Source organism: Myotis yumanensis, unplaced genomic scaffold, assembly GCF_028538775.1.
Source record: "Myotis yumanensis isolate MYYU_CA2020_CCGP unplaced genomic scaffold, mMyoYum1.0.hap1 SCAF_18, whole genome shotgun sequence".
NCBI classification, from domain to species: domain Eukaryota; kingdom Metazoa; phylum Chordata; class Mammalia; order Chiroptera; family Vespertilionidae; genus Myotis; species Myotis yumanensis.
This window is the reverse complement of record NW_027223769.1, coordinates 39,071,849-39,281,800: the sequence shown is the minus strand read 5'-3', so window position 1 is coordinate 39,281,800 and position 209,952 is coordinate 39,071,849. Positions and strand designations below refer to the sequence as shown.

Genomic DNA, 209,952 nt, shown 5'->3' with positions numbered 1-209,952 from the left:
AGCTCCTTGACGGCAGTAACTACAGGGGAGATGGCTTCTCTGCCCGTTGTCATGCCTGGGACAAGTCCACATATATGTGCCGGTGGCCTCACTTTTCAGAGTAAAAAGAAACGTCCTTAGTCTTCTGTTTACCTACAAGTGAGACTGACATAAATCTGGCTTCTCAAAAACGAATCCTGTTAAACTTGGGGCTGCTTCTTTAACATATGCAGCCACCTGCCTTCCTCAAAAGTCACAGATGGCCTTCCATTGGGATTATGTTGCCGGTTTTGTTCCCTTCTTGGCAAATTCAAGTCAGCTACGAAGGCTAGGGGGAGTTTTCAGAAATCTGGCCTTCATCCTGTGTGACAGGGAGCGAGCTCCATGCAGAATAATTTCTTTTCTGCAAGGCTGCCTGCTGCTGAGTGACTGAACACCGCCCTCAATTTGTTAGAGGAGGGAGAGGACTGCGTCGGTGGCTCACGTGGATGCTGACTTTCTTCTACTTTCTTTTGCCATTTAAGCTACACTTAGACGGACTTTGAAAACTAGCAAGACTGTTGAAAGCCATTCTTTTCTGAAACTTGCGTTTTCTTAGGAAGTTTGCAGAAAACCTCGGGACATGTGATGCTGCTATCATTTGGGAAATCATACTCACTTTACAAGATAGACACACCTGTGACCTGTGGCGTGTAAGGTCAATACTGCTGAGGTGTGGTCCAGATGGTAAATATTTTCTCTCCTCTCATCCCCACCCCCTCCTCTTTGGTGACCGTCAGCTTATTCTCTATATCTATGGGTCTGTTTCTGTTTTGTTTATTCATTTGTGGTGTTTTTGTTCTTGCTGTCAGATTCCACATATAGGTAAAACTATATGGTATTTATCTTTCTCTGTACAATTACATGGTATTTCTCTTTCTCTGTACTTAGCATAATATCCTTTAAGTCCATCCATGTTGTTGCAAAGATTTTATTCTTGTTTATTGCTGAGTAATATTCCATTTTTATATATACCACATCTTTTTATCTATTTATTGGACATCTAGGTTGCCTTAAAATCTTAGCTATTAGTAGTAATGCTCCAATGAACATATGGGTGCATGTATCTTTCTGAATAACTGTTTTTGTTTTCTCCAGATAAGTACCCAGAAGTGGGATTGCTGAATCAAATGGCAGTTCTATTTTTAATTTTTTGAGGAGCCTCCATACTGTTTTTCACAATGGCTGCATCAATTTACATTCCCAACAACAGGGTATGAGGGTTCCCTTTTCTCCACAGCCTTGCTAGCACTTGTTATTTGCTGATTGATAATAGCCATTCTGACAAGTGTGAAGTGATATCTCATTGTGGTTTTAATTTGCATTTCCCTGATGATTACTGATGTTGAACATCTTTTCATAGTTTATTGGCCATCTGTAGATCCTCTTTGGAGAAATCAGGTCTTCTGCCCATTTTTAAATTGGATTGTTCGGGTTTTTCTTGGTGCTAAGATTAAGGAGTTCTTTATATATTTTGGATATTAACTCCTTATTGGATATATAATTTGCAAATACCTTTTACTATTCGATAAGTTGTCTTTTTGTTTGATTGGCGGTTTCCTTTGCTGTGCAAATAGTTTTCAGTTTGATGTAGTCCCATTTGTTTATTTTTCCTCTCGTTTCCCTTGCCCAAGGAGACATATCCAAAAAGATATTGCTAAGAACGATGTCAAAGACTTCACTGTTTATGTTTTCTTCTGGGAGTTTTATGGTTCCAGGCTTAACACTTCAGTCTTTAATCCATTTTGAGTTTATTTTTGTTTAGGTGTAAGAAAGTGGTCCAGTTTTTCCAACACCACTTATTGAAGAGACTGTACCTCATTATATATATAAGCCTCCTCTGCTGTAGGTTAATTGACCGCGTAAGTGAGGATTTCTTTCTGGGTTCTCTATTCTGTTCCATTGACCTATAGATCTGATTTTATGCCAGTACCATGCTGTTTTGATTATTGTAGCTTTGTAATACAGCTTAATATCAGAAACGTATGGATACATGGTGTATAATCTTTTCACTGTATTATTTAATTGGTTTGTTAACCTTTTGTTGAGAATTTCTGCATCGATGTCCATCAAATATATTGACTGGTAAATTTCTTTCTTTTTTTTTTTGTAATGTCTTTATCTGGTTTTGGTATCAGGGTAATACAGGATTCATAAAATGAGTTTGGAAGCATGTCTACTCCTTCAACATTTAGAAATACTTTCAGAAAGGTAGGGATTAACTTCTTGTGTGCAGGATGGTTGTGGGAGCCCAGGGGGTGGCTAAGGTGTCCGGGGCCTGGCCTTCTGAGCCGGGGCAGCCGCAGGTGGAAATCCAAGTGCATCTGGTAATACCCTGTTGGTCCTCCCTGCTCCCGTGTTCGGGCCAAAATGAGCGCGGGCGGTGTGTCTGGGAACGCAGCATGGACACCCTGCAGGCGGTGAGAGCCCAGGCCGGGCGCTGCCCTTGGAGGCGGAGAGCGTCATTACCAGGTGCGCACGCCCGTCCATCCTGGACACTTACCGCAGCCCGGAGAGCGCCGGGGGTCCCGTCTCCGTCTGCCGCCTCTCCCGTGTGCTGTACCGGAAGGGTCCTCTGTGCGGCCCCCTCTGCGCAGGCTCCTCGCGCCGGGTCCCGGAGAGCCGCTTGGAGCTGCAGGACCTCCCGGGCGCCTGAGCACCGGAAGGTGCTCCGTCACACAGGCAGGCACTTCCGGCGCACAAACGGGCACTTCCGGTGTGCAAGCAGGCACTTCCAGTGCAAAAACGGGCACTTCCTGCGCAAAAACAGGCACTTGTGCAAAAAACAAGCATTTCCTGCACGCAAGCCGGCACTTTTCACACCAAAGCGGGAACTTCCGGTGCACGCGCATTACTTCCGTCGCATAAACACATACTTCCGGCGCACGCACGGGCACTACAAGCCGGCACTTCTGACCTAAAAGCGGGCACTGTTGGTGCCCAGCGTGCGGGAGCCGGTGTTCTGCCTGGAGCCGCAGGTGGACCAGGTGTGGCCCTGCCGCCCCCGCTCCCGCTCCCTCTGTTCCGAGGCCGAGGCCGCGTGCAGCGCTGAGCCTGCGGACGGGCAGGTAGGCCGCGCCCCGCTTACCGCCGCGCCCCGCGGAGGGGGAGGGTCGGGACCTTGGGGCGCGCGCCTGCGCCTCTGGCGGGGACTCCCCGACGCTCCCGAGGGCTCCCGGTCCCCAGGCGTCTCTGTCCGCCTCTCCCTCGTGTTTGTTTGTGGTCGGAGGCTGTTCACGGAGCGCTCGGTGGCCTCGGGAGGAAGTGCTACTTGGTCACGTGCGCGTTTTTCGTTTGCTCGTGGGAGGGGCGGTGGGCGCCCCCTGCCGCCGCCCCTTGGACCTCCGGCTGGTAATTGCTAAGGCATAAGCGCGGTGTAAGTCTGCACCCACGTACTTGGTATTACTCAGAACATGACCCGTTGTTCACATTTAAATTTGGTCTTTGAGTGCAGATCTCGGCGACATTGGGAGGCGATAGAAGAGGATCCCGGGTGGCGGGAGAGCTAGGCAGTGGGTAGGAGACCACGGTCAGGTGCTGGTCACTAGGGACATCTCGCACCACCCCCTCCAGCTGCCCCATTTGGGCACAGCGGCCCCAATGTGGCCCATGGCAGGAACACATTCGACAGGAGGGCCTTGACGTTCTTAATCTTTTTTGTTTGGCTTAATTGTGTCTCAGAGCTCCCTTTGTTCAGGCCAAGATGAGCTTGGGCCACGTGTCTGGGAACACACTGTGCAGGCCAGGGCCCCAGGGAGAGCCCTTGCCCTCTGCAGACCTTTGCTGTCCGAGTTGAAATGATCTGTGGCGGGCGGAAAAGAAGTTGCATGGACTCCTTCACCCTTGAGGCATCTTTGCTCTTTAACGGAGGAGAGTTTGTCCAATTGCAGACTCAACCGTCTCAGTAATGATGATGATGATAATCCTAATGCCTGGAGGTGGAGCAGGGGCAGTAGCCATTTCTTCACTAGCTTCATTGATTTCTTCCCGCTCCAACATACAATGCAAAGCATGAAAATCAGACAAAGACACTCACTCCTGACAGCCCACTGTAGGCAAACCTCTGTGTCTCGGGTGTGACTGTGTGGGTGGGGTTAAGTAAACAGCCCGCAGCAGTCATCTCTGGGAGTGAAATCGGCAACCCTGCCAGGGTACCCGGGACAGAGTCTCCAAAGGTGCAGAAACGGGGTGAAATGTGAGACTGGTGGGAAGAGGAAACTGCTAATGAGCCAGGTTATGGAGAAGTCTGAAGAGTGGTTTGGGAGCGCGGGCATTTGCTCCCCTGTAATGAGATGTGGGATTATTGGTAAAAACATTTCGCTCTGATTGTTTTAAAGAGAAGAGATGAAATGTTTAATGTGCACCCTGGAGTGTGTCTTCCTTTCACATTTTAAAGGATAATCCTAATGAAACACCTATAATGCATAACAGATCAAGTCATATAGCTTCCCATCGGTGCGTGCAGTTGAGAACAATGGCACAGATGGAATATATTCAGCTGACGAGGTGAGAGCCAATTTGAGGAGAGAGGGATTGAAGTGCCAAATAGAAGAGTATATGAATACTCCCACCTGGTCCTAGGACTCACCTGCTGACCTTGGTCAAGGTGTTTCATAATACATAGGGCCACGTGCCGAGTCGGCTTTCGGATGAAAAAGATACCTTAGGGCTCTTCCTTGAGTTCAGGGGAAAATATGATTGTACTAATGATTAGGAATCCTTGTTGCTCAGTCCAATGGTCCTAGAATGTTGCTCTGAAAGGGCAAGAAAATGCACGTCAGTATTGTGAGAAATGGCTCACCTGTCCGAATTTCAAATGACGGACTGGGAAACAGAAGCATGGCGAAAATGAGACTTTTTAAAATATATTTTTATTGATTTTTTTACAGAGAGGAAGGGAGAGGGATAGAGAGTTAGAAACATCGATGAGAGAGAGAAACATCGACCAGCTGCCTCCTATACACCCCCCACTGGGGATGTGCCCGCAACCAAGGTACATGCCCTTGACTGGAATAGAACCCAGGACCCTTTAGTCCGTAGGCGGACGCCACTGAGCCAAACCGGTCAGGGTGAAATGAGACTTTTAATAACACTCTTGAGAGCGGGTGTCCATTATACGGCACACACGTGGGGCAGGGAACATGGCCTATTTATTTAGTCCCCCCTCTGGTTCTTCATTGGCTGAGTACTATCTGGTCACTTGTTTCCTAACATGTCACCTAGGTCTTCCTGTCTCCCATTTGACCTTTTAAAATATTGGGCTGAGACCTTTCTAGCTGTTTTCACCTCCCTTTGTTTAGGGCAGTGGTTCTCAACCTTGGCTGCACATTAGAGTCACCTGGGAATCTTTTTAAAATCCTGATTTCTGGGCCTCATCCTCCGGAAATTCTGTTTTTTTGTTACTAATGTGGCCCCACCCCATAACAAAGAAACAGAATTCCCGGAGGATGAGGCCCAGAAATCAGGATTTTAAAAAGATTCCCAGGTGATTCTAATGTGCAGCCAAGGTTGAGAACCACTGGTTTAGGGGAATCTTCCTGGAAAGTGTGCTATCAGCCACGTGCACAGCTCTCCCCCTCTCTGCGCCCCCACATCCTGTTTGCTCCGGGGAAATCGGTAATGGCCTGGCCACATGCTGTTTCTTTTCTACGAAGATGAATCGGAGGCCTGTTTCTTACAATGTGTATGTTTAAAATATGAACTTGGCCATGAATAAAGCCTTAAATATTTCTGACCATATTCTTTGATTATAATCCAGTGAAATTGGAAGTAAATAATGAAAGGGTGAGTTTAAAAATCTTAATTCCTTGGAAATTAAAAGGACACATTTTTAGAAAACCTGGAATTAGAGAAGGAATTTAAAAGAAACCACAGACAAAAATCAAAAGACCCAACACAGCTGAACTCTCCAAAAGCTAGAGCTTTAAATGTCTTAATTTTTAAAGAAAAAAGACAAAACTATTAAAGGAACAAAATGCTCATCATATAAAGTTAGAAAAAGTAACCAAGTAAGCTAAGAAGAGGGAATTAATAGAGATAAAGGTTGAAATAATGAAACAGAAAAAGAGGCAAGATAAACAAACCCTGAAATTGGTTCCTTTGAAAAAACCAATAAAGCAGAAACATTTGCAAGCCTAATTAAGATGAGACAGAGAACAAACATAGGCAAGATTTGAAATGAGCGAGGGGCTATAACCACGTAGAAATTACAGAAGAATTCCGCATGCAGCTCCAGGACACCCGCATTTAAGACCTAAAGGACATAGATGGTCCCTAGCAAAATAGAAACCGCTGAATTTTTACTCAGGAATCGGAAAACTTGAATAAACAAAATCACAGAAAACACTGGAAGTTTATTGCTTTTTAAGATCATAAAGTCACTGTGTTTAAGTTGATGTGATACTTGTATGGGAATAGACAGAACAAGGAAATAGAGGAGGAACTTCAAAATACAGATGGCCCTGACTAAAATGGTTTGACTTGGAGTTTTTGACTATGATGGGAGGAAAGCGATACCACTCATGGCAGCGACCTCAGCCCCAGTCTGCCCTGGGATCATGAGGGCTGATCACGGAAACTCTGGGGTGCGCTGTGTCACCAGCGCTTTTTTGGGTGTTGTTTTCTGTTTTCGCTCCCGCTGTCTACAAAACACCCATCTGTGTCTCCTCCTCCTGGTGAGAAGAGGAATGACAGGTGCTTCTGGACTTACAAAGGTACCTAAGCAAATGTTTGCACCTCAACATACAAGGACAGCCCTGCCTGTGTGGCTCAGTGGTTGAGTCTCGACCTATGAACCAGAAGATCACAGTTCGACTCCCAAGGAGGGCACATACCCGGGTTTCGGGCTCGAGCCCCAGTGTGGGGCATGCAGGAGGCTGCTGATCAATGATTTTCTGTCATCATTGATGTTTACCTCTCACTCTCCTTTCCTCTCTGAAATCAATAAAAATGTATTAAAAATATATTAAAAAAACAAAACATACAGGACATTCTACAAGACAAAATCTGGTAAACGGGTGAAGAAGTGGTTTCTCTGTACCGTGGAATTGTGCACTGCTGTAAGAGCTAACAGAGATTGGTGCACTCGGCGTCGGGGATAAACTCACAGCATCGCCGCCGAGTGCAAGAAGCCAAGCCCAAAAGTCTACACTGGATGCTTCGGTTTCCACAGACGTCAGGAAGACACGGCACGGCCGCATTCTTTTTTTAAAAAAAGAGGAAGGGCGAGGGATAGAGAGTTAGAAACATCAATGAGAGAGAAACATCGATCAGCTGCCTCCTGCACACCCCACACTGAGGATGTGCCCACAACCAAGGTACGTGCCCTTGACCAGAATCGAACCTGGGACCTTTCAGTCCGCAGGCCGATGCTCTATCCACTGAGCCACACCAGTTAGGGCACGACCGCATTCTTTATAATAAAAGGGAGGCAGTCTAAAGGCATCTTATCGTTGGGGCATCTTCTGGAAGTGCTGTCTGGCACGGTGTCTTGTGATTCCATTTACATAAACATCAGTGTTTCTTTATATTTAAAAATCTAGAAAAAAAACGTGGTAAAACAGTGATTTTGTTTTTTACAGTAAACACGAATTGCTTTTATAAACAGCAACATTGTTAAAGTCCCAATTTTGGTATTAAAAGGATAGAGGTTGGTAAAGTTGTTTGCTCCAAGAATTTGCAGGGCTCAAGCATGCATTTAAATGGATGGCATTTTTCCCTGTGGAAAATTTCAGGAGGAAACTACAGTTAAGTTTCCATTTTTACAGATGGAGTAGGAGTGATAGCTTCGCAGCGGAATGGAATTCAAATAATAGAAGCCATTCTTCAGCATGAAAGATTCAGTCCCCACCCAGACGACAGGTTCAGGAGATGAAACAGGGCGCCTAGGAGCCTTACAATGGCCTCGTGCAATTATGTCCTATTAACAACTTAAAAAACGGAGCCGACCAAAGACTTCTAGGAGGAAGGGCGGGGGTGAGTGTCAGGGGTTAAGTATGCTCTTCAGCAGGCAGAGAAATGATCTGTCTTTAGGGGACATCGTCTGGCTTCCACTCTGCTCTCAGCACCACCCTCCCGTCCTGTGAGTTACCCAAATAGCAACCAATGTGCCCTGCGAAGATGTCACACGCCTTCACCCATCGGTCTCAGACCTGCCCCACGTCACGATGCCGGAGTGACACCGACACAGGCATTCCCGCAGAGACGGAGCCTGGTGGCATAAACATGGCGCCAGGACTTCTCCCCGGAGGAGGCAGATGGAGTGTTGGCACCAGATCTGGGAGATTTACCCAGAAACACCGATGTCTTCGAGCAGAATGCCGAGCAGGGCAGGGCGGCACGGAGCTGCCCTGAAACATACACATGGCTTGTTTCTTGTTTCTTTGTTAGGTTTTCCAAGGTTTGCTCACCTCCGGCAAGATTGGATTGTTTTCTTTCTCACCTGAGTCCTAGCTATTGGTCCTGGCGGGCTGCGTTTCCGTGGGAAGCTGCGATGAGATCGATAAGGGAACTGACTTGTCAAGCTGGTGGCCCCGGGAAGCCAGGCCCTGCTCCTGACTTGGAGCCACACCAGGGCAGTGTTCCCTCCCCCTCCCGCCTCTAAACCCAGCAGCCGAGAGAGGGAAAGAAGTAATCGCTGCAAATGGAAGTGAAAACAGAAGTGTAATGAGCTTTAAAAAAACACACAAAACAAAAGCCCCAGCTGGGGCCAGAGGCTGCAAATGCAGGGAGTGGGAGCTCTCTCCCAGGCGGGGGCGTGGCAGGTGCTGCTTGCTCCTCCTTCCAGGCCCTGCCCCCACCAGGCTCGGCTCCACGGTCTGGCTCCCCGGCTTCCTGTGTTTTTTGCCCGTGTGTCCCTGCAGCAGGGTTATTCCCTCCATTGTGAGGAGCCTTCTGTGGATCCTTTGTGCCTGCCTGCTGCCTCCTGCAGACTCGTCTCCCTGGCTCTCCTTCCTGCAGCCTCTGTCCCCCACAGACAGCACGGCCCTGGTGGGGTTCCTGTGCCTGGGCTCTGGCACCTGGAAGGGCAGTGCTTCCCTGGCGGGTGGAGGGGAGGACGGGGCACACTCCAGGTCCCAGCCTCACTTGCGTCTGCATGGAGGTTCCTCTCTCCCAGCACCGGCCGCCTTAGGGGGAGGCCGGTTCCAGGTCCTGCTCCCACACAGAAGGGGGAGGACAGCCTTCCTCCCCACCCTGTGCTGGCAGATGGGACTGGGCCCTTTGGGAGTTAGACCCGAGCAGAGGACACAGGAGCAGAGGGGAGACTGGTATCCCCTGAGTCCATCTCCTGGCAGTGCCTGTGCCCCGTGTCCTGCCCTGAGTACCTCCAAAGCCCCAGCTCCTGAGGCCTTCGCTGTGGGGTAGGGCATCCATGTAGGATCTGGGAGACACAGACTTTCAGCCCAGGACAGACCAGAACTGGCCAACCCCCACATGCCCAGGCCCGGGTGTGACAGCGCCCAGGAGTCCCCCGTGTCCTGTCATGAGGCCCTGCGGAGGGAGGGGTGTGGGGCCCAGCTCCTAGGCAGTGCAGTCCTTCCTCCGTCTCCACGTCCCGTCCTCTCCCCACGCCTGCCCGAGGGCTGCCCGAAGGGAGCACCTCCCCAGCGCCCACTCCTGGTTTCTTACGACAGATGACCGCCCAGTTCTATTAGGAAAGGCGAAATGAATGATGGGCTTGAGAAACCTCTAAGAGGACTGAACCCGTGTCCTAATGGCGTCACCTTGGGCAGCTCACTGAGTCCTCGGTGCCTCTGGGTTCCCCCCGAAATCCAGAGCGTTTTAGGGGTCAGCAAAGATCACGTGAGGAACAGATTACGGTGCTCAGCGTGTTGCTTCCCAAGTGCCCACATAGAGATGGGAGGTGTGGCCTGACTTCCCGTGAGGAGGCGTGTCTGTAGTCACAGGGTCTTTCTGCTCCTCCTCCATGATCTTCGATGGTTCAGGAAGATCTCCTTCAGGCCCTCCTGCCCGCCCTTCCCCGTCCTGGGAGTCCCGAAGTCCCAGCTCCGCCTGCGGATGGTCTCCCACCTGTTGACCCACGGGCCTCTGGGCGCCCTGCCCCCGGGGCTGCGCTCTGCACAGCTCTGTCCTCTTAACCTCCCTGCTGTCCGTGGACAGAGTCCCCTCACGTTCGCCCCTGAGAACTCAGGCTTCTCTCTGACTCTTTGGCCTTTTTCATTCACTCGTAACCGAGAGTTCTGCAGCTGCCTGTTCCTGCAACCCACGGCCCCCGGAAACGTTCTGAGGAGCTGACAGCACAGTGACGGCCTCCCGGGAGGCAGCCCACTCACAGCCCAGCTCCCTCTGTCTCCTGGCTCTGGAGGAGGCTGCCTTCCAGACGGGGACCCCTGCGGCCGAGGGGACGTGCTGGCACGGGACCTGGGACAGGGAGGGGCTGCAGGCCCTTGTTCTGTGGCATCGTGGCCCTTGTGCAGATTCTGAGAGTCCTGAGCCCAGAATTCCCTGGAACGTCAGGCACCACGGCACTGAGGGTGGGCTCTCCTTGCTGCTGAGATGCCGGCTCCCAGGCTCCCCAGGCTGGGCCAGCGAGGGGCTGGCCGGGTCTTCCTCCTGGTGGAAGGGGCACCGGAGCTGCTCTCCCTCTGAGCAAGCGCATTCTCCAAAAGCAGTTGGATTCTCCCCCGCCCCCCCCCCCCCCCCCAGCCCACAGTGACAGCAAGGGTCAGTGTGCCTCATGTTCAAGTGCAACATTAAGAGAGCCCTAGAGAAGGTGGGGCTGGGGGGATTTCCTGACTTCCCCTCCCACCCCCAGCCGGGCTGGGAGGTCGCTGGCACCTGGGCTTCCAGCCTGGTAGGCATCCTGCCCTGCCTCCTGGAGCCCCTTCCTGAGCAGCTCACCTCCCCTGGCATCATTCACCTGCCCTGACATCACTCACCTCCCCTGGCATCACTCACGTCCCCTGGCATCACTCACCTCCCCTGGCATCACTCACCTCCTCCCCTGGCATCATTCACCTCCCCTGGCATCACTCACCTCCTCCCCTGGCATCACTCACCTCCCCTGGCATCATTCACCTCCTCCCCTGGCATCACTCACCTCCTCCCCTGGCATCACTCACCTCCTCCCCTGGCATCACTCACCTCCCCTGGCATCACTCACCTCCTCCCCTGGCATCATTCACTTCCCCTGGCATCACTCACCTCCTCCCCTGGCATCACTCACCTCCCCTGGCATCACTCACCTCCCCTGGCATCATTCACCTCCTCCCCTGGCATCACTCACCTCCTCCCCTGGCATCACTCACCTCCTCCCCTGGCATCACTCACCTCCCTGGCATCACTCACCTCCTCCCCTGGCATCACTCACCTCCTCCCCTGGCATCACTCACCTCCTCCCCTGGCATCATTCACCTCCTCCCCTGGCATCACTCACCTCCTCCCCTGGCATCATTCACCTCCTCCCCTAGCATCACTCACCTCCTCCCCTGGCATCACTCACCTCCCTGGCATCACTCACCTCCCTGGCATCACTCACCTCCTCCCCTGGCATCACTCACCTCCTCCCCTGGCATCATTCACCTCCTCCCCTAGCATCACTCACCTCCTCCCCTGGCATCATTCACCTCCTCCCCTGGCATCACTCACCTCCTCCCCTAGCATCACTCACCTCCTCCCCTGGCATCACTCACCTCCCTGGCATCACTCACCTCCCTGGCATCACTCACCTCCCTGGCATCACTCACCTCCCTGGCATCACTGCGGCCATGGTTGAAATTGGCCTGAAGACTGAGGCTCAGAGCTACCTGTTCGGGTTCTCTCTGATCTCACACACACTTGGGAGTGAAATGATTGATTTTAAGGGAACAGACCCACAGCGTGTAGGTGCTGTGAGAGGAAGCCGGCTCTTCTCCCCTGAACGCAAGGAGGGCATCAGTGCGGGACCCAGGGCGGTTCTTGTAGAATTTCCCCCATTAGAGTTTCCAGACGAGTCCAACAGTGTCCTGATGTGTTGCGTTTCCTTCGAGTGTGTGTGTGTGTGTGTGGAGGTTTCGGGGAGGGGTTAAAGAAGAGGCTCACATGGTCTGGGGCCCAGCCAGGCCTCGTTGGCAGTGTTGACAGGCTCTGGTAAAGTGGGAGAAGGGGAGCTGCGGGGGGAGGGCTCCCTTGTTTCTGCTTCTCCAGGAAGAAACGTGGGTTCTGAGCATTTCCACGTGAACTCGCTGCGGCGTGCCTGGTGGAAATAACACACTGCCTGCTCTCGCCGGTGAGCATACGGGAGTCAGGCACGCGAGGCAGGATTTGCATTTAATTCTGGTTTTTGAAAAATGTGTTCGCTAAAAATAAGATAATTTCAGACTATAAAGTAGCTGAGGCAGTCGGGAGAATTTGCAGTAGGAAACGCTCCGTTCCGTTTAGCGCCTGTATCTCGAACCATTCATGGGATTAATTGACAGGGAAAGGTCGCCCTGGGGGCGGGGGCGGAAGCTGGGAGCTGCTCTGACTCACAGTCAGGGCACGGCTTGGCCTGCAGGTCCCTCTCCCTCTCCCTGGCTCTTCAGCGACAGTGACAGTGGCAGCCCCCTGAGAAGTCACAGATGTGGGCGGGAGGCGAGAGAGGAAGGGGGAGGGCGAGGCCTGGAGACCGAGCTTTCCCCTGCACCTTGACCCATCATTTGGGGCTGCCTCCTCTTTTTTTTTTTTAATATGTTTTTATTGATTTTAGAGAGAGAGGGAGAGGGAGAGGGAGAGAGCGAGAGAAGCATCCATGAGAGAGAAACATCGATCAGCTGCCTCCCGCAAGCCTCCTACTGGGGATCGAGCCCACAACTCGGGCATGGGGCCCACCGGGCCTTTTGGTTCACGGGTTGACGCTCACCCACGGAGCCACACTGGCTGGCGTGGGGCTTCTTCCTTTTTGTGGGTAGGCAGTTCTGAGCGCACCCAGCAACCGCTTGGTGACTGTATTAGTTGCTCAGGCTGCTGTAACAGAGCCACAGACTGGCGGGCGGCTTAAACAACAGAAACCTATTTCTCACAGTCTGGAGGCTGGACGTCCACGTTCAAGGTGTTGGCAGGTTGGTTTCCCCTGAGGCCTCTCCCCTCGGCTTGGCAATGGCTGTCTTCTCCCTGTGTCCTCTCCTGGCCTCTCCTCTGTGTGTGTGCTTCCCTGGTCCTGTTGTCTTAGAAAGACAGCAGTCCTCTGGGACTAGGGACCCACCCTGATGACCTCACTTAACGTTACCTCGTTAAAGGCTGTAGCTCCAAACACAGTCACGCTGAGTGCAGGGAGATTTTGAGCAAAAAAATAACTATGAAAAATATCTGTATGTAAAACAAAAACGAAACAAACCCACAACTCAAATGAAAAGGCGAACACACCGAGAACAAATATTTGCAGCCACTTGACATAGGGCTGGTAGCTTTGTTATAGAAAGAACTCCTGACGCTGGTCATGCAGACATTTAAACGGAACTAGACAAATGGGCAAAGGATGTGAACAGATGATTCACAGAACAAGAAAAGCAAAGCAGTAAACAAACATGGGAAAATGTGCAGCTTGCAGCATAATCAAAGACAGGCAGATTCCAACCACAGGAAGGGAGCCATCCTGGCCTGTGAGATTAGCAAGTGCTTGTCAGAATGCTAATCGGCTGGCTGTTGTGGTGGGAGTGGGCGTGAGACGGATTCCCGCACACCTCGAATCCCGCACACCCTCAAACTCTGCACACCCGCGTAGGTTCCGGCCCTGTGCCGCACACTCCTCCCCCCACAACGCTGCTTCTGTCCTGGCCATCGGCCCACTCACCAGTTACATCCATGCGTTGTAACAACAAAGAAACACCTGGAAGCGAGGCAGAGGCGCCAGCTTAGAGCATCTTCCCGAGGGGGCCCTGGCGAGGCTGCCCCAGCCCTGAGCTCTCTCTGGTTTCAGAACAGCTGAGGCCAGTTCGGCTGTTGCCCAGTTCCACGCTTCGTTCACGGTGTCGCACACTAGTCCAGGCTGGCAACCTGGGCCGGCCTCTCCTCCCGGCTGGGTCTGAATGTTTGTGTCCCCCCAGTGCACGTGCTGACGATGGTTAAAAGAGGTGGGGCCTTCAGGAGGCGTTTCAGTCGTGAGGGTGGGGCCCCGTGCGTGGGATTAGTGCCCTTAGGAAAGAGACCTCTCCAGGATCCCTCACCCCTGCCCTCTGTGCGGACACAGCGAAAGGGCTCTGCTTAGGAACCAGAAATCGAGCCCTCGCCCAACACAGGATCTGCCGGCGCCATGATCCCGGATGCCCAGCCGCTAGACTGTGAGGAATAAACTGTTCGTAAGCCGCCCAATCTGTGGTGTTTCCTTCTAGCAGCCTGAAAGGAGCAGGTCGTCCTTACATTTTGTCAGTTACCTCTCAGAACATCCCTCCAGCCTTTTCTCCAGCCACCTTCATGCTCACCCCTGGGTGGTTTCCGGTCTCCTGTTGGGGATGACGGGGGCGGGGGGGGGGGGGGCTCCGCATTGAGGGAGAGACACAGGAGCGCCTGCCACAGTGTCGGCGAGTTTTCATATGTTTTTAAGAAGATCTGGGGCAAATAGCCCAAAAGCTGAAGGTTTATTGAGTCTGTGTGGTAGAACCCGATTTTCATTACGTTCTGTTTTTTCCTGTGTTTGGACTATTTAACAATAAATGGCTTCACGTTTCTTGCCTGACTTTCCGGAGGCTTCTCTTCATTCCTGTCCTTCCTCTGGAATTCTGCTAAATACTTTAATCATAAATCTTATTCTGTCAGTTTTTCACTTGAAAACCCCATTATACTATTCCATTTTGTACAAAATAAAAATCCAAATTTACTAGCTCAATACAACAGGCCATCGACACCTTATAACCGAGCCACGCTAGACGCCATAGCTCCCCACACAAGCACCCGAACGGCTCCAGAGCCTGCAGCCGCTGCCCGTGCCCAGCTCACACGGCTGCCCTCCCCACCTGGGGCCGCACCCCTTCTCACAGCCCAGATCCAGCGCCGGGTAGAGGCGAGCTTCCGCCGCGTCCCCAGCAGCGGCTGAGCTCGGCTTCCTTCATGCCGGCTCTCAGGGACTTCTATTCCTGATGTTCATTGCTCTCACCACCGGAATTTGTTTCTGCGGATTCTTCTAGAAGACAGCTCCTCCGGGGCAGGGCCAGCCACCCCTTCACTGCTGTGAGTCCCATGTGGAGTGCAGTGTCCACACGTCAGGAGCCCCGAGGGTGCTGTGCACGTGGATCCAGGGGTCCTTCCCTCCGCGCGGGAAGCGTGAGGAACCAGGGCAGACGGTATGTTAGGCAGTTTGGGTAACACGCAGAGTCGGTCATCAGGGACCCACTGTCGGAAGAGAATCGAGTCCCAAGAAACGGCAGGGTGGAGGTTTCAAATGTCCGAAGGCAGTCCGTGAGGGAGGCTCCCAGCCGGGCATGCCGCTGGCTCCGGCGACAGTGGACGTGGTGGCTCGCAGCCCAGGCCCGCACCTGAGGGTTGAGTCTCCCGGGCCCCCAGCTGCTGGGTGAGTCGCTCTCTGGAAATTGCCTTCCGTCAAAGAAAGCCCTCCCATTCACGACCCTTCTGAGAAAAGGAGCAGAGGGTTATGGGGCGGGGCATTTTACTGACTAAACGGATTAACTGCGCTCTGCAACCGCTTTAAGGAAATAACGGGGTTTGCATTGACGGACACACCTGCGGTGAAGGCTGGGTCAGACTTCCTTCCTGCAGTTTGATGGGACACGGCTGGGCCGCGTCGCTGTCCGCGGTGCTGAAACGCCTTTTCTCAGAGTAGCTGACAGCAGAATGAATGTTCCCACGGTCTTCGTTGTGAGAGCTGTATGAGTTTCAGAACTCCTTCCACGCACATCTTATGTCATTCCTGAGCGGTTTGTAAACTTTGTAGGGAAGGCGGTTCCCTCGTCCACATTTTATAAGCCGGACATTTTTGGCTTGAATAAAAAAAGCTCTACTTCTATTAGAATTCCTGTCATTCTGACAGATGTCTCTGAAGCTGAATATTTTTATACATATAAAAAAGTTGATTGTAGAGAGTTTTGGAAATACAGACAAGAAGGTAAGAATGCTTTTACTTTTATTTTAAAAACCCACATCCAGACAGAACTACTATTAACCTTTTGATAACTGTTCTTTGATGGAGATAGGTAAATAGATGGGGAGAACTACATGATCAGATACTGTTCATAATGTTTTACAGCAATAACGTTTGTTTAGAAAGTAGGTATCTTTTTATGTTAATAAATATACTTTACAACATTTCAAAATAGAGAAATAGTATATAATTGGGTTTGTACCATGATTTCTGACCTTTTTGTTGGGTATTTAGATAATTCCTATTATCTCTGTGATTATAAATGATTCTATAATAACTCTTGCAGCTAAATGTTTATGCATATTATTTATTTCTTCAAAAAAGTGCTGGGATTGGAATTGCTGGTCACATAATTTAAAGTCTTATGATCCGTGTTGCTAAGTAGTCCAATTTGAGCAACAATCAGCAGCTCGTTTTCTCTGTAGTCATACACTCTGGGTGTCAGTTTTAAAAAATTTGTGGGTGAAAATGGCATTCTTCTGTTTTCATTTGCATTTCTCATATTACTAGCAACGTTGGATATTTTTTCAAGACTTTTTGGCGATTGACTCTTTCTTTGCTTAGCTTCCATCTTGCAGCCTTTGCCTCGTTTCCCATTTGACAGGCCGGAGTCTGGGTCTTTTGACTCTAAACGCAGTGCTCATTCCCTGAGCCACAGGGCACAGCCGTCATGTGTGTGTTCAGAGCTGGTCCTGGGTGTTAATGTGGTCTCGCCTTCTAGGCGCTTCCCCTCGGGCTCCCGGGCTGTCCCAGTTCCAGCTGTGACGACCCCGAGCCTCTCTGTTGCTTCATTACTCGCAGGTGATCGCTCAGTTCTTACCGGCGTCCTGAGAGGCAGACAGGCAAGCCCTGGTGTCTGCACGGCAGGGATCGAAAACTGAGTGGAGGCAGGTCTCGAACCAGGACCTCCTAGGAGTCTAGTGGGACAGGGATCTGATGGGCTAATCACACTGATGCATCATGACTCATAATGTGGTTTCTTTTCCAAGTTATTTGCATGTAACTAGAGGAACCTGAAGCAATCACTACTGAGTGTGCCCTCTCAGGCCAGGGGAAGGGCAGTTGTCGGGTCTGGAGCCTGCCACCCCCTTAGATCACCCTGTGTGGACATCCACCTACTTCATCTATGCCTGGTCCCGGCACTTCTGTCTCCAGGCGGAATACCAACTCTGACCGTCTGACCACGCACGATATAATGCCCCAAACACAGAGAAAATAATCTCTCTCTCTCTCTTCCTCTCTCTCTCTCTCTCTCATTGTTTTTGTGAATCCAAAAATAGAAGGCCTTTGAGCGTGAGAGGCAGCAAGTATTTTTATGGGCTTAAAAAATAGCTATTTGGGAAGCTCTGATCCAGGCAGAAGCCCAAATCGTGTTGCAGTTAATGCAGCCTCATGGTCGCCATCTCCGTAATGGGCATGTGCACAGATACTGGGCCTCCTCGCTGCGCTTCTTCCCTCCCTCCCCACCCCCCACCCCCCCAAGGTATCTAATCCTCGACTGTGGTCGGATGCACAGACAGGGGCCTTGTAAGACCACAGCTGGACCGCCAGACAAGCTCACGTAGGTGTGGATGTGGGGGCGCTGCAGAGTGAGAAGCCAGCGGTGAAGGAAGTGGCGGGAGTGGTCGCGCCCGCCAACTCAGAGTCCTGAGGTGCCTTTTGTGCTTTCAGGACCGGAGGACGGGCTCTGGAGGAGCGGGAGGAGCGGGAGGAGAGTCCTCCTTGGCCAGCGCGAGGCAGCGCGGAAGAGCTGGTCCCCTCAGGACAGAGCCTCCAGAGGCCTCCGCTGGGCTCACGGTGTCCATGGCAACGCTGCGGCCTGGTGAGTTAACAGCCCGGTTCCTCAGACGGGAGAGGACTGGGCTTGGCTCCCTGAAATGTTGATGCGTCTCCCAGTGGGTGCCGGTGTCAGAGGCCCCGTGCCATCCGGTGACGAACTCAGCAGGCCCACCCCTGGGGCAGACAGGCCGGAGTGAGACTGGGTTGGGTATTCGGCTCACTTCTGCAAGGTCTGACAGAGTTGGAATGTGGCGTTGGATGTGAGTACCCTGCCCTAATGTTGGCGACAAGTCAGTGCAGAAAAGGGTAAGGACAAGCCCAATGTGGCCGCGGCCATAGAGTCTGTGTCCCATGGTTAATGTCTGTCTTACCTGAGATGGCCAGCAGCTTGTGGTGATGCCGCAGACTGTGGCTCAGTGCTCCTGGGGCAGGTGGCACTCCCCGGGGACCACGTCTTGTCTTGCAGCAGCAGCCCCTCCAGCAGGGCCCGTGTGGAGCTGGAGGGCGCCAGTGCCTGGAGGGCGGTGAGCGTGGGACCCGCACGGGGTGATCGAGCCCGGCACCCTTTGTGGGGATACTTGCTGGAAATATCGGCGGAGAAACCCTCTCTGCGGGGAGACGACCTGGCATGATGCGGTCTTGGAGCTGGAGGGCCCGGGACTGGTCCTTGTGCGGAGGACAGCCCACGGGAGGACGCGGAGCCCCGCCCAGAGACAGGGCCCGGCAGTAAACGTCGGGCGTGCGATTTCAGGGATGAATTTCAGGGATGATCATGAGCCTCCCAGTCACGGTCATTCTGCGTCTTGTCGCTTAAGCCCACGTCGCTGTTTGTGTCATCCGCCCCCAAGAGTCCTGACGGATAACCCCGTCCGAGTGAGAAAGGGCTCCTGTGGAAGACGTGGTCATTTCTAAGCGAACGTGCCTGGCGGGGACTGGACGGCTGCTTTCTGAGGCCGCCATAGGGTCTGCATTTGTGCTGCTGAGAGTCTGTGCATGGAACACGTGGTTTCAAAGGCATCGATGCGCTCGTGTGGAGGGCTAGCTGGCCGCCCTGTCAGCGCTGCGGCCAGCGGTGGTGGAAATGGTGTGTGAGCTTGAGGTGATATTGTTTCTACAGATTCCTCATTCCAAGACCCCAGGCAGCCGCTGCCCTGGCATCCTGCCCACCCTGAGGACCTAACCAGGGCGACAGGGCCCCAGCCCGTCCTTGGCCGCTCCGACTCCCAGGCAGCGTGCAGGGCACTGAGGGCCCAGTGCGTCCCCTTGGCTCCAGCGCCTGGAGTTGCCGGGTGCCTCCCAGGCGTTTCTGACTGTTCTCACGCCACTCCGCCCCGTGCTCCCCAGGGACCCACCCAGCCCTGTCTAGCCGCTTGCTCAGGCCTGGTGCACAGGCTGCCTCAGCAGCAGAACGGGGTTGGGGGCCGGGGGACCAAATGTGTAGAAAACAAGAATGGTGCTGTCTCTTTCCCTCCCATGAGGACTGGGCAGGGCGCCTTGATAGGAGCCGTGGGGCTGTGGCTGAGGATTGTTTCTGTCCCATCGCTGTGCAGGGGGCCGGGCTGTTAGGGGTCATCAGTCGTGAAAGGAGAAGAAAGCCTGGTCTGGTGTATAAAATAATATCTTATATACACCAGGTGCTGGTGGAGTGGACTTGCCGACATGAGATGCGGAGGGCTGGGGCCGTGCAGGGTTAGGGGAAGAGCAGGATGCAGATGGAGCTTGGGGTCTGCTCCGCGTCTAAGTTGAGGTGTCACATGGCTGTTGGGTGGACGCGTGGGGTGCAAGAGAGAAGCCTGAGGGCAGGTACAAATAGTTCACGGAATTCTGCTAAAAAATGAGAAAAGACAGGAGCTCTGGCCAATTCTCAGCAGCAGGAACATCAGGGATTTCCCCCCAAACGAGACCAGGGTGTTCTGAACACGGAAGGGCACACGAGATGGTCCACAAGGAATAGCCAGAGGCGTCCCCTTCCAGGCCACGTCGCCGCACCCGGGCCTGTTTTTAAAACCTTCCTGCCAGCGCCCAATGAAGGTAAGTGATGTTCCCATCTGCCCAGAAGCATGTGCGCGTCTGGGTGAGGAGGGATAGCGTGTTTAGGCTGTTTCGCTAAACTCCGTGTATCTCCTCCGAGCTGTCAGCTGCAGCTTAATCAAAGACAGGGGGGTGCGCCCGGCAGCCCAGAGGCACTCTTCATGCTGCTCCTCGCCCCGAGGAACAGCCTCCCTCCACCTGATTCCTGGGCGGCAGCGATGCTCCAATCGCAGGGTCTGTGCCACGGGCCCACCCTCACCCGCTCCTCAGCTCCACCCTTTGTCCTCAGTCTCTGGATCTTCAGAAATGGAAAGAAGGGGGAACTCAAAATAGAAGTCCAAGGAAGTCTATAGTGACCTTATGTCTACTCTGATGGGGAGGGGGCATTTAAACCACAGAAAAATAAAATAAAAGGAACCGAATTGGAAAGGAAGAAGTAAAACTGTCACTGTTTGCAGATGATGTGATATAATATATAGAGAACCCTAAAGATCCCACCAAAAACACTATCAGAACTCATCAATGAATTCAGTAAAGTAGCAGGAGACAAAATAAATATCCAGACATCTGTTGTGTTTTTATACAACAACTAGAGGCCTGGTGCATGGATTCATGCACCAGTGGGGTCCCTTGGCCTGGCCTGCGCCCTCGTAATCCAGGACCCCTTGGGGGATGTTGGAGAGCCGGTTTTAGCCCGATCCCCACAGGCCAGGCCAAGGGACCTCACCAGAGCATGAATCCATGCACCGGGCCTCTAGTATGCATATAAGATCTTTGGTTAATCTCTTCCCACCCTCCCCCATTCTCCTTCCCTCTGAGATTCATCAGTCTGTTCCATGTTTCCATGCCTGTGGTTTCTGCTCCTGCATTGAGCATCTGCTCCCTGGTGGTCAGTGCGTGTCATAGCTGCCGGTCGGCCGGTCGCTTAGGCTTTTAGATAGATAGATAGATAGATAATGAACTATCAGAAAGGGAAATTAGTGTGGCTCACTGGTTGAGCATTGACCTGTGAACCAGGAGGTCACGGTTTGATTCCTGGTCTGGTCACATGCCCGGGTTGTGGACTCGATCCCCAGTAGGAGGCAGCTGATCAGTGATCCTTTCTCATCATTGATGTTTCTATCTCTGTCCCTCTCCTTTCCTCTCTGAAATCAATAAAAAATAGAAAGGGAAACTAAGAGAACAACCCCATGTACAATTGCACAAAAAAATACCCAGGAAGAAGTTTGACCAAGAATGTAAAAGACAATAATGGGAAAGGGTGTCGCCTCCAAGCCCAGGAGAGAGGCCTCGGGTGAAACCCGCCCTCCGCACCCTGATCCTAGACCTCCAGCTGCAGAGCTGGGCGACTGCGTTTCTGGTGTGTAAGCCCCGCCTGTGGGCCTGTGTTCCGGCAGCCCTCGCACACTTACACACCTGACTTAGGAGGTAACCTTGTGTCATTCGATGACAAACTCCCTCATGTCCAGTTGGCTTGGAAAGGAGACCAGGAAGGGCAACGCATCGTTAGGAAAGGTGTGTGACTGCATGTTTAGAAGATGTTTTCAGATCATTTGTCCTCATAGCTGAGCGGAGGGGAATATTTATAGCTGTTTCCTGGAGGGCGCACGCTGGGACACACTTGGCAGATCTGGGCATCCCCGTGGCTCTGCGGTGATGTTCTGTTTCCTTCCAACGGTCGCTTCATCCCCTTTTCTCTGGGAAATGTTTGCTGAGAAAGGAAAAAATTATCTTCCTTCTTGAATGAATTGGCCTTGGGACACTGGCCAGTTCAGTGTAACGCCAAGAATATCTTTACCCTGGGAAATGCTTTCACTTCAGACATAAACGCAGCCCTAGGCCGGAGGGCGACTGGGACCCCGAGGTGCCGGGCTGGCCGCTGCACCTGTTCCAGGAGTAGTTCCCGAGTTCCCATGGGCCGGGCACGTGTCGGGGGAGTGGCATCCGCACCAGCTGACGGGCATCCGTGGGAAACGACAGGCGGCTGCAGGGACAGTCGGAACCCTGCGTGACCGGTGCTACGGTAGAGGTGGTCATGGGGCCTGCCAGGTTCGGGGAGCGTTCTCGGAGGAAGTGACACCTCAGGGGACCTCCATGGCTGGTGGGAGGGGTGGTGAGGGAGCGAGCCAACAGGCAGGCCTGTTCCGAGGGCTTGGGGAGCAGCAGGACTGAGCTCAGCACGTCCCTCCCCATCCCGGTGCTAGGGTGAGATGTTCAAGGTCAGGTCTGCATTCCTATGAGAACCGGTGCATCTGAGGGGCTCTGAGTGTCCTCCTGCAGGCCCCTCCTGCCTGGAGCCCGGGGCCCACGCTGCTCTCGCTGGCACTGTGGGTGCACGGGGTGAGCACAGGGTCTGCTCCCGAGGAACAGACTTCCCGTGGCTCTGAGTGCCTCTCGCTGCCTCCTGCTCACCTGGCCGGAGCGTCTTCAGCAAGGGCCTCCTTGCCAGGGAGCGGCCCTGCTAAGTCCTCAGCTGCCCTTCCTTCCTGTGCCGCGGCCGCTGCCTGTGAACGTGTGCACAAAGGAAAGCGGAGGCTTTTCTGCCTAACGCAGAGCCAGAGCCGTGGGCTTATTCCTAACGTTCAAAAGAACCCGCACAGCAGGGCTCCCTCCCCAGAGCCAGCCGGAGCCTCAGACGCGGGTGGAGGGGGAGCTAATATTAACAGGCTGCAGTGGGCCTCGGGGGACTTTCAAAGGGCTCTCTGTCCTGCCTCCTGCCGCCTCCATCACCCACGTTGATTTTTTTTTTTCAGTTTGGAGGGCTTAAATCAAACACAGGAAAAGCAAGTTTGTGTCTCAGAGGACAGTTTACATTTCTTAAATCTTTCAGGTCCTCCAGGCAACTTGCAGCATTGCTTCTCCCTGCTCCTCCTCCGGCAGCCCCCGTAAAAAGGCAGCCGAGCCCAACAGCCCGGCTGCTCTCCCCGAGGCGGGGTGGGTTCCCCGGGGCCTCTCAGTGTGGGCGGGTAGGGCTGCCCACCACTGCGGAGCTTAGACTTGGCGGGGAACGGCTTTCCGAAATATGAGAGCATCCACCGTGGATGCCCTAATATTTGTGAGACTCCGTTTGAATTCTCTACATTCTGATTCTTCTGAATTATTTAACTCGGTTCATATAGATTTGCGGTGGAGTGCGGGAAACGTGTAAACTCGGGCCGATTGTAACTGCGTATTACCAAATATTTGTTTGTTTGCCGTTCACAAAGATACCTACCTGCGTATGCGAACCGTTTCATACCCATTGGGGTAATAGGTATCATAAAAATCCCTTGTAAGTAGAGAACACTTTATGGCGCTGGTCGAGTACAATACCGTTAGGGTACCAATGTATTGTTTTCTCATTTTATAACCGATATCCCTGGATATCTCACCATGCAAAGAGAATAGTTATTGAGAAATACTTCTTGTGTCCGGACGTCTTTAGTTTTGAGTTTTGTGAATATTATTACGTGTTTAAATATTTAAATATATTGTGATAAAGACATTCATATAGAATTTTTTAACCAGATAAAATAAAATCGTTCCGCAAAGTGTTCGCATAATAATTATTTTTTTATATCAGATATCTATCGGAGTACCGCTATTTTCAGTTAGTATTATTTTTATTTGCTTTAACCTAGAATGTTGCAGCATTCAGACTATAGTGATGATGAGTTTTGTGCAGACAAGTTGTCCAATTATTCTTGTGATAGCGATCTTGAAAATGCGAGTACAAGTGATGAAGATTCTAGTGATGATGAAGTAATGGTGCGTCCCAGGACATTGAGGCGACGAAGAATTTCGAGCTCCAGCTCTGACTCAGAGTCAGATATAGAAGGCGGGAGAGAAGAATGGTCGCATGTTGATAATCCACCGGTCTTAGAAGATTTTTTAGGGCATCAAGGATTAAACACAGATGCTGTTATAAATAATATAGAAGATGCCGTGAAATTATTTATCGGAGATGATTTTTTTGAATTTCTTGTAGAGGAGTCAAACAGGTATTATAATCAAAATAGGAATAATTTCAAACTTTCAAAAAAAAGCCTAAAGTGGAAAGATATAACCCCTCAAGAGATGAAGAAGTTTTTAGGGTTAATTGTTCTCATGGGACAGGTGCGCAAAGATAGAAGAGATGACTATTGGACCACGGAGCCATGGACGGAGACGCCATATTTTGGTAAAACGATGACGAGAGGCAGGTTCCGACAGATATGGAAAGCTTGGCACTTCAATAATAATGCGGATATCGTAAATGAATCAGATAGACTTTGCAAAGTGAGACCAGTACTAGATTATTTTGTGCCTAAATTTATAAATATTTACAAACCTCATCAGCAATTATCACTAGATGAAGGGATCGTACCTTGGAGGGGAAGATTATTCTTTAGGGTATATAATGCTGGCAAGATCGTTAAACATGGAATATTGGTTCGTTTGTTGTGCGAAAGTGATACAGGATATATCTGTAACATGGAAATTTATTGCGGCGAAGGAAAGCGATTATTGGAAACGATACAAACAGTAGTGTCTCCATACACTGATTCGTGGTACCATATATATATGGACAATTATTATAATAGCGTCGCAAATTGTGAAGCACTTATGAAAAACAAATTCAGAATATGTGGAACAATCCGGAAAAATCGAGGTATACCTAAAGATTTTCAAACAATTTCTTTGAAAAAAGGTGAAACAAAATTTATAAGGAAAAATGATATATTGTTACAAGTGTGGCAATCAAAAAAGCCTGTATACCTGATTTCTTCGATTCATTCTGCGGGGATGGAAGAAAGTCAGAATATTGACAGAACATCAAAAAAGAAAATTGTCAAACCGAATGCACTCATTGACTACAATAAACATATGAAAGGTGTTGACCGGGCCGACCAATACCTTTCATATTATTCGATATTGCGGAGGACGGTCAAATGGACAAAAAGGTTGGCAATGTATATGATAAATTGCGCATTATTTAATTCTTATGCAGTTTACAAATCAGTGAGGCAAAGAAAAATGGGTTTTAAAATGTTTTTGAAACAAACAGCTATCCACTGGTTGACGGATGATATTCCAGAGGACATGGACATTGTTCCAGACCTTCAACCAGTACCGTCTACTTCTGGAATGCGGGCTAAACCACCTACATCTGATCCACCATGCAGGCTATCGATGGACATGAGAAAGCATACGTTACAGGCAATTGTCGGAAGTGGAAAAAAGAAAAACATTTTGAGAAGGTGTCGCGTATGTTCCGTTCATAAATTGCACAGTGAGACACGCTTCATGTGCAAATTTTGCAATATACCTCTACATAAAGGGGCGTGTTTTGAAAAATATCATACGCTAAAAAACTATTAATTTCTATTTGTTTTGATTTATTATGAAAATTTTATTTTAAACTTTTAAAATATGTGTATATTTTTAGGTAATAAGTATTTTTTTGGTTTTTCGTATTTAGTTTATATATATCGAATTATTTATGTACTGAATAGATAAAAAAATGTCTGTGATTGAATAAATTTTCATTTTTTACACAAGAAACCGAAAATTTCATTTCAATCGAACCCATACTTCAAAAGATATAGGCATTTTAAACTAACTCTGATTTTGCGCGGGAAACCTAAATAATTGCCCGCGCCATCTTATATTTTGGCGGGAAATTCACCCGACACCGTAGTGCTAAGACCGGAGCATCGCTTATGGAACGTGGTGAAGTACATCAAGGAGGTACGAAGAATTTGGAGAGAAAAAGCAGAGTGCGTTCAGCGAGGCTGAGAGCTTCCTCCAGGCAGGGTGCTCGAGGGGCACCCACACGCCCGATGCTGCTGTACTTCCTGGAAGATACGCTCAGAAATTCAACAAACATCCTTTCAACCCGTGTTTACTGAGCCCTGATTTTGTGCAGTAGTATGCAGATAACTTGATTGCCTCCCTAGAAAATTCAAGAGAATAAGCCAAATTTCTACTCATTTTCATGAGTGTCTAGTAACATGGTCAAATAAGCTATCACAAAAATGGTGAGTTATCCTGTAAATCATTAATAACCGATGGGAACATAGAGGGAAGGTCCCGTCCACAGGAGCTCACCCAGACCTGACCGGATGCGTGGGACGTGCAGTCAGCAGCTCCCTGGCGGACTAGAGGGGTTTCAGCGGATGGAGACACGTCACGTGTCCATAGGAAATCAGTACCGACTCTTCCCAACTCACCTGAAAACTCTCCATTATAAAATCGCAATTAAAATCACAATAGGAAACGTAAAATGGTGTGTCTGTTGCATACGTGGAAGAGAGAAACGTCCAAAGCTAACGGGAAGGCAGGGCGAGGTGCTTGCGTATGAAGTAGCCAGATCGATGCTACAGACCACGTTTAATGGTTTAATGAGCGACAATGCAAGCACTGCCATCGGGCCGCTGGGAGGGGCCGATGGTCCCGGGAATGCACAGCTGTCGTGTGGGTCCCGGAAGCCGGGGATGGTGAAATGAACGAACTCCTCTCAGCGCAGGAAGCCAGGAAAATAACACGCACCAAGGAAGTAAAGGGCTAAATAAAATGAATGGAACAGAAAATAAACGATTCACCAGGCACAGGGCCTGGCCGCACAGCTCCACCCAGAGCGAGTGAGGGGTTGGGAACCACACCCCACCTCCCCAGAACCCAGACTGGAGTGGGGTGCTCTGCTCTGTGATTCCAGTGCACCCCAACATAGGATGGCACCCAGGCCTCCTCAGACATACTGCCCTGGGCGAGAAGCCGGCCGGGGAGCCCCATGGGCCGCCAGCTTCCTCTCCGAGGCTCCTCGGCCTGGGCTGTTCTCTGTGATGCCGGCCCTGAAGGGTGGAGGGGGGCTGCTCCTTTCTCTGCGGGTGCATCCCGCCCGGGCCTCCGCCCTCCGTGTCCCGGCACCCTTACCGAACCCCCTTTCTGTCCCTTTCTCCCGCACCCCAAGGCTCCACCAGGAGCTCCGTCTGTGAGCCTGACCTTGGCTTCCCCCGCTTGGCTGGCTCAGAGGCCACTTGCAAAATTGTGACCCTCGGGGGCTGAGGATGCATCTGTGTCTGCTCCCTTCCCGGTTCCCTGCTTCATCCCGGTCATCGACCCACCCGGTGCCCAGGGCAGAGGGCCCGAGGCCTGGAGACGGTGCTGGGTGGGCTCAGGCCCTCCTGGACGACACCGAGAGGCAGGCTGGGCTCGTGGGACGCGAGTCTCCAGTCCCAGGCCCTCCGTCTGTGGACAGGGTGGGGCAGCGGGAGATGCTCACGCAGACCTGCAAGTAGATGCGCATGCAGAAGTGATGGGCGGTGGCTTCTCCAGGGCTCGTTCCCCCCGAGGGTTTGTTTGCACATTAGCTGCACCGGCCCCACTTCCACGCTGGGCCCGCCCTGTCTCATTTGCCGTAATGTGACGGTCTGTTCGGTCCAGTGGTGGTGAAAATTGCATTGTCCTCATCAGCGGGGAGGCCGAGAACGAGGAGCTGAGAGAAGGCCGAGGCTGTGAGGCAGGAGGTGCGTTAATTTTCTTAGTTCCTTTGAGATCATCTCTGGGCAGGACACCAAAGTGGACGCCTCACCATGACCCCTAACCCGGAAGATGCCAAAATGTGGCCCGATTCAGAGCATCTGTCAGCTCGGCAGTGTTCTGGGGTCAACCGGGAAGAGCTGGGGTTCCTGAGGAGCCCATGGTGGGTGCCTGGCCTGGGCAGCAAAGCCAGGCTCCTTCACCAGAGGGCGGGCGCCTTCCCAGCAGCGCCCGGGGGAGGTTACTACAGAAAGCCTGCCTTACGCCCCAGGCCCAGCCTCTGTTCTCGGGCGGCAGAGAGCGTCGGTGACCTGCTGCCTCCCCGCCTCGTCCACAGTCATTGGACTGTGGGCTGCGCTGCATGCGGAGGTGCAGGGCTCAGACGAGGGCAGGTGGACTCCAGGACATGAACACGGCAGCTGTGCTGTGCGCCCATGTGCCGGGCCCTGTGCGGCCCTCGGCGGGCATCATCTCAGGGACCCGCACGCAGCTCGGAGGTGTAGGCTCCACCGTCCTTAGCCCCTGTGGTTCGTAAGTGAGGCAGCTGGTGGTGGCCCTGGGATGGGGACCCGGTGGCAGGCTGTGTGGGCGTGGTCTGGCACCTGGGGAGCAGCGGGTCGCAGGGGAGGCCTCTGAAGCGCAGGGCATGGTTACGGGTGGGCCCTGGAGGCGCTCTCAGCGGGCCACGCTCAGCATTGGGTCAGAACCACCCCAGGCCTGCAAGCAGGGATTGCACAGGCTCGCTGGTCCCAGAACCGCCCGGGGCATCTGTTATAAGGTTCAGGGGTGGAGTGTGAACCCAGCTAAAGCTGCCCCTGAAGGGCTTTTAACACGGCTGTGGCGGCTGGCACCACAGGCTCGACAGTGCGTCTCCCCAGCCCGTCTCAGCCCAGCCGCGCCTCTCCCTGGCTGTGGGCCCGTCAGTCCTGGCCACCTTCCCGAGACCCGGCTCCTTCATCTCTCCCACGGCTGCTGTGAGCGTGTAGTGCACGTGAGGTCCAGAAAGCACGAGGCAGCATCCTGGGCTCAGAGGAAATGCTCAACAAATCACGAATATTAGTATTTAACTTACTGGGAGTCTGTTATCTGAACACAAGTAACATGAGCACGGACAGAATCTGAGCGAGGCCTCTAACCTGCACGCAGGTGCTCCTACAGACTCAGACTATCCCACTGTGCGTATATGTGTGCGTGTGTGTGCACGCTTATGTGTGTGTGCACGCATGTGTGTATGCACACGCGTGGAACCACAGACCATTGACCGTGCTTCCTGAAACTTAGCTAAGTGGGCTCCCTGCCGGGAACACACGTGTGACCAACCAGGAATTTCATTTCCCTTCCTCTTAAACATTATGAAATTCCATTCCCTGTAACATTTCTTTTGGGGACAGTTTGAATGGAAGAAAGTCACTTAGATCCAAGTAAAAGAACCTCTTTTAACTACAAAAGAAAATCTTTGGGGAAATGGGAGCGACTGGGCAAGTGTGCGCATGCGTGTGCGCGCGTGTGCATGTATATACCTTATTTAGCATAATGGTTATCCTGCGTGCCCTGTTTTGTTTTAGGATCAGCTCTTTCCGTCCCCCTGGGAGAGTGTTTAGCTCCACAGAGCGTGAACTTTTCACTTATCTAGTGATTATTTGGAATAAAATCCCCCGTGGCAAGAGATCCACCTTGAACAGTGTCTTCAGGGAGCAGCTTTCTGTAAACATTGCACACGCTTCTCCAGGGAGCGGGTGACCCTCTGCGGTGGCAGCCGCCGTGGAGAGCTAGCGGGCAGCTAACAGGCCCAGTCCCGAGCCCTCTCTTGTTTGGGCTCCAGATTTCCTCGTTCGAATGGCATTTCTAAGACCCTGACGTTCAGCTTGAATGCAGGACCTTGAGCGGGTTTTCTCTCGGCTTGTGCCCTCGGCCTGTGAAGTGAAGGCTCCCTGAGAATCTGCCCGGGGCTGTGGTGGGGTCAGGGAAGTCAGCGTCAGGAAGTACTTCCTCGGGCAGCTTATCACCATCGCTCGGCCCACGTGCTTCCTGACCTTCAACACACAGGAGGCGTGATCCCAAATAGAGCTCCACCCTCCACGGCACCCGAGTGCGGCAGGGAGAGGCTGCCTGGGTCCGCTCACTGCGTGGCCTTGTCGTGCGGGTTGGGTGAGGTAGTGAAGGTGAGGACAGACACAGTGCCTCACACGGTAGGTGTTCAAGAAGAGCCGGCTGTAGGTCTCACTAGAGCGCTGGCTTTCAGCTTAGCTCCTTGAGTTTCAATAAGCACAGCAAACCCCCGCTGACTGCGTTCCTCCTTCCCTGGGCAGTGGCGCCTCGCTGTGCCAGGCACTGCTCCGGCCTCCGGCAGGGGTCAGGGGTCAGGGGTCAGTTACCGTCTGCTCTCATGGGAGTGACGGGCAGGGAGCAGATACGACAGGGAGTGTCTGTGTCGTGTGGTGATGAGTGTGTGGAAAAGTAACGGTGGATGAGGGGTTGGGAGCAGTGGCGGTCAGGATAAGAGAGGGGATGTTCCAGTAGATGTGACGTGAGAGAGGGAGGGAGAGCTTCCTTTTTCTCCAGTTTTCTCACCAGCCTCGGAGCTGGAAGTGCCCAAGGCATCGCACTTCAAGAACAGATGGATTTGAGGGAATCGGGGGTCACTGCTGAAGAAGACCTGAAGGCGGTAGCCAGCTCCCCAGGTCACCTACAGCCTTAGAGGCGGCCCTTCCCAGTGCAGTTTCCTGATTGGTTCAGAGAGCTGTCAGTCGCAGACTCCAAACTGCTGACGCAGCACATGCGCTGATGAGTGCTCTGCATTGCTGGTTGCAGGCCGAGCTGGGGAGTGATTTGCTATTGTCTTCTTGAAGAGCAGTCCCTGGGCAAAATAGTATTAGATTGGATTTTTTCCCCTAAAAAGCTGGGAGTGAAGTTACTTAATTAAGATTGTGTCAAAGCATAACTTCGTTTTTCCCTTTGGCCCTTTTCATTTCAAATATGAAAGGTCCCTCTGGGAAGAATGTACAGAAACTGGTTTGTCTCCATTGTTGCCAAACTACAGGTTTTATTTAATCAGCCTGTTGGCCGTTCATCCTGTAAACGTGCTACCAGGGCTCTTCTATGCTGGAAATGCCTCATGAACCCTCATGCATACGGCGTAGCTGAGTTTCACCTAGGCCAGGATCGCAAGGCAAGACCGTAGTCTGGGTGGGGACTTTGCGTTCTTCTCTTCACTTATTTGTTCATCTCCTTCGTTCACTCCTAGTAACTGAGCTCCAAATCTGCGCCAGACCAGGCGCTGGGGTCCGAGCGCACAGGCACAGGAAAGGCAGTATCACAGTCCTCTTGCTGACGGCCTTTGAGCAGCAGAAACTGCCAGGGAAAGAGACGGGGCGCGGGGCCCCACATTTCATTTGTTACCGCCTAGACCAGCCCTCCTCCCCACCTGCCCAGGCCCGGCCTGTGCCATCGGCTCCTGCTCAGAGCAGGCCTTTCCACTCAGCGCTCCCTGCATGGCCGTCCTTACGTGGAGGTGGCTGCTTTTTCCAACCGAGTTTCCTCTGAGCCATCTGTCACGTGACTTCATGTTTTATTGTCTGTTGTCTTATTTCTGAATTAAACTGAAGCTTTTTTTAGGGCTTGGCCATATCCTCTACTTCTTTGTCTCAAAACATCTGCCATAGAGCAGGCACTCATTTAATTGGGAAGAAGCAAACCTAATGTCTCTCAGATGATCCGATTTGACTGTTAGAGTCTGTCTACACCCACCATCCTCCATCTATCCACCGTCCACCCTCCCACCTCTCTATCCATCCATCTACCCACCACCGTCCATCTATCCACCGTCCACCCTCCCACCTCTCTATCCATCCATCTACCCACCACCCATCCATCTATCCATCATTCACCCTCCCACACCTCCATCCATCTACCCACCACCGTCCATCTATCCATCATTCACCCTCCCACCCCTCCATCCATCTATCCATCATCTACTCATCTTTCAATCCACCATCCATCCACCTATCCATTATCCATTCATCTTTCAATCCACCATCCATCCATCACCCCCCCATTCATCCCTCTATCTCTGTGCACCATCCGTCCATTCACCTCTTCATTCACCACCTATCTTCCCATTCATTCATTTCTCAAGAAAAGTTTGTTAAAATTGGCTCATTATGGCAAGATCTATAGTTTTAAAGCCCCTTTGCCTTATGACTAATATTAATTGCTGTATCAAAAACGTTGAGAGAGGGAATCAGCACAGAAAGTGGTGTCCTGAAATGGAACCAGCACAGACTTGGCCCGATGACCTCTCTTCTTTCCCCCGACACAGGTACTCTCTTGTTCTGAGAAGGCCTCGGACGGCATCTTGTACGCATCCAGGCCACAGGAATAGCGCAGTGCCCTGGACTGGGACCTCCCCCCACCGTCTCTGCTTTCTTGGGGTTTTGCAGTCAGTGGGCACCATAAGGAAAGCCGTCTGACTTGCTTTCACACGTTTGTTTGAGCAGCAAACAGTGGATGTCGATATGATTGTTCCATTAGAAATGGTGCTCATTCCGATTTCCGAGATGCAGATGCACAGCGTTACTGCCCCGTGACCCTCACTCACACGCCGGAGAACATGGCACCACGCTTTGTCTCTCAGGAACAAACGGCTGGAAAGGACAGAAGCGTGCCCGTCGGTTCCCTAGGAGCAGCTGCAGTCCAATGAGTGACAGGGGAAGATGGAGGGGAGGGACAGAGGCGGCGGAGTCGGGGAGGGGGAGTGAGGAAAGGTTCCCGATGGCTAAGGAAACAGCGAAAGGCTGGGAGGAGGGGGTGCACCAGACCTCACGGGAGGCCCTGAGCTGCCGCTGGGAGGGAGCAACCACCGAGCCCAGTCTGCTCACCTTGGCAGGCCAGCCTTTCCGTGTTGCCATCGGTTCTCACCGGGGCCACTGGGCCACACCTTCGCCATAGACCCTCTCCTCACAGCCGCGCTGCAGCCCCTTTGCTGGCTCACGGAGCCCAAGCCCAGCAGCATCCAACACAAGCACCGGCCTTAACGCAGGTGTGGAGGACAGAGAACCATCGGAGAAGCAGCGCGGTGCAAGCGCGCAGATCACAGGGCGGCTGCCTCTCCCGGAGGAAGCCCTTGGCTTCAACTATCAACAGTCATTCCCCACCTTCCTGCTAAAATACAGGGAGCCAGCAGTTCCTTTGTCATTTGAGATGAGAGGTTTATTGGTATCTTTTTTGGGAGAGAAAAGGAGGTACTGGTGGAATAGGCCACCAGCTAGAGAGAAGAAACTTTCCATTTTATTCTGGAGGCTCTGACCCCCAGCCTCTGCAGAGCTGGGGGAGCTAGTTCAGGAGGCGCTGGTGGTCAGGAGGAGGCCCTGGTGATCAGGAGGCCCTGCTGGTCAGGGGGTGCTGGCGATGTGCCAAGAGAGGTGACGAAGCCGAGGGGTTAGAGCAGCTTGGTGGAAAGAAAAGGACTGCGAGGGGTGGTGCGCTGTCCAAGTGGCAGCCGAGCAGCCGGGGCCAGGCTGCCTGGAGAGGAAGGGGCTGCCTTGGCCGGCGTCTTGGCGGGGCTGGTGTGGCTGTTGTTAACCATCCTACAGGATTACTGTGCTGGATCCCTTCCTGAGGGAGCTTGAGGACACATGTGAAAGCGCACTTCTCCCTCTTGCTCCGGTTTCATTTATCAGCTGAGTATAACCTCGGGTAGAGGCAGCCCGTGCTCCCCGAAGTCCTGGCCAGACGCTGGAAGCCTGGGCGAGGGCCAGACCCAAAGCGAGGTCTGTCCTTTCTTCTGTTGGTGTTTCATTCTCTTCCCAGGAAAGGAAGCTTCTCAAGTAAAGCTGTGCTCTTTCTTCCTTGTTCTTGTGGGAACATCAGCCAGTTCCTCAAATTCTTTCTCTGCAGCCAAGTGGGTAGAACATTATGAAAAGGAGAAGCAAGTAGCAACAGCTCTGGGGCCGGGTCTGGCCTCTCGGCTCTGCTCTGCTGTGTGACCTTGGATGAGAGTGAACCTCGCCCGGCCTGCGTGGCGCCGAGGCTGAGCCTCACCCCAGGCACCGAGAGGTCAGAGGTCGCCGTTCCATTCCCCATCAGGGCACATACCCGGGCTTCAGGCTCGATCCCCAGTAGGGGGTGTGCGGGAGGCAGTCGATCGATGTTTCTCTCTCTCCTTCTCCCTTCCTCTCTCTTTTAAATCAATAAAAAGATATTTTTAAAAAAGAGAGTTAATCTCTCTATGCTATAGTTTCCTCATCTATGAAATGGGGAAAATAATCTTCATACTTCATAGGGCTCCTTGAATGTTCACAAAGAAGCACTTGTCCACACACACACACACACACACACACATCCCAGTACCTGGTACGTAGTCAACACCTGATAAATACTAGCATGATTGGCTCCCAAATAGCAGCCCCACTCCTGCGCCGGGCCTGACCAGGACAAGGATGTGTACTGATCAGAAGCAAAGCTCTGCCGAGTAAACCCGTAGATGTGGTGTGTTCTCGGATTCATGAATTGGGCAGCATCCCATCTAGCAGCTCGACAGGAGCTCCGAGGAGATGTACCAAACGGGCGGGTTTCATAGGCAGAAGGAAGCAGCAACAAGGAGGTTTCCAGCAACCAGTGATGGGTTCAGGCAAGGCTGCCTTCCTGGGGGCAGTGTGGGGCTGTCAGCAGACCTCCCTAGTGCTGACCAGGGGATTCCAGGTGTGCTGGGTGAAGGTCACCTTCCAGGGGGCAGTGTGGGGCTGTGAGCAGACCTTCCTAGTGCTGACCAGGGGATTCCAGGTGTGCTGGGTGAAGGTCACCTTCCAGGGGGCAGTGTGGGGCTGTGAGCAGACCTCCCTAGTGCTGACCAGGGGATTCCAGGTGTGCTGGGTGAAGGTCACCTTCCAGGGGGCAGTGTGGGGCTGTGAGCAGACCTTCCTAGTGCTGACCAGGGGATTCCGGGTGTGCTGGGTGAAGGTCACCTTCCAGGGGGCAGTGTGGGGCTGTCAGCAGACCTCCCTAGTGCTGACCACGGACTCCAGGTGGGCTGGGTGAAGGTCACCTTCCTGGCAGAGGCTAGAACTGCAGTCAGGTGAGGATATCAAGTCAGGGTTTGCTGAGCTGAGCTTCAGGGCCCGTGTCTCATTTTCCTCTTGAACACACTGAACTCTTTGTTCCCAGAGCTGTTCATCTGTTTCTTCACACAACAAATGTGTTCTGTATAATTCACATCACAGTGTGTTTGCAGCCGTTGCTTAAGCGTGAGTCAATTTATAATCTTTTTTTAAAAATACATTTTTATTGATTTCAAAGAGGAAGGGAGAGGAAGAGAGAGAGATAGAAACACCAGTGATGAGAGAGAATGATTGATTGGCTGCCTCCTGCACGCTCCCTATTGGGGATTGAACTCGCAACCTGGGCATGTGCTCTTGACCGGAATCGAACCCGGGACCTTTCAGTCTACACACGGATGCTCTATCCACTGAGCCAAACCAGCCAGGGCTAGATAATCTCCTTGATGTAATTCTTATCGGTAGCCCCTGACAAAAGCAAATAAAAAGAAAAGGCCTCAGCACGGACAGCCGCCTTATGTGGGATAGTCTTGCATTAGTCATTTAGATCATGCTCTCTGGCTTGGCATTGGGTACCTTCTGCTTAACTGCTTTTCACCTGGGAGACTGACATCTTTGCCTCCATCTATCGGTGCTTCCAATCTTGTTTTTCACATGAGTGCCCACCCGAGCCAGCGATGAGGTATTGATTCTTTTTCTTGTCATTCTGTCCACGGCAAAAGGCTCCAGATGATGGACCTCGCTCCTTGAGTTTGGCTAAGCAAAGAATTCAGAGCCACGGAACCCAAATACAAGCAAAAGTTTATTGAGAAAGTCACAGGGGTGGGAGGAGGGAGCCAGCCGGGCTGCATGGGCCCAGGAAACAGGTGACAGAGGCACAAGAAAGGCCCCTGGAGCTTTGGAAAAAGAAAGCCAAGGTACATGCCTCGGGAAGGGGCGGGGCCAGCACAGGTGTGCTCTAGAGAGCGCTCCGCTGGGGAAAGACTCGGGTGGGGGAAGGCGTGAGGTGCTCAGAGCGAGAGAACCACCGCCCTGAGACTCACGGTCCTCTGCGGGCAGAACCAGGAGGCCCGGGCAGAGCCCAGTCAGACCGCTCGGTGCAGGTCACTTATGGGTCCTGCTCGGGGCCTGTGTGCCGCGCACAGCCTGCTCCACAGTGCCATCCGGAGCCAGACGCCAGGGTAATTGTCCTCCCCGGGGACAGTGCTGTTACGGAGGGAGGATGAGGGCCGAGTGCTGTACTAATGGCTGCTTCTCCTTCTCCCGGAGCCGGGATGGGCATGGCTGTGCACGGTCCCCGCTGCCACCGGCCTCACCTGGAGCCCCGCTCCCCGGGGAGGCGATGTAATGGCGTCTCCGCAAATCCTCTCCCCCGACTCGCCCTGCGGGCTTGTGGAGCCAGTGCCCTGAGCCGTGTGTGTTCTGCTGTCTCGTCCAGCGGCTGCTGCCAGCCCTCCTGCGCTGAGGGTCGGGGACCGCGGAGAGCAGGTCACCCCCCTCCCTCCACCGCCTCCCACACCCAGGCGCTCGGTCAGGCCCTCCAGCGGCCTTGGTTTTGCCCTTTTGGAGCCTGAGAGCTCCGAGCCTGACCGCCCCTCCTGTGGCCTCTCCAGGTTGCCAGTGGGAAACAGGCTCCCGGAGGACAGGCTGCCACCCGGCGGTGGAGCCAGGCTGGGCTCTGGTAGCCCGATCCCAGAGTCCACGCACCCACCCCCCCGCTGTGCTGCGTGCTGACCCCGTGACCCCCCTCAGTGCAGGCTTCTCGGGCCTCAGTTTCCCCAGCTCCGTGGTCGGCAAACTGCAGCTCGCGAGCCACATGCGGCTCTTTGGCCCCTTGAGTGTGGCTCTTCCTAAGCCTTAGGAGGACCCTAATTAAGTTAATAACAATGTACCTACCTATATAGTTTAAGTTTAAAAAATTGGGCTCTCAAAAGAAATTTCAGTCGTTGTACTGTTGACATTTGGCTCTGCTGACTAATGAGTTTGCCGACCACTGCCCCAGCTGATCTCCACAGAATCCTCACCTGCTCAGCTTTCAGGTTTGGGGGCAAGCCCCTGGCCTTCCCGTGTCTGGAGTCCCCACGAGAGTGAGGGGAGCACAGTGGCTGTGTGTGCTCTGTGGGGCTCTGCACGGGGCAGAGGGAGGGCGGGTGCACTGGGGGACCAGGAGGTGGGAGGCGGGAGGGAGTGGAGAGCCTGGGACGGTCCCTGGGGCTCAGAGAGAGCGGGGAGCGGAGTTGGAGGGAGAGAGCCTCCTGGGAGTGGTGCTGGCAGGGAGAAGCTCGGTTGCTGAGTGTTAAACAAAAATTACTAGCAATCTGGCTCGCTCTTCCTGGCTGTCTCGGGGGCGAAACAACACCTCATTCACTCCCCCCTATTCTCTCTTGGTCACTCGGAGGTGGTTCCAGGAGGATGTGACCTATAACTGATCCTGAGCTCCTGAGGACGCCCCTTCTGTCCTCACAGTGACCCCTCAGAGGCGAGGGGCAGGGTGTGTGTGTGTGTGTGTGTGTCTCTGTGCCATTCTGTCCTGGCTGGGAGGGGGGGCACGGCTCACGCCCTCCCTGGCAGTGAAGCCCCTGCAGGCAGGTGCACAGTTTTCTGGAGGATTTAAGTCCGGGAGCATGCGCTCTGAGAGCACAGGGGCTGGGCCTGGGGCTGGGCAGGGACAAGGGACCCTTAACTGCGAGGTGCTTCTGGGCCCTGAGAGCAGAGCAGCCCCTCTGCCCCTGCCCTGGCCTCCCCGCAGGGCACGAGGGCACGTCTCACGTCTCTGAGGGCCGGCGGGCCAGGCTCGGGGCGTGGCTGTGTGGGCCGGCACCCTCAGGCCCTGCTCCATCACCCCCCAGGCCTGCGAGGTCAGTGAGGCGGCGTGAGGTGGGCAGAGGTGCCAGGTTGTGCTTGGAGACGCAGAGGGATGGAGGGACGCCAGGGGGCCGCCCTGGCCCCGACGAAGGTTAGCTTGAATGACGGAGCAAGCTCGAGGCTAACCGGCTCTGAAAGCGCGAGGTTAGGGTGTGATAATGACACAGATGACACAGAGATGCTCGCGCCGTCCTGGTTCCCAGCCGTCACGGATCGGGCTGCGGGCTGCAGGTCCGCGGAGCAGGCCGCTCACACGAAGCGGCTGCTGTTTCTCGCTGTGCGTTACCTTCCCTGCCTAATGGGGAGCTGGTGTGTGTGTTTTAATCTCAAATCAGAGCTGTGAAGTATAAAATTATAACTCAGCACAACTGACAAGTGCAGCCCGTGCTGTGAAACATCCCTGTGCCTGGTGGTGCCGGGCTTGTTGTAAACGAGTCATATTTCATTTTATGCTCAGTTGCTCCCAAGTTTTAATAAAGACCCTTTATTAACGGGCTCTTCCCAAGGGAATTTCAGAATCTCGTCAGAACGTGTACAAAAGAACGAAGACGAATGGCATGCCGGGAGCTGCCCCTCCTCCCTGGCATAGCGACGGGCACGGCAGCCCCTGAGCACCGCGCTCCCTTGTGTCCTGTTTTGAGACGCTCAGGTGGCTCACGCAGGGTGTTCCAGAGCCTGGCCGCTGGTCTTGAAGCACCTTCCAGAGGGGCTGTAGCTACAGGTTTGCGCTGTAAATGACTTAGTTCTCCATCAAGAGCCTGCGCCCTGCGGACACGCCCTGATGCGGCCTCGGGCAGGCGGGCGGGCAGCTCTCCACCACGCCCTGGCCAGCGGTGGGGCGGCCATAGTCCTCCTTCTCAGCGCTGGGGCTCCGCTTACTCTCCTCAATGGACTGTCTCACTGGTTTCACGCTTTTATTTCTTGTTTTTTAGAAGCTGTATTGTTGCAAGTATTACATCTGCCCCCCCCCCACATTGACCCCTTAGCCTGCCCCGCCCCGCCCCCGCCCTCACCACCCTGTTGTCTGGCCATGGGTTAGGCGTGTGTGCACACAAGGTCCTTGGTGGTGGTAGTCCTTTCCCATGCTGTGTGGCTCCATCAGCCCACCGCAGGGCACGAGCTCTGTCCCTGCCGAGCTGGCTGACCGTGTCGTAAGTCACCGTCCGCTCTGAACCCCATTTCTGGAAGGAAGGAGCTGCCCCAGGTAACCATGCATGTCCTCATTCCGGAATTCAGAATTTCTAGCTTCTCCCATAGAAAGGTCACTGGGGCCCTGGCCACGTGGCGCGGTGGGTTGGAGCATCGTCCTGTACACTGGAAGGTTGCGGGTTCGGTTCTCAGGGCACAGACCTACATTTCGGTTTGATCCCCGGTCGGGGCCTGTGCAGGAGGCGGCCGATGGGTGTTTCTCTCTCTGGAACAATGCAGGGCTTCAGCAGATGGTTCCCAGCCAGGAGCACCCTTCCCTCCCTCCTGACCCCGAGCTCCAGCCCTTGCTGAGTCTGGGAGTCTGCTCTGTTCCGGGAGCTCTGCCTCCTGCTCGCAGCGGCGCGGTGGGACCAGAAGTTAGTCACACAAGCCTGGCGTAGCATTTGGAATCTGTCACTTGACCTTCAGCCTTCTGTCTGCAGCGCCTGGCAAGTTCCCTTCACGTGGAGACAAGCGCTTTCCTGAAGGGCACTGCGGGGAGGCGGGTAGGGGGGGGGGCGGGTGGGGAGGGGGAGGGAGCCACTGGGAAGCACAGCAGGGCCCCTATTTACATGAGCACCTGCCTGAGCTCCTGGAGGTAAAACTCACAAAACCGCCCCCCCCCCCCCCCCCCGCCCCTGCCCTGTGCCTGGGTCCCAGCGATGTAACTCTCAGACCGGCCCACTCTGAGCCCGGGAATGTGTTGGAACCGTTCAGTGCCCCCCCCGCCCGCCCCCCCCCCCCCCCCCCCGCTGCTTCCCAGGGAGACCCTGCCTGTGAGCGGTGCAGTGTCTGGCCACGCCTGCCTGTGACCTCTTCTTGAGCTGTTGCCGCTTCACTAAGCCCAGCTCCATACCTGTCCCTGGGCAGAACTCGGTCTGTTTGCAACAAGTGCCTTTATTTAGGTGAAAAGGGAGCCTGAGTCACAGGACATTATTGGGTAACAGAACAATCGCTGTTCTAACAGCTTCAGCTTGGAAAGCATGTCCGGGCCGCGGTGAGAGGGGGCGGATCACCTCCTTGTTGATCTCAGCTCTTAGACTAATGGCCGCCAGGATGCAAAGGCAGCTCCCAGCCACAGCGTCCACCCCCGTGCTCTGCACTGGCCCTGGTGGGGCTGGGGGCGGGGGGGGGGGGGGGCTGTGCCGGCCCTGCTGGCTCACACCGAGGGCAGCCTGTCCCACCTCTTGCATGGCCTCTGAGGGGCCCACACCTTTCCCTGCCTTCCCTCTGTCCCCCATCCCAGCAGGCCCAGCTGCGCTCTGCTGGCATCTGGAGGAGGGGGAGCAGGAGACGCGAGTTAGATTTCCTGTCGGAGCCCCTTCTTGCTCCGGGAACCTCTGTGTTCCCTGAGGGCCAGGGCTGTCTCTTCTCTTTGCCCCTCCCCTCGCCCTCAGTGACATGCACGTCGGAGATGCTCAGAAAGACCGGCTGAACTTGATGGCAGAAGGAGAAGCCTGAAGGAGGAAGCGAAGGAGCAGGGCGGGCACTCCTCTCAGCCCTGCATCGTCTCACACGAGCCCGTGGTGGGCACCATGGGGTGGAGGGAAGCAGAGATGGGACCGTGGGTGCTGGGCTGGGCTGAGGGCTGAGAGCAGAGACGATGCTCCATCATGCACCCTGCCGGGCGGTGGGCAGGTCCAAGGCCCTGCACCCCCTCCTCCTCAGCGAGGCCCTGCACCCCCCCTCCTCAGGGAGGCCTGGGCTGCAAAGGGGCTGCCGGCGTTAATTAGGCAGAACTTCCCTTTACGTGATGGCCTCGGCGCGGCTGTGACCATCCGTAAAGCGTGGACTGTTCAGACGCGGGTGGACGGTGTAGCAGCTCCATCTTAATCATATTAATTGCAGCCTCAGAGCAGATGGGGTTCCTCTTCCAGCGCTTTATTACATTTCATTAGAGTCATGTGAACGGCAGGCGCTCTGGGCACCACAGCCATTTCTGACGGCTCCTCTGCGCTTCCTGTGCCGTTAACTCGAGTGCTCGCCGCCGGCCAGTCCGGTTTCCCGCTGGCGAGTACGCATTCTCCGTGTCCAGAGAACGTTTCCAACATCGGATGATGTTACAAGCCCACCGTCTTCCTGGCTTCCAGGGCCCTCGGTCTAGAGACCTGGCTGGTCCTAGATCCCAAATTGTCTCCCCTCCCTCTCCACCTCCCTCCCTTCCTGGCTATTCCAGAATGGATTTGAAGGGCTTATAAGTCACATACGACAGGGTAATGATAGATAAGATGGGTGCAAAGGGACCCTTGAATTCAGATCCTGGCCCCGTGGTTTCCTACAGCGAACCCCTCGGAGCCTCGGGGCCCTTGTCTGGAAGGTGTCCGAGTTCTGTCCTGATGGGCTGCTCTGAGGTTCACTGCCGGTGCTGGGTGGCCTGTGGGGCTGTGGGGAGGAGCTAGGCAGCTCGGGTGCGTCCCTGAAGTCCACAGTGGCCCTGGCTTTATCCCTGAGGGGTGCGGGGGCCCTGAGGGGTGGGTTAAGAACGGATGAGCTCAATAGGCATCGCCTGGTCGCCAGCCTGTCTGCCCTGCACCTTTTCTGTCCTGAGAAGATGCAACCCCAGCTTCTCATGGGCCGGGCCTGGGCCACCCCAGCATGTGAGAGGGCAGGCTGCAGCCGGCACCCCAGTCGGTGGGGCATGGAACTAATAGCTTGTGTTGGGTATTGCTTTTCTTCTTCTTTCCAATGCTTCCCCTCAGCTTCCCACACTGTTCTCCTCGTGCACTAGATAGAGATTACATTATCCCATTTCACAGGTGAGCAAACTGAGGCTGGGGAAGAGAGGGATACACGCCCGAGGGCACACACTTAGCCTTCCCATGTGAGGACCAATGAAATTCAGCTGTCCCCCCTTATCCGTGGTTCTAGTAACCCACGGTCAACCACAGTCCGAAAATAGTAAATGGGGAACTCCAGAAATAAACAAGTCACGACATTTACATTTTGCGCCGTTCTGAGGAACCTGATGAAATCTTGTGCGTCCAACTCTGACTCCCCCAGGACCTGAATCGTCCCGTCCAGCGTCTCCACACGGTGGACGCTCCTGCCGGTAGTCCCGGAGCAGCCTCAGGTCATCAGGTCTCCCACCTCAGGACCGCAGCCTGGCTCTCGGACATGTGGCCAAAACACCGCTTTCCATCTTGGGCGCAGCGTGTGTTAGGCAGCCTGCGCGGGCTGGCGGAGGCGGCCAGTGTTCCCCGGGGCCCCCCCGAGGATCCTGCAGCTGGGAACGCATCCCAGTTGTCAAACCCCCGCTTGTCATTTGTCAGGCGAACAGGCGATGTCACAGTAGATTATGCTGGTGTCAAACGCGTCTGAGGAATGTTGCTCCTCAGAACGAGGAGTGAGTTGGAGGAGCGAGTGTGCTGGGAGGCCTGGTCGGCAGGCGGGGAGGTCAGGGTCCTCCCCTGGTGACACAGGCGGTGCTGTGTGCCTTGGTCACAGGATGGGCTTCTCGAAAGACACCTGGTGACTGCACTGGGGGACAGCCTGTCACGCCCCGCCCCGTGCGCCAGGGACTAGCCAGGGACGAGAGGCTGGAACCCGAGGCCGCACACCAGCCTCCCTCGATGGGACGTGGCCCACTGATGGATGGGGTTGGTTTTTCTGGGTCCGGCTCAGTGTCTTAAAAAAAGATTTAAATTGTGACCTAAATAGGAATTACCAACAAAATTTTAGAATTTTGGCTTTTCCGGGTGGATCGGGAGATCTGGCGAGTCTGGGCCGTTTTCAAATGGGGCTGGCAGAGCCGCACGCAGCTGGCCCTGTAGCTGGAGAGCGGGTCCTCCAGAGGTTAGCGATTCACTCGTTCATTTAACCACCTGCCCAGCGCTGTGGGCGCTCCAGCTGGCCGCCCTGATGTAAGTGTGGGGTCCCAGTCACGATTGTTAAAGGCGCTCCCTAGTCGCTCCTTCCTTTAAAAAAAATGTTTTTAATTGACTTTAGAAAGAGGAAGGATAGAGAGATAGAAAACCATGGGTCGGCTGCCTCCTGCATGCCCCCTACTGGGGATCGAGCCCACAACCCAGGCATGTGCCCTGACCGGGAATGGAACCGTGACCTTCTGAGCCACACCAGCCGGGCGTCGCCCCTTCCTTTTGTAGTTGTCCCGCCCCCTCCACCCCAATACCACCGGGCACACCCCTGAGGGTCAGCTTTGCATCTCCCCCGAGGAGAATTTCCCCACCCCAGTGGCTTTATAAACAAGAATAAGTTTTCAAAGGGTCCCCATGAGTACAGCAGAGACCCGCCCCCCATTTCTTCGCCTTCTTAGCTGATCCTGAACGAGAGGGGAAATAATTTCGAAATGTGAAGAGAAGCCGTTTTGTATTTATTTTGAACTGCGGCTATGGGAGAAGCCCCCCCCCCCCCCCCCCCCCCGCCCGGGCTTTCTGCTCGCTCCGTTCTAATAGCAGGGAAGGCGTCTCTGTAATAATATCTCCCTGGAATGGCTTTTTCATGCACGACTTCCTTCTCATTTAAAGGGCTTGGGAGACGCGGTTCGTCTCTTTTTTCCCTGCTGTGGGAATGATGACTGTTTTCATTGCCAGACACGTTGCTGTCAGAACTCACGAGCTGATGGTCAGGCCGGTTCTCCCGCCGAGTTGCGCCACGTCCCTGAAACACCGGCTCTTGTCAAGGCAGCCACCGTGTCTGGTGGCAGGTGACGGCTGTCCTGGCATGAAGGGGGATGAAGGCTGGGCCGGCTCTCTCCCTCATTTGATCCTCACAAAAACCTTCTGGGCCCGGCCGGCGTGGCTCAGTGGTTGAGCATCGACCTAGGAACCAGGAGATCACGGTTGAATTCCCGGTCAGGGCACAGGCCCAGGTTGCGGGCTCGATCTCCAGTGTGGGGCGTGCAGGAGGCCGATCCATGATTCTCTCCCATCCATGTTTCTATCTCCCCCCCCCCAAGGGACCCCTGTCCTTCCTCCGTGGGGGGTGAGGAGTTCACTAGCTATCTCGAAGCGGGAGGCAGGCACTCTCAGTCCCGGATGTGGTGAGAACTGGGTGTGAACCTTATAGAGTCTCCGAACACATGGGGAAGGGAGCACGCCCCACAGGGAGCCCCCTGCGCACCCCAGTTCGGTGGCAGCGGCAGCACCTGGATCTGGGAGGAGGGGCTCAGACTCCCGTCCACAGGATGTGTCTGTGCAGGTTCTCCCCGGCCTTTCTCCGCACAGGCCGCCCGGCTCACCGGGCTATTCTGAGCTGCCATCCCAGCCGCCCCAGGCTCCTCTTTCACTCTCAGCTCCTCTGTTCTTCAAACGGACCTCTGTTCTGTAAAAATGTGCTCTGTCAACGTAATGGGGGGCCGAGGCCCGGCTCCTGCCGTCCGTCCTCAGGCCGCCTGCGCTGAGCTGGCGTTCCCAGCCCCCTCACGGAGCTTTGATGTCGGTGCACGAGGAAGCCCTCCCGGCCTTCGTCCCACGCTTGAAAGGACAGAGCGGCCCGTCCCAGCTGCGCGGCGGGCAGGCAGCTCAGCCCCAGCAGATGGGCTTTTCATTGGGTGCGCACGCTCCCCCCCCCCCCCCCCCCCCCGGGAGCCCACCTCCTCGCTAGAGAGAGAGCTTTGATTTCTGCAGATAATTACTCCCTTTCTTGTTTGGAGCCTTGGATCCAAGGGGACCCACACACTCAGATCCTCTGTGCTCGCCTCCCGTGCTGGGCTGGAGCGCCGGCACAGGGCGGATGGCACAGCTTTCTCACCAACAGCCTGGCGTGGCCTCCAGGCAAGACCGAGGTTTCCGGTGTTTGGCGGGGACTGCCATGCAGAGCGGCTGGCGTTCCTGCCCATGAAACCACCCTGGCAACAGATGCCCTTTCTATTGCTCTTGGCAGCCTGCGCGGCATGGCTCCCGGAGGCCCCGGTGACCCCACACTGTGATGTCCCTTAACACGCTCCCTTCCTGGTTGTGATTTCCTTCCCCCCGAGCATCATGCTCCTTTCCCAGGTGTGTCTTGGCCTTTAAATAGCAAGGAAGCTCAGGGTAGTCCAGTCCCTTTCCCTGCCGATTCTTTAATCTCTTCTTGTGAATTCCACCCATGTCCAGGCTGTGGGCTCGAACCCTAGTGTGGGGCGTGCAGGAGGCAGCCCGTCAATGATTCTCTCTCATCGTTAATGTTTCTATCTCTCGCTCCCTCTCCCTTCCTCTCTGACATCAATAAAAAATATATTTAAAAAAAGACAGCCATTGAGGCAGGAGGAGGGTCAGCCCGTGTCACCTGGGAGGCACAGAGGTCAGGGAATCACCCCGGCGGACCCATGCAGCGGGGCTGCCCGAGTGACCGCTGCACCGGCTGCTCTGGGAACGGGCCGTGACGGCCCGGTGTGCCCTGAGCACTCGGCACCTCAGGTCTCTCCCGTTGGAGTGTGTGTAGCTCAGTCATTTATCACACACTGTTCCTGGCTGTTCCAGGTGTTGCCCTTGTCATCTGAGGACAGTGGGAGGTGGATTCCTTTACAAAGGAAGGGGTGTGGCTGTCTGTGTTCCTCTTGTAGCTTTCACAGCGCCCGCAGCTCCCCAATGGAAATGTTAAGAAATGAACTGACTGCATGCTTGCTCGCTGGCTAAATGAAGGATTTAATTTTTAAAAGCAACCGTGGAACGCAGTTGATTGGCTCGTATGGCTTCTCATTCCTTCTCCCCCGCTGAATTCTAAAAGAGGGTTTGAGGAGGATCGCAGCAACATGAAAGATTCAACAGGATGAGAGCAGGCGAGCGAGAAAGCGGCAGGGAGGGGATGGCATAGACCCAGACTGCTGGCGTCCTGGCATTTCTTGACGGACACTTGTCAGCAGAGAGCCAAGTGAGACCCAGAGCCTTGGCCAAGAATGGCGTCTTATTTCTGTGCATGTTCCCTGGGCTCGGAGGGGACACAGCTTGAATCTCGAGGGAGGGGGTGGGGGGAGATAAGGGGCGTTCTTTGGCCGGTGCCTAGGAGAGCGCGGCCGGGCCTTCCTGGGGCCCAGGCCCGACCTCACTGCACAGAGTCCTGCTCTCCCTGCGGCTCCCGTCCCGCGTCAGACCTCGCCCTTTCTGGGTCTGCCTCGCCCCCGAGCTCCGCCAGCATGTGTGGGAGGCTTGGCGGAGCCCGTCACCCCTCTGCTTCCCTGGACTTGGGGCATGTGAACAAGGGTCACAGGGTCCTCAGGAAACAGGGTGGCAGCACGAGGTTACAGGGCTGCCGTGGGGCTGCCCGCCCTCCCGTGGAGCTTGGCCTCTGGGTACAGTGACCTCGGGGAGCAGGCCTCCGCCAGGCCGCACGCATCGGTGCAGCGCCCGGGGCACTTGATCTGGGCGGGGCCAGGCATCCTTATGGATAAAAGCTCCTAAAACGACATAAATCAGTTGGAAGGTGGAGTTTGTGGGACGTGGGGTATCAGAGGCCTTTGTTTACCTTGAGAGGAAGTTGTGTTCGAGAGGGAAATACTTGCAAACATGGAGGTGAATGGAGGACGGGCGGCTGAAATGGTTGAAGGCACTTCCTCTCAGAACCCAGTGGGGGGGTGTTACAGGCAGGGAAAGGAGGCTTGCCGTGGCTCACAGGGGAGCGCAGTGAGTGATGAGTAAATCCTAACACAACAGTGAGCTCGGCTTCCTGCGCTCACAGCTGTAACCCGTTCCTGCCCTGCCCCGGGGCTGCTGCTTTTCCTTACAAGCTGTGCAGCACGAGTTGGCCTTTCACTGATGGGAGTTGCCTCCTCGGGAAGTGAGAGCGAGGGAAACATGCCCCATGTGCTTGTCTGTGGAATGTACGAGTTGGCTCGGGGGAGGCGGTGGGTTGGTCCGCAGCCAGAGGAGCCCAGCGCTTCCTTTGTGGGGGAGGGGGTCTGGGCTCCGCTGCAGGAGCCAGGTCTCCACGTGAGCTTCATGCAGCCGGATTCTCGGGAACCCGGTGCTGACCCACCCTGGCAGCCGGGTCTGGTGATGAGTCACCTGCACTGTTGGTGAGAGGCTCCTAGCCATCATTTCAGCTGGGAAAGTGCGAGTGCCTGCTCTGTTGCCATAGAAACAGTGCGGTGCTGGTCTCTCTGTTGCTTTGGTAACCCACCCCCAGCTCCTCCCATCACTACCCTTGGGTATTTTGCTACCAAGATGATGGTCTCTATTGTGGATTGAATGTTAATGGGGTGGCCTCTGCCCCCCCCTGCCCCTGGCCCTGCACCGGCCGCCCTCCTCTGCCCCCCCCCGCCCCCCCGCCCCCGTTTTAGGAGACCTGGCCCAAGTGAGGAGGACACTCCAATCGATGGAGAGGGGCTGGTGTTTGCGGTGGCGGGTTCCTTCTGAAGGAGGAAGAGGAGTTCAGCTCCTGATTGTGAGCAGGGAGGGCGGTGGCTAGAGGCCTCGCTGTGCCGGCTGAAGGACCTCAGGTCGGTAAGGGAGGGTGATCCTGAGTAAAGCTTCCTGGCGATGACTCTGCTAGGCGCTGGGCTGGGCCTGACGCTCACTCAGTCCCCATTTTGCAGAAGAGAAAAGGGGTGCGGGCCTATTCCCCGTCCCACAGGTTCAGAACGCAAGCCCAGAGGCCAGACCCTGCTCAGCTGCTCGTACTGAAGGCTGGAAAGGACCGGCTGTCAGAGTCCTTGCACCCAGAGCTCACGCTTCCACTGGAAAAAGGAAATCCTCACTCCAGGATATTTTTTCCATTGATTTTATTTTAAGAGAGAGATTGGAAGGGAGGGAAGGGGGGGGGAGGGAGAGAGAGAGAGAGAGAGAGAGAGAGAGAGAACACACATTGATTGGTTGCCTCCTGCACACACCCTGACTGGGCTGGGGATTGAACCTGCCCAGGTACATGCCCTTGACCAGAATCGAACCTGAGATCCTTTGGTCTGCAGGCTGATGCTCTAACCACTGAGCAACCAGCCAGGGCTGGAAAAAGAAATTTAACACAGAAAAAATGAGAGGGTAACGCCTCCCAGGGTGTGGTACGTGTGAGGCCGGCCCCTGGTCCGCCAGCAGGCTGGGGCAAGCACAGAAGTCACAGCAGACTCTCCGGGGACGGACCGGGAAAGGGAGGCGCAGGAGAGAACGCTGTGCCGTAGGCGGCAGGGTCAGGTCCTGCTCCAGCCCCAGGCGGCGCTTAACCCGCCTCACGCAGGCTCTCAGCTGCTCAGCCCAGGGAAGACCCCCCTCCTTCCTTGTCCTCAAGCCGCAGGAGATTCACACTCTGGGTCTTTTACTTTGACACACACACAAAAAGGAAGTTTCATATAAAATTGTTTTAAATTTTATGGTTCTCAATTTCACAAGCCAATAATTCTATGTGCTTTCCAAGTAAAAATTTTGTTAGCCATCTCGAGTCCTCATGGCATTAAGTGGAGTATAAATCTTAAGAAATAGAGTTTTTATGGTGTCTTGATTTTTTAAAAATCAGAATTATAACACTTAGACTCGTCCTCGAGATGGCTGTTGGCCATCTTATTGGCCCCACCCCCTCCCTTCCACACCCCCAGGCATGGCGGCCGAACAAGCTGAGTCTCCAAGGCGAACTCAAGGGCAGGCGTCCACCTCCCCATCTGTGGGCCTTTTAGGCCCAAAGCAATTGAGTGATTCTCAGTCCAGAGCTCTCTCCAGTCATCTCAAAGGACATTAGAAATGCTCAGCTACCAAAGCCAAATGAATATAAACTTGTTTTTAATTTTAACACATATGTGGGGTGTGTGTGGGGGGGGCGGTGTCAAGAAATCTTAGAGGGGAAGGAGGCAAAGGCTCACCTCAGGGTGGAGCCAGCTGTGGCCGAGGGGCGTCTGTGAGTGCTGCCGGCTGCACTTGGACCCAGCCCCCCCCCCCCTCTCTCTCTCTCCTCTCTCCCAGCAGCTGTGTGCCCTGAGGCGAGTCACTTTTTATTCTTACGCCTTGGTGTTGTCATGTGCAAAATGGGAAAGTGATGGGAGTCCTTTCTGTGCAGATTAAATGAGGCACCTGGCCCACCGCGGACTGAACAGCTTCCATGCCTGAGAGGCAGGTGTTGAAGGTCTCGAGGAAGAGGCCTCCCTCCTCCCTCGCAGGGCGGGCGTCTTCCCATCGGCAGTGGCGTTGTGGCGTGTGAAGCTGGGAACTGTGGAGTCTGCCCCCACAGACGCCCACAGCTATGCCAGTAGTTCCGTGGGGGCAGGACATCTCGTGCAGTCCCTGCCCTGGAGCCCTTAGCTGCCCTGGGCCCCAGGAGAGTCCTGGCGTTGGCTTCCTCTCTCCGTGGTCCTGAACCTCCCTCTTCGTGTGCTCCTCCCTCCCGGGAAGAGGGCTGTAAACAGGAGGAGTCATTTGTCAGACTCTCTTGCTGGCGCCTGAAGTGATGTTTTTGCCGCGGCCGGTCGAAGCCTTGTGACTTTCCAGAGATGGATTTGGGTAATGACTTGCCATTATGAGTAATTAGCATCTGGGGGATCTGAGAAGACCTGTTGTTTTTTAGGTTTTGGGACCTTTATTCCCCTCTGGCACTCCTGTGAGGGTGCACATTGGTGAGGGTGAGGTGGAAGCTGGTTGCCCATCTGTTAACCCTTCACCACCCGGAAAGGAATGAGCGTCGAATTTCCGAATGTATTCCAGACTCGACCAGCTCCCCTTTAGACCCTTCCAGGTAGAGCCAGCACCTAGAAGTCGGTATTTGGAAGCAAAGAAGAGCTGCAAGTTTTATTTATCGTTCGACTTGTGATCACGCACCAGAGGGCCGAGCGTGCTGGCTGCCCCAGGTACTGATTTCCGAGATGTTGGAAACGGGGTGACCTGAGATGTTCCCGTGTGCAGTCCTCTCGTTTTATAGATGAAAAAGATGAAGTGTTTTAACCCACAGGTCATCGTTTGGAGGTTGAGCTGGGTGACCTTTCCATCTCCCCACACACCTGAACTCCAGAGCAAAGGGTTTTAAGACTCGGCACTTGCAGGGGTTTGTGAGCTCACAGCAGTGTTCTGTTCAGACAGATCCTGGCATGTTCACACTGGATCGCCGCGTTGTGGACACAGGAAGCACCGTGTCCGTGCTGCGGGGCTGCGCTGTGGTGGGGTCCAGTTCTAAAACGCGTGCTCATTTAAACAAAGGTGGGACTCGGGGGCCATTAGGCGTGCTCCTCTGACTCCGTCACCTGGTAGCTACACAGCTTGGGGAGCCCCTCACCTCCCTCGGGGTCGGCTGCCTTCTCTGTAAAGCCGGGTAGGGCTACCTCCTGCTCAGGGGATTGTTACAGTCGTCACAGGAAATAATACAAACACATTTTAAAACGTGTTCAGTAGTTTTAAAATATCAGCTCTAAGAAAGCAGAGGTTTTTGTCCGATGGTTACGGCCGAGTCCCCAGAACCTGGGACGCCGCCAGCTCACTGCAGGCCCTTGGACAGACGTAGATGAATGACTTCTGGTGACTCAGCGAACTTGAGACAGCACAGCGCGTTCAGGTGTGACCTGGCCCTCCCCCTCCTCCAGGCCGTGGGCAGGATAACCTTGTGCAGCCACCGAGAGGTAATACATGGAAAGTTCTCGACCTTGGTTGACAGTCGAGGACAGTTACGTTATTGGCCAGAAGCTTAGAAGCTGGAGGCAGCATTGCCCATGGACACAGACGATACGGTGGTGAAGGCCTGGGGCGAGGTGGGGACCAGGTGGTGGGGGGCAAGGGGAACAAGGGGGCACATCTGTAAACTCTCAACAGAAAGATTAGAAAAAACCTGAAGGGAGAAGAAACATAGGAAGCTCAGGGCCGTGTGCTGGAATCATAGACACTTCTGGTAATTGGATGGAATATGACAGACCTCCCAGGAAAAAGAGCACACGTGTGCGTATTACATGTAAAGTGTTGGTAGGACCTCAGAGTCCGTCCTCAAGCCATCTGTGGGCCTGTAGTCACTGACTTTTTAAAGTCGTGACTAAAAAAAAAAAAATAGTACATGATCGGGGTAAACAATGCAAACAAGACAGAAAAGAACAAATGCTGAAGCAACAAATTAGCTAACCCACTGCCTAGAAATAGCCACCATCACTCCGCGGTGAGCATGTCTCCACACACCGCTGAGTGGGTGGAAATGTGGCGTCGGGAGAAGTCGGGAAGGGTCCATGCTAATGGGAAACAAATGTTTCCATTTAATTTTGCATTAATTTATTAGAAGGAAAAGAAATGGATGCAAAATTGAAGGATTTTTTGCCCGGCCGGTGTGGCTCAGTGGTTGAGGGTCGACTTATGAACCAGGAGGTCACGGTTTGATTCCTGGTCAAGGCACATGCCCAGGTTGCAGGTTTGATCTCCAGTGGAGGGCGTGCAGGAGGCAGCCAATCAATGATTCTCTCTCATCATTGATGTTTCTATCCGTCTCTTTCTTTCCCTTCCTCTCTCTGAAATCAATAAAAACATTTAAAAAATTGAAGGAATTTTCAAAGTTGTATTAATGCTTTTATTACAGATACTGTTAATTCCCAAAAGATTCATTAATTTGCAAAAGATTCTTCTACAGTCAAGAAAGTATAAGCCCTTTAAGAGTGAACTCTATTGCTCATTCTATTTCCATCTTGGAGGTGACTTTTGGTTCCTCCTGTGGTAGATGAGTTGCTGGTCCTGTGTATGTTTTTGCCTCCTTCCTCCCCTCACCCCTCAATTCTGTTGGCTTTAATTGATCAGGATGCTGTGTTTATGTTCTGTGCTGGAAGCATGACCCTCTCAGGAACGTAATGTTTGTTCTATGTTCGTGAATTCTTGCTGGGTTTTTATAGTGTTTGTTCTATTTTATTGCAAGTCAGGTTTTATGGGGGGAGGGTAATAGATTGGGGTGTCACATTATAGACACTGTTTTTTCAAGTGGTCTTGAGGGTACATAATGTTAACCCAAAGTATTGGGGCCACTGGACGGGAAGTTGGGATGTCACCTGAGCCAGTGATGGAGGGATGCAGGCGAGGGGCTGGCAGCAGGCCTGCTGGGGAACCTCCTAGGCGGCTACCAGCTCCCCGGAGAGGACCTCCCTTCGCCCCAGCCTCGGTGTCTCCTGAGCACGGGAAAGGCTGTTCTTCACGGCTGAGGAGCCTGCGGGCTCATCTCTAGTCTGGCTCACGGTCAGAGGCAGGCAGATCTCTCCTCTTTTCTGCAAATGCTGATAAGATACTTAAACGAGGCGGAGTGGCTGGTGTGGGGGTCACAGCACCCACGGCCACGCTCCAGGGAAGCGCCTGAGAATCAATCCCGGGGATAAATTTGGCAAATAGCTTCCCAGGGGACGTCCTGGCTGCATGCTCGGTCCTCCTCGCTCTGCAGGACCGCAGCTGGGACACTCACATCTGATTCGCTGTGTCCACGCAGCGCGGCTGAAGGGGCCATGCGCAGCCTCACGTTGATCCAGAGAAACGGGGAGGTGTTCCCATTGGTCTCAGCAACAAGCAAAGGTCAAGCCTATGGTGAAGGCTCAGCCTTGTACACACTGTGACTTAGCAAGGTGGTCTGAGGTCAGGCGTGGGCCTTCCTCTGCCAAACCGAGGCCAGAGGGAGGGGGAGGGGGGAGAGGGAGAGGGAGGGGGAGGGAGGGAGGGGGATGGAGGAAGAGGGAGAAGGAGAGGGAGGGAGAAAGAGGGAGAGGGTGGAAGAGAGAGAGGGAGGGGGAGGGAGAAAGAGGGAGAGGGTGGAAGAGAGAGAGGGAGGGGGAGGGAGAGAGAGAGGGGTAGGGGAGGGGGAAGAGAGAGAGGGAGAGAGAGGGAGGGGTGGGAGGGGAAGGGGGAGGGGAGGGGAGGGAACATCTCCCTCGCCCGTCCAGGTTCTTTAACAGCGAGCTCGAGCTGGGGAATTAGAGGAATTCCAGTTGAGCCCTTCCATTTTGATTTCTCATTAGACCCTTAGAATATCTGCGGGAAATTAAATGGAGCCGGGACCTCCAGCCGGGGACTTATCTGATTTCATGTGTGAAGGAGACTTATTATCTTGTCAGGAATAATCCGAGAGTCCAAATCAGAGCAATTGAATCAGCAGAATTCAGGCCTGGAGAGAACTCTCCTGCTTACCACCGCCCGCAGCACTTAAACCGCTGACCCGGCGTTTCCAGGTGCAGCTCGGAAACGGGTCCTTCCCCTCGTTCCCAGGGCTGACGCCAGGAGGGGAGCGCCCTTGCTACCCCGTGGAAGACACTGGTCTGAGCCTGTGGAGCCTGGCTCTCTGCGGAGCCCGTGGTGACCAGGGGCAGGGCACACGGGGCAGTGTCCCAGCATCCCCTCCCACTGTCCTTACCCCCCCCCCCCCCCCCCGCCCCAAGGAGGAGCCTGCCTGTGAGCGGGGCTGCGTGTGAGGGCTCCCTGAGAAGCTGAGAGCCCGAGTCACAGAGTCCAGTGGCCCCCGACGGGCAGGAGGCCGGGCTGGTGCCCTGGGGGGGACGCGGGGACAGGGCGCCGGGAGGACGGCATCTGGAGGGGCCGAGCAGAGGTGTTTGAAGGAAAGAGGTGTGGCCTGTGGCACCGGCTGAAATACAGTCTCCTCCTTCCCCCACGACCTTCTGGAACGACCCTGTGGGTTTGGGCCTCATCGCGGGCTTTGGGATGGGGTCGGATCTGGCCTGTGAGGCTGAGCCCTGGTCCGGGAGGGGCGGGCTGTGCGCAGGGTCCGGCCACCCCCCACCCCGTCTCCACCTGCCCCCGCGCCCCGCACAGGAGTGACCTCCGTGGGTCATGTCTTACCCTCCGTCTCCTCTCCTTCTTCAGGGCGACGTCGTGCTCCCTGTGAGCTGCGTTTCTTTCCTTCACGCGTATTCCAGGGCGGACAGCCCCGGCCGGCTCACTGTGCCCCGTCCGGATGGTGTCCCTGCGAGCCCCGCTCCCGGGTCCTGTACCCCACCCTCCGCACGTGGAAATGAAAGCGGGTCTACGCCCCCAGCCCCAATTCACTCAGCGTCGCAGCTAGAGACACAGATGGTGCGGTGACTCCGGCGAGGCGGGGGCTGAGCTGTGCGGGCGCAGAAGGGACTGAGTCCCCGGGCCCCGGGATTGATTGCATAGGCGCTGGGAGAGGAACAACCACTGACTCATACATTAGCGGCTGAGGAACATGGGGGTGGCAGTGCCGTTCCTGAGGCTGTGGAGCCTGGCGTGGTAGCAGCTCAGGTAGAAACGTACTCACCTGATTCCGGACACAATCCCGCTGAGGCGGGTTCAGGGGACCCACATGGAGCGGGGAGCCTGTTGGGCGCCTGAGTGTGGAGTGGAGCTCCGAGGAGACAGGCTGGATGCTCGGAACCCATCGTACGGAGCTGCTGCTTAAAGCCCTGGAAATGCCGATCGTTGCTTAGGGCGCGTGCAGGGGAGGAGAGAAAAGGTTCCAGGCAGATTCTGAGAGAAACAGGAAGGGGAGCTGCTGGACAGGCTGGGGCGAGGGCGGCGGGAATGAGGGGGGGGGGAGGGATTGGTGGTAAAGAGAGGACCCAGAAGCGAGAGTGTCCCAGGGCCGGGGTGCGGGCAGCTCTGAGCTGGCGCTGGAGTTAGCAACTGGGAGGCCAGAGGATGGGGCAGGAGGAGACGGGCATGGAGCGCTGGGGACGAGTAGGAGGTGAGGGAGCGGAGGGGACGCATGCGGACAGCCCCCGGGCACCGCTCACCAGCCAGATGCCAGCACAGCTCAGCACAGCAGTGGGGGTGGAGGCCGCCTCACAGCCTCCCTCCGGGCCCTGTGCCCTGTCCTCCGGAGCCTCAGGGCTTGCAGGATGCTGACCCTCAGGCTCCACATGAGGAAGGAGGCAGCCAGGAAACGTGGTTGTGGAATCTGCAGCCACGGAGGCCGTGGGAGGGAGGGCGGCACTGGGGAGGAGGCGGCCGTGGGGGAGGCTCGGTGTTCACCGAGGGAGAGGCCCAGGCTGTTTCCGTCCTGATGGGAGCTGCTGGGAAGGAGCCAGAGCAAGGGAAGGGCCACGACTGCGAGGGTCCTGGGGAGACAGAGCAGGCCCGGATGCAGGGGCGACAGGGGCACCCATTCCAGCAGGAAGGAAGGTGGAGTTTCCGACACCCAGAGCCCGGGGCGGGGATTCTGTGCAGCTGGCTTATTGCGGGAGAGTGTGAAGACGAGGTGAGGGACAGGGTGCTGCAGGGCACAGCTGGGTGGACATGGCTCCAGCGGCAGCCTCCGCAGGACCCTCAGGTGTGGGAGCTGCTCCCTGGAGCTGCCCGTCTGTGCAGGAGGCCTGGACTTCCCTGGCCCCGCCTCAGGCCGTCCTCAGCCCTTGCTGCCCTTGGGGAAAGGGTGAGTGCATGACCTCCGGGCATCTCCGGGCGAGGCAGCATCAGGGTCCAGGGCAGTCTTCCCACGAAGCCACCCTGTGAGCGGTCGCCCGTCCGGCAGCTGCAGTGGGTGGACCTACCTGCAGAGGCGGTCTCGGGGCCCAGTTGCTGACACTACGGAGCCAGCGCGGGGACAGTGGGCGATTGGTCTCCCGGGTGGACAGTGCGGGAGGAGGCAGGAATCCGGGAGGAAGGGCAGGAGGGGAGGTTGACAATATAGGAGCATGAGCTGGGCCGGAGGCTGGTGACTGAGTTCCTAGTGGTGCCAGTGAGCCGCCCGGCGGCACTTTCTCCAGCGATGGCCCTGGCCCACAGGCAGCCCTGCAGCAGGCGGGCAGGCGGGCCCTCACAGGCTAGAGGCAGGCAGGGGCTCTGGAGACAGAGAAGGGCGGTGGTGGGGGCCTCGGGTCGAGCTGGCCAAGGACGGAGAGGGGGAGAGTGATGCAGGGAGAGAGACGTGCCCGATTGGATCCCGCCTCTGCATTTCTGGCCCAAGAGGAGCCTCTGAGTGAATCTCATCCCGGAACGTACGGGCGGAGGTTCCTTCTCCAGCCGTCCCTCAGCTCATCTCGAATCCCTCACCGGACGAGCTGCATCTCCAAGGCAGAGTCGCCCTAAAAGAAATGTCACATTTCAAAATGAAACTCCTTTCTAGGTTTCCTGGCAGGAAACCTCCTGTTTGAAGCCCAGGATTGTTTCGTTTTTCTTCTCCCAGGATGACTGTGCACTCCAGCCCGTCCACACCAGCTCCGCGCCGGGTCGCCCCGCCACAGCGCGCCACAGCCTCGCTGTCTGTTCATCAGCACCTGCTCTGAGAGTCACGGCTGTGGTTCTGCTCAGAGCAGCTCCCTTTATCCCTTACCAAGCGCCCCCCCCCCCCGCCCCCCATAACCGGGTGAGAGGCCTGGCGTGGCCTCGCGGGGCAGCCGGTGTCCGGTTTTGTTCGGGTCCGGCCGTGGAGAGCCTGCTGTGCAGTCAGAGTGCCCGCCTCCCTCGGATGCGACGCTTTTGTCACTAGTGGTCCCGACTCCACCGTCCCTGTGACGCCGCCACTGCCCCTCGACCTGTGATTTGAGTCCCTCTGACCTCACTCCGCTTCGAGCTGTTGGACTAAATGTCAGTCGTCTTTGCACCGTCTGCACAGACTTCCCTTCCGACGGCGCGCGGCGTGGTCTCGGGTGTCTGGTGAGTCACTGTGTGCACTGTCGCTCGCATTGAATTCCTCACGTACAGGCAGCTCTCCAGCTCCTGTGTTCTGCCGCCGCTCGTTTTAATAATATGGCGGTAAAATGGATTCCCACGTGTCGGGAGCTCGGCAGGCGCATTGATTGGCCCAGAAGGTTTCATTTAGAAAAGCTCCACACACACACACATACATGCGCACATGTATGCATACACACAACCACACACAGATATACACACTACACACATATATACATGCATACACATATACACACACACCTACACCCACGTGCACACACATACACCTACACACACACACACACACACACACAATAAAATAAATAAAAAAGCTCCCCACATAACCCATAGGGTCCTGAGGAATAAAAACATCTCATATTGTCTGTAAACACATGGGTTTATGTTTTTTCTTCACTTTTTCAACCGAACAAAGTTGAAGGTAAACGTGTGGAGGTTTAGGATAAAGAGCAGGTGGAAGGGGGAACAACTGGGAACAAGTCAACTCTCTCCCTCGAGACCTGGCCAAACAGATGCCGAATCCACGCTGCGGACGCACTCATCGGAGAGAATGCAGAGCCAGAGCCTCAGGGGCAGAAGGATGTTTCGTTACCAAAAATGACAGGGAGTGAAAAAGAAAACGTGTGGCTCGGTGGCTGAGCGTCAACCTATGAACCAGGAAGTCAGGGTTCGATTCCTGGTCAGGGCACAGGCCCGGGTTGTGGGCTCCATCCCCAGTAGGGGGTGTGTAGGAGTCAGCTGATCAATGATTCTCTCTCATCATTGAAGTTTCTCCCTCTCCCTTCCTCACTGGAAGCAATAAAAACACATAAAAAAGTAAATATCAGATATAAAGCTTTACAAAGTAAACACCTAAGCAGGGAAATACATATGGTAGAAATGCTTAGAAATGTAGGAAGAGTTTGATGGAACTGTATTTGTATTGGGAGATTTTAATCCAGTTCTCTTGAAATTTGACATTGCAATTAAACAGACCAGTAAGAAGATATAAATGATGTGAAAAACACAATTGACAAACCTGAACTATATTTGGTGTCCTACACATTGAGAACACACACCCTTGCCTTTTGCACACATGCTCACGTGTGCACCAATGTGCAGAGGAGTGTGTCTGCTTGGTGAACTGGATTGCTCTCCTTCGGTTTCTACCTGCAGGGCGTGTTTTTCCCATCCTTTGACTTCCAGCCTGCACGTCCTCAGCTCTAAAGTGACTCTCTTGTAAGGAGCACAGAGTCATCCCTCGACGTCCGCAAGGGGTGGTTCCTGGACCCTCCGCAAACGCTCACGGAGCATTACCCTGGGGTAAACGGGGCAGGTTTGCATGTAACCCACGCACAGCCTGCGCTGCTGTAAGTCATCTCTGGCTCATGTCTAATGCCTCCTGCGCTGAGAATGCCGGGTGAGCAGCTGTGGGGAGGTGTTGTTGAGTGACTACGAGAAGAGGACGGCCTGCAGGCTCCGGGCGGGTGCAGCCTGGCTGCAGCGTCCGGGTCGGCAGGAGTGGGACGCCTCGGCCCCCGTGCTTTCCCCCTGAGATTGTGTGGGTCCCGGATCCCGCCCGCCCTGTGTGCTCCATGGACCCCTCGTACTGGCATGCGCTGACTTCCCTTTATTTCTTTTTATGTGAACTCTGGATATTTCCATTGTGGTTACCGTCGTGATCACACACAACTCCTTAAAGTTACAGCATGCTGCTGTGAACTGATCGAGACGTCATTCCAATCACATACAGAACTCTATTTCTTATAGTTCCACCCCTCCTCTCCCCCTTTATTTGTGGATGTCACAGTTCCATCTTTATATGTTGCATAGCCATTCACATAGATGTTGTCTGCGATTCTCCGCACCAGCACTATAATAATAGTTTGCCGCCGTCATCCGTGTGTTACCTTTACCGGTTAACCTACCGTCCTTTTGTTTCAAATCCAAGGCTGCCTTTAGCATTCCTTGTAGGACAGGTTCATGGTAATGGACTCCCTCAGCTTTAAAAAATACATATATTTTATTGCTTTCAGAGAGGAAGGGAGGGGGAGAGAATGGAAGGCTTTTATACAACACTGTGGAGGAGGTTTGTGTTGACAGCACGAAGAAGCCGTGGCATTCACGGGGCGGAGGGAGCGCGCTTTACAAAGCCCCCCCGCCGTCAGGTGCGTGTGCGTGTGCACCCCACCAGTGCCCCGCCCGCCAGCCCCGGCCTCGCGCTAACATCCCGGTGGCAGAAAAATGATTTCGTTTTACCAAGTGGGAGAAGCTATTAATAAACGCTGAAGTGAAACAAATCACCTTAATGCGAACGCGTCTGCTGGGCTCGGCGGGGAGGCGGTTCGCGAGCCGGCGCTGCGTGTTGAGGAGTGAGAGCAGCCCTAGTGTGTGTCGCGCACCCACTGCTGGGCCCTGCCTGTGCCGCCTGTGCAGGTTCCGCTCGGCAACATGCTTAGCGATGGGCTTGGGCGAAGGCACGAAATAGGGTACGTCTCAGCCGTTAGCCCTCGAGCCCGCCCACACGGCCCTCCTGGGTCCCCTCGTGCGCTGCTCCTGGCTCTCTTTCTCCTCCGGCCTGGTCCCAAGCCCGTGCCCTGCTCCCCACCTCGGAGGCCCCTCGTTGGCTGACGGGATGAATAAAGACGGGAAGGGAGCGACAGAGACAAACTGAACGCACGCGTGTGCCCTCAGAGCCGTGTGGAGGGAGATGTGCGAGACGGGCACTGGTTTAAGTGTGGTCAGTGCTTAGAGCAGCTGGGCAAGGCCTCAGGGCCTGTCATTGCCCGGTTCCTCCCGTGGACTCAGCCCTCCGTGTCGTCCCCGCAAAGGGCTCCCGTGCCTCCGTGCCTCCGAGGAAGCCAGGGCGGGGCTGTCAGCACCTTAGCCCGCTCTGGGCAGGGATGGGGAGGGGCATCCCCGCACAGCCTGGTCCAAGGACCCTCGGGACGTCCGACCTGAGACCTCAGGCGGGGACTGAGCCTCGCCCGTGGGGAGCTTGCGGGTGGAGAGGAGCATCTCTCGGGCTGATGGAGTTGGGGGGTTCCCACCAAATGGGGGTGCCTCAGGCCTGGTCCACAGCAGCCTCTTTGTCAGGGCGTGACCCCTGTCAGGACGGGGCGATGCCACAAAGGCCAGCAACTCCAAGCCGAGGGAGGGAAGAGGGGGCGTGTGGGCCACGCCTCTGAGCTTCACTCCCGCTGGGGCCCCTCCTCTGCATCGTGTTTTCCGAAGTGCTGAGTGGTTCTTGTGAAGAAAGACTGAAGGTGGGCGTAGAGGGGATGGTGCTGAGAAACTGTGCTGTCTCTGATCCTCCACTCGCGGGGCCACTCCGGCAGCGACCGTCCTGTGTGCCTTGATGCGTGGTGGGGGGGCCCCCGATGCCCAAGATCCATCTTCAGTCTCCCCCTCCCCCTCCCCCACCCCACCTCCACCCCCTGTCTGAACCTACACAGCCCTTTCTTCATGGACCCGCCACTCAGCTTGTTACCATGGAAACGGCTGCCTGTGTCAGCACCTCGGAGAGGGTAAGAGGAGGCCTGAGCAGTTGCCATGGCAACGCACATCTCCCCAGCAGCGGCCCTTGCTGGGTGCCATCTTGATTCTCAGGAGGGAGGAGTGATCCCAGGGGATGCTCGTTGCTCCCCCGCTGGGAGTGGGACTCAAGTATCTGATCCTTCTCCGTCGTGCAGGCAGCTCTCCCTGCGGGGGGATGGGGCTCAGAGAAGCCCATGCCAAGTCCTGAGGGGCCCCTGATTCAGAGCAGCCCACTGAGCCACACTTCCCCGCCAGGGCACGCACTGGTAAGATACTAGTCCTGATGCTTCTGGGAACCTTGTCCTTACAATTAACCACAGAGACCCCAGGGAATCGGCCTCCCTCCCTACGAAAGAGCACGCGAGGGTATTGGGGAAACGGGACTCTTCTAGAAGCGGTGGCGCTGGTGGCCTCTTTGGCTCGGCCAGGGAGGTGGCCATGTGCCAGTTTTCCAAGCAGGAGGATGCTGGGACCTGCTGGCTCTGCACACCCCTCCCTGCAGAGGGCACATGGGGACCCTCCCTGCGCGGGGCTGTGACAGGAGCAGGTCTGCCTCTGCCAGAAGCCCAGCTCCAGCCGCACGCCGCCGCGAACACTGTGCCGTCGGTTTCATGAACCCCTTCGTGCCTCCACGAGGCAGGTGGCGCCCCCCACCCGTCCCCCGCTCTGCTTGGGGAGCCAACACCGAGCGTGTCTTCTCCGCTCTGTGCCCAGGGCCCTGTCAGCTTGTCCCACAGTCCCTGGCCCCAGTTGGAAGAGGGGGGCAGAAAGAGGGGGTGGGATGAGTGTGGTGGCTGAGATGGATCGGTTTGCTCGGCAGCTCTTTGATGGTAGACTTCAAAGCAGAGCAGGCGGGCTCTCCCTCGGCGCCGCTTTGGGGCAGGCGCCGGCTCCAGGTCCCAGAGCCAACACCCCGCTGCCCTCTGTCCGTCCTGGGCTTCCCCGGTTCCCCACCCGCCTCCCTCTCCGAATCCTCGGTTTCCTGCTGACCTGCCCAGCAGCTGGGCTTGGGCATGGAGCCCCTGGACGTCCGTCACTGCTGTGCTACAAGGGCCCCACACAGCGCTCCCGCCCCCCCTCCCAACGCAGATCCCTGGGGCGCTGCACAGACCTCGGCTCAGGGCCCGACCGAAGGGACATGTGCCACCGGGCGTGTTCTCCGGTCGGCGGCACAGGCTCACGCGGTGATAGCAGTCACTCACGCGCACCTCTGGCCTCTGCTTGTAGCCCCATCTGCTACATCTCATTGGCCAGAGCAAGTCACATGGGCCAGCTCCACAGCAAGGGACGGGAAGTTCACTCCCCCCGTGGAGATGGGGGGAGGTGTTTTTTAAGAGCAGTGAATCTGTGTCCCTTTATCTGGGCCTCCACACTGTTGGTGTCAATGACTGCTTGGTCTAGAGTAGAAACTCATGTGCTTAACGGTAACACTGGGCTTATTCCTGACTTGACAGATAACGCTCCGCCAGATCTCTCCTCTGGTTAGATCTCCCTCTGGTTAGATCTCCCCTCTGGTTAGATCTCTCCTCTGGTTAGCTCTCCCCTCTGGTTAGCTCTCCCCTCTGGTTAGATCTCTCCTCTGGTTAGATCTCTCCTCTGGTTAGATCTCCCCTCTGGTTAGATCTCTCCTCTGGCTAGATCTCTCCTCTGGTTAGATCTCCCCTCTGGTTAGATCTCCCCTCTGGTTAGGTCTCTCCTCTGGTTAGATCTCTCCTCTGGTTAGATCTCCCCTCTGGTTAGATCTCTCCTCTGGTTAGATCTCCTCTCTGGTTAGCTCTCTCCTCTGGTTAGCTCGTTATTTCCCCCACCTGAGTCTCCACAGGTCAAATCCCTTCTCTGATTGGATGCCGCTGGCCAGTGTGTAAGTCCCATTTCCCTCACTGAGCTGCACCATTCCCACTGCAACACCTTAGACACACAGCGCTGGGAGCAAGTGCTGCGCCATTTCTCCCACGTGAATTCATCCTGAAAAGGGCTCCTTAGGAAATCTGTCGCTTTCCCATGGCCTTCCGAGACTTCAGAGCTTGGTGCATTTCTAAGAGGCTGCAGGAACTCGGCTGCGTTCGGTGGTGAATGAGCTGGGCATGTGGATCAACCAAATAACCATAGCCATTTAGGCACCGGTTCTGCACGGGCACTGTGGCAGGGATGTGAAAATGGAGCGAGTGGTGCGAGGCAGGGCCTGCCTCCAGGAGCTGGGAGTCCGGCTGACAGACCGGCCGCGTCCATGCTACAGGGTGTGTGTGTTTCATGTCACGCTGTCGCTGAGAGGCTTGCCGATTCCACCGCTGAGGCTGGGAGCCAGCACGCTCGTGAATGCGCTGCTCAGGCTTCGGATCCCCGACCCAATGTGAACGGTGGTCTGACGTTTCTGATCAGCCACACTTGGGCTTCTCTGCCGTCCCTTCCGGCTGAATGTCTCGCCTCCTCGTGAGTGTTGATTTTTTAACATCAGTTAAGGGGAGAAGACTAAGTTTGTTTGATCAAAGTAGAAGCCCTAGATGCAGGCATTCTTCTCCCGTTCATGGCTGTGTCATTATGCATTGCCACTGCGTCGGACGCTCTCACATTCACAGTTCTTCAGCTCCGTCATTTTGGAGTTCAGACAGTAATTTGCCTGCAGATCTAACAGGAAGCTGGGCAGTGCCGGGGACCCATCGTGCAGCTGTAATTTGCCGCCGCTGTGACCATCTTAGTGAAGCGACCCGATGATGCTCCACCTGGCCTCGAAAAGGGGAAACAGTGTCACGCTGTTCGCAAATGGCCAACCTTTGCTTTGTGCAGCTCAGAGCCTCGTTTTTGACAGTGAGTCCTGGGGACACTGAGCCCCCTGCCCTCTAATCACTGATTCAACAAATGCCCATGAACCCCCTGCCCTTTGCAAGGCGCTGGCTGAGTGTAAGCAGAGGGAGGAGGAGCGGGGAAGGGAGGCAGACAGGAGGGTCCCAATGCACAAGCGCCGTTCCCAGGCTGCTGACGCGGGCACAGAGGGCTGGCCCACAGGAGGCCGGTGCCACGCGGACTCAGCTCCAGTCGCCTGTCACCTGTCGCAAAGGTGAGGTGATGTGGTGTGGCCTGGTCATCTGAATTTTCTATAGAAGCCAGAAACTGGGCATTCAGCGGAACCTCCTGGAGACCTGCCTAGGCTACTGACAGGGAGCCCAGGGAGAGGAGGCTGCCCGCACTCAGGCAGCAGAGCAGGCGGCCGTGGACACAGGTCACTTCGGCACCGAGTAGAGGGAGGCCAGTGGAGTGATGGATGTGCCTCCAAAGTCCTGGAGAAGCAGGACGGGGGGTGAGCCCCGGCCTGGCCTCTGCGGTCTTCTTGTACGAGACATCAGTGAGCCCGGGTGCGCTCTCCCTTGAAGACCTCCATCCAGGGCATGGCCATCGTATTACAGGTCACTTAGTTCTCATAGGAAATGCAATGCCATGTTGTCAACGTTTGTTTTAAGGTGTTTTTGTTTTTCAGTGTCATGTTTTTGAGCTCATTTCTTCCCCCTCCACTGCAGGTTCAAACATTGTCAGAGGCTCATGAAACCTCCTAGGGCCTGACCGGTAAAGTCCCCGTGGGGCCAGGAACGGTGCCGGAGATCTTGAAAGGGAAGGGTGTTCTCACCAGCAGAGAGGGGCTGAAGGGCTTCCCGGAGTGTGCACGGGGGTTCTGGAAAGGATAGTGTCCAGGTGTGAGGTCTGCAAAGATAGCTGGGAAACACTCGTTGGAGGCAAGATGTGGATTTTAAACTCTTCTCCTCGGATGGTGTCTGAGAAAAGTGTGGGACTGACTGGTACTGTCGGTGGTACTGACTGTGGCGCTGTCCATGTTACCGTCTGTGGCACTGCCGGTGGTACTGACTGTGGCGCTGTCTGTGGTACTGTCGGTGGTACTGACTGTGGCGCTGTCCATGGTACCGTCTGTGGCACTGTCTGTGACACTGTCTGTGGTACTGCCGGTGGCACTGACTGTGGCGCTGTCCATGGTACCGTCTGTGGCACTGTCTGTGGCGCTGTCCATGGTACCGTCTGTGGTACTGTCGGTGGTGCTGACTGTGGCGCTGTCCGTGGTGCCGTCCGTGGTACCGTCCGTGGTACTGGCTGTGTACTGACCATGGCACTGGCTGTGGCACTGTCCGTGGTGCTGCAGATGGAAACCTTCGAGGAGGTGGAGCTAAATCAGGACTTGAAAGAGGGAACCTCAGCAGCGGGTGCAGCCCCCACTTGCTGCCTGCACGCACTCTGCCCCCGCTTTTCCTAGTTCCTCCTCGTCGCCTCCATTCTCAAGGCCCCTCACTTCCCTTCCCCCAGGCCGTGTCCTGCTCCTCCCCCCGCTCCCCATCCTGCAGTGGCCTTCCTCTGTCCTTCCAGAGCCCACGTGTTGTCCGTGGTTAAAGAAGGATTTATCGCATGGACCTTCCGGGCTGAGGGGCCATTAGAGGCCAATCACTCTCCCTTCCCTCAAGTCTGTCTGAAGGAAGCAGTGTAGACAGGAAAGGTGACCGTGAGGCCGCCAGGATCAGAGCCAGGGCGGGACAAGAGTCCGTGTCCTCGGTACCAGCACCTGCCCCCCCAGGCGACCTGGGAGCTAAAGGGAGGCTCCGCCCCAGCGACAGCAGCATCCGGGCACCAGCAGACACAGTCTCTCTCACGTGTTCTCTCCGAACTCGGCTGGTGTCCTCGGAGACCGTCCAGGAACACTGGTTCCTGGGCCCTGGGCTTGCGGCCAGACCCCGTGGTCCGGGGCCAGGTAGACGGCCGTGGGGTGCTCTCCACGGTTCTGCAAGGCGGTCCCTAATTTACTTGTGTTTGCGACCTTTTCTCGTCAGAGCGAGTGAAAGTGGTGTTGGGGCTGACGAGCCCCCCTTTCCCGGCCCTCCGAGGGGAAACGTCTGGCCGGGAAATAGCCACTGGTCCAGGCCGCGGTCAGTCCTTGGCCGCGAGCTTCCTCAGTCCTCTAACCTGCCCGCCCCACCGTGTCACCAGGGAGGGCCCAGGCACTGGGAGCTGTGCAGGGAGTCTGCACTTGTCTCTCAGAGAGCTTTACTTCTGGAACCTTCCACGCAGCCTGTGAGTGGTGGCACAGCTGCCGGAGATGGGCTGTTGTGGGGGCAGTGGAGCGCGGCAAACGGCCGTAAATCCACCGTCTGGACCTGCCTCACGCACCCTCTGCCGTGTCTCCAGGTGCCATCCCGGCCCTTCCCAGAGCCCTCCGAGCCAGGAGGCGCCACACGCTCGCCCCGTGGCCTCCCCCTGAGGCCTCCCGTTGGACGTTCACCACGCTGACTCCCCAGAACTGCATCCCGCCCACGTGTGTTTAGTCCTTTCCTGTCTCAGTTCAGTCTCACAACGCGCAATGGCTGCTCCACTTTGTTCCTTATCTACTTGCAGGCAGCCTTGTGGTTTTTGAGACGGGCCCAGAGGCCTTGGGGGTGAAGGCATCTCGCAGGGAGGGCTGCCGGGGACTCGGGGCCCAGGTGCCTGCCGGCTCGGTCCAGACGGGCCCCTGCTGCCTGGCACACCGCAAATTTTCCCGTGTGCGAACCTGTGCTCGCAGCTCCTAATTAAATAATAACGTTCCCTCCGCTGCCTGGAGCCGACCGCCTCTCCATTACCTCCTCTCCTGAAGTCCAAATTACAGGCCTGTCACTTCCTGGGTTTTTGCGTAAATGCTGGCATTACATCGCACCCACACTTGCCCATTAGTAACTTCTCTTCGTGGTGGGTGTTTAGATGTCTTACTGTGATCCCTTCAACTCCCCACCCTCGCAGAATGCTAACGGATTCCACCGGGTTCTAGAGTTCCCGTCTGGTTTTTCTCATTTCTTGCTGTACGTGGATCTGATGTTTGTAGAGTTCTTTCTTCCTTCTCTTTGGGAAAGGAAAAGAGAAACATCTTTCTCGTGCGGAGTTACCATCTTATTTGAAGGGGAGAACCAGGAGGGGGGCATCACCTTCCCGCTTTCAGGTTCTGCTTTGAGCAGAAGTGCAGACAGGTAGGGCCCACCCTCTGGGGTCCCCCTTCTTCCCCCCCCCACTCGGGGCTTTAATCAGTTTTGCCATTCGGTCACACTTCAGTGACAGCACTTGTGCCCTGGGTACTTTATACGTAGTGACTCGTTTCATCCCCACAACCTGATGTGCCCATTTTGCAGATGAGGAAACTGAGGCAAAGAGATTCCTGAACTTCCTGAAGGTCACACAGCAAGTGTCAGATGCAGATGGCAGCTGGGTGGTCCGGCCCCAGAGTGCACTGTCCGCCAGGGTTTTTCTGAGTCACAGGGGAGAGAAGCTCACCACCCGGCAGAGAGGGAGCGTAGGTTTCCTCAGAAAACCAGCAGGGAGGTAGCTGCTCTCTGGGTGGCCGAGCTGAGTTCACTGCCCTCGTGACTCGCTGGCCCTGCCTCCAGCTGGCTCCATAGTTGCTTCAGGCCGGCTTCTTCCCCGAGGCTGGAGGCTGGAGGCTGGGCCACCAGTTATTTCCTAGTGACTCCCTCCCAGCTCTGCGAGGAAAAGAAGGTGCTGATGCCAGGACCCTGAGGGGCCGCTTTGGGCCCACTTGCCCAGTCCCTGGACCATCGCTGTGGCCAGGAGGGTGAGGGACCAGCGTCATCCAGCCAGCCAGCCTGGGCTGGGCCAGGTGCGCGTCCTGGGAGAAGTTTAGTCTCCCCAGGAATAAAGTCGCTTCTGGTAAGTCACATTTTAGAGCCAGGGAATATGAGAGAAACAAAACAGCTCCCTGAGAGGGGAAGTGGCACCGCTATGACACGGGAGTAATTACCGCCAGTGCCTGCGTCAGGAGCGACAATTATGTTCCCTCATGTTTCTCTGGGAGTTTTATTCCTGAAACAGATGGCGCAGAGCCACAGGGTGGGGCCTCCAGCCCTGCAGCCCCCCGTCAGCGGGGCTGGGGACCAGGCTCTCCATGTGGGTGGGGTGGGCACCGTCCGCTTTGCCAACGCCGCCGCCAGCCTGCTCTGCTCCTGTCCGTGGGCTGCGGGCCCCTGTAGGCCCCGGCGCTCGAGGCAGGTGGACCAGGGGGTCAGCAGATAGCACGTCCTGGCACTGGGGCGACCAACGAGAACATCCGTGTGCCCCAGCGCCTTTGGCCAGCAGCTGCGAAGGCTAATGCCCCGAGGAAGGCAGAGGCAAGGCAGAGGATCTGGCAGGTAGAACAGAGTTTTCTTGACAGCCCGGCTATGGGGTTTGACAGGGCTTTCCAAGGCGCAGAGAAACAAGCGTGACAGCAGGTTTTAAGCGAGCTGCGGAGACGGGTCCGTGGCACTTGCACAGCCCGTCATGCCAGCCTTTGTGCGCGGTGGGGGCTGGGAGGGAGGCCTTGCTCTCCTTCCTCCTTCTCTCTGCCCAGAGCTCGGTCTGCCCTCTGCAGGTGGTTGAAAGAAATAAGCAAAGCCATGTCCCTCTTAGTTTAAGAAATATATTTTTATTGATTTCAGGGAGGGAGAGAGAGAAAGAGAGAGAGAGAGAAACATCAGTGATGAGAGAGAATCATGGACCAGCTGCCTCCTGCACACCCCCCACTGGGGGTCGAGCCTGCAACCAGGACATGTGCCCTGACCAGGAATTGAACCGTGACCTCCTGGGTCATAGGTCAACGCTCAACCACGGAGCCTCCCGGCCAGGCCTGTGTCCCTCTTGTTTCCACTCATTCCCAGGGCCCTCTGCCGAGGCATCCCTTCCTGAAAGGCCCAGCAGCTCCGGCAGCCACGGCCCTGGGCTTTGTCGGACACCGAGCCACTCAGGCTGTGGCCCTGCGACTCCTCGCCGCCTCAGCAGGAGGTGTTTGCTGGCAGGACGCCCGCCGAGAGCCTTCTAGAGCCCAGGGAAAGGCTTCCTTTCCTGGGGCGGGGCACAGGGTGGAACATGAAGCGGGGCCTTCATCTTCGTGGCCTCCACGTCTATTGCTGCAGGAATGCAGCCGCCTGGTGGGAGGAGAGCAGCCGGGCAGCAATGGCTGCTCCCGGCCCCTCTCGCTGGGCCAGGGCAGGCTCCTCAGTCCTCCTAGGCGATGGTGGTTCCATTCCCTCCTGGGGTGGAAGCCCTCGGTGCCGTGACTGCCCGGCTCCCTCTTCTGTCCGTCCCTCCCCAACAAAACCCGTGTCTGTGCAGATGCCTCAGTGCCCCGACTGCGTCGCTGCCCCTCTGGGCACTGCCGCCCTCCCTGCAGCCTGTGTACCCACGTCCCTCAGGAACCTGGTGCTCGTGTGTGTGTGTGTGTGTGTGTGTGTGTGTGTGTCTGTCTTCCTCACGCTCCCTCGCTGCCTCCGCGTGAGTCCCAGCCCCGCTCGCTGTCCGGCTGAGACCGCCGTGTCCACCCGCATCTGCTGAGTTAAGCAGCGCTGCCTCCGTCGCCGTCGGCCGTCGGCCAGCGGTACGGGGAATGCGTTTTAACTCTCTCTTTTTAACTTTATAATTAACAAGTGGTTCTCTCTCACCTCAGATTAGTCATCCACCCACCCGCCCTCCCAGCCAGCCTGCCAGCCATTTCTCATTCATCTTTTCATCACCCATCCAGCATCCATCCATCTCCCCACCCCCTCAGCCGTCTCTCCATCCACCCAGCCAGCCATTTAGCAAACATTTTGAGGGGTGAAGTGTGTGCCATTTCTGAACAGGTTTATTACTCTTCCCAGCAATTAACATTCAGAGAAAAACATCAAATCAGAGACTCGTCTCTTTTGGTTTCGAATCTGTCCCGGGACCATACGGGCTCAGACGCACCAACCACCCAGCATAGCTTGTGTCACTGATTCCCAAACCTTTAAAGGCAGTTTTTAGTTGTGGGAGAAAAGTAGGACTCTATTTCCTTAAAAGAAAAACAGAAGGAAGGAAGGGGGAGATGAAGCGAGGAGAGGATGGAGAGGCGAGAGCCCTGGCCAAGGTCCCTGTGCCCCCAGGCCCCACCTTGGCCCCTCCCTTCTCCCTAAAGACCACTGTTGTTCTGAGGTGAGATCTGCAGGCCTTTGTAGGGGCATTTATGGAAATACTTGATTGTATGATGCAGTTTATAGTAAAATGCACAAAATAATGCTGCATGTTTCTCCACGGGCAAGTGAAAACTCATGCGCTCTCTGATGTTTTATGACAAGGAGTTTCTGAGATTGCCCATGGTTTCTGTAGGAGTGGGTGGGATACTCGCGTCATTTCTTCCTTGCTTTTTAAAAAATGTATATGTTTTTTTAATTTATTTCAGAGAGGAAGGGAGGGAGGGAGGGAGGGAGGGAGAGAGAGAGAGAGAGAGAGACACATCAGCAATGAGAGAGAATTGTGGATCGGTTGTCTCCTGCACGCCCCACACCAGGGATCGAGCCCACAACCCAGGCCTGTGCCCTGATAGGGAATCGAACCTCAACCTCCTGGTTCATAGGTTGATGCTCAACCACTGAGCCACGCCGGCCGGGCATCTTTCTTCCTTGCTTTTTTGGCCTAAATTTGAAAGGCCCTGAGTAAACACTAGTGCTGTTGATGGCAGGAATAGCTGAGCTAGGGCCAGAGGTTGGCATAAATTTGGAGAATTGTAATTTGTCCAGGTCAATTAAAATATAAAAGCACCCACTGTTACAGAAGGCAGCGTGCCATCAGCTCTCCCGGGTGCCTTCCTGAGGAGAAATGGCCTTTCATTGCCCTGGTTTCACAGGCCGCCTTCCCCCCACAGCCCACCTGCTCTCACTCACGCTCCCTGAACTAAGCGCAGACAAATGGCCACCCAGGGAAACATAACCGCAACGCGAGAGAGAGCTGTAAAGCTCGGAGCTGTCACTAGGTCCAGCCCAGACTGGAGGCGGTGGCGGCATACGCCCCGGCCTTGTCGCAGCGCTAAGCCGGCTGTCCCCACGGAGCCTGTCCTTGCGGTCATCCTGCGTGCGTGGATTTATTGTCCACCCACCTTGGCTCGCCCGGTCCTACGGAGCATCATAAATTCCTTTGCCTTTCACACAGGCGCCCACCCTTCACCCTCTGCTCCAAACATGTCACCAGCTCTGCACCCCAACGTGAATTAAGGCAGCCTGGGCGTCATCCTTCTGCGATGACATAGCCAGATCCGAACACACCGAGGCTTTCCGAGTTGCAAGTCTTTAAGCTTTAAAATTATGCATCCAGCCTGGCCGGCGTGGCTCAGTGGTTGAGCGTCAACTGATGAACCAGGAGGCCAGGTTTGATTCTCAGTCAGGGCACATGCCCGGGTTGCGAGCTCCATCCCCAGTGGGGGGTGTGCAGGAGGCAGCCAATCTGTGATTCTCTCTCATCATTGATGTTTCTCTCTCCCCCTCTCCCTTCCTCTCTGAAATCAATAAAAATACTTTTATGAAAATATGTATCAAGCCCTGGCCCGTGTGGCTCAGTATTTAGAGTTCTGGCCTGTGCACCAAGGGGTCTCGGGTTCGGTTCTCAGTCAAGGGCGCTCACCAGGCTCCGTCCTCACACTTCCCTCCTGCTCCCTGCGCCTGTCGTTGGAGAGCAAAGGATGATAGAGAGCAAGAGGTGGTTCCCGATACACGAACCTTCCCCAGGCCGCTCCCCGCCCCTCTGCACACAGGGCCTGACCTGGATGGACGAGGTCCACAAACCTCCCACTATCTCTGGGGGCCGGACAGACACCCAGCAGGCCCGGCTCCAGGCCTCCTGCCCCACGAGGAGACTCTAGCTGTGTGTCCCTCCAGCCCCTGTGCCCTGGGGAGGGCTGCAGAGCCGGTGCGGGACTCCTGCCTGGCACCTGGTGCCAACCCCCGTAGGAGCGAGGAGCCCAGACCAGATTGCTGCATCCTGGAGACCCCGTGACTAACACTGCTGATCCAGGGCTTTTCAATAGGGGAGGAATCAATTGTTTCAAATTGAAAAGAGCTGAATCGATCAGCAGCCACGCGTGTCCTTTGTGGACGATTGCTCACGCTGGCAAAATGTCCAAGATGAGAATGACGAAAACAATAATAATAGCAGTGCCACCCACGGCGACCTCTCAGCAACACGGAGAAAAGCTCTCTTCAGTGGGCCCCTTTCTGCAGCTGCCATGGGTCTCTGCACAGGAAAGAAAGTCCTGCGCCCCGCCCTGCAGCCCCAGGCTTCCCCCCCCCCCCCCCAGGTCCGCTTCCTGGTAAATGAAGCAGCTGCTGCGAGCTTCGCTTTCCAAAGCCTCCCGCTCTGCCCGCACCTGCCTCCACGTCCCCTCGGCTCACCTGAGGGTTGCTGACCGAGAGGGAGGGCTCCTGCACAGAGCAGGTGCCCAGTGAGGGCTGTGTGGGGTCAGTAGGCCTTCATTGGCAGCTCCCTATCTTGGCCTCAGCCCCACGCAGCATTACCGAGTGTGGGGAGAAGCGCGGATCACCCCTCGCCCCCCCAGCCTGGTTTGCTCCTGTCCATGTTCATCCCTCACCGTGCACTGGGGGTCCCACCCCACTCCGAGCCTTTTGTCCCTGAGCGCTGGAGGGCGGGCGGGAGGGCGCAAGTCCAGCCCAGCTGGGCCGGCCACCGGGGCCTGTGCCTGTGGCTCAGAAGGAGGCGACATTTAGGTGGGGCCACCCTGCAAGAGAGGAGTCGCCGACTTGCCAAGTGGAGGCCAGTGGCCAGCACCTCGCGCCCCCCTCCCCCACATCTCAGAAACACTCCCGAGGTGAAAGAGCCAGGGCTTGGCCTGCTTTCTCTCTCCCTCTTGGTAAACAGTTCTCTCTGGGCTCTCGGCCCTGACCACAGCGGCCCCTGGCGGCCGCGGCGGGAGCACGCAGCCCCGAAGGCTCCCAGAGGCCTGGTCGGGGTGAGACCCCTCTCCAGGCCTGAACCTCCCGCGGCCCCTGCTCACCCGCCCGGATCTGGCTTTTATTCCTCGGGGGCTGAGGCCAGCCTTCTGGTTCTCACACACACGGATGTGCTCACACGGGGTGGGGGGCCTCCTGGGTGGGGTGATGGGTGAGGAGAGGGTGCGAGTCTCCACAGATTGCCGTGGTCACTGGGCCGGTGACGCGAGACTGGCTCTGCCTTGATTTTGTCCAGAAGAGCCCGCTGTCAGGGAGGGGCGAGCCGCCAGGCCTCACCTGGGGGCACATCTGCTCTTCCTCTGGAGCAGCGGCCCCGGCCCAGGTGAGGAGGGCGTCGGGGCCCCTTGAGAAGGCCCCCCTCGGGCGGACGCAGCGCCCAGGGAGCCGATGCCCAGCCCCAGCGGGCTGGCCCTTAAAGAGGCCTGAGCAGTTCCTCCTCCAGTCAGCGCCCGCCTGTGGGGCCGGCCTCCTCCCGGCCGGTGGAGGCTGGGGGCGGGGTGTGAGGATGGATCCCTGGACCCTGCGGTGCTGGTTTCACCAACAGCCCCCTGGGCCCACGGAGAAAGGCGGCCGAGGAGGCTCCGGGAGGGGCTGGGCTGAGCAGGTCCGTGGATTCAGCAGACCGAAGCGGAGCCGCGTGGTCGTTAACACACCCCAGCAAAGCCAGCAGAAGGGCCTTTGGGCGAAGCTGAGGAGACGGGAGAGAAAAGCCAGCCCTGTGATTCCTGCTCTCAACCTGACAGCGTGGCCGGGGCCTCCCCCCGGGACCGATCCCAGAGACTCAGGGTGCTCACCCGAAGCAGCAGCCCGGGCGGGCGCTGTGTCTGGGAGGAAAGTGTGAACGGGTCGTGAGGGGCTGGAGATCCTCTTACCCGCGTGCCAGGCCGCTTGAAGGATGCTGGGGGCCCAGGGTTACCCCGGCCAAGAGCAGGGGCGAGTGAGGCCTTCTGAGAACCCGAGCTCCTCCCCTCGGGGCTCCTCCCACGGCCCCAAATGTACCACACGAGGGCTGTCTCCCTTCTTCCCGCAGCTCACCTGCCGGGTACCCCCCCCCTTCTGCTGGTAGCATTGCATTGTAATGACGGCATGATGAGCTTTGGGGTGTTTTCCGGTCCATTTCCCCTCCATCTTGGGTTGAGCTGGTGTTGGCCAGTCCTTGTTGGCTTCTGCACCCACAGCAGGGGCTCCCTGCCACGAACCCCTGCCCTCTGGTCGTGCGTGGAGGCGGGGTTCTGGTGAGAGGACCTAGCGACTTACCGGCCTGTGATGTCTGCGCCTGCTCCCCCCACACTTGTCAGGAGCTTCCCCAACTGCTCTCAGTCCTGCCGCATACCGTGCAGACATGCCAAATGCGGAAACACGTGTCCGTTAGACGTGCAAGTCAGCAGGCCACAAACGCCACCACTTAGGCACCTCCTCCCTCTGAGCACCCTCTCCCAGGCTCCCTGACACCAAGACAGCAGCGCCCGCGGAGCTGTCACTCTGAGCAGGGCCCGGAGGAGGCCGTGTCTCACATCACCTGTCACCTTCCCAGCTACCGTGCCGGGCCGGTGCTCTGAGCCCACGCTACAGATGGGGAAGCAGGTCCCAGAGTCCAGCTCACGTGAGCAGTGGGTGACAGCGTTAACGTCAGGCCTGCCTTCCCAGAGCCTCCATCCTCCCCACCCTGGCCGCCTCCCTGTGTGGTTAATGGCACCGCCATTCAGTCAGCCGCCGGCGGGAGCAGTCCTATCTCAGGGGCCACTAGGACCTGTTGACTATTCTTCTGTCTTCTTCCGTCTGCACAGCTTTGTCTTGGTCGAAGTTCTCATTCCTGAGATAACGCAGCCGCCCTCTGAATGCCCCCCCCCCCCCCCCCCCCCGTCCTCTCTGTGCACACCACATCTCATCCCATTACAGATCCAAACCCCCGGTGAACGGAAGTCAGAAATCTCAGCGCTCCTCACTCGCCTGCTCAGAAACCAAGCTCCTCCTTACCTACAGGGTAGAGGCCAAGCACTTAGCTCCGGGCAAGGCCGTTGTCATTTCTTAAAAACCACTTTCTTGAGACACAACTGAGGTTCCAAGGCCTGCACGTTGAATGGACATGGTCTGATGAGTTTGGCATGTGCCCACCCCCGTGAGACCATCACCACAGCCGCATTTCCTATGCCCTCCCCCCTATTTTTCCTGGCAAAAAATTTAACAGAAGATCTACCTCCTTAACAAATCTCACATTTTCCAGTGCACAGGGTAATAGGGCATTGTTGGCTCTAGGCTTTGTTCTCCATCACTGCAAAGGTCAGGGACCCACAGCGAGGCGGTTCTGGAAATCTCCCACGCACCAGGCTCCAGGCCATGGTCAGTGCAGGCCTGCTGACCCCCCAGTCAGTCAGTCCAGCCTGCATCTCGCCCCGCTCCTGGGAACCACAGTTCCGCCTGCCTTCCTGCCGCTGTTGAGACCACTTCAGCGGAATGGCCCACCGCTCTGAGTTCCTCCTCGGTTTCCAGTCTCCCCACAGAGCACTCGAGCCTCCTCATGGCTCACGTCTTCTGCACTCTATCCCTTCCACTCCCCCCGCAAGTCCGTCCTCCCTCTCTCTCTCTCTCTCCCCCCCCCCCCCTTTCTCCCAGTAAGTGCTGCCCTGAAATGTCTCCTGCGCTGTTGTTTTATTTCGTCATTCACACGCGTCGTTACTTAGCTGCACTTTATCTCCCTCCCTGGGCAGCGAGTGCCTGGAGGCCAGGTCTTCCCGTTTCAATCCCCACCTTTTCCAGAACACTCCTTGTGGCGACAGCTCTTCTGGCGTCGGCTGCACATCAGCGTCTCTGGTGGAGCTTCTTCAAAACACATGAGTGCCGGGCACCACGGCCAGAGCTTGGGTGTAGGTGGTTTGGAAGATTAATTTCAACCAGATCTGTGGGTCCCCGAGGGGCGAGCCCGGTCTTCTGCTCTGTGAACCAAGTCTCCCCAGGTGAGCCTGCGCGAAGCCAGGCGTGAGAATTGACGGCCGCCACCCCCCCCCCACCCCCCCCACCCCCGGAGCCTCAGAAAATGCTTGGCTGACTTTGGACGGATTGGCCGGAATCCGGATGTGGGCCCTGGCTTCCCAGCCAGCGGCTCCAGTGCCCGACCGGCCCGCGGGCTCCGTGGATCCTGTCCGGGTGGAGGGGGCCGGGGGGGCTGATGGTGCGGGTGACCGGGGGGCGATCAGGGCCTGAAACAGTCGCGCTTCGTGGCGCACGGGCAGTGGCTCCGGGAAGAATTCGGGTCAGCGCAGTTGGATCTTGGCAGCCTCTCTCCTTCCCTAAGAGGCGCCTGGTGACTTCCCAGCGGCTGCAGGCGGGGTTCTTGGCAGGACGGACGGTGAGCAGAGCGCACTCTCTGGGAATAACCCAGTTCCTCCGCGTCCCAGGCCACGCTGCATAAAGGCTCCGTTACTGTGTCGTTCTGGGGAGCTGTAGACACAATGATTCTTTCCTTAATGAGGCCCGGCCCCCGGGGGACTGTGGGGACGCAGCCTTTGAGGCTCTGGCCTAAAACGTTGGAAGAAACGGGCTTTGCGCTGGTGGTTGACAGCAGTTGTTGAGACGTTTGCTAATGAGGCTGGCATCCTGGCCCCATCCCTCTGGAGTGATGAGCTTGGCGGGTTCCCAGCGGAGCCCCCAGCCTCGCCAGCACCTTGCCAAGGCCCTCAGAGCCTCGTGTGGATGTGAGAGTGCAGGTGGCTCGTCCCTCTGGGCTGGGGAAGCATCTGTCTCCGTGACGCGGCCCACGGACGATGCCCACGGTCACAGCCGAGCTCCAGGCCCTGGGCCGTTTCTGCCATTTACGCAGCCTTGATGAAGGAGTGACCCTGGTTAGAAGGCACAGACACCTTAGTCCAGCTTCCATTCACAGCCGAGGCTGGCAGGGGTGCTGAGGAGACCAGGACAGGGCCGAGGGCCGTGCTGACGTGTGGGCCGAGTGGGGATCCGTGGAAGGGACGTGGTCGGAGCACAGCCCCTGGAGTGGTGACCTGTGTGTGTGGGGGGGGGGGGGGGGGGCAACGGCCATCCAACGCATCCCCCTCTCTAGGCTCCATTTCCATAATAATAGTAATAGTGATGACCGTAGAATGTTCTGGCTCAGGGCAGGGGGAATCCTGGGAACTGTGGCATCGAGGGCCTCTGTGGGTTTTGTGATCGGGAGTTTGAGCCAGATCCTTGCTCCTTGCAGCCTGGCCTGGGCAGGTCGCTTCTCGTCGCGTAGGCCAGGGGTTCCCAAGCCGCAGGCAGAGCATTGCTCCCATCAGGACCCGTCGGAACAGCCCGAAGCGCCAGGTCTTCCAGGCAGGAGCATGTAACACAGGCAGGGGAGCGCGGACAGTGCAGGAGCCGGGACGCCATGCAGAGGATGAAGGGAGCAGAGGGAGGAGGTCACTATCTTCTTGGGGGTGGGGGGGCCTCTACAGGGTCCGGAAGCCAGGCCTCCAGGTGGAGCAGGACTGCGGCCACTGCTGGGAAGTACCTGGAACAAGGTGACGCCCTGGAGGAGCCCCAGCCCCTGTCAGAGGCAGAGGGAGAAACACTGGCTCTTCTCATCCCTCCCAGGGAGCAAGGGAGTCTGGGAAATGTAGTTTCCGTGGCGCCGAGTGGGATGGAACTCGCAGGAAGGGGATGTGAGGGAAGCAGGAGGCCGACAGGCACACAGCCTCCTGTCCTCTTGCCTGGAGCCAGCCCAGAGCTTTGACCCGGTGGACTACTTGCAGAGGGGAAGGGCGTTCTTGTCCCGGACCTGCGGGGGCACCAGGTCCCGGGAGCACCTGCAGCGGCTGAGGGTCGCCAGAGGGCAGGAGCGGGAATGCGAGGGTTCAGCTTGTTGGGGTTTTTGCTTTTGTTTTTTCTTTTCTGGCAAGTGCCTCCGTTCTTTTCATTTCTAACCTGGGGTTTTCCTTTCATGTTCTTTATGCATCTCTGGGAGATGGATTTAAACCAAATCTATAGGCTCCCAAGGGGCTAACCCAGGCTTCTGCTCTTTGAACAAAGGGAGAAGCTCAGCTCTGAGTGAGGAGCCCCAGGCCCCTGCCCCCGCCCCTCTGGAGGCTTGTGACATGGGCGGGGCTTCAGCTCCAGTTCCCAGGGGCGCCCCACAGCTCACCCCCATGGCTTCCTGCCTCACTTCCCCTCTCGTTCCCCACCCCTAGGAGTCACACGGCCAACGTGCACTGCAAGTCTCCAAGCAAGGGCAGTAGTCTGAGGCCTTTCCCCATGAATTTGACTTGCCCACTCGTTCATCTTGAGGGACGAGGGTTCCCGAGAACACGCTTTGGGAATCACAGTTCTAATTTCTGGGCAGGCTGCACTTGGCCTCCGTCTGCCAGGAAGTAGGTGACCGGATCATCTGCGTCACAGGACCTGCTTGGAGCCGCTGTTCTCCCACTGCAGGTGCGGCGTGTGGATAAGCTGATTCCCAGGGATCACACCTCCCAGAGACAGTGATATGCGTCGCAGTGCGGGGCGGGGGGTGGGGGTGCGCTGGGGAAGGTGCCAACCTCCTCCAGCTGTGAGACCAGAGGCAGAGGCACCCAGGCCCGCAATTATGTCAGGAAACTCAGCGCTGAGATGAATGGAAAATGACGGGAGAGTTTTTTCCAAGGACGTGGCTTGAGCAGGATCGATTGCAGAGCAGGAGGCATTGAAGCGGCGCGATGCCTGCAGGGCTAGACAACAGGTCGTTTCGTAGGGAATCTAAGGTGCCCTCCCTCCTCCGAGCAGGCGCTCATCACTGGGGTGAGGATGCAGCACAGGCCAGGGCGGGGGGCGGGGGTCAGCCGTGAGCACGGGGCCGGACGTCCCAGCGGCAGAGAGGCACCTGAGAACTTGGGCCTGGGCCTGGGAGCTGTGGAATGTTCTCTCTGTCCCCGTGAAGTTCCGCAGCAGGCAAGGGCCTGCCGACTGAGCTGGCCCACAGATTCCTACCGTCCAGGAAGGAAAAACCCCACTTCCCCTTCGTTCAGCTCAAGTCCTGGTTCCATTCTGGGCCCAGCGGCATGGCTCAGTGCTTGAGCGCTGACCTATGAACCAGGAGGTCAGGGTTCGATTCCCAGTCAGGGCTACTGGGGTTTGGGCTCAATCCCCAGTGTGGGGCGTGCAAAAGGCAGCCTATCCGTGATTTCCCCCCCTCGTTGATGTTTCTCTCTCTCCCCCTCTCCCTTCCTCTCTGAAATCAATAAAAACATATTTTTTAAAACACCGCCGTAGTAGAGAAGGAAGGTGGCGAGGCGGCAGAACAGCGTCTTTCCTGCGAAGAGCCTTCCGCGGTGCCATGCGCAGTCTCCTTAAGAGAAAGGCAAGGCCCGGAGCACAGGACAAGGTGCCCAATCACTCAGCGTGAGGCACACGGTCACGGCACAGCGAGGCCCCGCTCCCACGTCCGGGGGCCTCACAGCGGGGACATGCTGACAAGCCTCGAGGGCACGGTGCTAAGGGGAGCAGCCCCGTCACGAGAAGGCAGGTGCCCGGGGCGTCCACTTCCAGGAGACAGGACGTAGAATCTCGGTCCCCCGCACCGGGGGACGGGGGGGGGGGGGGGGGGGGGGGGCTCATCGTTCCCCCGCAGATGAGATGATGAGAAAGATCTGGAGACGGTGGGGGTCAGTGCGTTCCCCGCCTGACTGCGGCCGAAGAGGGTGGCCGTGGGGGGCTGTGTGTTAACGTAATGAAAAGACTGTGAAGGACACGTGAGACACGGAGGTTCCCCGGGTGTGGCTTTCCAGGTGGAGGCGGCCGGGGGCCCAGAGGCGCCTGGCGCTGAGGGGGAGGCCAGCCTGAAACCACAGAAACGGCCTCGGTCTGGCCCTTTGATGCCGGTCCCACCAGAGGGGCCGTTTCTCAGCAGGAGCAGGAACGTGCAGGTCATGGCGCAGGCCTTTGTGTGCGGGTGTCAGTGCCAGATTTAGCCTCGCCCAGAGGTGGCCTTCACCCGGAAGGAAAGGGATTTCTTGGATCAGTGCGTCTGACCCCAGCGACCTCCTGTCCTTTTCAGTTCGTTTTAAATCCTGCTCTTTTGGCCAGTGTGATTCCAGCTCTTAGCAAAGAACATTTTACATTTTAACCAACCATCCTGGGCCGCTTTCAGATCTGTTAACTTGAGGGCGAGTTCTTTCTGAGGCCTCCTGACCGCAGGCTCCCGGGGGGGGGGGGGGGGGGGGGGGGGGCGGGGGCGGGATATATTCCTCAGTGCCCTGCACCTTCGGGGAACCCTTGCTCCCCGGGAACCAGGGCTCCCGGGCCTTCGATCCTAAGGAGTGAGAGACAGCCAGCCTGTGGCCCTTGGCAAGCACGGCACAGAGCCGTCTGATCTCTGTTTGTTTCTATCCCAACATCACCGTGAATTAGCAGCTCCGACTCCCGGGCTCCTGGGAACATGCCTGCGCTACCTCCGTCACAGCAAACCGTGAGGTGTGAGAAAACGGGGGTTCCTGTGGAGCCCGTGGCGAAAGCAGCAAGGGTCTGTGAGAGGCGGGGCTGCAGACGCCGGAACCGGCAGGGAAATAATTGCAAGGCGGCATTTCGGGGTGGGTTCATTTCCTACCGCATTTTAATGACCGACAGAGAAGATATAAAAATGTCATTTATAGAGGAACTCCAGCATCTTGTTCTCCTGGTTATTGTCATGGATCCAATGGCACATGCAGTATGATTTTTTTAAAGGTTTTTTGCTAAACACTGTAATCCGTCTTTCGTGCTGCAGACCCGCGTGGTTACTGCACACCTCACACTCAGGTACGTGTGGATAGAAGTCAGACGGGAGGAAACTCGGCTCTTTCCCCTCCTGACAACAGGCAGGAACCTTTGCACACTCCCTCCCAGGAATGTGCCCGTTCTGTTTACTTTGACCAGTTTTTAACTGACAGTGGCTATTTTTCAGGCACGGAGGTGGTGATGAGGACAGTAGGGGCCCTTGGGGTTTCAGGGTGTGAGGGGCAGTTGTTAACCCTCTAGCTTCGTCTACCTCTGTTCTCCACCCAACCAGCCCAGGCTGCCCGGTGAGGTGAGGAGGCGTGGACCTCTGCTCAGCTCAGCCTGGGTCAGGGTGGGCGGGCTGTGGCCAGGGCTGCCTGCAGGGATGAGGGTCCTCCTCCCGCGGGCCCATCCAGGTCCTCCTTCTCCTCTCAGCCCACTGGGCCCTTTACACTCGGACTTTGTTCTCCGCTGCGAGGAGCATTGCAAATGCAGAATCTGGCTTCTCAGCAAGGACTTCGGGCTTGTCGAACTCGACCACCTGGAAGTCAGGGAAGGAGAGCTGCAGTTGTCAGAGAATATCCCCGCACCCTACCCCCCCACCACCACCAAGAGCCCGAACCACTGAAGCCAGGGGACGCCAATGGCCAGCCGCTGTACCTTCCCATTGTCCATGACCAGGACGAGGTCGCAGTTGAGGACCGTGTTGAGGCGGTGGGCAATGGTCAGCACCGTGCAGTCTTTGAAGGCGTCTTTGATGGTGTTCTGCACAAGGCTGTCAGTCTTGGAGTCCATGGAGGCAGTGGCCTCATCTAGGAGAATGATCTGTTGAGGAAGAAATGTGGTAAAAGTCACAGTAAGCCAAAGCTGTACCTAGAGGTACATTCATAGTCTTAGCTCAATTGATTGATTGATTTAGAAGGACTGAAAAGTAATGTACTACGTATCCATCTCAAAAGGTTAACACTCCGGTGTGGGGTGAATTTCCCGCCAAAATATAAGATGGCGCGGGCAATTATTTAGGTTTCCCGCGCAAAATCAGGGATTTTTATGATACCTATTACCCCAATGGGTATGAAACGGTTCGCATACGCAGGTAGGTATCTTTGTGAACGGCAAACAAACAAATATTTGGTAATACGCAGTTACAGTCGGCCCGAGTTTACACGTTTCCCGCACTCCACCGCAAATCTATATGAACCGAGTTAAGACGGCTCCCGCGGAGTACGCGCAATTCACGCGAGCCGACTTAACTCGTTTCCCCCACTCCAAGTGTTAACAAAGGAATGGCAAAAATAAGGGTCACATCACACCACCTTCATCTTCTTCAGAGGGACTGGCTGGGGAACAAGATTGTAGTCTTTACTCCTCGTTGGAAGTGGTTTATTCTAATCCTGCAAACAGGTAGGAAGAAGCACCCAGGACTGTCTCCCACGCTAACAGCGAGTCAGCATGCAGTATAACAACAACACTCACATGAGCTTCCTGCTGTTACAAATTCACACAAACTCAGAGGCTTAACACAACACAAACGTATTATCTCGCAGTTCTGGAAATACAGAGTCCCACAGTCAAGGTGTTGTCCGGGCCGCGTTCCTTTTGCAGGCTCTCGGGAAGAAACCGAGCCCTTGCCTCTCCAGCTTCCAGATGCAGCCCACGCTCCTTGCCCGTGGCCACTTCCCCGCATCCTTCTCACCTCCACCCCCTAGTCAGATCTCCTCCTCTCCCGCCTCTTATGAGGACCGGTGCCACCGGGGAATCCGGGAGACTCCGCATCTCAGAACCCTCGATAGTGGAATAGGCGGCGCCCCTTTCCCAGTGAGGTCACACAGTTCTGGGCGTCAGGGCGTGGCCTCTTGGGGGGCTGGGGGCGCTCTCCTGCCTCCACAGTGCCAGTCCGCCCGGCCCTGGCTACAGCACTCAGCTTCCCGGGCTCTGGTGGTTTCCCTGCTTGACGGTCGGCCCTGAGGGCCCGCCCCTCCTGCCGTTAGTGCCTGTAGGGAGCACACCCCAGGCTCCACTTCACCCAGGGCCCAGGGATGAGACGAAAGCACCAGCACCCCTCCTTCCGCCCGCAGGCAGGGCTGTCCACGTCCCTACGCAGAACCAGCAGGCATTTTGCCATTCTCAGACCCTCGAGTTCCTGACTGTCCCGGGCCCTGTGCACAGGCCTCGACCCGTCAGGGACAAAGGGAAGACGCTGGGAGGGAGCTTCCTCAGACCCGGACGGCGGGGGACAGAGAGACTCCCAGGTGCCGGCCGTTGTGGAAATGCTGCCATCGCTCAGTTTTCCCTCTCGACTTCGTCTTAAGAAAAAGGGGTCGGTTTTCCAAGGGTTCAGTGGCTCTCTCTTCGCTGAAGGACAAAGGTGGCTCCCCCGCTCCCACCCCCGGGTGGAGGGCGCTGCGGGAAGTGTGTCCGACCCAGATCCGTCCTTCCCCTGGGGCCCCTCACTTTGGAGTCTCGGAGCAGCGCCCGGGCCATGCAGAGCAGCTGCCGCTCCCCGACGGAGAAGTTCTCGCCGTTCTCCATGACTTCGGCCTGCAGCCTGTCCGGGAGCCTCATTATCTGTAAGACACAGAGGAGGCCGTTTGTGCTGGAGATGCGTGGAAGCGTCCATTGCCGCCTGTATTGATCGCCCCTCCTCCTGCATCCTCCACGGCTTCATTTTACTGCGGGGAAGAAAGTGAAAAACAACAGTTGCTCAGCATTGCAAGCAGGCTCCAGGGGAAGACGGGGAGTGGGAGGACAGTGATCATTTAGAATCGCAGCGTGATTCGCCCCATCGCCGCCGCGCCTGGAGAATGCAGATGAGGCCCGATGGGCCCGAGGAACACAGACAGGATTAACTCCTTCCAGGGCTTCTGTCTCCACAGATGGAATAGAAATGCTGATGGCCCGTGGACTGCACAGGAGGCCACTCCGGCCTCCGGCCTGCGGCCCCTGGCGATGCCACGCCCTCTCCACCCGGGCTTACTGCTTCCTGAGGCGGGTGAAGCTACGGCCCAGCCGCTGGGCCCTCCCTCGGCTCTCAGTCAGGTGGACCTGGGTTCGAGGCTCCATCCTGCCACTCGCTGGCCTGCACCTGACCTCCCCGAGGCTTCGTTTCTGCATCCCTGGAGGCGGAGGTGGCCCAGCCCACGGGCGGCAGCCAGACCCATGTGCTGTGACATAGGTGGAGGTCCTGGCTGACTCCTGGCAGAGACCTAATCTTACCTATTGCTGCTTTTAATCGTAACACGTTGACAAGGCTTGTGTCCCTCACATGTGTGGGGCCAACAAATAAGCCTGGCCAGACGCTGGCCCCGGGCTTGTCGCATGTCAACCTGGGCCAGGTGCCGGGGGCGTGGGCGAAGCAGACTCGCCGGGACAGCCCGAGCCTTACCGCGTCTCGCATGAATGTTCGCTCCAGCACCTGCCAGAGCATCTCGTCCGTGTGCCTCTCGAAGGGGTCCAGGTTGAACCTGCGAAGGAACGGAGAGGCCTGGGGAGCAGGGCCCGCAGCGCGGGTTGGGGGGAGGGGGGCAGGAGGCGGTCAGGGCCCAGCAGCTCCAGGGCAGGGCTCACTTAGCCCCGGGCGATGGCCCATCAAACACCAACCTCAGGCCAAGAGACCCGGGACCCACAGAGCCCACCGAGGGGGTGTGAGAGCGGCCTGGCCCCAGCCCCAGCGAGATCGACCTGCAGGTTCCCGGCAGACAGGAAGGGGAGGGGCAACGTGAGGGCCGCTGCATCCACTGCCCGCAGTCCCGGCTGCCAGAGGCGGGCAGCGCATTTGTGGGTGGGAGTCTGTGCAGGGAAGGTGTTTCCATACAACGCTAAGTGCGGCCGCTGCGCTCAGTGGGCGAGACGTCCCTCTCAGGAGAGGGTCGACGCTCGCAGGACCGAGAGAGGGGCCGGCTGAGCCTGCACGCCGGAGGGAACCCATAGGAGCTGCCACCTCCTGTGCTTGTCCGGGAACTTCATTCTGACACAGTTCCGGGTGGATAACCGCTGTGTTATTGCCGGACCGGGACTCCTCAGAGTGGCTCTTTTTAACCCTGATAGGACGCCGAGCTGCAGGCATGAGCCAGGATTCTGCTCACCGCGTGTAAGCGTCCTGCTTGCTAGCGACGGGTCTGTAAACTACACGTCATGTTCAGGGCCCTGGTTCTCGGCTCCTCCCAGGCCTCCCTGGGGAGCCGGTGCCAGCCCCTGGGCACGCTGCTCCCCCGGGCAGAGCAGCCCGGCCGGCCGGCCTCGCCATGAGCACCTCCCACAGTTCCTGGCGGTCTGATTTCACTCTCGGAAAATAGGGATGCACAGCGATCAAAACAGCTACCTTACTGTACCTACAAACAGCACGGGGTCCTGGGGGATGGCGGTCAGCCTGGTCCTGAGGTCCTCCAGCCCCACCGAGCTGATGTCCACCCCGTCGATGAGGATGGTGCCGCCCGCCGGCTCCACCAGGCGGAACAGGGCCATTCCCAGCGACGACTTCCCTGGGGACGGGGACGGCAGGTCACACATCGGGTTACGTTCCCATCGTGTCCAAGTATCTAGTCTGGGCGTCTTCCAGGCAGGGACCCTCCGTGAGGGTGCGCAGCCAGAAACTGCCCGCGCCCGGGGCCAGCGGTGCCCCAACACGGCTGACCCGCCCCAACATGGCTAACCCGCCCCAACACGGATAAACCACCCAACACGGCTGACCCACCTCAACACGGATAAACCGCCCCACACGGCTGACCCACCTCAACACGGATAAACCACCCCAACATGGCTGACCCGCCCCAACATGGCTGACCCGCCCCGACACGGCTGACCGCCCCTGCCACGGTGGCTGTGCGCACAGCTCCTCCTCTGGGTCTCTTTCTCCAGAATGGTCCTCATGTAATTAATTCAAAAACTGGTGTGTGTTTGCTTCCAACTCCACACACCCATCCAACCTGGAACCGTATTTACAGTAAAGAGACCTGAGGGGAGCCCGGCCCGTCTGCGGCTGGGGCGCCGCCGGACGTGCAGGGACCGACCTGGAAGCGCGGCAGAGCCTGTCCTCACCAGAGCCTGTTCTTCCCACGATGCCCACCGTCTGCCCGCTCCGGATGTGCAGGTTGAGCCCGTCGAGGACGAGGGGCGTGCCGTCTCTGTACCGCATCCCATAGTCTCTGAACGTGATCTCCCCGCGGCTGGGCCAGTCCTGGGGACAGGGCCCTGCTGGGAGGGGCTGGGCGCTTTCAGGAGCACAGGTCTGCAAAGCAGGGGACCATGACGGTTAATACACACCTTCGCTTTTCCATTCGTTCCTCCATTCGTTCACACGGTTCCAGGTACGGGAGTTCACGGCTGACTGTCAGTAAGGGCCCGGCACTCACGAAGCTCCCCTTCCCGTGGGAACGAGGAAGAAAAAACATGGCACGAAGACAGAACAGGCATGTAATGGAGTGTAGCATGCGCGCTCCAGCGGGGGGAGGGAGCCTGAGAGCAGGGATGCTGAGAAGGTGCCGCCACACGGGGATTTGACAGGGTCTCCCGTGCACAGGCCCGGGGGCCAGACAGACTGGGGCGCAGGGAGGAAGAGAAAGAACCGTCGTGGCTGAAGCTTGGAGAGTCGATGGGCGACTACAGGGGACGCCTCATGGGGCCCCGTGGGCCGGGACACGTGTCCGCAGCTCGCCCTCACGGCCTGGAAGCTGGGTCACCCAGGGGACACGGGCCCCGCCTGGAGGCCTCTGCGTCTGCGAGTCCCCACGGGGTCGGAGCAGGAAGGGGGCAGGAATGCAGCGTGTCGGTTCAGAGGCCGTTAGAGTCCGTGCAAGGGACGGTTACGTTTCCAAAGAGCCAGGAAATGCAGTGTAAGTAGGGACAGAGCGCCCTGCCCCCGAAGCTAAGGACTTCCCACTGGGGGCGAGAAACAGGCTCCCAGGTGCCCCCTGGGGTGGCCCAGCCCGGATTCCTGGTCCACGAGCAGCCCGTCAGCCCAGGAGACGGCTGTGTTTCCTCCGTGTTTGGAACCCATGGAAGATGGAGGATTAACAATAAAAGTATTTCAGAGAAGCAGCTGTGTCACAGTCATATTTTTAGTTTAAGGAATCTGAATGTTTGGTGTTTTAAGGTTTCATAATATTAGTAACATTTGGACCTGTGACTCTAACTGAAAATCATAATGGGATCGTTTATTTAAACATGATTGTAAGTTTATATATAGCATTGGGATTGTTGGGCAAAGTCAAAGCTGTAAGTGAGTTGCCTAAATCCACATTTATTAGCTGGATGTAACCTCAGGGGGCGTGTTTGCTAAGTCAGATAACCGAGCACTTAAAAGGAAAGGTAATTGATTACATTTTAAAATGCAGTTTTTAAGTATTTAGTTAAGTTTGTAAAGGGGCCAAATGCTGTTGAAAGGCCTTTAAAAGCGATCGCTAGACTCAACCAGCCTTCTTTGCATTTGTAAGTTGGACATACAAGTTTTCTTAGAAGAGTGAGACACCGACTTCTCTCTTCAGAAACAGCCCTGAGCAAACTGCTTTTCAAAAAGAACCTCTCCCCACATCAGGGACCTCGGATGGTGTTATAAACATGGGTTTTGAGAAGGGAGGTTGTGGTCTGAGTTCAGTTTTTAAAATGATCCCTTCACGTGTAAAAAGATCCAGTGAGCCCATGAATCTGCCGGTGAACGTGTTCCGCCGGCCTCTTACCGAGATGTACGCCCGGAGTAGCTCCACGGAGGTGAACTTGGCCTGGGTCTCGGTCCCCGTGCGCACGCACACCTGCAGCAGCCCGCTGAGCTGAGGCGAGAGCAAGCAGCCGTCAGGCCCCACGGCCCCCCAGCCCCGCCCTCCCAGCACCTCACACAGCAGCCTGGTTCCCAGCCAAGTGCCAGCAGTGCGGCTGGGTGGTGGGTGTGTGTGTCTTCAAACACTTCCTCTGTGTTTAGAAATATGGTGCTTGCTTTTCCCTGGCCTCCAGATGGTGACAGCCAGCCCCCCACCTTCCACCTGATCACCGCCTCCTGGTTGGAGCGGCGGGCTGGGAGCCGGGTTCCCAGGCTGCAGACGGCAGGCCATGGGCCCCTAGCTGCCCCGGGGGTGTCCCGCCCCTCCCTGTCCTCCCTGCCGTTACCCACGCCCACCCCCCCCCCCCCCTGCAGCCCGGAGGCATCACAGGGGATCAGGTGGAAGGAAGCACCAAGCCCCGCTGCTTGCTTCCCAAGTGGGAGAATCTGGGCCCAGACTGGGGGTGTGGTTTCCTAAGGTCACCCACAGGCACCCTGCCCACGGCTGACGCCTGCACAGGAGCCCTAACCATAGCTGACACCTGCACAGTTACCCTGCCCACGGCTGACACCTGAAGCGAGGCCAGCCTGCGAAGACCCCTCCAAGGCCACACAAAAGCAGGGGAGCCCTGAACACCCCGCCCGCCCGGCCCTCCTCCTCAAGCACAAAGGGATCAACAATCTGACAAACGCAGCCCACGGCACAGACGCGCAGGGACCGGGTAAAGAAAAGAACCGGCCCTGGGAGGGAGGGACTCTCGTTAATACACTCGGGGACATTAAACATACATAGGCAGCTGCCTGAAAGGGGCTCTTTCAAACACTCCCTGAGAGAGTGGGTGGAAATGGAGCATCTGGACATATGGTTGCCATACGCACAAGTCAGTGGAACGGCCGAACGGCCAGGCTAAGGCAGGTTCCCAGAGGGAAGATGAAAGACAAGAACAGGAGACTCTGATACAAGAAAGGAAACGGGAAACGGTGGAGGCCCGCTCAGTCGCCAGGCCTTTGAATGACATGAGCCGCTAAGCGCTCTGCTGACCCCATTCGAGCTGTGCTTTCTATTAGGCCCGCCCTCCCTCCCGCACTCTATGCGAGAGCCTCCAGGCCAGGCCCTCCCGACACCAGGCGGTACCTGGATGATGTAGGACAGCGACAAGCCTTTGGACGCGGCGCTGACGGAGAAGAAACTCAGGGTCACCATCAGGGCCACGATGAAGGTGACGATGTTCATGAGGACGTCCATCCTCAGGGCGAACCAGCGCAGAGCGCAGTTGAAGTACAGGAGGTGGCTGGAGTTCTCGTCGTTGAGCATCTTAAACCTGAAATGAGGAGACGGGCAGACGGGGTCAGGCGGGCGGCCGTGGATCAGGGTCCGGGCTCCTGGAGAAAGCAGGGCAGGCCAGGGCGTTCTTCAAGGGCGAACGCGCTTTTCCAGAAACGGACATCTGTCCTTGCTCTTTGAAATCTGCTGTCGTGGGCATAGGGGTAAAGGGAGAGGGTTTGTAAGAGAACAGACCAGGTGCTTCCCACCTGCTTTCCCCCCCTCATTTCTCCTTCCCCCTACCCCTCCCGTGCCAGACATGTGCGCTCAGCACAGCCTGACCTGGCCCAGCCCTGGGGAGAGAGAGGGGCTGTGTCTTTCATACATTCAGGATGGAAATTTTAACCGGACTGAGCTAACCATAACCAAGAGAGACATGGGATCCAGTTGCCACTGAAGTTTCCCTGACCTGCTTGGAACAGCTGGTAGATACTATTGGGGGGAAATGAAAGCCTTTCAACATTTAACCCCCCAGAGAGCTACGGCTCCTCCTGTGGCTGTGCTGCTCCCTCCTGTCCTAGGGCTGCTCAGGGGTTCTCTTCCGAGGCCCCTCCTCCTGCCGGTCCCCAGAGCTTAGGCCAAAGATTCTCGCAGACACCATGGTGTTTCTATGGTGTCGCTAAACAACCCACAAACTCCATTGACAGCTTCAGGGACTCGGCCGTCACCTGAGGTCTCAGCTGTGAGGATGGGTAGGTTTGCAGACGCAGAATCCCTGGCTCATGCGTGGTTAAGCATTTTTGTCTGTTGGCAGAAGCAGTACTTTTACCAGAAAGGGCTCCAGAAAGTTCACGACAGGCCAGAGGGTGTTGAAAGAGGGGAGACCCGTCAGTCACGCAGGGCTCCGCCCTCCAGAGCCTTGCGGAGGCCTTGAGGACACGGGGCTCAGACCTCTTCCGTTTGTCGGGAGTCGGGAACGGCTCCTCGGACAGACACTGGGAGGCCCACTGTATGGTGCAAGGGCTGTTGACACATGACTTTCAGTCCCACTGGTGGCAGGACTAGCTGATGACTGAACCAAAGACAAGGATGCCAAGCCCCATGGAGATCCTGGGTGGCCAAGGGCAGAAAGGGAAAGAGAATTAGAGGCAAGCGTTGAAGTGTGTGTCAGGCCTTTAGGGAAGGAAGAGAGAAAAAACAAAAACTCGTCACCCCAGGATCTTGTGAAGAGCTCAGAAGGCCCTCAGTACATGTTGGGAGAGTCAGAAGAAACAAAACCACCAGAGATCTAAGTGACAGAGACTGCTATAGATTCGCCAAACTCCATTTTCTCGTCTTCCAATGGACACCGTTGGACTGCATTTCCCAGCCTCCTTTGCAGTTAGGCGAGCCCATGTGACTGAACTCTGGCCAGTGAATGTGCAGAAATGATGAGCATCTTCATTGGGGTTGGGCCAATAAAAATGTCACCTGGGTCCTCCACCCAGATCTCTCTCCAGGACCCTGGGGACTGTGCCCAGAGCCCTGGCGATGGAAAAGTGCCCCTGGAAGGAGACGTGTACGGAGGCCGGAGCACCGTTCCTACCCTGCATGGACCCCGCTCATTGCGACTGGAGGAGGAACGAAGCTCCGAGAACTGGGCGTTGCTGTTCCCACAGGGAGGGACTGTGATGGTACCAGCGCTCACCTGTGATTTCCTTGTGTTTTAGGAGTTTGGCGCTGCAAGACGCCCGAGAGACTTTCTGATCTGGTGCCCCCACTTTATAAGGCAGGACACCGGTCTGCCCACTGAGTGCCTTTGAAAATGACCTTGACAAGGACTATGTCATAACATGAGGCTGCTGGAAAATGAAGCTGGCCAAAAGTGGTTGTGAGCATTCCAGGAGGAAGAAGAGACTGGAAGGAAATCCGTGACAGTATTACCAGGATTTGGGGTGCGGGGACCTGTGCCTGACTTTGTATTTTTCTGTTTTCTGTTGTCTCCTGTTTTCCTAAGTTGAACACATTTTGCTTTCAGTGTGAAAAAATATTCACATCCCACGCTGAGGTGGTCACTGAAAGAGCTCACATCTTTGGGGCCCCAGACGCGGGGAAGAAAGGCGGGTGTCTGCGAGGGCGCCTCCTCCCTTCTGCCGGCTCTACCTCCCCGGCGGGTCCCCAGGCGCCCAGAGCAGCCCTGGGTGCATGGCTGTGACCTCCCGTCAGGGGTCAGAACTCACTTGGTGATGCAGTCCTCCCGCCTGTCGTAGGCGTGGATGATGCCCAGGCCTTGCATGGACGAGGTGATGTGTGAGAACCAGGGGGAGCGGCTCACATTCTCCACCTTCTTGATCTCCTGGACTCCTCGGTAGAAGACGCTGCGGGAGAGCAGAGGGCGGAGGGCGGCTCAGGGCTCCCCTCAACCCACCCGGATTCCCCCCTTCTCTAGGAGGGGCCGCCCTGTGTGTGTGTGTGTGTGTGTGTGTGTGTGTGGCGGGGCGGGCGGGTGGGGGCCTCTTGTAAGTGTGGGTCCAGAAATGAGAGCCATCCCCCGTGGTCTCAGTTCCCTGTGCTCCTCGGTGTGAGGCTCGCCGCACGAGAGAGATGTCGCTTAGCCTTTGAGAAGAATCTTTCCTACGGCGCAGCCTCTAAATATAGCTGCCAGCGCGGGCACCGGGCACCGAGAGGGAAAGGGATCTTTCCCAATTAGGGAGGAAGCGCTGCTGCGCCAGCCAGTGTGTGGCTTCTGAAGGCGGCGGCGAAGGTCGTGCTGAGCAAACCTCCTGGTGGCCTTGGGAGCCGGCTTGATTTTTTATATATTTTTAAATTGATTTCAGAGAGGAAGGGAGAGAAACATCCATGATGAGAGAGAGTCATGGACCAGCTGCCCCCTGCACGCCCCACACTGGGGATGGAGCCCACAACCTGGGCCTGTGCCCTGACCGGGAATTGAACCGTGACCTCCTGGTTCATAGGTCGATGCTCAAGCGCTGAGCTGCGCCAGCCGGGTAGGAGCCAACTTTAAAACTGAACCCTCCACGGGGTGCGACTGCCCTGGGTGTGGGCTCCAGGACACAGGACGCAGCACTGCCGCCTGCGACGGCCGGTCACTGTGTGGCAGGACCAGACCTGAGTGGTCGGCGTGCTCCTCCCCGTAACGCAGCGCCTCCACCTACCATAGAAGCACCAGGAAGCCCACGGCGAGGCCGGCCAGCACCAGGAGGACGGCGGGGAACACGGCGGCCAGGACCACGAGGATGAAGGCCACGAGGGAGATCTGTTGCAGGAAGCTCTCCGTGTGGAAGGGCAGCCTCACGTCCAGCTCGTCCATATCCTTGGAGAACTGGTTCATGAGCCGGCCGCTGGGCGTCATGTCGAAGAAGCTCATCGGGCTCTGCGAGATCTGCGGGCACCACCGCCGTGGGAGAGTCCGGGGTTCAGGGGGCGTGTCTGTTACACCTCGCCCCCTGCCGGGCTGGGGTGGTGAGCGCAGGGCCCCACCCTCCTTCCAGGGCCCCATGAAACGAGCCCGTGCTGGGTAGGGGAGGGTACCCCCTTCTGTGGCTTCCGTGTGCACGCAGCTCCCCTCCAAACCCGGCTCAGCCTGGGGCCCCTTTGGAGGAAGGGGGGATCTTGTGCCCAGGCACAGGAAGCTGTTCCCCTTAAACTTGCCCCGGCCAAGCCCTTCCTGGGGCCCTCGATGGACCGGGGCTCTTTGGAGCAGGAGGTGCCCTCTGGCCTGCTCGTGTCTGCTCGGTGCGGCCTCCTGGGGATCCTCCCTGGGCACCCCCAGCCTGGCCGAGGGCCCATGACCCCCCACCCCGAGTTCCCTGGGGTTTGCTCCCATGTTGGTAAGTAGGTCCTGGGAGGCGCTTCCCAGGCGCCACGGTCAGTTCCCTGAGCCCAGCACAGCGCCCGGGCCTGCGGTGCTCAGTGAGCCCTGTGGCTGTCCCCACGGTTACGTAGGGGCCCCGGGCGCACCTTGTCAAACATACGGTCGTGCAGCGCGGAGGACGCCATCAGGGTGGTCTTGGTGAAGGTGAAGCCCTTGGTGATGCCGAATGCCAGCACGGACGCCATGCTGCTTGCATACACCCACTGGTACACGCCGTGCCCGGTGTCGGCCAGCACCGTGCCGATCTCACACGGGCCCTTGCTGGTCTGCGGCCCACAGGTCATCTTTGGAGAAAAGCAAGAAAAAAAATCACCGAGCAGCAGTGAACGGCCAGGGGAGTGGGCGTCTCCCAGAAAGAGGGGATGAAAGAGAGGCTCTTACTGTGGAAAGCGAGTCGGGGTAAAACCGAGTCCGTGCCCTTTGGGGATGCCTGTGCTTTGACGGGTCACCAGGACCCCAAGGGGCACCTGACTTGGGAGGCTGGGCACGGTCCGGGGGAAGGCAGAGGAGACCAGCCAGGCAGGCTCAGGGCAGCTGTCGCAGAAGCCAGCTGAGCCTCAGGACGCCGGAGGTGACGCCAGTCGGGAGGGGGACAGGAGCACGGACATGTGCCCCGCCTCGCAGCTGCCCGGCAGGAGCCAGCAGGCCTTGGGGAGGCCCTGGCCCTGGGGAGGCCGGTCTCGGGTCCCGGTGTGGTAGGCCAGCGCCAGGCCCCTCCCCTTCCTGTGCTCAGGCCTCTGTCCGTCCTGAAGTCCCCGGTGCGTGGCCAGGGAGCCCGCATGGCTCCATCCGCCAGGGAGAGCCCCACATTTGCAACAGTTCTGGGGAGAGGCCGTCCGTCTCTTCCTTTAAAGATGGACGGTGGGCCCTGGCCGGTTTAGCTCAGTGGATAGAGCGTTGGCCTGGGAGCATAGAACCTTCTGGGTTCTATTCCGCTCAAGGGCACATGCCCGGGTTACGGGCTTGATCCCCAGTGGGGGGCGTGCAGGAAGCAGCCCAACCATGATTCTCTCTCATCATTGATGTTTCTCTCTCTCCCTTCCTCTCTGAAACCAATAAAAATAGATTTAAAAAGAAGATGGAAGGTGGCACACAGAACCCCGATGCTGTTTGTCTTAAAAAGTGGAAGGGGTTTCGGGTTCTGAACCGCGCGGGGTGAGCAGGGGCCTCCACTTCGTGAGCAGGAGCCACAAGGGGAGGACGAGCTCGCGTGGCGTCGGGTGGGGTCCGGCTCCCGGGAGCCACCTCCTCAGCGTCTGCCGGTGCCCGAGGGCCACTCACCTCCGAGGCCTTGTCCAGCCAGAAGCCCAGCCACCAGTTGCTGAAGGCGGTGCTGCCGATCATGAGGAGGAAGAGCGTCAAGGTGAAGAGGGAGAGGAGGTAGCCTGCAGGGAGGAGAGGCCGCGGTGCAGGCGCAGCCGGCTCCCTGGGCCCCGCCTGATGGAGATGAACCTGCCGGGAAAGGCCCCGCCCTGGGAACCACCCTCCAGGCTGGCGGACGGGTCTGGGGGTTGCGCCCCTGAACCCACGTGGGGGCACCCAGCCGCCTGGTTGGAAAGTAGGTCCAAGTTGTCAACTTTTGGAAAAACCAATATGCACTGAGATGGAAGTGACTCCGAATTCTTTAGGGACAAACAGGGAATGCCCCGTCTTGCTGGGAGCGAAGGGGGGTGACTGTCTAAGTGCTTTGCGCCCCGAGCTGATGGGGGGCGCGCTCAGCGACGGAGAGGAGGCCACGGAGGCGCACCGCTGGGTTACACCGCCGCCCCCCATTTCCTTCCGACAGACAGAGCCCAGCAGCCTGAACGGCCATACAGGGCGATGCCGTGGGAAAGGCCGTATTGTCCGACTTGATATTCTTGGGGGGAGAGAGGGGGAGCATTGATAAACAGCCTTCGCCTAACGAGACGAATCATTAAAGAAATCGTAAACAGGTGAACCCAGGCGTCTAAGAAGGAGCACTTTTACATGCAGAGTACATCAAGAAACCCGTTTAATGCCAAACCTCCAGCCGCCTTAATGTACGTGTGATATGTCCTCCAGGTCACGGCTCCTTCCCGGGGGGGCTGGGTCTGGACGAGCTGGTGCAGAGGGGCTGTGGGGACAAACACCAGTCCTGGGCTCCCCTGGGGGGAGGGGGGCCATGGGCCAGGGGACCCTCCCGATTCCCCAGGCCTCCCCCAGGGCAGGCACCGCCCCTCCTGCCCTTTCCCTGCGCCTTCAGGTTCCCAAAACACTTCCGCTCCTTTGATTTTGTTTGGTCGTGCAGCCAACGTGGAGGCGCGCAGAGCTGAGGGAGTGGGTGGCACGCACCTTTGATGTCTATGAATTCTGAGTACGTGTCGGATTCTTTTCCTTCCTCTTTCTCATCGGGAGCCAGAACTAGGGTGAGAAAGGGAAGAGGGAGGTCTGTGTCCACTGAGCCCCAGGTAACACAAGAGGCAGTGATTCCAGCGCAGCTCGGACCCGCACCTTCGTCTCTGTCCGCGGGGCCCTCCTGCAGGGCCTCCACCATCGCCGAGTTGTAGATGTGCTCAGGGTCCTGGGGACAGAACCAGTGCCTTCTGCAGGCGCAGCGAGAGACCGCCCCAGCCGGACACCCGAGGGGAGGCCCGATCCGGGCGCCCAGGCTCCCAGGTCCCCGCACGCCACTACCTTGAACTGCAGCCCCCGGAGGTTGTGCACCAGCTTTGCATAGCGCCCTCTCTCCTCCATTAGCTCCTGGTGGGTTCCCTTCTCACAGATCTCTCCATCTTCCAACAAAATGACCTCGTCACAGGACTCCAGGAACTGGGGGGGCGGGGGGGGGGGGGGGTAAAGCCACTGCAGTGAGCGCCCGCTGCCTGAGGGGGGCCACGTATCCCCGGCCCTGCTCCTCCCTGACTGTCCAGCTGAGGACAGCCCAGGGCTGGAGAGGAGACTGCAGCGCCGGTGCCACACCCATGCCACGGCCGGTGGGCCTGTGGTCCGGTCACCTGCAGCTGGTGCGTCACCAGGACGACCGTCTTGCCGCGGAGCGCCTTCCGGATGCACTCCTCGAAGACGTGCTTCCCCACGCGGGCGTCCACGGCCGACAGCGGGTCATCCAGCAGGTAGACCTCGCGGTCCGAGTAGACGGCGCGGGCCAGGCTGATCCTCTGCTTCTGCCCCCCCGAGAGGTTGAGGCCCCGCTCCCCGATCTGCGGACGGGGCAGTGCTCCTGCTCATCACCACACCCCAGCTCCCCCCTTCCCCGCAGGGACCCCGACAGCACCCAGGCCTCGGGGCTGCTGGGAGCCTGCTCTTCCCAGCACGGGTGAGGGGCGCCTGGCTCACCATCCCAGGTGCAGGCCCATCGGGAGGGGCTGCGTCTGGACCGCTCGCCCCAAGAGAGTGGAGGGCAGGAAGCTCGGGGAGGGGGACAGGCTCCCCGGAGGGAGGCGTGGCTGGGAGCAGAGGGACCAGCATCCGGGCAGTGTCTGGAGGGGACGTGATCCTCCTGGGCCCACAGAGGCAGTGAGGCAGACAGGGGCCCTCGAGACCAGCCACAGACCAGCACCTGGCCCCCCATCCTCCGAGGATGGGGCCACCTCGGGGAAGCGGGCAGCGTGAGGTTAACGTGCTTGGCTGCCAGCAGCAGGACCCTTGGCTGCCTCTCCGGAGGCAGATGGGAAGTGGTCCCAGGGGCGGCCACGCTGGACCCAATACAGGTGGGGTTGGTGCCACCTCCGCTGTGACATCCCCCAAGCACAGGCCCAGATGAGAGTCTGAGACGGGGGACCTGACTTTCCCGCATGTCCGGGCACTGTTCTGGCCGCGGGGCATTGGGCGTGGACGGAGCTTGGCTGCCCTTTGGCCCTGGGCAGTCGGGCTGCCCAATGCCGCCGTGGGGCCGAGCCCGCCCCGCTCACCTCGGTCAGGTCCCCGTAAGGCAGGCTGCTCAGGTCCTCCTGGAGGGCGCAGACTCGCACCGTGTGCTGGTACCTGTGGGTGCGAGGGTCAGAGGTCAGCGCAGTGAGGAAGACCCGCCGCCCAGGCTGCACCGGAGACACTGCTGTGGTCCCTGGGCAAGGGAGGGCATGGCCAGTGCTTTGTCCTGAATGTCCAAGGGCAGCTGCCCCCGGACCCGGTGCCCTCCTCCAGCTGATAGAGGGGACTGGACGGCCCTTTCCTCAGGGTTCCCACCACGAGGGGGCGCCAGTGGCTGGCACTGCTCCTGGGAGTCAGAGGAGGGGCCTCAGGCCTCCGATCTGCCCTTCGGTAGCTTTGACCTTGGGCAGGTCAACGTTCCTCTCTGGGCCTCAGCCTCTTCCTGGGTGAGATCCCCCTAAATGGGTGGTTCTGGAACTCCTGAGAGACTGGACCCCGGAGAGAGCAGAGCTGGGAGGCCGGGGCGCCGGTGTCTGCAGAGTCAGGACTGGAAGGTTGCGCTCATTCCCTTCGGCCACTGTGGGATGTCAGCAGCAGCAGCAGCAGGTCCCGTGGCCCGCGGCCAGGTCCCGGCTCAGCGCTGCTCGACTTCAAGCCACCTCGTGGATCCGTGGCCCCACACGGAATGGCCAGATGGACCTTCCTGTGGCCGGACAGCACGTGCGGAGACGGAGACCGGGAGCCCGGCTCCCATTCCACGTGTCCTGGAGCGCGACCCAGGCCTGCAGGGGGCGCCTCCTGGACTCGGGTCAGGAAGGGGACCACCGGTGCCCGTGCGTCCGGTCCGATCGGCTCCTGCAGCGGAGGGTCCCGGACACGGCAGCTCCTGCCCTGAGTGAGCGTTACCTCTGGTGGTCGTACTTGGCTCCGAACAGGATGTTCTCCCTCACGCTCCCGTGGAAGATCCACGCCTGCTGGGACACGTAGGCCAGGGTCCCGCTGACCGCCACCACCCCCTGCTGCAGCTGCATCTGCAGGCACAGAACCAGGACCCTCAGAGCTGACCCGCCGACGGCTCCCGGGCCCATTGGGCGCCTGCGCCCCTTCTCCCTGAGCTTTAATCCTGAGGGTGCGAGAGGGGGACACTATCTCATCCCCGGGCTGCAGAGCCCGACCGTGCAGGCCGAGGGCTTCGACGTCAAACACCTGCAGGGGGCCAGGCAGGAACGTTCTGGAAGAGGCAGCCGAGGGTCCTGCTGCTGGCCGCCAAGCACGTCAACCTCACGAACATGACCTTTCACTCTGCCCAGCTGCAGGGGCCACTATTCTCACGGACCCAGCACACAGCAGCAGGGACCCTGACATCGCGGCGTGTCCACCCGCACAGCTCACCTGGCCCAGCAGAGCTGCGATGAGGGAGCTCTTCCCGCTCCCAATGTTCCCGCAAATCCCCAGGACCTTCCCCTGCAGAGAAACAGGAAAGAGACTCTGTTGCTCCCCTGTTCTTACTGGATCTGGGGACAAAGGTGTCGCCTCCACACTGTGCAGGTGGGGACCATGGTGGCTCCAGGTGGTGGCGGTGCAACCTCGGACCCGGCCGGACTCAGCCGGGGAGGATGCAGGGACCCGAGTGTTAGTGAAGCGCCCTCCCCCCTCGCGCTGTGCGGGGCGCCTGGAGGGCCTGGAGACGCCCGCTGCGGGCACTGGTGCGGAGCAGCCTCGCGCTGGCACGGGACACACTCCCTGGACACACATGCCCGTCCTGCGCCCAGGCTCCGGGAGAGGACATCTAACCGAGGTGATGCTCGTTGGGGGCGGACAGTGAACAGCAGAGGAGGAAAGGTTCGCAGTGTGCGGGGTGCACACCACGGGGACGCGGGACGGGGAGCTGGGGAAGCCTTCCCGGAAAGACACCCGTCTCGGGGGGTCCTCCCGGACACGGCCCCGGCCAGAGACCCGCGTGGAAGCGGGAGGTGCGGGCACCAGCGGGCCCAGGGCACCGGGCCGTTCTGTGAGTCGTGCCACTGCTTGGGGCCATCTCAGTGCCCTGTCTCCTCCTTGTCCTTGGCAGAGAACCCACGAGGCCTGGGCTTCTGATGATTCACTTGTTAAAAATAAAATACAATAAAATACAGACTCCGTCTCGAAACCTGCGGGCGGGCAGCGCCCCCGGGCCCTGGCTGGCCTCCCATACTGGCTGCGTGTGGGTCGCGTTTTGCTTTTAAGCAGAGCAGCACTGCAGGCTGCGAAGAGCAGGCCCGGCCAGGCGCCTGGGTGTTAGCTTCCTGTGCCTCAGGCTCCTGACCCTGAGCCGGGTAGCCGTGGCGCCCACCTCGCAGGGTGAGGAGGTGTCAGAGGAGTTGAGTGTGTTCCTGCTCATGAACGCCAGCCGTTGTGAGCTGCCCGTGTGCTCCATGTCAAATTAAGAGCACGTCTGAGAACCCTTATGGGAGCCCGTCCGTTTGAGCCCGACCACCTGCTGGATGGTGTAGTCCACATGGACATGGGCTCCAGGTCCTTCGAGGTTTGCAGATCGGCACTGACATAGCCGCCACCTTCTCTCAGCTCGGAGAGGACGACTCCGTTGTGCGGGTCCATAGTTTTAACGTTTGGGGAAGTGCCCTGGCCATTGTGGCTCAGTGGTAAGAGCGTCGGCCTACGGACTGAAGGGTCGCTGGTTCAATTCCCGTCAAGGGCATGTACCTAGGTTGCAGGCTTGATCCCTGGGGTGTGTGCAGGAGGCAACCAATGGATGTGCCTCTCACATCAATGTGTCTCTCTGTCTCTACCCTTCCCTGTGGAGAGCGGCTACAGCGTTGGGACAGGTTCAAGCCTCGGACTGATGAGAGGGCACAGTCCTCTCATGGCCACGTGCAAGTCCCAGCGTGGAGGGCAGGGCCCTCCCAGCACAGTGATAGCCAACAGCTGTAGCTGTGAGCTTGAACCTGTGGTCCGAACACGTGGCCCCATGTGCCTGAGTGATGTGGGCTCGCTGGAGCTCAGGTGCATGTAGTTGAGTAGGATTGAAACCCAAGAGAATGTTGTAAACATCTTGACCACGCCCTTACTGTGCCTCGTGGCATCTGCTATAAAATAAAGACACGGCTTGTAGCCCATGTTGCTCTCTCCATCCGAGAGGGCAACATCCCACCGAGACCCAGCTTTCTTCTCTTGTCTGTCTTTTCTAATCCTTCGCCGCCCCCTCTCAGGGTCACTGAACCAGGCTGAGCTGGCGCGGCACATAAGGCGCCTGGGGCTGAGTGTGCCATGGCCATGCCAGCTCGCCACACCTCCCTTCCACTCTCTCAAATCCAATAGAAAAAGTATCCTCAGGTGAGGATTAACAAAACAAACCAAGAAACAGTAACAACAAAAATTCAGAGAAGAAAGCCGCCTGGTTAGAGACATCCCGCCCCGCCTCCAGCCCAACCTGAACGCCCCGGGGCCTTGCGAAGGCGTGGCTGTGTGCCGCCCAGCCGAGGGACGGGCCAGCCTGGAGGTCCGGACCCACCTTCCTCACCACGAAGCTGATGTTGTGCAGGACCGACTTGCTGCCACCGCTCCGGTCCTCCGGGCCCGCGGCGCCCGGGGCCGAGGCACTCGGCATGTATGTCTCCGACCTCTGTTTCGTGAGAAGGAGCTTTTCCTGCTTCTCCGCTTTCTTTTCGTCGCTTTCCCGGCCGGCCTCTTGCTCCCACGTCAGGGTGGCATTTGCTAAAAGCAAGACAGTGTCTGTGCCTTCTGGTTGGGTGATGTAGGAGGGGGGGCTTCTGGCTACGAGAATTCTCTAAGATCAAAGAAACAGAATTAACTGGGTAGACGCCATCCGTTGGCAGGAATCACCCCAGGACACCTCTAGCCGCCTCCAAGCACACAGTCTTGGCGGTTCTGCCCCAGACGTCCGGGGAGGGCGACTGAGGCTGCTCCCCCAGGAGGACCTGCGGCTGAAGGGGTACCCTGGCCCCGACCACGGAGGACGGTGGCTCTTTAACCACCAGGCCTGTGGGGGTCACCCGCACGGAGCGGGCCCCTCCCAGCTGCGTTTTACCCTCACGCCCACGGTAGCAGCTTTTTAAAAAATATTTTTAATTGATTTTAGAGAAAAAGGGAGAGGGGGAAAGAGAGAGACACAGCAATGATCAGAGGGATGGCTGGCATTCTGACAGCTCTGGGGACCCGGCGCCGTGTGACTGGGCGTGAGGAGGACAGTGCCGGCCGGGGAAGGCGCTGGTCCCTGCGTCCCTGCGTCAGTCCAGACGAGGTGATGAGGCATCGAGTGAAGGTGGGGGCCCGGGGCCCGGGGCCCGGAAGGAGTCAAGAGAGAGCAGTGCCCTCTGGCCTGAGACATCCGGTATCAGCATTAGCACAGGTCACGGGACGGCGTCGAGCCTTCCAGGCAGTCTCACATCTGGCGGCTTTTTAAACAGGGGAATACGTGGCCAGGAGATGGGTCAGCAGGGCCCTCGGGGGCAGGTGTGGACGGTGAGGGAGAGAGGGATACGGACACTGAGCGTGCGCAGGTGGCCTCTGGCTACAGAGTAAGGTCTCGCCATCCGTTTGCAGATATTGAGCCTGCTCCTCTCTCTCTCCCTCTCTCCCCCTCTCTCTCCCTCTCTCTCTCTCTCTCTCTCTCTCTCTCTCTCTCTCTGGTGCCCTGGCCACCTCTTGGTTCATGGGTCACCGCTCAACCACTGAGCCACCCCGACGGGGTGAGCCTGCTGCTCTCTTGACCAGAACGCCCTCACCTCAACGTCACAACCACCTATCTGCCCTTCCCGTGCGCCCCGCAGCCCCGCACCGTGTACAGCAGGTGCTGGGGGGCTTGGTCCTACACTAGGCCAGTCCAGACTCTCTCTCCTATGCCTGTGCGTTTCCCACAATGCCGTGTGTGTGTGGGAAACACAGTCAGTCTTTGATGAGCAAATAAACGAGTGAATAAAGTGGCTGAGTGTTGGGTAAATAGGGTGCCCCCATCGCTCCCAGCACCACACTCCTTGCAGCACAAACCAGACGGGGGGCGGGGCGGGGGGGCTGTGTGCACACCCAGCCCCGCTCCCGGAACCGCCTCAGGTCCTCGGCTTGGACAGGAGCGGGGCTCAGTGATCGTCTGTCTGTAGAGCCTCCATCTCGTTTTCCCTGAAAGGGGGGCCACCTAGAAGCGCGGCCCGTGCCCTCCACCCGCAGGTGTGCGCCCCACCTCCCCGGGGGCCTTCTCCCCAGTGGCTGGGCTCGGCTTCCCTTATCTGGGAGTCTCCCCCACCCCCCGAAAGGAGACCTCTCTCCCCTACTCACCCAGCGTGAGTCATACCTTCATTCTCCTCAGGGAGACGCTGGCTTCGGCAGCCGCCTTGACGGAGAAGGGCAGGATCGCGATGGAGAACTTCATCACGTTGAACATGGCGATCACACTGAAGGCCTGCCGAGCGGGGGGTGGGGGGTTAGGGGGGGACCGGGGTCAGGATGGGTGTGGCCTTGGCCTGGGACCGTGACAACCCGGGGGCGGGGGGGGGGGACCCAGGTGCAGCCGCAGACGTCACAGGTCGGCGGATCGGGGTAGCAACATCTCAATCTGTTTGTCTTTTGGGTTTTCACCAAAATGGTGGGAGCCGTGTCCCAGCCGCTGCCAGTCCACAGGGTCGGGTCGGGGGAAGGGCCGCTCACTGATGCTTTGGGAAATCTCCACCCAAACACAGTCGCACTAGCCCCGACCATTCCGTCCAGGCCACCCATCCCCCCTCCTCCTGGCTGCTGCAGGAGCCCCTACCCTTGGAGCTCCAGCCACCTCCGCACCCTCACAGCCCCAGCCTGGCCCCTGCGGGCTTCAGGATTGACCTCTGGCCTCCACGCCCCACCTCCCCACGCACCAGGGACAGGCTTGAGAGCCTTTGTTCAACTGCCATCTCTCCTCCCCCCATATCACTTTCCCTCCACTGGGGTCTTCCTCACCGAGCCTGGCCCAGGGGGCGAGTCATGTCTCCTGGCTCAGGGACCGCCCCCCCCAGCACGCCAAGCCCTCCCCCGCCCCTGCCCCAGGCCCCTCACCTTTACCTGCCTCCCCCCTCAGCCCCAGGGGCCCGTCCTCTGCCTCGGTAACTTATTTCCTACATCGGTTCCTTCTATGAATCTCTTCCGCAACCGCTGTGACTTCCTAGCCCAGCGACGGCGAACCTTCTGAGCTCGGCGTGTCAGCATTTTGAAAAACCCTAACTTAACTCTGGTGCCGTGTCACATAGAGAAATGTTTTGATATTTTCAACCATAGTAAAACAAAGACTTATATTTTTGATATTTATTTTATATATTTAAATGCCATTTAACAAAGAAAAATCAACCAAAAAAATGAGTTTGCGTGTCATCTCTGACATGCGTGCCATAGGTTCGCCATCACTGTCCTAAATAAATGTCCTCTTATAGTTTGAGTCTTGGCTCTGAATTCTTTCCCAGCCAGAACACAAGTTTTTAAAAGAGCGAAAGAAAGAAAAGAGAAAGAAGTCTCCCAGCTGGGGGTGCCCGGGCGTGCCCCGGCGCCTCTCTCAGAGCCCGCTTCTCGCCGGCCCAACGTCTGATGGCAGCATCTCCCTGGCCGCCCTGAGGAGTCACCAACAGCTCCCCTGGGCGCATCCGGAATGATCTGCCTGCTGCTGAGTGAGCCCCTCGGCCGGGTGGCCTCAGCGAACCCTCGTCAGTTCGTCTGTTCGTTAGGAGAGGGAGGGAGGATGCCGCCTTCCTCACATCTGGCCCTAGATCCATCCCCCAACAGCGCTCAGTGCCCCGGCCCCAAAGCGGGTCTCGGCTCAGGAAAGGGCCTTGGCTCAGGCGACAGAGCCCCAGCCGCCGGGCGGACCCCCTATGTGAGGCCCTGCCTGGAGGGGCTGTGAGCAGGCAATTCCGCTCTGCGAAGTCCAAGCTCCGGGCCCAGGAACCTGTCTCAGCCTCGCTTCCTTCAGAGCGTCGTTTTAGACAAGTGAACTGGTCACTTCGGTTTCACAGTAACTTGCTTGGCGAGTTGCTGGGGGAGATGTCCTTGTTTGTTTGGGGATCATAAGGCCGCACAATAGCGGGGGGCGTTCTCCTCAGGCCGTCTCCCAGGGGCGCCCAGGGCGGGGCAGGTCCCCAGCCCCCGGGGTGCTCCCTGGGGAGCATCCACCTCTCCAGCCCCCACTCCCCTCCCGGCCCCGGGTTCGGGTGCCGTTCCTCCCGGCGAGCACCCTGTACTTTTTACTTTCTTTCTCTCCCTTTATCTTTCTTGCTTTTGTTGACTCCTCCCCCCACTTCCCTGGGACAGCGGCTCGTGCTGTGGCTGTCGGCGTCTGTTCCCGCTGGGCCGTCTCCCTCCGGCTGGGAGCTCCTTTGCCTCTGAGTGCACAGGCCCCTGCGGACGCTGAGCACCTGGCCTGCACCCCCTGTCTCCCCCCACATCTCCCCTGGCATCTCGGCCGGCCTCCCAGCCACAGGGACCCTCACCCCGTTCACAGATGATAAACCCAGGCGTGAGGAGCTCACGATTCGGACCTACAGCTCCACCGCCCGGAGAGCCCCGCAGACTCTCCGGGGTGTGGGATCGGGAGTCGGTGTGAAGGAGACCTCCTCCTCCTTCACCAGCTGTGCGTGTGGCTGCCCGAGCGGGGACGCTAACGCAGAGGTGAGGCGCAGGGTCCGATCGGGACCGAGCGGCTGCCTCAGGGGAGGGCTTACAGTGTCACCCGCACCCACTGGACATGCACAGACCATACGGGCACAGGCACAGCCCACCCTGCCCCGCCGTCAGGGCCCGCGTGACCGCTGAGGGCGCTTTCACTGTGCAGGAGAGAAGCCGGCCCCGCCACAGCCAGTGCCACCGGCCGGGGGGACTGGGGCAGGAACCAAAGGGCAGGGCACAAACGTGAGGAGAGCTGGGAACCCCGGCCCGTGCTCAGCTGGGGGTCTGAGATCGCGGGCCGCGGCAGGAAACCCCTGGCAGTGGTGTGTGCGGTCTGAGTGTGGGTTTCCAAGTGTCAGGTTGTGTGGCCACGTTAACGGTGCCCCTGGCACCGCCGTGGACCCGAAGGGTCGCTGTGAGCCTGCCCCCCACCATTGGGTGGTCAGTGCCAGGGCAGGCAGAGGCGGGGGAGCCGCCCCGTGGCACCATCCTTACCACGGGGGCCGTGAGCTTGCGCCGCAGCAGGATGTGGCAGGTGAACGTGGACACGATGGCGATGGTGGAGGCGATGGGGGCCAGCGCCGAGTTCCCGCTCTGGACAAAGCCCGCCTTCTCCAGGAGCTTCCTCTCCCTCCTCCTGATGTCTGCAGGGGGAGCACAGGCCGAGTCCAGTGGCACGTCCAGCCCCTGCCGTCCTCCGGGCACAGGGGTGAGGGGTCCCTGCCACGAGGTGCAGATGGAAGGAGCACCGAGTCCGGGCACAGAGCCGGCCTGGGCTGGGAGCGGTCCTGGAGGGCTCCCAAGGTCACTCCCCGCCCTGCGTCTCGGTTCCCGCGGGGGCCAGGCAGGCACCGTAATGACGGGTGCTGCACACAGGAGCCCGGAGGGAGCGTGCGGAGGGAGGGCACCCGATGGCCTGTGCGTTTCGGTGAGAGGGGCGGCCAGGGTCGCAGAGCGTCAGCTGCTCTGAAGTCCGAGATGTGGACTGGGGTGAGCAGCAGACCGAGTCCACATGCTCTGGAGTAAAGCCAGCAAGCTTATTTTTTAGCTATTTTTTTCAGCTTAGCTCACCCTTCATCTTTTTTTTTAAAGACTTTTTAAAATTGAATTTGAGAGAGAAGAAGGGAGAGGGAGAGAGAAAAACGGCGATGTGAGAGTGAAACGCCCACCAGTCGCCTCCTGCACGCCCCCTGCTGGGAATCGAGCCCGCAGCCTGGGCATGTGCCCTACGGAATCGAACCAACGACCTTTCGGTGCAGGGCATGACACTCGGCCACGGAGCCACGCCAGCCGGCCTCTCCTCCATCTGAAAGGCTGATCATGTGTGTGGTTGTGTGGCCTTCTGCACAGGAGCAGCTGGGAAATATGTGTGGACTTGACCTGACCTGACCGGGGTGGGGTTGAATCAAGGTGCATGGAACCACATTTATTCAAATCAAGGCAGTGTCTTTAAGTGAGTTCGGGGGTGAGGAAGCTTTTCTGGGTCCTCAGTGTGGGTCCCCGGGAGCGGGTCCTCAGCTGCAGGCCCAATTACACGCTGGCCGGGAGTGTAATTGTAGACCCGGGGAGTCCGCTGTAACGTGGCTCAGGTCATTAACCGGCCAAGCACCTGAGGCTCCGTAAGCAATTATGTAAATGTTCCCGCAGTTAATTTGCATTTATATTTGATCGGAATGGGTTAGTGCCGTCTTCAGGAGAGAAGCGGTCTGTGTCGCCTCTTACCTGCATGAGGCATGTCAGCCCGAGGGCCACCCAGGGACAGCGAGGCTCTGCAGGCACTGAGGGATTTATGTGTGCATGGGGGGGGGGGGGGGGTGTGAGAGAGTGTGTGCATGAGTGCATATGAGCATGTGTGGGTGCAAGTGTGTATGTGCATGAGTGTGAGAGTGTGCATGAGTGTGTGAGTGTGCGCGCGAGTGTATGTGAGTGTGCATATGAGTGTGTGTGCATATGTGCGTGTGAGTGCTTATGAGTGTGTGTGAGTGTGCATGTGAGCGTGTGTACAAGTGTGTGTATGTGAGAGAGATGGTGTGTGAGTGTGTACATGAGTGCATGAGTGTGTGCAAGTGGGTGTGTGTGTGTCTGTGTATGAGTGTGCATATGAGTGTGTGTATGAGTCTGGATGTGTGCATGTGGATGCTTATGAGTGTGTGTGAGGGTGTGAGTGTGTGCAAGTGTGTGTGTGCATATGAGTGTGTGTATGAGTATGGTGGGTGTGCATGTGTGTGTGTTTTGTGTGTGTGTAGAACTCTAAGTCAAGCAAGTAGCTTGAGGCCGCTCTTCTGCTCACCATGGTTGGTGGGCTCTTTCTGTGGAAGGGAACTGAGTGGTCAGCGCCAGCACCCACACGCCGGGCAAAGGCTAACCCTACGGGGCTCGCCTGCCGCGCCTGGCTCACCAGCGCAGATGCCATTTCCATGATGAAAGCTCCTGAGCCCTTCGAAGGGCCTGCAGGGCCGCTCAGGGGGCCCGTCTGGAACGCCCGGCGCCGGGAACCTTGCGAAGCCCTTAGGAAGACCCCGTGCTCCGGGCAAGTGGGTGTGTATGAGTATGATGGGTGTGCATGTGTGTGTGTTTTGTGTGTGTATAGAACTCTAAGTGGGTGCCCGCCTACCTCGGATGGTCTGGGTGAAGGGTTTCTCCCAGGCGTACATCTTAATCAGCTTGATGCAGGTCACAAACTCGTTCATGACCTGCACCCGCTTGTCCGTCATGGAGATCGCTGACCTTCGGAAAGCCGAGTTGAGCTTCGCCATGAACACCTGAAGGCGAGGTACCGACGTGTGTTCCAGGTGCCCTGCGGGCACAGCCGGCCTGAACACCCCCCCACCCCCTGAGGCTGGAGTTGGAGGGCGGGGACAGGGCCTAAGGGAAGCTGGCCAGCGTTCTCTCTCAGCCAGCGTGGTCTGGGGGCACCAGGCCATGTAAATACGCGGGCCACCAGGACGCAAAGGCGGTGTCGGTGGCTTTGACAAACTGGGGAAGCGTGCCCCGCCCCCGCCCCAAGGCTTTCAAATTCAAGTTTGAAAAACCACCACACTGTGCCCGCCCACCATGGCTCAGTGAACCAGGAGGTCAGGCTTCGATTCCCGGTCAGGGCACAGGCCCGGGTTAAGGGCTTGATCCCCAGTGTGGGGTGTGCAGGAGGCAGCCGATCGATGGTCCTCTTTCTATTTCTCTCTCCCTCCCCTTTCCTCTCTGAAACAGAAATATATTTTTTTAAAAAAAACCTGACACGGTGCCCAGAAAAGCTCGCACATCTGTGGGCACCCCTCAGGGCCGGGCAGTCAGGGTCACCTGGATGGGGACGAAGATGATGTAGACGGATATCCCGATGAGCGCCGTGGGCCCCAGGGTGAAAAAGGAGAACACGGCACAGACGACCATGAGGATGGGGATGGTGGCCGGCAAGGGGCAGAACAAGGCGGCTTCGAACAGGGAGCAGCTGTCGCTGGACAGCACGTTGAGCACCTGAAAGAGAGCCCGGGGCCCGGGGGGTCCAGGGGGCGGGGGTCAGCGTCATCGTCACCGTCACCGTGGCTGAGGGTCTGAGCGGAGGAGAGAGACGCCCCTCGGAGGGGCGGGGGCATCGGGCACCAGCACGATGAGCTCCGTGGCCCCCGTGCTCGCCTGGCTTTGAAGGGGCCCGTCTGTGTGCACCGAGGCGGCCGAGGAGGACGGCCAGCGAGAGCAGCAGCAGCACCCAGGCCCTGCCGTGCCAAGGGCGGCGGCCAGCCAGCCAAAGACCAGACGCTCAGTGGACACCGGGTGCTCACACCGCTGGGGGTGCCCGGGACTAGCGGGCTTTCCGGTGTACGGGTGAGGACTGTGTTGTAAGGATTAAGGGCGTAAGAAAATGTCAACTCGGGCCCTGGCTGGGCGGCTCCGTGGGTTAGAGCGCTGTCCCGCCAAGGATGGTCAGGGCACATGCCAGAACCAACCGATGGCTGCATCCATAGGTGATAAGTGGAGCAGCAAATCCCTCCCTCCCTCCTTCCTCTCTCTCTAAAAATCAACCAATGAATTTTTTTAAAAGAAAGAAAATGTCAACTCCGAAGTCCCCCAGGCACAGCTTCATTATGGCTTTGGCACCCCAACACTACACCAGTGGAACCGCCGGGTATATGGGTCAATCAGTTTGATCCATGACTGTAGCCGGCTCTGTATCGCCTCTGTGTCCTCACTGTCAATCAAAGCGAAGGGACGAGGGGACCCCTATGCCCAGCTGGGCAGAGACGACCCAAGTCCTCTAGCGTGAAGGGGCCCACTGGAGCCTCCTTCCCAGATGCCTCAGTGCTCTGAGTCTCCGCCCACCCAGCGGGGAGCCCCCATGATGTCCCCACCCGGCTCCAGGAGGCAGACTTTTTAATTAATTTCAGCAGGGTGGGGGGAGGACCGGACACAGGGAGACGGCTGCTCCGTCCAGAGGCACGTCTGACCCACAGCGTGCTCAGGATGCGCCCCGGCCGCTCACCTCGCCCACGGAGATGCGCTTCAGCGTCTTGAAGGACACCAGGTTCTCGAACACCAGGGTGGACACGGCCACTTTCAGCCGGATCGCCGTGCGGTAGTTGATGGCCCAGGCCAGGGCCCAGAAGAGGACTTTGGTGAACTCCGTGGCAAAGAGGGCCACGCACAGGCCGACGCCCACCCAGACGCTGCGGGCGGCGCTCTCCGTCTGCCGGAGGATCTGGTGGATGAGGACCATCTGCAAAACGGGAGGGGCGGGGGGGGGGGTGAGGAGAGGGCCGCTGGGTGAGGACGGGCGGGCGGCCCCCATGATGTCCCCACCGGCTCCGGGAGGCAAACTTTTTAATTAATTTCGGCAGCTGCCGCTGTGCGTGGCGAGGATTCGCCTGATGGAAATTCGCCCCCCGAGCTCGGAGATCAGGGCAATGTCGCAGAGAAAGCAGCTGATGATTCTCCCTGGGTCGGGCCCGGGGACCAGGCAGAGGGCGCCACTCACCGGCCCGATGGCGGCCATGACCACGCACAGGATGTTGACCACTGTGTCCATCAGGACCCGCGTCCTCTGGAACTGCCAGACCACTCTGCCCAGGGAGGCCTTCTCCGGGCCCGCCCTGGCCACCTCCTTGTCCCAGAGCACGCGGAACCTGCGCGGGAAGAGGAGGAGGAAAGGGCCTTCGGTGCCTGCTGGCTGCCCTTAGCCTCTCCGGTGGGCGAATCTCTAAAGGGTGCGTGGCAGGCCCTGGCCAGGTGAATCAGTGGGTAGAGCACCCATCTGCGGACTGGAGGATCCCAGGTTCAATTGCGGTCAAGGGCACATACCTCAGTTGCAGGCTCCATCCTAGGCTCATGTGGGAGGCAACCAATCAATGTGTCTCTCTCACATTGATGTTTCTCTCTCTCTCATCCCTCCCTTCCATCTAAAAATCATTGGAAAAATATCCTCGGGTGAGGATTTAAAAATAATAATAAACAAATAGAAGAAAGCGTGCATCGCAGGACCCTCCCCTGGCAGAGGTGGCTCTGGACCAGCCGCACTGACGCTCCGCAGCTGGGGTGTGGGCGGGGCCGGAGAGAAGCCTGGGCGCCACACGCTGCCGCCTGGCATGGGGCGCCCTCCACGCCCCCACTCCCTGCCCCCCTGCCCACATCTGCGCACAGTCCCAGCCCTGATGAAATCCAGGGAAAAGCCTTCTCCGGGGTGGGGAGGAGTTTGTCCATTTCAAACACGAGAAAGGAGGACAGTGACGGGTGGTGAGGGAGGGGCCGGCTGGCACGGCGCCCAAGGGCGGAGCTCACGGGAAGGGGTTCAGATCTCACTCCAGGGCCAAGGTCGCCGCTGAGGGCTTTGCAGCCGCCACCGTGACACGAAGACGCTTCATATCTAAAACCTGGTTCTGGCTGCCGGCGGGGGAGTGGGTGGCGGGGAAGCAAAGGCAGGCGCAGCGAGACCCAGTAAGAAAGGGGGTGTCCAGGTGAGCGTAGCTGACACTGGGCAGAGGAAAATGGGTTTGAGGGAAGACGGACAGAGAGAGGACTACAGTCCCTACTGATGAACTGACGTGAGCGTAGAGCGGGCGGGGGCGGGCGGTGGTGAGCGGGGCCCAAGGAGCCCAGTTTTCTGCGTTGGCCAACGGTGTGAACGGATTTGGGGAGATTTATCAATGGGGTCGAGGATCAAGAATATAGCTTTGCTCCAGCCGGCGTGGCTGAGTGGTTGAGCGTTGACCTATGAATCAGGAGGTCTCAGTTCGAGTCCCAGTCAGGGCACAGGCCCAGTTTGTGGGCTTGATCCCCAGTGTGGGGCGTGCAGGAGGCAGCCGGTCCATGATTCTCTCTCATCATTGATGTTTCTCTCTCTCTCCCCCTCTCCCTTTCTCTCTGAAATCAATAAAAACATATTTTTAAAAATTAGGATGCAGCTTTAGAAGGTGATTTAGACAGAGGTTCCCGTGCAGCAGCCCAATGAGGTCTCCCCAGCACAGAGCACAGCGGGATGCTGGCTGCTCTTGTCCCGAGCCAGGGCCCCTGCAGCCCTGCGGACACCCAGCCACGTGGCTGGAGCCTCGGGCCGCAGCTCCCAGGCCGTCCTGTCTCCCCACCAGCTCTCCCCAGTCCTCACCTCCCGAGACACTGGACCAAGTCAGGCAGCTCGGCCCACATCTCAGCCACCGAGAAGGGCCGCCAGGACGCGTGGGTGCCGGTTTCCACGCCCGAGGGGGCTCCCGGCCCCGTTCCCGGGCGCGCTCCTCTCCTGAGGTGACCCAGGGGAGCCCTGGTACCTTTGGGCGTTGGTGTCGGAGGAGTCGTACGGCGACAGTGGGGGCAGCGTGTCCACCGTCAGCGTGTGCCTGTAGCCTTTCACCATCAGCGGCGTGAACCAGGAAAAGGTGGCGAAGGAGAGCAGCCCCGCGTCGTCCATGGGGTTGGGTGCCAGCCTAGGACAACAGAGGCGCCATGTTCCAGGACGCCGGCCGTGGCCCTCAGCCCCTGGCGTACATTCCCAACAAGGGCGGTGCCCACAGCCCTGCTCAGAGCCGGTGGGCGTGCCCAGCAGTCCTCTGAGCAGCAGTGCGATCGGACCGGCTCGCGGGAGCCGATTGTGAGCCTTCCAGGAGTCTTGCGGGTCGGCGGTTAAATAGACGGTATTAGAAACCACATAACATCCATTTAGATCAGTCACCTTACAGACAAAGGCAGTGCGTACCGGGAAGGCATCACCTCCTAATCATTGTATTGGATGTTATCAGCATCTCTGCTCTTTAGATTATGTGAGTCCATTGAGTCACAGGGAGCTGTGAGCACCTCCTGAACAGCAGCTGTGTCTCCCTCTTACCCAAGGACAGGAGGGGTTAAGGGGTGAGGGCTCCACCAATGAATAACGGTGGGTGCATTGATGGGTGGGTGGGCAGACGGATGATGGATGGATGGATGGATGGATGATGGATGGGTGGGCAGATAGATGGGTGAGTGGATAAATGGAGGATGGATGGATGATGGATGGGTGAATGGATGAATCATGGATGGATGGATGGATGGATGGATGGGATGGATGAGTGGACAGTTGGAGGATGGATGGATGATGGCTGTGTGGACAGATAGATGGATAACTGGACAAATGGAGGATGGACAGATGGGTGATGGGTGAGTAGATGGATGGATGATGGATGAGTGGACAGATAAATGGGTGAGTGGACAATTGGAGGATAGATGGGTGGATGGATGGGTGGATGGATGGGTGGGTGGATGGATGGGTGGGTGGATGGGTGGGTGGATGGATGGGTGGATGGATGGGTGGATGGATGGGAGGATGAGAGGATGGATGGGGAGACAAAAGGACAAGCATACAGAGCCCAGCATGGGGAGCAGGGGCAGTGCCCACTCTCCTGATGGACCAGAAACGACGCTTGGCAACCTGCCCTGCCCTCCCCGTCCTCCTCGCTTACCTCGCGTACGGTCTCATAGGGATCATGGTCTTCAGGCTGTGGTCGTATCTCTCTGCAAAGGACCGCCGCCGCCGGCTCCGCTTGTCCAGGTCGGAGATGAGGTAGGGGCCTTCGCCCACCATCCTGCTGGCGGTCCGGAGCCCTGGGCTCGCGGCCGAAGGACACCGTCACTGCGGAGAGAAGAGAGGCTCCCTGGGACCAGGACACTCGGGGACAGCATCAGGCAGCCCCAGGCCCCCAGCCAGCTCCCTGGCCCAACCCTCCGACATGGGCTCGCCCACCAGCCTTCCACATTGACGGGGGGAGTGTGGCCAAAAAGCCACAAAGAGGTTGAAAGTAACAGGATGAGAGAAGGAACGCCACAGTAACCATCAGGATGAGGCCCCGAGAGCCTTCCCGTAGCACCTCCGCTCCCTCTTCAGTTACCAGCAAGCCTTTACCGCCCCTCCCCCACAGTGCTGTGCCCCCACTTCCCTGGATTCTCTGCGGGAAGGTGGGGGGCTGCCAGCGCCTGCAGGGGTGCTCAGACCCAGAAAACTAAGAAAAGTGGCCTCTCGCCCTTGGCGGGTCCTTGGCTCCCTGAACAGACACAGTCCAGCTCTGGCCAGAGGGGCAGGCGAGGGGACCTGGACCGGGCCCAGGCTGGCACCCACAGCCTCTCTCCCGCTCCCCGCCCGCCCTGTCCCTCCACGGCGTGGAGCGTGGACAGCCCAGCCGTGGCCGTGCCCTGACCTGCCCGTGGCTTCCCACTGCCTCTGGGCCCTTCCCGGCCGCAGTGCCCTGAGGGCTGCGCAGAAGGTGAGCCTGAGTGAAGCAGGAGAGCAGGCTGAGAAGAAGGAGCTCATGGCAAGTTCCGAAACCCAACTGGGTCCTTTAGGGGAGAGGGAACCCCAGGACCCGAGAATTCCGAGAATGCAGGAAGGCACCCGCAGGGCGCACTTGGCGTCCCGAGGGCGGATGCCCCCTGGCCAACCAGACCAGGCTCAAGGAGCTCGGCCGCAGACGAGACGGCCCTCCCGCAGGGCTCCTACCAGCGGCAGGTGACCTCCGTCCACTCTGAGGGAACAGCAGACAAGCCCAGAGGAGCGTCCTACAGAACACCGCCCCGTGCGCCCCAGGCGTGTTCGTTCCACGCAAGACACGGGGGGCTGGGGTGGACATCCCACAGGAAAGGCCGCTAAAGAGGCATGACAGCTGAAGCAGCACACGGTCTGCGTTCAGTGCTGCCCCAGGAGAAACAGGAAGGAGGTCATTACAGCCCCAGCCAGTGTAGCTCAGTGGCGAGCGCAGCAGCCTGCGGACTGAAGGGCCCGGGTTCGATTCCCAGTCAGGGCACAGGCCCGGGTTGCGGGCTCGATCCCCCGTGTGGGGCGTGCAGGAGGCAGCCGATCCGTGATTCTCTCTCATCATTGATGTTTCTCTTTCCCTCTCTCTTCCTCTCTGAAATCAATAAAAAATATATGTAAAGGATGTCCTTGCAACAGCGGGGAAGTCTGCATATGGAGGCAGGTTAGGTAACCCATCCCGTCCGAGTAAACTCTTCGTCTTTGCGGCTGTGCGGTTTGATGCTGATGCCAGGTGACATTTGTCATCACGTTTGCCATACTGTCCTCCTTAGAGCAGATTCGTTTTTCTCTTTCCTCGATTCGCCCCAAAGAGGGAGGACCGCAGGCACCCAGCGGGCGTTGCAGGAAGAGAGCTTCCCGCCGGCTCCGAGCTGTGCTATTTTTGCCTCTAACCCAGAAAACGGCTGCGAGCGCTGTGGTGTTTGAGGACTGGACTCCGAGTTTCCCGCCGCCCATCGTGGACACCTTTACAACCAAAAGCAAGTGCGCTTCCACCACAGACCTTCCTGTCCCTTTAACTAGTCTGTTCTCAATTCAGAGCCGCCCAGATTGCCAGGATCTGATGGTCTCACGCCTTCCCCCCCTCACAGCCCCTCCCCCAGCATGGAGCCGCCTCCCCCTCAAAGGGGAACTGTCCACAGTCCCCGCCCTCACCGCCCCGCCTCCCCCCCAGCTGTCCCAGCACCCACGTTGGCATCAGACCCCGGGGAAGGGCCCTGATGTTGGAGAGGGAGGAGGGGGAGAAGGGGCCAGGGGAGGCTGCAGGGGGGGACGAAGCCTGGGCTGCAGTGGGGAGGGGGCTCTGCTAAGTGCCCTCAGCCCCAGGGGCCCCGACGGTGAGCAGTGATGGGTCCCCATGAGGGCACCCCTCCAGCGGGAGAGGTCGGGGCCAGACTGGAGGAGGGGAACTGCTTTAGACCTGACCCTGCGAGCCGCACAGCCGTGGGGCCGCAATTCAGGATTTTTAATAATAAATCGCGTGATTAAATTGGGAACAGAACAGTGTGTGAGAGTGTGTGAGTGTGAGGTGTGTGTGAGTGTGAATGTGACTGTGAGTGAATATGTGTGTGTGTGTGTGAGAGAGAGAGAGAGGCTGTGAGGTGTGACTGAGTGTGAGTGAATGTGTGTGTGAGTACATATATGTGTGTGTGTGTGTGACTGAGGTGTGAGTGTGTGACTATGAGGTGTGTGCTGTGTGAGTGTATGTCTGTGTGTGAGTGAATGTGTGTGTGTGAGGTGTGAGAGAGAGTGTGTGTGTATGTGTGTGAGTATATGTGAGGTGTGACTGTGAGTGTGAGAGACTGTGGGGTGTGAGTGTGAGTGGGTGGGTGTGAGTGTGAGTGTGAGTGTGCGGTCCCAGTGGGAAGCCCGCTGGCACTGCTGCCTTTTCGTGGATGAGGCTGAGGCTGCGAGGGGAGGAGCCAGGCCGTTGGCTGGAGGCGGCCCCCGTCCCCTGGGCCAGGGCCCTGCACCGGGAGGCGTTACCTGGGCAGGAACGCTGGTCCTGCAGGAGGGCAGAGCTCGGGCTCCCGGGAGGCCCGGTCCCTCTCTCCGCCGCTCACACTCGCTGGCCTCCGCTGCCTGGAGTCCCCTCCAACTGCCCACTCAACTGCCGCCCCCCACCCCGGCGGACGGAACTCTGGGGCCCAGCATTCCTTCTGCTGCATTAAAGGGCACCGTCCCCCCAAGGGCCACCGGCCTGTCCCAGCCCGTGAGGGAGGAGAGGCCCTCCAGCCCCATCCTGCGCGTGAGGAGACGGGGACAGGGCTCCCCTGCCTGCTCCCTGCGCCTACTCCTTGCGCCTGCCCCTGCGCCTGCCCCCCGCGCCTGCCCCCTGCGCCTACTCCTTGCGCCTGCCCCTGCGCCCAGAGCAGAGGCCACCAGGTCAGGGTGCGGGGAGGCCACCCCTCAGCACAGACTCCTTCCTCCCTCCCGCTCGCTCACTGAGCCCCAAGCAAACGGCCATTTGAGCTCCGGTTTTTCTTGTGAAACGGAAGTCGGGGGCTGGGACTAATGCTAACTCTTGACCATGAGCCGGTCCTGTCGGCCTCATGTCGCCCCCTTGCCCGGGGCAGGGGCCTCTGCGGTCTCCGGACCCCCACGTGCCTGCCGGCCGCCCAGCACCTGCCCTGCTCAGACCCGGAAAGGAGCGAAACCCCTGGATCCAGATAGAACCGCCGTGATCTAGTTTTAAGCGTCACTGAGACCCTCGGAGGCCTCCTCCCTCCCGCTCGCAGGCGGTGACAGTTCTGCGGGAGCGTGTAGAGCCGCCCGGATCCTCTCCTGCTCGCACCCTGGCCACTGCCTCCCCTGCTGAGGTTTCTGGGGATGCAGTTCCCAGGGGAGGAGGCCCGCGCCCGCCTGGGAGGATGCTTCTCTCCCTGCCCAGAGGTGGCGGGAGAGGGGAGCCGGGCCCGTGTCCGCGTGGAGCACAGACCCGGGAGGGGGTCCAGAGGCCTCGTGTTCCCAGAACAGCGTTTCTAACCGTAAATGAAACTCACAGGGCGGCAGAGGACACCAGTCGTACTGAAACAGGGTCCTCAAAACAGGCATCAAAAGCAAGCGTGGGCCCCGGCCGCTGGAGTCCACGGCTGGGCGTGGGCTCTCGGACCCAAGGGTCCGGGTTTGGTGCCGGTCAAGGGCACGTACCCGGGTTGCAGGCTGGATCCCCGGCCCTGGTCCCCAGGGGTGCGTGCAGGAGGCAGCCAGGCGATGTGTCTCTCTCACATGGATGTTTCTCTCTGTGTGTCTCTCCCAGTGGGAATGGGGTCCCTTTCCTGCCCTGGGCCTGGGGGGTGAGCACCGCCCCTGGTGGATTTCAGCGGATCTCCTTCCCGCATTGTGTGTGGGGAGACTGCCACCTGCTGGCCACTGCGAGGAGCAGGTGTTTGCAGAGCGTTTTCTCCCCTGGGCAGCTCTGGGAGGGGACAGGGCAGGGGAGCAGGGGCACCTCCAACCTGCAGACCCTGCAGGGGTGAGATGGGGTCGGGGAAGGCCAGGCACTCCTCGGGGCCCAAGAAGGAAAGGCAGCACCGAGGGGAAGAGCTCAGCCGGCACAGGGACGGGCCCTGGGGGGAAGCAGGTGCTGTCCCAGCAGCCCGACAGGAACAGGCGTGAGGCAGCCTGTCAGGAGCCAGGCTGGGCTTTCCCCTCGGTGGTTCCTGCCCCGGACGTGCTCCGCCTGGAACAGTCTTTCCTTTCCCCGAGCCGTTTCATCCGAGCACAGGTCTGTTCCTCTCTCGGGTCTCAGCACCCGCAGCCTTGCCTCCACCAGGAAGCCCTCCGGGACTGTCCTCGCCCCCCACCCCCTCCTCGCCCCCTGCCCCTGGTTCTGTTCACTCGTTTGCTGTTGACTCACACTCACCAGGCAAACCCCATGAGGGCAGGGACGTCTTGCACCCCAGCACACGGCACCCCCTCAGTGCAAGAAGCAGAGCAGGAAATGTTTGTGTGCGGAACTGCTTTTCTTGTGGCAAAACCAGACACTGTCATCTGAAAACAAAGAAAATAAAACGCTTTGAAACCTATGTCCCCACAACGAAGAGGTCTCCCCAGAGGTCATTTGAAAATAATCACCTTTATTTATGCATCTGTAACCACTGTGTGGGGTCTTCTTTACAGTTGTCACAGGTTATGAGTGAACTCTTTACTCCACCCATCCATGCTCTCGTCAGGAAACGAGCAGACGCAGGCAGACAGCTCCTGTGTCGGGCCTGCCCCGCCTCCACGTCCACGCCTCCTCCGTGTGGGAGGAGCGTTTATTTCGGAGAAGCAACCTCTTCCGTCCTCAGTGTCTGTGACTCGGGGCAGCTGAGCCCATCCCGGGCCCAGGTGTGGGCGTGTGACAGGCCTGCCAGCAGCCGAGCTCGTGATGGGCTCAGGGCTGAGCCTGGGACCCGCGTCAGCCCATGGAGATGTAGGCCTGGAGCCTCTGCGGGGATCGCCGGGGGTTCCCATCGGGAGCCGGGCGGGTGGGACGCGAGCCCAGGGCTGCTGGCAGCCACTCTGCGCCACGAGGAGGGCGGGAGCAGCCCTCTTGCCAGGCACCACCCCCAGCTTCCCTCCCGGGGCCGCCGAGCCCCTTTGCCAGGAGTCAGTGTGAGGCCCTCCCCGCAGCTGACGCAGAGAGCAGAACGGGGCAACTTTTTTTACTTTTATTCTTTTTTACAAAATCAGTACATCATTGGCAACACTTCGCACACAGGCCAGGAATCACAGCCTGGCGAGAGCGCACCACACGCCCGTGAGAGACACGCGGACCCGCGCCCTCGCGGTCTCGGAGGACGCTGGGGTCTCAGGTTCGGGGGCCACAGAGCGGCCGTCCAGGCTTCGCTCCCGTCTCCTGTTCCTCCACCCCCTGCGCCCCTCTGCCACGTCCGCCGGCCCTCTGGCGTCTCTGCCCCCGCAGGCCGCGGGCTGTCCGCTGGTGAACCGTCGCCCTCAGCCCTGCGAAGTGGCCGTCCTCAGCAGGGCTGCGAACAGGGACCCCGGCTTCCTCTGCAGGGCCTCGGGCCTGTCGAACTCCACAACCTGGAGAGGAGGAGGGAGGGACAGGGCACCGCTGAGCCCCGGCCCGAAGGGCCCGCAGGCCTCCCGGGCGCTGGCCGAGGGGCGCCCTCCCGCGGCCCGGAACGCCCGTCACCTTCCCGTTGTCCATGACCAGGATGCGGTCGCAGCCGAGCACGGTGGTGATGCGGTGAGCGATGATGAGCACCGTGCAGCCCCGGAAGGCCTCGCGGATCGTGCGCTGGATCAGCCTGTCGGTCTCCGAGTCGATGGAGGCAGTGGCTTCGTCAATGAGGATGACCTGGTGGGGACAGAACAGGTGGCAGCAAGGCTAGGCTGGGGTGGCTCAGTGGATAGAGCGTCGGCCTGCAGACCGAAGGGTCCCAGGTTTGATTCCCGGTCAGGGCACAGGCCCGGGGTTGTGGGCTCCATCCCCAGGTTGGGGCGTGCAGGAGGCAGCCGATCCATGATTCTCTCTCATCATTGATGCTTCTCTCTCTCCCCCTCTCCCTTCCTCTCTGAAAGCAATAAAATGATTATAAAATAAATAAAAATTAAAAAGAACAGGTGGGGGTGGCCTCGTGGGCCCGAGACCGGGTCTGGTCCTGGGCCGGCCACCAGCTCGCCGAGACTCGGAGAGCTTTGGGCTGAGTCCAGGCCCCGCTAGCTCCCGTCACTGGTGACCCCGCAGCCCCGCCCGCCAGGAGGGCCATGCTGAGTGACCAGAGAATTCCTTCTTGGCGGCGGCGCGGGGGCAGGTCTTGCTCTAGGAACCGCCTTCCTCTTTGCGGGTCGGACGCAGAGCAGTGTCCCCCTCCGGGCGGGCACTCCCCGGCCATTTATTGTTCTTGCCGCAGCACCGCTGTGTGCGTCTCCCCGCCCGCACGGGAGCCGTCACCAGCCCAGGAGGAGGGGTTTCCTGAGTGTCCCTGGTTACGGTCAGGCTCCGTAGAAAGAGGGCGTCTCGAGTAAACCAGAGGCCAAGGGTGTGACAAAAGCCACGCGTGCACCTGTGAGTGTGCAGGGGTGTGCCTGTGTGTATGTATGTCCCTGCACATGTGTGTGCACGTGTGTGCGTGCTTCCGTGTTTGCCTACGGCTTGCTTGTGAGAGAAAGCACGCTCCTAAGAGCCCACACAGCCGCGGTGAGGTGACGGTGACATTGTCTGGGAACAGTGATGGCGTTTCAGACCCAGGGACTCCCTGGACGGCTGACGGGAGTCCCCCCTAAGCAGGCGGAGATGTGCCCCGTGTTTTAAGGGGGTCGTGTGGTGGCAGCTGCGAGGCTCTGGCCTCGGGCTTTCCGGTTCTGGGGCAGACGGACATCGGCGTGGGTGCGGGATGTGGGGGCTGAGGGCCCGGGCTGAGCCCCGCCACGCCTCCCCCCGCCTCCCCACACACACATGCACACACGCACACATGTGCGGGCCATGGCGCTGGGCCCGCCGCTGCACCTTGGAGTTGCGCAGGAGGGCTCGGGCGATGCAGAGCAGCTGCCTCTCCCCCACTGAGAAGTTCTCGCCGTTCTCCTCCACCTCCGCCTGCAGCCTTTGCGGAAACTTCAGGATCTGCCGAGTGGGGCGGACAAGGGAGGTCACGCGGGCCTGCGGGCGCGGCGGGCGGATCGGCCGACCCCTTGGGCGGCCCCTGTGCATGGCGCCCCTCCTCGGGCGGCCCCTGTGCATGGCACCCCTCCTCGTCTCTCTGCGCTGCTCTCCTCCCCCACCCACACTCGCAGGATCCCGAAGCGCCAGTGCCTTGTCCTAGAGGCCTGGCCCTGCCCCTCGAGCCGCTGCCCGGTCGCAGGCCTCTGCCTTTCCCCCCTCCCCCACCTCTGCTGTGTCCTCAGCCCACACTGAGCCTGCCCCCAGGTGTCCGGGTGTCCTCCCATCTCATGAGACGGGTCCTCCGTGCGGAGCGCGTGTGTAGTGCCGGGTGGGAGGCGCCTGCGGGAGAGCGGCCAAGCCCGGTACCGGCTCCGCTCACCGTCCTGCTCAGGAAGGTCCTCTCCAGGGCGCTCCAGATCTGCTCGTCCGTGTGCCGGTCAAAGGGGTCCAGGTTCAACCTGCCCAGGGAGGAGGCCGTGCTCGGCAACCACCCGACTGGGGCAGCCTGTCCCGTCCCCGGCGAGGGCGAGGGCGAGGGCCCGGGGTTACAGAAGCCCACGGACCCCGCGACGGGCATTTCCCAGGCCGGGTGGTACCTGTCCCTTCTGCAGGCAGCAGCCCTGGTTCTGTTTGGGGCCACCTGTCCCCCAGCCCCCAAGCCCAGGGGCTTAGGTGGGGCTCTCTCTCGGGGGTGAGCAAGTCAGCACGCGGCAGCCCCCGGCCACAGGAAGTCCCGGCTGCGGGGACCAGCCGGGTGGAAGTCACCACAGAGAGTGACTCGGGGCGTTTGGGGCGATCCCTGCAGAAAGGTTTGCTGCTCCTCTGACTGACAGGAGAGGCTCAGCCGTCCCCCAGGAGGGACGCAGGGAGTCCCCGAAGCCCTCGCTGAGGCCCGGAGGTGACTGGGCCTCCCTGGGATCGCAGCTGAAAGAGGACTTTGTAGCTTAGCCGTTGGCGGTGTGTGTCTGTGTGTGTGTATGTGTATGTGTTGGTTAAAACACATGTGACATGTTTGTCATTGTAGCCATCTGTGAGCGTACGATTCGGTGGCATTAAATACATTCCCATGTGTGTGACCATCCCTGACACTCACCGTCCTCAACAAACACTCCACCTCCGACAACTGCCCCTAAAATCTTAAAGAACGGATTTACGTCTCTCAGAAAAAGTGGGGCTGCTACCGAACAGGCGTGAGGAAATGGTGCCGGTGGTGTTTGGTGACCGGCCTCAGGCTGTAGGAGGGGAGCTGGGGCGTGTTCCTGCGAATGCGTGAGACCAGGAGAGCGCCCGGCCAGCGGGGCTCAGTGGCTGAGCATCAGCCTGTGAACCAGGCGGTCACAGTCCGATTCCCGGTCAGGGCACAGGCCCGGATTGCGGGCTCCATCCCCAGTAGGAGGCGTGCAGGAGGCAGCCGGTCCGTGATTCTCTCTCATCATAGATGTTTCTGTCTCTCCCTCTCTCCTCCTCTCAGAAATCAACAAAAATATATTTAAAACAAACAAACAAAAAACACCACCTTGCAAATGTTCGGGCATCGAAGTTCACCAGGTGTATAGCAGGGCCTCTGTCGATCTTCAGACACCGCTCATGAGGTGGGCCAGGTGGGCACGAGGGGCCCAGAAACGGACAGCCCCCTCCAGCCCTGACCTCCGGTCCTCTCCCCCGGGGGGCCCAGGCCAGCACGCACCTGATGGTCCCCGAGAACAGGACGGGGTCCTGAGGGACGACGGACAGCTTGGACCGCAGGTCCTCCAGGCTGACGCCGCTGATGTCCACGCCGTCGATGAGGATCCGGCCCGCCGCAGCCTCCACCAGGCGGAAGAGCGCCATCCCCAAGGAGGACTTCCCTGTTGGGGCGGGAACAGCAGGGCGTTGCTTCCTGAACCCGCACGGGGCGGCACAGGGGACCCCCGGCACGCACACCTGCGCGCTCCCGCCAGCCTCCTGGGTCCTTCACGACGCTCCTCACCCCTGCAATTCCCTCCTCTGTTTCCCTGTCTGATGACTCGCCCGCCACCTGTCTCCTCCCCGGGGCCCACGACGGCAGGTACTCCGGGTGCTACTGGCCGGTGTCTGGGACAGAACCCAGCATGACGGGAGGGTCAGCAAACCCCTGCGGGGTGCCTGTGCGAACCCCTGCCTGAGAACAGGTGGACACCCCGAGGCCCAGGTGGAGGAGGAGGTGCCCGGATGCGCCGCTCACCCGAGCCGGTCCGGCCCACGATGCCCACCACCTCCTGGCCGCGGATGGTCAGGCTGATGCCCTTGAGGACGATGGGGGTGTTGTCTCGGTATCTCATCTGATAGTCCTGGAAGCAGACCTCCCCGCGCTCTGGCCACCCGGCCGGGCAGCTCACGCCTCCCATGTGCGGCGGAGCCTCAGGGACGCACAGCTGGTGTTTGAGGAAAGAGAAAGAAGCTGGTCGTTACCACCCACCTCTGCCCAGCCCTGCGGACCTCGGCTGCGCCCCGAGCGTGGGACCACCCCAGCCACCCTGCCTCAGGGTCAAGCCCCCGGCTGTGTGATCAGAGGGACACCCCAGGCCATCCCTGCCCCCAGCTCTATCCCCAAAGGGGGGGAAGCCCTAGAGCTGCGTCCTTGCTGTTAACACAGAGAACTCTCTAACTCAGTGCCCGCCGTGCGAAAGAAACAGAACCAGAGCAACGCCAGCCCGGGCAGCGGGGCGTCCTCCGTGGGGCGTGTCTCAGTGCGGAGCCCTGGCCCACTCGGGCTCCCTGTCCTCGCCCTGCGAGCTGGGCTTTGTCACACGCGTTTCACAGGCTCAGACAGCGCAAAGGACTGGCTCGCTATAGCACAGCTGGTGGGGGGACGGCGCGGACTCCAGCCCAGGCTGCCTGAGCCACGCGCCCGACGCCACGCCAAGCACAGCGGGCGTGTTGGGAGGAAACAGCGATGGAGAAGACGCAGGGTCGCAGCTGCAAGCCACAGCGCCCGGCTGCCCGCGCCCGCACGGTGTCACCACAGCGCCCCTCGGGGTGAGACCCAGCTGGGCGGCTCACAAGTTCCGCTCACGGAACAGGCAGGGGACCCGGCCTCGGAGGGCTCCGACGGCCCAGCTGTGTCACCGCGAGCAAGTGCTCGGCCGGCCGAGCCTCCGTGTCCTCCTCCGGGTAACGGGCCCAAGAACGCGACGGCCTCATGCGGGGCTGCGTGACTCGTGAGATCATCTGTGTATCGTAACATCGAGCCTTTCCTGGGGCCGGCCCGGCCAGGAGCTGCCTGTGTCCATGCGTTAATGTCTGTAACCACCAGCGGGGGAGCTACTGTGACCCGACCCATGTCAGAGGCTGCACAGCCGATTCAGCGGCAAAGCTTAGACTTGAACCCAGGTGATCTGGCCCCCAAGCCTGCGCCCAGCTGCTGCGGCACAAACAGACGCGGTCGTACGCCAGGCCTTGCTGTCGTCCCTGCTCTCCGACGGGGCAAGTTCCCATTTCTATGAGGGGAAGCTCACTCCCTCCACACCCGGGACGCTGGCCCGCGGAGAAGCCTGAGGACATGAGCCGCCAGGAGTGGAGGAGCCTCAGAGAGGAGACACGGAGGGCGGGAGGGAGGCCCGGGCCCCAGGGGCCTCCCGGGAAAGCCTCGGGGCCCCGGGGACGGGCAGAGACCTCCAGGGGAGCCCGGCTCGCAGGACCCGGGCCCGCGCCCACCTTCATGTACTGCAGCATCCGCTCCACCGCCGTGAAGTAGGCCTCCGTCTCCGAGCCCACGCGCGTCGTGGCCTGGAAGTTGGACGACAGCTGGAAGGGAGGAGACCGGCAGTCGGGCGACCCGCTGTGGGAGCAGGATCGCTCCAAGCTCTCGGTTCCTCTCGCAGCGGGTCTGGGAGGGCCGCCGTTTATCTGGCGTTGATTCCGCGTGTCTAACATGCACTGGCCCCACGTTCACACACGCGCCTCCCACATCCACGCTCCATTGGCTCCCGGTACAGACACAGTCCTGGCACAGGCGGCCACGGACCGGCCCAGAGTCACACCGCTAGCGTGGCAGAGCCCGGGCGACTCATGCATCCTGACCACATGTTCTTTCTTATTTTTTCAGATGTTTTATTGATTTCAGAGAGGAAGGGAGAGGGAGAAAGAGACAGAAACATCAATGATGAGAGAGAATCATCGACGGGCTGCCTCCTGCACTCCTCCTGCTGGGAATCGAGCCCGCACCCTGGGCCTGTGCCCTGACCTCCGAGGGCACTGATGGCGAACCCTCTGAGCTCTGCGTGTCAGCATTTTGAAAAACCCTAACTTAACTCTGATGCCGTGTCACATATAGAAATTTTTTGATATTTGCAACCATAGTAAAACAAAGACTTATATTTTTCATATTTATTTTATAGATTTAAATGCCATTGAACAAAGAAAAATCAACCAAAAAAATGAATTCGTGTGTCACCTCTGACACGCGTGTCATAGCTTCGCCATCACTGTCCTAGGTCAATGCTCAACCACTGAACTACACTGGCCGGGCCCGACCACACATTCCTAATCACTGCTGTGCCCCACGGGGTGTGGCAGGAACACAGTGGAGGAAAGCCCAGCAAGTACCTGGCTCAGCACCGGCCCAGGCCCAGCTCCCAGTAAATCCCTCTGTGGTCGCACCGGCCCACTGAACGGGAGCACCACACAGCCATCTGCGTGGCCCGAGCACGGGGACAGGTTCTGCACACAGGCCCGGATGAGGGCGGTGTGTGTGCGGGTGCGTGCCCGCTGCGGGGCTCACCGAGGAGCCCACGGGGCCCTCTGCTTACCCAGAGGAGGCGTCAGCCTTGGGCACACAGCTCTGAAGCCAGCGAGAGACAAAGCCACGCGAGCACAGAGGGCGGTCCACGAACCCCGGGGAGGGGCGCCCGGGCCAGCAGCCAGCGTTCCTCCGAGTCAGCATCCCGCAGGCGTCTGTGACCGTGAGCCTGACCAGCCGTCCCTTCCCCCCGAGCCCGGGAGGGACGCTGACAGCCCATCAGGACCCCCTAGACACCCTGATTAAAGCTAGATCCCCAGACCCCGTGCTCTGGAGCGGGGTCAGCGGACTGAGGAAGCCTGCAGGAGCGGGGACCCCTCCCTCTCCAACGGCCTCCCCACATCACTCGGGAGAGTGACAGCTGGGTCAGCGTACGACAGCAACGTGAAGCGACACCAGCCAGGCAACCGAGAGGCCAGCGTCCTTGGCCTGGCTCTGCCTCTAACACTGTCCATTCGAACAACCCCTCCTCCTCTCTGGGCCTCAGTTTCCCTACCCGCGTGTAGAGGCTGGGCCCTGCCGTCCGCTCGCCTTCAATTCCTACGTCCTCTGCCTTAGGTGGTCTTTCATACAGGCGTCCCGCTCAGAGGGGCCAAGGAAGCAGAGCAGCGGATCCAGAAGGCCCAGCACGTGGCTCATGTCACGTGGTCACCCGTGGCCAAGTCCCAGGCGGAACCACCGTCCCACGGGCCCCCCGGGCCTGCCCACGCTCACCACACCGAGCCCACTGTCCTGCCCGCCCCCCCCCCTCACCTGCAGGATGAGGCTGATGGTCAAGGCTTGGAAGGAGTGGGAGGCCGAGGACATCCCGAGGGCCACGAACAAGGCCACGGCCAGGGTCACCAGGTTGGCCATAAGCTCCATCCTCAGCGACACCCAGCGCGTGGAGAACAGGAACATCAGCTGGTAGTTATTCTGCATGTCGTTCAGCCTGTTAAACCTCGAGGGAAGGGGCACGCGGAGCCACTGTGTTGGTCTGTCCAAGGGCTTCCCAAGGTCACCCCTCGGCCGCCGCTCCCACCCACCAACACAGCCTGATCTCCCTTTTTTTGTCGCCTATCCTCACCCGCGGGTATTGTTTTCCTTGCTTTTCAGAGTGAAGGAGGAGGAGGGGGAGGGAGAGAGGAACAGCGATGTGAGAGAGACACATGATTGGTTGCCTCCTGCGCGCACCCCGACCAGTGCCGGGATCAAACCTGCAACCCAGGTGCATGCTCCTGACCGGGAACTGAACTGGCCACCCTTGGGCGCATGGGCCAACGCTCGAACCTCTGAGCACGCCAGCCAGGGCACAACCTGACTTCTCTCTGGGGGATCCCCCCTCCCCCCTTTCTCAGCCATGGGGTTGACCAGACCCCCGATCTAGGCCCTGAGCCCCTCAGGCCCACCACCTACCCCTGCTCGCGACCTTCACTGGGCAAAGGACAGTGAATAAATAAATGTGTGAATGGGAGGTGATGCCTCCCTCTGCTCCTCTGCCCGGGGGCTGTGTCCTCTGTGGGTGCTGAGCATCGACGGGCTCTCAGTGCTGACTGCGTGCCAGCATCGCTCCCGGACCCCGCAGCCCTACTGTCTGAACTGTCCTGGGGGGCTCTCCAGGGCCACGGGAGAGCTGGTGCCGGGTTCATCCACATTCCAGCTAATGAACACACACCATCTCCCACGCCCCGTCTGACCAGGCTCCGAGGCCAGCTCAGATGCCACCTCCTCCTGAGAGCCTTCCGGGATCCCTCCCTGAACTCTGCTGGCCTTTTATCGGCTCCTCTCCCATGCCGCTTGTCACATCCCACCCCGGACTGTTACACAAACATGTCATATTTCTGTGTCTCCGTCTTCCACCAGACTACGAGCTTCTTGTCCATCCCTGTTGGGCCCTGACGAGTCGCTAAGGTCCTAGGTCACAATTAAGTTTTGCTTGTTTTAACCAACGTACAGAAGGTACACCTATGGGTATGAATGTACTAAAAGAAAACCTGTTACTTAGAAAGTTCCTGGTCCTCATTTTATGAAAATTAGATGCCTGTTTGGAAGGGAAAGAAAAAACAACTGCCCGGCTGGCCGGTGTGGCTCAGAGGCTGAGCGTCCACCTAGGACCCAGGAGGTCAGTGTTCGATTCCCGGTCAGGGCACAGGCCCGGGGTTGTGGGCTCCATCCCCAGTGGGGGGCATGCAGGAGGCAGCCGGTCCACGGTTCTCTCTCATCACTGATGTTTCTCTCTCTCTCTCCCTCTCCCTTCCTCTCTGACATCAATAAAAATATATTTCAAAAAATAAATAACGTAAAAAAAAAAACTAATGAAAAAGTGCTGGCCCGGGAGGCTTCTTGCTGTGAGCGCAGTAGCAGGTGGGCGCCCTGCCCACGGCCCCAGGTCTGCATTTCCTGTGTCGCCTCCACTCTGTCCCCAGGGGAGGAGGCTCTAGGGCTCCCCAGTGAGCGGAGTGAGGCGTGTTCCCCTGGTGCCCAGCACCCTGCTCCCGCCGCCCCACGGCCCCGTCGCTCCACACCCCCCATCCCGCCCCACGGCCCCGCCGCCCCCCAGGCCCCCCCACCCCCCGCGTCCTGCTCCACGGCCCCGCGGGCCCCCCTCCCCCGTCCTGCTCCATGGCCCTCCTGCCCCCCCGAGCCCCCCCTCCCTGCCCCAGGGCCCCGCCATCGCTGGGCTCAGGGGACTCACTGGTGGAGGAAGCCCTCGGCTGTCCCGTAGACGTGGATGGAGCTGAGCCCGCGCAGCGCGGTGAGGATGTGGGAGAAGAGGGGGGAGCGGCTGTAGCTCTCCAGCCTCTTGAACACGTTCATGGCCCGCTTGAACTTCCTGCGCCGCCGAGGAGGAGGAGAGGGTGACCGGCCGCCCCCGAACAGGCGGGTCCCAGCCCTGCGGAGGCCGCCCGCCCGCGGCAGAGACCCACTCACACGAAGTAGAGGAGGCAGGTGGCGAACAGGATGATGCCGATGAGCAGCACGTAGGGGGACAGCACGCTGACGATGACCATGTTGATCAGCACCACCAGGACCAGCAGCATGAACTGCTCGGCCACGATGGGCAGCAGCTGGTCCAGCTGGTCCAGGTCCCCCGCGAAGCAGTTGAGCAGCCGGCCCGTGGGCGTCGTGTCGAAGAAGCTCATGGGGCAGAGGGCGACCTGCAGGGAACAGGCGCGGGCCTGAGGGGGCGGCGGGCCTGAGGGGACTCTGCTCACCGGAGGCCAGGAGGGCGGGGCGCTGCAGGGGGACGGGGGGCAGCGGGGAGGCAGCGGGCCAACGCAGGCGCTCCCCAGGCCGTCTGCTCAGGCTCCACCTACTGCTGTGTGGCCCTGGGCAGGTGGCCTCCCCCCTCGGAGCCTGTCTTCTTGTCCGTCGCGCTCAGCAGGTCCTAAGGCCAAGGGGACCCGACCCACGCCTGCGTGGTGCGCTCACCATCGTAAGCCCGACGCCCACCGCGTGGCGCACGGGAACATGTGACATGCGAGAGAGAGGCGTGACATCTCTACGACGTCATTGGCTGCCACCCCAGGGGATGGACAGCCTAGACCACTTGGTATTCTCACCGTAACGCCTCGTGCCCCACAGCAACGTGAGGGTGAGACCAGGGCGCTGCCTGTGACAGGGCTCAGCCCACCGAGGCCAGCACCAGTGTGACCACTGACCCTCCAGCGAGGGACAGTGAACGGCTAGGCCCCTGCCTCCAGCAGCAGGTGTGACCGGCCCCCGTCCACCTGGGGGCCTGGTGTCCACTTACAGCCTTGGGACACTCAAACAGGCAAAACCACAGAGACAGGAAACAGATCCGTGGTTGGGGGGGAGGGGTGGACAGAGAGCCCGGGGGCAGTCCAGGGCAGTGAAGATAGTCTGGTGCTAAATGGTGGGTACATGTCAGCATACATTTGTCAAAAAAATAAAAATAAACAAAGAACGCCCCAAGACGTAGCGCCCATCCCAGCCTGCCTTGCTTCCCAGCTGGGCCTCTCCTGGGCACTTCCTGGCCCGATACCAGGAGCAGCCATCTGCAGATCTCTCCGCAGCTCCTGCCTGGTGGCCCCAGAGCCAGTGATCCGGGGGGGACGGTGGGAGCAGGGAGGAAGGCCATAGAATGTACACCACCCAGAGGGAACCTTCGTGTAACTGTGGACGTTCGGTAACGGTGATGATAATAGACCCATGCGGACGCGTCGGCTGGGACACACGCCCACACGCAGGCCGGGTGTTCACGTGGGGGGCTGGTGAGGGCCTGCGAGAACGCTGTGCTCTCCACCCACGGTTCTTGAGCCAAACACGGCCCACAGCGCCTAGCTTTTCTCTAAACGGGGCGCCGTCCGGCCCGGCCCAGCCCGGCCTGCGCGGGCCCCGCGCCCACCTTGCTGAAGAGGTCGTTGTGCAGCGCGGTGGACGCCTTCCTGGTGGCCCGGGTGAAGGCCACCGCGGAGCAGACCCCCACGCAGGCCAGGACCAGGGCGCTGAGGCCCAGCACCGCCTCGTAGAAGGGAAGGTCGGGGTTGTCCAGGATGTCGCCTGGGTCCGAGGTGGTTCTGTTGCTCTCGCAGCTGCTGTTGGTCTGGAAGAAAGAAGGGGATGCGGTGTGACGATGAGGACCCCCAGCCTCTGGCCCCGGCTCCGGGCCCGAGCCCCAGGGGTGCCCTGAGCGACGGGACTGGGAGCATCCTCCGCTCGCACCCGTGGCCCCCGGCGCTGCTTCCAGACACTCGAGCCTCCGAGACCTGGGAGTCCCCTTGCAGCTCGTGCGGGGCAGGTGGCTGGGCCGCGAGTGACAGCTTGGAACCTCCCGCCCACCCCCATCCTGCAGGGAGCGGGCGGGTGACATCAGGCATTGCACGCGCCTCCGTGAGGGAGCCAGGCTCTGGTGGATGCGAGCGCTTAAGGCGTGTGCCGAGGCGGCCCCGGCTCAGGTCCGCCGCCTGCCTGCGAAGCTCAGTGCTGCGCGGAGCATGTCCTGAGGGCGCAGCCCGCACCCGCTCCCTTTCTCGCTGCTCCCTGAGCGGCTCAGGGTGAAGCCGGGCATCTCGCACGGACCTGAGAGCCGTCCGTCCCTCTGAACTGTCCTCATCACAGGACGAGCCCCTAGAGCAGTGATGGCGAACCTATGACACGCATGTCAGAGGTGACACGCAAACTCAGTTTTTTGGTTGATTTTTCTTTGTTAAATGGCATTTAAATATATAAAATAAATATCAAAAATATAAGTCTTTGTTTTACTATGGTTGCAAATATCAAAACATTTCTATATGTGACACGGCACCAGAGTTAAGTTAGGGTTTTTCAAAATGCTGACACGCCGAGCTCAAAAGGTTCGCCATCACTGGGCTAGAGGGTAGACGCCTCCTGTCATGGCCTCATGACCTGGGGCCAGCAGGCAGCCTGGGGTGGGCATGCCTCCCCCTGGAGGTGTCCCGTCTCTGCTGGGCCCCGCCCCCCGCTCCTCGGTTCTCCCTCTGAGATGCGCAGGTCACCTCTGCACAAATCAGAGCGGCTCCCGGCCTTCCTGCGTCAGCGGTCGGCCGTCAGCCCTGACGGACTAGAACCTGCTTCCCGCCCCCCCAAGTCCAGCAGGTCTACCTTCCTGTGGCCGCCCAGCCCTGCTCCCGCCCAGCCAGGGGCATGGAAGCAGCGCGGATGTGCGGAACCCGGCCTGCCTGGGCCAGAAAGAAACCTCTTGGTTTTGTCCCCAAAAGACCACAGGGTGACAGTTCAGTCTGTGAGCACCAGGTCCTGCTGGGCGGAGGCGCCCGAAGTCTGGCTCCCAGAGGGCCTCCCTGGGCTCCGTCTGTCACCTGGGCAGTGGCAGGCGCTGGGCTGGTCCCGGGGTCCCCAGCCTGGGCTCAGCCCCCAGAGAAGCCACTTCCTCCGCAGGGGCCACAGGCGCGCCCCCCACGCCCAGAGAACTCACCCCTGAGCCCTGCCCCAGCCAGTAGCTCAGCCACCAGAAGTTGAAGGCAGAGAGGGCGTTGAAGAGCAGCATGAGCAGGAAAACCGGGATGGCGACCGCGTACCCTGCGGGGGGAGGAGCGTGACCGGCGCCCAGGGAGGCGCACGGCCCCTGGCCACGCTGCTTGCACCCAGGCCCTCGGGTCCCCTGCGCCCATCCATCCACTCAGACACCTGGGAGGACCAGGAGGAGCTGGGTTCAACCCTGGCTCTGCTGCTGACAGACAGCGTGGCCCTGGCAGGGACCGAGGTCAGGGACATTCTGCTGCCTCGGCTCTGAGGTGACCCGAGATGGCGTGTGCCCAGCACCCAGCCCGGTGTCCGGCCCACGAGCAGTGAGACCTAGAGAAGTCATTCCCCTAAGCAGGGCCGGGCCGCCGCCTATGCCAGGGGGGCACCTCGGTGGGGGCGCCGAGCCTGGTGCTGGGCACGTGCCTTCTCGCTGAGTCAGGGACGCCCGCCTCACCCAGGGCTGGTTCCAGCGACAAGTAAAGGGTGGTCAGGGGTCACAGTGACTCAGAAACCTCCACAGTGACCCCCAAAGTGCAGAGATTACGTGGTGTGGGGGTTCTGCCACCGTGCAGTGATGTGCGGAGGCCACGAGGCCGAGCTGGGGAAGCTGCTACCTGCCGCCGCCTTCAGAGACAGGCCAGCTGCGCCTGCGTTCCCGGCGCCACGGCGCTGAGTGCGCGCCCTAAGCCGCTCCTCCCGGCGCTGAGCACGCGGCTCACTGAGGCCACAGCTGGGCTGTCTGGGAATCGCTGGGCTACGGCTCCGTGTGAACCGCATTCCTGCGTCCTTTGCCCTGATGCTTGGCGTGGAGACCCTCTCCCAGGGTCAGCTCATTCCCAGGGTCAGCTCATTCCCGGGGTCAGCTCATTCCCAGGTCAGCTCATTCCCAGGGTCAGCTCATTCCCAGGTCAGCTCATTCCCAGGGTCAGCTCATTCCCGGGTCAGCTCATTCCCGGGGTCAGCTTATTTCTGGGGTCAGCTCATTCCCAGGTCAGCTCATTCCCAGGGTCAGCTCATTCCCAGGTCAGCTTATTCCCAGGTCAGCTCATTCCCAGGGTCAGCTCATTCCCGGGTCAGCTCATTCCCGGGTCAGCTCATTCCCAGGGTCAGCTCATTCCCGGGTCAGCTCATTTCCAGGGTCAGCTCATTCCCAGGGCCGACACCCACCGCCACCGGCCACCCACAGCCTGGCGGCCTCAGCAACCACACGCCCACACAAACCAGAACTCCCTGCCCCAGTCACCCCAGGCCAGGTTCCGAGCAACTAGGAACCCCCATAGCCAGGGCCCCCGGAATGACTCCGCCCACCCACCCTGAGCTTGCCCACTCTCTCCCAGGAAAACCCAGGAAGGGCACGCTCTCCCCTCACCCCTCCCTGCCATCTGACCCCCCTGGCGCCTCCCCGTGGCCCTGGGGGCATGGCCTGCCTGCAGCTGGCAGGGTCTCCCTCATGACTGTAGTGCGCACGTCTGCATGTCTAAGACGCATCTCGGGGGCATGGTACCGCCAGCGCCCCTGGGGACGTGGTCCCAGCATTGGCTGTGGCGGGGGAGCTGCCGTAACCGAGTGGCTGGGACGGTGCAGGGTGAGCCTCGTGTGGGGTGACCCGGGGTGCCCTGGGCCTCCCATGACCTCACACCTCCCCCGGTGACCGGGGCTCGGGGCGGGGCTGGTCCTGGGGGCCCCCGGGAGGCGTGGGGCGGCCAGTCCGCACCTCCGGCCGCCCGGATGTACTGGTGGTAGACACGCCACGTCAGGGACCCTTCTTCCATCTTCTCCTTCTGTGTGAGCTGGTTCTGCAGCCCTGGGTGGGGGGGAGGAGGAGGAGAAGGCGTTCCTCCCAGCTCTTCCTGGCGCCCAGCGGCTCCCTGCGAAGCTTCTGTGCCTGCCCCCCCCCGCCCCCGCTCCCTCGCCTCCTGGTGGCAGCGCCCGCCCAGCCTGCCCCTAATCCACGGAAGACCCTGGACCCCAGAGCCTGGAAAGGGGGTCCACCCCCAACTATTCAACAAGCCCTGAGGGCCTGACGTCCCACACACTGGACTGGTCAGAGGGGCGGCTGGAGAGAAGGGGACAGAGGTGACCTAGGGCCAGGATCCTGGTTCCTAATTGTCATCACGATACTGTGCAACCTGGGGAAGTCACACAACCTCTCTGTGTCCTCGTCGACGGACAGTGAGATGCTCTGCAGCAACACGCTTCTGCGGCAGCTGCCCCAAAGCCGCTGCGACCCCAGCCCAGGCGGTTCTTGGCCGGAGCCGGGCAGGGCCGGACCCAGCGTCCTCACCTGCACTGTCCCCCAGAGGCTCCTCCTGGAGGGGGTGCTGGGCCGGGCTGCCCACCTGAGGCTCTCTGGCCGCCTGGAGTGTGTTCTGGGGGGAAGCAGGGCTGTGAGCAAGGGGGTTCCTCCCCGAGCTGGGGGGGGGGGGGTCGGGGCGGGGGCGGATCACCTGTGTGGCCTCCCCGTGCATCGTCTGGATGAGGTGGGCGTATCGCCCCTTCTTCTGCATCAGCTCACTGTGAACCCCCTGCTCATAGATTTTCCCATCTTCCAGCAAAATGACCTGGTCGCAAAACTGCAGATACTGAGGAGCCAGAAGAAATAAGTCTTCAGTGAGCACACAAAGAGCTGTTCAGCCTCACTATTCCACAGGAAACCTGAGTTCAGGTCGGGATACAATGTTAGCTTCTACCAGAGGCCCAGTGCCCTGGGCGGGAGGTCCCTCAGTCGGGCTTGCGCCAGGAACAGGCCTAAGCAGGCAGGCGGACATCCCCCAAGGGGTCCTGAGCGCTGCTGCGGAGGCGGGAAAGGCTCCCGTCACCACCGCGGCGCTCCCAGCCATGAGCCCAGCTTCTGGCTGAGCGGAGCTCCCCCTGTGGGAGCGCACTGACCACCAGGGGCCAGCTCCTGCGTTGAGCATCTGCCTCCTGGTGGTCAGTACGTGTCATAGCGACCGGTGGTTCCGCCTTTCTGTCGATTTGCCTATTTAGGGTTTTATTATATAGGATTACCAGGTTGGCAGAAATGAAACGATGGACAACCCCAGGTGCTGGCCGTGACTGGGAGGAAAGGGAACGCTCGTAAACTGTCTGGGCGGGTGGTGGATTGGCACAGCTCCTTTGGAAGGCAGTTGGACAATGCCGCGTAAAACTAAAGATTCCTGAAGAATTATGAACCAACAATTCAACCCCTTAAAACTCTATCCTAAAAAAAAATCTCAAACGACCATAGACACACGTAGACTGATGTACATTGAGGCATTTTTTGTAAAAGTGAAAAATGAGGGGGAAGACCCTAGGTGTCCACCCTCGGGAATAAATTCTGGGATATCAGGGATCGGAACCCCACCCCCGCAGACTGACAGCTGCACCTGTCAGCGTGGACGATCTCCAGACTGTGACCTGGCGGGAAAAGGCAGCTTAGCACCGGTCACGGGAAGTAAAGCAGCAACGACGTAAGGGTTAGGACGTGGGGAAGGAGACTTTACTGTGTCTGAGAGTCACACTGATGAGGGAAGGGGTGAAGGCGTGGGCGGGCCCCGTGCACAGCAGGGCAGGAGGGGACGGAGGGTCCACGCGCGATTGGGTCGAGGGGTGCTGGACACTGGGTTTTCACTAGATCGCTTCCGAAACCTTGTTGTTGTTGTCAGTCCTCAGCTGAGGATATTTTTCCCATTGATTTTTAGAGAGAGTGGAAGGGAGGGGGAGAGACAGAAACATCGATGTGAGAGAGATGGCATCGATGGGCTGCCTCCTGCAGGCACCCTGACCAGGGCCAGAGAACCTGCAACCACGGCACATGTCCTTGCCCGGAATGGAACCTGGGGCCCTTCAGTCCGCAGGCTGACGCTCTATCCACTGAGCTGCACCAGCCAGGGCCCTTCCTAACGCTTCTTATACCTTTTTTTAAAAAATATATTTTATTGATTTTTTACAGAGAGGAAGGGAGAGGGATAGAGAGTTAGAAACATCGATCAGCTGCCTCCTGCACAGCCCCTACTGGACATGTGCCCGCAACTAAGGTACATGCCCTCAACCAGAATCAAACCCGGGACCCTTCAGTCCGCAGGCTGACGCTCTATCCACTGAGCCAGACCGGCCAGGGCCCTTCCTAAAGCTTCTTACGCCTTTTCTTATACCAGAAAGATGGTGAGGCTCAGCTGGAAGAGGAGGGAGAAATAGCGACAGTGTCTGAGGCCAAAGCCCAGGATGAGTGTCCAGGGGAAGGGCATGGGGGCAGCCCACTCCGCCCTGCTCTTGGGGGAGACTTGGGGTTCTCCTTCCAAAGCACTGGCCCCCCTGCCCTGTGGAAGGTGAAGGGGACCCTGAACTTGGGGTTGGGTGTTCGCCAGCTGTCTCCTTCGCACGGAAAGGAGAGGAGGGCCAAGTTCTTTACCACACGCCCCGCGTGGGGGGTCTAGGCTGAGGGGGAGGGGCAGGGGAGCCTGTCCCACGGGAGGGCCGTCACCTGCAGCTGGTGCGTCACCAGGACGACCGTCTTGCCGCGGAGCGCCTTCCGGATGCACTCCTCGAAGATGTGCTTCCCCACGCGGGTGTCCACGGCCGACAGCGGGTCGTCCAGCAGGTAGACCTCGCGGTCCGAGTAGACGGCGCGGGCCAGGCTGATCCTCTGCTTCTGCCCCCCCGAGAGGTTGAGGCCCCGCTCCCCGATCTGCGGGCGGACAACCAAAGGCACCGTGGCCGGAGGGTGAGCACCGCCGGGAGGGCAGAGGGGGCAGACGGGACCCCTCAGGGCACACCCCGAGGCACCTAAGGATGGGGCCGCCCTGGCCTCAGCACTCGGTGCTCCCTGCGTGCGGGAGAAAGCGCCCCTCGGGGGCGGCGTGGGTAGAGCAGACGTGGCACGTGGCACCGCGAAACGCCGCTCACTTGGGAAGGCCAGCCCCGGGCCACCACGGCCATGGGACTGGGCTCGAGGGCGCCGGGCTCCCGAAATAAGGGGACAGACAAGCAGCGCCCGCTCCCCTCATGGCTGGTGTCAGACAGGAGCCACAAACGAGCGAATAAAGAAGCCAGTGTGGACGCGGAGGACGGCAGGCGCCTCCCGGGACGACGGGGCTGTCTCACCTGCAGCGAGGTGCGTGGGGCCCTAGACTGGGCTTTGCCCGTGGAACGTGGCCACAGGCTGCGCTGCGATCACAGTGCAGTGGGGACAGCGCTGCCCCTTCTCTCGGGGGCACGCGGGGTAGAGGCGCCCACGGGGCCAACAGTGGCGAATTATCAGAAACGCAACCGTCAGGACGACCTCCCGTCCTGGGGCCTTGGCTATGTTCCCCCTGAAGAAGGGGTGCTGGCCAGCGAGGGACGGGGGGCGAGGAGGCACAGGGGCGCGTAGGAGGTTCCTCCTCTCGGCTTCCCTCCCTCGATGGGGGGCTCGGAGGCAGCGCGGTGGGGGCCCCTCTGTGTGCCGGGAGGCAGCCTGGGGCCCGGGGCCCACAGGGCAAGCTGCTCGCCGCCCCCTCACCTCCGTCATGTCTCCGAAGGGCAGGATCTCCAGGTCGCGGTTCAGGGAGCAGCAGTGGAGCACCTGGAGGTACCTGCAAGGTCGGGGGGCTGAGGGACACGCGGGCGGACCTGCACCCCCAGGTGTGGAGGGGGAGCGCTCCCCCTCCCGGCTAAGGAGACTGTTCGAGTCCTCCTGCCTCTTCCCTTTTGATCTAGCGCGCACGTGGTGAACATCGGAGCAGAAATGAAAGGAGACACGGCGCAGCGAGAAGCGCATCTCTGGCATCCGTGGCCCTCGGGCTTTCTGTTGTCCTTGTTCATCCCCCCACTCCCCCCAGGATATTTTTTCAATTGATTGTTAGAGCGAGTGGGAAGGAGGGAGAGAGAGAGGAGCATCGATGTGAGAGAGACACATCGATGGGTTGCCTCTTGCATGTGCCTGGATGGGCCCAGGGTCAAACCTGCGACCCAGGTACGTGCCCTCGATCAGAATCAAACCCTGGACCCTTCAGTCCTCGGGCCGGCGCTCTAGCCACTGAGCCACACCGGCCAGGGCCCCTCAGTGGCTTTTCTTAGGAGCAACTGCCATTACCGTTTCTTATGTATTTATTCAGGAACAACCCATTCCTGTGGGCCCGTGGGCAGCTTATATGGTTTAAGGGTCCCGAGCACCCCATCACACGCTGCACACGGCGGCGGCGTGAGTATGTCACGTGCTCCCGGGATGGACATGGGGGGCCTCTCTAGTCCTTTGCTGCTGTGACCATGTGCCGTGTGGACACTCCTGCGCACGGGTCTCCGTGTTCGGGTGAGATTCTCTGTGTTGTGTGCCCAGCAGCGCCCAGCCCGTGTTTGCTTTGGACAGATATTTCGAAAGGGCCCATCCCATCGGTGTGCGGGCAGAGCGGTGATCAGATGAGGGCTGTGTTAGGACGCCACCCCTGGGGGTGGACACGGGGAGAAGCGGGAGCCAGGGCGCCGGGGCAGGGCCAGGGAGCAGTCCCGGCCAGAGAGCGCAGCACAGAGCTGGCCGCCAGCGGAGAAGAGAGGAGCGCAGAGATGGAAGGAGACAGCGCCGTCCAATGAGAAGGGGGCTGGGAGAGGAGGTGGCTGGCACCGATTGGGCAACTCGGGGACCGGCCAGCAGCTCACCAGTTGGCATTGGGCCTGGCCGGCTGGAACTGGCCAGTGTGAACCCCTCCAGGCCTGTGCCCTCGGGGGGAGGGGCCGATTGCAAAATCGAACAAAGTCAACGGAGGCCGAGTCCCCGGAGCTGGAGCCCGGCTGTGGCCTGCGGGCACGGTTCCCCGCCCCCCCGCCCCCCAATCCTCTGCCCCACAGCCACTCGTGGTCGCCAGGGGAATGTGTGAGCAGGTCATCCCCCCCATGAACCCAGCTGATTCCTCCACATTGACAACCTCGTCGCCCCCTTGACCTCCCTCTGACTTTGAGGTCAGGAAGGGATTCAGACAAACACCCGTGGAGCTAACCTAGCGGAGGGGGAGGGCCCATAGACCAAAGTAGTGAAACCTGGAATTGCTGACAGCCACGGGGTTCAGGCCCAGTGGCATCAAATCCCACCAACTCTGGGCACGTGACTGACCCTCTTGGGGCCTCAGCCGCCCGGCCTAGAACATGGGGAGGACAGTGGCCTTCCTCTCAGCCAGGAGGGCGGTGCTGGTGCCTGAAGGGAGCCCACGCGGGTGCCAGCTGCTCTCAGGTGGCCACTCGCAGCGGGGGGTGGGAGGATGGGGGAACCTTCCCCAGACAGCCCCCTCCCCCACGTCCTCCCGGCCCCTCCCCGAGGCTTACCGGGCCTGGTCGCACTGGCTTCCCATGAGGATGTTGTCCCTGACGCTGCCCGTGAGGAGCCAGGCCTGCTGGGGCACGTAGGCCAGGCTCCCGTGCACGCCCACCGAGCCCTCCAGCAGGTGCATCTGTGGACGTGAGTCAGCCTCAGGGCGGCGCCCAGGGGACAGCCAGGGCCCCGCCGGCCTCTGGACCCCGGGGCTCGCCTGTGAAATGGGTCTTAGGATGACATGCTCCTGCCCGGCCGGCGTGGCTCAGGGGTTGAGCGTCGACCTATGAACCAAGGGATCACGGTTCGATTCCCGGTCAGGGCACAGCCTGGGTTGCGGCTCAGTCCCCAGTGGGGTGCGGGCAGGAGGCAGCCGATCCATGATTCTCTCTCATCATTGATGTTTCTCTCTCTCTCCTTCTCCCTTCCTCTTTCTGAAATAAAAACATGTTTTTTAAAAAAATGGGAACCTCAGTTGTACAACCACAAGGACCTGAATTTAAAAAACAAAAGAACAACATGCTCCCTCCAGCCCCACCAGTGAGTCAGGGTGTGACCCCGAGAACACGGAGCTAAACCGGGACGTTCCCCACGGGGACGAGCAGGGCTTGCGTGGAAGACACCCCATGCTTTTCCCACTTGGTTTCCAGCCCCTTTCCGTGGACAGAATGCCCAGGCCCGCCCTGACCTGCCCTGGGTGTCCCAGAGCTACTCCTAACGTGAGGACGTCGCCGTGGCTGGGTGGGGCGTGGGCCTCGTGTTTTGGGCGTCACTGTGGGGAGCCGCCACAGTGTTTGGACGGGTTCAAGCCTCGGACTGAGGAGAGGGCACAGTCCTCTCGTGGCCACGTGCAAGTCCCAGCTTGGAGGGCCGGGCCCTCCCAGCACAATGATAGCCAACAGCTGTAGTTGTGAGCTTGAACCTGTGGTCTAAACACGTGGCCCCAGGTGCCTGAGTGATAGAGTTCAGGTGCGTGTAGTTGAGTGGGACTGAAACCCACGAGAACGTTGTAAATATCTTGACCACGCCCTTACTTTGCTTCGTGGCATCAGCTATAAAATAAAGACACGGCTTGTGGGTGCTGGCGCTGTCTCTCAGAGAAGCAGCGTCCCACCCAGACCCGGCTTTCATTCTCTTGTCTGTCTTTTCTAAGCCTTTCAGCCGCCCCCTCTCAGGTTCACCCTTGGCCGTGCTGGCGTGGCACACGTCACCGCCAAAGAGCTAGTGGAAAAGGGTCACCATCGCTGTCGTTTAAAACAGCGCCACAGGAGATGGTTCTACACAGACGCGGCCAACGGCAGCCCCTGGAGTCTGGTCATTGGGCCTTCAGGTTCGGACCATCGATCGTGTTCTTCCTGCTTCTCAGTGAGAGAAACTTAAAAACTCACCTCCCCCAGGACGGCTGACAGCAGGCTGCTCTTGCCGCTTCCGGTGCTGCCGCAGACCCCCAGCAGGGTCCCCTGGAAAGCCCACACAGACAGGCGTCGGCACGGACGGCCCTCCCTCTCCCCCAGCTGCGTCCGGGGTTTGAACCCAAAATGACCAACGGCAAACAACACAACCACGCACACCCCACAGCCACGCACACCCCACAGCCACGCAGGCAAGCGCATCTCCAGAGGAGCTCTGAGGTGGGTCTACAGGGGGGCGGCCTCCGCGGAAGGCCGGCGAGTGGCGATGGCCGAGGGGGTGGTGGGTGGGTGGTCCTGTTAGGAGAGAAACCCAGTTCCAGACCTGCCTGTATTCCCTGCACCTGTTTCTCCATCTGTGAAATGGAGACAACAGAGCCGGCTTCCCAGTGTTCACGCATTCATTCATTCATTCGTTTGTTCATTCATTCATTCCTTCGTTTGCCCATCAGAGAGTCATCTGAGTTTCTCCTGTGCCCAGGAATGAAGGCAAGGCCTCTCGGGGTGCTTACATGCTGGTGGGGAAAGGCCATGCCATAAAGAAGCCCACACATACTCTCAGGGTGAGGAGTCACATGAAACCAGCTACTGTTTCCGAGTTGGGGGTGGACGCCTTTTTAGATGGGTTGCGTCTTAAAGGAAGGTTGGGGGCAGACAGATTCTAGCCGAGGAAACGGTGGGACGCCAGGCCCGGCTCCCAGCCTCAGGCCCACACCCCCGGCCGCTGGCCCGCCCGCCCGGCAGGAGGCGGCTACCTTGGACACTGCCAGGTTGATCCTGTGCAAAGCCGGGGCCAGGCCGTCCCCCGTGTCCTCGGGCCCAAGGGCGCCTGGCGGGGGCTGAGCCCCGGGCGTCCCCTCGGGAGCGTATCCGTTCCTCTCCAGCTCCAAGGCCCCGTTGACCACCCCGGGGCAGGCCCTGTACCAGGACAAGGTGGCCTTCTCCAACACCAGAGCTCGGCTGGGGTCCTTCGCCGGCCGGACGTACAGCACGGGGCTCTCCTGCAGGAAGAATCTCTGCCCGGGCGAGAAGGGGGAGGGAGGAGGCGTTCAGTTCGCCAGTCCAGGAGGAACGTGTCCCCCGGTGGCTGGCCGGCCCGGGGGACTGGTCTGTGAACTAACGAACGAACAGCGAACGTGGGAAGAACCGCCGTCCAGCGAGGGGAGGCTAGTTCTGTAGGTGGATTTCCCGTGTTCACGCCACCGGGCCCCTTTCACGTTGGACACTCCCCGCCCTACTCCTCACTGTCCAGGCTGTTGTACAGTGACGACAGCCTGACCTATGCCAGCCTCATGGTCAGTGACAGCAGCTATTGAGTCATAGTACCGACGTGTGGTTTTTCTGTTTCATTTATAACCCATTAAAGTCAAAAGGTCTGCCTGGCCGGTGTGGCTCAGTGGTTGAACGCCGACCCATGAACCAGGAGGTCACGGTTCGGTTTTGATATTTTTATCTCTCTCTCTCTTTCTGAAATTAAGGAAAGAAAGAAATGCCTCTGATATCTATATGACTGGGCATTGAAATAACAAAAACAGGAACAAGGTCTGCCCGGGTACCACCGTGCGGGAGGTGCCGTGTGGCTCCATCTACTTCTCAGGCCCTTGGCTCTGCGTCCGCATCGCCCTGTGTGTGAAACTCAGGAGTTAAACGACGTGACCCTCGGCATTAAAGGGGGTGTGGGAAGTACATCCCTCCGCAGCGTCTCCCCGGAGACCCGCTCGGGGCGCGGGCTGGGTGGGAACTGGGCCTGGACGCGGTTTATGTCCAGGCAGCGGATGCCGAGTCATTGTTCTTCCGGCGCCTGTCGGTGGCGCCTCAACTTTTTACAATGAGCACCTAGCATTTTTCAAAAATAAAATAAAATTAAAGAGCTATTCTCAAAAGAAATGAGAGGAAGTCTGTTTCTTCATGGTTTAAATACATGGACCGCAGGTCTGTTTCACTGGATGAGTAACAGCGTCCGGGCCAAGGGACACCATCGTCGTCGGGAACGGCTCGGCCCTTAGTTTGTGAGCTGAGTTATTTTTAGTAACATGACCAGCATCCATGAGCCCCACCCCCACCCCCAGAGCCATACCCTGTCTGTACCTGTCCATGGGTCCTTCCCCATCTCATGCTGCACGCCCTCCAGGCTCCCCCCACCCACACCCCGGAACCACTATCCACGCCCCAGAGCCACTATCCCGCACTCCGGAGGAACGCCCACTGCCAAGGGCCGTGCAGCCCGCCCTGACCGCTCACCTTGAACCTCTCTGCCGCAGACTTGGACTCCGTGAGGCCTTTGACCGAGAAGGGCACGATAAACACCGACAGCCGCATGGTGTTCCAGATGGCCAAGACCGTGAAGGCCTGGTGGGGATGAGAAGAGGTGGTGAGGGTGGCAGCCCGACGCCCCCCCCGCACCCCGCCTCATCCCGGGAGCCCCCATCCCTGAGCCTCGAGCCACAGCGCCGGGCTGTGCAGCTTCCCACAGCAGGTCCTTCCTTGGGCAGTGGCCCAGCTGGTTTGGGGGAGACTAGAGCAGGGGTCCTCAAACGACGGCCCGCGGGCCACACGCAAATACAAATATTGTATTTGTTCCCGTTTTGTTTTTTTACTTTAAAATAAGATATGTGCAGTGTGCATAGGAATTTGTTCATAGTTTTGTGTTTTTTTTAAACTATAGTCCGGCCCTCCAACGGTCTGAGGGACAGTGAACTGGCCCCCAGTTTAAAAAGTGTGAGGACCCCTGGACTAGAGAAACTGGTGAAAAAGGGCCACTGTCTTATTAGAGTCCCCGAGTCTGGAGGCCGGGTCCCTCTCGTCGCTTAGCCAACGGGGACCTCTCACTGTGGACAGGCCAGCCCCCTCACAGGCTCAGGGTCCCCGGGGGCACCGTGCCAGCCAGCCTAGCACGGGGGGCCTTCGGGAGCACCCGAACACGGCGGTTCGTGCCGTCAGCGCGCCGCACGGTTGTATGGCTGCTGCGGTCATCTTCGTTCTCCTTTGCCTGAGATGTTCTTTCTGTTATTGAAAAATCTCCCTACGCATCGCCTGACCCCCGCCTCACTCCCGCTGAGAGACCGTCCCTGTGCCAGCAGCCCGCCTTCCGCCTCCAGGGTCCCAGGGTCCTGGCTTGCGAGCTCCTGCAGGCGCCTGGGTTGCCGGTGGGCTCCCTGTGCCCTGGCCAGGGTGCGTGTGGGAGGCAACCAGTCAATGTGTCTCTCACATCAATGTTTCTCTCTTTCTCGCTCGCTCTCTCTCTCTTTCTCTCTCTCTTTCTCTTTCTCTCTCTCTTTCTCTCGCTCTCTCTTCCTCCGCCCTTCCAATCTCTCTTTAAAAAATCAATGGGGAAAAATATCCTCACATAAGGATTAAAGTGTATATATGATGTGATATAGATATAGATATAGATATAGATATAGATATAGATACAGTATATGATAAACTCCAACCGGCTGGCGTGCTGTGGTCTGACTCTGCCTGCTGTGAGCACTGTGTGACCTCAAGGCCTGGGCCAGGCAGAGGAGACAGCTGCGCGGAGTACGGATGAGCCCTTGGCTACAAACCCCCATGATGCCCTCCTGCTTGGGCTACAGTCTCGGCCTCCCCAGCTGTGAGCCCACGTCTCCAAGATCAGCCCCTGCCCTGCTCTCCTCAAAGACGGATCCCTGCTCCGTCCCAGGGCCAGGGTCAGGCCCCAATGGGAAAGACAGAAGGAACCACGCCTTTTATTTAAAAGTGTATTTGGGGAGCTCTATTTTGGTCACAGAGAAATGCATCCATTTAGGGTTCCCAATCACTGGGGTGTGAACTACACATTCCAGCTCCCCAAGCCCCCAGACGACGGTCACCCCTCCCTCCCACAGCTGTGGCCACAGGGGTGTCTGTTCCTCGCAGGGGTTGACATGGAAGGAAGCTTGAGAGCCCTAAAAACCCAGAAAACCAAAATCCATTCCTAGTACCTATTTGCAAACCATTGACGTCTTTGAGGGGCACACGCTGGAAAAGGACAGATGAGAACACCTCCTGTCCATTCAGAGGGAAAACAAAACACCCAGACACGTACCAGGGAAGCTGTGAGCTCCAGCTGGAGGCCAACGTGCGTGAGGAACATCACCAAGGTGGCCACGGTGGGGGCCACAAACAGCAGCACCGTGCCCAGGCTCTGGATAAACCCACTCTTCTCCAGCAGCTTCCTTTCCCTCCTTCTCAGATCTGGGGAATGAATGAGAAACCCACAGAAGTCAGCCACAGGAACACTCTCCACAGACAATCCGTGGTCAGCCACGGGAACATCCTCCACAGAACACAGAACAATCCGTGGTTGGCCACAGGAACATTCTACACAGAACAATCCGTGGTCGGCCATGGGAACATCCTGCATGGGAACACAGAATAATCCATGGTCGGCCACAGAAACATTCTCCACAAACAATCCATGGTCAGCCACGGGAACATCCTCCATGGAACACAGAACAACCTGTGGTCGGCCACGGGAACATCCTCCATGGAACACAGAACAACCCGCGGAGCACGAAGGAAATGCCCAGAAGGTGGGTGGCGTGGCCCACCGGGACAGCCATAGGCTCCAAGCAGGAAGCAGTTGTTCTGTACCTTTAATTATGTGTGCGAATGGCTTCTCCCACGTGTACATTTTAATCAGCTTAATGCAGGTGAGGACTTCACTGGTCACCCGGATGCGCTGGTCGCTGACCTCAGAGGTTTGCTTCTGTCTCTTCACAATCATGAGGGTCAGGAGCGCCTGCAGCCGCGGGGGGGAGCGGGGGGTCGGGGAGAGCCGGTCGGAGGCAGCAGGCGAGGGTTCCCAAAGGGAAACACCAGATGCGGACAAACCGCTGGTTAACTCTGCACCCGGCGGCCCATGAGACCGAGCGCTAGGTCCCTGCTGACGGCTTTCAGAGATGCCCCCTCTAGGGCGCCTGCCTCTGGGTCCCTGCTGTCCTTCCTGGGGGTCCTTCTCTCCTGGGGCCAAGCCAGTCTGACTGCTCTGCCTTTGGGAGCCCAACCCTCTAACAGTCGCAGGCCCCTTTCCGGGGCCCGAGGGAGGAGACCCCTCGTTTGGATGGCTCAGAGCACATGGCATCCAAGAACCGCTTCCTGATTTTCCGAATTTGTTTTCACCTGCAATGTAAGCAGCCAGTGTGCCCCCTCCCCCCACGACCCCGAGAGGCACCGTGTCCAGTCCGAGGTACCCCCGTGACAGAGCCCGGGCGCCCTGGGGAGCGGCCAGCCTTACCATCAGCAGTAAGATCAGGAGGTAGGAAAACGTGGCGATCAGCGCGGTGGGTCCCAGCGTGAGGTAGGAGGTGACGCTGCAGGTGAGCAGCGACGAGCAGCTCAGGAAGATGAGGGGGCCGTAGTACACGCCTTCGAACAGGTAGTTGGTGTCGCTGGTGAAGAAGCTGATGGCCTGGAAGAAGCGAGCCCGAGGCCCGGGGTCACCTCTCCAGTCACCCCGAGCCCGTGTCTTTTTTCTTAATATTGTTATTGATTTCAGGGAGGAAGGGAGAGGGAGACAGAGAGAGAAACAACAATGATGAGAGAGAATCATGGATCGGCTGCCTCCTGCACGCCCCACACTGGGGATCCAGCCAGTAATGGGGGCCTGTGCCCTCACTGGGCATTGAACCGTGACCTCCTGGTTCCTAGGTCGACGCTCAGCCACGGAGCCGCGCCGGCCGGGAGAAGGTCCGTGTCTTTGAAGGAGGCTCGAAGGAGGGGGGCAGCCAGAAGTGTGCGTGGTGGGGACTGGCGGGGGCCGGTGCATTTGAGGACTGGAGGTCACCCGGCCAGGCAGGAGCGGGGAGGCCACCTCGAGCTGGAGGAGGCCGGAGAGGGGCTGAGGCCAGGGCCCGAAGCGGGTGACTTGAGGATAAGGAGCCGAAGCAGAGCCGCCTTCCCATCACTCTCAATGGGCCCTCAACATAAAAGTCACCGTGAGCCCGGCCGGCGTGGCGCAGGGGTGGTGTCCACCCAGGACCCAGGAGGTCACGGTCCGATTCCCAGTCAGGACACATGCCTGGGCTGTGGGCTCCATCCCCAGTGAGGGGTGTGCAGGAGGCAGCCGGTCCATGATTCTCTCTCTTCATGGATGTTTCTCTCTCTCTCTCCCTCTCCCTTTTGCTCTGAAATCAATAAAAATTCATTTTTTTTAGAAAAAAAACTTCCTTTAAAAAAAAAAGTCATCCATGTTCCTCAAGCCACAGGAAAGCAGGGAGATTGGAATTAAATATATAAAACCCCAGTGTCCCCCACGACTACGGGCCACACATTGTCACGGCCCCTCCCATCCCTGTCAGTGTCCAGGCCCCCCCCCCCCCCCCCCCCCGTCACCAAGGGGAGTGGGCACCCAGGGAGCTCTCGGGATTGCTTTTCCCTGGGGGCGTCCCTGGGCCGTGAAGTCCTCCCACACCCTCCTCCCTGGCAGGCGTCCCCGGGGGCCCAAGCAGGCCGCCCCAGAGCAGGCTCAGTAACTGCAGCGGAGCAATGGAGGGACCCTGTCTCCCGGCTCAGTGCTGACCTGCCCGGGGACCCCAGCGAGGCTGCTGGTAGCCATCACCCCCCTGGAAATCATTCCCTCTCCCTCCCCTGGCCCCGGGCAGCGCCGGCCGGCCGCCCCGGCACTGACCTCGCCTGTGGTGATGTGCGTCAGCGACTTAAACTGCAGCAGCTTCTGGAAGGCCAGGGAGGCGGCGGCGGTGCGGAAGCGGATGCCCGTGCGCTGGCTGAATACCCAGCACACGCACATGCTCAGGGACTTGAGGCACTCGATGGCAAACAGGGCGAGGCACAGCCCCACGCCGTACCCGACGCCCCCGGACTGCTCCTGGGAGTATTCCAGGATCCTGGGGATAATCAGCCCCTGCAACAAGCGCGGGAGCCGGGCTCGCTCAGGCCTGCCAATCCCACCGAGGCGTCATGGGCTCCACCGCGAACCAGGCACAGAGAAGGTAGACACATTGCCCAGGGGCACCAGCCGTGACGCAGACCGGCCGAGGTTGGAACCCAAGCCGTGGCTGCGCAACTCATACTTATTATTAGCTCTCCTGCCCCAAAGAGCGTCGTGTTCAGAGCAGCAGTGGGGAGACAATACATCCTGTGAGGACTGGTACCCAGTCTCCCACTGCTCCCACGCCTGCCTCCCACCACGCCCCACCTCCTGCCACACCCACCTCCCGCCACACCCCACCTCCCGCCACACCCACCTCCCACCACACCCACCTCCCGCCACACCCCACCTCCTGTCACGCCCAACTCCCACCATGCCCCACTCACCGGCCCAAGCACACTCAGGATGGCGAAGCAGGCGCCCAGGAACACGCCCACAATGGCCCTTGCTCTCTGAAACCTCAGCATCACCCGGAACACGGAGGCCTTTTCCAACCCATGCCTCGAGACTTCTTCTTCCCAAAGCAGGCGGAGCCTGGGAAAGAGGAAAACGGCCACGTGAAATCTCTTCGCACGCGTCACCCCGATGTCCCAGGTCCTGTAGCAGCTTCATTACAGAAATTTTCAAACATGACGAAGTGAGCAGTGTAGGCATCACCCCCAAACACGCATTCATTCCCCAAGTTCGAGGACCACCCACGTCTGTTTCATCTCTCCTCCCTTCACTCTTTCTCTTTTTTTCTCTATTTAAAGCAAATCCCAGACATATCATCTCATCTCAATGCTTTAGGGTGTATCTCTCCTAGATAAGCCTTTAGAAAAACACCACAGTAACCATAAAAACAATAGTTATTAATAACAGTGCACAGTTACATATTAACATAGCAACAAAAATTTCTTAATGATATTGCATATCCAGTTTGTATTCAAATCTAATTATTTCAAAAATACATCTTTATAGTTAGCTTGCCAAATCAAGGTACAAATAAGTCCATCCTATATAATAAAAAGGTAATGTGCAAATTGACCGTCACCCCCTCGCACAAGATGGCCACCCCCATGTGGTCACAAGATGACCACCACAAGATTGCCAGCAAGGGAGGGCAGTTGGGGGCAGCCGGGCCGGCAGGGGAGGGCAGTTGGGGGTGACCCGGCCGGCAGGGGAGCAGTTAGGCATCGATCAAGCTGGCAGGGGAGTGGTTAGGGGGTGATCAGGCTGGCAGGCAGAAGCGGTTAGGGACAATCAGGCAGGCAGGCAGGCAAGCAGTTGGGAGCCAGCAGTCCTGGATTGTGAGAGGGATTTCTGACAGGGATCGGGCCTAAACCGGCAGTCAGACATCCCCTGAGGGGTCCCAGATTGGAGAGGGTACAGGCTGGGCTGAGGGACACCCCCCCACACACACAGTGCACGAATTTCATGCACTGGGCCTCTCGTATGTTATATATATTTATTATTCTATTTTTATATTTATTTTTAGAAAAAGGAAGGAAGGGGGGAGAGAGAAACATCGATGTGTGGTTTCACTTATTTATGCATTCATTGGTTGATTTTTGTATGTGCTCTGACAGGGATGGAACCCACAACCTTGGTGTATAGTGTGGCTCGGTGGTTGAGTGTCAATTTATGAAGTAGGAGGTCATGGTTCAATTCCCCAGTCAGGGAACGTGCCCAGATTTCAGGCTGGATCCACAGTAGGTAACATGCAGGAGGCAGCCGATCCATGATTCTTTCCCATCATTGATGCTTCTCTCTCTCTCTCCCTCTCCCTCCCTCTCTCTCTCTCTCTGAAATCAATAAGACTATATTTTAAAAATAAAATAAAAAAGCACTTTCAGACTAGAGGTCAGCCTCTTGTTACAAAGGAAGAGCCCGCAGTCCTTGGTTGTCTGAGGAGGGACCAACCTTACCTTCTCTGAGCATCTCTGGTCACCATCCCCCTCACCAAGACCTGGTCTTAACCAACCCCGTGGCTTGCCCAGCGTGACGGTACCTGTGGGCGCTGCTGGCGGAGGCGTCCTGCGCTGACAGTGGGGGGATGGTGTTCTCATCTAAGCGCTTCCGGAGGCCTTGCATCATGAGGGGGCTGAGCCACGACACCGTCAAGTAGGAGAACAGGCCGGCGTTATCCAGGGGCTGAGGGGACGGAAACCTGGAAGTCACAGGCAAGGTGGTCACGTGGGCATGCGGGCGCGGGAGGGGAGATGCAGTGCAGGGCAGGATTTTGAGATGGTGAGTCACGGCTACGCCAAACCACAGCGCCGTCAGCCAGAGGCACCGCTACGTATGTGCATTCCTGTTACTTGTGTGATAGTAAAACATCAGACAACAAAAGCACCTATGAATAGGGGAACAATTTTAAAAGAAAGGAAAGTGCCAGGCCAGTGGGGCTCAGGGGTTAAGCATCCTCCTGTGAACCAGGAGGTCACGGTTTGATTCCCAGTCAGGGCACAGGCCCGGGTTGCAGGCTCCATCCCCAGGGTGGGGTGTGCAGGAGGCAGCCGATCCATGATTCTCTCTCATTATTCATATTTCTCTCTCTCCCTCTCCCTTCCTCTCTGAAATCAGTCTACACTAATAAAAGAGAAACATGCAAATTGACCATCCCTCCACTGTGCCCACCAGCCAATCAGAGTGATATGCAAATTAACCCAACAAAGGTGGCGGTTAATTTGCATACACAGGTCTGGAGGGAAGACTGAAGACAGCATAGAAGGAAGCCAAGCGCTGCAGAAGGGACCGAAGTGGTGGATAAGGGAGGGAGCCAGGCACTTCCTGCTTCACTCCAGTCTCAGGAAGCCCTATTCTTGCAGGAATCTTCCTGCAATGGGCCTCTAGTAACTATATTTAGAAGAAAGAAAAGCAGTGCGGTCTGTCCATTCTGTGGGAAACAGTGCGGAAGTGTCCACGGTGAAGCTGCCCTTCGTTGCCCTTCGTGCCGGGTGGGTTCCGCCCCTCCGCCCCTGCAGGACTCACTTGGGCTGGGGGCGGAAGGGCAGCAGCGTCTTCCAGGCGTCATGCTTCCCCCGAGGCGGGGCAGCTGGGCTCCCAGGTGGCTCAGGCTCCTGGATCTGCGGGTAACTGTCTTCAGGGGTGTATGTTCTCTTGGGAAAGAAAAAAATGAAAGAGCTTCCGTTTCAGACCCTTAAATACCACCGGAGCGGGCGTTAGGCCCAAGGAGGATGGATCCTTCCACATCAGCTTCCTCGCAGCTCTGGAGTCAGACAGAGAAAGACAAGTACACCCGTCCTCACTGGCATGTGGAACCTTTTCCTATCCTCACCCCAGGATATTTCCCCATTAACCTTTAGAGCGTAGCAGGGAGGGAGGAGGGGAAGAGAGAGAGAGAAACATCGATGGGTTGCCTCTCGCTGGGGCCCGGATAGGGGTGGGGATGAACTTGGAACCCGGGTACATGCCCTTGACTGGGATTTGAACTCGCAACCCTTTGGTCCAAGGGCTGACGCTCTAGCCACTGAACAAACCAGCCAGGGAAACATGTAGAATCTTTAAAAAAAGAAAAAGGAGCTCATAGACACAGAAAATACATAGATTGGTGGTTGCCGGAGGCAAGGTGGGTGGGTGGGTGGGCAAATGGGTGAAGGTCAAAAGGTACAAACTTCCAGTTACCGAGTAAAGGAGTGCTGGGACGGCAGCCACAGCTCGGTGACTGCGGTCAGTCACGCTGGGTTATACGTTTGATCGTTACTGCGAGAGGAGATCTTAAAACGCCTCATCATAAGGAAAAGAAATGTGTTGCTCTGTGTGGTGACGGATGTTCCCCAGACCTATTGTCATGATCCTTTCACAACGTATACAAATACCAAGTGGTATGCTGTGCACCTGAAGCTAACATACGTTGTATGTCCATTACATCTCAATGTAAATAAATCGACAAACAAACAAATGAAAGGATCGACAGGGAAAAGGTTCCAGACCGTGGTGCCTTTGGGGAGAGGGACTTGGGGAGACCAACAGCTGAATGTGATTGTCAAGGTCCAAGCGGGTGTGTTAGCGACGGGTCCAGAGGCACTCAGTCTCTCTATATATAAAAGCCTAAGCGACCGTTCGACCGGCAGCTATGATGCGCACTGACCACCAGGGGGCAGATGCTCAATGCAGGAATGGAAACCACAGGCATGGAAACGTGGAACAGACTGATGAATCTCAGAGGGAAGGGGGGAAGGGGAGAGCAGGAAGAGATTAACCAAAGATCTTACATGCATACTAGAGGCCTGGTGCACGGATTCATGCACCGGTGGGGTCCCTCGGCCTGGTGTGCGGGGATCGGGCTGAAACCGACTCTCTGACATCCCCCAGGGGGTCCAGGATAGCAAGAGGGCATAGGCCAGGCCAAGGGACCCCACCGCTGCACGAATCCGTGCACTGGGCCTCCAGTGTTAGTATAAGTGCATATGTAGATGAATAGGTAATAGAGAATACGTACACATGCATGAGCCATGAAGGTGTGTCATGACCGAGGGTTATGATTCATCTAATTATACAAGTGTGAGGTGCATTTACAAAAGTCAAGGTTGAATAAATATGGGACAGCATTCCTTGAGCTAATAATTGGTGACCATGGGGAAGACCCTCCCCTGCAGCTCCCTGGGGCCTTGATGCGAAGGAGATGGACTCACGTAGCTAAGTCCCGAGACCATGCCATCATCCACATCGAAGCCGAGATTCACGACGCCGCCGCCGGAAGAGCTGGGGACCCAGCATATCTTCCTCCTGGGCATTTTCAGTTGTCCTGCCGAGTTTTCCAAAACCAGAGACTGAAAAAGCAACAAGTAGGAGCGGCTTAGACCCAGCCCCACGAGGGCAGGAGAGGAGGCCAGCCCCCTGCGGGGCGCGTGTGGGGCGGGCACGGGGATGGGCCCTGCTCTTCCCTCTGCCTGGGATGGACTTGGCTCCCTATTTTTATTTTTTTAAATATGTTTTTATTGATTTCAGAGAGGAAGCTAGAGGGAGAGAGAGATAGAAACATCAATGATGAGAGAGAATCGTGGCTCAGCTGCCTCCTGCACGCCCCCTACTGGGGATCGACCTATGAAATAGTTCAATTCCCCGTCAGGGCACATGCCCGGGTTGAACTGTGACCTCCTGGTGCATAGGTCGATGCTCACCCCCTGAGTCATGCCAGTCGGGCTCGGCTCCCTACTTTTTAACATCTACTCAGGCCCCAGCCCGACCTCACTTGGGGAATCCCCTCTCCAACTCCCCACTCCCCACCCCACCCCCGTGGGCCAGGCCAGTTCCCTTTCATGTACCAAGTCTGCCCACAGAACTACGCCTCTTCTGCCCTGCCGGGTGGCTCAGGTGGTTGGGCATCGTCCTGTGCACCGAAAGGTCACCAGTTCGATTCCCGGTCAGGGCACAGGCCCGGGTTGCAGGCTCGATCCCCCCGTGTGGGGCGTGCAGGAGGCAGCCGACCCATGATTCTCTCTCATCAATGATCTCTCTCTCTCCCTCTCCCTTCCTCTCTGAAATCAATACAAATGTTTTTTAATAATAATGATAAATAAAATAAATTTTTTAAAAATCCCCAAAGAAAGAGAGAAGGAAGGAGAGAGAGAAGGAAAGAGAGAGAGAAGGAAGGAGAGAGAGAGAGAGAGAGAGAGAGAGTGCAAAAGACAAGGCTAGAGAGTGAGTGAGCAGAAGTCTGAAATACATTTATACCTAAGAAAGCATACGGTCTACCTGAAGGGGCCATATTTACCCCTACCCTGTAGCTATTCTCTGCAAGAACCCTTCCCCATGAAAGGATATGGGAAAAAGCCCAAAGAAAGGTTGTGGAGCCTTGACAATAACCTCTTTTCCCTCTAGTTTTTAATATTTATTTTTGACAAATAAAAATTGTGTATATTTAAGGTATACAATGTTATTTTGGTATATGCAGAAACTATGAAGTGATTACCACAATCAAACTAATTAACATATCGATCACCTCTCATAGTTATTTTGTGTGTGTGGTGAGAACAATTGAGACCTACTCTCTTAGCAAATTTCAAGTATATAAACCCACTATTAACTACAGTCAGCATGCTGTACATTAGGCTTCCAGACCTTATTCATCTTATAACTGAAAGTTATTTCCCCTTTTGCCCTACCCCACACTCCTGTGGTACCCAACCATTGCACTCTTTCTGTTTAGATGAGTTTACTTCTTTTTAGATGCTACATACATGATCTCACATTGCTATATGAGATTATACAATATTTGTATTTTATGTCTGGCTTTTTTTCACTTGGCATAATGTCCTCCAAGTTTACACATGATGCTGCAAACAGCAAGATTTCCTTTTTTTTTTTTTTTTTTACAAATGAGTAATATTCCATTGTGTGTATGTATGTGTGTGTATATATGTATGTATGTCGAATTTTCTCTATCCAGTCCTATGTTAATAAACATTTAGGTTGTTTCCAAAAGAAAAAAAAAAAAATCCCCAAAGGACGATTGTAAAAAAACAAACCATGCTTCTTCTCTTGTCCCGGTTTGTAATTGTACATTCACTGTTTGTTCACTGTTTAATTGTCAGTTGTTCGCAGTTTAATTTGATTCACTGTTCAATTGTCAATCACTGTTTGTTCCGCAAACGGAGGCCAGGGACCTGCCTGCTTTGCTCACTGTCGAGTCCCTGGGCCTGGGGCGTGGGACGGGCTCGGAGGACAGCCAGGTGCTCGGTAAGTAAACAAGGAAAGGCACATCATGTTGCCATTCTCTGACGCCTGGTTTCCAGACTCCGGCCGTGGGCCTGGGCAGGACTTAGGGCGGCGTTTCTCAACCTGGGCTGCACATTAGAATCACCTGGGAATCTTTTTAAAATCCTGATTTCTGGGCCGCCTCCTCCAGAAATTCTGTTTCTTGGTTACTAATGTGGCCTCACCCCATAATAAATAAACAGAATTCCCGGAGGAGGAGGCCCAGAAATCAGGATTTTAAAAAGATTCCCAGGTGATTCTAATGTGCAGCCCAGGTTGAGAACCACTGACTTAGGGCCTTGGGTCACCAAGTGTATTTCATATGCCTTTTGCTTTCGCCTTTCCCTGTGTGTGACTCACTCCCAGAGCAGCCGCCGCCTGGGGTAGGAGAGGGATGGTAACGAGGAGTCTTTCTGAAGGAATGGAAAGAGAAAGTGGACGACTCAGTGGTTCAGCGTCGACCTATGACCCAGGAGGTCACGGTCTGATTCCCGGTCAGGGCACGGGCCCAGGTTGTGGGCTCCATCCCCAGTGAGGGCCGTGCAGGAGGCAGCCGGTCCATGATTCTCTATCATCGTTGATGTTTCTCTCTCTCTCCCTCCCCCTTCCTCTCTGAAATCAATAAAAACATATTAAAAATTGGCGTGACTCCGTAGAGAGAGGCCCTGGGGAGGCCCACGTGTACCGCCCTTCCGTTTATTCGTTACGCAAAAGCTCCCCGGTGGAGGGCGTGGGGGTGGGGAGCCGTGGCGTCAGCAAGTTCCAGATCGCAAGTCATGCAGGCTGGCACCGGGCTGCACGGGGGCACCGACCTCTCATGGCAGCAGAGAGGGAGGGTAGTTCCCACAGGAATGCGGCCTGACAGCGTGCTCTGTGCCGACGGGGAAGAGGAGAGGGAGCGGCAAAGAGGGAGGCCGGTCGGACCTTCACTCACTGCCCACTTCCCTTGTAACTGTGCGGAACAGTTTGCCAATATTGAAAGAATGCTTCCTCATTTTTCTGTCTCTTCACAACGTTGGGGCTGTGGGCACCACACACGTGTCCATTTCACCTGCGTTGTTAGCATTCCTGCATTGATTTCTTTTTATATATATATGCTTTTATTGATTTCAGAGAGGGGAAGCGAGAGGGAGAGATAGAAACATCAACGATGAGAGAGAACCAGGGGTCCGCTGCCCGTTTATCCACTGTGATTAGCGGCGAGGCCGTCACTGCTGTCGGGTGGGGCCCAGGACTTGCCTGGGAATCAGAGAGGCCACCTGGCTGCTCCAGCCATCGCCGGGGGGCCGGCGTCATGGCGGTAAACTGGTCCAGACCCGGGCTGTTTGCTGATGGTGGAACGGCCTGGGAGCTGGGGGGGGCCCTGGAGCAAGGCAAACGGTGGTGGCCGGTGTCCAAGCCAGAGGCGCACGGAGGACAGGGAAGGTGCCGGGGGCAGTGGGGCCGAGGCGCCTGCCAGGCCCTGAAGGCAGCTGACATCAGCCCCTTCCCCGGTGGTTAACTTCCCGGCTCTCAGGGTTACTTCCTCCTGCTGGTTCCAATAGCTTCTGGGGCCATCGCAGGCTCTTCATTGAGGGCTAACCCCCCCCCATTCTCCTGCCGGCTTCTGGCACAGCTGGCCCCTTCTCCTCACACCACACCTCCTCACTGACCTCCTGCTTTCCTCTCCAACCCTTCGATGCCATTCCTCTCACAGCAGCTTTTGAGAACGTAAGCCAGACGATGTGGTCCTGCCATCGGAACCCCGGGGCTGCGTCAGGCTGGCGGGGCTGCGTCCTGGCCCTTTCTAGCCTGACCCCGCTGACCTCCCAGCTCCTTGGGACAGGAGCTGGTCCTCAGACATCCCACCGGCATCCCAGCCACAGGGTCTTTGCAAGCGTTGCTTCTCCTGCCCCGCATCCTGCCCTTCCCGCCCCCATCCCTGATCGCGGCACGGCTGCCCCCGCTCAGTGCGAAGCTCGGTTCAAGCGCAGGGCCTCCTCTGACCCTCGGAAGGACTTTCTGCTCCCCGTCCACACCCCTGTTGTGGGGAGCAGCTACAGGTTCAAGCCTCGGACTGAGGAGAGGGCACAGTCCTCTCATGGCCACGTGCAAGTCCCAGCGTGGAGGGCAGGGCCCTCCCAGCACAGTGATAGCCAACAGCTGTAGCTGTGAGCTTGAACCTGTGGTCCGAACACGTGGCCCCATGTGCCTGAGTGATGTGGGCTTGATAGAGTTCAGGTGCATGTAGTTGAGTAAGATCGAAACCCTTGAGAATGTTGTAAACATCTTGACCACGCCCTTACTGTGCCTCGTGGCATCTGCTATAAAATGAAGACACGGCTTGTGGTCCCTGGTGCTGTCTCTCCATCGGGAGCAGCGTCCCACCCAGACCCAGCCTTCTTCTCTTGTCTGTCTTTCCTCCGTCCTTCACCTGGGGCTGAGTATGCCATGGCGAGCCGGCTGCCACACCCTGTCCTGGCATATGCTTCCCACCCCACTAGACCAGTGGTCGGCAGACTGCGGCTCTTTGGCCCCTTGAGCGTGGCTCTTCCACAAAACACCGACTTCTGCGCATGGGCCACGGAGTTTCAATCGCACTGTACATGTGCACCCACACATGGTATTTTGTGGAAGAGCCACACTCAAGGGGCCAAGGAGCCGCATGTGGCTCGGGCGGGAGCCACAGTTTGCCGACCACTGCACTAGACCGTCAGGTCCATGACAGCGGCAGCCTTGTCCACGGATGGGTTGCGGGGCATTCCATAAAACAAGGCATCGGAACACTGGGAGCACCAGCCTTTAAAAAAAAACCAAAAAACTATAATAATGGAGGAGTCATCACAACCAAAGGGAAAGCGGGATCCGGAGCAGAAAAAAGGGACATGAGGGAGGAAACGGGCAACTTTTAGGTCCCGCGGCTGTCACTGAACTGATGCTGTGAGCCGCTTGGGGAAGCTGGGCAGAGGGTGGGGGGACCCCTCTCCTTGCATCGCTTTTGCACCCCTGAGCTCGGTCCACACTGCAAGTGAAAACCATGTCCAGTAGCTGTAGTTTTCTCCATCTTCCGTCCCAACACAGCGCGGGGGCGGCGGGGGGTCGCTGTGTGAGCGAGTCCCAGGGAAAGTTGAGGTGCTGAGCAGGCCCTGGCGCGTGGGAGGCCTGCACCTCTATTCGCGTCATTACGGCGCGCGCCTTACCGCGGGGCTCCGCCAGGGGGCAGCGCGAAGCGGCGGCGTTTGAGCCCGGGGGCGGCCCGTCGCGCTGGACCGGAAGTGCCCGCGCGCCGACAGCTGGGAGGTCGGGGCGGCCGCGCACCGCGGTGAGTGCAGCTCAGTCGGACGCCGCCGCCATGTCGTCGGGCAGCCCCATCCAGATCCCCAGCCGCCTGCCGCTGCTGCTCACGCACGAGGGCGTGCTGCTGCCCGGCTCCACCATGCGCACGAGCGTGGACTCGGCCCGCAACCTGCAGCTGGTGCGCAGCCGCCTGCTCAAGGGCACGTCGCTGCAGAGCACCATCCTGGGCGTCATCCCCAACACGCCCGACCCGGCCAGCGACGCGCAGGACCTGCCGCCGCTGCACAGGTGGGCCCGGCGGGGCGCCGGGGGGCGGCGGGGCACGGGGGGGGGGGGGGCGCAGCCGGTTCTGCCCCTGACGCGGGACACAGGGGGCCAGCTGTCTGCCTCTAACACGGAAAATGGGGAGCCCGGTTCTGCCTCTAACGCGGGAAATGGGGGGCCGTTCAGTGGGAGGACCCAGGAGGCAGGGAGCCGCTAGGACGAACTGTCATGGTAGCGAGTTGCCCTGAACCCCCTCGGCGCCCAGGTCTGAGCCCTCCAGGCCGCTCCTCCCGCCCCCCTTCTCCCTGTCACTCCTAGGACCCCCCCCCCCCCCCACCGACTATGCCGTTTTCCCCAGAAATACTGTTCACTCCTTGGAAAGTCTGGGTAGCAAGACCCCCCTGTATTCCCCCAGATTAGCAGCCAGTGTCTTTTTCCTCTAATATGACCTTAAAGCACACTTTCCTTTAAAAAAATGAAAACTTCCCATAACACAGTCACCGAGTTGTTGCTAACGTGACTCTGTGCTGCTACCCACATCTCCCCCCGGCCAGTTACCTGCTCTTCCAGGCGGCGCTGGTCTGCAGGGCAGGCGAGGGCTCTCTCTGCTGCTGTGTGTCCGTCCCACCTCCCAGGTGGCACTGCCCTGTCTTCAAGGAGCAGCCGAAGTCGGTTTGTCCCCAGGCTCCTCGCACCGCGGGAGCAGGGCCAGGCGTTGACTTCCTGCACCACCCCCTCTTTTGCATGTGGGCGCTGCAAGCGTGGCCCTAGGGGCTCTCCCTGTAGGTAGAACTTGGGGTAGATCCTGGCCCCCGGCCAGCTCAGGACACCTGAGGGACTCCTGGTTCTCCGAGTGGCAACGGTACTGACTCAGCCCTTCCTGGGCCCTGTCCTTCCATGCGCCCAGGCTGCTTCCCCCTCATCACCCCCGTCAGGCCATGGCTCTGTGAATGCGGCCTCAGCCCGGCGACAGCCCACCTGTCCGCCACATGGGCTCCTGCTGGTGTCTCGCTCACACCTGTGGGCCACATGGGCTCCTGCTGGTGTCTCGCTCACACCTGGGGGCCACGTGGGCTCCTGCTGGTGTCTCGCTCACACCTGGGGGCCACGTGGGCTCCTGCTGGTGTCTCGCTCACACCTGTGGGCCACATGGGCTCCTGCTGGTGTCTCGCTCACACCTGGGGGCCACGTGGGCTCCTGCTGGTGTCTCGCTCACACCTGGGGGCCACGTGGGCTCCTGCTGGTGTCTCGCTCACACCTGTCCGCCACATGGGCTCCTGCTGGTCGCCCCTTATCGTGTGGCGCTGCTTCATCTCCCAGGCTCCACATGCGTTTCGTTGGCATTTGTCTAACAAAACAGAACACAGTGGCATTTGTCAGCAGAAAGTGAATGTTCGTGGAGAAAGGGGCGCGTGCACAGTTTTATAATCGGGGTCCTCGCTGTCTGTGCTGCTCCTGTTCGTTTCTATTAAAAGTGCGACCCCAGTGAACACACGGACGGTACGAAGGGAAACAGCCCTCCTGCTGGGACAGAGAAAGTCTTAGTGGGCGGATGGAGGCTCACAGCAGCCACCGCCTTCCCCGAACCCAGAGCCTAAACGTGAGCGAGGCCCTCACTCCTTCCGTTCCGTGCGGGCTGGGAGTGAGGCGGCTGGAGGAGGTGGGCTCCTGCGGGTTCAGGGAAGAAGCCATCTCCGTCATGAAGGTGCCAGGGGCAACAGTGACTCAGGAGCCCTGGCTGAGGTGACCCCACGGGTGGCTGTGTCAACAGCAGGTCGTCCGTGGAGACACAGTCTTCTGTTGGAAGACGATGCCAGCCAGGACTCACTGCCAGAGGGGAGGAGGCAGTGCCAGGCCTCCGTGCGCCAGGACAGGCTGCCTCTCTCGGGGGGCTCACGCCACTGGTGACTTTGAAGTTGAAGCCAGTGTGCATCCACCTACCGTTCCAAGGTCCCCAGGGCCCTTGAGACTCATGGTGGACCCCCCTCTGCCCGTGCCCTGGGTGCAACCGGGGTTCGCGCCTCCTTTAAGCCTGCTGCGGACACCTGTGACCTCATGGACAGTGCACCTCGGCACCCAGGGGGCTGACAGGGGCACAGTTAGCAAACCCTTCATGCCGCTGACCCGCACCCATCTGCAGCCCGGGGCCGAGGAGGCCTGTCGGCCTTTACGTCTCACTGTTCAGGAAACACCTTGTGTAGATGTGGCTCCTCTGATGGATCTGGGCAACGTGCATTGAAAACCTTTGGGAGAGGATTCCCAGCCTGATGCCACCAGGAACCCTCCTGGGAAGAGGCCACAATGTCAGCATCAGTGGGAGTTTGGGAGACGGCGAGTCCCACCCTCGTGGGTGACCTTGAGGGCCCAAGACCTCCGTGGAGGAAGCGCGAGGACTAGAGTTCCGCCTGGAGCCCGAACTGGGGACCGAGCTGCTGCCGTCTCCGGAGCAGACTGGGACCGCTGAGGATTTGCTTCTGCGGACGAGCAAAGAGAGTGGCGTCTTGAGATGGAGTCTGTTCCCGGGGAAGATGCTGGGAAGATGGTGGAGATGACGACAGGATTTAGAATGTTCCAGAAGCAGTTGAAGCCGCAGCAGGGTCTGAGAGGACGGGCTGCAGCTTTGAGAGGCAGCGTGGCGGCAAGACCCTCCTCCAACAGAAAGGTTGCGGCTGCCCGGAGGCTCAGGAGATGGCTCGCCTTTGTTATCAGGAAAGTGTTTTCTAACGGAGGCACCTGCCTTGTTTTTTAAGACCTAATGCCACGCTGCTTAATAGACGACGGCAGAGTGTGAGCATGACGCTCGGATGCACGGGAAACCGAAACACGCGTGTGACTCTCAGTGTCTTTCCCCAGGGGGCTTTCTGGCCACCTGCCCCTTCCCAGGCCGTTTTCCTTTAAGGGGTGCCCTTGAGTCCACGGTAAGGGGTTCAGAGGAAGAGCCGTGACGCCCCGTAAACCTCGGCAGGTTTGTCTTTTCCGGGGGCGAGGCCCACGCTCGCCGCCTTCAGCTCGGACGCCTCCTCTCCAGTTGGCGGAGGTACTGTGTTTGCTCTGCGAGAAAACCCGTTGGCCTCACCTGTGACGGTGACGCAGCCCAGACAAATACACCTGCCGCCTCCCTCTCCCCGTTCCAGCGGGGAAACCCTTGGGCCAGGGATGCGGTCTCCGCTACCGCTGTTCCTGTGGCCGGAATCATGAGCTCATCCTGCCCGGGAGGCCAGGCCGCTCAGGCCTCTAGGGCAGCAGACCTGCTTCTGAGGCGGGAAAGGGAGCAGCCGGTGGCTGCCGCCCCCCCCCCCCCCCCCATCACGTTTCACAGCCCTGACTCCCCTCCCCACCTAATTGTCTGTCTGATTTTTTGGTTTAAGTTATTGTCACATCAGTTTTTACCCCTGAGCACAGGTCAGGACGGAACGGTGGTGGGGAAGGTGTACAGCTCAGAACACACTGAGTGGACGGAAGCCAGGGTCACACGGGCCTGCAGGGGCCTATGAGCAGCGCTCCAGTGAGCCACATGCAGAGGCGGCAGGGTCCTGAGACGATCGGGTGCTGTCTGTGCTGTCTGTGTGCTGTCCTTGCTGTCTGTGTACTGTCTGTGTGCTGTCCTTGCTGTCTGTGTGCTGTCCGTGTGCTGTCTGTGCTGTCTGTGTGCTGTCTGTGCTGTCTGTGTACTGTCTGTACTGTCTGTGTACTGTCTGTGCTGCCCTGTGTGCTGTCTGTGCTGTCTGTGTACTGTCTGTGCTGTCTGTGTACTGTCTGTGCTGTCTGTGCTGCCCTGTGTGCTGTCTGTGCTGTCTGTGTACTGTCTGTGTGCTGTCTGTGCTGTCTGTGTGCTGTCTGTGTACTGTCCCTGTGCTGTCTGTGTGCTGTCCGTGTGCTGTCTGTGCTGTCTGTGTGCTGTCTGTGCTGTCTGTGTGCTGTCTGTGCTGTCTGTGTGCTGTCTGTGTGCTGTCTGTGCTGTCTGTGTGCTGTCTGTGCTGTCTGTGTGCTGTCTGTGTGCTGTCTGTGCTGTCTGTGTGCTGTCTGTGCTGTCTGTGCTGTCTGTGCTGTCTGTGTGCTGTCTGTGCTGTCTGTGTGCTGTCTGTGCTGTCTGTGTGCTGTCTGTGTGCTGTCTGTGCTGTCTGTGCTGTCTGTGTGCTGTCTGTGCTGTCTGTGCTGCCCTGTGTGCTGTCTGTGCTGCCCTGTGTGCTGTCTGTGTGCTGTCTGTGCTGTCTGTGCTGCCCTGTGTGCTGTCTGTGCTGCCCTGTGTGCTGTCTGTGTGCTGTCTGTGCTGTCTGTGTGCTGTCTGTGTACTGTCCCTGTGCTGTCTGTGTGCTGTCCGTGTGCTGTCTGTGCTGTCTGTGCTGTCTGTGTGCTGTCTGTGCTGTCTGTGCTGTCTGTGTGCTGTCTGTGCTGTCTGTGTGCTGTCTGTGTGCTGTCTGTGTGCTGTCTGTGCTGTCTGTGCTGTCTGTGTGCTGTCTGTGTGCTGTCTGTGCTGTCTGTGCTGTCTGTGCTGTCTGTGTGCTGTCTGTGCTGTCTGTGTGCTGTCTGTGCTGTCTGTGCTGTCTGTGTGCTGTCTGTGCTGTCTGTGTGCTGTCTGTGTGCTGTCTGTGTGCTGTCTGTGTGCTGTCTGTGCTGTCTGTGCTGTCTGTGTGCTGTCTGTGTGCTGTCTGTGCTGTCTGTGCTGTCTGTGCTGTCTGTGTGCTGTCTGTGCTGCCCTGTGTACTGTCTGTGCTGTCTGTGTACTGTCTGTACTGTCTGTGTACTGTCTGTACTGTCTGTGTACTGTCTGTGCTGTCTGTGCTGCCCTGTGTGCTATCTGTGTACTGTCTGTACTGTCTGTACTGTCTGTACTGTCTGTGCTGTCTGTGCTGTCTGTGTACTGTCTGTACTGTCTGTGCTGTCTGTGCTGTCTGTGTACTGTCTGTGCTGTCTGTGCTGTCTGTGCTGTCTGTGCTGCCCTGTGTGCTGTCTGTGCTGTCTGTGTACTGTCTGTGCTGTCTGTGCTGTCTGTGTGCTGTCTGTACTGTCTGCTGTCTGTGCTGCGCTGTGTGAGGGGCAAGGGCGGGCTCTTGTGCTGCTATTTCCCAGGCATCGGGAGCCCTAATCTTTTCCCGTCTTTCCTGAAGGCATAGCCTCTCCCCTGGCCAAAGAGAGAAGGGCAGTTCCCTTGGGACCTGGAAGCGTCCCTGGAATGTTGACCTTTCCGTGTAGTGTACCGTGCTGGCCCTTCCGTGTAGTGTACCGTGCTGGCCCTTCCGTGTAGTGTACCGTGCTGGCCCTTCCGTGTAGTGTACCGTGCTGGCCCTTCCGTGTAGTGTAACGTGTTGGCCCTTCCGTGTAGTGTACCGTGCTGGCCCTTCCGTGTAGTGTACCGTGCTGGCCCTTCCGTGTAGTGTACCGTGCTGGCCCTTCCGTGTAGTGTAACGTGTTGGCCCTTCCGTGTAGTGTACCGTGCTGGCCCTTCCGTGTAGTGTACCGTGTTGGCCCTTCCGTGTAGTGTACCGTGCTGGCCCTTCCGTGTAGTGTACCGTGCTGGCCCTTCCGTGTAGTGTAACATGCTGGCCCTTCCGTGTAGTGTACCGTGTTGGCCCTTCTGTGTAGTGTAACATGCTGGCCCTTCCGTGTAGTGTACCGTGTTGGCCCTTCCGTGTAGTGTAACGTGCTGGCCCTTCCGTGTAGTGTAACATGCTGGCCCTTCCGTGTAGTGTACCGTGTTGGCCCTTCCGTGTAGTGTACCGTGCTGGCCCTTCCGTGTAGTGTACCGTGTTGGCCCTTCCGTGTAGTGTACCGTGCTGGCCCTTCCGTGTAGTGTAACGTGTTGGCCCTTCCGTGTAGTGTACCGTGGGCTTCATCTGGGTGCCGCTTCCTCTCTGTGAATGACGCTCGGGTGCTGCTCGGTCTGCACTGTGTGTTTGGATGAGGAGCTGAGGCTCCAGTGAGACCCAGCTCTTCAGCCGTCATTAGGGGGTGACCAGCAGTTAGTTAGTCTCCACCTTCTGGCAGGGTCTGCGGGCCTGGGACTGTCCTCAGTCCCACACAGTGTGGCCTGTGCCACTCACCCCGCGTTTGGAGGCTCGGGATCCGAGAGCAGTGAGCCCCGTCCGATGCGCGGCGTGGAGGTGGGTGGGAAGCTCGCAGACTGCGGGAGGCTCGGTGTCGGCAGAAAGCTGTGCTGGGCCCCACTTCGGAGCTGGCTCACGCCTGCTGTTTCCATGTACAGTGGGGCCTTGACTTACGAGTGTCCCGATTAACGAGTTTTTTGAGATACCAGCTGTCTCTTGGCCGATTTTTTGCATTGAGTTGATAGAGTAATTTAAGTTAACAAGCTCCTTAACGAGCTCAGTCTCGGAACGAATTAAACTCGTAAGTCAAGGCCCCACTGTAAATCCTTTTAAAATGCTAATATTCCGGTGCAAGCCTGCCTCCTGCCACGCGGGGGAAATGAGCTAACACTATGTAGTTGTCAACTACTTGTGCCTGTAGCGCCGGTACCAGCGTCACAGACCGGGTCCCGGCGCTGAGGGCAGCAGCCGGTGCTTGCTCCCCGCGTGCCCGCTGCGTGCCACCGGCAGGAGGTGCGTAAGGGACGCGTGGTGTGTGTTGCAGGATCGGGACGGCGGCGCTGGCCGTGCAGGTCGTGGGCAGCAACTGGCCGAAGCCGCACTACACCCTGCTGGTCACGGGCCTGTGCCGCTTCCAGATCGTGCAGGTGCTGAAGGAGAAGCCGTACCCCGTGGCCCAGGTGGAGCAGCTGGACCGGCTGGAGGAGTTCCCCAGCGCGCTGCAGACCCGGGAGGAGCTGGGCGAGCTGTCGGAGCAGTTCTACAAGTACGCGGTGCAGGTGAGCGCCCGCGTTTCTCACACCTTTCCTTCGGCGCCGTCGCTGCCCTGAGATGGGATGGCCTGGTTGGGCGGTGCAGTGTTAGGGCTGCGTGTGTCTGAGTGAGTCAATAATATACCTAACGTGTGCATTTCAATGTGCTCGTCTCTGGGGTTGTGCCTCAATCTTTCTAGGACACATTAGCCAACCCTTCCTAACATGTTTCCAGAAAGTACTTCTAGAATTTTTCTTATAACTTCTGGTGTCTCCAAACCAGACGGTTACTAAACACGAATAGTTTGAAAACTTAAAAGCACTGCCATTGTCACTCGACTGTGTGGCCACCAAGTTATGTAAGTCATGCTTGTCACCGTGGAGGAGGCGGACGAGCCCGCGGAGGCGGTTCCGAGCGAGAGGCCCGCGGGTTGGAAGTGGGCTCCGGACAGGCCCGCCATGTCCGGAGCAGGAGACGGCGGCCCCTCGTGGCTCTGAGCGCTCCCGCCAGAGCAGCTGGCACGCCCTCGTGTCTCAGGGCTCACAGCCACGTCTGTGTGAGAGGAGCTGGGAAGCAGCCCGGCCACGTCCAGATGGGGGCGCAGCCTGTGTCCAGCCCGTGGATCCCAGTTCCTGAAAGCGCCCCGAACTCCGTTCTCTCACAGAAATCATTCCCAGTCGGCACGCAGATTCTCATAATCCGAGGGTCCTGCTGAGAAGCAGTGTTTGAGCTCCTGGTTTGCTAGCAGGTTAGCCTCAGCGGTGCGGCTCTCCAGCGCCGGGCCTCCCGCTGGGTGACGTAAGAGGGTGCCCTGTGCTTCAGGGCAGGGCCCCGATGCCTGCAGCTTCCTCAGTGATGGTGTGTGTGTGTGTGTGTGTGTGTGTGTGAGAAAGCAAACGGGCAAGAGGTTAATAATTGGTGAATTTAGAGGAAGAATATATAGTTCATTGTACCATTGCAACTTTCCAATAAATTTTAATTTTTTTCTAAATAAAACCACAAATTTATAGACATTAGTATTATCCACATTGGAGCCCTTTTTGCTTTTTCTTCTGTTTGACATGTTCCTCTGAGGCCCACACCTGAAGCCCGCGCGGCAGTAACGCCCCCTTCCCCTCGCAGCTGGTGGAGATGCTGGACATGTCCGTCCCCGCGGTGGCGAAGCTGAGGCGCCTCCTCGACAGCCTCCCCCGGGAAGCCCTCCCCGACATCCTGACGTCCATCATCCGCACGAGCAACAAGGAGAAGCTGCAGGTACGGGGGGCCCCGCGGGTGCGGAGGCCCTTGGTCACGTTTCCGCTGGGCCTAGAGAGCGAGGCCACGCGAGCCTTCAGTGAGGCTGCTGGCGGCTCACGGGAGGAGCGAAAGGGACCCTAGAAGGGACGGCTTTTACTCACGTCATCAGCACCGGCACTCGTCAGCTTATGGAGAAAGTTAAAGCAGAGAACAATAACACAGGTAGATATTTACTCCAACTTCAATATATAAATATACTCCGTCCACCGTTGTTAAACGCGTGGAGCCGTGCCCTTTCCCTGTGTGGGCTGCTTGGGATTCTTGGTGTTTCTTACGTAAAACACACCATGATGCGTTACCTATAATTTTCCATTCCTGTTTCTTTAGAGAGAAATGAGTTTTAAAGACACTTGGAAAATCATCAAGTTCAAGATCTTAGGTGTGCATGTTTTTCCCCAAATCGTGAAAGTTCTCTTGCAAACTTACTTTTACAGTATTTTTAAGCAGCCTGAGTCTTCCCAGAACCTTTAAACTAGTTTTCATTTATTTTTTTAAAAATGTTTTTATTGATTTTTAGAGAGAGAGAGGAAGGGGGTGGGAGAGAGAGCGAGAAACATCGATGAGAGAGAAACGTCATCGACCAGCTGCTTCCTGCACACACCCCACTGGGGACCGAGCCCACACCCTGGGCATGTGCCCTGACCAGGAGTCCAACCAGTGAGCTCTCAGTTCCTGGGTCGGTGCTCAACTGCTGAGCCACACTGGTCCGGCTAAACTAGTTTGTATTGAAATCACCCTCCTTCCTTTATCAATTAATTTAATACTTAAATCCAACTGTTGTAACAGGAAGTGCAGCTGACGCAGACAGACTGGGTGTAAGCAGGGATCCAGTCCCCGGCAGGAGCGGGCGGCGGCAGGAGCACCGGCACCTGCTTCGGGCGCGGGCAGGGTGCCGGTTACGCTGACGTGGGGAGCGTGCCCGTTGCTGCCACACCGGCAGGGGACGGTGGCGGAAAGTGCTTCTAGTCTCTCGTGTGTAAAACTTCAATGTTCTGAGCCTCGAATTTGTTGAGACCGAATGTGTAGGCACAGTCTAGGCTTTCGGAGGATAATTCTCAGAAGGAGTGACCATACGCTGTGTGTTCTGTTCTTGCTCTTGGGACAATACACGTGGCTTCATTTTTAAATGGAAACTCGAGATGCTCTTTGGTCTTGTTTGGGGTTCTGGGGTCCGTGCCAGACGGCCTCGCCGAGTTAATGCAGTTACTGTGGTGGTGTTGGCCGCAGGGAGCGAGCGGTGACCCCTGGAAGGAGGTGTCTGACGGTGGACGCTGCGCCTCTGCCCGCCTGGCTGTGGAGCGCGTGCTTCTAGTAACGGGCTCGCTCTCGCTCCTTTAGATCCTAGACGCCGTGAGCCTGGAGGATCGGTTCAAGGCGACCATACCGCTGCTCGTCAGGCAGATCGAAGGCCTGAAGCTGCTCCAGAAAACCAGGAAGCACAAGCAGGACGACGAGAAGCGGGTCAGTGTCCTCCGAGCCCGTGTCTTCAGGGGCCCTGTCTTCCTGGGCCCGGAGGTTCCGTGGGGGGGGGGGGCGGGGTGGTTTAAGAAAAACATGGGGTCGCCCGGCCGGCGTGGCTCAGTGTCTGAGCATCGACCCAGGAACCAGGAGGTCACGGTTCAATTCCCCGTCAGGGCACAGGCCGGGGTTGTAGGCTCCATCCCCAGGGTGGGGTGTGCAGGAGGCAGCCGGTCCATGATTCTCTCTCATCATTGATGTCTCTATCTCTCTCTCCCTCTCCATTACTCTCTCTTTAAAACTCAATAAAAAAGGGGGGGGATTTACCAAGCCATTCTCTTTTTGGCTGAACATTGTGTTTTCTGTACTTTGAAAATGAACGAATGCCTGCTATGAGTTGAACTTCTTTGACGGGGCGTGATGTTAAGAACAGACGAGGACTCCTCCGGATGCAGGGCCAGGGCTTGGCTGACTTTTTGTTTCCAACTGATTGATGTTTGGATTTGCATTTAGTCAGACTTCACCTTCCGTCTTCTCAGCCTTGCGTCCTCGTCCTCCGTGGGGGAAGACAGCAGCTGCATTTTCCGCAGAGAGCGTTTTACTTGACTCAACACCACCATTTTCTCTCTTTTTAAAAATTTCATCTTTATTGTTGAAAGTATCGCAGATGGCCCCTTCTTTTCCCCACTGACCCCCTCCCCCCACTCCTCCCTCCCCCCCACATCGATTTGTGATCCCTTCACTATCACACGTGACACTCCATGGAGGGCGGGCCGGCTGCAGGCGGCCTCGAGCGGCTGGTTTACGGCAGCGTGCGGGCAGGAGGGAGGGAAGGGTGGGAGTGAGGCCTCCCCCTGGGGGCCTGGGGAGCAGCAGGAGGGAGAGACGAGCCCTGGTGCTGACGCCCGCTCCCTCGCCCGCCCTCGGCCGCAGGTGATCGCCATCCGCCCCATGCGGAGGGTCACGCACGTCCCCGGCGCCCTGGAGGAGGAGGAGGAGGAGGAGGAGGACAGCGACGACGTGGTCCTGCTGGAGCGGAAGGTGCGCACATCCAGCATGCCCGAGCCGGCCCGCCGCGTCTGCCTCAAGGAGGTCAAGAGGTGAGCGCCACGCCTGCCCGCGCGCTGGCCCCGTCCTGCTCGCTGGTGTTCACAAGGGGGCCGTGCAGCATCCCCAGCCGGACGCCCAGCCGCTTGCTGCGTGTGCGCTGTCCTCCTCTTCCCTTCACGGGGCCCCAGACCACTGCCCCCCCCCCCCCCCCCCCCCCGCCCCCAGAGTTAGAAACATCGATGAGAGAGAAGCATCGATCAGCCGCCTCCTGCACGCCCCCTACTGGGGATGTGCCCGCAACCAAGGTACATGTCCTTGACCGGAATCGAACCTGGGACCTTTCAGTCCGCAGGCCGACGCTCTATCCACTGAGCCAAACCGGTCAGGGCTAATTTTGTTTTGTAACGTTCCTTCAGAGCAAAAGAAATGTGTCGTTAGCCAGATTTTAAAAAGACTTTGTCAGATTTATTTAACAAATACAGGGTGTTCCCCCCCCCAAAATGTATATACACTGTAACAGCTGATAGCTCAGTTTTGAAACTGAAATGTATTTTTTTAAAAAGATATATCTTTATTGATGTCAGAGAGGAAGGGAGAGGGAAAGGGAGACAGAAACATCCATGATGAGAGAGAATCATTGATTGGCTGCCTCCTGCAGGTCCCCTTCTGGGGATCAAGCCTGCAACCCAGGCATGTGCCCTTGACTGGAATTGAACCTGGGACCCTTCAGTCCGCAGGCTGACGCTCTATCCACTGAGCCACACCAGCCAGGGCAAAAACTGAAATGTATTTTAATAAACACTGCCTTCGTAATTATTCAAAGTGTGTGTGTACATCTTTTGGGACACCCTGTATGTATGATATGTCTGACCAAGCCATGGAGGTCAGCTTGGTTTTTCTGTGTTAATGGAATTCTTTATTCTTGAACACGTTTGCTATGTATTCTTTCTCCACAGACTCAAAAAAATGCCTCAGTCGATGCCGGAATACGCTCTGACCAGAAACTACTTAGAGCTCATGGTGGAGCTGCCGTGGAACAAGAGCACAACCGGTGAGCCCCCCGCCCAGCCCGCCGTGTGCCTGCGGCGCGGCCACGCACCCTCCGCAGCACCCCGCCGAGCGTCCTGCTCTCACCTTCGCGCCGATGTAGGTCAGCCGCAGGCTGAGCCTGTGTCACCGCGGTCTCGGGCTCCCCGAGAGTCCCTGGGCCTGATTGAGAGAAGGGGGTTCCGTGGTGGGTGAGATCTCGGTCGGGGGGCTGCCCTCAGCTCCCGCCGCTGCAGGGCTCACTGCTCCTGTAGAAACTGGATCTTCTTAAGCAAAAGAAAGCCCAGTCCCGGGCGCCCCAGAGACTCGCGTAGGAGGAGGCAGGCGTGCTCTCGTCACCTCTAAGCTATTCGGGCTCCCGCCGGCCCGGGGAGGGGTTCCCACTGACGAGTCCCAGGTGCCCAGACGCTCTCTGGGGGTGACCCGACAGACCGGCTGGACATCCGCGCGGCCCGCGTCCTCCTGGACAACGACCACTACGCCATGGAGAAGCTGAAGAAGCGGGTGCTGGAGTACCTGGCCGTGCGGCAGCTCAAGAACAACCTCAAGGGCCCCATCCTGTGCTTCGTGGGCCCCCCCGGGGTCGGCAAGACGAGTGTGGGGAGGTCCGTGGCCAAGACGCTGGGCCGTGAGTTCCACCGGATCGCGCTCGGAGGAGTGTGCGACCAGTCCGACATCCGGGGACACAGGTGGGTGCTCCCCTCGCCCGCCTGTTCCTCTCCCTCCTCTTGGTTGGCGAGACCCCCCAAAGCACAGCGCAGGGCCCCTCTCTCTCTGAAAGGGCTGTTTGGGATGAGGGGGAGGACGTGGAGCCTCGCCGGAGCGGGCACCCTCCACCCTGGGGTCTCCGTGGCATGACTAGTGGTGGGGGCGTTTCGTAGATAAGGCCCACACCCTGAGTCCAGCTTGGCCCGGCGGGAGGGGCCTGAGAGACCCGTGTGTCAGGGTGGCAGCTTAAACTGCTTTTAAGGAGGCTGGTCTAGGGGGGCTCAGTGGGGTCAGAGAGGGGACATCTACAGGCGTTCAACAGTAAGGGTGCATTTCCGAAAGAGAAGGCTGGCTTACGGCAGGGTAAGAGGTATAAGGAGGAAGGTTAGGGTCACGGTGGGGCTTATCCTTGTGTTTTTGACACTTTTTCTATAAAAGGGCCTGGAACTGTAAGACCCGAGTCTGGTCGATGTGACCGTGGGGTCAGACGTGGTGCTGCGGTCACGGTCACGTTCTGTCTGTGTTCTCTGTCGCTCAGACCGGGAGGCGTTCCTGTGGGGTCCATGCCGTCGTGGCTGCGAGCTGGCTGCCGTCAGCGCGCGTGCGACGTGTTCAGGCTGCGGTGGGGCCTGCGCAGGAGCCTGACTCTGCAGCTAAACTGCAGCTGCCCTGCGCCCCGGCAAAGGCATGGAGCGGAGGGGAAGCTCCTGTCCTCAGACCAGCCCCGGGCGGGTGGTTAAGGACGCCATTTTCCCTGGCGGCTTCGAGGCTACAGCGATGGCCTGAGTGTGGGTGGGACTTGGGTTGCGGGGGAGGGAATATGCTGCTTTTCCATCACCTCCTTTTCCATTTGCCTGTTTCCAAGGTCACTGGCCTTCGGCTGGGCCAGGTAACTTCAGGAACTTGCATCAAAGTGGTCCTTTAATTCTTTTTCTTACTTGTTTGCAACTCTTCTGCATGAAAGGAGAGTCACCCAAGACTTTAGTAGATGCAGTGGGGCAGGGAAGCCGTGTCAAGGACACGCTTGTCCCCTGGACTGTGCTGTCCTCGCCGCGCCACTAGAGGCTGCCGTTGGCTCGGTAAGAAGCTGGCTCCTGGGCCCAGGGCTGGAGCGATGGAGCGACGGAGGCTCTCCCCACCTGCCGCGGTTTGTGCGTTCGCTCGGGGTTCTGTGTGTTTCCTCCCTGTCGTCCGTGGCCCCGTGTGCGTTGCCTTGGATGGGACTTGGAGAGTGACTGTGGGGTTGTCACGTGACATTAAAGTCACGGGGAAGTGACACGCAGGTAACGCGTCCCGTTTCTTTCCGCTGGAATTGCCGGCTCAGTGAGGCTTGGAAAGCGCCCCTCGGAGCCCGGCACACGGGCAGCGCCCATCGAACAGCTTTTGTTCCTATTTCACCTCTGACTGCTCAGGGGCCGGTTTAGGTCTGCACGTGTCCGTGTGCTTTTCATAAAACCCAATCTGGTTTGTAAACTGTGCCCCATAAGCCTGTTCTCGCGTGATGACTCGTGGGCAGACCTGTGGGGAAGGGTGTTTTCATGATGCCGTGGTGGGCGGCATGTGGGCCTAGTTCTCAGCACGCCTCCTGGACACGGGGGGCTCACCCTGCGCCGTGAGCTCCGGGCCCTGACAGGTAGCACCTGCGCGCTGTGCCACGTGAGGACACTTCCTGTGCGACGGTCATAAGAACACGGAACCCGAAGGGAAGAAGAACTTGTTTTGTAAAAGAAGGTTGTGTTTTTGCCTGAAACATGGGAACTGAGCTCTCGGGTGCGGCCTGGATAGAGGCGGTGATCCCTGCGGGGAAGAGGCGTGTGGCGTTGTCGGACTCGGTCTGTGAGCACTGAGCCTGATTCGCGGGCCCCTCGCGGGCACGCCCTCCCTCGCCATCACCAACCAGGCGTGTGGTCCATTCACCACCAGGGCCACCAGCCCCTGTGCCCCCGAGGACTCACTGCCCACCGACCCTGGGGTCATCGCAGCCTGGAGAGGAGGTCACTTGAAAACCTGTGGGGAGCGGGCGGAGGGCGGGTGGGTTGCTGGGGAGAGGAGAGGCCGGGAGCCCAGTCCCACCTGGGTCAGAATGCTGGGGGGGGGGTGGGGGGGCGCCACAGAGGAGAGACAGGATCAGCGCGACCTGGCGACCTGGGTGGCGTGGGTGGGAGGAGCCCCCCACGGGACAGCTGGACCTTTGGGAGACGCCCTGGGCTTGGCATTCCAGTGCTGGTCACGTGCTCCCTGGCGGGGCTCGCGGGTCTGTTTTCCCTGCCACTGAGTAGGCCCCTGTTCTGCAGTTTAAAATAGCCGAGGACACAGAGCGGCTCTGTGCTCTCCCCCCGCCTGCCTGGCCCCTCCTCGCTCCCCGGGCCTGGGCTCCAGCCTGCACCACAGCCTGGGGGTGTGAAGGGAGCTGCTAGTGTTAGAAATTGACTGTGAATAACCGAAGAGTTCAGCGATAGCGATAGCGAGGTGGGAGATGCGGGGGGGAAAGCAAGGCTTGGTTCCATTTAGATCGTAGACTGGGCGAGCGGTAGTGACCTGACTAGACACGAGGCCGCGATGGAACAGGGTGCGTTGCTGCGCAGTGACGTTCGCTGGCTTTCAGGAAGGGGCTTTTCCGTTGGGACAGACACGCTGTTTCACCTCACGCCACGCTCTACACCTGACCTCGGCACACAGGCGACCCTCATTCTGACGTGGCAGAGCTGCCTGTGGCGTCGTAGCGCCTCCCAAAGCAGCGCTGGGCTGGGCTGTGCGAGGGAGCGTGCAGGTGGGCAGTCCAGTCAGTGCCCAGGAGGGGGGGTTTCCGTGTGGATGCTCTTGACCCCAGGCCTCTGACCACCAGTAGTGACAGCTGACTGCCTCTGAAATGAACGAGTTTGGAGTTTTCCTTTTTGGGGGGCCAGGGGGTCTGCATTTTGAGTGGCTCTTCCCGCCGATTCTGACTTCCTCATGAAGACGAGGAGGCTGTACCAGCGTCTCCCTGTGCAGATGTCATGCTGGGGGTGGGGTGGGGTGGGGTGGGGTAGGGTGCCGGAGGGTGCGGCCTGGGGATTAAAGTCAGGGTTGGGGCATCTTGGAATCGGGAGGAGTAAGAATCATCACTGCGAAGTAAGTGTAATGTTTTCAGTGTCACTAAGTGGCCGGCGTGAGGTACGTGGCTCCAGTCCCGTGGATGCTCGCACCAGACTTGGAGGAGAAGGGACACGGTGACTCGGTGGCTGTGGGCCTCTCAGGGCTTGGCTGCCTCCCGTGCTGGTTCCTGGGCTCCCGTGGCCCTGCTCCGGCCTCCGGCCGCCCGGGACCCATTCGCTTGCTTCCCGCAGGCGCACCTACGTGGGCAGCATGCCCGGCCGCATCATCAACGGCCTGAAGACGGTCGGGGTGAACAACCCGGTGTTCCTGTTGGACGAGGTGGACAAGCTGGGCAAGAGCCTGCAGGGCGACCCCGCCGCAGCTCTGCTCGAGGTGAGGCGGGCGAATCGCTGTCTGCGTCCCCGTCCCGGCGAGGCCGAGGGGACTCCCCGCTCGTGTGCGTGTGTGTGTGTGCGTGTGTGTGTGCGTGTGGTGTGTGTGTGTGTGTGTGTGTGCGTGTGCGTGGCGGGGGTTAGGCCCGGAACCAGGTCCGTGCAGACTGAAGTCGGAAGCAATTCGAGATGTAAATTAAAGTGTCTGAGAGAGCTTCCTTTTTCCAGGAATTCTCATTTTTTCCTAGTTTATTTGCATCAAAGAGTTCATCAGAGCCTTGTGCCTGCCTTTTGCTTAGAGACTGCTAATTCTGCAAGGTTATTAGAAAGGCAGCCCGCCTCCCGCCCGGGCCCAGTCCTCTTCTGCGCTGTGGCTCTGCCGGCTCGTCCGTCCTCACAGGGCCCGGCTGTTTCACTCCCGTTTGAACCCGTGTGCAGCGCGGTTTATCTCTGCTGCTGCAGTGCAAGTGGCCACGCGTGGGCGGCTGGAGCACGCGGGCCGCTCGGAACCTTCTTTCGAGCCCGTGCAGGCTGCTGCGCAGAGTCCCGGGGCCTCGGAGCATGAACACGACCAGGGCTCAGCGTCCTAGGAATCCAACCGCCGAGCTGTCTGACGTGCCCGGGTAACACGTCCCCGTTGACGCTGACAACCTGCGCGTTAAGTGCGTCTGTCCTGTGCCGGGTCCGAGGCTGGCGGCAGCGCGTCCTCACCAGCTCCTCTGGTCCCGCGTCCCCCTTTCACCGGACACTCGTCCCAGACTTTCTGATAGCGTCTGAGGAGGAACGTGCGCATCGCCACGTCACCTACGAATTCAGAACGCTGCGCACGCTCCCTTTCTGCTCCCGCGGCGGCGGGAGGGGCGCCCCCCTCCCCCCAGGGCGCTGGCTCTGCGGGCTGGTAGCTCAGTGCTGGCCGCCCGCATCACTGACATCGGTGGAGGGATAAGGCTGGAAGGGTCATTGGTGCTGCTCTGAGCTTTCGTGTCTTCCAAAGTGTGACACTGAGCATGTTTCTTCAGAGAGTGGGCGTGCGAGGGAGGGTGCAGGGCTCCGTGCTACCCCCGGGCCTCCCCAACCAGCCGCGCGGAGCAAAGCCAGCGCCTCGCTGCCGCGGCCGTGTTTGTTCCCTGGAGCCGCCGCGACGGTTCCGTGTCGCCCTCCCCGCAGGTGCTGGATCCGGAGCAGAACCATAACTTCACCGACCACTATCTCAACGTGGCCTTCGACCTCTCCCAAGTCCTCTTCATCGCGACCGCCAACACCACGGCCACCATCCCGGCGGCCCTGCTGGACAGGATGGAGATCATCCAGGTGCCAGGTACGCGGGGCACAGGGCGGTGCCTGACGGGATGTTTCTGTCTTGCCTCTCTGAGCGCAGCCCTTTGACCTGTGGAGCTGTGGAGATTCGAGTAAAAAGGTGGTTTGCCCACGCGTGGCCTTCCCACGTCCGAGTCTCGGAGTGAACCTGCTCCTGTTTAGACTCAGAGTCGGGAAGGCAGCCGTGCACTTGTTTGCTTTCACCCTGACAGATAAGGCGTCTCAGCGATAAATTTTGCAGAGCAATTTCAGATGGAACTTGGCATGAAAGAATGATCCATTTTTTAATAAAAAGACACTTGCCTTTGAAGCAATTTCTAAAATTACAGAAAAAAAACAACTTTTTTCAAAGTAAGTCAGGAACAGACATTCACATGGTCAGTTTAGCCTCCTGTCCGTCAGAGCTTGACGTTTCCTTCTCGGGGAAAGTGAGCGCTTACTCCCGCTGAGCAGGAGCGGCGGCAGCGAGGCGTGAGCTGCTCTCCGGCCGCGCCTGGTGCCACACGGGGGTGGTCTGCCTGCGCCTGGTCACTGCAGCCGTCACTAGGCTTTGGGGGATTTTTTGCAAAAACTCCTTTAGTTACTATCAGTAAATAAATCTCCGTGTTTTCACCTCGTTTTAACCGCTCAGAATCATTTCTCCCTGGGAGACATGTCATGTCAGTGGGCATTTGTTAAAATGGAAATGGAGTGGAATCTAAATATATCTAAGTCTAAATATGTCTAGATTCTCATATAATCTAAGTGTGTATTTCATATCAATCTGAAGTATAATTCTATCAAGTGGATGATCATTGGATTTCTTAGTTTTCTGTGAGTCCTGCCTGTTCCTATACTTAAAAGAGGATATAGTTTTAAAGTCGGATGGAGTGAAATATCGCTTTGTGCATATTTGAGACTAAAATAAGTCACGTAACTAACTGCCTGGAACTCCAACTGAGGCGGACGGTCCGTGAGCCGCGAGTGTGGGGGCGGCCGTGTGCTGGCGCCTCCGTCCTGCCGGCCCTTATTTCCTCTTCCTGCTCAACAGCTGTCTTCTCAGCTCATCTTTTTTTAAAAAATATTTTATTGATTTTTTACAGAGAGGAAGGGAGAGGAATAGAGAGTTAGAAACATCGATGAGAGAGAAACATCGATCAGCTGCCTCCTGCACACCCACTACTGGGGATATGCCTGCAACCAAGGTACATGCCCTTGACCGGAATCGAACCCGGGACCTTTCAGTCCGCAGGCCGACGCCCTAGCCACTGAGCCAAACTGGTCTCGGCTCAGTTCATCTTTTTAATGTTTGCTTGTTCCATGGAAAGGGGGCAGTTAGTTTCGTGGGAATTTTTCTTACAGGTTTAAAGACAAAGTAACTCTATACTCGTTGAGGTGTTTAAATAAGTGAGAGCGTACGTCTTTTAAACGTGTCGGTTACGTACACAGCTCCGACCAGAGGGGCAGCTCGGTTTGGGGCGGTTTTGTTGCCAGAATTTATGTGCGGCTCCTCCCCTAGAACCGCTGCTTACTCAGTTCAGTCTTGTTGTGCGTTAAGTCTTTCCAGTTATGATTCAAATCATAGTAAAGAAAAGGGATGCGTTTCCTACTAAATAATAAAATAGAAACCCAGCTCTGAGCTGAGGAGGTAATTGCCCCTGAGCTCTCACGGGGAGATTTTTCCTCTTTGAGAGACAGAGTTATTCAGAAGATTTCAAACGCTGTGCTTGGCAGATGCTTGTTTTGTTTGGGGAGAAGTTGGAGGTCTTAACAGCGGTTGATCAGAGAATGAACGTCCTTACTCTGATCAGAGGATCTGAGTGGAGGTCACACTCCCATCCATTCTGAAAAAGCGTGGCCCTGGGGAGCCCGGGGCATGACTGACAGCGGGGCCCCTCCTGCAGGGTACACGCAGGAGGAGAAGATAGAGATCGCCCACCGGCACCTGATCCCCAAGCAGCTGGACCAGCACGGGCTGACCCCTCAGCAGCTGCAGGTCCCCCCGGCCACCACCCTGGGCATCATCACCAGGTGAGTCCACGGTCCGCGGCTCCTTTAACACCGGAGCGTTCCCGCCAGCGGGTCGCCCGCGAGCATTTCCATGATCGTGGTTTGCACAGGCTCGGTATAGGCAGGAGTCCATCGGGGCAGCAGTGAGAGCATCTTCATAGCACAGGACTCCGCTCGAGCCAGAATGGCCGCTTCCCCCCGGAGCAGCGTAAGGGGTTCCTCTGATAGGTTAGAACCCAACTCGTGCAGATACTGAGACTCGGCTTACGGCCCGGAGCTGAGAGTTCAGTCTCTTCCTGTGGGAGCCGCTGCTTTCAGACTCCTGTTTTGAGTTATTCCCATTTCCTCTGCTTTTTGAGAGGTTTTAGTCCTTAGTTTTCATCTTCAGGAATTGACATGGAGCAGGAGAGAAGGGAGGGGCTTCCCACGTTCACTCCCAGGGCTGAGGCCTCGGCAGGCAGCACAGGAGCTGCCTCGGGCGACTGCGTGGTCTGGTTTCCGGGCTGCGTGCCGAGTGGAAAGCGTGGCCTGTTGGGAATGTTGTCTGCAGTGGCCTCTCATTCTCCCGGGTCTGCCTTGCAGACTGTTGCATCACCGCCCGCTGTGTGGCATCTGCACATCTACAGGCAGTTCCTCCCCCCGCCACCCCAGGAACCCCTCCTGGGAACCGCGGTGGTTCGGGGGAAGCGGCTCTCTGTTCTGGGTTTTGACCTGGAATTAGCCAGTCGGCGGCGTGGTGGCCTCCCCGGCCTCCTGGGAAGTCGGTTTAAGTTCAGATCCAGCAGTGAGACCAGCTCTGATCTGGAGCTCCTTCTCTGAGCCGGGGCCTGCTGCGTGGATGACGGCAGGAGAGTAAGTGAGGGATTTGTCGGCCAAAGTCTCCCAGCGGCCCCGTCAGAGTGCCGCCGGCCCCGGGAGGCGTTCAGGAGGAAACCCGCCTGCTGACGGGCCGGCGGTGACGTCCGAGGGAGAGCAGAGTCGCCGTGGCGTCTCTGGACCTGAATCGTGGCTGACGGACGTCACCGCTGTCTTTCCCAGGTGTCGCCTGGAGAACGAGGTCTTTCTCATCAGTCTCTGCTGGTCCCACCGATGCCGTTCTGTGCGCATTGGGTGGGTTCGCAGTGAGCGTAGATGTCACTGCTGGTCCCGCCGCCACTGCAACAAACTGGTTTTCTCGTCTTGCTGACCATCAGGACGTCAGCTTGTGTCCTCTCAGTGGCTTCGGTGGCGCCTCCGTGACCAGGTCACTGAGGGGGAGACGGGCCGTTCTCAGGACCCGGCGACACTTCCTCTACAGCAGCGGTTCTCAGCCTGGGCTGCACATCAGAATCACCTGGGAATCTTTATAAAATCCTGATTTCTGGGCCTCATCTTCCGGAAATTCTGTTTCTTTGTTACTCGTGTTGTGGCCCCAGCCCATAACAAAGAAATAATTTCTGGAGGATGAGGCCCAGGAATCAGGATTTTTAAAAGATTCCCAGGTGATTCTAATGTGCAGCCAAGGTTGAGAACCACTGCTTTACAGGGTCAAAGGGCAAATAGGGGCGCGTCTGCTTCCTGCAGCCGGTGTCCGCGTGCCGCTGTGCGCACTGGCTCCGGGCCTGCTCTCGTTCAAAACGCCCACGTGAGCGTTTCCTTGTCACCGTCCTGGGGGTGTGGGCTCACCTGGCTTCCGCGGCCGGGTCTGCCCTCGGTGCGGCTCCCCGTCAGCTTCCTCAGTCCCTCTCCGCCGCGGATGCCCGTCGGGGAGCCACCCTGGGTTTGGGGTTTGTTTTCGTGTTGGCTTGTTTATGGTAGACGCCTCCCTGTTTCTTACGAGGTTCTGTGCAGGGTAGAATGTGGGCTTGACCGGACAGCCTCCTGTCCTCGATGGGAATGTGTAGCCAGCAGCTTCTATTGGTCTTCTCTCGGGGCTAAAGCCTGCTTGCCTGCGTCTGGAATAGTCCGACTGCCACTCAGATCCAGCTTCTCCCAGAAAACCGCACTGCGGGCCTCATGCTGCCCACTCCCTCCTGAAGCCGGGGCAGAGTGGCTGGACCGTGCAGTGGTTTGTGCAGCGGCTCCTGGAATGGAAGCTGAACGTGGAGGTTGCCTGAGAGGCTCTGCTGAGGCCCTGGAGGGCCCCCGGGAGGGTGGCTTGCACCGTCACGGTGCTCGCGGCCTCAGCAGCCTCCTCCGGGCTCGGCACCGTCCCGGGCAGGCGCGAGGTCTTTGTGCTCGGATTGTTTTTGCTTTAATGCAGGTGAGAGGTCTGGGTTTTTTGGATTTTTTTCAGCAATATTCGAAGTGTAATAAATGTATCTAGAATTCTCTGAAGGTGACCGATTTTGTTTAAGAAAGCACTTACACATCCTCTCAAAGAGAAAATGCCGTTTTACGTGCTGCCGACGTAACGGTGAAGAACCAACGACTCATTTGCAGTCTAGGGCAGGGTGTCAGGAGAATCTGGACGGGGAAAGGTGTGGCTGCAAGTACACCGACCGTTTCAGAAATGATGGGACTTTTATAAGGAATTTAAACGTGAGGGACTCCGTTCTCAAGAAAATGCAATGAGCGTTAGAATGTGCACTGCGGAAGCCTGCGGTGTAACTGCCGATCACTTACTCTGTCCGCCTGGCGGGGGCTGCAGCCAGACCTAAACCTGTTTTCTGATGGCAGGTACACCCGGGAGGCGGGGGTGCGCTCCCTGGACAGGAAGCTGGGGGCCATCTGCCGAGCGGTGGCCGTGAAGGTCGCCGAAGGACAGCACAGAGAAGCCAAGTTGGAGCGCGCCGATGCGACGGAGGCAGAAGGTGTGTGGCCCTCCGCGGTGTCGGGCAGGAGGCGGGGCGGGGCGGTGCGGGTGCGGGTGCGGGTGCGGGGCGTCCTGGGCTGCCCTCGGGAGGGACTGCGCCGCGGGCTCTCCTTCACAGACGGCACAGCGTCACCGGAAGCGCCGTGAGGTGCCTCCTCCGCCCCTCACGCCCGTCAGCTGGTCGCTGACGCTCTGCAGCGCACCAAGAGGGATACTGTATTTTGCTGGTCTGACAGGGAAAAGTGTAATTTTGATTGATTTACAAAAAATAATAGTAATTACCCTTTCGCTCCAAGTGACTTCTTTAAAAAATCAGGTGCCTGGCTGGTATGGCTCCGTGGTGGAGCATCAGTCCACAGACCAAAGGGTCACGGGATTCATTCCTGGTAGATGTTTCTCTCTCTCTCCCTCTCCTTCTCCCTCTCCCTCTCCCTCCCCTTCTCCCTCTCCCTCTCCCTCTCCCTCTCCCTCTCCCTCCCCTTCTCCCTCCCCTTCTCCCTCTCCCTCTCCCTCTCCCTCTCCCTCCCCTTCTCCCTCTCCCTCTCCCTCTCCCTCTCCCTCTCCCTCTCCCTCTCCCTCCCCTTCTCCCTCCCCTTCTCCCTCTCCCTCTCCCTCTCCCTCTCCCTCCCCTTCTCCCTCTCCCTCTCCCTCTCCCTCTCCCTCTTCCTCTCCCTCTCCCTCTCCCTCTCCTTCTCCCTCCCCTTCTCCCTCTCCCTCTCCCTCTCCCTCTCCCTCTCTCTCTCCCTCTCTTTCTCCCTCTCCCTCTCCCTCTCCTTCTCCCTCTCCCTCTCCCTCTCCCTCTCCCTCTCCCTCTCCCTCTGTCTCCCCCACCCCTCCTTCCCTCTCCCTCCCCTCCCCTTTCTCCCCACTCCCTCCTTGCCACTTCCTCTAAAAATCAATGGGAAAAATATCCTTGGGTGAGGATTAACAGGAAAATAAAATGAAGAAGTCAGGTCCTTATACCTGCACATGAGGGTCTCTGCTGCCAGGATTAACCAATCAGACGCGACCTCATCACGCGGTGGCTGATAGGACGCAGCTGTCACACGGCCTGTACGCTGATGGCTCAGGACGGGGCGTTCACAGGGACGGCTGCTGTGCTGACCGCTGTCGTGTTTGTATTTGACCGTCTAGGCCCATGGTCAGCAAACTGCGGCTCGCGAGCCACATGCGGCTCTTTGGCCCCTTGAATGTGGCTCTTCCTAAGCCTTAGGAGTCCCCTAATTAAGTTAATAACAATGTACCTACCTATATAATTTAAGTTTAAAAAATTTAGCTCTCAAAAGAAATTTCAATCGTTGTACTGTTGATATTTGGCTCTGTGGACGAATGAGTTGGCCGACCACTGGTGTAGGGGAGCAGGTCAGGGCCCCTGGCTGACAGCGGAGGCTGCGTGTTAATCATTCTTGCGGCACCCGGGTGAGAGTCTGATTTAAGGCTCCGGCTCTGCAGGGCTCTGACATGCCGGTTCTGGGCTTTCCTTCGGGGTCGGGTTGCAGTGCAGTCTTTTGATGCCGACAGCTTAGAAGGCTGTTAGGACCGTACGCGCATCCACGCTGCCCATGGAGACAGGGGCAGGTCTCTGTCCTCAGCAGAAATTGGTTTTCTCGCCCATTTTCTTTGATAGCAACATGATTTTAATGTCACTTAAATTATATAACGTGGTGCTGGGAAAGAAAGGGAAGGGCTCTGTCACCGGAATTAACCAAAGGTGGACTTTTTTAGAACCCAGTTAACATCGTGGTTTACTCCGTGGTCCCGTCTGTGGTTTGCTCCGTGGGCCTCTCCGTGGTTTACTCCGTGGTCCCGTCTGTGGTTTGCTCCATGGAGGCCACTCCGTGGTCCGCTCCGTGGGCTGCCCAGACGAGCTCTGGCAGCGGGTCTCGGAGGCAGGACCTGGATGTCGCTCGCTCGCTCTCCTGGCGAGAGATGTGTTAGCTACCCTGCCGTGCTACGGTCTTTCTGGAAAGGAACCCGGGCGTGTGGCGGAGGAGCCATGGCGGGTGGCGGGCTGGGGGTGGATGGACTTCCACCTCTCCCCTGTCTGTCCTGTTGCATGTAGTAGCAGTGTCGGCAGAAATGTAGCCGTCCCCAGAGCCCTCCTGGGCCCAGCCTGGCTCCCCTGGCCCTGCCAGGCCCTGGTTCCTCCGCCCCACCCCCTGGGTTGGAGCGGGCAGTGCCCCGAGCGTGGGGTCCGGGAGGCGCCTTAGGCTCTGGTTGTTTGTCGCACAGACTTAGTGGCAGCCGACCCCGCGTCCAGGGTGAGCGTGTGGGATCTGTGGGCGAGTCCGGCCCCAGGCTTTCCGGCTCCCGTTTCTTGCGAGCTCCTACCCATCGCTTCCGTTCCCAGGACGCGGCTGGCAGCTCTCGCAGCTATTAGCTTCTTTGTTATTCCTTTTGTTCTTGTGGGGTTTTCCTTTATTAAATTCCTTGTCATTTTAATAGGATTTGGAGAGGAAGCTTTAAGATAAACACATGCTCGGACCACCATTTTAACAATCTGTTTTGTAAAAGGGCCTGCGTGAGCGCAGCCTGTCCAGCGTGGGGGGAGGGGGGGGGTAAGAACTGTAAGCTTCCAGCTATAAGACGGTCACGGAAGCGTGATGTGCAGCGTAGGAATGTGGTTAACATGATTGCTCTGTGTGGGCTCTAGACTTACCGGGGGGACCACTTCGTCGGGTATAGAAATAATGTGCCCCTGAGACTAACATAACCCTGTGTCAACTATAATGGAAAATAGATGTCAGCCCGGCGGCGTGGCTCAGGGGTTGAGCATCAGCTTATGAACCAGGAGGTCACGGTCTTGGATATGCAGTCAGGGCACAGGCCCAGGCTCCATCCCCAGTGGGCGGCGCAGGAGGCAGCCGGTCCATGATTCTCTCTCATCATGGATGTTTCTCTCTCTCCTCCTCTCCCTTCCTCTCTGAAACCAATAAAAATATATTTAAATAAATAAATTTTTAAAATATTTCTGAGAGCCCGGAAAACAACAACGTAAGCATGAGGCCCTGCTGCCGGCTGGCAGTGCACGGCGAGCTGCCGCTGCGTGTCCCTCAGGCCCTTTCTCCCCGGGCCCGGGCCTCAGAAGCCCCCCTGTTCTCAGCACGCTCCCCTGCCCAGCCTCACGCCCCTGAGCGTGTCTTCCTGCTCTTGGCTGTGAAATCGTCCAGCGGAGTGTGAGGCGAGTGTGTCTAGTTAACACGCCTTGAGAATGGCGTGCGGGGTTCTGATGGTGTGTTTTCGATGATGAACGTTCGGGGCTTTGCTGTGGCCGGAGACTGGGTCGCACGGGGCTGGCTGTTCACGCGGCCCATCAGCATGCTCCGAACAGGGCCTGCGCTCACCGTGGCTATTTAAAGAGAACCCAGAAATATCCAGGAACTTAGGCGGCCTGCGAGCTGCGAGAACACGCGGGGTTTCCTGGTAACGTTTATTTGCTTATGTTTTCGAATCCATGATTCGCAGAAAAAATCCTAAGCGCTAGCGTAGTTAAGTGGGCTTGGGGGAGTCAGGACGTGACCGAGGTGTCCAGATGAGGAAGTCATCAGGGTAACGCCTTGTCTCTGAGGACTGTTTGGTTTTCGTTTTGATTGGAAGCATGTGGCCTCCCGGCAGTTTCCCTACTGTAAGGGCCCGAGAGCTGCTGTCAGTGACTCTGCCCGGTGCTCTGACCTCGTGCTTGACCTCAGCCGAGCCAGCGGAGGATTCCGCAGAAAAGCCCCTCTCGGGGTTCCGTGCCAAAGCTCCGGCGCTGGCTTAGTCACTGGTCGTGTCTCCTCAAGAGATGAGCTGTCTAAGATTCCAGTATAAAATGAAGCGGTCGCTTTAGAAATGTCAGGCAGTGCATGCGGGAGTTATTTTTAATGATAAAAATGTTGCTGGACTTAGCGTGCCTGCCAGGAAGAGAAGTAACTTCAGGCCACAGACTTGGGGACAGGCGGGCGGTCCCTGGAGGAGCCCGGCCATACAGGGCGGTGTGAACGGCCTGGCTCTGTGTCTGTGCGGTCTGAGCTGCCATGAAGCAGCAAAGAACAGTGGCGCACAGGCGGGGCGGGGGGCGGGGGGTGGCCGAGCTGTGTTGGGGGACGAGTATTTACAGTTTGGGTCACTTCTGTAAACGCGGGGAGTACTTCATACCAGCAGCTCCGCACCTCACTCGCTGACAGTCCCAGGCTGGTTTCCGTCACTTTCTTAGGGGGCAGGCAGTGCTGTCTTGCTTTCAGTTAAACTTCTCTGCTTCCTGGTGGATGGTCATCTTGTCACGTGACGACTCACCGTTGAGGAGCCAGAAGGGCCGGGAGGGGCGGGTCAGCTCCCGCGGGAGGCGTGTGGAGCCCTGGCAGGCGGGGAGGCGTCTCAGAGCTGAGCTGTCTATGGGCTCCGTCGTTTTCAAGTTCACGTTCCTGTCGGGGGCGGACGCCCGGTGGGCCCCCGGAGGGGCCTGGACCGTCTGGGGCCTGTTGACTGAGAATCGCACCAGGTCAGCTGCTGCGTTTGACTCTCCTGCTCTGAGGCCAGCGGTTGAGCAGAGCCAGGCCTTGCTCTTGGCGTGAGAATATAGAACATAGTGTTTAAGGACAGGCAAGGCCGGCCGGGTGGCTCCGTGGCTGAGCGTCGACCTAGGAACCAGGAGGTCATGGTGCGATTCCCGGTCAGGGCACGTGCCCGGGTTGTGGGCTTGATCCCCAGTCGGGGGGCTCAGCGGGGGGACGTGCAGGAGGCAGCCGATCCATGATTCTCTCTCATCACGGATGTTTCTCTCCCTCCCTCTCCCTTCCTCTCTGAAATCAATAAAATATATTTAAATAATAAAAAAGACAGACAGGGTGGCTGCCCCCGTGCACACACGTTAATGGGGAGACAGACAACAGTGTCCCGCTTGGGGGCTCCTGAGAGACCCCCCCTCTGCCCGAGTCCCGGACACTCAGTGGACTCCGAGCCTCATCAGCTCGAGGGCTGGCCCGTGGGTGCCGGGCTCTGCCGTCCACTGGGCGCGTCCTCCAGCCTGCGAGCGCCAGGGTTTCTGAGCAGCTGCCTCTCGCAGGCGGCAGAGAGCACGCGGAGGACACGGAGCCCCAGCCCATCGGTGACAGTGGCGCCGCCGGCCTGGCCCTCCCGCCCGAGATGCCGATTCTGATCGACCTCCACGCCCTCAAGGACATCCTCGGGCCCCCGATGTACGAGATGGAGGTGAGCGCCTCCCTGGTGATGCCCTCCGCCACCCCCCCCACACTTACTCCGCTCTTCCCTGTGGGGCGGAGCCAGGAGCCTCCGTGCTGCCCTGTGATTCTCCAGAATCACGTTTACAATCAGGATTGCACCCCCTGAGCCCCAGGAAGGAGTCAGCGGCAGCGCCCAGCCTCTACCCAGCTCAGCCCACAGCCCGCTGCTCCTGAGAAAGCGACCTTGTTTCCTGATGCGCTGGGCGGGGGGGGGGGGGGGGGGGCGGTGCTCAGCGCGCTGACCCGGTGGCCTCTGTGGGTGGGAGATGCCCAGAAGGGCCGGGTCAGCGGGATTCCCCCCACACCCTGGGCTTTGTAGCTGGGACACGTTTGCCTAATGGCGGTCAGCGAGGCCCACGATCTCGGGCGTGGCACGTGGAGTTTGCAGTGGCAGGGAGGCCTCCCAGCGCCCGGGGAGGGGCCTGGAGTTCGGGATCTGCGGCGGTAACAGCCAAGAGGAGGAGCCGGGACTTGGCAGGGAGGCCCACTCCCTTGGTGTGGGTTCGAGGAGGCTCCCGCTTCCTGAAACAGCCGTGGCGGCGAGTGCTGGGATCGGGGTGTTACAGACACAGGCTGACAAGGTGGCCGACAGCCAAGACCGGCTGGTTCCTGGGAGACGGGTGTGTGAGATGTGCTCCTGGCTCCACGTCCTCAGACACTGTTAGGTACAAGGCTCCGTGTCCCGGCAGGAAACCACGCACAGGCTGTGAGCGTGACGCCCGTCCTGTGGGCGCCGGCCCTGGAGGTGCGGTCCGTGGCCTGCACACTCGCTCGTCACCTATGCCCCGCCCCCCCCCCCCCCCCCCGCAGGTGTCTGAGCGCCTGAGTCAGCCGGGGGTGGCCATCGGCCTGGCGTGGACGCCCTTAGGCGGGGAGATCATGTTCGTGGAGGCCAGCCGGATGGACGGCGAAGGGCAGCTGACGCTGACGGGCCAGCTGGGGGACGTCATGAAGGAGTCCGCCCACCTCGCCATCAGCTGGCTCCGCAGCAACGCCAAGAAGTACCACCTGACCAACGGTGAGTGGTGGGGTGCGGGCTGGGCACAGCGAGCCGAGCCTGCAGAGCGGCCGGAGGCTCTGGGGTCGTGATGAGCGGAGACGAGCAGTGGTCAGCCGCGCCTCGCTGCCGGGCCTCTGACGTGGAGCCCGTGGGCGTTCTTGGTACCCCTTCAGGCTCACCCGCGAGCGCCTGACCCAGGAGCAGAGCAGGCTGTGCCGGCCTCCCCCACGGGGGGCAGAGCCACAGGGCTCGGACGCCCTCGGACGCAACGCACCGCCGTTAGCATCGTGAAGGAGTCCTTTCCCCAGAGCATTTTGTTTTGTTTTTTGGGTTTTTTTTTTTTTTTTATCACTTTTGACTTCCTTTTTTAGGAGAAAAAGCAAACAGGTGTAAGTTCCTGCATTAACATCCTTCTTTCTTTGTAAGCTTCTGGAAGTTTCGATCTTCTCGACAACACAGACATCCACCTGCACTTCCCGGCTGGAGCCGTCACCAAGGACGGGCCGTCGGCAGGGGTCACCATCGTGACCTGCCTGGCCTCGCTGTTCAGCGGGCGGCTGGTGCGCTCCGACGTGGCCATGACGGGCGAGATCACGCTGCGGGGCCTGGTGCTGCCGGTGAGTCTGAGGGCGCCCTCCCATGGGTGACTTGGCAGTTTTAAGTAATCGTAGTTTAAATTTAAAAGCGGTTTGCCTTCTTCCGATGAACACCTTAGTTTTAAATACATAGAAAATGCTTACGGCTGTCATTCATATTTTTAAATTTCATCAAATTCCAAAGCAGTTGTCCCATGTTTTTTCTTCTAAGAATGAGGACTTGCTAAGGGCACGTCAGTGTGGCCGTCGGTGATAGGGGCTGTTTAGCTGGAGATCTGGGGCTTTGTTCACTGCACGGCACGGGCGGGAGGTGGGGTGGGGCTGGTGTGACACTCTCAGCCGGTTCTCGCCTCTGGGCCTCCTAGGAACCTCGGCCCTCCCCCAGAGCGTCGGGCGGAGCTGGTGGACATGGAGATGAGTGAGCATGACACCTGGGAGCGGCAGTGAGGCCTCACTGCTAAATCCAAAAACTTCCACACATTCTGGGCCTGTAGCTTAAACTACTCATAAAAGCACTGAAAAGCCAGGCTGGTGTGGCTCAGTGGTTAAGCATTGACCTATGAACCAGGAGGTCACGGTTCGATTCCCGGTCAGGGCACAGGCCCGGGTTGCAGGCTTGATCCCCAGTGTGGGGTGTGCAGGAGGCAGCAGATCCATGATTCTCTCATCTTTGATGTTTCTCTCTCCCCCTCTCCCTTCCTCTCTGAAAAAATAGAAACATTTTCTTTTAAAAGCTTTAAGGAAACAATAAAGTACAGACCCTTGGGAGTATGCGGGTTGTGAGTCATTAGCTGCCTGTTACCGTCTACAGCAGAATCTGCCAGGTTCATAGCAAATGAGGAGTAAAGAGGATGTTCCTGTAGGAGGTGATGGGGACCAGGTCACAGGGTTGCCCAGTAAGATCACAGCGTTACCGATGCTCCCGGTGCCCCAGCTGGTTAAGTCACCAGAAGTCAGATGCTGGGCCCGATTATGCCGCCACGCCCGAGGGGTGCACTCAGGAGGCTGGTCTCGTCCTTGCCGCCCAGAGCTAAGGTGACGATGACGGTAATGCCAGCTGCGCCCAAATGCAGAGGAGCACGGGCTTCAGGACCCAGTCTCAGCTCCCAGGTGCAGAGGTGGAGGACTGAGGAGGAATCAGGGAGCACATCTGACCCTCAGCAGTGAGCGGGGCCCACGCTGGTAGCTCAGCCAGCGCCTGGAGGCTGGGGGCGTCCTGACAGGGGGGACGGCGTCCCATCTGGGGGAAGCGCTGGCCCCGGAGCGCAGGAAGGAGCCAGAAGGAAACCCAGGGCACTGAGGTCTGTGGCCCAGCGGCCTCCCCAGCGCCTGCTGGCAGGGCCAGGGCTCCCCTGCACGCCCAGCAGAGGCACAGCGGCTCCCATGCGCCCAGTGTCCACTGTCACAGGAGGCCAGCCAGGCAGCAGTGCTGAGGCTGGATGGGCTACAGCCAGACGGGACTCCAGGGCGAAGCCGAGACAGCGCTCGGATTTAAAACTAGGGCTTTCGAACTGGCCGGCCACTCAGGAAAAATAACACGGAAACGGTCGGGCCGACCCGACCTCTGACTCCCAGGGGTTCTGCTCAGAGAAAGGGACTGGGACTCTCCTCAGCTCGGGAGGCTCCCCGGCAGGAAAGCGTCCCATCCCGGTGCGGCGCCTTCAGACCCCAAGGGGAAGGACTCACAGCGAGCTTTGTGCACAGGCCTCCCGGCAGCCATGACACGTCACTCCTGCACACGGGGAGTCGGCGGCTCACACGCTGAGTCAGGGCCACAGAAAACCCTGGAGGAGGCTGCAGTGGGTGGCTGATCAGAGCCAGCACCAGGCGGTTGGATGGCCATGGCCTGGCAGTATAGTTTGAGATCAGGGAGCAGGATTCCTCCAACTTTGTTCTTCTTTCTCAGGGTTGCTGTGGCTATTCAGGGTTTTTCGTGGTTCCACGTACATTTTTGAAATATTTGCTCTAGTTCTGTGAAATATGCCAGAGCTGTCTTGATAGGAATTGCTTTGAATCTATAGATTGCTTGGGTAGTGGGACATTTTAATGATGTTAATTCTTCCTGTCCATGAACATAGTATATACTTCCACTTGTATCTTCAGTTTCTTTGTTCAGTGTCATATTTTGCAAGTACAAGTCTTTTACATCCTTGGTTAAATTTATACCTTGGTGCCCTAGCTGGTTTGGCTCAGTGGATAGAACGTTGGCCTGGGGACTGAAAGGGTCCCAGGTTTGATTCCGGTCAAGGGCACATGCCAGGGGTGTAGGCTCGATCCCCAGGAGGGGGCGTTCAGGAGGCAGCCAATCAGTGATTCTCTCTCATCATTGATGTTTCTCTCTGAAATCAATAAATACATATATAGATCTTTTTTAATTGTACCTAGGTTTTTTTGTGGGTTTTTAAGCATGTAAATGGGGTTATTTTCTTAGTTTCCCTTTCCGATCGTTCATTATTGGTGTTGTATCCTGCTTTCCACAACAGCTGCACCAACCAGCATTCCCACCAAAGGTGCACGAGGGTCCCCGTCTCCACATCCTCCCAGCACTTGCTGTCTGTTGCTTTACTGATGATCGCCACTGACAGGTGTGAGGTGTGGTACCTCACTGTGGTCATCGGGTGATTTGCATCTCTCTAATGATAACGCTGTTGAGCACCTTTCATGTGTCTGTTGGCCATCGGTATATCCTCTTTGGAGAAGTCCTTTGCCCATTTTTTAAATTGGATTTTTTTTTTTTTTTGGTGTTGAGTAAGTTTTTAAAATAAATTTTGGCTGTTAACCCCTTATCAGATGTGTCGCTGGCAAATGTGTTCTCCATCCAGTGGTTTGTCTTTTTGTTGCTGGATGGTCTCCTTTGCTGTACAGGGGCTTTAGCGTGAGGCGGTCCCACTGAGGTATGTTCCTTCTATTCCCACTTTGCTGCGTGTTGGTTTTTATCGTAAATGTGTGCTGGGTTTTATCAAATGGTTTCCCTGCACCTGTTGATGATCCTGTGATTTCTGTCCTTCGTCTGGTGCACGTGCAGTGTCTTCGCCTTGTTTTGGAATTAGGGTGCCGCTGGCCTGGTGAAGTGAACTGGGAGGCTGCCCTCCTCTGGCATATTTTGGGAGTGTGAGGACAGGTGCCAGTTCTTCTTTGAAAGTTTGGTAAAACTCACCTGTGAGCCACCTGGTCCAGGCTTTTGTTTGTCGGGAGCTTTTAATGACTGCGTCCGTTTCACTAGTTGTAACTGGTCTGTTTCAATTCTCTGATTCAGTTTTGGAGGATTGTATGTTTCTAGGAATTGATCCATGTGGTCCAGACTGTCCGATTTATTGGCCTATAGTTCATAATGTTTCCTTGTACAACCCTTTGTATTTCTTTGGTGTCCGTTGTTACTTCTTTCACCTCTGGCTTCATGTGGGCCCTTCCCTGATGATCTGGTTGAAGGTTTCCCTTGTCTATCTTTTCAGAGAACCAGCTGTTGGTTTCATGGGTCTTTTGTGTTGGTTTTTCTTTTTTACTCCATTTTGTTTGCTTTCGCTCTTTGTTTCCTTTCTTTTACTCACTTTGGGCTTTGTTTGTTGTTCTTTTTCAATTCCTTTACTTGTAAAGTTAGATTGAGATCTTTCTTTTTTCTCACAGACCTGTAATGCTATGAATTTCCCTCTTAGGGCTGCTTTCACTGTGCCCCATAGATTGTGGGTTGTGGTGTCATGGTGTCTTTTCTTCCTTGATCGCATTGCTTAGCCTCCATGTCTGTGTGTGTGGGGGTTTTTGTGGACATCTTTTAACCACGGAGCCGAGGCCGTGGGGACCTGTGTCCTCCCAGGGTGGCCCAGCGGTCCTGCTCTGACCTGTGCAGCGGTGCCATCCTGGCGCACAGCTGAGCTCTGCGGGCGGGTGTCAGGTCTACGATCACTTTTTCCGAATCAGCCCCATGGGCCCGCAGGCGCCGTGACTGCAGGGACTGAAGTGTAGACCCTGACAACAGGCAGGAACAGGGACGGAAAGCCGGCCCCTTCCCCCGCGAAAGGCTGGACTAGAGCGAAGAGAATTCACTACTCACTCACCTCCTCAGGGCTCTCCCGCTCCTGTGCCGGACGGGCGGTGACCTGGCTGTGGGAAAGCGGGGGTGCTGGGCCCGAGGTCACGCCGCCTGCCCTTCCCCGCAGGTGGGCGGCATCAAGGACAAAGTGCTGGCGGCGCACAGAGCGGGCCTGAAGCGGGTCATCCTCCCGCAGAGGAACGAGAAGGACCTGGAAGAGATCCCGGGCAACGTGCGCCGCGACCTGAGCTTTGTCACGGCGAGCTGCCTGGACGAGGTCCTCAACGCCGCTTTCGACGGGGGCTTCTCGGTCAAGGCCAGGCCCGGCCTCTTAAACAGCAAACTGTAGGCTCGGAGCGCGGCTCAGGCGCCGTCCTGAAGCCCGAGGCCGCCGGGCTGGCTGCTCACACCAGCGGGTAAGCAAGACGCCTTCCCCTGTGAGCTGATCAGCAGGCGCGAGCCTCACCGCTGGGCCGCGCGGGCTAGAGATTTTAATAAACAGATAGCTTTGACTCCTGTCTTCGGTCGTCGTCTCTGTCCCTGGGAAGGCGGCACACGGTTCCCATTGTGGCCCCAGACTCCCCCACCAGAGACTCCCACCCACACTCAGATCTGTTCCACGAGCCTCGGGTGACTCAGACGCCCAGGCAAGGTCAAGACAACTGGTAGAGACCATGACCTCAGATCCCCGTCGATGCAGGAGGGGCAGTGGGCAAAGCTGAAAACACAGCCGGTGAGTCTTTGTGGAAATGAAGTTTCAGGTTAAGTACCGCGTGAGGAGGCCCACACGTCCCAGCACACGCAACATCACGCAGGCAGAGCGGCCCCGGGTCACACACGTCAGTCAGAAACAGGCCGGCCCCGATCGCCTGTCCCCTTACAAAGTCCAGTCCCCAGGGGGAGGCCGCCAACCTTTCCGGGCTGGTCCCCACGCTCGTTATCCTGACCCCGAGAGGCCCGGGCCCCGCCGCCTCCCCTTGTCCGTCCCCGTCTGCGGGCTCTCCGCTTCTCTCGTCCCGACTCACCCAGGGTTTGGACAGCAGGTCGGGCCGGGGCTTCCAGGGTCATAGCTTTCCTTACCCAGCGCCCACCTTCCTGCCACGCCAGTGTGGCTGTGGAGACTGAGGACGCGATGGACAACCCCGCGCCCCCCTCCGGAGCGCTCTTCCAGACTGAAGCACAGGTATGTCAGGCGCTGCGCAGTTTCTTGGATGAGAACGGGGTCTGCGAGTTACAGACGTGCCCGGCCCTGCTGGCGAGTCCCAGTGCTCCGGGAGGACGAGTCGGGACCTGGGGCTTGCTGTGCCTGTGCCGGGGCCTGTGCTGCGCTGTACTTGACAATAAAACTCTTGCATTTCAAAACTGCACACTGCTCTCTGCTGTAAAGCACAGAATCGGACAGGAAAACAGCTTTGGATTTTAATCAAACTTAGAGCTAAAGCAACACAAAGAGTTTTCAATTTGCCAGATATTCTTTTAATGAGAATTATAAAAGACCAAAAACATTTTTTTGCAAACTGCCTTTTTTTAAACAAATGCTTTGCTTTTAATTACAAATACTGTGAGATGATGCTTTCTTTTGCAAAACCAATAAATATGAGAACAAATTTTAAACATATGTGATTTGTCCAAGATATGGGGGGGGGGGGGGGATTTTTTTTAATATATTTTTAAATATCAGTATATCCTACTACCTTTTAAAGAATAAGTTTGAAGGTGTGACTCAACTGGAAAAAAGAGAGAAAAAGACCGACCGACCATCTTCTAGCTGTTTTAAGTAGCTTCTGATATTTCTTCCGATGTTACCTCTCCTTTCTGGAACTCGTGTCTTCACAAGAAGCTGAATTTAAAGTATTTCTAATGAACTGATTAATGGGGAGAAAAAACATGTATGGAACACACATGTATAAACTTTACCATAAACAATTATGCATAAAAAACCACTAACTTTAAAAAGGTACAAAAAAAGATGGGAAAAGCTTCAATTACAGAAAAGAAAGTCAAATTTATTTAATGAAAAACTAAAATTAATAAAAATTAGCAAATACACACAAAAAATATATACACACACAGCAGCACTATGTATTGACTCAAAAGAGGGGAAGCAGTGGCCCGAGACCACTCAACATGGCTTGTCAGTTAAAGGAAAAAAAACCCAAGCACACGCACACGCACCCACACTCTCTCACACGCAGAAACAAAAACCCAGTATTTCTCAACAGTACACTCAATCTACAACAAACACAAATTCAGAATTATTTTACAATGCTTCCTTTCTTAATACAAAAGATGCCCATCTTGGGTGTATATATATATTTTTTCAGTGGTTTACTGTTGACTTAAATATATTAGTGTTACTACATGCAACCGTTTCCTGTATTTAACAGCCTTTCCATTTATTTACCTTCATGTGACTAGCTCCCCTACCAAAAGTCTCGGGGGAGCAGGCAGAGGGCCTATTCTCTGTGAAGCTGAATGCAATGGTTTTCAACACTGGCCAGAAAACGTTTGATCGCCACTTCAACACATGGAAATAGTGACATTGATGCCTAGATTGCCATTTTCTGCAAAAAGCTGTGCGATGCTGGTGTCAAAGACTAGACAGTCGCTATTCATAATGGCTGTTGCAATCCCCTCATGAATCGATCGGGGCGTAGCTTCCCAAGTCAATCGCCGCCTGTGACCGTTCAGCTCGAGTCGATAAGCAAAATTTTCCGCCTGCTTGCGCGTTCCTATCAGCTGTACAATTGCAAAGAACTGCTGGTGCCCGTCATACTTCTCCTGCTTCTCCAAGACCAGCATGAAGTGGAAGCCGAAGCAGGACTGCATCATCACCCAGTCCACCGCCCCAGGGAGGTTGATGTCCGTGGCGAGGAACACGATGTCCTCGCCCTGCAGGGTGGTGATGGACTTGTGCTGGTGCATCAGGTGGGGCATCACGGCATCCAGGGAGCCCTGCCACTTACAGGACGCGCCGGGGCACGGGCAGGAGTAAGGCCGGAACTCACAGAGCTCTTCGTGGTCTGCTTTTTCTGTGTGGGGCAGAGTGATTTCACACCCGGAAGAGGCATATTTACAAGGGAAAAGTACTGAATTGGCCACTTTCTCCATCGCCAAGTTGCGAATGGATCCCAAGGGGCCCCGGCAGGTTGGACAACACGTGAGCTTTGGGCGACAGTTGCTACAGACAAGATGGCCGCTCTGACACTGAAGAATGGGTGGCAACACATAGTCAAAGCAGACAGGACACTCAAAGAGACTGGCCAAGTCATTGTTGGACGCGGTGGTGCCCGTGAGGGCGGGCACCCTCTGGGACGGTGTGCACTTGGAGGTCCCAGTAGGTAGCGCTGTCGCAGTCTGGCGGCTCATTTCTGTAACGGAAACATAGGGAAAAGTAAGAGGAGGAAGGAGAAAAGTGGTCATCGTAACTTGTTTCATAAAGCCATGTGGTTCATGCAAAAAAAATTTAAGATATTTTTATTGATTTCAGAGGGGGAGAGAAACATCAATAACAAGAGAGACTCATTGATCGGCTGCCCCCTGCAGGCCCCTACTAGGGATCGAGCCCCCCACCCAGGCACGTGCCCTTGACTGGAATCGAACCTGAGACCTTTCAGTCCGCAGGTCGATGCTCTCTCCACTGAGCCAAGCCAGCCAGGGCTCATGCAAATTTTACTGTGAGCAGAACAAGAGAAACAAATGGTTAAGAAAACGTAACTGCATAAAATATGCATTTTGATTATTAGGAGTTATACGCTGGATGAAATCTCTTTAAAAAGTTCCAGAACACAATAGAATCCCCTTTCTTACTAAAAGAAAGTGACATCCACCCTTGGCTGCCCTGGTGGAGGGAAGGCTGAAACACAACCTGGACCCCAAGCAACTGAGAAACTGCAAAGTTGCTGAAGTCCAAGAGGAAAGATGAAAGGGGGGGGGGGGGGGTTCCACAGGTGAGGAGTTCCCGAGCCCTCGGCTCACCGCTGCTGCTGAAACGCCCATCACACCAAGCCCTGAGACAGAACTGTCCCCGGGAGAAGTGACCAGCAGTGACCGACACTCGGGCAAGCGGACGATAAAGCGGCACCTTCCCCAGGAACCCACCTGCGCAGACTCTCAGGAGGCCTGAGCGCGCAGACCATTAACTCCATCAGCCATGTTTCTACACCATTAAAATTTAATGCCTCCAAGTTAATGTCTCAATTATCATTGTTATTCTGTTGCAAAGAATTTACCTTTGAAAACACAAGGCTGCTAACAAAAAAGGAAAGGGGAAAACACACGATGCTGGCTGCCAGTGTGACCTGTACTCTACCTTACTCAGTTCTACACCTTAACCCGGGCTGAGGGCGCCAAAGAGAGCAAGCCCGCTGTCACGAAAATATCCTCAAGTTCAAGGAAAACAAAAGTGTAGCAGAATCCCAGCACGCGTGGCGCCACGTGGAGTCAGGACACGGGATCCGCCAGGGTCCAGGCGGGCAGGAGCGCGTGCCAGGAGGTTCCAGTGCCCACGGCGGCCCGCGCGGAGGTCACGCGTGAGCAGTGGTGGCAGCATCGCCCAGGAGCCCAGGAGCCTGCTTCTCGGCCGCTGGCGCTGCTCGCCGACGTGAGTCTCGGGGTCACTGGACAGTGGTTCCTTGGGGGAAAGTCACATCGCCCGCTGAGCCGCCGGTCACACCGGGGTCCGCACAGGGCGTGTGGTCCCCGGGATGTGAGGACGCAGGGCGGACCGGAACTTCGCGGCCTCCAACGGTGCAGCAGTTCAGGTTCAGTTCCGACAGAGCCGATAGAGCCGATTGTCATTCCAGACACTGGGCACGATGTACACCAGTCAGAGTGAGGCGGGAATGCCGGGTCCAGGGCCTCCCGCAGCCCGGACCCCAGTGCCGGGCGCTCCGCGGAGGGCGTGGTGCACCGAAGGGGGCGCTAGTGAGCCGAGTGCTGCGGCGCCCCTCCGCTCAGGCCCGCTCACCACGGCCGGCTCGGTGTCAGCAACCGCGTCCTTAACGGCCAAGCTGGGCCTCCTTCCCTCCTCCTCGTCCCAGCGGCCGGCAGACAGGTGAGCAGGCGGCGGCCGGCGGAGGCAGGGGCGGTGGCAGCGCCCTGAGCAGCTGTTCCTGCGCCGCACCCGCTCCTCTCTCAGAGCGGCCCCCAGCAGTGGCCGCACCTCCCAGCTCGAACTCGCAGCGTCCCCAAACACGGGCGGCATCGCTGCGCCCCCGGCAGCGTCCCCTCCCCAGACCCACGGGCAGGCAGGCTCCGGCTGGAGGGGCCGGGGAAGAGCCCTTGGAGCCGGGAAGGCCCCGCGCAGCTGGAGAAGCCGGCTCCAGCCGGGAGGAGGGAGGAGGGAGGAAGGGAGGAGGGGGAGGAGGAGGAGGAGGAGGAGGAGGAGGAGGAGGAATTGGGAGGGAGAGCCGGCGGGCGGCCCCAGAGGCTCTGCGGGGCGGGCCACGGGGAGGGTGGGGCGCGGTGGGGGGAGGCCCGTAGGCTGCGCCCCGCCCACCGGCCCAGGCGACTCCGGCTCTGCCCCGCGCACCCCACCCGGTGGGGCTCAGTCCCTGGACCCCGCTCGCTTGGATTTAGGTTGGCACGTGCGCCACCGTCCGCGTGGCTTCACCCTGGGCCGCACAGGACGGCCCCTCCCTGCACCCGCTCCACCAGGAACCACCGACCCGCGCCGGGCGGTTCCTCAATTCTAACTCGCTTCTCCATTTCTGCCTCGGCCCATACTCCCCACCCCACCCCCCAACACTGCAGTGCGAGCAGCCCCCCCCCCAACACACACCCCGAGTTACACTCCCACGCAGCCCCCGCCCGGAAAGCCGTCCTGAGTGGCCTGTTAAACAGCAGCTTGTTTTGTTCTCAGCTTTGCCCTCGCCCCGCAGAGCCCGAGGCCGGCATTGCGTCAGCTCCGCTGGAGGAGCCTGTCATTAGAGCAGCCGGCGCCTCCACCCCCGGGCGGGGCCTGGGGCAGGGCCCGGCACCACCCACTTTCCCATCAGATCCCAGCTCCCAGGGCTGCCGCCCTATCAATAGTGTGTTCACCAGCTCAGCTTCTCTCACTTAAAGCGACAACATGCGGAGCAGCACACACTTGTAGACTGCGGACAAATTAATCATTACTGCCTGCGCCTTAGCTTCCAACATCTGCGTTCAGGCGGCCTCGGGCTCCTAAGGCAGGACGTTCGGTGCTTTAGGCAGGGACGCTCTTTCCAAGCAGAATCAAGGCAGAACCCAAAGGAGTAAAACAAGCAAAGGGAGTGCTGGTTCCTTGAGCAAAAAGTTTCCCTCTTTCCCCAAACTCCCAAAGGCCCCGCACAGACCCTCCTGCCCGCCGTCCAGTCCGTCCAGGGACAGCCTTCTCCGCGAGCGAGCGCCTGGGGCAGTGCCAGCAGAGTGCTTAGCGCTTAGTGCTTAGGGTCGCCTACACCTGCGTTCGCCCTCCCCCTCCCCCCCACCCAACTATGAAACGGGGACGTTCCGGCTCGGTGGCTTTGTCTGGGTTCAGGAAGGCGGGGACCTGGCTCTCACAGGTCCAGACCCCAGAGGCCTCCAAAGCCGGTGACCATGAGGGTGCCTTCCGCCTGCACAGCGACCACCGTGTTTGCCGAAGATCAGCAGCCCCGTCACTCATGTCCAGTGCAGTGACCCTCAAAGGGATTCCTCAACTGGGAATAACACTTACCTACACGGGCTTTACAAAGAGCCTAACATTTCACCAAACCACATACACCAAGACACGCTAGAGGGGCCAAGGCAAGCAGAGGCCACAACCGCCCAGGAGCACTGGCCACCTCCGCTTCCTAGAGAACATCCCTCCGGCCCCTCGGATGGAGTTTCAGCAGCGTTTCACCTCAACAAGAACAGGTGCGATTCAGCTTTAGTGTTGTCTTAGCGATTTCAGAGCATCTGGCCATTGCTCTGCCTTCCACATGCAGGAGATGGGCTGTCAGTCTGGATTTCATGTGGGAACCTGCCTCCTGTATGAACTGGCTGAGGAAGAAGTTCTCTGATTAGTCATAGCCGCATGCCTGGCCCCTCTAATAACCATCCTGCTGTGCTACCACCTCCTGCTCGTCCACAAACGCTGCAGCAGCAGGCCAGCCAGGCCCTCCGAGGGCCACCTCCCGCCGCTGGCCCCTGGCCCCGGAGCCTGTGATGTGACAGCGGCAGCAGGACGCCAACGCCGCTGCTTATGAAGTAAGCTTCACCTGGAGAACAGGCCCACGTGCGTGCGGCGCGAGGCCTCCTGCAGCAAGTTCCCGACAGGACATGCAGGGGAGGCGCAGCCGGGAGAGCGAGCAGGAAGCCGCCTCCAGAAACGACCGGGCCAGCTATCTGGGCGGCAGGAGCCGGGTGGTTTCTAGCTGTTTCCTTCCAGGGGACGATAGAGAAGCTGCTGTATAAAGATTAGTCTGAGAAATGGGAACAGTCGGTAACCTCTGCATTCCCAAGAGTGGAAAGGCCGGCTCAGGCTTGGAGTGACCTGAGGAGCTGATGCGACACCAACCACAAGTGCTCCCGGCAGGAGCCGCAGCAGGAGCCACGGGCACTCTTCCCACCCCTTCCTCCCGGCAGGAGGGGGCGCAAGAGGACCTGCACAGCCCTGTCCTCTCGCCTTCTCAAGCCTTTCCATCCTCCCCTGGCATCAACCTCTCCCCTTTCTCCTGTGCGTTCCACTCTCGCTGACACCGACACGCCGTCTCCCATCCACGTCTGTGGCCACACACAGCTGCCCTGGCCTCACCCAGGCCGGACGGCTCTCAGGCATCAACGCCACGAATCAGAACCTCAGGCTTTTGTCTCTGCCCCGTCCCACCCCCTTCTAGCCTTTCCTGTCTTGGTAAACAGCACCATGACCCACAGGTGCTCATGCCAGAAACCACTGCATCCTTCCTCCCTCACCGCACATCTAACCATCAGCAAGTCCCGTTCATTCTGCCTCCAAAACACATGTCGAGCCCACCCACTTTCTCCTCTTCCTGCCACCCCCGCCCCAGGGCGCAGGCAACGCCTCCCTGGCCAGTTCTCCAAGCAGCCAGGGCTCCAAAGCCACAAGGGGGGGGGAGTTCCCTTCCTCGCCCCTGCCTGGCTCTCCCCTCCATGGCTCCAGCAGCTGGCTCTTCCGCCATCCCGGCCCTCCCCGCCGGCCCCTCCCGCCAGGGCCCGCCTGCTCCTCAGGGCTCCCGCCATCGCCTTTGTTCAGCAGACTGCTGGGGGGTACACATCACAACCGCACTCCTGTTCACGTCCCTCACAGAGGGCGCGTGGTAATATTTGGAGAAACTGAGTCACTTACTCAAGTGGTTTTAGAATTACTTAAGCCCTTCCTTTGCACTGAGCCTTTAGATGCAGAGCAGGCACTGTCCCTGCTTTCCAGGGGCTCAAAGTCACAAACTGGGAAGCGACAGAGCCACGGGCCCTTCCAGTCCAGCAGGGCTCACCCTCGGAGCCACTGTCGGGGGACACGGCGGGGGCCACACGTGGAACTGCTCAGTGGACACTAAGGCGTGGAGAGAGGCCAACTCCCCGCCCGAGGGGCACAGGCGGACACGGAGAGACCGAGGACAATCTCGAGCGAAGGGATGTTCCAGAAACGAAAAGAATCCAGTGTGAAGGCATCAGCCATTCGACCACTACCTCCTGAGCACCCCCTGTCTGCCGGACAGACAGGGTCCCCCAGGGACCGCCGTCTACTGGGGGTGAGCGCGGGAGCACAGAGAAACCTCCAGTCCAGGGGAACACTACAGGGGGCCACTCGGAGAGAGAGCACCCGAGTCAAGGTGGGCGTCCAGAAGGAACTAAGGGGCCTAGGCTGAGGTTACAGAGCTGAGCGGGGAGAGAGGAGCAGGGCGCACACAGGCACCTGCGACACCCGGGGAAATGGCAGGAAGTAACCAGAGCCAGCGAGGGGCTGAGCCTCCCTGTCCTGAGGGCCTGGAGCCTCATCCTGACAGCCCTGAGCCACTGCTTAGACAGAGACCCAACTCGCAGACCCTGCGGAAGGCAGAAGAGAAGGGCTGAATGTAAGGGGGGGGTGGGGGGGGGGGGGCAATGCCAGGTTTGAGATAACCGGACGGAAGAAGCGCCCTAATACATAAAAGTGGGATCATACGTACACGTGTCAAACTCCTAACATACAACATTGTGAGTGAAGCAGAATGTCAGGCACGGACGTGGGTGACAACGTGTGTGGGTGCAGTCACAACTGTAACAAGCCAGCCCTCTGGCGGAGGAGCTGCGAGCCGGCGGCTGTGTGAGGGGAATCAGTCCCTTCTTTTCTGCTGCACCTCGAAAACTGCTCCTAGAAATGAAGTCGTTTAAAGACGATGGATGACCTACAGGCCAGAGAACACGTGAGTCTCGAGTTCAGCAAGCGACGCGCCCCCGAGTGTCCCCGGCACACGGGCAGGAGTCGGTCGGAGCGGCAGGCAGAGCCCTGCCCTCTGCACAGAGGCCCGTGACGACACCCCCGGACCCACGTCCCCGCAGCGCGGTGCAGACATCGCCACTGAAAGGACACGTTCACGAAGCGTCTCGAAGAGGAAGATTCATCCAGGTTGTCTGGTTGTTGTTAGGAGAGGGGCGGGGCGGGGCGGGGCGGGGCGGGGCGGGGCGGGGGGGGGGGGGGTTCATATAGTAATTACGCTTGTAGTGAGGTCTATACCAGAAACATCCAGAACATTGCACAAGGGGCGCACAGAAAATCCGTAATTGTAGTAAAAGTCTGACAGAAAGAAAACCCCATCTTCAGAAACTGAGTCAATCAGCTGCTTTCAAATAGAAGCGGTCACTCTGCAAAGCTCCCAAACTGACTGCGTTGCCCTCCTTATGTAAGACCTGCTTTCAAAACAGGGAAAATAAAGGCCGATTCTTCAATTATGTCATTGCTGCCACAGCTAAACATTCCCTTTGTAACTCCAATTAATTTTAGCCTGGTTACAATATTCTTAATGACAGAGAGCAAAGAGTATTGCTCTACAGCAATTTTATAAGAATTTCCCAGAGCTTAGAGGCAACCGATGTGAAGCTAAACTGAAATAAACTTGTTTCAGAATTTGTAGTCTGTGGAATACTTATCCTGAGAAGTTCCACGGCTATTAATTTACTTCGGCTGAAAATATTAATGCTGCTAAAGGCGCTGGAAAGGCGCCAAGACGCATCACGCAGACCAAGTCTATAATATAAAGAAAAAATGTGGCAAAGCAAACTCCAGGGTTGCAACTCACCATTCCAGGTCACAAAAGTCTTATCTTTCATTTCCAGAGCCAACACCACCACCAAAAACAAACTGCACCCTTTGTTTAATCCACTTTAAGTCTCAGAATCTACTCGTCCCGGAGTCGTCCTCACGGCTGACCGAACGCCCTCGTCCCCATTGAGCCCTCGCCTCCCGGGTGCAACCTGCTGGCGCGGACATGGGTCCCCAGGCTCCGCTCTTCAGGAACGTCCCCAAGGGATGGCGACCCGACACCTCGCCCCCGGGGACACCTCGCCCCGGGGCCGCCTTTCACTCCATGTGACTTGCATCCCAGCGCGCGGGGCCCTGTCCCCACCGCTTCCCAGGGAAACCTCAACTCCCACCGTCTCCAAGCACCTGTCACCCTGGTCCTCTCGGCCTCTTGTTTTCGTGTCCGACAACAACAGGCACCAAAAGGAAAACCCAGGAACTAACCGCTTACAACGTGACCTCACGCGCTTCCCACGGCCCCGCCGGCAGGAGAGCCGCCCGTTTAGCAACAGTATCAGCCGCCCCGCAGCGCGCGCCCTGCGCGCCCCCCGGGCCGCCGCTCCCAGCCCTCGGCCCCGTCGCATCCCTCTGCCCCGCCGTCCCGGGAGGAGGAGCCGCCCTGACCCATTTCTCGGGGAAGGAGAAGGAGGCAGAGCAAGGTTACGTCTCGCGCCCAAGGTCACCCACCGGGGGGGCAGGGCGGGCGCCACAGCGGGCGCTCCGACCACCGAGCGCGCGCCCCCATCCCGTGCTCGGGAGGGTTCCCACCCGGGCCACGCGGGAGGCGGCCAGGCTGCTCCGCGTCCAACCGCCCGGGCCGCGCAGCCCGTCGCCGTCCGACACCCGCGCTCGCGGCGGCGGTGACTTTGACACATCGGCTCGCGACCGGGTCTCCCCGGCGCGCACACCTCGGGCGCCGGGGCGCAGACCCTGCACCTCTCCAGGGGCGGGGACGGGGCGCTCGCGCAGCCCCGCGGCCCAGGGACCCCGCCTGCCCAAGTCGCCACCCGGGGGAGCCGGGGAGGGACCCCAAAGTACCCGAGACGCGCGGCAGGGGGACACCGAGGCGCACGATCAGCAGCCGGAGCCTCCCCGGCGAGCGGCGGGCGCGACCTCCCGCCGACGCCACAAACGAGGGAGGCGGCCGCATCCTCCGCGCGCACAATGCAGGCCGGGCGGGCGGGCGGCGGGCGGCCGCGCTCAGCTGACCTCCGCCATGTTGGCCGCGCACCCGGACCCTTCGCAACAAAGGCCGGCGCCGGGCCGCCTCCCCCGCCGGGCCCGCCTCCCGGGCGCGCGGGGCCGACCCGCGGCGAGCAGGCCCTTCCCCGCCCTCCCGGCCGCGCGGGCCCCCTCCCCACCGCCGCCGGCGGGCCCGGGGCGCGGGGGCGGGCGGGCGGGCGGGCGGAGGGAGGGGCGGGGGGCGGCGCTCGGCGGCCGCGGGGCCCGGACAAAGGGCCGACCGGGGGCCGCCGCGCCCTCCCGCCGCCGCCACGGCCGGGCCCGCCGGGCCTGCTCCCCGAGGGCCCCGCGCGGCTCCTCCCGCCAGGCCGGGCTGCACTCACCTGAGGGCGGAGGGCGCGCCTGGGACCCGGGCCCCGGCTACACGCGCCCCGTCGCCGCCGCCGACCCGCCGCCGCGGGCAGCCCCCGCCTCCGCGCCGCGCCGACACCCGCCGGACTCGCTGGGCCGCCGCCGCCGCCGCCGCTCGAGAGCGCGCCCCGCAACGGCCGCCCGGCTCCCCCCTGGCCGCCGCCGCCGCCGCCCGCGCGTCCTCGAGCCGCCGCGCGCTCCCGCTAAATACCTCTCGCTGCGGCGGCCGCCATGGAGGCGCGGCCCCGCGGCCCGGGGGCGGGGCTTCCGGCGCAGGCGCAGGGGCGGGCGCGGGTGCGCAGGCGCGGGCCGTGCGGGGCGGCCCCGGCGGCGGCGGCGGGCGCTCGTGCTCCGCGCCCCGCGCCCCGCAAATGCGAGGATCGACGGCCGCCGCGGGACCCTGGTTTCCCACCCCGGGGGCCGGGCTCGCTTAGCGCCTCCCGGGGCCCTGCCCGCTGCCCTTCTGGCGGCCGCCGGGCACCCCGCCCCGGAGGAGGCCAGGTCCACGCCCCTCCCGTGGGTTCGAGCTGCTCTCCCCCCGGAAAGCGGGACTCGTTGCAAAAGTTTGTTGCGGCTGAGAAGCGAGCCCGGTGCTCCCGCCTGGACGCTCACCGGGATCCGCTGCTCCTCTCGCCGCCGAAAGGAGTGGCTCTCCCGCCTCGGGGACGGCCACACCCGCCGTGCGCCCCGCGCTGGCGCCGGGCCCGACACTTGCCAGCCCTGATGAGCGCGCCACGTGAAACCCTCCGTGGGAACGGTATCCTCCGTGGGGACAAACAAGAGTTGCTTTTTACATAGAAGAGACCACCCAGGGGACCGGCTCCCCGCCGTCTCAGCCCCGCCAGCAGGAAGGCTTCCGCGGGCCGCGCGCAGCTGTCTCCCCACCACCCCGGCCCACGGGCGGCCGCTGCGCTGACACTGTTGCTCCTGCCGTTGGCCGCGTTGCTACTGTTGCTACTGCTCCCTCCCGAATACCTACCTCTTCGCTCTTGGGGGCCGCTGCCTTCCTCCTCGGGGACCGTTAGCAAAGCCAAACAGTGTCTGCTGGCGTCTGGGAAGTGAAGAGCCTCGTGTTCTGCAGCCACGAGCTCCACTACCCGATAGGCTGACCCCCAGAGCCCTCAGGGTGGCGCAGGAATGGTGGCCTTACCATTTCTCCAACAATGTTTGCAGAGTCAGCACCGGAGGCAGGGGACGGGGGCCCACCCAGGAGGTGAGCCTCTGAGGGAAACCAAGGAGGAGGGTTCTCCTTAGAGCTGCCATTTGGAGGTTGTTTCCATGACTCTGGGTCTCGTTTGGGCCACTGCTGCCAGGGAGTCGCCTGGTGCTCTGGTGGCTTCGTGGAGGCTGTAGTGGGCTCAGGGCAGAGCGCCACACGCCGGCGGGTCTGGAAGGAGTGGGGCCCTCCAGCCGGCGCTTAGCGATTCCTGCCCGGAGTTCTCTCACTTCTGGGCGTTGTGTGCGCCTGTTCATCTCTGGAACCGAGTAAATTACTCCCTCCTCCGCCTGCTTCGTTTTATACGACACTATCTCATTAATCTTATATCCGTTAATGTGCACTAGATTTAGGTGGTGGTCAACCTGATTGAGTTAACTCCTCCTGAATGAACGGATGGGTGGGCGGACGAATGGCTGAGAGGCATGGGTGGGACACGAACATGGCTGCTACACATTGTAAACACTTGGCTCAGCCGGAGTGGCTCCAGGGTTGAGCATCAACCCATGAACCAGGAGGTCACGGTTCGATTCCCGGACAGGGCACAGGCCCGGTTGCGGGCTCCATCCCCAGTGTGGGGCCTGCAGGAGGCAGCCGATCCATGATTCTCATCACTGATGGTTGTATCTCTCTCTCCCTCTCCCTTTCTCTCTGAAATCAATAAAAAAATATATGTATATTTTTTTAAGAAAGAAAAAAAGAAATAAATTGTAAGCACATGAAGGAAAACAGCCCACTGGGTAAGGGCACCCCTCGGCGGCCAGGCAGGTTTCGGCTCGAGGCAGCCGATCTATGACTCTCCCTCTCGCCATTCCTCTCTGACATCAATAAAAAGATAGTAGCCCGGCCGGTGTGGCTCAGTGGTTGAGCATCGACCTATGAACCCGGAGGTCATGGTTCAATTCCTGGTCAGGGCACGTGCCCAGGGGTTGTAAGCTCGAATCCCAGTAGGGGGCATGCAGGAGGCAGCCGGTCCCTGATTCTCTCTCATCATTGATGTTTCTCTCTCTTTCCCTCTCCCCTCCTCTCTGAAATCAGAAGTATATTTAAATAAACAAGTAAAATTTAAAAATAAGATATGAAATAAGAGAAGAAAGAAAGAAACAACTTCTGTCTTCTCTCACGTTAGGCCAGGAGCCCCCGTGTGTCATTCAGCTTCTGAGCTCAGCTCTGCTGTCAGCCAGACCCAGAGCCTTTGGTGGCGGGAAGGCGGAGAGGCGCCTCCCTCCGGGAGATGCTATCAGCCTGGGAAGGAGAGCAGGCCCCTCCCGGTCAGACCTGCCCGAGCAGGAGGGAGAAGAAGCTTCCCTCGTCGGGGCACACCTGGCGCCAGCAGCACTGTCCGGGCGGCGAATGTGTGGATGTGCGCAGCAGCATCCCCAACAAATTCTGCGGGACGCGGTGGAGAGGAACGCAGAGAGGCAGCGTGTGCGCCCCAAAAGGAGGCTGGGCCTGGTTGCAGAAAGTCCCCGAGGCCGCACATTCACTCTCCTTCTTCAGGAAAGGGGCACGGGCTGACTTTGCCGGAAGCTAGAAAATCATTTAGTTTTTTTTAAATGCCTAGTGTTCTGTCGGGGTCGGTGATAGTAACAACATTTACTTCCCAGGGTCCGTCTAAGTCGGTGGTTCTCAACCTTGGCTGCATCACCTGGGAATCACCTCCGGAATGAGGCCCAGAAATCAGGATTTTAAAAAGATCCCCAGCTGATTCTAATGTGCAGCCCAGGTTGAGAACCACTGGTCTAAGTCATCTCAAATGCAGTTTGTACAATCCTTGTCCCCTCCCCACCCCCCAAAAACACTCACTCCATGGATCCATATTTTTTAAAAAAATACATTTTTATTGATTTCAGAGAGGAAGGGAGAGGAAAAGAGAGATGGAAACATCAATGATGAGAGAATCATGGATCGGCTGCCTCCTGCACGCCCCTCACCCTGGGGATGGAGCCCACAACCCGGGCCTGTGCCCTGACCGGGAATGGCACCGTGATCTCCTGGTTCCTAGGTCGACGCTCAACCCCTGAGCCAGGCCGGCCGGTTCAGTTCCCAGAACTCTGTCCCGTTTCCCTTTGCAGGCTCCCGAGGGTCACTGAACGGCACCTGCTCCTCTTTCTTGAGAGAACAGCGTGCCCTGAGCTCAGCGCCTGAGCCTGAGTTGTGGACGCGGCAATGGAAGCGGACGAAGGGAGCGCTTTCTGGGGGAGAAGCTGGGAGAGGACCGGGCCTCTGGGAGGCACAGGCTCCGGCTGGAGGGGAGCGCGGCCAGGGCGGCCTGGGCCCCGCACCTTCTCTCCGGCCCGGGCTTCGCGTCAGCTCAGGCCCATGGCCCTCGAAGGGTTTCTGCAGGAATTCTGTCCCGTGAGAAATAACAAATACACGAGCAGCTCTCCAAGGAGCCTGAGAAAAGCCCTCCGCGACGGCGTGCAGCTCTGATGAGCCAGGGAGTCTATTTTTTCCCTCTTACTCAGAGCGGAGATTCGTCACAGCTGAGCTCTGCAAAGCACTTCGCAAGCATTTCGAGATCGCTGCCTACTGCCAGCGCCGGGGAACCGGACACCCGCCGGCCGGCATCCTGACATCCCTCCTGGGCAGGCCCCGTGGGGCCACCGAGGTGATGGGGCCACCAGCTTCATCCTCCTCGCCCGCCCGTGAGACCCGGTCATCCAAGCGCTTCCATGGCCCTCCCCGGGCTGGAGGGGCTGGAGGGGCAGGGGAGTGGCAGCGACTCCCTCAGAGGAAGGACAAAGGCCGTCTGTGCGAGCCTGCGAGATGGGGCCGGTGATCCAGGCCAGCGGCCAGCCCCATGAGAGCCCCATTCACGCGGTGGAACTGGGGCGCGATGGGTATCCTGGGGCCCTTCTGGGAGCTCGGCTCCCTGGGGCCCGGGGAGAACCGGGCCGGTGACCGCCATCCTCGCCCCGCTCAGCCTGGCGCCGGGAAGCCCTGCTCTGCTCTCTGCTCAGACCTGCTTCCTGCCCCGGGTCTCCCAGGCCCCCGTGCCGCCCGCAGACCACCCCAGACTCAAGGGCAACCCCACGGGTGTGGCCCTCCGCCTCCCCAGCCGCTCCCCACACCCCATCCATTTGCTACAATTTCTTTCTTTCTTTTTTAATATATATTTTTACTGATTTCAGAGAGGAAGGGAGAGGGAGAGAGACAACCATCAATGATGAGAGAGGATCATGGACCGGCTGCCTCCTGCAGGCCCCACACTGGGAATCGATCCCACAACCCTGGCCTGTGCTCTGACCGGGGATTGAACCGTGACCTCCTGGTTCCTAGGTCGACACTCAACCCCTGAGCCACGCTGACCAGGCCGTTTGCTGCACTTCCCAGGAGCTAATGTCTCCATGCCATGGGTCAGTGCCCGGGGGCCAGGATGATGTCACACCCCAAGGCCTGCTGTCCACAGCCGGTAAGGAACCGGGGTGGTGTCCGGAACCTGCCTTGTGCGTGAGTGGTCTTGGGGGGCTCCTCCAGCCCCAGCCACGCTCTTGGAGGACAGCACTGGCCACAGCTGGACGGCAACCTGGGGAGAGACTGAGTCAGAACCCCTCTCCCCTGAGCCCCTTCCCGCTCCCGGCCCGCGGGGGCGGCTTGAAAACCTCTGTTTGTTGTTTTAAGCTGCTGCATCAGAAGGGATTTGATGCACATCAGTAGGGAACTAATACAGGCGGCTCTAGGAGCCTCCTGGCCGGGAACCACTAGGGTTTTCCCATTTCCAATCACGTCCCAACAAATTAAAACCCCAAAGAGGCCTCAGGGACTCCCAATTCTCCCGTGTGGGGCGGCTGGGGGCGGGGCTTACACGGCGGCATTCCCACACTCCCCAGCAAAGTGCCACGCGTGGGCCAGCCGGGCCTCTCCTACCTCACTCCTTTGCCGCCCACGTCCACTCATCGGACAGGTACCAATTAGGCGCCCCCTCCCTCCGTGGCTGGGGACCGCGTGGAGAAGACAGACCTGTTCGCCCAGCTTCCACTGTGATGGACGGCGGCGATGAGACAAGCCAGCGCCCATCACTGCAGACACCTGGCGGATCCGGAGACAGGAAGCCGGGCGGCGGGGAGGCCGGTTGGACTGGGCCTGAGGCTCTGGGTAGAGAGGAAGCAACAGGCCTGCCAGCCTCCCTGTGGCGCCGGACCCAGAGCACACAGGGAGGGCCCAGGCCTGTGCCTCGGTCCTTACAAAGTGTAAGCAAGCGAACAGACCACTAACCGACGTGTCCTACTCTCCCAGGTGGCAAACCCCCCCAGAATCTGCAGGCCTCCCGGACCCCTACCCTGGGGCATGGTGGCAGAGCCGGCCACCGATACGGTGTCCCGTGTGCGTGTGTGAGTGTGTGTGTGAGTGTGTGTGTGAGTGTATGAGTGTGAGTGTGTGTGAGTGTGAGTGTGAGTGTGTGAGAGTGTGTGTGTGTGAGTGTGAGAGTGTGTGTGTGTGAGAGTGTGTGTGAGTGTGAGAGTGTGTGTGTGTGTGTGTGTGAGTGTGTGTGAGTGTGAGTGTGTGTGTGAGAGTGTGTGTGAGTGTGTGTGTGTGAGTGTGAGAGTGTGTGTGTGTGAGAGTGTGTGTGAGTGTGTGAGAGTGTGTGTGTGTGTGAGTGTGTGTGTGTGTGTGTGAGTGTGAGTGTGTGTGAGTGTGAGTGTGTGTGAGTGTGTGTGAGTGTGTGTGAGTGTGTGAGTGTGTTGGGGGTGAGAGTGGCCTCCAGGTGTCCTTCGCCCCCCTGATGAGTGAGCAGGACCCAAAGCCTTGTACGGAGCGTCGGCCCCGAGACCAGAGGCTAAAGCCCAGGACAGGGCAGGTCGGCATCTTGTCAAACAAATCGTTCAGCAGCTTCCGGAACCAGTGTTGGCGGGCTTTTTGTTTTGTGTGTGTGTGTTGTGTTTTTGTTTTTTTAAAATGGATATTGATTTAGTTATTTAACCCAAGGATATATTTCCATTGATTTTTAGAGAGAGTGAGAGGGAGAGGGAGACACACAGAGAGAGAAACATCGATTGGTTGCCTCCTGCACACGCCCCAACCAGGGCCAGGGGATGGAGCCTGCAACCGAGGTACGTGCCCTTGACCGGAATCGAACCCGGACCCTTCAGTTTGCAGGCCGACGCTCTATCCACTGAGCCACACGGGTTAGGGCTTGCTTTCTTTTCTTGGAAAGAGTATAAGATCTGAGTGGTCCCTTTTTTTTCTGGGTATTAAAGAACAGGGCAGGACATGATGCAACCGGTGCCCTTCAGGACCTCATTGTCATGGCAACGGGGATGGACCGGCATCGACTTCCCGGCACCCAGGGCCTCTAGGTCCACAGGAGGATGCGCCTTTGTGGAACCAGGTAGTGAAAGGAAAAGGCAGATAAAGGCTGTCCCCTCCTGCTCCCGGCTGGGGCCACACAAAGGGGCCATTAAACTAATTGGCCAGGCAGCCGGGCGGGAGGGGACCAGGCCCAGCTGGGTCAGGTTTCTCCCCTCCTCGCCCAGCCGGGATCTCAGATTCCTCCCTCCCTGCCACCGAAGCTGGGTCACAGGGCCCCACGGGAGGGGCCAGGCCCTGGCCAGGGACCTGGGAGAGACCCTGACGCCCGGCCACAGCCACCGGCCACGGGAGCTCAGGCAAGTCAGCGCCTTCGCTCAGCCTCCCCTTCTGTGACGTGAGGCCGTCGCCTAGAAACACTTCACCGATAGTTTTATTTAAAAAAGGACAAACACAAAGCCACTCCAGGTGAACTGTGTATCTACCACGTCGGCCACTTTATTATCTTTTTTAATAAATATATTTGTATTGATTTCAGAGAGGAAGGGAGAGGGAGAGAGAGAGAAACATCAATAATGAGAGAGAATCATGGACCGGCTGCCTCCTGCACGCCCCACACTGGGGATGGAGCACACAACCCGGTCCTGTGCCCTGACCGGGAATCGAACCCTGACCTCCTGTTCCTAGGTTGACGCTGAACCACGGAGCCACACGGGCCAGGCTCAGCCACTTAATTAACTCACATGATCCTCGCGACTCCAGCAGGAGTTCCCCATTTCATCAATTGTCCCCCCACTTTATGGACGAGGAAAGAAGGTTCAGGAAAGGTAACTTGCCCGGCCGAGGTCACCGAGGGTAGCAGCTCGTAGCGGCCTTCACACTGAGCTCTGGCTGGGTCCAAAGTCCTCGTCTTTACACCTCGCTGCCTCCCGTCACCTCTTATTTCTGTACCGTTGTCCTTCCTCCTCCTCCCTCCCTCCCTCCCTCCCTCCCTCCCTTCCTCCCTTCCTTCTTCCTTCTTTTTTTCCTTCTTTTTTTTTTTTTTCTAACAAAAACCAATAGGCAAGCCCGCTTGTTGGATGGCACTGAGGGACCCTCCTCAGGGTGGACTGCAGGCGCCTAAAGCTCTCTGCACGGACCCCTGCGCCCTCCCCTGCGGCCTCCCCAGCACCTACCTGCACCAGAGCACCCATGAGTCACCCTCGTGAGTCAGCTCGGCGCTGTGCGCGCGGCAATGACCCAGGTGCAGCAGCGAAGTCCAGGTCGGCCAGGGGTCGGGAGACCTGCGCGCTTCCAGAGGCTGCGGAGCGGCGGGCGGGCGTGTCCTCCCTTCGGCCCCATGGCCTCGGGTCCCTGTGTCCTGGAGCCTGGGGGTCAGGGGGCTCTCCTGGGGTCCTTCGGAGCTGGAGGCCGGGCCAGGAGGCTCCTCTCCAGTCCTGCCCCTTCTTGGCCCCCACACAGGATCAGGGACGGCCTCTGGGCCTCCTTAACTCTCCTTACAGACACGTGCCCACACTCAGGACTCCCTCCCCCCCCCCCCACTGCCCGCCCCCGTCCACCCCTAACCACCCCCCTCACCCCCGCAAGGCGTACGCAGGTCCCTGCCCGTGGGATCCTGAGCTAAGAAGGGAAGTAAAGCGAGGAGATTTGGTTAAGCATCGACCTAGGAACCAGGAGGTCAGGGTTCGATTCCAGGGCAGGGCACGTGTCGGGTTGCGGGCTCCATCCCCAGTGGGAGGCGTGCAGGAGGCAGGTGATCCATGATTCTCTCTCGTCATGGCTGTTTCTCTCTCTCCCGCCCTCTCCCTTCTTCTCTGAAATCAATAAAAACATTGAACAACAAACAGACTGTTACTTAGCGACCACAGCAGCCTGGCCTGGCTCAGGACGGAACCTCCCCAGACAAGGCGCTGTCCAGGGCCCGTCTTGCCGCCCGCCCTCAAAGGTGGGGCCGTCCGAAGGGAAGGACACGTGCGTGCGTTCCTGGGAAGGGACCCCGCAGGGTGGGGTCAGGGAAGAAACAGCTCGAGGGTTATTTGTGTGAAGGGAACCCTGTCGGAGAGGCCGCTGGGGGACCTCCGGCCTGAGGGCGCGTGAAGGAGCGTTATCGCTTGCCTAGCCCCATGGATGGAGGGCCCTGGGCCAGGTGAGTAGCTGCTCCAGAAACAGCTCTCACCCGGCCCACAGGCTCCCACCATCGCGGCTGCATGGCCACCAGGTCAGATGGTGGAGGTCGGGCAGGAACTGACTTCCTGGGGGCGCTCGGTGTTCCTCCAGGAACCCCCCCTACCCGGCACTGTTTCCTGGGGCCCTTTAAGAGTTCTCAAATGTGCCCTGGCCGGTGTTGCTCAGTGGATAGAGCGTCAGCCTGCGGACCAAAGGGTCCCGGGTTCGATTCCAGTCAAGGGCACGTACATCTGTTGCAGGCTCCTCTGGGGCGTGCAAGAGGCAACCGAACCATGTGTCTCTCACGTCGATGTTTCTCTCCGTCTTTCCCTCTCTCTCCCACTCTCTCTAAACACCAATGGGAAAATATCCTCGGGGGAGGATTAAATGATCCCCCAATTTGGCGAGTTCTGAACTTAAGTGGTTGATTTAATCTTTTCAGACTGAGGTGGCTCCTCAGGTTGGCGCGGACCTGGTCCGCCGGCCCGTGAGGAGCAGAGGGTTGGCGAGGAGGTGAAGTTTGATTTTTCTGCTGGGGGAGGGGAGGGTCAAGGGGACGCGGTTTGGGGAGGGGAGGCAGAGGGAGGGAGCTGGTTCCTGTGAGGAAATCCCGGCCCCCGGGGAACCAGACACCCGCTTGTTGCCGGGAAATGTCCGAGGGAGAGCGGGAGGCAGGTGGGGCGCCAGGAGGCGGTGGGCTGGGCGAAGCCGGGACAGCCCGCAGGCCGTGTGCGTCTGGGAGCCTGTTCCATCTTGTGCGTTGGGAGCGTGAGTAACTGGGTCGGATTTGTGTCTGAACAAGAGCATTTGGGCCGCTAAGTCCCTGAGGGCGGGAGGGGTGGGAGGGGCAGCAGGCCCTGGGGAGAGGCTACGAAAGGACCCAGGGGAGGGTGTGGACGTAGCTCGAGGGTGGAGAGGAGGGGGAGGGAGAGGAATCCACGGGACTAGGAGCCCTCGGGAGGGGACAGGAAGGATAAACACACTCGGGGAGGGGGGCGGGTCACTTAAGCACCTGGAGGGGTTCATTTCTTTCCGGGGAGGTGGGATGATCAGGATGGAGGGACCAGTCAAGTTGGGAACCTTGTAAGGGGTCCCTGTGGCTTATTGTGCCTGCGGCAAGCCGAGGGAACAGGAAGAACCCGAGTGCTCACGCTACCAGACACTGCTCTCCCGCCTGAACCCTCTATGGCTCCCTCTTGCCTGATGCCTCTGAGTCACAAGTGGGCCCTGGGGCCTCCTACTCATTTAAGGGCCAGACCTCCCCGGGGCACAGCATTGGCCCTTCACAGGCCGGGCCCTGGGACTTGACCAGCCACTGTCCGTGCCTGCATTTCTGTTGTTGTTGTTTGCAAAAGTAGCATCTGCCCATTGCAAAACCTCAAATAATACAGAAAGTTTTTTTAAATTAATCTAGAAAGTGAGAGTCCCTCCTAACACCCACTCCGAAGGGACGCCCCGTGTGTCCCACCAGGGGCTCCCTGGCCAGGCCCGGGGAGGGGAAGGGTGCCGTGTCCCTCCCTGGCAGTGCCTGGCCGGGCCAGCAAGCAGCAGCCGGCCTGGGAAACACCCCCATGAGTCACGCGGGAGACCTGGGGCGGCCTGAGATTCCAAGAAGGTTTAGGAATTGCAGCATCGGGGGAGGGCTGCCAGCTGGCAGGTGGGGGGGGGGGGGGGTGCGGGGAGAGAAGGAGGCGGGACTGCGCTCAGGGCCTGGGGCGGGGCAGGAGCCACGGGTGTGGCTGAAGCCCTGAGGAATTAGGGAGTCTGCAAGCATGCCACTACTTTAATTTTTAAATTTCTTTAAAATCCTTTTTTTAAAAAATATATATTTTATTGAATTTTTTACAAAGAGGAAGGGAGAGGGATAGAGAGTTAGAAACATCGATGAGAGAGAAACATCGATCAGCTGCCTCCTGCACATCTCCTACTGGGGATGTGCCCGCAACCCAGGTACATGCCCTTGACCGGAATCGAACCCGGGACCCCTCAGTCCGCAGGGCGGTGCTCTATCCACTGAGCCACACCAGCCAGGGCAAAGCCGTCACTTTTAAAGCCTCTTTAGCCCGAACCGGCTAAAATCCTCGCCTGAGGACACGCAATTTTCATTGATTCTAGAGACAGAGGAAGGAGGAGAGAGAGAAACATTGATGTGAGAGAGAACTGCCCACGGGCGCTGCCACCGGGAGGGGAGGAGAGCGGAGATGCAGAGGGTGGGGAGGCCGAGGAGCCCTTGGGAGGCCTGCGCTTCACGGGAAGAGGCCAGGAGCCTTCTCGTGCGGGGAACCCACATCAGGGGCACCGGGAGCAGAAAGGCCCGACGGCAGGGCCAGCCCCGGGTCCGGCCGGAGCTCCGCAGACACAGAGGAGCGGGCTGGGTGGGGTCAGCGGGATGGGACCGCAAGGTCCGCGGGGCACGATGGCCGAGTGGCGTCCCCCTGGGTCTGCGCCCGACTGGAACGGTCACTTTAGGGACGGAGACGAGGAAGGCAGGCCCGAGGCCTCCTTTTCTGGCTCCAGCACCGAGGGACGGCCGCCCGC

At 58.3% G+C, this 209,952-nt stretch overlaps 4 protein-coding genes and 1 long non-coding RNA gene across 12 annotated transcripts; 1 reads left to right on the top strand and 4 right to left on the bottom strand.

Moving 5' to 3' along the window:
* Nucleotides 1–78,862: 78,862 nt before the first annotated feature.
* On the bottom strand, nt 78,863–110,348 carry ABCC12 (ATP binding cassette subfamily C member 12). 5 transcript variants are annotated; one of them, XM_070397820.1, is made up of 29 exons: nt 110,227–110,348; nt 109,063–109,218; nt 107,280–107,427; nt 106,788–107,021; nt 105,611–105,784; nt 104,928–105,075; nt 102,809–102,957; nt 99,984–100,091; nt 98,187–98,462; nt 96,068–96,139; nt 95,582–95,706; nt 94,717–94,789; nt 93,802–94,005; nt 93,482–93,616; nt 93,284–93,368; nt 93,140–93,208; nt 92,832–92,921; nt 92,108–92,211; nt 90,913–91,110; nt 90,108–90,334; nt 89,172–89,309; nt 86,824–86,980; nt 85,612–85,701; nt 83,975–84,164; nt 83,259–83,418; nt 82,323–82,401; nt 81,392–81,505; nt 79,598–79,762; nt 78,863–79,478 (listed from the first exon to the last, which is right to left on the bottom strand). In XM_070397820.1, exons 1-29 carry the CDS (start codon nt 110,346–110,348, stop codon nt 79,386–79,388), a joined length of 4,083 nt encoding a protein of 1,360 aa, XP_070253921.1. In that variant the 3' UTR covers nt 78,863–79,385. The 5 variants fall into 5 exon arrangements, with proteins under 5 accessions (XP_070253921.1, XP_070253920.1, XP_070253922.1 ...); XM_070397819.1 differs by having other exon boundaries at nt 86,824–87,010; nt 93,293–93,368; XM_070397821.1 differs by lacking the exon at nt 106,788–107,021 and having other exon boundaries at nt 86,824–87,010; nt 93,293–93,368.
* Nucleotides 110,349–115,712: 5,364 nt separating this feature from the next.
* On the bottom strand, nt 115,713–154,822 carry ABCC11 (ATP binding cassette subfamily C member 11). The gene is made up of 30 exons (XM_070398193.1): nt 154,752–154,822; nt 148,589–148,726; nt 146,925–147,052; nt 145,942–146,100; nt 144,338–144,485; nt 143,691–143,924; nt 142,299–142,472; nt 141,656–141,803; nt 141,108–141,256; nt 139,301–139,408; nt 137,815–138,075; nt 137,039–137,110; nt 135,665–135,789; nt 133,872–133,944; nt 132,855–133,058; nt 130,837–130,971; nt 130,674–130,758; nt 130,104–130,193; nt 128,340–128,443; nt 126,792–126,989; nt 125,354–125,580; nt 125,118–125,255; nt 123,197–123,383; nt 121,360–121,449; nt 119,888–120,077; nt 119,372–119,531; nt 118,064–118,142; nt 117,532–117,645; nt 116,215–116,379; nt 115,713–116,102 (listed from the first exon to the last, which is right to left on the bottom strand). Exons 2-30 carry the CDS (start codon nt 148,688–148,690, stop codon nt 116,013–116,015), a joined length of 4,137 nt encoding a protein of 1,378 aa, XP_070254294.1. The 5' UTR covers nt 148,691–148,726; nt 154,752–154,822; the 3' UTR covers nt 115,713–116,012.
* LONP2 (lon peptidase 2, peroxisomal) lies at nt 153,960–187,473 on the top strand. Its single transcript, XM_070398195.1, has 15 exons — nt 153,960–154,217; nt 160,782–161,016; nt 162,113–162,244; nt 163,625–163,747; nt 164,678–164,844; nt 165,751–165,845; nt 166,272–166,530; nt 169,876–170,017; nt 171,184–171,334; nt 173,217–173,343; nt 175,981–176,114; nt 181,161–181,306; nt 182,149–182,356; nt 182,765–182,955; nt 187,089–187,473. The coding sequence occupies exons 1-15, from the start codon at nt 153,985–153,987 to the stop codon at nt 187,308–187,310; spliced, it is 2,565 nt and encodes an 854-aa protein (XP_070254296.1). The 5' UTR covers nt 153,960–153,984; the 3' UTR covers nt 187,311–187,473.
* Nucleotides 187,474–188,414: 941 nt separating this feature from the next.
* On the bottom strand, nt 188,415–198,862 carry SIAH1 (siah E3 ubiquitin protein ligase 1). 3 transcript variants are annotated; one of them, XM_070398196.1, is made up of 2 exons: nt 198,755–198,862; nt 188,415–190,332 (listed from the first exon to the last, which is right to left on the bottom strand). In XM_070398196.1, exon 2 carries the CDS (start codon nt 190,328–190,330, stop codon nt 189,482–189,484), a length of 849 nt encoding a protein of 282 aa, XP_070254297.1. In that variant the 5' UTR covers nt 190,331–190,332; nt 198,755–198,862; the 3' UTR covers nt 188,415–189,481. The 3 variants fall into 3 exon arrangements, with proteins under 3 accessions (XP_070254297.1, XP_070254298.1, XP_070254299.1); XM_070398197.1 differs by lacking the exon at nt 198,755–198,862 and adding an exon at nt 191,274–192,273; XM_070398198.1 differs by lacking the exon at nt 198,755–198,862 and adding an exon at nt 190,565–190,914.
* Nucleotides 198,863–203,128: 4,266 nt separating this feature from the next.
* LOC138996720 (uncharacterized) lies at nt 203,129–206,752 on the bottom strand. 2 transcript variants are annotated; one of them, XR_011468848.1, is made up of 3 exons: nt 206,424–206,752; nt 203,962–204,092; nt 203,129–203,527 (listed from the first exon to the last, which is right to left on the bottom strand). It is a non-coding gene; the product is annotated as an uncharacterized lncRNA (long non-coding RNA). The 2 variants fall into 2 exon arrangements; XR_011468849.1 differs by lacking the exon at nt 206,424–206,752 and adding an exon at nt 205,992–206,190.
* Between the last annotated feature and the right edge of the window lie 3,200 nt (nt 206,753–209,952).

Bases quoted from the DNA above. Each gene is read 5' to 3' on its own strand.
- LONP2 (XM_070398195.1), top strand. From the start codon at position 153,985: ATGTCGTCGGGCAGCCCCATCCAGATCCCCAGCCGCCTGCCGCTGCTG. The intron at 181,307-182,148 runs GTGAGCGCCTCC...CCCCCCCCGCAG, and splicing joins CCCCGATGTACGAGATGGAG to GTGTCTGAGCGCCTGAGTCA. The intron at 182,357-182,764 runs GTGAGTGGTGGG...TTTCTTTGTAAG, and splicing joins GAAGTACCACCTGACCAACG to CTTCTGGAAGTTTCGATCTT.
- SIAH1 (XM_070398196.1), bottom strand. From the start codon at position 190,330: ATGAGCCGCCAGACTGCGACAGCGCTACCTACTGGGACCTCCAAGTGC.
- ABCC11 (XM_070398193.1), bottom strand. From the start codon at position 148,690: ATGCCCAGGAGGAAGATATGCTGGGTCCCCAGCTCTTCCGGCGGCGGC. The intron at 139,409-141,107 runs GTACGTGTCTGG...CATCCCCACCAG, and splicing joins TGGAGCTCACAGCTTCCCTG to GCCTTCACGGTCTTGGCCAT. The intron at 135,790-137,038 runs GTGAGTTTTTAA...TCACGTCCACAG, and splicing joins TGTCAGCCGTCCTGGGGGAG to ATGCACCTGCTGGAGGGCTC.
- ABCC12 (XM_070397819.1), bottom strand. From the start codon at position 110,348: ATGGTGGGCGAAGGCCCCTACCTCATCTCCGACCTGGACAAGCGGAGC. The intron at 98,463-99,983 runs GTATGACTCACG...CTTTGATCTTAG, and splicing joins TCTCCCTGAGGAGAATGAAG to AGAATTCTCGTAGCCAGAAG. The intron at 85,702-86,823 runs GTACCGCCTGGT...CTCTCGCCTCAG, and splicing joins CGCTGTCCTACATCATCCAG to CTCAGCGGGCTGCTGCAGGT.